At 38.8% G+C, this 288,358-nt stretch overlaps 5 protein-coding genes and 1 long non-coding RNA gene across 6 annotated transcripts; 3 read left to right on the top strand and 3 right to left on the bottom strand.

The window, feature by feature from the left end:
* The first annotated feature begins 52,095 nt into the window (after window positions 1-52,095).
* Window positions 52,096-161,060, top strand: LOC149192764 (uncharacterized). Its single transcript, XM_089404703.1, has 6 exons — window positions 52,096-52,119; window positions 52,278-52,384; window positions 78,262-78,515; window positions 116,398-120,228; window positions 158,330-158,503; window positions 158,654-161,060. Exons 4-6 carry the CDS (start codon window positions 116,656-116,658, stop codon window positions 160,646-160,648), a joined length of 5,742 nt encoding a protein of 1,913 aa, XP_089260829.1. The 5' UTR covers window positions 52,096-52,119; window positions 52,278-52,384; window positions 78,262-78,515; window positions 116,398-116,655; the 3' UTR covers window positions 160,649-161,060.
* On the top strand, window positions 71,801-72,610 carry LOC149192767 (uncharacterized). Its single transcript, XM_089407099.1, has one exon. The coding sequence runs from the start codon at window positions 71,801-71,803 to the stop codon at window positions 72,608-72,610; it is 810 nt and encodes a 269-aa protein (XP_089263225.1).
* LOC149192766 (uncharacterized) lies at window positions 131,677-133,667 on the bottom strand. The gene is made up of 3 exons (XM_089406174.1): window positions 133,550-133,667; window positions 133,294-133,435; window positions 131,677-133,165 (listed from the first exon to the last, which is right to left on the bottom strand). The coding sequence occupies exons 1-3, from the start codon at window positions 133,665-133,667 to the stop codon at window positions 132,703-132,705; spliced, it is 723 nt and encodes a 240-aa protein (XP_089262300.1). The 3' UTR covers window positions 131,677-132,702.
* LOC149192765 (uncharacterized) lies at window positions 145,253-153,527 on the bottom strand. The gene is made up of 5 exons (XM_089406173.1): window positions 153,012-153,527; window positions 147,695-148,574; window positions 147,439-147,580; window positions 147,072-147,314; window positions 145,253-145,292 (listed from the first exon to the last, which is right to left on the bottom strand). The coding sequence occupies exons 1-5, from the start codon at window positions 153,525-153,527 to the stop codon at window positions 145,253-145,255; spliced, it is 1,821 nt and encodes a 606-aa protein (XP_089262299.1).
* A 21,297-nt stretch (window positions 161,061-182,357) lies between the features above and the next one.
* Window positions 182,358-182,745, bottom strand: LOC149192763 (hsp70/Hsp90 co-chaperone cns1-like). The gene is made up of 2 exons (XM_089407098.1): window positions 182,634-182,745; window positions 182,358-182,590 (listed from the first exon to the last, which is right to left on the bottom strand). The coding sequence occupies exons 1-2, from the start codon at window positions 182,743-182,745 to the stop codon at window positions 182,358-182,360; spliced, it is 345 nt and encodes a 114-aa protein (XP_089263224.1).
* Window positions 182,746-189,081: 6,336 nt separating this feature from the next.
* Window positions 189,082-279,086, top strand: LOC149192762 (uncharacterized). Its single transcript, XR_016254909.1, has 3 exons — window positions 189,082-189,843; window positions 267,791-267,907; window positions 278,757-279,086. It is a non-coding gene; the product is annotated as an uncharacterized LOC149192762 (long non-coding RNA).
* The last annotated feature ends 9,272 nt before the right edge of the window (window positions 279,087-288,358 follow it).

The raw sequence follows: 288,358 nt of genomic DNA, 5'->3' as shown, positions 1-288,358 counted from the left end.
TATAATTATTCTTAAGCTTATGAGCTCTTACAAAGTATTCGATTCCATCTTTAACAAGTAGATACTTGTTCTCATCTGAAAATAGTTTTTCTATCATACAAGTAAGGACTTCCTAAAACAATTCCACATATATCCAAAGGAATTATGTCTAACTCAACCTCATCTACAAACGCTGACCCAAAAGAAAACTTGAGTTTGCATTGTCTAGTCACTTGTAGTTGTGCTTTATCATTCAACCATCCTAATGGGTATGGTTTTTTGTGAGGTGTAGTTACTAATCCCAACCTCTTTACAATTGCTTCAGAAATCAAATTACTTGTGAGCCACTATCAAACAAAGTATCAATCTTTTGATGTTTGGAAATAACTCGAATATGGAAAATCTCATGTCTTTTTCTCTCATTTTCTTCATCAATAGTAGATTGTGCAGAATTACTAGTAAATTCTTCAGAATTCTTACCTCTTATACTTGTGGCTACAATAGTTGTTTCATCTCCTGAGTCTGACCCCAAACATTTCTGAATAGATGTAGCAATCTTCTTCTTCTTGCCCTTGAACTTCTTAGGTCTCAGCGCTGGATGCAAAATCCAACAATGCTCATCATCATGCCCATCCTTTTTACAGTGAGTGCATGAAGCCTTGCTTTTCTGTGCAGTGTTAGCCTTCCTTGCTTTCGATTTCTGCTTTCTTTTCTCCTTATTCTTGCTTACAGTGGGTTGGGATGATCCCCCAACTTCTAGACTTCCATTCTTTCCTCTAGCTTCTAGATGAGTAACTTGTACAGATACCTCAACTATACTAGTGGGATTAAACATGAGGATGGTGTGCCTCATGTGGCTGTGTAGACCACCAATGTACTTCAACAAAGTCTCAGGTGAGTCTAATGAGATTCCTAGAATCAATGCTCTCTTTCTAAATTATTGAGTGTACCCTTGCACACTTTTCCCTTTCAACTGTCGAAGAGTTTTCCAACTCATCATGGCTCGCTGCATGTAGGCCAATGGATAGAACTGCTTTTTGATTGCAGAAACAAATTCACTCCAGACAGAGATAGTCTTACCATGTCTTTTCATGTCAGCTTGGGTCCTGCCTTCCCACCAAACCAAGGCAGTGCCTCCAAGGCATAGGCTTGCCAGCTGAATCTTGCTCTTGTCTGAATCGATATTCTGCACTCTGCAATAAACATCAATTTGTCTAGTCCAATTGTCTAGATTTTCTACATTCAACTCTCCATCATATATAGGTAATCAAATTTAACATCTAGTTTGATCAAAGATGCTTTCTTTTTAGGGCTATTAGGAGGTGTGAGAAAGCTTTCCTCTTTCCCTTTGCCTTTTGAGTGGTCATGGGAATGTGACTCATCTTCTCCTTTGTCTTGTTTGGAGCCTGATGAATCTTCATCCTTATGTTTTCTAAAGTTCCTATACATTTCTTCTACCATGGACTTTATGGCTAGGAAACTATCTATGAATTGAGGGTCTGGCCCCATAAAAACTTCCTCTGACATTGTCTTCCGAGGTTAAACTCTCCCAATTTCAAGATTAGTTTCGACCAACTCTCCTTATCCTAATTTGAGCTTTGATCTAGTTAGAATTCAATAGCTAAACCAACACAAGCTTGTTGAACCTTAACAGCCTAAAGCTCTGATACCACAGGATCTAAAATTCACTCGTGAGTGATCTCAGTTAAATAATTAATGAATGAAGGTATTACAGACTCATGTGCTGGTGTGTGTCTATGTTATTTTAGGCAACGGATCGATCAGATTGTGAAATACACAGACAATGGAAAATGGAAAACAGTAAGGGAAACATAGTAAGCAAAGACAAGAACACAACGCATTAATAAGGAGTTCACCCTATTCTCCAGGGCTACGTCTCCGGTCCAGCTTTCAGTGGTGGCCTTCTTTTATTATGTCTTTAAAGCAGAGATTTACAATGAGGAGCTCAACTTGAGTCTCCTGAAACAGAGGATGCTTAGTAGGGTGGTTCTTGGATTCCCCAAGCCACTAGAGTGCACAGACTCTTTCCTTACCAAGTCTCGACCTCTCTGGTCTTTAATGGGATGAGTCCAATGGTGCTCAATTCCCGACAGATATCCTCATAGGGATGGCTTGAACCTCTCAAGCCTGGTTCTGTCTGCTCGATGTTGCCTTAGGTCAGCTCGGCTCTCTGTTTTCTGCTTCTTGCTTCACTGTCTCTTTCGCCTTTTCTGTCACTGTTTTTCTTCTCTGGTTCTTCCTTTTTTTCTCTATATTGTTCTCTGTCTGTTCATGGCTTAAAGCCAATTTGTCCTTGACTATTCGCTTCCTCTTCCACCCCTTCGGATCGCCTACTACTGTTCACTTGGAGTTCCCTGCCTTTGCATCATTGGTAATGTCTCACAGGGATGTGGCCACTTGTCCTATCACGAACTGCAACAACTCTTCCTCAACGGTTCGGTATTTCAGTTACACTGTGGAATGATTCATCCACCAAATCAACGGTTAAATCGAACTCCAAACTTTTATATGTCATGGCTTAATTCCCCTATCAAATTTGGTTTCTCCATTGGGCGCAATCTCCGCCGTTAGATCTGGAGCCCCCATATCCTATGGTGTTCGCTCATTTCGCGCGGTTGACTTGCTCGACCGTTAGCCTACGATGAGAGGCGGTTTTCTCTCTCATCCGCCGGACACGCGTCGTGCGATGAATGGAATTGTTTGTTTTCTGCCAAATCCGCTTACCGCCCCAATATGCCTCTGATATTCCTCTGGTTTTGGAGCGCGGGACCCACCTTTCGCCTTAGCGCTTTCCCTACAGTTTTCCCGGCTTCCCATGCAACCGAGCGCTCGAGGCTTTTCCTTCTCGAGGGGTTTTTCCCAGCGATGCGCGCATCAGAAATGGCCTCTGTTTCCCGATCCGGGCTTCCTAACTGCCAGTTTTGCCTCCTGCGCGATCTCCATGGGCCTCGGTCAGCATGCTTTGACTGAGGTCCTCGTCTTTCCTTGCTGACTACAAACTCCCATTGTCCAGAGGTCTTCCTGATAGCTCTTTGTTCATAAATTCAAAGTCTTTCCCCATTTGATATAGTCATGGCACTTGATAATTTTTCATGGATCCAATTCGGATCATAGCTTTCCCACTGAAAAAGCTTTTGGAAAAGTTAGTTTTCAAGCATCGACTAAGTGAGGGTATAATTGTCTCACTTGTCCAATCCCTATCCACTTTTCATTGCTCGGTTTTGAACCCTTGAGCCCTACTCTGAGGTACTCAACATCTCCTCTGCGCGTCGTCCTCACCTTCCTGTCTAGAACTGTGTCTTCCTGCAATTCATTAAGATATTCAGGTAACAGGTCATCAATAGAAGGAAATTGACTCTGCTCTTCGGGATCCTCAATTAGTGAGGGTTCAAACAATCTGAAGAAATATGCATTTACGACTGAGTAGATGTGCATGTAAGCTGGTAGGTCAAGGAGAAAAGCATTCTCACCAATCTTCTCAAGTATCTTGAAAGGTCCATACCTGATAGGCTTTAGCTTTTTACCTTCCCCTTGCATCCTGTCCTTACTGATATACAGCCAGACTTTGTCACCAACTTGGAAACTATGCTCCATCCGATGCTTGTCATGCCTTGCCTTGTATTTGGCTTGGCTCTTTTCCAGCTATTCATGTACTGCCTCGTGGATCTCTTGGATTTTTTCAATGAACCTAGTTGCCCTGTCCACATCAATGTGTCCCTCAAATGTGATGTCTTTACCAAAGACAAAATCCAAAGGAGACCTTGGTGTGAAACCAAAACAGGTCTCAAAAAGAGATCTCTGTGTAGAAGAATGTTTTGCTCTATTGTAAGCATGCTGCACATAACATAAATGTTCATCCCAAAGCTTAGGATGTTTGCTGCAGTATCCTCTGAGTAACTGGATCACTGTCCTGTTAACTACTTCTATCTAGCCATCAGTTTGTGGATGAAAAGTTGTGCTTTTCTTCAGTTTGGTGTCCATCAGTTCCCACAGACTAGACCAAAACTTCCCCACAAATCGGGTGTCTCGATCAGAAACAAATCACTCCAGATCTGGGCTTCCTAACTGCCAGTTTTGCCTCCTACGTGGTCTCCATGGGCCTCGGTCTGCGCGCTTTGACCGAGGTCCTCGTTGTTCCTTACTGACTGCAAACTGCCATTGTCCAGAGGTCTTCCTGATAGCTCTTTGTTCATAAATTCGAAGGAACTGCATATCTTCAGTACTTGATATCAGAATTGCAACCTCATTGTGTCATTGTCACGGAGAAGATCTTTGATCTCCTATTTGGCAAGTTAAGTATTGACTTCAAATCATTGTACTCTATCTCTTTCTCTCTACTGAACTATTGAAGAATATAAGAAGAATTGATCAAGGGTTTCCCCACATTGGGGTTTGTCCCTGGCTGGTGCCACATATTGTGTCCTCTTGTCTTGGCTTGTCTTCTATTGTTTATGTTTATGTTCTATCTGCACTTTACTATCATGCTGATGTGATTGCTAATCTGAATATTGTCATTGGGCTAATATGAAAAATTGAAGTAAATTGCTCTAAGCATAGAACATACCAAAATTTAACAGATATCAACCCCAATGAACAATGTACTTTTAGGCATATAACAACATGAGTTTCCAGAATTACTATACAAAATTTAAGTGGATTGATACTCATTGCCTTAATATCTTATTGTCGACATAAAAGGACAAAGTATAAATGTGTACTAGACAAACTGATAATCTAATATGAAGCTTCCCATAAGTGTTGTTAACTGTCATTGGAACTATCTTATCATTGATTTTATTTTTACTTTGGAAAATTATGAACCTTATCTCAATGCCCATTCTAAGTCATCCAGAGTTAAGTACTTGATTGACTATCATGCATGGAATCACTTGGATAGTTCACCAAATACCAAGGCTCAAGATTTGTGGTACTGTATGTAATTCCTAGTTTGCATGGAAGGAGATGGATTTTGTAGTTATGGGTAATGTTGTACATTATGCATGATTGTCTACCCATATGCTAAATGTACTTCCTCAAGCTGAATGGTTTACACATTGTGGGCAACAACATACAAATCTATGGGATAATATTGCTCACAAGGAATGAAAATTGAATGTTCCCTTTAGACTAGACCACTAGATGTCAAATATTGACTTGACATATCAAAATGACCTCATGTAAGAAGCCACATGGTCTTACCAAAATGAAATCATGTAAGAAGCCACATGGTCTTACCAAAATTACTTCATGTAAGAACCCGCATGGTCAATAATTACTTACACAGTTTATTACTCAAGCTAGTGTCATGATGCTTGTTGCATGACTTGTGTGATTTATTAGTCAAGCTAGTGTCATGGTGCATGTTGCATGACTTGCATGGGTTTTGTTGCATGAAATGAAAGGCCCTTGCCTCATGCAATAAATTTATCCCATGGTGTTTCCTATACCTATGTCCTAGTACCCTTTTGCATAGGTCCTAACCTATGGTTTTGCTAAAATTACTACACAAATGTTGGTTTCTGATATACGTAAATATATTACAGGGGAGCTTACCTCGATAGTTATTGGAAATCTATTTGGAACAATTGGAAACAACAATATTCAGTTATCTATAACAAAATTATCCTATTTAGACCAGACTTGTCACTTGTTTGCATTCCAAAAATGTACTGAAGATTAAAATACACAGTCCTGAATAGATATTGAACTCATCAAAAGGTGTACCATTGTTCTAATACAAATCTTGGCATAAATCATGTTGAAAGACCTATGGTAAATCTACATGCATACAAGCATCTTAGTTTAGAGTGTAAAAAGTCTTGTTGACTGCTCAATGACAGGTTATAGATATTGTTTATGTCCAATTAGGGAAGCAACCATTAATGGTAAGAATAAATATGGTGAAGACAAATATAATCATGTAGGTTTATAATCTCTTTCAATTGAGTATATATTTGTTTTACTGTGTATTGTTATCACTTTAATCCTTGTGATTTCATGTTGCTGAAAGTATCAAAGAGAATGTATAGTGTGGAGTGTATGAATACAGGTAGAAGGAATCAACCTAGATACTACTAGAAACGAAGGGGTGGAGAGGGAACACGCGGTAGTTTCCAATTTCTTATGGATAATGGATTGTGTTACATATTTTGCAGCCAGTAGAGCACATTTGCAATGCCACAACTTCCACAAAGTCTTGTCATATAGAGTAATAGCTGCACAAATAAATTCAGACTCCCAACATATTTGACCCCTAAAGAACTTCCAAATTTATGGAAATGGTTGGAGTTGTATTCAAGACAGATCTTTGAGCTTCCATGGGATGACTATGCTTGTGGAGGTCTGTCTCTGAGTATTAGTCACATATAATCACTATGTAATGGCCTATGTATCTGACATCTCTCATCAAATTGTGTTTTATTTTAAGTTTGTAATGAATAATTAAGGTGACAGAGATGTTCTCCATGTTCAACATTTCACTTGTAAGTGATAGATGGATCGACTCTTGTATCAATTGTGCACACAAAATTTCTCTAAAGTAATAAGCAATTTAGTAGCAATTAGCAACATAGTTTATTAGCAATTAGCAATAAATTGACTATATTAAAAACTCGAAGAAACTTAAAAAAAAAAAGAATGGAGCAATCAATCAATCATAAAAAAAATTGTTTAGGATCTCAGCAAAGAAAAAGAAATGAATTGAACAGTCCTTGGGAGAGCACCAGGTAGAGTGTCTAGAAGTTTAGTAAGCACTTGCACAGAATAGAAGATATGCATTGGGTGTTAGCTTGTCTTTGGATAACCCAAGATCTGATGAAGGGAAGAAAAAGAAAAGAAATCAAAGACCAATTGATAATGAGCTGAAGAATTAGTATGTTCATAAAACCCCAAAGAGCATACGGAGATTCCAAAAAGGTTTCAAAGAAACTTCAAGGACCCAGAGAAAAGTGAGACAAATGAAATTCTTCTATCTCGGACAGAAGAATATTAGGATGTTGATGAAATTGGTGATACAAAATTGGTTTCAAGCATTCACAACGGTGCTCAAATGAGTTTATATCTGTAGTCGGGTGGGGATAAGTTTCTGCATAAAAGAGTGAAGACTAACTTGGAAGAGGATGCAGAAATAGTTGTTGGGGTAATTTCAAATATATCAGTTGGAAATTCACTGTATGGTTTACATGAGAAGACAGACAAGGAGAAGCCATTGAAGAAACTGGGGAAGAAGATGTCAAAAGAAGATGTTTTTGTCCTTACTGAAGGGAAAGAATTGAATGGGTTGCATGTTAACCCTAGGTTTGGTTCATGCCAGGAATTGGTTGGAGTAAAGCCATTGAAGACAGGTGCTAAGAAGGTAGAGGATGCAAAAATCCTTGATAGGATGGCTGGGCTAAGAAGGTAGTGCCCAGCCCCTTATGTGCTTGGATGGAGATGAATACAAGCTTGAAAATAGAAAAGCAAGGAAAGTAAAAGTTGATGTTGAAATCCTTGCTAGGGTATCAGAGCTAAATGCTTTGCACAATAGTGATCAGCGCGACTGCCAACAGATAGATGAAAGTAAGCATGGGAAAAAACAATTGAAGGAGGATAATATTGTATCCTTAGCAACCTTGTCTTCCAAAAAAGCTATTATAGCTGATAAAGTAACCACAGACACAAAACCCTCAAAGAATCTCCCCCCTATGGCTATACCATCGGTTGCTTCCAATTTTTCATTCTCTGTTATACATTTTCTCTCTGTTATTAGAACAGTTATGATTTTACCCTCTGCAAATGATATTTCAGAGGTGGTCAATCATTCTGAAAAAAGTGATGGGGAGAGAGAGAGCTCAAACCAGGAGGTTCAATTCACATTTTCTTCTGATGGGAAGGCTGAGGATCAAAATTGTGTGTTCTTAGATTGCTGCTTTGATGACCATCCTGACATGTGTAAAACAGGTGTAGATCCAAGTTATCTAGAATGTGAAAGACAAGCCAACCCATCCTCTATTCCTTTCCAAGAAATTGTCAAGCGGGTGCAGATGAATCTGTGGGATCCTTGTGTCCTTGAAACACAAGAGCCACTTCAGGATCTAATTCGTGGAGCATTAGATGTTCGTGGGTTGTAGTGACTGTTCATTCAAAAACCCAAGTTTCATCACAAAAATCAAATCGAATTTCTGGATTTCATTTACCTACATCAAGGCCGCATACCCAACATTCTAGGGAGGAAGATTAATCCTCACAAGACATTCACTCAGCCAAATTTGTCAATGTATAACCCAAAACTTGTGGGAAAAAGGGTTGTTCAATTTCAAGTATATTCGTTGACATTGAAGCAGAGTTTAATCAATGAAAGAAGGCTACATTTTTGTCTTAAGTAAGGGCCAAATTCTTCAGCAAACAATTGAAAATTCCCTTGTTAACTCTCACTGGTTTGGCATCATTATTTGTGGAGGTTGTGTCTCTTATTTCTAGAGGTCAAGTTTCAGTTGAAGAATAGTATTCCTGTGGTCGAATTCAACATTGGCACAAATTGATCAACATCCTTTGCATATTAACCTTTTTCAGAATTTAATTTGGAGTGCTATCTTTGAAGGCCAAATTGTTTGGTCCAAGAGGTCGAATTCATGTGTAGTGGATTAGTAATTTTCCATTGATAATATCAATCCTGTAGTAGACTTCCTAGAGGCTGAATTTTATTTCCTAAAAGGGAAAGTTGTTCCAGATTGCATTAAGTATAATTTCCAAACATCTTGACACTAGACGATCCATGAATTTAATTCTTCTTGTCAACTGAGGAAAACTCCAAGTTTTTCCCTCAAATTGCATTGTAATCATTGGAAAACATTCTTAATTAAAGTTCAGATTGCCTCGTGTTTTCCATATTTCACATGCTAATTGTTTCTAGAAATGTGTCAAAGAAGAAGTTCCAATATTGTAAAAAAAATTGCTTGAATTTTTGCTTGGGTACACTGCAGTGGTATCAGAGCATGACTCTGGCCAGTTGTGGGTGATATCAAGGAAAGGAATTCGAGGACCATAATTGAAGGCCAAGGGTAAAATGCTCCCAAATCTAAAATTTGAATATTATGACTAAGACTTTGCAAACATATTAGAGCAAATGGGAGTGTGGCTATTATCAAAGAAAGGAAGGAGAAATTACGAACTTAAAATGCAAGATCTTGAAGCAGAAGATAAAAGGGAAGTTAAGAATACTAGAAAAAATGAAGATAATACATCCAATTGAAGAGATAGAAGAAAACTTGAAAGTAGTTTATTTAGATGTAGTTGAAGCTTTGAAACACATATTTGATGGGAGCAAGGACACAATGGATAGTGATCCTAAAGAAAGCTATACCCAGAGGCCATTTTGCTTGAATGGGAAAATACATGATCTATAGAATTTTCCCAAGGAAAAAAGGCATGGATTTAATCCTACTAAAAAGCTTATTTAGCATCGGGCAACTAGGATTTAATAACTTTCCATCTGGAGATACAATTGTTGCATCGAACTAAATTCTGATGGAACCAAATCCAGGGGTTGAGACAGACAAAGTAGCTCCAGTATTGGATTTTGTGGGAAGTGATATTTATCTGGAATGCTACCCTGGAATGTTAATCACTCATAATGATGTTGTATCTAGCAGACTTCAGTTTATCTTTGGAGATAGTAAGCATCGACTTTATCTTATTCTCAACATCTAAAATGGCCATGTCTCTTTGATCCTAGAGGCCCCATGCTCCTTTCCAAGCAAACAAGGTGGGTATGGACAAGACAACATGGGAGGTATTTATTTCTTGTTGAGATTCTAAGGGTCGGAGATGTAATTCCTTTACCCACAGTTGTTGTGGATCCCATATGTTTCACTGGAAAAAATCGAATTTGGAGTAATAAATCAATCCTATTTTGTTCCCAATCATGTGTTAGGGGATTTCTCACTAATTGTACACCAGTTACCTATCATGGATTTCTTAGGAAAGTGTAGTGATATTATGGACCAAAGCAATAGCCTATTGGTAGAAAACTCCAAACCAAAGGGAGCTTGCTTGGAGATTGATCAATGCAATGGAGCTAATGCTTTTGAAGTTTGCAGAAAACTTTTAACAATAAAAACACCATAGTGCACTATGACTCTTATTGAAGGCTTGTCATTGGGGAACACTAAAGGAGATTACTCATTGATAATGAGCCCAAATGGAAGCAGTAAAATATCTATGTTGAGAGCTATTGCAGGAATGTGGTGTTCTGGTAAAGGCACCATTAGGTTCCATATTAAACACAACAATAAAGAATCAGATAAATCTACTTTACCAGAAGTTGTCAAGCATATTCAGCGACTTAAGTTGTGTTGTGATCTTGAAGCTACAGTGAATGACAAGGCTTGATCTCGAAATTTCATCTTAAGAATTGAAGGGGCCTTAGGGGACAACAATAGCTCGAAACAGTGGACATTTTCTTACCTATCAGTCAACAAAATGAAGCAAACATTTTCCATGTGCATACCCATCCTACAATTACCTTTAACAAGTACACATATGTTCTTAAGAGAGGACACATATGCTCATGTTTTGACATGGAGGAGATGTATGACCAGTGGCCCATGGAATAAAATTGCATTGGGTTTGATGCAAATTTTGAATCTATAAGTATAGGCGCATGTATGGTATTGGAATCCCTCTTGTGCATCCTTTGGGAGTTGATATGGTAGCAAATTTTGCTTCAACACTTCTAGGAGTCGAGGGTTGGAAGCCCCTTGCAGTCTATGATGAATCTACCAGGACCTCGTTATGGATTGATCCAGTGGTATGATTGTATCTAGCTCCCCAAGGCACAACTCCATGGAAGTCTAGAGTTCTCCAGAAGCATGGGGCATTTCTCAGAAGGTGCTTTTAAAATTGGTGGAAGCATTTGCAAATTGGATGAAAAATGGGCAATAAACTCTTCAGTAGAATGTTCTTCTGTCTACCCCACCACCACCATCAATGCCAACATGTATAAATGAAAAGGAAAGATTTCGGGACTTGAGAGCTCAAAAAAGTTCAATCACTATCACCCCAAGTCCCGCTGATATGAGAGCTTATTTCTGTAGAGAAGAAGTTCTTCGATACTCTGTTCCTGACCGAGCCTTCTCTTACACTCTTGTAGATGGGCGTAAGGCAGTTGTTGCTCCACTAAGGAGATTTGGTGGCAAACCTACCTCAAAGGCTCAGGACCATTTTATGATGAAGCCTGATAGACCCCCTCATGTGACAATATTATGCCTTGTGAGAGATGCAACTACTAGATTGTCTGGGATCATGGGCACAAGGGCAGATGTTTGTACACTTATCAAGGATTCTTAGTACATTGTAGAAGATGTATCAGATGCACAAGTTAATCAGGTTGTTAGTGGAGCATTGGATTGCCTGCATTATGAGCACGATCCTTGTGTGCAATTTTATGGAGATAGAAAATTGTGGGTTTACTTACACTCTGAAAGAGCTGAAGAATATTTTGTCAATAACTATGTGATTCAATTTTATTTTAGTTTTGTACTCTTTGATGTATTCTGGAGTACAAAAGATCATGGAGAGGTCTTTGATGCTCTTATATTCTCTGAATCGTCATTGATAAAAACTCTAGTTGGAAATAATAGAAATCAGTTTACATAAACAAGAGGTAGTCTGTGAAATATCAATTATGCTACACTGAATACAAAATAATAGCACATGATTAACACAGAGCCAATCCTAATTTCTGTTGCTATCTTTCCACAAAGGGACATAATGGGTCATGTAGAAGCTGTATTCCAAGTTTGGATAAAAATGAAGTTGCACACAAGTTCTTCCAAAAATGTTTGTAATAGAGATAGTGTTATGGAGCGCCATGATTGTTTCATCTGTACAAAATGGTCTCCATCACGAAGCTTTGAATCTATTTCATCATTTATACGTTATAGGATTGAAGCCCAACTCTGTGACCTTTGCAAGTGTTCTCCCTGAATATGTCGATCTTTTAGTCCCACAAGAAGGCCAGGAAGTCCATGTTTATATAATAAAGAATAGATTAAAGGGGAATTATTTTGTGGGGAATGCACTAATAGATATATACACCAATTGTGGAATTGTCGATATTGCTCACACTGATTTTGAGGGCATGTCTCAAAGAGGCATAGTCTCATGGAATTTACTGATGATGGGTTATGTACAAAGTAAGAAGTGTAGTGAGGCCAATAAATTCTTCTGTCAAAAGGGTATTGGATGTGGTAAACTCTGATGAGGTCACATTTTCCATCCTTTTATTGACGTGTGTTCACATAGCTGCTCTGCAGCATGGCACAAAGACCCACAATTAAAACTAAATTTTATGTTTAGTTAATTTCAACCCAAATTTCCAAACGTAAATTTGATGAGAAAAGGAAATTTCCATTGGAACATTTTACCTTCTCAGCTCTCTTTGGTTTTATATTCCATGATGGAATCATTTTGAGGATGATGGGACATCTTCTACAAAGAGATGGAAAAGGCAAAAGAAGGACAATGTCGAGAATTTGGACCCTGCGCCTTGTAATGATGGTACTTATCATGGCATGGATGATCAGGATGGTTGTGGCTTAGGCCTTGGGTTTGATTTCTACTCTCCTGATTATAATGGCGACTCATCATCTATATATTCTGGTGGCAAGGCAGAACTTGTGTACAATAAGAATGGTTCTTTGACTCTTGTGCTCACTGCAGAGGATGCACTTGAGACAAAAAAAGGAAATCACTCATTTCTGTAGGGAATAATGCCTTATCCCTCTCAGAAACCCCTGCAAGCGTTGACAACCTACCTGTATAGAATGTTGATGGCACTATTGTCCCTGTGATCAAAAGGTCAATACATAAAAAATTGGAGACTAAGGAATCTAATCTATCCTGGACTGGTTATGTCTAGATTGCTTATAGCAGAAAACCATCAGATAATGAAGAAGGGGATATTATTAAGTCCATCCTTGGAGTATTAGCAAATAGCAAAGTGGCAACAAAAGAAGTGGAAGATGTCAAACATAATGTCACATAGGAAAATGTCAAACATAATGTCAGGGTGCCAAAAGTATATGTCTGAATTAATGGCAACTTGGAGTTACTGATGATCATCCATATATATGCTCAATCAAATAAGCCTATATTATTTATGCCCTGATGGACTTTCATGTGCTATACTACAAAATTAGCTTTCTATCAAGACAATATCAACGCCTATATCTACTCAATCCTGAGAAAAGTCCTAGAAATCCACAATAAAAGAGGTTTTGGCTCCAAAACTTAACATGTTGGATAAGTCCTCACTATATATGTGGAGGCTTTTGTAATACAAAAGTTGATTCAAAATTTATTCCCATAGTAAATCTGGGCAATTGTATTTGTATTGTTTAAAAAAAAAATCTTATTCCTACACTCGTGTGTCAGACTAGTTACTTTGCAATGCATTCATAGCAACTTTTCATTTACACATTAATTATTGTGTCATGCCATTTCCCAGTTTCCTAGAAATTTGAAAGTGACATTTTTAAACATGTACCATTTCCCAATACCATATGCACTTCTTGATCTTGGTGGCAAGAATCACATTAAGTGGCAATGTTTTGTTGTTGAATTGTGTTTGTATGGTGAAACACGGACCTTAAAAGCATATATATGGTAGCTATCCACTATTCCCAACCCAAATTTCCCTATAATGATATTATACCACCACTTTATTATATAAAGAAGTTGCAATCAATCTAGTACCATAAAGATGACAGCATAGTTCATGGTTTTACAACTCATATTCTAACTGAAATTATATCAAATGATAGAACACTGTCATAGATTGAAGTACTTTGTCCACTTAAAAAGCATTTGATACTAGCCAACAGGATGGAAATTCACTAGTGAGGTTGATGGAATGGTAAGCCACCACCAGTGTTCCATTTCTTTAATGCTCTTAATAAGTTCCTCTCTGATTTGTTGGAGAAGGGCCATTCCATAAGAAATTCAATGAAACTATCATCCAAAACAACAAAAAGTGTCTGGACAATGTTGAAATAGCATATTGATGTTTCGTTGACTTTTGTATTATAGATATATGAGCAGAAGACACAACAAAGAAGATCTCTCTAGACCTCAGTAGACTGATCTTTCTTTGTTGAGCCTCCAAGACTACTCCTAAGTACAGGAAAGCATGAACAAATTGAATGTGAGTTCAATACGAGAAAATAAAATTTCAAAAATTCAATATCACCACTGGACATATTATTAATATCCATGATAAGGGAGGAGTCCCCTTACAAAATAATCTTGACAATGTTGGTGTTTGTCAAGCCCCACAAGGGTACAAGAGAACAACAAATAGTGGAAAAGAAAGCAGTCAATCCTTTATGCAATATTACTTTTCTGAGCCTAGACATATAATAGCAACAAAAGAACCAAGCTTCAAGTTTTGATGCCAAATCGAATATGAGTTGAGATGAGAGCACAACCAGAACTGCACACTTCAATTTTCAAGAAACAGGTCTTGCTAAAGATATCGCCAAGGTTGAGCAAGATGATGTTGGTGGCATTGATTATTGAACTTCGTTGATGTTGGTGGTATTGATTGTTGAACTCCTCTACCATGGACCTAACAAAAATGTACCCTTCACTCGAAGGAAAATAATTGGTTAGGCATGCTAGGTTTTTTTTACCACATTATAAGGTTGAGGGGATGAACCCTTCACTCAAACCAAAAACCAAAATCATTGGTTAGGCATGTTAAAAGGTTGAGCAATCCAAGTCTGAAGACTTTGATCTAGATGATGTTTATGTATCTCTTGTTGATGATCCCATTTTTAGTAGCATTGAATCAATGATGCATTTCACGACTCGTCATGTTGATTAGTTATTTGTGGATTAAAACACCCATGAGCCTTCAGAGACTACTGCTAAGTACAGGAAGGCATGAACAGATTGAATGTGAGTTCAATACAAGAAAATAATTTTTTCAAAAAGTCAATATCACCACTGTACATATTATTAATATCCATGATAAGGGAGGAATCCCCTGACAGAATAATCTTGACAATGTTGGTGTTTGTCAAGCCCCATGAGGGTACAAGAAATAATAAACAGTGGAAAAGAAAGCAGGCAATACTTTCTATAATAGAAATTTTTTGAGCCTGGACATATACTAGCAACAAAGGAACCAATCTTCAAGTTTTGATGCCAAACCAAATATGAGCTGAGATGAGAGCACGACTAGAACTGCACACTTCAATTGTCAAGAAATAGGTCTTGCTAAAAATAACCGCCAAGGTTGAGCAAGATGATGTTGGTGGCATTGATTGTTGAACTTCGTTGATGTTGGTGGTATTGATTTTTGAACTCCTCTACCATGGCCCTAACAAAAATGTACCCTTCACTCAAAGGAAAATAATTGGTTAGGCATGCTAAGTTTTTTCTACCACATTATAAGGTTGAGGGGATGAACCCTTCACTCAAACCAAAATCATTGGTTAGGCATGCTAAGAGGTTGAGCAATCCAAGTCTGGAGACTTTGAGCTAGATGATGTTTATGTATCACTTGTTGATAATCCCATTTCTAGTAGCATTGAATCAATGATGAGTTTCACGAGTGGTCATGTTGATCAGTGATTTGTAGTTTTTATGTCTAGTTTTGCTGCTACTACTACTGAGGTTGCAGAGGAGTCTTAGGAGCCCTCAAACTATAAGCCAAATTATTTATGTAGCTCATGTTGATGCTCCCATGTCTAGTAGTGGTGATGAGTTTGATCATGATGAGGAGTGATCATGTTGATCACTAATATGTAGACTTGTAGTAGGTTAGTGGCCCCATAGCTTGTAGCATTGTTTTTGGACTCTAAAAGTCATTTAGAGCCTCATTGATTATGTATTTTGTTGTTGATATGTAGGGCACTCAATTCCCTTTTGATATATTCACCTTTGCATGGTATATAGATGAGAAAAATTTGCATATTTTTTCTTTATTGGTTTGGAATCATGGTTTTAAATCTTAAAAATAGTTTTTTCATTAAAAATTAATTATTTTATGTATTTTTTTAAAACTCGATTCATTGAGATCTATTAAAATTGGTAAGTAGGGCCAAATTTCACCACTGGAAAGATCATATGTTGGAGATGATTATTGCATTGAACTCCTCTTTTCGAGAGGACCAAAATTGACCTAAAGATCATCAAATTTGGACAATAAGAAGTGTGTTTTTAAATTTATGCCCACCCATGTGCAAATTGTCAAGGTCGGACTCATCATCATAAACCCCAATGGTCATGTCTTTTTACCCTCAACAATTTGTCTATATAGAGGTGCCTTCAACCTCATTCGATACATCAAAGGGCTCCAATTTATATCTAAGGTATCTGAGCTCTTGAGGAGGACGAAGGTTTGTCTGTTTTGGGTTTCTTCTTCGACAACTAGGGCCAAGATTCCTCATATATACATCATGAAATTTCAGGGCAACTTGTATGGGTAATCCTATCATAACATGTCTGAATTAAACCTCATAAATTCAGGACATGTTTGGGTATTGACTTCGAGCTGATCTATGGTCAATTTAAGGAAGAATTTCTCCCTTTTTGCGTGCGCACTTCAGAGACATTACTCTAGGTAGGTCTATAGGCATCCACTAGGTTAGACAAAGCGACCGAGAAGCCTATCTTGGGTTCAGATAAGTTATAAGGGCCAATGATGGACAACCTCTTGCTTTCCAAGGAAATCCGCAGTTGAAAGGAGGGTTTCTTGATCAATTGAATGGAACAATAGTGGATTGTAAGAAACCTTAACCAGATCTTAGCTTACTAATGTTGACAAAATGAAGATATTGCAATTTTGGGCTATTCACTTGTCCAAGGGTAGTCATATTGGGTCTTCAAATTGGCAAGTCATTTTGACTTTAAATTATTGTACTTTCTCTCTCTGTTGAACATTTGATGTTAATAATAAGATTAATTGATAAAGGGTTTTCCCCGTCTTGGGTTTTTCCCTTGCTTCTGCCATATCCTTGTGTACTCTTGTCTTGGCTTGTCTTTTGAATCTTTCATCTGTGTTCTTTCTTCAGTTACTGTCATTATAATGATGTCTTATGTGACTGATAATGGAAAATCGGGCTAATATGGATCTCTAAAGTAATTGTCCTAAGCAAAGAACATGTTAACCTAAAATTAGCATGGTATCAGAGCTCAGGTGAGGATGAGCCCAAGCAAGAGAAAACACAATCACTAAGATGGTTTCATCACATCAAAAGATAGAAGCACTACCTGGACCGAGCTCCTTGTGGCATTAAATCAAATTATGGGCATAATCACTATGATATCTATGACTAAGCTGAAAACCTAATCAGAGAGTTCATTACAGTATTTATGTGCTCATTTTGGAGTCTCCTTTGTGAGTTTACTTGTGGAAGGATATTATGTCTTAAAAAACAAAATCTTCTATGATTTCTAAACCACTGTGGTGCCTTGTTTGAAGTTTTATAATACTTTTTTTTAGGACCAAAACATCAGGCATATAACTAGAGTATGGTATTTTTTCCCAAAAGAATAGCCCAAGAGATATCTCCCTCTGAGATCCTCCCATTGATCTGAGAGACTTCGCTGATAGGTATTGGATATGAGATTTTTGACTATACCTTTCCCTCTGCAATTTTTCATAGATCTCATCTACACAGAAGTATCGCTATTCCTACATGTCAGAGGTCCTTCTTTCACTCAACATCTTTGTCTCAGCATAGTATCCATGTTTTATATGGCATCTTACAGTTGGCATGATCCCTCTATAAATAATATCGCTCAATCTCATTTAGCACAGTCCCTTTTGTATATATCATCATACAGGTAACCTGATCTCCTTGTATATGACTTCACTCTATTGGCTTGATCCTATAGCTTAGATTTCAGATGTATCGTCTGGCACATCCTATCACTATTAGGCACCTCGCATGGTTCTGAATCCATTGTACCTCTTTTGGCTCATCGCATATGTAATTTTTCATTCTCGGCACATTGGCACTAAAAGTATGTCTCCAACAATATATGTAAAGAGCAGGCAACGTTTTGGTATGAAAAAACCATATAGAAATCAGTGTATGGTTTCATATCCGAGTATTGCATATGGTATGGATGTCATCTCAGTCGTGTAAGATGATCCGCATTGTATGCATAGAATAGATACTCTAATTATAAGAAGACATTATGGTATTATGTATACATATTGACATGGTTTCTGCAGTATGTGAATGACATCATATTTGCAGGCAGAGCAATATTGGCGTCAACAATCAACATATATACATAAATTCAGTCATTATTGGTATATGCATGGCATTCTTGCAAGCCCTGAAACAATTGTGGTATTTTGGCAAGCTATTGAAGTATGGAAATTCTGATCAAAGTTATGATCAGTCATGGCCTTGGGTAGTATGTTGACATTTGTTTCTTATATCTCTCTATTGAACTTCTGAGCTTCTCTTCCTCTCAAAGCCTAGAAAAGAAGAAGCTTAGTTCTCCTATTGTTCTAGACTCAACTGTAACTCAACTCATAAAGAAAAATAAGCCAAGACCCCTATGTCGATGGATCATTAGTAAGGCTCCAGAGCATTAATGCATTTGTACATCATACAATGATAAATGTTGAATCTAAACCAAGTCTTAACCTCTCTACAGTGACATGATCTATAGTTCTTATATTAGTTGAGATGACTTTTGGAGATTTTCTGACTTATAGTAGCTATATGCATCAAGCGATGAAATCATTCAATATTTATAACACAATTAACCCTCTTTTAGTTTTTCTATACTAAGCCTTAAGTAGCAGAGCAAAGCTTCTGCTGAAGACATGTTTGTAAGCAAAGATCTTGGATCGTTCGAAAGGAATCATGCTCCTGGAAGTTTGAAGACCTAAAGCTATGATAGAACCCTGTATAGTGAAGATTTTTGGTTACCTCACAATGATACGTGGCATCAGTTCTGTTATGTGTGGCACTTCTCTATAGCTTAGCATTATCTATGATCTCTTTTCAAGAATAATATTATGAATGATATTACTACAGTCCAATAGCCATAATGATATGTTGTAACCCCAATAAATTGATGACTGTATTATAGCCTTTTTCACAATCAAAGTTGTGAACAAGACATATGGAAACATTTGATCGCTTATCTTTTGAATAATCTACGTGGATCTTCCCGTGAAAGAAATTGCAGCAATTTATATTTTGAAAAGGGGTGCAACACTCTTGAAACCCTTTTTTTTAAAGAACATCTAAGTGAAGAAGTGCATGGGACTTTGGAGCAGATCTCGATAACAACCCTTATCAACATGAAAGTTGAGGTGCCTTAAAGAAAGTGCATGAAAGATTCTATATGAGCATGATAAGCAGATGAGGTGTTGATTTTGACATCTATCACCTAGCGATGGAGGATAATTTAGATATTTTGAAATAATCTCATGGGAGGATTTCTTCTCCTTGGTTGAAGAAGAACCATGACAATTCTTCAGAATTTTCCTCTTTGACCTGGAGCTTCCTTGAAGTTTATTGTTGCAGTTGCCTCATGAAAAGTCTCATCCCTTGCTTGAGAAGCTCATAATTGAAAGCTAGATGATCACATGAAACAAGTCTTCAGAGGGAGCTATAGAATCCTTGGTAGTATGACCTGATGACTCTTCTTGCCAAATGTTTATTGATAAGGGAAATAACTCAAATATATCCCTGTTATTTGAAAGACTACATGGAAGTTGCATGATCATGACTTTGGTTATATTTTGGCAAGGTCACTTTTCTATATATATCCAAAGTAAGTTACAGTCAAGCCATAAAGGTGCAGATATTGATGATATCTGATTGATGACCCTCTCAAAGTAAGAGGGAGTTGACCTAGCCTTGATAATCTATTTCATGCACTTAAGATCTGATGAAGAAGTTGTTGGTCTGCATATGCATATCTTGTGGGATCCCCGGTGTCCTAGATAAATGCCTCGTTATGAAGACTCTATCTATATATTGATAGCTACTTAGTAAGATATCTCAGTGACTCTATTGTATATAATTTGAGGTACATAGATGAAATCCAAGATTCCATGAATACTTTGATGTTGGCTCGGTTGGCAGTATGATGGATGGAAAGAGAACATCTAGTACTATATCTCTTGATTCGGTTGCTCTGAAAGCACTATTGAGGTTGATTGTATAAAGCAGCAAGCATGGCTTATTATGAAACCATTTCAGTTGAAGAAGTTCTTCAGTGAGCTATTTGAGCACGTGTTATATTGCGATATTCTTTAGACAATCCATACTCCACATATATTGGGTACTGCTTTATGGTGCATTGGAAAGCTACCTAGATTCATCATTGTTGAATGAGAATATTACTTTCTTCAGAGAGAGGTTGGGAGTTGTGGATAGACCTTACTAGGAGGGTCCTGGTTGAACATTGAGCTCTGGGAGATCCTGAGGGTCGAGGTACTTCTTGAGAGCTATGAGCGATAATAGGGTGAGTAGTTCACCTTCCCCTGTGATACCCCATGATGGTTGACATGTGTGTAGGGTGAGTGGTTCACCTTCCCCTACGATTGATGAGATATGCATAGGATGAGTGGTTCACCTTCTCCTACGGATACCGCAGTGAGAGATGCATTCACCCATCTACTTGTGGACATGTTGGTGGGACGTGGTTCATCCTTTCCCCACATGTAGGATTCTCATTCCCTACTATTGATGGTTGACATGTCAGTGGGACGTTGTTCAACATTTCCCCGCGTGTAGGATCCTTCCTATGATTATTGATTGGCATGCATGTAGGACATGGTTTATCCTTTCCCTACTCTTGCTTTGCATGCATGTAGGATGTGATGTCTCCTTTCCCTACATATGGTTAAGACATGTGTTTGTAGGATGTGGTTTCTCCTTTCCCCACGTATGGTTGTGACATGTGTTCGTAGGATGTGGATTCTCCTTTCCCTACATGTGGTTGTGAGTAGGATGTGATATATTCTTTCCCTGTCAGTGTTCCTACATCATCCTACCCATGTAGTCTGCGACACATGGGAAGTACTTATCATCTGGCCAATGAGTTGGGAAAAGTAGTTTGGGACCATAGCACTACCAAAGGATGCATTGTGTACTGTCGTACTCCCTATGTCTAGGACGAATGATGTTCAACAAACTTGATCACTTGGGATCAAGTCTGATTATTGTTTTACATTTGGTTATATGGATCGAATTTTGTCGGTGGAGAGTGGTAAGGTCTTGTGACTCACTCTCAATCGATTCTTCTTCATTATTGTTATCAGTGTTCAGCTTAGCAGAGAAGAGATAAGATACAAATATGGCACGTGATGTTAGGATAGTTCATGATGACCGGATGGCATGATAGACTGCCAGGTGGAATTCTCCCTAGTTGAGAGGGAGTGTTAAAATTGACAACTAGGGACAAATTCCACCATTGGACAACTAATCTATTGGAGATGATTATTGCATTCAACTCTTCTTTTCGAGAAGACCAAAATCGACCTAAAGATCATCAAATTTGGACAAGCAGAAGTGTGTTTTGAATTTATGTCCACTCATGTGCAAATTGTCAAGGTCGGCCTCATCATCATAAAGCCCAACGGTCATGTCTTTTGACCCTCAAAAATTTGTATATATAGAGGTGCCTTCAACCTCATTTGATACATCAAAGGGCTCCAATTTATATCTAAGGTAGTTGAGCTCTTAAGGAGGACGAAGGGTTGCCTGTTTTGGGTTTCTTCCTCAGCAACTAGGGTCAAGATTCCTCAAATAAATAACCGTGGGACTTGATGAAATTTCAGGGCAACTTGTATGGGTAATCTTGTCATTATAGGTCCAAATTCAACCTTAAAAAGTTAGGTCATGTTTGGGTATTGACTTCGAGCTGATCTATGGTCAATTTAAGGAAGAATTTCTCCCTTTCTGTGTCCGCACTTCAGAGCCATTACTTTAGGTAGGTCTGCAGGCACGCACCAGGTTAGACAGAGGGGTTGAGAAGCCTATCTTGGGTTCATATTAGTTCTAAGGGCCAACGATGGACAACCTCTTTCTTTCCAAGGAAAGTCGTAGCTAAAAGGAGGGTTTCTTAATCAATTGAATGGAACAATAGTGAACTGTAAGAAACCCTAACCAGATCTTAGCTGACCACTGTTGACAGAATGATGATATTGCATTTTTGGGCTATTCACTTGTCCAATGGAAATCATATTGGACCTTCAAATTGGCAAGTAATTTTGACTTTAAATTATTGTACTTTCTCTCTCTATTGAACATTTGATATTATTAATAAGTTGAAGTATTGATCAAGGGTTTTCCCTGGCTTGTGCCATATCCTTTTGTACTCTTTTCTTGGCTTGTATTTTACAGCTTTCGTCTATGTTCTTCCTTCAGTTATTGTCATTATAATGATGTATTATGTTATTTCTAATGGAAAATTGGGCTAATATGGATCTTTGAAGTAATTGTCCTAAGAAAAGAACATGTTAACCTAAAATTAACAAGATCTAACCAGTCCTGGTTTGACTGGTTCTGGTTTTGAATACTATGTTATGGAGAATGCAATAAACTAATAGTGTCAAAGAGAAATAGTTTGAAATAAGCTAGATCCATTACCTGGCTTTATGTGTTGCAAAGTTTCAAGATTGAGAATCTATAGTGTTTCTTTTGTCACAACACAGTGGAGCAATACAAGGTCACTTGTCGAAAGAAAATCATTAAAAGTATCCATCTATTTGGTGGCTGGGGGGGAGATCTACACCCTCTCACAAATTTTCCCTTCACATAAAGGGAAGTTTAAAATCACCTCTATCATTACTCGTGTCCCCAACCATAGGAAAATAGTTATGTAAATGTTATACACATTGAGATGAAGTTGGTCGCAATATAATTCCTATGAGTGCAATGTTTCCAGATCCATCATTCTAAAGCCAAAGAAATGCTCCATGGCTTGAAATGTTTTGTTAGGGCTCGTCCTTTGAAAAAATCATGGAAGGTCATTGCAAATTACCCTTGGGCAGTCTTTATTTAAAGATAGTGTTTGTTAAGGCATTTTCAGAAATGCACACAGATCCAACATTCGAATGCCAAAAAAATATTGATGTTCTAGAATGTTTTTGTGGGTTCATTATTTCTCAAATGCCACTAGAGAGTTGACTTGCATAATTATTTATTTAGAGGAAAGTGTTCTAAAAAATAAAATAGAGGTATCAATAGCACATACCTCTTCGAAATCCTAATAGAGGATTGTAATCTTGGATGCCAATCTCAATCCAAGCTCTTGGTGGTAAGAGCGTAGGCCGAGGCTGGTTAGTTGGTGATCCGGAGCATGAGACCACATGGCGATGGGTACCTTGGTAATAGGGCTTGAGAGATCCAAGCCAACTGGAGCTGGAAAAGCCATGTTTCAACAACAAGCACGTTTGCAACAAGACTATGACAATATTGACCACCTCTTCGGCCCTGGTTGTGTGGACATGGAGGAGCTGCAACCCTAGATTCGTGGTAAGGGTGATATTGACAACCTTTTCAGAAGAGCCAAGGCAGAGGATCAACTCCCATGGCTGAAGCTTCCTCTAGGCGTCTCGGGGGAGATAAGCAAGGGAATGAAGGAGCACAACCATAGCTGATTCTAAGCGCCCACATGTTGGACAAAGGAAATGCCACAAAGGGTTTCTTAGTCAATTTTGCTACCATTCAGGAAATTCATTGAATCCCAATCCACCTCCTTTCCATTGTTGATCATTCATCGCAATCACCAGAGGAAAACCAATGGTCGAATCCCAATCCACCTCCTTTCCATCGTTGTTCATTCATCGCGATCACCAGAGGAAAACCAACAGTCAGATCCTTATCCAACTCCTTTCCATTGCTGTTCATGGCCTCTGTCATCTTTTCCCAAGCCGTTGTGGAATAATGGTGGATTTTACATGAGCATATGAGGATTTCATTGTATTATTATGGTCGGGTTTGTCCAAGTCTTTAAGTGTTTAGATGCTTAAGATCAAATGAATTCATTGATGCAGATTATTGAGGGAAATTTGAATGTGTTCTGGAAATTTTTTATAGCGCGAGTGTTTGTGATCATATTTATTTTTTATAAAAGTTGGTTGATTGGTATTAAAGGAGAGATAAATATGTAGTTTTATATTAAATTTTTTAGGATTTTCTTTTTATTATAAATTCTATAGAGATTTTTATTATTTTATTTGTTTATAATTATTAAAGTTTTTAAGTTATTTTTTGATTAAAAATTAGTTTGTTGAAATTTAAAATGTTGTAAAATATATATTTTTTCAAATTTATTGAGAGTGTAAACTATAATGAATTGTTGAGTGTAAGAAGTTAATTTAGTTAAAAATAATGATTAAGGGGTCTTGACATGGGTTTCATGTCTTTCGAAGAGTAAAGTCATTTTTTTATTTTGTTTAGGATAAAGAAATCTGTGTGTGATTTTAATTGTTTATCATGTGTTATGTTTGAAGTGGATTTGTAACCATGATTATTGTTGCCTATGTAAATACTAATTTTTGGTATCAAAGTAGGTTTGGGGCCCACATATGAATTGAAGAACAATGTTATCAAAGGGAATTTGTTTGGTGGAGCTATAACAAGGAGAATTTCAAAAGAGCATATAAGGGAATTGGGAATACAAGCATAGGGTAGAGGGAAACATAACCACGAATAAAATCCCCTAGATGTTGAGGTTCATGTTAACTAGAATGGATTCCATGGAGGAAGCTAAGAAAAGAGGGGTTGCAGTAGATATTCATGATGTGAGTAATGAAGAGTGAAAGGTAGAGGCCCCATGGGAGATAAGACTAGATGATTTATTAGATTGGGAAGATGGAGAAATCCCTCGAGTTTGAGAAATTGAGGACCCCAAGAGAGTGAAGCATATATTCACAAAGTTGAAAGGGCATGCATCTTTTTGGTGGGATAATGTATTTGGACAAACAAATAAGAAGGAAAGATAAAATTAAGACTTGGGATGGGATAATTTCCAAACTAAATGGTATTCCACAATTTCTACTTGTTGGCTTGAAAATAAAAACTAGGTTGAGTGTCCATCTTCATATTTGGGATCATAATATTTAGAAATACCTTTTCTTTTACATTGTATAGTTTAAATGAGGGAATATATATAAGAATATGCTAAATATTATCAACTAAAAATACATAGGCACATACATTTTTTATATTTAAATTTAAATAATTCAACTATTTGCTAATTGAGTTTCCTCTATTTGTTATAACGGGAGAATAATCCAACTTTTACCTAGGTGAAATATTGGAAACTGAGCTCTTCTTTGCAACCCCTGCACATGTTTGTAGAATTATGTGTAGAACAATATGGCTTTAGAGTAATCTACATTTATATTAATTGATAAATTTTAAAGTAATCAACATACTTTGAATTCAAATTAGTACAATAAACATTGCCTCAATGAATCTAGTGCAATAATCAACCATGGTATGTAACAACACCACAAAAACCCCACAACAAATAGTGTGTTGTCTCTCTAAGATGTGAGGAACAAATTCCTATTAACCCTTAAAACCCTTCAATATCAGTTTCAAACTCTTTTTTTATTCCTCCTTCCAAAAGGAGTGCAAAACTATTATATATTGTAAACTTATACTCAATAATACTGTATAAAATTGTTATAATTTTAGCATTATAGATGGATTCATAGGCCCCTTTGAGGGGGTCGTTGAATCCATCTAATATCTAACTTTTAACATTGTAGATGGATTCAGAGACCCCCTTTAAGGGGGTCAAGGGGGTCTCTGAATCCATATATAGCATTAAAATTTAGTGAAATGTAACACTTTAGTATCAAAATTGCAATTTTCCATTTCTAGAGTGTTTAACATTGCAAATGAGGGTCTCTAAATTTTAACATTGCAGATGGACTCATAGACCCCTTTGTCTCTAAATTTAACACTACATATGGATTCAAAGAAGGGGGTCTTTGAATCCATTTGTAGTGTTAAACTTTAGAGACAAAAGGGTAATCATAATTTTAACATTGTATATGGATTTAGAGACCCATTTGTCTCTAAATTTTAACATTGTAGATGGATTCAGAGACCCTTGTAGTGAAATGTAACACTTCGGTATCAAAATTGTAACTTACTATTTCTAGAGTGACATAATAAAAAATTACTAACATAAATGACTAATTCATATCCTTGTTGTACTTGTTATTTGGTCATATTTTTATTCTTAGACTATAATAGTAAGTTACGTTAATCATTATTAATTTTGTCACTTATTATCTAGTCATATATTTTAATCCTAGACTAAATTAGTCATTTAAGTTAGTCTCTTTTAGTTTAGTCACTTATTATCTAGTCGTATATTTTATCCCTAGACTAAATTAGTCGTTTAAGTTAGTCATTTTTAGTTCGGGCACTTAAAATTGCTCAAATTTAGTAGTAATTCACTTGAAATAATTGCGATGACTAACATTTTTAGTCACCTAGTCACTAATTTCATCATTTTCTACTAGTAATAACACAAGACCTTCCTTCAACCTAACATTATACAAGATTATAACACAGAACCTTCCTTCACATGTGATACATTTTTGTATTAAGAAAGAAAATTATTTGTAATGGTGCTTCACGCATATTCCGAGTATACCCCTAGTCCAATTGGGTTTTTATTTTGATTTGTTAAAAAATGGGGTCCATGTCTTTTCTTCCAAATTACTTACTTTTAAACCATCTTTCCCCAAATCGGGGTGACTTTGTTACTTGTTCGATTTTATGCTCAAAAAGGTGTATAATCATATTGCCTATAGTGGCACTCTCTCGATCAAATCTCTAAGCAAAATATCTAGTTACTTCAATATTATGCCCATGAAACTTGGAGAAAAATTCTAACCATCCAATTTCTTGTCGAATAAACATTGTGTCATGATGTAATTTTTCCACTTCAGGTTTAGAGGGTTCTACCCTGACTGGAAATGGAAAATTTGTACTAAAAACCCTATAAACACTTTGATTTTGTCAACAATTCATCCTTGGAAAACCATTGTATATAAAATTAAAAATAGGAACACTATTATAGAGTGAAATAATTGTTGTATTTTTAAATTCACACAAAAAGCGTTTTTGAATTTTGTGTTTACACCAACATTGTTAACACAAAATTGATCTTGCAAAAATGTTTCAACCCTAAGCTAGTATGAACTAACTCTGCATTTAAACCAACATTGTTGATACAAAATTATTTTTGCAAATTGTTTCAACCCTAAGCTACCACAACTAACTTTGTGTGCAAAGTAGCATTGTTGACATAATTGTTTTTGCAAATCACTTTAATCCCGAGCTACCACAACTAATAATGTGTTCCAACCATATCAATATATTTTGTAGACATGTTGTAGCTGCTACAAACCCCTCCAAAATTTTGCCTATGCCTTGATTTTGGAGCCTACTTTCTATTCATAAGAAGTTATCTTTCATGGTCGTCAAGTATTCCTCTTGTTGTTTCCTATCAATATTACTTTTCTTTGCATGCAGTGCTTGGGATGACTTGATTATGTTGGCTTGATGATGACTGAGTCCTATCGACGAAAGCTAAACAACTTCTAAACACAAGCCAACTCATGCCTTGATCTTGCACCAATTTTTAGTCTTCCCTCTAGGAATTGTGCAATCCTCTGACACTAGAGACTGCGCTATGCCTTGAGGACAAGAACAACACAAACCTTGAAGACATGCAATCGTTGAGCCTATAAATTGTGCTATCTCTCTCACAGACTTAAGACTACGCAATTCACTGAGTTAGCGAACTACACAATCCCTTCTTACTGGGAATTGCACAATTCCTTCTGCTTTTGTGACTACGCAGTTTCCTAGAGTAAGCTAATATGCATCCATAGAAAATAGGGAGTGCATAATCATCATTTGAAAAATGGTACAAAGTTTCTATTTTTGATCTTAGGACAAGTGTTCCTTCCTCCTTGATTTTAGGCATATGCATCATAAACCCTAACATAACCATGTGGGGGCTGGAACCATATAATAGATGCTTGTAGAGCTCATTCACACACTCAACATTGGAGCTCTAACCTTCCCCACGAGATCAAGGAGCTTTGGACATGGTTTGCAGTGCTTTTCCAGGTAAGTTGTCCATGTGTCGCTTTTTGTTGTTTTTTTTTATCGATTTTGCCTTTATGAGTGTTATTTTGTCAGTTTCTTTTAATGGTAGCTAGTGTTTCTATTATTATTAGCTTGTACAAGTGTTGTTTCGGTCCGTCGTGAAGTTTTTACAAGTGTCGCATCGCATTCTTGCTTTTTTACTAGCAACATTTGTCATTGTTGGGCCTTTTTTTGCATGTATGTTTTTCCTTTTGCGTGATATTTTTTGGCCCATGTTATTGACCGGTCTAACTCACCTTGAGGCCAATCTACAGTTTTTCCTACCCCAACATCAGATCTCAATTTTTTTTCTCTCTCTCCTGAGAAGAACCACACAATCCTTGAGTAGTTGTTTCCCCTTCCAACTGTGCATTTCACATCTTCAAGGCTCAAGCCCATTCCTTGGCCCCTAAGACTGCGCAGTGTGTAGTCACTGGCTTTCCCAGCTGCACATTGAATAGTTCCAGGCCTCATTCCTTAGCCTTGGCCTCTAAGACTACGCATTGCATAATCTCCTCTCTTTAATTCCTAGCTAAGACTGCGCATTACGTAGCCTCAAGCCTCAAACTCCATCCTAGTCTATTGAGACTACGTAGTGTGCAATTCAAGAGCCCATTCTACCTCCCAGAGCCAAGAAACTGTATAATCCTTCTCTTTAGTCAGTGTGTTGTTGCTTTAATTTTAGTTGATGAACTAATTTGCTTGATCTAATTTGTTTTTTTCCCTATGTGCATCTTTTGGTTACAAACGCTGCAGGTTTTGAGCTCATCTCTCTTTCATCAATGCCATCATCATGCCTCCTAAGAGATAGCCTCAAAATAAATAATAGAGAGCACTACCAATGAAGTAGTTAAGAGCACTCCATTTACAATTCTTATTCAATCTGATACTCAACTCTTCATTGAAAAGGACTCAGATATCACACGGAATATAGTCAAAGATGCATTCACATCGACATAATTCAAGGCAGATCTGGAGGACAGACAAGTGTACATTAAAATCCAATGGTCAGGTTTTGACATAGCTACTTAAAGGTTCCCAGTCCTACCTTGTGCAGATGTCATCAAGTGGATCATGCAAGACTTGGATACTAACAACATGACCCTCAACAGTATCAGTTGGTAGCGACTTTATTCCTATTTAGCCCATTATATCCACTTTATTTATCACTTGCCTAAGCCAGAGGGATATATGAAGTCACACTTCTACGCAGACATCAGATATTTGAACACCGAGGATGTTATCTAGACACAGTTGAAAGAGCCAGCTAAGTTCCACCAAACACCCAGTAATACTTACAAGACTAGATCTCTCAAAATGGTGTTCTAGTACCTGATTATGCTATGTTGCCGGATATATGGATAGAAGAGTACTGAAACATTCCCTAAAGGTTGGGTTTACATGTTACATCAGATTTTCAACAAGTGGAAGATATTTAACTGGTCAGATCTTTTGGCTCAACAACTTAGGATTAAGGTGAACATTGCAAAGAATCCTCCTAAGGGCAAGCAAGTTAAATTATACATTTCTGCATACCTGTTGAATGGTATATGTGCTCATAATTCTTTTCCTGCTATTGGCTAGAATTGGACACCCAAAGAGCCTGCTATTCATATCTATTGCAAACTACTTTCATAGTGCAATTATAGAGGAGTCATGGAAAAGTTGGTTGATCACTTCCTCAAAGTATTGTACTAGATTATCTTTGAGGAGGAACCCCCTTGCATGTCCTTTGAGGTGATGGAATCAGTATTAGAAATTTCTAATTGGCACCAAATGGAACTTAATTTAGGGTGTTCGACTGTAGAAGTCATCAAATTTGTTACTCAAGTATGCTATAAATAATTTGGTCATGCAGGAGATTGCATATCTAGGCTCACTGACAGCGAAAGAATCTTTGTGTTCCTGCGTGACTCCACGGGGGTACTATCTAGGCCTACTAGCAACGGAGCAACACCAATGATGAAAAATTATACTTTGAAAATCTTAAGCTCGCGGGCTACACTACTCTTCCCAACTCAAAGCATTGTGATATGTTGAATCTTATGTTGTGTTCAACCAAGAAGGTATAGAGGGGACCACCTTTGTTCATGGGGTAAGCGGGAAGGGAAAAGTAATTTTCATGATGAATCAATTCTCCTTGGACAACCAAGGCCCTCCATGAAAGAGTTAAATAAAACAGAGAAGCTCGAGATCTACCAGTGTGTCGCCAAGTGTTGTTTTTGTGTGTGTGTTATATTCTTTCCACGACTAGTCGCATGCGCAGGGGGGGGGTGATAGCCCCCCTTGTTTGTTGCACCGAGCGGGCATAGGGGGGGCGATATCCCCCCCCTGTTCATTGCATTGGGCATAGGAGGGGATTCATAGGGGAGGGCGTAACCCCCCTTGTCGGGGGGGTTCAAGGGATGGTAGCTCCCCTGTATGGGGTCTCGGGCAACGCCCCAGGAATTTATTTTTGGACCCTGTATTAGGTGGGTGGATCTACCTATGGTTTTGTTCATGGGTTTCACACACGATCTTTGGCATGATGCTTTACTGCCCATGGTATTTTATAGATCCGGTCGAGTGAACTACGGTTATGTTCTAATCCAGGGTTAATGGATTGGGTTTACGAATGCTTCGACATGTATATATATATGTATTGTAACATTAAAAGGAACATAATGAAAAATCAATCTGGTACCCGGTTTTTGGGATCTAGGGGAAAATATATGTGTATTTGTTTTGTGTTTCTCACCATTATATATTTTATGTTTTTAAGAATTCGTTTGCAAGTAATTTCTATACAGGGTTAAAAATTATAGTTGTAGCGGCTGGAACACCCCCCAAAATTTTGGCCTATGCTTAATTTCAAAGCCTTCCTTGGTCCTTTCCATTGTTGTCACAAACACTAAGACTCATTTCATGTATATTTTTGGAGTGTTTTGGTCTCGTTTGTTACTTAGGAAAAATGTCGTCTTTTTGAATGTGGGTTGTCACATCAAGTATAAAAGCTCATTCTGGTGGTTTCAAAGGTCCATCTTTGTGTTTATGAGTTTTCCTAACCATATAAACACCTGTTGCACTTATTCACAAAGGTTTGAGCATTGTCGCACAAGTGTCGTCACTATCATCGTAAAGTATATATGTTGTGTCACACTTGTCGTAACTGGTCATAGAGTAGTCACACGCAAGAAAATGTATTTTTTATGTGTCATGGGTGATCTATGTTGTTGAGTCATTAGGTATTCTAAGTGTTAGATCACAGTCAAAGCTTTATCACTTCACATATCAGTCTCACTGGTCTAACACTCAACCATTTCCGAAGACGATCTAGGTGGATATTGGTGGCCACCCACCTATTCCACTTAGACCTCCAATTGGTTTCATTTGTTTCCTTGTTTATTTCAACATTTACTATTTTTAGTATTTTTTCGGGTCCTAGACTTCCGGAGTAATTTTGACCCCCTAAACAAAGTTTTTTTGAGGTCTGCTGCAGGCACCGTCACCGTAGGTGGGGGTCTACGACAAACCTTGTGGTACTCGGAGAGACCTTTCTAACAAGGTATTGTACGTGCCAAACGAAGATAATATGACCATGTTATGACCTTGGGAAGTTGGTTGCCCAACTAACCCCAACGGTGCCCACAAAATCTTGACGTTACATCCCCTAGGGTTAGCGTTTTGGTTGTTTATGGTTTTCTCATGTTTTTCAATAATAAATAGGCCCTTGAGCCTCCTTGCAACACAATTGAGAGGCATGTAGCCGCCATATCTCTTCTCAGAGATAAGATGCCATTGCCCGAGCTAGTCTTATTTCCATTCTGTTTGTAAGCATATTTCAATTTTTGATATTAATGAAATGAAGTGTTATTTCTGCTGCATCTCTGTATTTATGGTTATATCTGTAATTTTTTGTGTTCCTACTTAAGTTTAGATTAGTGGTATGAGAGTGGTCTTCTCTTTCTCTGTTTTATTTGCATGTCTCCAACGAGGTCGAGATATAAGGAGTTAGGGCTCGAACTAGTCGAACCTTTGCAAGACCAGCCTCACAAATCCCAATGGCTTCCCATGGCGGAACAAAAGAAAGATGAGGGGGCAGGAGATCCTTTCAAAATCTTGCTCGAAGAAGCCCTCGAGCGACAAAGGAACGCAATGATGGACAACTTTGCCCAAATCCTTTAGCGGACCGAAAGGTGACACATCTACTTCTGGAAACTACTTTGTAAGTGCCACACCCTTTAAGATATAAGTTAACTCTGACATCCCCATATTTGAAGGTCAAATAGATGCAGATGTCATAGATAAATAGTTAAATCTACTGGAAGGATATTTTTTTGTTCCTGATTTTCCCAGTCGGGAAAAGATCACTTTTGCATTTATCAAAGTCGCCCCCCATGTTAAGGACTGGTGGGAAACCTACTGTGAGAAGAAAGATGAAATTACACCCTCACTGTTTTCAACCACACCCACTTGGAATTCGTTCCGGGATGCCATCAAGGAGCAGTACTACCTTGTCGGGAGCTATGGAGATAAATACATAAAGTGGACCATGCTCCGATAGGGAAGAGACTAGGACATGCTAGAGTTTACCAATGTTTTCCATACCCTTCATATGAACTTGGGTATCAAGGATTCTGAGAAACATTTGGTACTCAAGTACCGTGACTGCCTACATAAGTACATCCAGGGTGAAATGGAGTTCCTAGACATCTCCTCACTTGGCACAACGTACCGGTATGCTGTCAAGATTGAGCAAAAGTTTAAAGAGAAAAAAAGAGACTTTGGATCTACAAATCTGAAGCAAGGGAAAGATACCCCCAAACTACAGAACAAAGGCCAAAGATAAGGTTCGGCAATCCAAGATAACCCACCTAAGCTAATAGAAAATCTGTGATAGGTTAACCCGATAATGCAATATAAATAAAAGCATAATAATATAACCTACTTCTATTATCAATTTGCGGAAGAGATCGAGCTGAACAATATAACCAGAAGAAGAAGAATCAATGGCACAATACACATGAAAATACTTTTGGGGAAATCCTCAGATAAAAACCCCACACTATTGTATTATCATACATGGTGGAAATACATAGGAATTATACAAAGCCTTAGCTCTCACAACTAGCCAGCTCTCAGTACAATCCTCACAGATGCTCACAGTCAATCTTGGCTTCTCTCCAGCCTTCCTCTCTACCCTCCAAGCTCCTATTTCCTTGCGTTGTTCCTTGTGGATGATTAACCTATTACCAAGTGGAAAAACCAGCGTTCAAAACTGCGCAATCCTCAAGGATGAATCCTTGACTGCATGCATGAGTTTTCTCCATGAGAAAACACATGCAACTGATAGTACACTATCCTTGAACATTAAACTCAACTGGTTCTTTCTCAGAATAGACATGCACGAGTTTCTGATGAGGGAATCTTCAATTAACTGGAGTAGCACTAGTTGAGTGCATTAATGCATCAACTGACTGTTAACTCACTATTAGTTCCTCAAACAGTTTGGAACTAATTTAACTGGACTTAACTCAGTAAACTGAGTTAACTAATTACAACTCAAATATAACTCAATCTTATCTCCTTAATTTAAGGGATAACTCTTGCATGACTTCAGAAAGACTTCTAACTTGAATTTCTCCAACTAATTAATTTAAAATAAATAAATTAATTATTTCCAAGTAGCTGTTAAGACTAAATTCGATTTTAATTCACAATTTAATTCAAGGACAAATTAAATTAGAATATTCTTGTTTCCATATTTCAACAAAATTTGGTACTCAAGTACCGCGGCTGCCTACATAAGTACATCCAGGATGAAATGGAGTTCCTAGACAGCTCCTCACTTGGCACAACGTACCGGTACGTTGTCAAGATTGAGCAAAAGTTTAAAGAGAAAAAGAGAGACTTTGGATCTGCAAATTCGAAGCAAGGGAAAGGCACCCCCAAGCTGCAGAACAAAGGGCAAAGATAAGGCTGGGAAATCCAAGATAACCCACTGAAGCTACAAGTAAAGAACACCACCATGAAAACAAAGAAGGACAAGGGAAAGTTGTGTGAATTCCATAAGAGATCCACTCACAACACGAGTGAGTGTCGGGTCAAGCAGTCACTCGTGGACGAGCTGAAGGCTTCTGAGTCATATGCATGTTCCGACTTTGAGACAAAACCTGACAAGGGGAATGACAAAGGGAAGCATATCATTGACACGGAGCCTAGTGTCACTATGGCCACCACCAAGATCCATAATATTGAGCATGAAGATCTAGAAGAGGGGGGAATCCTATTCCACTCACAAATGTGGGTGAAGGGTTCTCCGCTGCAGTTCATTGTCGACAGCGGGAGCCAAAAGAACCTCATTTCAGCAGAGGATGTGAAGCAGTTGGGCCTACCGACTACAACACATTCGTATCTGTACACCATTGGGTGGCACCACTAAGGAAGACATCATTGCGTCATCCAACAATGTCGCCTTCCCTACAACATCAAGCCCTCCAAGGATGAGGTATTATGTGATGTTTCTCCCCTTAAAGTTTGTGATATTAGGAAAACCATACTTATGGAAGAGGTATGTTGTATATGAGTCTAGACTGTGCTCTATTATTATTTCTTTAGGTAGTAAGTTATACATGATACCAGAGGTAACCCCACCTATTGCCATCTCCTTGATCTCTGCTAAGCAATGTAGTAAGGTCATCTCCTAGACTGTGAAAATTGTTTTCTTTCTGATTCTTTCTCAAAGTAAGGGGAAGGTCGTAGGCACATCCATGGCCCCCAGCAAGGGTTCCTCCAAGCAATGGAAACGAGTGGATACGATCATGGAAAAATAGAGGGACATCTTCTACTCACCCACAAGGGTACCTTTGCATTGCCAGGTCAAGCATTCGATCGATCTGACTCCCGGAGCACCTCTACCCAATGGGTTGATATATCATCGCTCCATTATGGAAAATGAAGAGATCAAGTGGAAAATACAAGAGTTATTACAAAAAGGACACATCCAACCAAGTTTGTTGCCTTGTGGGAGCACAATTGTACTTGTACAGAAGAAGAATGGGACTTGGAGGCTTTGCATTTATTATCGGGCATTAAAAAAATCACTGTCAAGAATAGGTATCTAATCCCACAGATTGATGACTTGTTGGACAAAGTCAAGGGGGCCAAGTATTTCACCAAGATCGATCTGAAGTCTGGTTATCACTAGGTTCCAATAGAGCCCAAGATGTATGGAAGACCGCCTTTAAATCCAAGGAAGGCCTTTTCAAATGGTTGGTTATGCCCTTCAAGTTGACAAATTCCCCTGCTACATTTATGAGGCTAATGGATGACATCTTGCAACCCTTCACCAACTCGTTCATGGTGGTTTATCTGGATGACATCCTCATCTTCAACAAAACTTGGGAAGAACACTTGCAACACATTCGATAAGTCCTTCAAACCCTTTGACAACACAATCTATGTGCCAACTTGGAGAAATGCACCTTTGGCATGCGCCGGGTCCAATACTTGGGCTACGTCATAGATGAGTGGCATGCATGTGGACCCAACTAAGATCCAAGTCATTCGAGATTGGCTAGCCCTGACCACTCTAACGGAGCTTTGTAGCTTTTTGGACCTTGCAAATTTTTATTGGTGGTTCATGTTGGGATTCTCCCATATTACTTGGCCTTTGAGTCAGATTACTAAGGGCAGGGCAAACACAAAGTTTTCCTTGTCCGAGTCCCAACAGAAGGCATTCTTTGAGTTGAAGTGCCACCTCTGCTCTGCACCGGTACTCACATTTCCAAACCTACATTATCCATTTGAAATCGAGAAAAACACCTATGTCTATGCTATTGGTATAGTCCTCACCCAACACGTGCATCTAGTGGCCTATCATAGTGAGAAACTTTTCGATGCAATTCGGAAGTACCCCACGTATGATAAAGAGATGAATTCCATCTTGTAGGCTTGTTGAAAGTGGAAGCACTACATTATGCGGAAATAGACAGTCATCCACACCAATCACCGAACTCTTCATTTTATACAAACATAAGGGAAGTTTCAGAACAATTGCCATTGGAAGTGGTCTACATATCTGCAACAATTCCACTTGAACATTAAATACAAAAATGGCAACACCAATCATGTTGGAGATTTCCATTGTCGGCCCCCAGTTGCAATGCTGACTACTGTTCTCAACTCTTGTGGTCATGAGACCACTGGATGGTCGCAACTATACAAAATGATCCATAGTTTTCTTCCACATACCATATGCTAGTAGATGGAAAGAAAGTTCTTGATTTCCACCTCTAGGAAGCATTATTATGCTACCTGGGCCACCTTTGTGTTCCTTCAAGTGAGCGTGCCAAGCTGATTTGGGAGGCGCACTACAGTTGGGTCGTAGGACACTTTGGTGTGGAGAAAATTGTGGTTGTATTACAAAATTACTTGTATTGGCCCAAACTCCGAGTGGATTTTGGAAATATATCAAATCCTGCACTGCCTGCGCCATCGCTAAGCTAGCCATCAAGAAGCAAGGCATGTACACTCCTCTTCCTACTCCTAGCTAGCCGTGGGAATCCATATCCATGGATTATATGTCTGGCCTCCCTTCTACCAAGCATGGTAATGATTTTGTATTTGTGGTCGCGGACAATTTTTTTAAGATGGCTATATTGGCGACTTGCAAGAAGAGTATCACCGCAGAGGACACTGCCAAAGTCTTATTTGAACGAGTATGGGTACATTTTGGGATCCCGTAGACCATTATATCATATCGAGATAACGGGTTCCTGAGCACATTCTGGTCAAGCCTCTAGACATTATTGGACACCAAGCTCACAAAGTTAACTACCTTCCATCCCTAGACTGATGGCCTGATGGAGGTTGTCAATAGGACGATAGTGCACATACTCCGCATGTACAACTCCAAGCATCCACCCACGAACCTGGGACAAGAGTCTTCCATATGTGCAACATAGTTATAATAGAGCTCTCCATAGCTCAATTGATCGCATTCCCTTTCAAGTAGGTCTAGGATTTCAACCATTGTGTATGATTGATGTTGCCATGCCTCACACGACTACACAAACATAGTCCACACATGTATTGTCCAAGGCTGATAAAGCGATAAGATTTATTGAATGCATCCAAAACATCTGCCAGCAGGTTCACGACATCCTGGACAAGTCAAATGCCACGTACAAGCAGCAACATGATCAACATTGGGTGCCACACAAGTTTCAGGTGGGCAACAAAGTTTGGTTTCATTTGCAGAAAGAACGCCTTACCGGAGCCCATAAAAAGCTCAAACCACTCCGATATGGTCCTTACACCATTACCAAGGCTATGGAAGACAATTCTTTTGAGCTCAACATTTCCCCATTCCTTTACTTGCACCCAGTGTTCAATGTGGACCACCTTCGGCCATACTTCCCACTATTATTGGACACATCAGATATTGCATAACAACTCACACCAACAGAGTTAAACCTAGAATGCATGGAACAGGAAACAACTGATTAGATTATGGACACACAGGTCAAGAACACTTGCCAACAGAAGATCCAACTATATCAGGTTGTCAAAGTTGGCCAACTCCTGCACCAAGGCAAGTGGATCACCAAGGACCAGGTTCAACATAAATTTCCTCACCTCATGGAGGCTCTGCACACAATGGGGATCATTGCTTCCTAAGGGGGAGGAATGATCAAGGTGGATATTGGTGGTCACCCACCTATTCCACTTAGACCTCCAGCCAATTTCAGTTGTTTCCTTGTTTATTTCAGCATTTACTATTTTTAGCATTTTTTTGGGTCTTGAACTTCTGGAGCAGTTTTTGTAAAAAATTATGAATCTAATAAACCAGAAATCCTACTGCAACAAACTAATTTGCATTACATACTTTTGTTCTTCATTTAACAAGTTATTTTCAGAAGTATTAAGAAAATATTAATGCAAATACACTGCAGCCTACACTAATATACAGATCAAGTACTAAAAAATAAATGAGACAACCACACAAAGGACACAATTATTTTTGGACTAAAAGTCCCCGAAAAAACCCAATGCGGGAAAACTGGTGTAACAGATATGAGGGTTTTATTATTAAGCAGATTTATGAATACAACTAGGGTGCCAAATCCGGCTCACCCAACAGAGAATAAACCCGAAAAAAGTACCTCTATATAGAGACATATATTTTGGAGAATCCAACAACTGGATGAACAAACCCCAGAAGTTACTGTGTTGTCCCCAGTGCTGTGCAAGGATGGCTGCTCCTAACTCTGCACTGAGACCGTGTTGCCTCCTCTAGGAGCTACGTCATCCTCCCAGTGAGCTTTCTCGGCTCAGAAATCGATGTGTTGAATTGATGCCTGATTTGCCTCACAAATATCCCAGTGCTACCTCTAAGTAACTGTGTCACCCTTTCTGGAGCTATGTTGTCTCTCCTTGATGTTGCTTTGCTTCTTTGCTATGTATTCTAGGCCTTCGACGGAAGTCCCTCTACCGAACTACCCTTCTCTACACTAGAATCTTACTCTGAAATCCTCAGCAAACCACGCCCCAGAATTTCGAATTAGCTCAAGTGCTACTCTCACTGTGTGTCTTCTCCAACTGACCCTAACCCTCCATTTATAATTTTCCTGTTGAGAAATCAACGATCGAGATTAAGTCTCTAATCAACGGCTAAGATTAAATTAGACTTGATCCTCGTCTCTTAGAAACTTCTCACCCATATTTTCATTAATACCCATTAATATTTTAATTTTCCTAAGTTTAGACTTAGGAACCCCATTAAAAATATTAATTATTTTAATAAAATACAATCTGGGTGGAATTTCTACAAACGATTTATGGGTCTTGGAGATCTCATGTGTTCTAGACCCTCCACAAAATTTCGGAGCTATATCACATCAGATGCTACCCAAAAATCAACACTCCCTCTTAGCGAGGAATGTGCTCTACCAATACGTCTCAACATAAGTATCACACTGATCCACAACATCGGTACTCCGCGCTGCTGCAATCTGTATTGCTTCCCATGACAGTGCCACTATCACTGTTGCATTTGTGCTACAACTGCCTCTCAATATGTTGCATCATGCTTGCCATAGAACTGCCACTTCTAACTACTGCACTGAAACTCAGTTGCTGAGAAGTAAGCAACTGAAAAAGCCAACCAAAAGCTGACATGTTGTTCAGTCTAGATGCCCCTTGACGTTGAAGCTACCTCTGCTGCTAATTTGTGCTGACCCTCTAATGCTACTGGGTTGTTGTTGTATCTTCTCTGTGCCTCCTGCACTATTGCAACACTCCACTGCGTTGCTTCAGACTTTGAGCACTCTAGCTCTACCACTATCGTTCCAGCATCCCTCACACCAACTGACTCCCATCATTCTGCTCCTATCATTAAGGGCTCCGTAGCCGTATGTGATCCAAGAGTTTAGGCACCTCAAGGATCCTGCCCCCTTTATATCTCTTTTGAACTACAACTCTAAATCACCCCACCTCCCTCCTAGAGATGCGGCTAGCATCTCTGCCACTAAAATGTTGTACTGGTTCTCTTCTCCCTCTTTCGTTGTTGCCCCGGAAAAGCTCGAATCTGGATTTATTTGGCGCTACAAATCCTTTAAGGAACAAGCTCCCTCTGAATTTCAATTTCCTTTACGGAAATCCTTTTGCCAACCACTGTTGAACCACCCCTCTCTGAACTCTCTTTGCTACTGCTCAACACTGGATCTAGATTTCTCGGCAAGAAATATTCTAAGGAACTAATTCCCTCTACTTTGCTTCTTCCCCACTAGGTATTGTTCTGCACCAACATAATCAATACCCCACCAACAACTCCAAATGAAATATATGCTGCACCTCTAGCCACAACAACAAGAAAAATGAGACTCAACAGTCTCTGCATTAGCCCAGTAACCACTGCGTTGCCCTCTACAGCAACAATGTCACCCAATTAGGCTGACACAGGCTTTGGGTGAGCCTCCCTTGGTGACTACGTCACCCCTCCTCTTCTCTCTTAGCCTGAAACTATGTTGTCTCTCGGGACAATTGTCTTCACGCATAGATTTTCCTCTGCCCTTTCAGTCCTCCTTGATCTGCAATCACTTTGATACCATGTGAAAATTTCTGAAACTAATAAACCAAAAATCCTACTGCAACAAACTGATTTGCATTACCTACTTGTGTTCTTCATTTAACAAGTTATTTTGATAAGTATTCAGAAACTATTAATGCAAATACACTGCAGCCTACACTAATATACATATCAAGTACTGAAAAATAAATGAGACAACCACACAAAGGACACACTTATTTTTTGACTAAACATCCCCGGAAAAACCCAATGTGAGAAAACCGATGCAACAGATATGAGGGCTTTATTATTAAGCATATTTCTAAATACAACTAAGGTGCCAAATTTGTCTCACCCAACAGAAAATAAACCCAACAGAAGCACCTCTATCCAGAGACAGATATTTTGGCGAATCTAGCAACAGGATGAACAAACCCCACAAGTGACTGCGTTGTCCCTAGTGCTGTGCAGCGATGGCTTCTCCCAGCTCTGCACTGAGTCTACGTCACCTCCTTTAGGAGCTGCGTCACCCTCCTAGTGAGCCTTCCCAATTCAGAAATCGATATGCCGAACTACTGCCCGATCTGCCTCACAGAAACCCCAACGTTTCTTCTAAGTGACTATGTCAGCCCTCTAGCCTCTGCGTCACCCTTTCTGGAACTACATTATCTCTCCCTGATGTTTCTTTTCCTCTCTACTATGTATTCTCGGCCTTGGACGGAAGTCCCTCTGCCGAACTGTCCTTCTCTGCACTAGAATCTTACTTCGAAATCGTCAGCAAACCACACCCTAGAATTTTGAATTAGCTCAAATGTTGCTCTCACTGTGTGTCTTCTCCAACTGACCCCAAGCCTCCATTTATACTTTTCCTGTTGAGAAATCAATGGTCGAGATTAAGTCTCTAATCAATGGCTAAGATTAAATTAGAATTGATCCTCATCTCTTAGAAGCTTCTCACCCATATTTTCATTAATACCCATTAATATTTTAATTTTCCTAAGTTTAGACTAGGAACCCCATTAAAAATATTAATTATTTTAATAAAATACAATCCGGGTGGAATTTCTCCAAACTATTTCTGGGTCTTGGAAATCTCATGTGTTCTAGCCCCTCCGTAAACTTTTAGAGCTAGAACACATCCGATGCTACTCAAAAATCAGTAGTTTTGATCCCCTAAATAACATTTTTTAAGGTCCGCTACAGACCCATAATCGTAGGCAGGGGCCTCCGTAAATCCTGTAGTACTCGAAGATATCTTTCCAACAAGGTATCATAGGCACCAAACAGAGATAATATGACCAAGTTATGACTCTGAGAAGTTGGCTGCTCAAATAACCCCAACGAGACCTACAAACTCTTGACGTTACATCTCCTGGGGTTAGGGTTTTGGTTGTTTAGGGTTTTCTCTTGTTTTTTCGATAATAAATAGGCCCTTGAGCCTCATTGTAACACAATTGAGAGGCACATGGCTGCCACGTCTCTTCTCAGAGATAATTTACCATTGTCCGAGCTAGTCTTATTTCCATTTTGTTTGTAAGCATATTTCAATATTTGATATTAATGAATCAAGTGTTATTTCTGCTGCATCTTTGTATTTATGCTTATATCTGTAATTTGTTGCATTCTTGTTTAAGTTTAGATCATTATGATAGTGGAATTGCTATGTTCTGGATTAGGTTTTACAAGTTCTCTAAATGTTGTTGAAGCATCTTGCCACCTAAGGGGAGGTACACCCTATGTTGTACAAAATATTTCACATGCCTACACGGTTTCAAATTCATCGCATTTCAACATGTAAGTGACCCTTGTTACTTGGTTTTGATTTTAGATTCTCTTTTCCTTTTTGGGTCAGAGTAAAGGTGTACTTATCCAATGATGCAGGTGTATTATGTATGTAAATTTTGAAAATGGATTTTGGGTATTGTTTCTTTCACCTCTTGGAAATTTTACAAGTTTTGAAAATGTTTCTAGGCATTTATTCTTTCACTATTTGGAGCTTACCTCGCCCCATGCTGCAAAGAAGATAAGATGGTGTCTTATCTAGACATGCACCTTTGAATTTGTATGTGATCTATATTTTGGTAGGTTAGACCTGCATTTGCCTCTCCCATACTTTTTATGACAAAATTATCATGTTTTTAAGGTCATTGAGAATAAAATAAGGCCCAATAATGATTTCCAAACTATGGTTACAACCATGATCTTGATTTTGTTGTATCTCACCACAAAAGTACACAACAATCTTATGCGAAAACTTGTAATTTACAGAGACAAAGAGATGCACTAGACATAGTTTGAATTTCAAGGCCCCCAAGATTGTGAATATGTACATATCTTTTGAGATTGTTGCCCTTTAATTACTTTGTTGAATCTAAATACTTAAACCTTCATTGATAAAAAAAATACCATTTTATTGTCCATGGGGTCTTGGATAGACAATGATCATGTGCATTATTAAGGCACTACTAGATGTTAAGTCACTATTTTAATTCCCCACCTATTTGGGTGTTATTCTTGGACATGATCATTTTATTTCTAATAGGGCATGGTGTGCCATTTATTTGGACTAGAATATCTCACATTTGGAATCTCATGTTCCCAATGTAAACGGATTCATGTTGAATAATATCATATTGAAAAGCTATATGAAGAAATGACAAGCATGGGTAGTGCATTTTGCACTTCAACTTATACTTATCAAGCTCAAATAATGATTGACATGTGCAATTAATTTTTAATTCTAACATCACACATAAGTTTTCAAAATATCACTTCATCCATTTGAAAATTTTCAACTTAACCTCACTATTACTATTCATCCTTTATGTTCTACAAGAGTTATGTATGTGATCGTGGGTTTCCAATCTAATACACCTTTTGGAATTTGACTGCATACAACCTCTTTTTTATTATTTCAACTAAAGACACATTTTTGTCTCTTAGTTTGTTAGGTCCCTATACTATTAGTGTAACCCCTTATTGTTATTAGTACAACTCCCTTATTATATTGTTGTGCCCATGTAGTCCCCATATTTTTATTATTGCGCCCCATAGAAGCCCACTATTGTTATTATTGTGCCCTTACATTATTATTGTTATCTCGACTTTGATTATATTATGATCCCTTAGACTCCTATATATAGAAAGGAGGTCTTGTCATTTATATCATCCAAGAATTGTTCATTTGTGTAATGTAAATGAGGTTTCCCCCTCGAAGAGGCTTATTTCTAAGGCGTTGATCTATCTTTTTCTGTCTTTTTGTGAGCCGGTTTCATAACATTTGGTATCAAAGCTTTGGATTCTAGGGTTTTGCTACTCCAAACATTTCATCGTGGCATTTTCACTATAACTTTTTTTATGCGACGTTTCAGAAGCTAAAAACAAAACCCATTTGAGAAACAATCTTTTTGAACCTCGAGTTTGAATTTCAGATCTTGTTGCACTATATTTTCAGAGATACATTCCAAGACATTTAGGGTTTCTGCAAGCTCCCGAATTACATCCCAAACATGTGACCTTGGGAAAATCGTCATAACTTTCTCTCTGAGCATCAGATTGCAATTTTGTAAGAAGTTACAGAAAGAGGACAACTTGTAGATTTTGTGTATCAGTTTCAGGTCCAAAGGTTGAAACAGTGACACATGGATCTTCGTACAAGTTCGCTCTTCTGAAAAGGTATATAATCAGGTCATCTTAGGAGATTGTGCATAAACCTTTCTTGGAGAATCCAATTTTGATCAGACTAGTGGCATTGGAAATAGGACACAGAGGGATACTGTAGGTAGTAATTTAAGAATTGGAAGATCCAAAATTACAGAGTTACAGTCGTTTCAAGATCGAACTCTTAAAATCAAGAAAATGTGATATGAGGAAGTTTGATGGCAAGGATCTGGTAAATTGGATACTACAGATGGAGAAATATTTTGATCTACATGAGGTGAAACTGTTACAAAAGGTACATATTGCATCTTTATATTTAGAACCGAATCAATTTTTATGGTATGAAGGGCTTTGTTCTCGTAAACCACTTGTCACTTGGTCAATTTTCACAAAGGAAATGATAGCACATTATGAGGATACAAAGAGAAACACCCTCTTTAACCAATTGATAAATCTCAAACAAAAGGGTTCAATGGTAGAGCACATTGAGGACTTTCAAAAATTGAATATAAGGGTAAATGATATTCCAGAGAAGCAAAGGATTGATGTCTTCGTAGGGACTTTAAAGGATAACATTCGGGTTGGCAAGAAAAATTGAAAGTGAAATTATGGAAACAAGGAATCCCACCACTCACGACTATAATTATGGAACTGTTTTTGTCCTAGCCTTCCAAAACCTACAAGGTTTACACCACAACAATTGGAAGAAAAAAGAGAAAAAGGGCTTTGTTACAATTGTGATAACAAATACACTAAAGGCCATAAGCATGTTGAGAATAAATTATTTTACATAGATTATGAAGAGAAGGAATAAAATGATCAAGAAACATCAAAAGAAGAGGATATACACTAGGAACCAAGCCCAGAGAAAGAAGAAATGAATTCGACCATTTCTTGTAAAGCATTGGCAAGAATTACCACTCCTCAAACTCTCAAGATAGAAGGACATATCAAGAAGAAAAAGGTTCAAGAAGTGAAAGATCACATCGAGAAAGAAGAAATGAACCCGGCATATCTTGTAATGCATTGGCCGGAATTACCACTCCTCAAACTATTAAGATAGAAGGACATATCAAGAAGAAAAATGTTCAAGAAGTGAAAGATCACATCGAGCATCAAGAAATGAATCCGACCATATATTGTAATGCATTCAAAAAAAATTACCACTCCTCAAACTCTCAAGATAGAAGCACATATCAAGTAGAAAAAGATTCAAGCAGTGAAAGATCACATCGAGCATCAACAACAAGTTCTCAAACTTTTAAATGATAACGCCACTTTGGTGCATAATCGAATGAAACAACACGCAGATAAACATCGCAGCGAAAGAAGTTTTGATGTAGGCGATTGGGTATTTTTACAGCTACATCTCAAGCAAGCTATTTATGAGAAGGAAATGTTGGCAATACTACATGCACTTAAGAAATGGCAACCTTACCTAACGGGAAGACACTTCAAGGTAAAAATGGATCATGATAGTCTTAAATACCTTTTAGAACAAAGATTATCTTTAGAAGAATAGAAAAATGGGTCACAAATATGTTGGGTTATGACTTTGAAATCATCTACAAAAAAGTGAAGCAAAATGTTGTTGCAGATGCACTCTCAAGAAAGGATAAGGATGTGGAAGCATTTTTTGTGTTATTTCTATTATCCAACCAGATTGGATAAACGAAGCAAGGGATGAATGGAAGAAGGATGAAGAAGTGTGGCCACTCATTCAAAAGTTGTAGAAGATCCCAGTTCAAACAATATTGCCAGAACTTGACGAGGAAGGAAAAATCATATTGGAACCTGGAGCAGTCATAGAAACAATAACTCGACAGCGACGAAATCGACCAGTTTCATAGTATCTCATCAAGTGGAAGAATTTACCCACTGAAGATTCCACACGGGAGGACAAGAATTTTATACAGAACTATCAAGAACTACTCAAGTGTTGAGGACAACACTTTTTGAAGGAGAGGGGCATGTTAGGTCCCTATACTACTAGTGTAACCCCTTATTGTTATTAGTACGACCCCCTTATTATATTGTTGTGCCCATGTAGTCCCCATATTGTTATTATCGTGCCCCATAGAAGCTCACTATTGTTATTATTATGCCCTTACATTATTATTGTTATGTCGACTCTGATTATATTATGACCCCTTAGACTCCCATATATAGAAAGGAGGTCTTGTCATTTGTATCATCCAAGAATTTTTCATTTGTGTAATGTAAAGGAGGTTGCCCCCTCGAAGAGGCTTATTTCTAAGGTGTTGATCTATCTTTTTGTGAGCTGGTTTCATAACATAGTTATCTATTTGAGCATATAATTTGTTCCATGTGTAGCTGTGGATCATATAATTTGCACATTATTTTTGTTCTCTAGGATTGTTGATTTTGGTGTTTTACCACATGTTTCAACTTCTAATATTGGAATTAAGACAAACTTGATCCTTAAACACAAATCCAACTAGAAGCTTGAGTAGGGGATATTATTACTTTCATATCTATAATCCTATATGAAATGGGTCAAATCATAATGTTTACTTACCATTTTTATTAAACTTCTAGTGTATTACAACTTTTGATCATAAATAATTTTATTTGTTATAGAAATGAGACTATGAGAATACATGCTAAGTTAGTTTTGAGTTATAAAAGATGCTTTTTTTATGAGTTTAATGATGGTGGCCTATTATAAGGAATGCCTTAAGGTGTAACCATTCACTTTCAACCTAAAGTTCCAAGTAAAAAATATTTAGAAAATATTATTTTTCTATTTGAATTTTTAATTATTTTATGTAATGTTATAAACAAATTAAATAAATCAATTTAAACTCATTTGATTTTAAAATTAAATTGCTATTTGGTTTCTTATAAAATCCAATAAAATTTACATATAATAAATTATATTGATATTTTTTTATAAAATTCAATAAAATTTAGATATATTTTGATAAGGTGTTTTTTTTTAATATTATTATTATTATTTATTATTGGAAATATATTATGATAAGGTGAAATATTATATTTTTAATTGGAATTGAGCCACAATTTTTAATAAGATAAAAATGTTTACTAATTTAAATTGTATTTTAAATAAAAATAAATTCAACTATTTTAAAACTGGTGCAACAACTCTGTTTAAAAATCCATGAAAAAAAATATAAGACCAAGGTCACGAGACACATATTCCAAGTTGAATGTTGGGAAAAACAGCCTAATGGGTGTTCATTTTGATTATTATGGCTAAGGGAATTGGCAAAGGCAATGAAAAGGCTTTGGAAAGGCACAATGACATTTTTGGTACATTTATTTATGAAAATAATTGAAATTAGGAGAAAGGGAAGGTGAAAGTTCATAGGTTGCATGTGATGAGGAAAATGAAGGAAAATAATGGAAAATGAAGAAAACAGAGGCGTCATTGATAAAAAGGCTTCCGAGGATAAACTGGCAAGCTTTTGCTCAGCGTTGGAGCAAGGAAGGGAAAAACAAACAAAGGAAGGACAATGAAAGTAAATGAAAGCAAAGAGTAAGCAAGGAAGAGTATGATCAAGCAACTTCAACAAGAATACTTGTAGGTAACATATTGCATGTGTGATTTCCTAACTGGTTTTAACATGCATGGATTTACATGTTGGTATATGGTTCTCTTTCTACGGTGGCATGGTTTTTCCTGGTTATGACAGTGGTTTCCAGCCTTGCCTTGCCTTTTCCGGATAGCCATGGTGTGATGGGATTGTTTTCTCAGTTTTGAGCTTTGGAATTGCCGGATGGTTTTAGAATCTGGCAAGAAAATTCCCAAAGGCCTAGGAATCCCTTGACCGGTTTGGTGGGATACATGGTAAAACCTGAGGGTGGAGTCTCGACTTAGGGCCTAGTGATCTGGTGTGGATTGCGGTAAAGCCTGAGAGATAAGGAGACAAAAAATTCCTCAAGGATAGTGATGGAGACCAGTCCAAAGGCATTCCAAGCTCGGTTTGGTTTTGCGATCTCGGTCCCAATTTGGTGAGATGACGGTTTGGTGAGGGTGGAGGTGGTTTTACCTCTGGACTCCCTTAGTTTATCCATGATATCCCATATTCGTGCTTGGAATATGGCATGAGGGTGACTAGATGAAAGAAAGATTTAGTTCAACCATGTCTACGGTTGGGTGGTACGTGGAAGTCCCAAATCTAGTCGATTTTGCCTATGTTTAATAAAAGCTAAGTTCTCTTGCTTTTGTACTTGTTATTATGTCGCCTTAATAATTGTTATCTCATTGTTATTTACATGGTTTAATGTTGGTTATAAGCATGGTTATGTGACTGGTTATAGTCATGGTTATTTCATGTATTTACTTGTAACTAAAAGGATAATGGATGTAAGACATAATTGATGTCAAAATAGTTAAGAGAAGAGGTGGCGATCCTTCTTGTCGAGTCTCATATGAGTTATCAGTCATTTATGCTCTGTTTTGTATTCATTTCCTGTAGATTACATTGATGTCAAGTGTTTGACAGAATGTCAATCTCAATTGGTGATGGCTAGGCCTAGTCCTGGAGTAAGTTTTTGATTTGTAAGTCTTATGGTCATGTAATTCATGGATTTTGCAAGCTACAAGGGTTTCTGGGTAGTGACTTGGATTATGGGCTTGAAAAATGGCACAAATCCCAGAGTCGTAGGCACATGTATGAGGAGAAAAGTCCCTAGATGCATGCATACCCATGTTGTGCATGTGTCTGAAGGTTTCCAAACACACCCTTGTCCATATCAAGGGAGCGTCCGAGGGTTTAGTGGTCTAAAAGCTCAGTGGGACCCAAGGGCTGGTTAGGAAAATGATTGGGATGTATTATGGGAGTCTTGTAGCAAGTGCAAAAGGTCTGGTATGGTGTGTTTTCATTGATTCCACTTCCTTAACTGACACATAGGGAGTCGAATCATATCATAGTAACTTCTTGTCACATGTTTACCCCGGTTGGCCGGTTACTTAGGTAGATGTGGGAGGAGGCTGTTACAAGTGATTTACCATTGAAATGATTTAAACTCAAAATTACACCATGGTCTTGATTTTGTTGTATCTCACCACAAATGTACACAACAATCTTGTGCGAAAACTTGTAATTTACATAGACAAAGAGATGCACTAGACATAGTTTGAATTTCAAGGCCCCCAAGATTGTGAATATGTAAATATCTTTTGAGATTGTTTCCCTTTAATTACTTTGTTGAATCTAAATAATTAATCCTTCATTGATTAAAAAAAAAAATACCATTTTATTGTCCATGGGGTCTTGGATAGATAGTGATTAGGTGTGTTATTAAGGCAATGCTAGATGTTAAATCACTGGTTTAATTCCCCGCCCTATCCGGGTGTTATTCTTGGACATGATCATGATGTAGCCTCACCATTGCCAAACTTACAATATATATATATATATATATATATATATATATATATATATATATATATATATCTAATGGGCATGATGTGCCATTTATTTGGACTAGAATATCTCACATTGGGAATCTCATGTTCCCAATGTAAATGGATTCATGTTGAAAAGCTATATGAAGAAATGACAAATATGGTAATGCATTTTGCACTTCAATTTATACTTATCAAGCTAAAATAATGATTGACATGTGCAATTAATGTTTAATTCTAAAATCACACATAACTTTTCAAAAGACTTCATCCATTTGAAAATTCTCAACTTAAATGTCACTATTACTATCAACTTAACCTCACTATTACTATTCATCCTTGATGTTTGACAATATTTATGTATGTGATCGTGGGTTTCCAATCTAATACACCTTTAAGAATTTGATTACTTACAACCTCTTTTTTTTATTTCAACTAAAGGCACATTTTTTTCTCTTAGCTATCTATTTGAGCATATAATTTGTTCCATGTGTAGTTGTGGATCATATAATTTGCACATTCTTTATGTTCTAGGATCGTTGATTTTGGGGTTTTACCACATGTTTGAGCTTCTAATATTGAAATTACAACAAACTTCATCCTTGGAAGAAAATCCAGCTACAAGCTTGAGTAGAAGATATTATTACTTTCATATCTATAATCCTATATGAAGTGGGTTAAATCATAATGTTTACTTACAATTTTTTTTTAACTTCCAATCTATTACAACTTTTGATCATAATAGTGTTATTTGTTATAAAGATGAGACTCGATAATACATGTTTAGTTAGTTTTGGGTCATAAACTATATATATTTTTATTAGTTTAATAATAGTAGCCTATTATAAAGAATGCCTTAATCATGTAACCATTTACTCTCCATTAAACAAACAAATTAATTTTATAAATAAATTAATTTAAAATAATTTGAATTTTAAAATTATATTGATATTTTTTTTTATAAAATTCAATAAAATTTAAATTTATTGTAACAAGATATATATATATTTTTTTAATATTTTTCATTGTAATCGAGCCACAATTTTTAACAAAATAAAAATATTTAATATTGATTGTGTGCAAGAGAAGTGTGAGAGCAAGTGAAGAGTAAGAGCAAAAAGCTGAAGCAAGTGTGAAGGACAAGATCTGATTCAGAGGAGGAGATCTTCAAGTAAAGAGAAAAAACACTTCCGCTGCAAGTTGATCACACATTAGTGACTTTATTCATTCTCATTCTCCTTCTCTTTGTATTCTGCTGAGCGACTGAAGAAATCTAATAGAAGAAGAATCATTTGGGTTTTGCCCTTGTGGGTTTTTCCCTAGTCATTGGACCTAACTATCAGTGTCTCTTATTTGTGCTTGGAGACAAAATTTATTCATCGATTTAAACTTGAATTAATTTTATAAATATATATTTTTTCATAATAATAAATCTAAACTTCGATTAATTCTATAGTTATATTATATGTATAGTGTTTTCTAAACGAAAGGTACATCATATAACATATGTTTTGAATTTGAACTTTTTTGTTGCCGTGGGTTTTGGGGTGGGCATGTCTTGAAAGTAGGGCAATGTGCAATCGATTTTTAGGATATAGCGTTTGTTGTTTAAGGTCAGGCCCGACACTTCTGAGGACCGATAGTGGAAGAGGAATGGTATTGCATTTTTCTACGTATTGTCTGCGTACCTTTGTTCAAATCATCAACTCAATCAATAATTTAAATAAATGATTCTTACCTATATTTTATAATAATGATAATAAGCATTAAGTCAGATTTAATCTAACATTTCCTCTATTTACCTCATGTCAAAATTCCATTTATCTTTAAATATCAAACATAAAACACAAAGCATTGAATAAGCGATGATGAATGCCCCTGAAAACCCATACTTTCAAAATTATTATTCCGTTGAAGTTTCCCATTCTCCATCATATTTTTTTAATGCACTCTTGTCGATACAAAGCCAGGATATACCATTTTCTTTTTAAATGCACTGTTGTCAATGTAAGCCTAGGTCAGAACCCGAAGTTTTCTCAATATATATATATATCTCCTTCAGGTTGAATGGTGGATTTTGTGTATCGGTAAACATCCAATCCTGGTTATTTATGGCAGTGCGATCATTACGTTGCATTGTTTGAGGTTCCACTGCAGTGTGCAGAGCTTATATATGTAATTTGACACCCAATCACAAGCACGCAGCAACGTTAACGTTCCACTGTCTTTCAAATATTTTTTCGTTTTCGGAACGGTTGGCGAATTGGACTGTGTACATAACATTCATTGATCAGATCATATTATAAATCATCATATCTCTACGCCGCCAAATTCTCCCCTAAGTTGCCTCTTCTCCTGTATGTGCACGGGCACACACATACGGGGTCGTGTCTGTGGTCACAGTCACAGTCACAGTCACACTCAATCTCCACGCCACAAATGGGCAGCTTAGCAGGGTGTTGGTCCGTTGCATATAACCAAAACCATGTGAGTCAGGATAATGTTATTGTGGTGCGGGTTCGTTTCCTTTTCATGGCGAAGCTTATCCAGCAAAATCCTCTGAGCTGAGCTCGAACTTTTGCTAGCAGTGTGTTGGTCCGTTGCATGTAACCAAAACCAGGTGAGTCAGGATAATGTTATTGTGGTGCGGGTTCCTTTCCTTTTCATGGCGAAGCTTATCCAGCAAAATCGTCTGAGGTGAGCTTGAACTTTTGCTAACAGTGTGTTGGTCCGTTGCATATAACCAAAACCAGGTGAGTCAGGATAATGTTATTGTGGTGCGGGTTCCTTTCCTTTTCATGGCGAAGCTTATCCAGCAAAATCCTCTGAGCTGAGCTTGAACTTTTGCAGTCGCGGCTAAGGTAAAACTGACTTATATTGATTGAAATTGTTAATGTGCTTGAGGAAGGGCGAGCAATTGAGTAATGTGGTTAAATTCTCAAATGGAAATGGGTTGGAATCCACTCTTATAGCAAAGGGGTACCATACCTGCTGTGCTGATTCATGACCATGCATGCAGGGAATGGCATGAAGCAGGACATGTTGCAGTTTGCACGATTTGTACCCTCAAAGCACAGGACACAAGCTTTTTAAACACGACACCAGAACATTTGGATCGACAGGGAGGTCAGTCAACTATTTACTCTGAATGGTATTAAATCAAAGCACCTGAGCATCTTTTGCACTTGTCCCCAACTCTTGTCCTGCAACTGTAGTGAAGAAGATTAGAAAGGGTTTTTTGTTTTTGTTTTTTTTGGGTGAAATTTTAAACCTGTTTTGTTTTAGTTTGAAGGCGATTAGAACTCTTTTTTAACCTGATTTGTTTAAATTTGCAGTACAAAATCTTGATTCTATAATAATAGAAAATTACAAAGAAGTTGGCTGGGGAGGCTGATTGTATTCCTTGAAACATACCCTTCGACCTGTAAACATGGGTCCTGTTAGCTCGCCAAATCTTTAGATATTCTGAATAATATGAAACAGAGGGTCTTCCAGCCAAAGCTTAAACTTTAGCACAGGCATGGTTGGCCTCCGTCATTTAGTGAGAGTCTAGGTCCCAAACACTGCAGCATACCGTATGTGCTGAGTCCATCTTTAAACATATCCACAAACCCCCTTCTTGGATTTAGATGAAGCCGTTTCTCACTTCAGCATTCATGTTCCCAGGCACGCATTGGAGGAGCCAACTCAGGGTTTCATTTCAGTTGCTTCTGCATGACCTCCACCTTTGATTTCTATCAAAGAATACAGCTAATTTAATTTCACACTGCCTGTTGGAAATCATTTGCAAAAATTGCCTCGCAGATTTTGAAAAACTGGTTGTTAGGAATGCATTGCATTCATTTTTTAAATGCTGTACTTCCCTTTGTCTGTAGTTACATCTCTGCTTGGCACAGATGAAACACTGTTTAACCGTCAAAATTATGCCCTTCTAAATCACCTACACTTCCACTCTCTGTAATTAAAATTAGACCCTTTTAAGTCTCCTGCACTTCCACTATCTGTAATTAAAATTAGACCCTTTTAAGTCTCCTGCACTTCCACTCTCTGTAATTCCTTCTTTGCTTTGACGCACATGAAACAGCGTGTAACCTTCTAAACTATACCCTTCATTGCCAAACTACACCTTGATCTCTTTTAAAGGCGACTATCTATAGTTTGTTCACATCCTTTCTCCCTCTTTTAGAACCATCTGACTGGGGTTTAACTTTCGTTTGGCAGCCTTTTTCTACTATCAAGGATTTGGATTCTTGGTATGGATTCGTGGATAGGGTAATACCACTGCTTTCTACCCTTGGGGATGTAATTTATCTACTTTGAGAAGCTCTTTAACGGCGAAGAGAATAACTACCAACGGTGAAGGTGGGTGATTAAAGAGGCTTGCTCACATAGGCAGTCTTGGATTCATGCTAGTGAGTTATTGGGCAAAGATCACCAAATGCAGTTATTTTGCAATGGTTGCCTCCTTTACAAGCGATGACCTTCATGTCTGTCTAATTCACCATCCAAAGACTTTAAAGGTATTTATCGAAGCAGATATTCTATTTAGGTTTTTAATTAGATAATTTATTATTAATATGTATGTTGTATGGTCATATAAGTAAGTTATCAATTACCTGTAGTTTATAGGCTGTACAGAACATGTTGAACATGATTTAGCAGAGAGGTTCATTCTACAACTCAGTGTCATTCTACAGCTCAGCTTGATGTGTAACACTGTCCTTCCGTTTCAAAATTGAATTTAAATTTTGATAATGTCAGCCAAAATAAAAATTATAAAAAATTTAAAAATAAAAAATGAAATAACTATACAAAACATTTAAATAATGTCAGCTCATAAATTTACACGTGAAGAAATTGGATCCCTCTCGGCTCATATTAGATCCGTATTTAAGATGGATCTATGTTGGTTATGTTAGTAGGAAAGGAAAGGTTTGAGACATTTAAAATTTTAATTTTCAATTTTTGATAATTTTAGTGAGAGCTTTAAGAAAATTTTGAAATAATATATACTTAGATTTTAGTTTTTTTTTTTTTTTTTTGGTCTCATTCATACAAAAGATGATTGAGTCATTAATAATTTAATCAGATCAATCCCAGCCCATCCCATCCAACTCTAGCTAAAAACTCTTTTTAAAAATCCTTCTTAAAACCGTATGATACATAGACTATAGCAAATTACTCAAAAAGTTTCTTGTATTCATTTACCTTTTTACCTACCTGAATTTTTTAGATTTTAAGACAGATTTCAAAGAAAACAATGATTACAATTTGATGCATTATGCCCCTTAAAGTCAATGCACTGGAGTTCTGAAACATCAGGAAAGGTTTAAAAGGGATTTTCTGAAAACAATTCACCCTACTAGATTTAGTTTGGAATTTATATTCAATTTTTCCAATGATGCTTTGCCAAGATTAAGACATTGGATTACTCAAGGAGATGGGCGTTTCCAAGTATTTGAACGAAGTCCAAGATCCTTGTCATGGAAAGCATAGAATTTTGAGTTATAAGATTATTAACCTTAACCCCTGAGGCAGTGAGATAGGTGCTTTGTTTAAAGGATGTGTATTTTCAACAAATTGACAGTGATCAAAACTTTTCTATTCCCCTAATTATTCTAAACCCTGAAATATTCCTAGAAATCCTTTTCAGCCTAACTTTTGACTTCAAAAGGCTACCATGATGATTGTATAGAAAAGGGGAGATGGGGTGGCGTTGCCTCAAAGCATGACTTCCTCTAAAGAAAGAGGTGTCGATGCATGCAGCATGATGATACTCATTTGATGAAAGAAGTTCAAAATCTGAATTTGAATAAAAAATCAAATACACAATAAATGTTTTACATGGTTAAAAGCATTGGCCATATCAATTTTAATAATCGTTCATTTTTTGGTTCTCTTTGCTTGAGTGAACAAGCTTGTTCACATGATAATGTTGTTCACCATTTGACACTTTTCCATACATCCACCTTCATTGTTAGAGACGATTTTTGAAGAGATTCTTTTTCAACCTATTTTCCATAATATTTGTCATGATTTTATAAGAGGAGTTACATAGGGATGTCAGTCAATACTTGGAAAAGGAAGAGAGGCTAACTTCTTTTGAGACAAGGGCGAGAAAAGAGGAATTTGTGCTTCCCCAAAGTTTACATGATTTTTGGACAAATTGTACTATTCTTTTAAAGTCAGTTTTGGTTGGGCTTTAGTCGGCTTTATAAAAGTGTATGATGAATCTGTCAGGGACTTGGGATTTGTGAGGTGCCAGACCCCAAATTGCATTTAAAATCTAGTTCCTTGATTGGTTTTATCAACTCCACATTCTCCTCAAGAGTAGTAACCATCAAAATTTTCTCCAACATAGATGTGATGATTTCTGGGTCTACTCTGCCTTGTTCAGAGTACAAAGCTTCAAAGGAAGTCTTGGGTATGTCTTTTATCGCCGTAAAATTGCTTCATTTTTATTTTTCCTCCATGAACATTTCCTTGGCATTGTTTTTGGCCGTTTTTGCTTTACCTTGTCTATTGAAGAATGATGTATTTTTGTCTCCAAACTTCAGCGACATACTATGTGATTTGAGCCACTATATTTCGTCTTCACTCTTGAGCACCTTATGTAACTTTTGAAACGTCACGCGTTCTAATTTTTGTAGTTCATTGGTTATATCTTCTTTCTCCATTCTTTTTGGTACAGAGGCCAGCTGAGTGTTTAGTTGCTATTTTTCAATTATTGAAGGAATACAAAAGAATTTTGCCCATACTTTAAGTGTCAGCTTCCTAAATGAATAGTAGAGAGCCTGTAACCCATATATGGAATGCTGTTGAGATGTTTGTCCACTACCATGGTATCTTGAAGCCATAAAGGATTGAATTAGAATGGTAAGGCCTCGAAGTTTTGAGATTCATGAATATGCAAAGCGATGGGCTTAAGATTTCTAGCTACCAAGGAAATGATGCTAGATGCACGGTAATGTTGCCTCACAAAAAGAAATCTTTGTGCGCGTGAAATCTATCAAGCCTCATTTGCACGTGAAATCTATCAAGCCTTGTTTGAGTTACTTGGACTTGTAGAATATGAAATGAGTTGTTTACAGCCATCTGATAAGCCAACAATACTATGACGAAAAATACATATAAAAAAAATAAAACAAATAAAACACAGTTACTGTGTGAGCTAAAAACTACTGCAAATCTCATATATTAATTGAACCATTAACTACATTCTTATATGGTAAAATTATTACTAAAATAAACTCTGAAACAAATCTACTGGCATTACAGCTAATTTCCAGCACTGACCACCATAACAATTTGTTGCTTTAATTTTGCAGAGAACACAAAATCTACTGACTAATTTGTCAGCGATTTACATAACTAATTAAGCATTATTCCCAACACCCCCCCTTAATGATTAATGAGGATTTACTATCTTATCTCGTAGTGCCAAAAACTCATCTTTTGCAACTGCTTTGGTGAAGATATCTGCTAGTTGATGCTGAGTATTTATATGCTTCAATTCAATATCCTTCTTCTGCACCAAATCCCTAATGAAGTGATATTTCAGGTCAAAATGCTTTGCCCTGTTGTGATGAACTGGATTCTTTGCTAACTTGATAGCACTTACATTATCACAATAAATCATTGTAGGCTGAATTTGTTTTCTCCAATTTCTTCCAAAATTCTTCTAAGCCAAAGAGCTTGTGTACCTGTTGAAGTAACTGCAACATACTCTGCTTCTGTGGATGACAGGGCAACAATGCTTTGCTTTTTTGAGCTCCATGTAATCAAACCAAAACCAAAAGAGAAACAATTTCCAGATGTGGACTTACGGTCATCAAGACTACCTCCCCAATCTGAATCACTAAATCCAACAAGATTGAACTTTTCATAAGAGTAGTAATGAATACCAAAATTTAGAGTGCCTTTCACATACCTTAAAATCCTCTTCGCTGCCTTCATATGTATTTCAAATGGATTTGTCATATACCTTGAAACAAGTGAAACTGAATATGTAATATCAGGCCTTGTGTGGGTTAGAAATATCAAGCTCCCCACAATACTTCTGTAAGTTTTCTCATCAACTAAATCAGCACCATCATCTCTACATAACACCTCTCCATGAGCACTTGGAGTAGGGGATGGATTACAATCAAGCATATCAAATTTATTTAGCATATCATGTGCATACTTTGTCTGACAAATGAAAATCTCATCCTTACTTTGATAAACCTCCATTCCTAGAAAATATTTCATGATGCCTACATCTTACATCTCAAATTCATTCATCATAGCAACTTTGAATTTATTATTCATCTTAGAACTACTACCCATATACAATAGATCATCAACATACAAACTTATGATTAGAATATCAATACCTTCTTGTTTGTAGTAAAGGGTAGGATCACTCTTACTTCTCTGGAAGCCATTTTCCTGAAAGTATCCATCAATCCTTGCATACCACACTCTTGGTGCTTGCTTGAGGCCATACAAAGCCTTTTTCAACTTGTAGACATTATTCTCCTTTCCTTCCACTTCAAAACTTTGTGGCTGCCCCACATATACTTCCTCTTCTAAGTACCCATTCAAGAAGGCACTTTTCATGTCCATATGATGTATGCTCCACTTTTTCTGAGCTGCTAATGAAATCAACATTCTAATGGTCTCCTGTCTTGCTACTGGTGCAAATGTCTCTTCATAATCAATTCCATACTTCTGTGTGAATCCTTTAGCAACTAATCTTGCTTTGTGTCTTTCAACACTCCCATCACTGTTATATTTAGTCTTATAGACCCATTTGGTGCCAATCTTTTTCTTGTCATGTGGAAGCTCTGTCAACTTACAAGTGTCATTCCTTTGTATGGAATCCATCTCTTCTTGAATGGCTTGCATCCAAACCTCATTAGTACATGCATCTTCAAAACATGATTGTTCAAATTCAGCCTTGGCTAATAAAGAAAAATTGACTATCTCACCTATTGGGCTTTCTTCATGTGCTTGATTTGCACTCTTTTGATAAATATCACTCAATCTTCTTACCTTCCTTGTAGAACTTGGAGAAGAAGTTGGACTTGAACTTGATGTTGAGGAAATTAATGAAGGGCTGCTTGGTGGAGTTAAGCCACTAGTTACAGAAACATTAGTTGGCTGCTCATGATAATTATCAACAATTATATCATCATTCAAAACAGATTTTGTCTTCTCAACATGGCCTTTTTGATGACCATAAACTCCCCTTTAATAAAAAAATTACATCTCTTGAAACAATAAGCTTGTTATTTAGAGGATTATACAATTTATAAGCCTTGCTTGTCTCACTATACCCAATAAAAGTACATAATTCACTCTTTGCATCTAAATTTTTTCTATTTTGATTAGGTACATGCACATAAGCCAAACAACCAAAAACTTTGAAATGATTAACATTAGGCCTTTTTCCATACCAAGCTTCATAAGGAGTCATCTTTTCCAGTGCACTGGTGGGGCTACGGTTGAGGATGTACACTGCTGTAGCAACTGCATCTCCCCAATAAGAGTTGCTCAATCCCTTAGTTTGTAACATGCATCTTGCCATTTCAACCACAGTACGATTTTTTCTTTCAGCTATGCCATTCTGTTGGGGTGTGTATGTTGTAGTATGCTGCCTCTTGATGCCATTCATATCACAATAACTCTGGAAAGCTTTTGAGCAGAATTCTCCTCCACGGTCAGTTCACAAACATTTGATCTTGCACCCTCTCTCATTTTCTACAAGGGCTTTGAACTTCTTGAATGTATCCAGGGCTTCACTTTTGGCCTTCAAAAAATATACCCAACAATTTCGCGAGTAATCATCAATAAAAATGATGAAATATGATGACTTACCCAAACTCTTAGTCTTCATAGGACCACATATGTCTGAATGAACAAGTTGAAGTGGGTGATGAGCCCTCCACGCACTGCCCTTTGGAAACCTTTCCCTTGCATGCTTTCCTTTAGCCCATCCTTCACAAACCTCCTTATGCTCTTCTAGCTTGGGCAAACTAGAAACTAATGCATGTGAGGTTAGAAACATCAAACTCTGAAAATTTAAATGCCCATACCTGAGATGCCATAACCAACTTGAATCCTCATAAGCCATATTTGCAAGATTACTGTTATGTTCATCAATCCTCAAGGGAAGCATCTTATTTCTTGTCATAGGCACAACAGTGATCACCCTATTTCCCTTATTCTTATCATAGATAGTACATGTCTTATTTTCAAAGACTACTTTATAATTTTTCTCACATAGCTGCCCAACGCTCAACAAATTATGCTTCAATTGTGGAGTATAATAAATGTCATGAATACTCTTTATACCTTCTTTTGTTTGGACCTCCATAACTCCTTTGGCAGGAACCTCCAGTGATTTATCATCACCAAGCTGGATCTTGGATTTGAAACATCCATCCTTTCCTGAAAACAACTTTTCATTCCCTGTCATATGGTTAGATCATCCAGAATCTAGGTACCAAACATCTTTACTAGTATTTTCACCTTTGGCATAAGATAAAAATAAGTGATTTGGAGGATACTCACCACTTTCTTGAGCATAATTAGCATTTTTACCTTCTTTCAATCTGCATTCTCTTTCAAAGTGGCCATACCTGTTACAATAGTAACATTGAACATTTCTCTTATCAAATCTACCTCTACCTCTTCCTCTGAAACTACCTCTTCCACTTGAGCCACCTCTTCCTCTACCTCTTGAATAATTTTGGCTTTGCCATTTACCTTGACCTTGATTGCTTTTGGTACTGTTGCTGCTTGCATCTTCATTCTTTGTAATTTGTAATTTAGAGGAAAAAGCTTTCTCTACACCTTCAAAAGTGTCCTTCAATCTTTCTTCATGAGACATCAAAGATCCAACCAATTGATCAAATTGTAGTTTTGTCAAATCCGCACTTTCTTCCATGATTATTGCAACATGATTCCATCTATGTGTTAAATATCTCAATACTTTTTAAATTAAAACTTCATTACTTATAGTTTCTCCAAGTGTAGACATTTTATTGACCACATCTTTGACTCTCACATAATAGTCACTCACACTTTCAACTTCTTGCATCTTCAAATTCTCAAACTCTCGCTTCAATGTCTGAGGCTTGACCACCTTAACTTGATCACTACCTTGGTAAGCTTCTTGTAGAGTCTCCCAGGCAGCTTTGACAGTTTTTGCTCCTGATATTCTTTGAAATAAGCTCTTATCAAGAGCTATCTGAATGTGAAACAAAGCTTGAACATTCTTCTTCCTTGCTTCCTTTCTTGTTGTTCTTTCATTGGCTGTAAGGGCATTCCAATCAGTTGGCTCTTCATATCCTGATTCAACAATCTCCCACAAATATTTTCCAATCAAAAAGGTTAGCATCTTAATGCACCAATAATCATAATCGTTCCCATCAAATTCTGGAACTAGCATCTGGTTAAAATTCAACATGATTAACTTTGGCGAAATTCCAACAATACAAATTTAACCCAAAACAATTTTACTTGCTCTGATCCCACTTGTAGAATATGAATTGACTTGTTTCCAGCCAGCTGATAAGCCAACAATAATATGAAGAAAAATACATATAAAAAAAAATAAAACAAATAAAACACAGTTACTATGTGAGCTAAAAACTGCTGCAAATCTCATATATTAATTGAACCATTAACTACATTCTTATATGGTAAAATTATTACTAAAATCAATTCTGAAACAAATCTACTGGCATTATAGCTAATTTCCAGCACTTTTCAGCGCTGACCACCCTAACAATTTGCTGCTTTAATTTTGCAGAGAACACAAAATCTATTGACTAATTTGTCAGCAATTTACATAACTAATTAAGCATTATTCCCAACAGGCCTTAGGTTCTTGTTTGACCAAGTGAATTCTCTTTTGTTTGGTTTTATATCTACTATATCCCATTTAACAAGAAGATCCTCCAATTCTTCCTCAGAAAGGTGCCTTGATTATATACACCACCCTTTTTTTAACCTCGATTGCTGATGAATGAAAATAATATCCATTGTTGAGTATAAAATTTTAATATGTGAGATCCTATGTTACCAGAAACAAGAAACTGAAAATGAAACGAAACTAGAAACGACAACAGGATGAGAAACAGAGTTGTTTCGCAATCAAGAAACTAGGAGAGAGAAAAAAAGTATGAAAAACATAAAACAAAGCATTGATCATTAACATTCTCGAATACTATGGTTCATAGGCAGTTGCTCAAGGGCTTTAGCTGCTCACCTGTGCCATTCCTTAATACTTATAGTGATCAACAAAGCTTCCATTGTTCACATGGGCCATTCTTGAATACCCACGTTTGGTCCTCTAGGCTGGCAAATAGAATAGTGAAGAAACACTTGGCTAGATCCCTAGAAATTTTAGAATGAGTACATGATTCCACATACATTGTATATATTCTTGGATCTGACTTGGGTGGACCTCAAATTTGGTTTTTATTGTAACATTTGCCACACAACCACTAGGCTATTGGTTTTGTGGTTAAGTAACAAGATGGTGCAAATTGAGTTGATCTCCATTAGATATAAAGCCAAAAATAGAGAGTTGTCCCGAACTATTGCTAGCTAATTTATGAAAAAAAGTACATTTCACTAAATTATTTAACTACTAATTTAAAAAAATATATATAAAATAACCTTATACATTACTATTTAAATTTATAATTTTATAAAAAATACACCTTTTAAAATATTAAATACAATCAGTAAATCACTTTTAAATAAACACAAAAATAAAGAAAAAATAACCCAAAAAAAATTGAAAAAACTTAACAATACGTTAAGCTACACATCAATGGCTGCAATTAAAAAAATAACATAACTTTAACAAAGGAAAACCCTAAATGATCAACGTTGTTAAAGATATATTAAGCACTATTGCAATGTGTTGTTAGTGGGGAGAACCCCCAAACTATTTGCAACAAACCTGATACGTTGCCACCTACGCCCGTTACCACCTCCGCTCTATATGGTTGATTTTTTCCATATATATCCTACAGAATATAAAGCACTGCCTCTCTGGCCACATATTCCAGCTTAACGTAGACTATGAAATGTCTTCGAAAATTATCTAGAAAACCAAACTCGACTATTTATGATTTATCTCGACGTGCAATTAGGACGATACCCACATTGCAAATGAACCAGATTAAGGTTTTCCATAAAACAGTTTCAAAAAACTAACTGTTTTCTGTACTGTTCCGTTTTTTATACGTTTTTTTGGGAAACGAAGACTTTCGTTAACAGAGTTCAGATCCAAAAGTAAGAGAGGACAATTCCATATCGTGCATGGCCCCCTGGAAGAGAAGCTCCATTTGAGTTAGATAAATGCCATCACACCTGCTCTACATGCATGTTTTTAAGGCTTCCAAATCTTTCAACTTGGTCCCCTGGTGAAGAGAACTATATATTTTTTAGATTTAATTAAAAATTTTCAATGCTTCTTTATATGGACTACATAGTTCTCTCCAAATTCAGGAGATTATGTCCATTTAACTTGTGGTTTTTAGCTACCACCTTGTGATGGAGCGCATTGACACTAGATTTTTGGCATTTCTAGATCCAGCTACTAAAGTCTTTTCTATAGTGGTTTGGATCTCTAGAATATTTTCTTCGTTTGTTGTTTTTCTTTTTCTTTTGTTGTCTTCCTGCCAACTTTCTTGGGTAACTTTTCTTCTGTTTACTCTGCTTTGTCTTCTTCTAATTGCTAATGGGCCTTTTCGATGGTAATAACGCTGGTAGAAAATTGCTTATTGTTTATTTCTTTTAGCTAGTTTGATATAGCGCCCTTATTGGTTGAAGGAGTTGCAGGGGTGGGGTTCGAAACTGCCAAGATTCAGAAAAAGGATTGAGTTGTTCATGCTGTGGATAGTAGTTCATATTTGATTGATTTGAAAATTGACCTTCCTCCTTTGGTTTAGCTTGGAGATTTTTGTGCGTGTTTTTGTATATTGGCTAGAATGGATCTCGGTTGTTTGCGGATGTGACACTGCATGTTTGGAGTTGGAAGGGGTTGAGAGACTAAAGTTTGAGGGACTGATTTGGATTGCACAGTGGTGGTTGGTTGTTCAGGATTCATTTTCTTCTTTATGGTTTGCCATTGATCATCTTTGCCTGGAATTGATTTAGATGCTTGAAGATTTTTTTCACAATCCTTTGTAAAATGTTCATATTCATGGGCATGTTTAGAATTTGAATGGTAATTACTCATGGTCCAAGGTTTGAGCATGTTTCAATTATCTAGGGTCAAGAGGATTGCTTTGAGGAAACCTCCACACAGATTCTTACACGTGAAACATACCATCGTTTGGTTTTGACTCGCTTATATGGTGATCCAAATTATCTCTGGTGCTACATATTATACGTTGTATATGGACCGATTTGGATTGCATAGTGGTGGTTGGTTGTTCAGGATTCATTTTCTTCCTTTCGGTTTGCCATTGATCAGCTTTGTCCGGAATTGATTTAGATGCTTGACACTCCATATTTGGAGTTAGTTGGAAGGGGTTGGGAGACCTAAAGATGGATTTGGATTGCATAGTGGTGGTTGGCTGTTCAGGATTCATTTTCTTACTTACGGTTTGCCATTGATCATCTTTGCCCATAATTGATTTAGATGCCTGAACATTTCTTTTCACAGTCCTTTGCAAAATGTTCATGTGGGTATGTTTTGAATTTAAACGGTAACTACTCCTAGTCCAAGGGTTGAGCATGTTTCCAATTATCTAGCTTTAAGAAGATTGCTTTAAAGAGTCACCTTTCAAGATCAACCTCCACACACATTCTTGCACAACCTCCACACACATTCTTGCACTGCAAACATACCATCCTTTGGTTTTGACTTGTCTACCATACCATACCATACGTATCAAGTGCTAAACCTTACACGGTATATTCATTCTAATGATGAAGATGCAAATGTAAGAATACCATCCTTTGGGTTTGACTTGTCCACCATACCATACATATCAGGTGCTAAACCTTACATGGTATATTCATTCTAATGATGAAGAGGCAAATGCAAGAATACCATCCTTTGGTTTTGACTTGTCCACCATACCATACATATCAGGTGCTAAACCTTACATGGTATATTCATTCTAATGATGAAGAGGCAAATGTAAGAGGTGAACCATACTGGAATTGCCAAGGGAAAAATCATTTTTAGGTTTGAAATCTAGAGTCCACTGATTTAAGCAAATTCCTCGAGTGACGAAAAAGTAAGGGATGTTCTTGAAATTGAAATCTCTATTTTCTTTGGCTTTAAGTATAAAGGTGTATAAACCTTTTTTGTGAAAGTAATGGCTGAGTTTCCCTTTGATTAACACTTGCCAATTTCTTTGGACATAGTCTCTCATGGACATGAGACATGACTAAATGCCTATGAGCTGATTCATCAAACCATAGTCAACCAAAGCCAATACCATGTGTTTTGATGAAGAGGCAGGTAAAGGAGCCTTTGCGATGTTTTCGAGACTTTCACAAATTGTGTAGGTCTCCCATGGACATGAGACATGACTAAATGCCCATGATTCATCAAACCATAGTCGACCAAAGCCAATACCATGTGTCTTGATGAAGAGGCAGGTAAAGGAGCCTCTGCGATGTTTTCGTGACTTTCACAAATTGTGTAGTTCTCCCATGGACATGAGACATGACTAAATGCCCATGAACTGATTCATCAAACCATAGTCAACCAAAGCGAATACCATGTGTCTTGGTGAAGAGGCAGGTAAAGGAGCCTCTGCGATGTTTTCGAGACTTTCACAAATTGTGTAGGTTGGGATTTTGGAGTCTTCCCAAGCATTGAGAACAAAATGCAGAAGGTGAGTGCTTCGGGACCTGGAGGGGGAATTCCCCTCTATGACTTCAATCCATATCCAAAAACCTCAAATTTAAAAGTTGTGTTGGAATATTAATTCCAACTGCCATGCAGCGTTGCCGGAAGCTGCCTGTAAACGGTGACTGCAAAACCATTGAAGAAAACCACGAAGACTTCCCCGAACCACCTTTCGCTCAAAGTGGTTTCTGTCAGAGGGCCTCCGACACAATCAACTCCAGCCACACGTCCACAGTACGAACCCAAAACTGCCCATTCCCCGGGCGGTAAACATTGTTTGGTTTGTGTGAGTTAGGCGAGCGATATGCGTCTGATTAAGTCAACGGACCAGGATCTTTTACAAGCTGCCTGAACTTTTGTTTGACCGCCCATTCCCCGGACAGTAACGTTCAACATGGAAGGGTCTCCTGAAATCGCCGTCAACCGTCCGATTGCAGAGATGGCTGTCCACTGTTGATCAACACCGAAGCTGCCAGAATTTGACGTGCCGTAAAAGTCTTCCTGTTGACCGCCGGTTCTGTCAGCAAGGTCGACTAAATTAATTGACCGCCATGCTGAGAATTAAATGGCATTCGTAGATGGTTGGTAAAACACTTAAGTTTTTACGGCATGTATTATTATTTGTTTTGACATATACGATATGTTTTTTGTCCCTGTTGACTTTCATAAAAAAAAGAACTTTGATTTGCACTGTAGTGCAAGATGTTAATAGAAAAGGAACAGGGGCAGCTTATGTTTAATTGGCACATGGGATGAATGAAACGAAAAGGCTTGCGGCAGTGAAGCAAGGAGAGTATGCATCGCACAGCAGTGCGTAGAGTGAAAAGGGGCAGCGTATGTATATAATTTGTGTGGAGAATGAAGCGCAGCAGCGTGAGGATGATGAGTTTTTTTTTATGCAAGTAATGCAGTGAAAGAGTTAGTGCAAGGGTGAATGAAAAATAACAAATGAAATGAAAAGGGCTCATAGTTGTAATTTTTATTTGCAGATGGGATAAAAGTGACATTTTGCAGCAGTGAACAACCAAGGGGAGATGCACAGTAGTGCATAAATTATGTGTTGATTTCTTTTGTGAAGAAAACGAAAAGCGCAGCAGCGCGTATGTGTTTTTTGTTTATTGGATAGGCAATGTAAAACTGGGAGCAACGCAAAGAATGATGAAAGAAGAGAATAACGCACGGCCGTGCGAAACATAAGAACAACCAGGGTTGAAATGTTATGGTTTTTTTTTTTGAAATGTTATGGTTGTTGGTAAATGTAAGGAATTACATTTACAGCAGTAAATGTAAGTAAATTTTTATTACAGCAGTATATGTAAAACTCTGTTTTTACAGCAGTAAATGTAAATGAGATTTTTACACACAGCAGCGTAAAATCTCAAGTGGAGGCAGAGTAATTTTGTTTTGGTGTAAGTTTTTTGGTGAATCCCTCTGTTAAAGAGGAAGGTGCTTTTCAACACAGTCTCATGGTGAATCCCTCTGTCAAGAGGAAGATGCTTTTTAGCATAAACTGGTGAATCCCTCTGTCAAGAGGAAGATGTTCTTCAGCACAGTCTCAGGTGAATCCCTCTGTTAAGAGGAAAACTCTTTTGATTGTTTGTGGAACTGCATGTGAAGCAGTGTTGGTGAATCCCTCTATGTGAGGAAGATGTTTTTGTAACAACAGTTGGTGAATCCCTCTATGTGAGGAAGATGTTTTTGTAACAACAGTTGGTGAATCCCTCTATGTGAGGAAGATGTTTTTGTAAAAGCAGTGTTGGTGAATCCCTCTATGTGAGGAAGACCTTTGTGTAACAGCAGTTTAGTAATCCCTCTGTTAAGAGGAAGAACTTTTTTTTGTAACAGGCAGTCATATTGATGTATGTAAAGTTTTTTTTGGGGTATAGAAAAACTCTGTTTCTCTGAGTCAAAAACAGCTTCCCTGTGCAAAAGATCCTGTGGCAGAAACAGAGCATTTTCTCTGTTCTTTCTTTTGTGTTTGAAATTACCAGAAATTTCCAACAAGTTGTTGTCTTATACTTCTCTGTGTAGTAGTGGTGTTGATTTCCTCTGAAATTTAGTTGAATTTATTATATTTCTAATTTTTTGGGGAAAAAATTATAACTTAAAATAGAAAGTACATTCCAAAGGCGTTTTAAAAGAGAGGAAACAGATGATGCAAAGGAAAATCACTAAATCTGAAAAATGAGTCTGAGTAACTGTAGTCACCAAAATTAGTTCCAGTACAGATTTTCAAAATGTCTTCTACATCCTACTACCAATATTCAAATATGAACCTCACAGGTCACTAAAGCAAATTTCATTCTGGCCAGTAAGGACGTTGCCCTTAAATTCTTTAGTAATGAGCATACCAAGATTTGAGGGTTCCTTGGATAGAGCATCAACCTGACCATTAAAACTCTGGATGGGTAAAAGAAATTTCTTGAAACTAACCAACACACTCTAACAACTGCATGGCAATGTTGATAAGTCTCAAGTGGATTATGCGACCTTGATTTTGCAATGCAGTATGATTTTGGAAATAACTTTGCAATAATTTCTTTGCAAAGTTATTTGATTCCGATTCGGGAATATTTGTATCGCTGAATCTAACTTGAAAAAGTTTGACTCAATAGCAAAGATGTTTTAATAATTAAGCTAATCCTTTTTGCTTTTAGGTGAGATTTTGATTGAAATGATAATGTAATTTTATGAATTCACAATTGTGTATAAATATTATTGTTAGACTGATCTAAATTATTATTAGAATTGTAATTTGAATCACTGATCTTATTGAATAACTTTTTTTTTGGGATGATTTTAATAAAATAATTTAATTAATCCCCTCGAATGCAAATGAATAGCCAACTAAATCACGAACACTTAGTCCCCTCGAACGCAAACTATTGACGAACTAAATCACGGACACGACAACGTCTCATTTCAGGTCAGATGCGTCAATTGACAAAGAGATGTCTAATTGCGGACAAAGTACACGTTCCTGCATCAAATTTACTTTTTAATAATAATAATTTGAATTTAAGTATTAAATTTTTTACAATTAAGCATTTTTGAGTTAGAGGCGATTTGGGATGGGTGAATTTTTTAGGAAGTTTTGGTTATTGGGTGCAAGCCCCGGAAGTGATGATTGACACTATGTGATTCATTTCACTAGTTTCAATCTCACTTCCTCACCTTTGTGAGCATTAGCCATGCAACCAGTACTAAGTGGACTATTCAAAAAGCATGAGAAATTAGTCAACTACCTCTCATAGAAATGGGCATAGATGAATGACTTAAGGCAGTTGAATCCCAAAAAATGATATCTAATAATAATTTGATTTTAAAATTATGATTGAACCAAATCATTGATTGAACTGATTGACCTGAGAGGAACATTCTATAATTCAACGTTCTACAATTCAGTACGAGGCTGATGTGTAATTCTGTCCTTGCTCAACTTGTAGTTGACAAGTGTCTCTTAAAAAATACTTTAAAAGAAAAACTATATTAAAAACATAAATCATTAAACATATTTGATTGACCTGAGAGGAACATTCTATAATTCAACAATCTACAATTCAGTACGAGGGTGATGTGTAATTCTATCCTTGCTCAACTTGTAGTTGACAAGTGTCTCTTAAAAAATAATTTAAAAGAAAAACTATATTAAAAACATAAATCATTAAACATATTTGATTATTTTTTATTAAAAACATTATAAAACATTAATAATGGCATTAACATTCTCATTATGCTCATTTAGTGTGTTGATATTTCACTTTCACCCATCCAATAATAAATAAAATATTTTGATGTCTATGTTAAATAATATAATCTTATATAATTTTAGAGAGAATTCTGGAAGGTTTCTTTTACAACAACCGGGATAGTCGTTGGTACTGGGACCACCAATTTTGGCTATTTGGTATCGAGGATAAAACTCCCTGGCTAACTCTTCCTAAAAAGCAAATGTGGGAATGGAGAAATTGTCTGGTACTAGTGCTTTTTAGTGGGTGTGAATCTCTTCATTTCGAGAATGTCGAAATGGTGTCTAGTTGAATTCTAGAAGATATTTTATAGCAACGTCCCCTTGAATTTTGAAATGGTGTCTACTTGAATTTCAGAAGATATTCTAGAGCAATGTCCCCTTGAATGGTGATTGTGTGAGCAATGGCAAATTGGGGATTTTAGTACGTTTCTCTTAAAAGATGTAGGTGGTCGGTAGCACTGAGGCGTCTTTTAATTTGAAGCCTCTTCTATTGATCTCGAGATACTATTTCCACCTATTTATTGTAAACCCAAGCAAGTGGGACGACCTACTATTAATATCTGTAATTGCCATTAACGGGTAAAGATAGTTGCATATGTTATTTATTACTGATTACATGTGTAATTGAATGCACGTTGCCGCTAAGTAACTTAGAGAGATCAGTGTTGGGAAGAGAGCGCATGAACTTCGAGGTCTAGGGTTTGGTGCTGCAACTTTGCAGGCTCAACAACAGTTCTGGAGGCACATAGAGACAGATTAGTGGATTTACTTCACAGAGGTCGAGGACTGACCCGACAAATGGTAAACGGGGGGTCCACTGGGACCCCATCCTTTAAGCAAGTAGTAATGCAAAAACGAAAAGCACAGGAAGGATTTAAATCACTGGTTATGGAGAGCGTAAGGAAAACAGTGGAACCAGCAGAGAAAGGACACAGCAGTTGCAGAAAGAAACAAGAAACAACCCAAAGATGAAAGGAAAAGTAAACAATGGATAGGAGAATAACGACAAAAGAATAGATGCAGGCCAAAGAGACACAGTACCAATAATAACCCAAACAGAAGGCGAAGAGGAACATGGGGCAGAGAAGCACCCTCAAGAGGAAGAGGAGAAAGCAAAGGCTTCAAACCCCAGCTCCAACAAGGCAACACAAGGAGCATGCAAACCGAAAAAAAACGAAACCCTCCGAGTGGTCTTCTCAGATCCGGACATTCAAGCTTATAGAGACCACATGATGGAACATGCAATAATATGCAAGTTCATGGGACTGTGGCCAACAGAACGAGCGCTCTGCCAATGGATCAAGCAACACTGGAAACCAAAAGGTGATGTTAAACTACACCTTGGGGCAAAAGGTTTTTTTACGGTTGTCTTTACGAACTTAGAGGACAAGGATAGAGTCTTCGATGGAGGACCTTACTTCTTTGCCTCAGCAGGACTCTACATGAGACCCTGGAAAGCAAACTTTGTGCCTGAAAAAGAAACATTCACACAGGTTCCTGTGTGGATCCGCCTATTCTCCCTTCCTATAGACTATTGGGGACTAGCGACGCTTAAGCAAATAGGAGACCGTCTCGGAACCTTCATCAAAGCTTCAGAAGCAACGATGCAACGAAGATACACTTCCTGTGCAAGAATCTGTGTAGAGATGGACGTTTCAGGAGCCCTGCATGAAGGCCTGTGGTTGGAATTCAGAGATGAGGACTACTATCAAGCCATCGATTACGAACAAATCCCCTTCCGTTGCAGAAGGTGTCATGAGCATGGACACCTTGTCAGAGAATGCCCTTTAAACAGAACAGGGGAAGAGCACAAACCAGAGCAAGCAGCAAAGAGCAAAGAGGCCTTCACAAAGCCAAAAACAAGACAAAGAGCTAACCGAAAAAGAATATATAGAGCAGAGGCAGGCCCAGGCATCATCAACAACACCTTCAGCATTCTGGAAACCGATACAGATTCAGAAGGTACAAACAGGGAAACAAAACTTATTGAAGAACCAAAAGACAAGCTAGAACACAAAACAAAGGACGGGGAGGAAAATATAATCAGAACAGAAGTCCAAATGCAAGAGTTCGAAGACGAACACGATGAAGACACTGATATGCTAACCAACGATGGGGGTAGTGAGGAAATGGAGCTCAATGAAGTTCTAGAAAAGGAAGGGGTGAACCTCCCAGATATGGAAAAAAATTGGAGAACTCAAGGGCTGGAAAATATTCCGGAAGAAGAAATAAGGAAGATCAGTGATCTCTTCATCGCAAGACAAAAAGCGGAACTAGATAGGCAAAACAGGAGATTAGGAATTGCAAAAGGCACAGGTAATCATTCAAAGAGCATCTCTCTTAATCCAACAGGTCGAAAGCAAAGAAAGAGAAGAGGCAGAAGAACAAATGGGGAGGTACTGCATGACTTGGGGATTCTAATGATAAACTCAGGTAAAATGAAGGCTCTAAATGCCTTCCCGTCCTACCAATAATTATCTAGTTATAAATGAAAATCATTTCATGGAATGCAAGAGGGCTCAATAGCCAAGCCAAACAAAGACTTCTTAAGAGAAAGTTCCAACAAGAAAAGCCAGATATTATGTTCATACAGGAAACCAAATGTGCCATTAACCAAATGGAGAACATCAGCAAAAGGCTAGGTAAACCTATAAAATATATAGACGTAGCCAGTCAAGGATGGGAAGGAGGCATAGCTACACTTTGGGACACCAGAGTAATAGACATCATCTCAATGGAAGCTGCACGATCGTTCATCGCCACAGAAGTTCAAATGACAGGTAATTCTGAAACTTACCTATGCATAAATGTTTATGGACCGCAAAGATTAGAAGACAAATTTTCTTTTCTTAATTCTCTCATGAGTTTAAAGCTAAGATACCCAACCTCAAAGATCATCATGGGGGGGGACTTTAACATGATAACCTCTCTACTGGAGAAGAAAGGAGGACTCAAGAGACTTAACAAAGATATAGAACTCTTTGCTGAATTCATAGAATCTGCCAAACTAGTAGACATCCTTCCCAAAAATGGTTCCTACACTTGGAACAACAGGAGAGGAGGAGACAATCGGATTGCCTCTCGTCTGGATAGATTTCTGATCTCGGAAAGTATCTTACTCGAAGGAATAACAGTGGACTCTGACATTCTTCCCAGTGGAGGATCAGATCACTGGCCAATCGCTTTGGAGGCGGCCTTCCTAGGGACCCCTAGAAACAAGCCCTTCAGATTTGAAAAGTTCTGGTTAACTCACCCCGACTTTGCAAACTTGCTGAAGGAATGGTGGTGTGAACCATTGGATATCAGAGGAACCAAAATGTTCAAGCTCCAAAGCAAACTAAAACACATCAAAAACAGAATTAAAGATTGGAATGCAGCCGAGTTTGGGAACATCTTCCAGGAAAAGAACATCATAGAAGGCAAGTTAAATCAAATTCATAAAGAATGGGCTTCAGGGAACTACAGTGAAGACTCAAGAGAACAGGAGAAGGTATTGATGCAACAATGGCAACTCCGTTGCCAACAGGAAGAGACACTGTGGAAACAAAAATCAAGGATCCAATGGCTAAAGGAGGGAGAACAAAATACCAAGTTTTTCCATAGATCGACGCTGGACTACAGGGGGGCAAACAAAATTCTTAGGCTCAACAATGAAGCAGGGGAAACTCTTCAAAATCACAAGGAAATATCAACCTTGCTCACTAGGCACTTCAAGCATATAGCTTAGGAAACGCAGGAAGAAAGATCAGAGGCCATAGAGGAACTAACCCAAGCTATACCCCACATCATAACTTCTGAGCAAAACTCTGCTCTGCTAAGAAAGGTTTCGATGGAGGAGGTGGAAGACGCTGTCAAGAGTATGCCAAATGATAAGGCACCGGGGCCTGACGATTTTACAATAAACTTCTACAAAGCATGCTGGCCAACTATTAAAACAGAGGTATGGGAAGTTGTCGAAGACTCCAGATGCTCTGGCTCCATTCTCAAATCCCTGAACTCCACTTTCCTTGCACTAATTCCTAAGGAAGAAGAAGCCAACTCCCCGGAAAAGTTTCGACCCATAGCTCTCTGCAATGTGATATATAAAATCATATCTAAAGTTATAGCCAACAGACTTAAGCCTATTCTTCCTGACTTAATCTCGGAAGAGCAGTCAGGCTACGTGGAGGGCAGACAAATCTTAGACAACATCCTTTTAGCTCAGGAGATGGTTCATACCCTGCAGACAAGGAAACTACCAGGCATGCTGATGCAGCTAGATCTCTCCAAAGCCTTCGACAAAGTCAACTGGAATTATCTGGAGGCCACTCTGAATGCTTTTGGCTTTGACAAGCAATGGACCAAATGGATCCTTGCTCTGATTAAATCTACCAATTTTTCCATACTGGTCAATGGCTCCCCTTCTGCACCTTTCTCCCCCTCCCGAGGCATTAGGCAAGGAGACCCTCTCTCCCCATTCCTTTTTGTGATCCTTATGGAAGGGCTCAGCAGGCTCATTCACAAAGCAAGAGAGGAAGGGAAAATCAAAGGCTTACACCCTCTCCCCTCCATACCTGCAACTACGCACCAGCAGTTTGTAGATGACACAATGCTGCATGGCACTCCAACTGTGAAAGAAGCTAGGGCCTTCAAAAACATTCTAAACCTCTTCAGCAAAGCTTCAGGTATGGAGATTAATCATGCTAAATCTACTATCTTCTTCTTTAATACTCATCTTGCCATCCAGAACCATCTATCCAGCATTCTTGGCTTTCGAAAAGGCACTCTACCCTCTAAGTATCTGGGAGCCCCGCTCACAACTAAACCTTGGCAAAAAATTCACTGGGAAAAAATCTTAGCGAAAATGGAGAAAAGATGTAAGCATTGGACTCATAGGGCTCTTAATTTTGCTGGAAGACTAGTCCTCACTAAAGCAATACTGCAGGCCATTCCGCAGTATATGCTATCCATCATGCCGGCTCCTAGCGGAATCCTTCAGAAAATTAGAGCTATTCAAAGATCTTTTCTGTGGAGTGGCAATGCTGAGAAAAAGAAATGGGCACTGGTGGCCTGGAACAAATTATGCACTTCGAAAGCAGCAGGTGGCTTAAATTTAATTGATCCCTACACCATCAATATGACATGCGGAGCCAAGTTGTGGTGGCGTTGGCTGAAGGAAACCAATCTACCCTGGGCCAGACACTGGAAGGAGAAATACACTCCTAACTGCAATGAACAGGACTTAATAAGGATACAGGAAGTGCCGGAGGGTTCTCCAATATGGAATTTAGCTAGAAGAAACCGCAACTTAGTTCAGGACCATAGTTTCTGGGAGATCCGCAATGGGGAAACTGCCCTCTTCTGGGAAGATGCTTGGCAGCAGCTCCCAAAGCTGGAAAAACCAGAGCTCGAAGATTTTAAAAGAGAATGCCAGAACAGGGGAAAATTCACCGTCCACCACTACTGGAATCCTAACAGCTGCGACCAGGAATGGAGAGAATGGGCACTCCAGGACACTGAAAACCCAATTGAGGGAAACAATAATACAAAGGACCTACTAAACCACTTAAACAAACGAAAAATCAGAAAGACCACAGAAAGCGACATACTGAGATGGGGTATGAAAGGGAGTGGTAACTTCACTCTCAAAGAGGCCAGAGAACAGCTAGAACATTCGGAGCAGGTGGAGGTGATGCAATGGAGCAACAAGGTATGGGATCCCATGTTTTGGCCTAAAATAAAAACCTTTCTCTGGCTCCTAATGAGGCGAAAAACTCTCACCTGGGAGAACCTGCGCAAAAAAGGTTTCGAAGGCCCTTCCATATGCCCTATGTGCAATCAAGCTGAAGAAACCATGAACCATCTATTCAACACCTGTGAATGGGTTGATCACCTTTGGCAAGGGATGGAAACTATATTGCAACAAACAAACAGAGATAGGGAATCCATTCAAAATACTATTATGAATTGGCCAAGCAAGTACTCTAACAACTTAAGAATCAACAGCATATGGAAAGTCCTGCCCGGCTTCATAACTTGGACCATATGGAAAGAAAGAAATAGAAGAATCTTTCAAAGTGAGCACAAAAATATAGAGCACTCGCAAATTACCTTAACCCAAAACATTCGTCAATTAATCTTGGTAAAATGCAAAGCAGATCCTGACAACCAAGCTTCGGCCGAGGACCAGAGAATTCTGAACGCCTTCAACCTGATCAACGAACAAAACCTGGGATCCACTGCGCAACAGCAAAACCTAAACACTGGGCCAAAGGGCTGGAAACGTCCGCCAGAAGGGTTTCTAAAGCTAAATTTTGACGGTGCCTCGAGAGGCAATCCTGGCCCGGCAGGCATTGGAGGAATCATCCGGAATCATGAAGGAGAAATACTTCACATTTACAGTAAAGCTCTAGGGGAAGGCACCAATAATGAAATGGAATTTGCAGCTATGGAAAAAGGACTAAGGATTCTCTGAATGAACCAAACAAGCAATGCAGTGATTGAAGGAGATTCAGAGGTAGCCATAACTGTGGCCAGGAAAATCTACGGGGGAACGCCAGCCAGCAGAGTCACAAAACACTGGCGACTGTCCAAGGTCACAGACAACATTGCCAAACTGTTAGGAGAAATGAAAGGCCTCATCTTTCAGGCGGTAAGGCGAAATGCCAATTCAGTTGCTGACCACCTGGAAAATCATGGGATTGAACACCCCAACACAATGTGGGACAGCTGTTGGCAGCATATTGACAACCAACAATTAAGAGAAAAATGCATCCAACTCTCCCGGTTAGATATGGTGACGGCAGAGGAGTCCGACCGGAGGGTCGAATAGCTCAGCGCCATAATTGCTTGGACAGGCTGACTAGACACGCTCCATTAATTTCCAGCAGGCCGCGAAGGACAAACAGGATGAGGGCAACTATGACAGAAGCAGGTGACAAAGATTTGTGCAGTTTCATGATCTGTGGTGATATGAGCCGCCGAAACATAATAAGAAAGAGGGACACTTGGCAAAACATGGAGCAAGCAGGGAGCGGTGACCGTAAAGGGATACAATTATTCCACAACCCAACCAAAATTCCATCACGCAGCAATTATGGTGATCTGACGTGCAAGTTGCACAAAGATAAGCGATCACACACCGGTAATCTCCCCGGAATTCATTATTTAACCACTCTCAAATGCCAAAAGAAAAACATTGTTTCAGCGTGCAGCAAGACAGAACCTCCTCACTCTGCAGACAGAGCTCAGGATAAAACTAGGCAAGTTAGAAACACAATGGCAGGGGAGGGCAGCCGCAACAAGTCTGCCAACAACGACCTTCGACAAGCGAGAGAGATGTATGAGAGGCGAACCTCGCAAAGGAACAAGCGCAAGATTATTGACTTAGAAGCCACTGTCCAGGACGAGGAAAGCAAGCTTTCTGACCAGCAAATCGGGAAAGAAGTTGATTGGCTCCAGGACCCTGGAACTCCCAGCACTCGAGCCACTCAATTCGTCAGAACTCAAGCTGAGAGCTGGCGCATGAAGACCCTTCTCGCGAAAGCAATGGATATCCAGGGTGAACATGCGGAGCAGCTGCGCAAGCTTCAGCAGTTTGCAGAAACCATGTCGCATGATCACATGGCGGTAGTGGAGAGCAGTGAATTCAAGTTAAGCGCGATACACCAACAAGTCGACACCATGGACAAAAAACTCACGGTCCTGATTAAGCTTCTACGACAAACCATCGGGCAAGACAACAAGCCTTCAGACATGCAGAAGGGAGAACCGACTGGAGACCAGCAGGGCAATCCGCCCAAGCCAGGGCAGATCAACATGTCAAGATCTGCTCCGGTCATGGAGATGTTCAAGCGCATTTGACTTTGAAGTCTCTCAGACTCCTCGTCCCCAGCGGACTTCTTTTGTCTCGTGGATTGCCACCCCTGCTTTCCTCTTTTTAGCGGGTTAATATGTTCATTGTCCAGGTTTCCTCTGTTTATGTCTTTTGTTAGTTCTAGTTCTATGCCGCCCTGCGTGGTGTGCTGGTTTTCAGTTTCCTGTTACTCTGTCTTCTCTAGTTTTCAGTCACTCTGTTCTCTTCTGGTCTCCTGTGGTAAGGCCTGCTGCTTAGCGGCCCGTAATCTGCTAAAGCAGAAGTTTTGCACTATATTTTCATCTTGTTAATATCAAAGCTTACTTACACAAAAAAAAAGAATGCACGTTGCCGCTATAGCATCCATTATCAAATGAGTTTTATGCTTTCTTATTACTGATTACATGTGTAATTGAATGCACGTTGTCGCTGTAGCATCCATTATCAAATGAGTTTTATGATTTATGTTCATTGTCCAGGTTTCCTCTGTTTATGTCTTTTGTTAGTTCTAGTTCTATGCCGCCCTGCGTGGTGTGCTGGTTTTCAGTTTCCTGTTACTCTATCTTCTCTAGTTTTCAGTCACTCTGTTCTTTTCTGGTCTCCTGTGGTAAGGCCTGCTGCTTAGCGGCCCGTAATCTGCTAAAGCAGAAGTTTTGCACTATATTTTCATCTTGTTAATATCAAAGCTTACTTACACAAAAAAAAAGAATGCACGTTGCCGCTATAGCATCCATTATCAAATGAGTTTTATGCTTTCTTATTACTGATTACATGTGTAATTGAATGCACGTTGTCGCTGTAGCATCCATTATCAAATGAGTTTTATGATTTTTGTTCAACACGTGTTACAATTGTCATTTAATGTCTAATAAAACAATTGTTATTTGTTATACACATCATGAGTGATCATTTTAGATCCTTAATGAGTTGCATGGGTATGTTGATCTCGTCGTTTTGTTGTTTCAGTTCAAGATATCTTCACATGCATTGAGTGGTAGTCTTTAATTTGTAGATTGCTCATAATTAGATATGTTTTTCAAGTTGAATTGTTGATGTCGGGTAGCATTGATTAATGGAAATTTGACATATTTCTATTTGATTGTAGGACAACCAGCGTTTATCCTTTCATGTATGCATGAAAGCATGCATGATTCCCTTGAAATTTAGAATTGTTAGACTTCTTTGCATATATGAAGGTTGATTAACATTTTAATACATTTTTCGTTTTCTTGCAGTAGTGGATTTATGAAACAACAATTTATAAAACATCCACATTAGAAAGCATCAATGGAAAAACTTTGTAAGTACATTTATTATTTGATAGTATGATTAAAATTTTAGGTAGTGTCACTGTGTTATTGTGTTATACATCATAATCCCTATGAAAATCAGATTGTAACAGTTCATGGGAAAAATTAAGTGAGCCATTGTATCAAGATTATCATTGAATTATCGAAACAATATTTAAGAATTTGTTTTATTACTCTTGTACATATCAATTTTTTCACACAATTTAAAAATTATGATTTTTTTCATTGTGTTAGTGTTGGAGGCATTTGATTGTGGAGCATGGTGGGATGTTGAGGAACTCAAAATTGAAGGGTGCTCACTTATTTCTCATTTTCAAAATCTTGGGCAAGAATATGATAAGGAGATCTCCATAGATCATCTCAGACTTAGATCAAGGAAAGCAAATGAGAATGACTGCATAAATTTCTTGAAACCCAATATAGATGTATGCGCCTTTGCAGTCCACCCAAGTGCCAAAACCCATAATTCGGGATTCACTCGATTCTCTGTAAGTTCGTTCTTGTTTGCTTTCCAATGTAGATCATATTTTGGTTACGAAATTTGTTCTAATTGTGCTTCTTGTTTCTATATTTTAAATGACCAAAATGTAACATGGAATGAACATTCATATCTAAATAAATGTCCTTTTCATGTTAGTTTGAAATATTTTGGCTTATAATATAATTGTCTCATAGCCGCCTATGTTATTGTGTGTTGAAAATGCTGACTTTGTTTCGTGGGATGTGAAATTGAAACCAAACTAGATGAAATATAAGCAAGGGTGGCATATTTAAAAAAATGGCTTATAGTTAGGTTCCCACTGTTGTTGCAAAATCTAGCAGACCTTGTGAGGCGACTCACAAGCAGTGATCCAATTTGAAGGGCTATTCTTAATTTTATTTGGAAGGGGCATATATTTATCTAACCCTTCAAAGATGAAAAGTTAAAAAAAATGTACTTCTATTAATAAGTGTATATTAAATAAACCCTTTCCCTTTATTAAAAAAAATGCCAAAATGAAATGGTGTCCTAAATCTTTAAAATTTAAAAAGTGGCTACATTAAAACACTATAAAATCTCAATAGAACTTGGTAAATAGGAATTTTTTTTTATCAAATTCTATTAAAAAAAGTAAACATATGTTTCTTCGATTCATTAAATGATATTCAAAAGCATTTGAATTTACATCATTGAAAATGTAAATCTATTTGCACAATGGAAAAGGTTGTTTTAGTTTTCATTTGTTTCTAATTTATATTATCTATTTTGTTCAGTTTGAAGCAGTTTAAAGCAAACCAAAGAAAAAAATATATACCTTCAAAAACCAAGGGAATTGAACTTTTCTCTTAACATTTCTTAGTCAAAGAACACTATAAATAGACTTTCATCTCCATTAAAAACTTCAAGCTCTATAGATTCAAAAATTTATGTGATTAATACGAAAGTTTTCTATATCTAATAGGGAAATATTGTAATATGTAATACACATTTACAATGTTGTTGTTGTATGGCTTGGTAGGTTGTTTTCCTCCTTCGAAAAATGGTTTTCAAATTTGGTCCTTACAATGAATTCAATCTTGGTTGTTGTCTTTTTCTAATAATGCGGTTTCTTTTTGTTGATGTTTTTTTTTCTAATAATGTGGTTTCTTTTCGTTAATAATGTCGTTTAATTTTTCTATGATTTCAACATCTTTTTAAAGGCCCTTCATAGTAGCAGCTACATGGACAGCCACACGCACTCCTTATTTCCTAGATGCTAAATGGAGCGAATGAAGTGGGAGACACAATAGTAGTTGCATGGATAGCTATTGGCATTCTATATCTTTTGGGAAGACCAACAAAGGAAAAAGAAAATTAAGTTGTAACCCTCTAGGCAAACCAATCTTCAGTTGTATGGTTATTAATAGAGTCCCGAAGTTTCATTTTAACACTTGAGAGTTCTCCCTAGTTCAAAACTCTACATAATTTTATGGGAAGCGCACTTCTTATTTTTCATTTTTTTTTTTATAGTATTAATTTGTATGTTTTCAAAAACTAGAGAGTTAATAAAGAAAAACGATTTTAAGATAAGAGAAGAAATACGAGGTTTTAAATAAAGCTTGATTTTGTAAATGCTACGCTTAATAGTAAGTTTGATTACATTAAGTTCAAATGGCAGCAATGCTAGGCTTTTGTAAACATTCTGGTTGTTAGTCACAAAATCATCTAAAAATAGAAAAGAGATGGTAGTAGTTATTTATGAGAGTATAAAAAGCGTTTGTGAATCACTAAGCATAGTTACCACCATCTAATGGGGTAATTTCATAATTGAACAATCTTGTCTAAATGGTTGGTTGACAAGAAAGAAAGAAAATTTTGCAAATTAGGAAAGAAAATGAAAATATAACAGAAAATGTCTATGGTTATGATGTAAAAATGTCAATATTATCACTTTAATCTATTTTTAAGCTCGATAAAATTACATCTTTAACTAATCTATTTCATTTATTACTATAAAATGAAAATTTATTCATTTATTACTATAAAATAAGAATTTAAATTAATAAAGAGATTAGTCTGTCTATATACCTATGTTCGCTAAAAAGAAACCCTAAAGAAAGAACCTTACCGACCGTATTATACTATCTCAAGGTTTCCATGTCGAACAATAACTTTCAAAGTAATGATGTCCTCATGGAAAATGTAAGTAACCTTATCGGCCTTATTATACTATCTCAAGATCTTTATGTCGAACATCAAAGTAATGTCATGAATATGTCCTCATAAAGGTAGGATGGATGATGTTTTCATAGTGGTAGGATGATTAATACTTGAAGATATTCGACATCATCGAAGATGTTGGGTATTTCAACTGTGCATTGAATTTTGCCTTGAAGCATCTCAACAACTCTCCCCATTCAAGACCTCAATTCCATATCATACGATATGCGCCACAATGTAGTCTTTACCACTCTCTCTACTTCTTCCCAATCTATCGTTAAATCCACATCCTCTTCAAGCCTTGGTTCCAAAATCTCTTTCAATTTGATCCCCATCTTCAATTGCTCTGTTGCATGCACTGGGAACTGATAGCCCACGCGTTTGTCGACACCCTCCATGATCATATGTTGCCTTAACATTACAATATCTATTACACTCACAATCTCTAGCAAAATGATGTCGAAGTTGTAAACGTCTGCTACTGGGAAGATTTCTCATCCACTCTGGCGTTAGATACCTTGTAGTGCCTCTGATTTGGCGTTAGATACCCTCTAGTGCCTTTGATCATGGAGAAGCAGAAAGTATGTTCTCTATCCACAACTTGGCCAGCCTGAAGGTTGGTACTTTAGGAATGATATTTTCGTCGAGGAGGATGTTTTGGGGTTTTATGTCACAGTGAAGAACCTAGTGCAGGCATTCCTTGTGCAAGTACCCGATGCCTCTCACCATGCCTAATGTATCAGGTAGATGGTAGTAGTTATTTACAAGATGAAAAACAAAAGGTTCGTGAATCACTAATCATAGTTATCACTATCCAATGGGGTAATCTCATAATTGAATAATCTTGTGTTAATGGTGGGTTGAGAAGAAAGAATAAAATTTTACAAATTAAGGAAAATGGAGATACCAATGTATGTGGTTATGATGTAAACATGTCAATACTGTCACTTTAATCTATTTTAAGCGTTGGAAAAGTATGAAAAATATCGTTTCAAATGATGAATTGCATACCTGTTGAAGGTCATTGATTGGGACTGTGAAATCGCTTTCCTTTATCCACACTAGCTTCATAAGCTTCATAATTCCCCTTCCAAGGAAAACAAATATATGATAAATAACAAAGTGAAGTACTTCAATGGATTGATTTTTGAGAATTGAGCAGAGCCAGATGTAATTACAATCAAAAGTAAATATAAGGAGACACAAATCCACATCAAACCTTTGGGTTAAATGGAAGGATTAAGAGATTCTATTTGATACAGAGTGTAACCTCGATGGTTCTCATTCCGTAACAATTTCATCATTTCCTCATCTGAAAGGGAAAAAATCCACTTACTTTTCTCAAAGACTTAGTCCAAAAAATCTTCATCGATACCATGATGGATGATATAAAAAAAATCTAGAGTCCACACATGACTATATAAAGATCAATCAACCATTCCATACATAATAATTTTAATTGGTTCTTCCTAAATCAATGTACTAAATGAAAAGCCAAGAAAATGAAAGTTGAAAATTAAAACTGAGAGTTAAAAATACCTTGCAAACTTGTGTTGCACTCGCCGCAAGGTTGGGATTGGAAAGATCAATTCAGACAAGATTCACAAAATCAGAACAATCTACCTCAGTCATCGTGAATTCTTTGTCTTTTTTCATTTGTTTCTTCTGAATCTCTGATACCTTCAAAATATGCCCTTGGTTCACATATACCAATACATAACTATTTCTCCTCTGCTATTAATGAATGTGAAAAGAAACCTATGTTATCAATGAATGGGAACAGAAACCTCAAATAACAATTGCCAACTCTATAAGTGCCTCCATTATGACTGATGGCTTGGGAATGCATGAACAACCTCCATTACGTCCCATTACACTTTCTCTAGTGTTTTCGATACCTCATGCAGACTTTAGAGTGTTACATCAGTTAAAGAATTGGAATTTTCTGAAATGTCCTACAGAGAGGCAACCCTTCATAAGGCATTTTATAATATTATTTAAATTTAAAAAAAAATTGTAAAAATCAAAATTTAAATTTCTTTTGACTGGGAAATTTCGCCTAGCACTTCTCTGATGTGCTAGAGGGCTTCGGAAAGGCTATATGATGTGTTCAAATTTGAACACTGCTCACAAGGCCTTGTAGCAACAATGAGAGAGATTGTTACTGTCACCTCAATAATTTTCCTTCTCCTCTTTAGTGGAATTTCACCACAAGGGAGGCTTCCTAGTACTAACTTATAAGGATATTCTAAGTTTTAGAATTCAAGGTGATGTAGATATATGAAGCTAAGTGAAGACAATCTTCTTGACAAGAAAAATCATATCATGCACCTAGGATTTTTTGTTACACAACAACAAGGGAGTACCTAGACATAAGAGTGGAAAAAGGGTTTTCTAGGATGTTAAGTCAACAAAAAATTAGAGCAAACCAACCTCATGTTGAATCTAGGTTAGGATTAGGGTTTCCAAGGCACACAATTACCTCAAGAAGGATGACGACAACCCTCGCAGGGAAAGATTTACCATTGATAAGTCTAGACTTTGCATTAAAAAGGATTACAAGGATAAATCTCAGGTTTTCCTCCTGCAAACACTCATCCACAATGCCCTAAATGAATTCGGCCCTAGGAGAAAACCCTAGTGATTTGCCTTAAAGGTCTAGGAAAATAAGAAGGAAGAGAAATATATAGTTTTTCAACATTTTGATCAACACAAAATTTTGTTAGTGCCTAATCCTAATTGGGTAATGGAGTTTTAGGGCAACTTTAAGAGATAAGTGACAAATGATTGGAGTGAGGGGGGAAACTATTTTTTCCACTTAATAAAACCCTAACTATATTTTCCATGAGGGGAGAAACTAAATAGGAGATGCACACTAGGAGTTATCCTATGTATATCAAGGAAGAAATATTTAACATGCAAAAACTAACTAAGATTTTTCATAAAGAATTTGCATTTAGACATGGATCAATTTTTTCTTCTTGCTAAAAAAAGTGTAAATTTGTTTAATTTTTTGGAATGATACAAAATTACATTTTGCATATACACATCACTACGTGTTCTAAATGAGATATTTGTGGATCTAGGAGAAAACCCTAGCGATTTGCTTTAAAGGTCTAGGAAAATAAAAAGGAAGAGAAATATATAGTTTTTCAACATCTTGATCAACACAAAATTTTGTTAGTGCCTAATCCTAATTGGGTAATGGGGTTTTAGGGCAACTTTAAGAGATAAGTGACAAATGATTGGAGTCAGGGGGGAAACTATTTTTTCCACATAATAAAACCCTAACTATATTTTCCATGAGGGGAGAAACTAAATAGGAGATGCACACTAGGAGTTATCCTATGTATTTCAAGGAAGAAATATTTAACATGCAAAAACTAACTAAGATTTTCCATAAAGAATTTGCATTTAGACATGGATCAATTTTTTCTTCTTGCTAAAAAAAGTGTAATTTTGTTTAATTTTTTGGAATGATACAAAATTACATTTTGCATATACACATCACTACGTATTCTAAATGAGATCTTTGTGGATCTATCAAATTGACTAAGGCTTGTGAAGAAGTGTTTATCACTTCCCTGTGATTACATGTTCAGAGTTTGTACAATATAAAAGATGTAAAGTGGAACATCACCTTTAAAAATTGTTCAAAAATGTATTGTATCACTATCAAGAAATAGAAATTGTAACAAAAAAGAAAATGAGAGAAGAAATAATTAGGAGCTCATAGATTTGACAAGTCTACTTCCCTTTATAAAGGACCTATGTTAATATTCAAAAGATTTGTGTTTTGTTGTTAAACAATATGCCATAGATACAACTCAAGATCTAACTCGATAAGCAATCCGCTTGAGTGTTCCTTTCCCTGAAAACATGTGCACATAAAACATTGTCAAATGTCGATTTTATCCTCAAAACCTCATTTAAAATTGGGGCAAGAAAAATATTTATACATAGTTGTGCACCATTGATCCAATTAATCACTAGAAGAGAGTCACCAAAAACTTGAATTTTATTGCATCCTTTCTCTTTTGCAAATTGCAACAAATATTTGCATGCCAAAAGTTTTGCTCCATTATTAGATCTCTTGCCAAAATCCATTTTAATTTTATAGAAATGTGTTTTAGAGAGATATAAGATAACTCCACTTCCAATTTTCATATTTTCTTCCTGTGATGCCCTGTCAAATTATACCCACGAGGTTGATTTATCGGGCTCCTCTATTTTGACACACCAGGGATGGGAGAATTTTTTGGTTTGTGGATAATGAGATAGGGTTGCAAGGCCTTCCCCAACCACACATAGAGGAAAATATGATAAGTCCTAAAAGAGTGCTTTGTTTTGAGCCAGGCAGAGTCCCCAACACTTGATTAATGACAAGGCTCGAAAAATTCTAGTTGTTGGAGAAGGGCACCAAGATCTCCATGCCTCCTCTACGAAGATACCATTCTAGATGCATGCCCGTTTGAGGGTCGAGCGATAATTGTTCCAAATCTGAATAGTAAATGTGCACCTTAGAAGAAGATAGGTAATTGATTCTTCATGCATTTTACACAACTAACACCATCCTCAACCTATTTTAAATCTTCGTTGCATAATATCCAAAGTTGGAACCCTTTTTTGTAGCACACACCACATAAAAATGCGAGATTTAGCTGGGCATTTAGCTTGCCACACTTATTTCCACCACCATTTTGGTTCTTCCATAGCTCTGTCTATGTTTAGTCAAATATAATCTAGCATTAGAGAATATGATCCAAAAGGGGAGAATATCCAAACCAATTCTTCTTCCCTATTTGTTAGTCTAATATGGCTATCTTGTAGCGCCTCCAAATATCTTGACCAATCTTCCTATTAGGATTCCTTAATTCGAAGTTGCACTGCAGACTTCCATCCTTCCCTCCAAATTGATGAATTTGCAGGATTTTCCAGATGTGATAGCTTTAAAATATCTGAGTCTCTTAAGAATTAAATAAGAGGTTGTGGGAAGATGTGTCTCTCCCTACTACCTAGCTAGGGGTCAACCCCTATACTTACTGTGCTTTTGTTGCCAACAAACCAAGCCAGACCCAAGCCTATGAGGTCGAAGGAGTTCAAAGCAAGGTTACTTGGGAGCGGGAGCGACATTTTCAGAAGCTCCTAGTTTGGAAGCGATTCCGGGAGCATTTTTTATATAATATATATATATATATATATATTTTTTATGTTTTTTATATTTTGATGCATATATGTCAACAAAAGCATGTAGAATGATGAATTAGATATAAAAAGCATAAAAAACATAAATTGAACCATATAACAACAATCATCTAGAAGTTATAATCTTCATCAACCACGTCCACAAGTTAGTAACATAGTAACATACAACATATTGAGTCTCATGATTCATCAATATTAAAGTTTCAAGCTTTCAAAATTCAATATATAACATTTATCATCATTGATCACCAAAGTTGTACTTGTAAGCTAAGTGTAACCATTACAACAAATAATATCTAACATGAAATGAAAATTGAAATGTTATAAAATGAAATGAAATGGAACAACTTTCAACTTTCACCATCATATTCATAATTCATTACTAATGAGTTATAATTGCCAACTTCAAACTTCAAACTTAAATTGTAATATATTGTTTACAAAAAATATCCTAATAAATATGAAAGAGTCAATAGTTATAAAAACTACTACAAACTATAAAAAACAAGTAAATCTATTTTCTATTGCTAATGCTTGGGCCTCTTGCCACCATGAGAAATGTCTAATTTTTAAGTCTTGTTGGAAAATCAGAATCTTTGTCATTAATATCACCCTCTAAGCATTAATATCCAGAGGTATCTTTGTCATTACCTCCGGATCTATATAGGGACCTTTGTCATTAATATCACCCTCTAAGCGTTAACATAAGATAGAAAAAACATAGCATATCAAGTCAAGATTTTGTTTGAGTGATGCGTACATTTTTAGGAGGGTCATGATGGAGGAGTTCGACAACCAATGTCACTAACATCAAGGTACATAGAGAGATTGGTGTTCTTGATTAAATACGAGTTCCATACCCTAATACATGACAAAATCCAATGGAAACAATGCAATCCCCCCAATCCTGAAATCTTGAAAAATTGATAAGTTTGCTGGATTTTGAATGAAATCTAAAATTCTATTTTCTCCATGTGAAATCCAATGAGGTCGGAACCACTCTCAAACATCCCGAGTCATTTCATGGTAATGTTAGAAATTTAAATAAAAGAATGAAAATGAAGATTAAGGAGAATGCCACTTTTACTTTAAGAATTTAACATTACCATGAATCACATATCAAATTGCATTTTGAATATTATTGCAAAAAAATATTTGTCGGGACCGTGCTCCTGAAATCGCTCCCTCGAATTGGGAGCGGGGTCGTGGGGGGGGGGGGGGGCGGGGGCGGGGGCGCTCCCCCGCAACCCTGGTTCAAAGTGGCCCTCCAAATGACAGAGATGTTTGTCCGAGTCTTTTCTACTCTTTTAATCTAGTCTTCTAGTGTAATTGGAGCAACATACTTATGCGTGACAACTATAGTCCAAAGGCTATGGGATGATAGAAGATGCGAACCACATTTTGCAACCAAGGATTTTGAGAAAAGAAAAATATATTTTAGCCCCCACCTTTTGAGAGATTTTGGTGTTGCCATCCAATTCCACTTCACCGAAGGAAGAACATATTGTTCTTTATGGCCAACCCATAGGAACCTAAAGTAGAGTCTTCTTGCTTTTTCCAAGATACATTTGGGTATCCAAGCTAGAGACATCCAGTAAACTAGAGTTGCCTCTAAAACGGATTTTAGCAAGACTAGCCTTCTTGCTTTGGATAACCACCTGAAACAACAACATAGTTTAGCTAAAAGCCAATTCCAATCCTCTTTGTTGTAGCTATTTGGTTTGAGATGGAAGCCTAAATATTTTAGACCTTCAACTGGAAATCTATGATTGAATGAGAAGTTCTACTTGAAGTACTGGTTTTCCCTATCATTTAGGTTGTTAAAAGGAATGGTGGATTTCTTGTCATTTATAATCATTATAGTGGCTTTCCCAAATATAGGTAGAATTTCAAGAATCTCATTTACATCTCAAAAGGATCCATTACAAAAAATAAGATCTCATCTACAAAAAGTAGATGAGTAACAACTAAAGCTTGAGCGATGATTTAACCATTGATCTCACCTCTCCTATTTGTTACCATTGATCTCACCTCTCCTATTTGTTTCTTCTATTAGTATGCTTAAGCCTTTTGCCACCAACATGGAGAGGAGAGGAGAAAGCAGACATCCTTGCTTAAGGCCCCTATGAGCGTGGAAAAAGGGGGATGCAAAGCCATTTATAAGAACTGCGAAAGACACATATTGAAGACCACTCAATTATCCTAACATAGAGTTTGGACAAAACCCTGTGTGAGTTAAAAGGAGCTTGATATATAACCAGTTGGCCCTGTCGTAGGATTTTGAGAGGTGTATCTTGAGGATAACCTCTTTCATCTTATGCATTTTAATTCTGTGTATGCCTTCCTGTACCACACCAATTGCTTCATGATTTTGAGGACCTTATAGGAAGCCAAATTACGTCTTAGAGATGGATTTGGATAAAATGGGCTTTGGTATCATGGTTATAAATTTTGCAATGACTTTATAGATGCAATTGCATAGAGAGATAGGAATTAAAGCCTAGAAGAGTTCTAGAAAAAAATTTAACTAACCATCCATCAGGGCTTGGGGTTTTATCCCTTGAAAGGAGTGAAGAATCGATTTGAGTTCTGCGTCTGATACTTCCTTCACAAGTAATTGTTATCCTCCTCCTTGACAAAACTTGGGAAGGCTTGTTCTACTCGAATTATCTTTGCAAGAGAGACTCCTTTGGGTGCTTTGAAAAGTTCGTGAAAATGATTCTTCCCAAGATCGACCATCTCTTTGAAGCTTGAGAGTTCATTCCCATCCTGATTCTTCAGGGACTAGATATTGTTGAAAGAATTGCAACCATTGACAAAATCTTGGAAGAATTGTATTTTCATTGCCACTCTTCAACCAAATTTCCTTGCTTTTAAGTCTCCAAGCTACTTCCTTCACTTCTAAGAGTGATATTCACGTACCGTCAACCCGAAACGCTACCTCCCTTGAATAAGAATTGGTGAATCCTTCATCCCCTTTATTTGATAATGAGAGTAGCTCCTTCTCTACTTTTTGAAGTTCAAGATCCTCAACCTATCCTTTTTTGAAGGCCCATTCTTTAGAAATACTTTTTGTGAGTTTGAGGCTAGTTTCAAACTGGCTTGCTGTAGAAGTTCCCACATGGGGGTCATAACTTTTATAGTGCTTATTTACAAGAGAAACAAATTCCTCTGCTTTTAACAAATGGGAGTTCATTTTGGAAGGGCTTGTTGGCTTGTCATCTATCCCTTTGACTTTCTTAAAAATTGGAGAGTGATTAGACTCCCCTTGTAACGACCAAAAGTCGTATACGCAGCGGAAATATTTAAAATACTTCGTAAACAAAGACATGCATGGTAGAACAGTAATTGTAATTGTATATTGAATAAAAGAATTGATGTAGGATGAGTACAAATAGAATGAGGGTCCTGTATATATAGCCAGGTAAGTACCTTTTCACAAACAGGCATGTCTTGAAGACATGCCTTTTCATTATTAACTAACTAACCATTAGTTAATTTACTTTTATTTATTATTATATTTATATTATTATGATTATTATTTACTATCTATTTTTATTTATTTTTACATAATTTATGTTCATAACATTGCCTTTTCCTTCAAAAAGCTTTGTCTTCAAAGCTTGTTGATGAAATGGCTTGATCTCCTTTCTACTACGAATGTCTTCTCGTCTCGGAACAATCATCTTTGTCGATACAAGTAGATATGATCCTTGGAGTGATATATAAAATTTTCTCACTCAGAATGGATCAGACCATCCTAGATTAACCTTCTGTGGAATCTTCTGATCACTGGAATTTTGTAACAAATTGTTATCATTAGACTGAATTGAGCTCACTTCAATATTCTTTGTAACATAAGTTTGTTGTTTATGTTATGAGTGATACAGATTTGTAGATTGATTAAAATGTCTACTCTTGTGATTCAGATGTAGATAAGGAATTTGTCTTGTTTGAACTTCTTTTAATGTTTTTATGACAGCTTCCTGATTTCCATCAGGGATTGTTGTTGTTGACTTAACTACTAAATCCTTATTTGGGGTGTCCTCTGTTTGAACGACAACCTCTGAGTACATTTTTACTTCAATAGGGTTTGGATTTGTTTGAACTGCGAAATTAGTTGTCTTGATCTCTGTTTCTTTAGTTTGGACTGCTACATCTAGAGATTTTGATGCTTCCTTTGCGACAAGTTCTTTGAATATATTCGCCAATGACTTCTTTTCATCCTTAAGTTTTTTAATTTGTTTGAGCATATTTTGATTATGATTTCTGAGACCTAAGCATTCCTCATTCTCTGAGTCAACTTTATTTTGGCCTTCATGCTTCTCTTCTTTTAAACACTTGATTTGTTCTACTAATGTATGGTTAAGGCTCTTTAAACGTAAATTTTCTTCTTCTTGTTCTAATAAATGCTCCTTGAGTTATTTCTTTGATGTTTTAGCTTTCTTGACTTGTTCAAGTAGATTTTTTTGGTGATCTATGAGGTGCGAAATTTCTTTGTCCTTGCTGCAGTTGACTTCTTTAAACTTTTTTTGCTTCTATGATATAGTTTTTTTGTTATCTTGAAACATCAAATCTGAGATATCCTTAAGGTCTTCTAATGAAGATTTTATTGATTTTGATTTACTTGTTATGTCTCGAAACATGACCATCTTCCCTTTATAAGGAAACGTCCAAACTTGTTTCTTTATGTGTAACATGAATGTACCCAAATCCTTAAACCAGGGTTGACCGAGTATGATGTAAGTGTTTTTATCCGTCCTTACAACATGAAATTGAAATATGTAGTCATAATGACTTATTGTCACTTGTAGATCACTAATTTTATACTCGTTTTGGTCAAAAATGTTTTTCTTTACACCAATGCCTAGCTCTGGAATTAATAATTGATTTGCCAAGTTGATGTTGATATAATATTTATCATTGCTTGGGCTGATGGCGACATTAATTTCTTTTCCTTTGATACTTCCTTTTAATCTAATTACTCTGTGATCTGTAACTGAAAGACCATTATAGGAAAACCTTTCTTCCTTTGTCATTTTAGAATTGAGCTCCATCATTTTTTTTTTCAATGATTGATCCCATTTGTTTTGTCGAGATTACTTAAAGTATTATATTTAAAGTTCCTTTGGACTTTGTACTTCAAGCCTCCTTTAAAAGTGTCTTTTTAGTATATTTTTTTTATAATTCTTCAAAACTGTTTTAATCCAATTTCCTATTATCCTTAATATTTCAAAACTCCTTTGTATTCTTTTTATATAATTCGTTTTTTTTTTTTTTTTTTTTTTTTTCTCCTTTTGTAATTTAAAAGCAATATTTAAATATTGTTTCAATTGACTTCTTTTAAATATCTTATTGTCCTTTGTATTTATTTTTTAAATTTCATATAACTCTTTAAACTTTAATTCAACTTCACTCTAACGTAAACTGTTAATTGATATTTTCTTTGTACGTAACCTTTTATAATAATAACCGTTTTGTACTTGTATATTTTCAATAAATTAATGACTTGAATTTTTCTTTAAATATCCCTTTATAATATAATACTTCTCTTTATATATCTTTTATTTATAATATATTTTTTTTGAAAAGTTACAACCCCTAGTAGCTATTCACCTTTGGTGTATATTATAAAATATATGTTCACGTGTGTACTTTTGACTCAGTTAATGTTCACCACGTAAAAATTAAAACTTACCATTCATCTAAAGAAATTTTGCATTCCCTTTGTTTTTTTTTTTACTTTTTAAATACCATGGTAAATTACTATGGGTTGGTTTCTAAAACATCCGTTAACGTTTTCCACATAAAAAGTAAAACTTACTATTCACATAAAGAGATTTTGTATTCCTTTTGTTTTTCTTTTACTTTTAAAATACCATGGGAAATTACCATGGGTTGGTTTCTAAAACCTCCTTTAACGTTTTCCACGTAAAAGTAAAACCTACCATTCACATAAAGAGATTTTGTATTCCTTTTGTTTTTCTTTTACTTTTAAAAAACCATGGGCAATTACCATGGGTTTCTAAAACCATGGGCTTGTCAACCATTTAATGAAGAATCAAGATAATATTATTTACTCTTCCTTCTTTTACGTATAGTTTTAAATATATTTGGAAAGATTCCCTCTTAACTTTATCATGCACTTTTTATCAATAATGTAGAACCTTTTTATATATATGAATGTTCTCCTTCAAAATTTACATCGGACTATATTTATTTATTTATTTTTTAAATCTTTTTTATTTTTTTAATATTTATATGTACTTCTTTTAATTTATGTTTTTTTTTTTTACTACCGTAATTTTTTCCTCCTTTTTTAGTTTTTGTTTAATGGCCAAAGCCTTGAATGACGAAACCGGTGGAATGGAGAATCTCCAAAAGTGGTGTAGCGAAACATTGAAACGCTGAAATCACGATGAAATCATGACGACAACAAGGTTGACAATAGGTTGATGGCCAAAGGCTGGATCAGATGTAGCTCTGATACCAATGTAACGACCAAAAGTCATATACACAGCGGAAATATTAAAAATACTTTGTAAACAAAGACATGCATTGTAAGACAGTAATTGTAATTGTATATTGAATAAAAGAATTGATGTAGGATCAGTACAAATGAGAATGAGGGTCATAAGTATCCTTTCACAAATAGGCATGTCTCTAAGATATGCCTTTTCATTATTAACTAACTAACCATTAGTTAATTTACTTTTATTTATTATTATATTTATATTATTATGATTATTATTTATTATCTATTTTTATTTATTTTTACATAATTTATGTTCATAACCACCCCCCACTACCAACCCATTGTTTGATCAGATGGAAACGCTCAAGTAAGTTTTCAAAAAAAAAAAGATTAGTTCTTTTTGTAATGCAATCATCGTCTGTTCGACAGTTTCTCCAAGTCGCCTTGAGCTTCATCGGTTCGATATCTACTAACTTGGAGGATAACAACTTACGAGTAAAGAAATCAGCTAGAGGATCCAGTTTAGCCCTCTAACCCCAGAGCTCAGAAACGCCTAGGGAAAAGTTGAGATCCCAGCCAATAATCAGTGAATTTGAATTGACCAAATATTTTTGAAAAGAATATATCCCAAAAATCCACCTTGTTTTGGTATGGGCCATAAAGATTGATGAGAGTCAAGGAAGTTTCAAGTTCTTCGGATAATAAATCGATAACTAAACCAAAATCAACACTCTAAGAATTGGAGACTCTGGAGTGCCATCCAATAACAAGACCCTTGGAACCACCTTTGACATTGAGGCCTATAAATTCCACCCACTCAAGATAGATTCCAGTGATTTAGAAACAAGACAACCATCCCCCAGAGTTTCTTGAAGCAAGATCTAGTCAGGTTTGTTTAATTCAATTAATCTACAAAAAACATGTTTTTTGGAGGAACATGCTAAACTCTTGTAGTTGAAAGAAAGAATTTTCATTGGGGAACATTGTTGAGGGCTATCATTGCTCTTAGTGCCCCATGAATAGATTGTTGTTTCCTTCAACAAGTTCCTCTCGAGCCTTTTCTTTGGATTTTAACAGATGAGATTTCCTCCCTTTCCCTTTGGCCCCATGATTTGATAGGGAGAGTTTACCAAGCCCCCATGCAATTCTTTCAGGGACAGGGAAAATTGTTCGGGATCGAAGGTTGCACGCGATTTCCTCCTCTAGTGCATTGTTAGAAAGGTTTTGTGACACTGAAATCACTGGAGAAGTGAAATTGGAAACAACACTTAGGTAAGGGCAAGTGGGGTTTAGAGGAGGGGGGAGGAGATAAGTGGATTCAAGGAACGAGAAGGGAAGACAAAATATTCCAAACCCCTAGAACCCCTTTCAACTTAACATGAGCTTAACACAAGAGAAACAGGGGAAGAGGAAAAAATAAAGATCTAAAATGTTTGAGTACCTTCATGTGGTCGCTGCATCAAGTCCTCTTCCGCCTGGTCTTGAAGGTTGTTCTCCTTTGAATGAGATGCTTCCACCTATATTTGTGGTGACTGTGGATTTATTGCTAGCGTTGCTTGTTCTTGGACATCCAAGACCAGTTCCTCAACCCTTAAATCCGAGATTAAAGGGCCCTGATTCTTGTTGTTTCCCTTCTTGGAATCATAGGGCTCTTTGTGCAGAGGGAGCATGCAGTCTTTTGCTAGCTGTCCATACTTGTGACATCAATGATACCTAAAGGGGACTCCCTCACAGTTGAGAATCCGCCATTGGCATTCATGCCTGCTAGACCGTCTTGTAGAATTATATTTACTAGAATTTTGGCCACAGACCTGTTCCTTGTTTGTTCATAAGATGTATCATGTTCCAAATAAAAACCTAAAGAATTCTGAAGGTCTTTAAAGATCAGGTTGTCCCAATATTAAAAGGGGGGAGCCCTGGTAACTTGACCCATATTGGGACGACATCCATTCATTCTATGCTTGCATCAAACAAGGGGGTCCAAAATTTGAAAAGAACTGGGGTAGAGTTGATATGCCAGGCCTTTTGTGTTGTCCACAAGGATTCTTTTCCGTCCAACGTTTTTTGTTCGAAAGAGGTATCATCTTCTTTCCTTTAGGACATGGATCCTGGCCTGCTTTGTCTACACTTCCATTTGAGTTTCGCCCTTCACTTCTTGCTGTAGCCAAAACTTCGTTTATGAAACTATTGGTAGTTGGATGTACGGTTTCATGAAGAGGGAACGAACTGACAAATGGCAAAGAAGGCTCTGCATTTAGCTGAAAACCACCTAAGCCTGAAAATCAACTGATTGGCATAATGGTTCTGATGTGGGGAGACCCCCTGACAAACCAAAATTAAGAAAACCACTCTAACCCACCACCAAAGAATCTAGCTCATGACTGGAAAGATTAAAAAAGATAGGGGAAGGATGTGTGGAGAAAGTACCCAGAAACCTTGAGGAGGGTAGGACTCGTACCTCCATGGTAGAGACAAGGTTTTGTGAAAACCCCAAGTTTGGGTCAACCAAAAAAGAGACATTTGCATCGAAGTCGTTTACTTGGCCTTGGACCTCTATTGTGTCTAGAGCTATTGAAGAAGATTGGGGAAACATAGATAAGCCCACCACATCCATGTCGCACAAACCGACTGAGCTGGGCAAGAAGTCTTGGGAGGTTTCCCATATTGGACCGTCTCCTTTTGCTTTTGCCTCGTAGTCAATGAGCTCTTCCTCCTCTATTATTCCACCTTCTGCCAAATCATCAAGGTCCCAGGATCTCAGCTTCCTATCCACCTACATTGTTGCTAGCTTTGACAACCCTCTATTTACAGACTGTCTATACAAGTCCTGTCTACCTTTCCTTAGATTGTAAGAGTCCTCTGTTTACTATTTTTGTGGTCTCACTCTAACATTGGATCCAACTGCAAGCCCTTGACACCTCCCCAGACCTGCAAACCCTGGTCCAACTCCCCAATTGTCATTATCAATTCTAGCCTCATGGTTATCATAATGACTATTAAAGCCTACCATTTAGACATGGGTCATATAAAAACCCTAGAAATAATTCAAATATATATAAAACAATGAAAATATACAATAAACCAACAATTCTTCCATGAAAAGGCTTTCTTTCAATCCCAAAAAGACATCTCAAAAACACAAACCAATCTTAAATATCAAAAAGATAAAACAAATAACATCTTTCCGAGTAGCAAGTTACATAAAGGCTAAGTTGAGTGTTAGAAGAGAGGTCGGAACTCAAGTGTGATGATGAATAGAGTCAAGTGAGTTACTCTATTTATATGAGGCTTATCACTCACTTTTACAAATCAAAATTAGACTACAAACCCTAAAACAAGTCTAATTTTAAGTGTTCATCAAAATACAAGGTTACAAGTCAACCCCATAGCTCAAAATAATAAAAGGATGCCATAAAATCCCACAGGTATGAGCCCTAAGGGTTAGTTGAATTGGTCGGGTCCTCATCGTTAAGGTACCTTTGTTATTGACAAGTCATAGGTTCAATTCTCTCGACACCGTCGAGGTCAGGATCAGTGGTTGAGATGATAGTTAGTGATCCCTTTAGGTGGATTTCCCTGGTACAAATATTTTGTGGACGTAGCAACCACCGATCTCCAGGGTCCATGAACCACATAGAAAAAAAGAAAGCCCACACATGTGGGTCAATACTGTCCATAAACATGACATCATGCCCTTTTTTGGCAATAAATGTTGTAAAAGTGAATGGATGGGCTAGTGGAATGTCCCATCACCATAATCACCTTTAATAATTGAGGGGAAGCCCTCAAGAAGTGCCTCAAAATGCCTCCAAGTGTGAAAACCATGCTTTGGGTACTCTATGTCACCTTGTCAAGGGCTGGAAGGGCGACATGGCATCATCTCTCTCCGGCATTGGGGCTCCAAGTGCTAGTACAAGCCCTGCCTTGTCATCTTTGGGATGACCATCATCTAGACTCTCGATGAAGCCATGCCCATCAAACAGTGTCAAGGTGAGCCTGGATGCAATCATCAAGAATCTCCAAAACCAAGCAATAGGAGCTCAATGTTTAAGTGTTTGAGGGTGCTCTGAGGTGTCAACCATTTGTTGGAGTCTTCAAAGTGCCCAATGTTTTGCTCTAGAGGAGCAGCAATGCATTTGCAATGTTATCAATACTCATAGGAAATGTAAAATGGCCTGGGCATGATGTGTAGTGGAGACATGAAATGTTCCCTCAAGCCCTCTATTGTTGTGTGAACCACCACCTCGCAAAACCATCTCAAGATCAAGTGTGGGTTACCAATCATCCGGGACAATGACCATAGATTCATCGAAGTGGACTATACTTGATTGTTAAAGGCATAATAATACTTCAAACTGGGATCAGCTTCAAATATCTAACTAGACCAATTCATGTAACTGTTCCCTACCTGTGCGAGGGATGGATGGATGGTCAATACTATTTGGTTTGTTCAACCCCTAAGAGAAGGTAACATGTCCTAGATCAGTGATTTAATCCATAATTGTTTTTGATAATGTGGCAATGGAGGGGAATTGCTTCATGGCAAGGTTCCACGGTCATTGGACCAGTTGATGGAGGTCCATCATCTTGAGTGTACAGATGTGTGGAGGGAGCAATAGCGGAGGCATGACTTCCACCCCGCTAGCCTGCCTTTTAATTACTTTTGATAATTTTTTGATAAGGAGCATAGCTTAGGTGCTCAGGTTTGGTTTTAATGATACAACATTTTATTTACCCCTTAATGAAGAGTCAATTCGCTCATCGATGTTGGGACATGCAAGGGTTCGTTTATTATGTGATGGAGAATCAAGTGCTTAGGAATCAAGTGATGGCTTATCAAGCTCCATGGGCAACATGTTTTGTAAGTTATAATCGTCCTTGAACACCGAGGACGATGTTCCTCGAATGGGGACGGGTTTGTAACAACCCTTGGATGATTTTCCATGTAAATAAAATAAGACCAAGATTCCAGAACACGTATTCCATGCTGAATGGTGGGAAAATATTATAGTGGGCATCACTTTTGGATTAATAATGGCTATAAAAATTGGCAAAGACATTGGCAAAGGCAAAGAAGCAATAAATGACATTTAATTATAAAAATAAAGGAAAATAGGAGAAAAGGAAGGTGAAGAGATACAAATTTTTATGCAAGGGAAATTAGAGGAAAAATGAAGGAGAATGAAGGAAAAAGGAGACATCAATGTTAAAAAGGCATCAGAGAAACAATTCACAGCCTTTGGCTTAGTTTTTGGTCATTGCAGCTTTTGTCAATTCAATTTTGGTTCTCTCTTTGTACACTCTTATTCTCTCATACTCTTGCACACTTAGAGTATTCTTGGAGAACTCTGGCATTCACTTGGATTTGGAGAAAGCAAGAAAATAAAAGTAAGGAAGCGCAAGGAGACAGTTGGATCAGTAACTACAACAGGCTTACTTTGTAGGTAACAGGTTGCATGTGTGATCTCCTTGCTGATTTTTGGATGCATGGTATATGCATGTGATTCCTTGGTTATGTGTTGTCATTGGCATGGAGATTTGTTTGGATTGACAATGGCTTTAGCCTTGCCTTGCCATTTCTTGGATAGCCATGGTGTAGTGGATTTTCCATTTGGTTTTTTGATTGGTTCTTAAGTTCGCTATGGTTGTGGGTTGGAACAAATTCTTTGGAGCCCTGGAACAACTTGGGCTTCCTATGGTCGTGGGTTGAGTTACTAGTCCCTAGAGCCTGTGGGTTGGGACAAACGCTCTAGAGCCCTGAAACAACTCGGGTTCCCTAGAGACTGTGGGTTGATTTACTAGTTCCTAGATGGTAGAGACCAATCTGGTTGATGTCAGTGATTTCTGGACCGTATAGGTTAGATCATTGTGTTTGAGGCTTGAGGTGGTTTGGCCTTTGGAAGTCCTGGTTGGTTTATTTTGATTTAACCCTTATGATTCCACATTCATGTTTGGAATATTGTGCGGGGGTGATTGCCTGAAAGAGAGATTTAGTTCAACCAAATTTACGGTTGGGTGGTACATGGAAGTCTCTAACTTGGTTTACTTTTTCATATGTTAACATGAGCCTTTTTTCTATTGTGATCTATGAGCACTTGTACTGGTTATTATGGTGATCTTATGGCTGATTTGTCATAGTTTCTATTCTGGTTATATGTCTGTTATATGTTGGTTATATGCATGGTTTGATGATGTGCTCTAGCTATGGCTCTTGTTCAGGATTTGATAAGTTACTGGATGATTGATGAATGCATGGACTAACAAGTGTTATTGCAGCTAGCTAGAGAGGGCATAAATCCTTCTTGGTAATCCTCAGATGAAGTTTAGAAGGTTATGATTAGATATGCATTCATGACTAGTTTGTCATGTGTTTGATGAAATGTCTATGTTGCATTAGGCATGTCTAGGTTAAGATCTTGCTCAAGTTTTGATTGTTTTGTATTATTATCATCATTGTCATGATTCTGGAAAGTTGCAAGGAGTTCTGGGCAGTGGTCTTGAGGCTAGCCTGAAAAAGTGGCATAGATCTTGCGATCACATGCATTGAACTGAGGAATTTGGGTCACAACCGCATGCAAGCAGGCTTATGGGTGTGGTTGGAGCTTCATAACCGTGTGAATAGAGTGTCAAAGGTGTGGTTTGGGAGTGAACCTAGTGAAAAAGAGTTCCAACTCAGGGATTGATCACCTGGGGTGGTTGGTAGGCTCATGAGTGGTCTGTAACCCCTGAGGGATGTCATTTTACTTTCGGTTTGTAGGCCCCACTTCCATAATTGGAACTTGGAGGTCAGGTCATATCATAGTGACACCCAACTCATGTTTACCCTAGAGAGCTTGTCAAAGTGCATAAATGTGGAAGGAGTAGTTATAACCAGTGTTGATAATATCGCCGATATTTCGGCGAAAATCATAAATATCGCGCGATTTTCATGAAAACGAAATTTCGGCTGGAATATAGCGCGATATTTTCTCATTTCGAATTTATCGCGATATGTACGAAATTTCGGCGATATTTTAACAAATATCGCGAGACGACCATAAAAATCGCCGGCAGCCTTTATAAAATGGGTTTAGGCCCTAAATGAGCCATTTCTGTTTCGAACTTTCGTGAGAGCTGGAGCCTGGAGACGCTACGAAGTTCGAACGGTGGCTGCGGAGGGTTCCGGTTTACAACTTTACAGGTATGCGTATGCCCCAGCGTTAATACTTTGGCTGCGGAGGGTTTAATACTTTAAAGTTTAGAGTCTACTATATACTGGCCGGATAGATTCTTATTCAAAATGCGGTCGATGACCCTATGGCACTACTTCTTCAACATTCCAAATTGTCACCAAATCACTGTGATATAGCACCGAATCTGTGGTTTCCATTATTGAACTGTGTCTTCTTTATAACACCGAGACTTTCTCACAGAAGTCTGAACTTCTTGACTGTAATGATATCCAAACTTGATTGTAACTATTCATCCAAGTCCAAACTTCTGTCTCTGTGTTTTGCCACCCTAATTTCAGAGATCCGAACTGTGATCGGTCCTTAAACAAGTCTTTGTTGTCCCTTCATCATTTTCTAAGTTCCATCTGAACTAGTGTCTCCTATATGTGATCCAAACTGGTCTCCTTTCTGTGATCCGAACTTCAGGGGAATCCGAGCTTATCTCTATACTTCTATACCCTTATCCGAAGTTAGCATTGTAATTGACCTCCAAAAATATCAGAGATAGCCGAGTTCTGTTCACTGTGATTACCCACCGAAATTGCAGAGGTATCCAAATCCCTTAACTGTACTTATGCAAAGATTCTAGCTAGGTATATATAGTAGTTGGTCCTCCATAAATGAGCTGACATGTTCATCCAAATAGGTGTGTCCACTGTCTGTTTGAGCCTCCAATCTCTTTAGAACTTCCAAATGGCATCTTCTTTACAAATGAACAAGTTACACATACCTTTGTTTTGGTATTCTATTGAGCTTGTTGCCTTATCAGATTTCTTGCAAACTGCTTACACATTGTTAGTTGACTAAAACATAAAGAGTGATATTGATACTTGCTTCTCTTTACTTGTAGTAGAGGTTTCCAAGAAGGAACTGCTACAGCTCTTTAGATATACTCCTCTTTATATTGATATAGACTACTTGCTTGATGGTAGAAAACGCAGAAAAGTCTTCTTTTACTCTTGCTAGACACCCATTCCAAAATGCATGTAGATCTTGATCATATGGTCCTTCCAGGTCGGCTTTATGTGACTATTGAGGCCTATTTCTTATACATATATGTGCATAGATTTTTGTCCTTTCTCAACAGAAGTCTTGGTACCTTTTCATAAGAGACTGTGGCTTCAAATTTTTGACCTTTCAGCTAGGCTTATAAGGCTTTCAAACAATTCGGTCCTGATCAGTCAACAAGTAAATTTTATGCGGGCTTGAAAAAGGCTTCTTTTAGTCCATAATGAGATATTCTATTCCTTGAATTGATTACCCATAAAAATGTACAGACTCCTGAAGTTCTCAGATTTCTGAAATGAGATACTGTTCAGATTTTAATATAGATTTCAGACTTCAATACTTGATCTCGGAACCTCGCTCATTAACATAAGGATTTCGGCCTTGTAAATGCTTAATTTCTAGACTTTTAAATCTTCAAATGATGCAATTCGATTCCCTTGAGAACTTCAGTCTATGGGCCCAGGTCTGCAGTGTTTTATTCACAGAATTGCCCAGAATTTTGATTTTATGCTTGACATTTCTTCTGGGTAGTTCGATCTGAGCTTTTCTTCAGAATTTTATAAATTTATATATTAAAAAAACAAGGGTTATATATTACTTAATAACTTATTAAGTTACTAATTCCAAATTTTTTTTGGTGCTGTAGGTTTCCTTTTGAGTTAGCCCACTACAAAATACAAATATGCCAAAAAACTTGGACCCATTTTGGGAGTATGGGATCCCTGATGGTGGGACAAATCGTGCATATCTTTCATGAAAATTGTGTGGGGACAAGATGACAGGTGGGGTTACACGACTGAAATACCATCTTGCTAGACTCCCTGGACATGATGTTGGCATTTGTAAAGTTTCTAGTCCGGAGCTTATACGAAAAGCTCTTGAGGCAATTGAAGAAAAGGACAGAAAGAAGGAAGAGGCGGAAAGAAACAAAGCTGAACGTGCAGGTAGATCTTTTGGGATATCTTCTCCTGATTTTGATGTTCAGGGTAGTGGCCCTACTGGCCCTAGTGGGAGGGGCTCCACAACTGGCACACCATCACATGTTAGCGCTACTGCTAGTGTGAATGCGAGGTCATCATTTTTTGTTCCACGAACAGGAGCTGGAGCACAACCTGGCGTAAAATCGCTTTATAAAAAAAAGGAGAAGGAAGAAGCAGATAGAGTCATGGGGAGGTGTATTTTTTGGAGCGACTTACCTCTCAGCATCACAAAAACCAATCCATTTTGGCAACCAATGTGTGATGCTATTGCTGTTGTGGGCCCAGGGTACAAAAGTGCCACATATGAGGAGTTGCGGGGGCCAATTCTTCAAGCAGAAAAACAGGACATCAACTCTAGATTGGCGGAGTTGAAACAGACATGGGAAGTCACTGGATGCACAGTGATGTCTGATGGTTGGACAGATAGGAAGGGTAGGACCCTTCTAAATTTCTTGGTACATTGTCCTAAAGGTACCATGTTTATTAAATCGTTGGATGCATCAGAACATATCAAAGATGCAGCAACGATATGTGAGTTGTTAGATGGGTTCATTCAGGAGATTGGTGTGCAGAATGTGGTGCAAGTCGTAACAGACAATGCAACTAATTATGTGTCTGCCGGCAGAATGCTTATGGAGAGGCATCCCACATTGTTCTGGACTCCATGTGCAGCGCATTGTCTTGATTTGTTGCTTGAGGATATGGGGAAATTCTCCTTCATCAAGGAGGCAGTTGATATGGCTAGGAGCATCCCCAAGTTTATTTATAACCATGCTTTTGTTCTGAGCCTTATGAGGAGGTACACTAAAAACAAGGAGTTGCGGCGTCCTGCCATCACACGTTTTGCCACAACCTTTATTACTCTCCAGTCTTTGCTTCGATGTCAGTTCGAGTTGAAGCAAATGTTTGTGTCTGATGATTGGCGTGGTTGTAGATACAGCAGGAGACCTGATGGGAGAGCCATTGAAAAAATGGTGTACTCTGAGACATTTTGGCGTGGAGTACAAGAAGCATGTGCAGTTAGCGAACCTATAGTAAAGGTTCTTAGATTGGTGGATGGAGAGAAGCCTGCAATGCCTTATTTGTATGAGGGCATGGATAGGGCCAAGGAGGCCATTCGTTCCTATTATGCAGACAAGGGTTCTGCTGGCCTTAATAGGCAGATGATGTTATGGGATGTGATCGATAGTCGGTGGACAGGGATGCTTCATCGACCCATTCATGCAGCAGCACTCTTCCTCAACCCTGCATTTGCATACAAATGCAAATTTCGTTTTGATGGCGAGGTGATGGAAGGGCTCCATTCCTGTATTGAGAGGATGGTACCTGATTCTGAGCTTCGTCGCAAAATCATCCGCGAGATACATAGTTATCAGGATTGTGTTGGCCTATTTGGCTTTGATGATGCCATTAAGGGAAGGGACCTCTTCATGCCACGTAAGTGACAAGTCATCACTCATTAGAAATTATAAATTTGAATTTAATTATGTTTTAACTTTTAACTTTTAACTTTTTGAATTTTTTATTTCATTATTTTGTTGTAGATCTTTGGTGGCGAAGCTATGGTGCAAGGGTACCAAATTTGCAAAATTTGGCTATACGAATCTTGAGTCAAACATGTAGCTCTTCAGGGTGTGAGCGCAATTGGAGTGTATTTGAGAAAATACACGCCAAAAAGCGCAACAGGTATAACTTTGAACTCAAGCCTTCAGTTGAGCAATTACACTTATTGTAATTTTTAATTTTTAATTTATGACCTTCAAGTGTCAAGAGTCAAGAGTCAAGACTCATTACTTTTTTTGACACTGTTACAGGCTGGAGTTCGCACGCCTCAACGATTTGGTGTATGTGCATTACAACATCCGACTTCGAGTGAGGCAAATAGAATCACCAGTGGATCCAGATGCCATTTCCTTAGACAATATTGATGTATTGTCTCCGTGGAGGGTGGAGTCTCAGGAGCCCATATTGGAGGAGTCACCTTCATGGTTGGAGGAGCCAGTGGCAGATGATCCATTAGAGCAGGGGCAGCAAGAGGAGGACTCGGAGTCAGAGGAGCAGCAGCACTTAGAGGAGGAGCAGGAGGAGCTGGAGGAGGACACTGCGGGAGCATCAGCATCAACACCATCTGCTATAGATATAGGAGAGCATAGCTCCATGCCTATCACTCATTAATTGACATTAGGTGCAGAGGCAGTGTCAGGGCCTTCTACTACTAGGGGCAGGCCTGACAAACAGCCCATCATGTTTTCCCGTAAAAGGGGGAGAGGGCAGTAGATAGATAGCTGCTAGTTTTATTTGTTATGCTACATGTAACTCATGATGATGAGATACTTTTATTATTATATGTGATGTTATTTTGTATTGGTTCTCCACATTTGAGTCCTTGAATGGACAATTATCAGGGATTAGCACGATTTGGTATCGCCTTTGATATATCATTTCTATTTGACATCATATATATCAGTGTTTTCTTCATATTTATGTGCCAATGTGTTTATTTCATGTTGTTATTGCTTTATATGTTTAAAAATCTGAAAAAAATGAATATATTATGCATTTTTTATGCTTGCTTTTGTTGTTTAAATTCTGAACATGAAGATGTTGCTTTAAAAATTAAAATAGTTTCTTGAGTGTTTGCTGGGCACTGTATAGTTATACTCATTTAATGCCAATTTTTTGTTTTTTTTGTGCCCTAGGTTTGAATTAGTTCACTACAAATGTCAAATATGCCAAAAGCTTTGGACCCATTTTGGGAGTATGGGGAGGCTGTTGGTGGGGCAAATCAGGCATATATATCATGCAACTTGTGTGGGACCAAGATGTCAGGAGGGATTACACGATTGAAATACCATCTGGCTAAACTCTCTGCATATGATGCAGATGTCATGCCTTGTATGCTTTCTAGTGCAGAGGTTATACAAAAAGCTCGTGAAGCAATTGCTGAACAAGACAGAAAGAAAGCTGCTAGGGAGAGGCCAATGGTCTCAGATAGATAGCTGCTAGTTTTATTTGTTTTGCAACTTTTGCTACATATAAGTTTATAACTCATGATGATGAAATACTTTTAAAGTTTTATATATGTGATGTTGTTTTGTTTGAGTCCTTGATTGGACAATTATCACTATCAAGGATCAGCAGGATGTGTGATGTTATTTTAATTTTTGTTTGAGTCCTTGATTGGACAATTATCAATTTATCACTATCAGGGATCAGCAGGATTTGGTATCGCCTTTGAAGTTTGATGTATCATTTCTATTTGACATCATATATATCAGTGTTTTCTTCATATTTATGTGCCAATGTGTTTAGTTCATGTTGTTATTGCTTTATATGTTTAGAAATCTGAAAAAAAATGAATATATTATGCATTTTTTATGCTTGCCGATATTTGCCGATATTTTCGCCGATATTTCCGATAAGATATTTTCCGGACCCTCGCCGATATTTTCCCGATACCGATATTATCAACACTGGTTATAACAATTGATGCCCATGACTCAGACTTTCGGCCTTGAGAATCTCTCCTCTAGTGGATCTCAAGGGTTATTATAAACACTAATTTTTCATCCATGGTTGGGGATTTATGGCTTTCGACTAAAATTTTCTTGGATCCCCTATAACCTCTTACAAATACCTAAAGAAACATGCTCTAATACCAATATGATGTATAAATTGTTGTGGATATTTCAGTCTATAATTCGCCACAATATATCTATTAAAATAAACAAACAATTGTACTATGAAGGGTTAATTCCTTTTACTTTCCAGAGTTATTATTATTATTTTTGTAGGTTTTAACCCCGTACAGAAATTACCTGCATACGAATTCTAAAACACAGAAAAATAAACAATTCGAGAGCATAACACATAAAACACATATACTCAGAGATTTTTCCATTGGATCCCAAAACCGGGACTGCCAGCTTGATTTTTCATTATGTTCTTTTCAATGTTACAATACATATTTATACATGCCAAAGCATCCAATACCATGGACCGAAAACCATCGCGTCCAAAACCATGGACCGAAAACCATAGGTAGGTTCGCCCAACCTAATATAGGGTCCAAAATAATTTTCTCGGGGCGCTGCCCCGAACCCCGTAGAGGGGGGCTACCCGCGCCCCTCAAACCCCCCTATGACCCCCCCGCTGCACATTCGGTGCAATGGATAAAATGCTTAAAAATAGAGAACAATAAAACACAATTACACATCAACCACAATGAACACAAACCTATGCTTTAGAAACTCTAACTGGAGAAAACCTAGCTAGAAGTTGAGGTTGCTCTGCTCTGTTTTGTCTAGAACGGAATGATGCAAGCATAAAGGAGAAGGCACTCCCTATGGAGTTAATTGAGACCTATGGCCTATGGGTTGCTCTAAAATAAAAACCCCTTTATTCTGCACCCCCAACTACTTTGCCTGTTTTACTATGGAACAAAATGCAAACAAATATACTGGCACCCCTTTTATTCCTAGTGGTCTGGTTATAACATAGATTGATAGCCAACTAGGGGTTAAGTTTGACTTGTTCCACTCTTAACTCAAGTTACAACTTTGGCCTTTATAGAGTCTTCTTTATAGTTTTCATTTGGCTAGCCCCTTTTTCCATGAGTAATAGAGTTAACATGACATCCTCTAGAATCATGGTGGTCATTCACGATATGTCAACTTCTGGGAGGCATAACTTTTGCATCCGATCTCCAATTAATGCCTTTCTTGGCTTGTTGGGAAGGTCTTTGAGTGTAAAATAGTGTCGCGAGGTGTGGTGCTTAAGCAAGAAAGTTTTACCCCAAAAACATTATTCAAGGCCTTAAACCAGCCTCAAAAGGTTTTAGATCCAAATTTTCGAAACTAGTTCTCGTCGATAAAACTACTCCTCTAAGTTGATTCCTTCAATTTTTCCTCTTTGATAGCATGAGGGTGGATGACAAATTATATAGTGATCAAATCCAGAAAACTGATGGTGCATAAGCAATCCCCAAATTTTGTGCTTTAAAATAAGAATGTGATTTCTAAATGGACTAATACCTCTACACCTTTTTTACAAGAATGGAACAACATCATAGGTGTGCCTTTACCTTTTCATATAGATCCTTGGTCACATACATATAAAACAACTTTCCACGCTTTTGTCACCAATCCCTACAGAATAGGACTTGACCCATAAAACTGTACACTCAGGTGAATATTCAAGGATCATGCTATAGAGGCCCTCTAAAATCAATTTATCTGAATTGTTGAGCTCTTAGGTTCCCAATTAATAGCATGCAAGTAGTGCCATTGTTGGTGATTTTGATTCCATGAATCCTTTTAGGAAAGGAGACATTTGCTTGCCACCCCTTTGCTAGCAAATCTAGGCTAAAGACAAACCTGATAATGAGGGAATGAAAATAGGAACGTCTAAATCAGCTACATTGAGAAATCCTAGTGCCTAGTAAGAAAACCAGACAATTTGCCAAGTGATCTACAACCTCTTAATTAACAAATGCCTAAGAACTCCCAACCAATGTTGCAGAGTGGTTCCAACCTCATCAGACTTCATATGGAGAAAATAGAATTTCATATCCCATTCAAAATTCAACAAACTTAACAATTTTCAAGATCAATGGGATTGTGGTGTTTCATTGGATTATTTCGTGTATGAAGGCATGTGATTGTCATTTAATCAAGAGCACCGAGCCCTATATGTATCAAAGTGTTGGTGTTGTTGATTGTTGAACTCCTTTATCATGGGCTTAGCAAAATTGTACCCTTCACTCAAGTCAAAATCATTGATCAGGCATGTTAAGCTTTCTCTACCATATTATATGGCTTGGATTAGACCGTTTGATCAAACTTGGGCAATGTTGACTAATATCCCTAGAGAATCGAAGTAGAGGCAAAGGCTAGACAAGAGAAGAGGAATCTAGATTCTAGATGTTTGATGCTGGAGTAATTAATCGTTGATGTACAATGAATGCCATATTTATTTTGATTTATGTAAAAATATGCATGTTTTCATGTCTTCTACAACTAATTTGGTATTTTGGATGTTTTTTTAATATAATTGCAATATATATATAGTAGACGCTTCTGAGATGCTTTGCTTCCTAGATTTTTGGGAAATGACACTTCCGTGGATCCGCTTCCAAAAAATGTTCTTGCTTCGTGCAACATTGCTCCCAACACAGTTGGAAATGATCTTTAATGCCCTAAGCATGACGAGCTTGTTGATTTGTGTGTTGAACTAACACTTGACAAGGAGTAACTCCCGCCACAATGCACTACCCTTTTACTAGCAAGAACTAAGTTGCGTTCTTATGCCAAGAAGCCACAGCCCCCCTTGACCCTTAGTAATGTGCATACATCTCTACTGCCAAAGCAAGACCTTTTTAATCTCTACTTACTCTGGACAGAGCTTTTATGAATGTGCTTCAATTATTTGTATGTTTCCAGAGAAGGGAACATTCAGGATAATTTGTAGATGTGTCCAGCTGTGAAAATCTGGTCAATAACTATAACCTTTCCTACAAGAGGAAAATTAAGGTGAATTCAAGCTTGGAGTTCAATCTAAAATTTGACCATAACCCGCTGACATTGATAAGCAAGAGAAAGCTGCAAGTGCAAACCAAATGGGATTTTCAGGTATTGATTGATGTCACTAGGATTGATAAGTTTCCACTGATAAGTTTCTCACTAACAACTTCCCAAGTTTCTTCTGAGAAATTGTCCAATCGTGAAGGAGTAACCTCCAGAGATTGCTAAGTCAATTCAATGGTTATTATCACATAATCTGCAAAGTGAACCTTGTTGAATAGAACACTGCTGGTGATTATATGTTAAAATTGGCAACTAGGCCCAAACTCCATGTGGGTCATCTTATTTATGGCAGCTGATATTTTTATTGGATCCCTCTCATTGAGAGGTGTAGGATTGATCTAAAGATCATCCGATTCCGATAAGTATTTATGAAGTTATGAATTTATTTATGTCATAAATCAAATTGTCAAGTCGGTCAGCGACTTGAGTAGGCTCAGAAGCCCAATAAACATGTCTATTCATCATCTACGTTTTAGTATAAATAGAAGAGGATTTGAAGTCATTTGTACTCACTCTTCATGTGATCTCCTCCTCTCCACGTTTTGGGTTTTTGGTGAAGGAGAGACACAATGAATATATGCTGGCCTTGTGTGATGCCCTAGCTTATACGCAGATATGGAGACACTATTATACGTTGTTAATAGAAGACCTTATACGCTGCAATGAAGACTCTATACGTACAGCAATGGAAACATCTACGTGATGCCCTAATCTATTGGCAATGGAAACTATATATGCACAACACTCTATACGCTGTCATGCATATACACAACAACTATACGCACAACAAGTGCATGAAGCTGAGCCGCAGTAAAGCGTAACGAAGCTGCAGCCGCAGTGATGCCCTAGCCGCAATAGCCGCAGAGAGCCAAGATATATCCACAGGGATAGAAGAGCCGCAGTCAAGGTATGTGGAACCGCAGTCAAGGTATGTGGAACCGCAGTCAAGACATGTAGCCGCTGTCATAAAAAGCAACAGTGAGGATCTTAGTGATGATGTAATAGCTTCAATGGTGCAGCAATGAGGATGACCTCAGCAACAACAAAAAGGAGGATTGATATCTTGGTCTTGGAGAGGCACAACGTGTATGGTACAGATCATGGACATAAAGGGCAGCATGATGATGAATGAGATCTTGGACACAAAGGGCAGCATGATGATGAATAAGATCGTGGACATGGATAGCATGATGATAATCATGATTAGTGTAGCATGGTGCAGTGTGCAGTGGTGCAACAAGTGGACCAGATGCAGCACGATGATAGGTGAAGGAGTCACCATTGGAGAATCAGTTGAAGCAACATGGCTTCAACTGATCTCATATAGATATAGAAATTCAAAGTGTTGACTTCTGTTGTAAATGTACTCTCTCTCTCTCTCTCTTTCTCTGCTGAACTATGAAGAACATAAAAGAAGAATTGATCAAGGGTTTCCCCACATTGTGGGGTTTGTCCCTGGTTAGCACCACATATTGTGTCCTCTTGTTTTGGCTTGTCTTCTGTTGTCTTCTGCGATTTATATTTATGTTTTGTCTGCAGTTTACTTTAATGCTGATGTGATTGCTAACTGTGAAAAATTTAAATAAATTGCTCTAGCATAGAACATACCTAAACTTAACATGGTATCAGAGCTGAGGTGAAGACAATACCCAAGCAAGAGTGAAAGAGAAATCACCAGGATCAATGGGTTCCACATCTCTCTTCTAAGTTCACAAAGGGTGGAAGGAAAGGCAGATGCCTTGGTTGCAATAAGTTCGGCCATCATGCGAAGGAGTGTCCGAAGGACAAGGACACATCTCTTGATGAAGATAACAATCATTCCAGGGACATCTTCAATAATAAAAGGAATGACTAGTAATGCAGGTCATCCAGGAAATGGTCGACTCTTGAAAGAAAGAAAGGAACCCCAGAATCTCTTTTATGTACCTGATCGCAAGGAGAACCTGGTGTCCATCTTGGAAATGGAAGTCAAAGGCTTCAGGGTGGCACTCATCGATGGAAAGGTACGTGTTTGAAAATAGATTTTTCAAAGATGTCTTTGAGTTCAGGGTTGTGTCAAGTCCACTGGGGACCATGACCATTGACTCAGCATCGGAGGTCTGTGAGTTAGATGGTGACCGGGATGCCTGAATTCAAAAGGAGCATGAAGGTACATGTCTGAGATGTACCGAAGGAAAATGTCTCAAGGGGACCATTCTCCTCATGTAACAGGTCCATAGGCTTGGAACAACCTGTGGAGTTTGAGATTCATGAATGGGAATCTCATGTATACAGGTGGAAGAAAGCCCTCTATGGATTGAAGCAAAACACCCCAGGCGTAGTATGAGAGTATTGATAACTGTTTGATGAAGCTGAGATTCACTAGGAGTGAAACCAATCCAAACCATTACCCGAAGGTTGTGGATGATAGACCTCTCATACCGACACCTTATGCAGACGAACTATTTCTAACAGGTGCATACCCTCTCATTTGCAGAAGTAAGATGGAGTTGGATTCTGGACATATGTTTTGCACTTAGCATAGTGAGCTCATATTTGGTTGAGCCTCACTGGATTGGTGCCAAGAATCTTCTGAGATATCTTCATGGAACAATCTCTCATGGATTGAGATACACTGCCGGAAATATGAAAACTGCATGATTATTCGAATGCTAACTGGGCAGGGAGTGTGGAGGATCACTAGAGCACTTTTCAGTGCTAGTTCTCTTTGGATTCTGCTTTGATATCATGGATGAGCAGGAAGCAGAAGTCGGTTGTTATAAGTACCGCCGAGACCGGATACATAACTACGAGTATGACTTCGTATTAATTTGCCTGGTTGTGGGAACTCTTCAGTGAGTACACATGATGAATACCACTGTGATTCTCTATGACAACTAGAGGTGGGATTCGATTATTGAGGAATCCCGTATTCAATGATTGCTCTAGTAGATAGACATCAGATACTGCCTTATCCGGGATATGGTAAGTCGATGAGTAAGGAGGCTCCATCGCACTGAGATGATGTACAGGTCGCTACATTTTGTCAGAGCCCCGGGGAAAGATCAAATTTGTGATTTTCTTGAACGACTTGGAGTCGTCGAGAGACCCTTGTAAAAGGGTCCTACATGTTGCATACATTGAGCTTTGGGAGCTCTGGGGACTTGCGGTTCTTACTGGAGCAACATACGACCACAGGGTGAGTCACCCTCCCCTCGTGGTGCGCACTGGGACAAGATGACTTGCTCTCTTGTGGGATATGATGATTCGCTCTCCTGTGGACAGGATGTTTCGCTCTCCTGTGAACAAGATGATTCGTTCTCTTGTGAGACAAGATGATTCGCTCTTTTGTGGGACAGGATGATTCGCTCTCTTGTGAGGTCTGGATGATGTGTTCTCCATGACGATTGTGTAGCAGGATGATTAGTTCTCCTGTGAGGACATGATTGATTAGTTCTCCTGTCAAGGCATCCTACCCATGCAGTCTGAGACTCATGGGAAGTACCTCTCATCTGATCAATGAGCAGGAAAATGAGGATAGGGACCATAGTAGTACCGTTGGACGCATCGCTGTATCTACCATATTCCCTATGCTAGGATGATCTTCATTGATCTGGGATCAATGAGTACTGGTCTGGGACCAGTGGTAGGAGTTGTACCCACTATGACACTGACTTCGGGTTAGTAGAGGACTGGTCTGGGACCAGTGGTACATACTCTGAGACTGTCTTCGAGTCAGTAAAGTACTGGTTTGGGACCAGTGGTAGGAGTTGTACTTACTATGACACTGACTTCGGGTCGGTTGAGACTGGTCTGGGACCAGTGGTACATACTCTGAGACTGACTTCGGGTCAGTAGAGGACTGGTCTGGGACCAGCGAGAGTGGTACATACCATGACGTTGACTTCGGGTTGGTTGAGACTGGTCTGGGACCAGTGGTACACACTTTGAGACTGATGACACTGGTCTGGGACCAGTAGTAGGAATGGTACCCACTATGACGCTGACTTTGGGTCGGTTGACACTGGTCTGGGACCAGTGGTATGCACTCTGAAACTAACTTCGGGTCAATGGAGAATGGTATGAGACATTCTTGATCAATTCTTCTTCTTCATGGTTCAGTAGAGCAGAGCAGAGCCAGCTGAGCTGAGCAGAGCAGAGCCAGTAGAGCTAAGCAGAGCCAATAGAGCTGAGTTGAGTAGAGCAGAGCTGAGAAGAGCAGTGCAGGGCACTGATGGCAGAGATAGTACAGTCGGACATATGGATCAGCGGATGGAGTTCTCCCTAGTTGAGAGGGAGTGTTAAAATTGGCAACTAGGGCCAAACTCCATGTGGGTCATCTTATTTATGGTAGCTGATATTTTTATTGGATCCCTCTCATTGAGAGGTGTAGGATTGATCTAAAGATCATCCGATTTCGATAAGTATTTATGAAGTTATGAATTTATTTATGTTATAAATCAAATTGTCAAGTTGGCCAGCAACTTGAGTAGGCTCAGAAGCCCAATAGACATGTGTATTCATCATCTACGTTTTAGTATAAATAGAAGAGGATTTGAAGTCATTTGTACTCACTCTTCATGTGATCTCCTCCTCTCCACGTTTTTGGGTTTTTGGTGAAGGAGAGACACAATGAAGATACGCTGGCCTTGTATGATGCCTTAGATTATACGCAGATATGCAGACACTATTATACGTTGTTAATAGAAGACTTTATACGCTACAATGAAGACTCTATACGTACAACAATGGAAACATCTACGTGATGACCTAATCCGTTGGCAATGGAAACTATATACACACAACACTCTATACGCTGTCATGCATATATGCAGCAACTATACGCACAACAAGTGCATGACGCTGAGCCGCAGTAAAGGGTAACGAAGCTACAGCGACAGTGATGCCCTAGCCGCAATAGCCGCAGACACCTAGCCACAGAGAGCCAAGATATATCTGCAGGGATAGAAGAGCCGCAATCAAGGTATGTGGAACCGCAGTGAAGACATGTAGCCGCTGTCATAAAAAGGAACTGAAGTCATACACAGTCATGAAGACTCAGTTTCAGTCTCCTCACAGTCTCGGTGATCTCCGTCATCACTGAAGCAATTACAATCTCGACATACCTGAAATGCAGTATCCCGAATGGACAAAGAAGACTATGTATATATTGCAAGAAAGAACAAGGGTTATATCTCGACTCTATATTTAGATCTGTCTAGACATTTCACAACAAAAATATGTGATACTCGGTATACCTGTGATTAAAGGAAATATCTGCAGATGAATAAATCTCGTAATATCTATGAACAACATCTCGTCTACCTGCAAGTGTTTTCATCAACCGAATGAAGCTGAAGGATCTTAAGTGTTTCGATGGGTATCATGATCCTAGAAACAATCCCAGCAAAAGAAGGAACATTACCACGATCTTGGTGGACTTATCTCTCAATAGTCCCTGTACATAGATGATGAAAAGAAGCCCAGAACCCTCACTATATCGAATAAGGGTCCACTGTTGCAATCACAGTTTAGACACACATGGAGATCAAACTTTCAGGTAGATCTCATGGATATGATAAAGAAGCAACAGTGAGGATCTCAGTGATGATGTAATAGCTTCAATGGTGCAGCAATGAGGATGACCTCAGCAGCAACAGAAGGGAGGATTGATATCTTGGTCTTGGAGAGGCACAACGTGTATGGTACAGATCATGGACATAAAGCGCAGCATGATGATGAATGAGATCATGGACACAAAGGGCAGCGTGATGATGAGTAAGATCATGGACATGGGTAGCATGATGATAATCATGATTAGTGCAGCATGGTGCAGTATGCAGTGGTGCAGCAAGTGGACCAGATGCAGCACGATGATAGGTGAAGGAGTCACCACTGGAGAATTAGTTGAAGCAACATGTCTTCAACTGATCTCATATAGATATAGAAAGTCAAAGTGTTGACCTCTGTTGTAAATGTATTATCTCTCTCTCTCTCTCTCTCTTTCTTTGCTGAACTATGAAAAACATAAAAGAAGAATTGATCAAGGGTTTCCCCACATTGTGGGGTTTGTCCCTGGCTAGCGCCACATATTGTGTCATCTTGTCTTGGCTTGTCTTCTGCGATTTATATTTATGTTCTGTCTGTAGTTTGCTTTAATGTTGATGTGATTGCTAACTGTGAAAAATTTAAATAAATTACTCTAACATAGAACATACCTAAAATTAACATTATATTCCAACAACACAACATGCACACTATCTCTAGCCAATGCCCAAGTGAAAAGGAATGCTAGTGACCACGGATAAATTGAAACAACCCTAACCAGTCCAACATGTTACGAGTGAAGTACGATTCAATTTTGTGATACTAATATGAAGTCAGTTTTCATGGAAAATGCCTTCTGTCCAAAGTTTCACACCCATTCATGCTCCTCTCAGGAAATACAAGACTATCAAGAATAAATCTGCCCTTAATAAAACAAGTGTCCTCCTTGAATAGCCCATTTCTAAAAGACACGACCTTTCATATATGACAATCTATAGTGATGAATATTTTTTTACCGTTGTTATACTGATGCTAGTGACATAATGATATGATTATTTTTCCATCAGGGTTATAATTTTTTTTTAATGCAATTTTTCTACTATGATAACTACTCATCCACATTTAATATATCCCTCTTTCGCATGCTATAACAACAATCAACATTCAATGAGGATGTTGCACTTGATCTCAGCATTGTGTTCTTTCTTTGGAGGGTTGGATGTCCATAAATTAAAACGATGTTGCATCACATAGCAACTAAGGGCAAGGAAGAAGATGATGTGCAGCAAAATTTATGATTTCTACATATTGTTTCCTTAGTTCCCCTAGTTGGGCTTATTCAAAATATGGCACACTAAAATATGAAATCACCTACAAAAAAATCCCTGAGGGGTAGATATTTACTCTCCTAGTTTTACTATGATTCACTTTATTTTTTATTTTTTTTTGGGGAATAGTTAATAGTGCTTATAGAAACATACACCTTATCCATTTATCTGTGGCATCAAAATCACCCAGGACTTGCACGTGGCCTCATCCTTACATGGGGAGTCTTGAAACTGGGTCTCGGTGTTAATACAGGCCTGATCACCTTGCTGCTTGTTGCTAGACTCCCATGGGCCAACTCCTTTTAAACTTTTGGTCAACCCGTGTCTCTCATTCACTAGAAATCCTTTTTAAGAATTTAGTCAAATTGCTATCATCTTGAAACAAAGTGTATCTTGTTTTAATGGTGCATTTAAGATGATTGCTTACTATGGTCAGCCAATTGATTTGAGCATAACAGCTTGTTGGATGATGAGGTCGCTTGCTCTAACTAATGGAACAATGTATTTGAGCAGAGAGGCTCATTCTACAACCCAGTGTGAAGGCGATGTGTAAGTATGTCCGTCCTCAACTTGGAGTTGTCACGTTTCTCTTAAAATAAGAGTTTTCACGTGTCTCTCCTAAAAAAAACAATCTCTATATAGAACAGCAATGTCGGCTATAATAAAAAAAAGAAAAAAATTTATGCTATGCATTTTTAATTAGTTGTCCATATGACCTAGTATAATTTCAAAAAACATGTGAGTAAAATGTTTAAACGTTATATATTGTATGTTGTATAAAATAAAATATCCAATGTGGGTTATTAATAAAATATTTTAATATGAATTAATATTGACATATAATTAAAATATATTAATAAAAAAACATTTTAATGTGCTTTGATAAAATGGCTCAATACACATATTATGTAATCTCTATAGTATTCAAAAATACAATTTAAACAATAAAAAAATACACGTTTTTTGCACTCTAAAATAAGTTTGCACATTATGAAATTTGATCCCTCTCGGCTCATGCTAGATCCGTGCTTCAGATGGATCTATGCTGGTTACTCTAAATATCCGATTATTTAAAATTGTTTCCTTCTGAGAACTCACTTCACACATTATGGATATTGAGAACATCTTAACATGCCTAAAAATTAAACTGGGAATCTTGAGAAAGTTGAAAGTTAATGTCTGAGTTTGCAAATTATGATGATGTAGTTCCTAAGACAAACAAGAAAATTACCTGAAATTTTATTATGTTGGTTCTTGTCGGAAAAGGAGTACAAATAGCAGTGCAGTATTATTTGGCAACAGATTCCACTTTCTTGCTTAATGATTTGCTATCTTATACTCAAAATAATGTTCATGTGACTCCTCTTTGGCAGGCATGGTATGATGCTAGAGTCATCTCGATTGATAGGAAGCCCCATCAACCTTCCTGTGCTTGCAAGTTTTATGTGAAATTTTATCGTGCTTGTATAGAAGATGTGCTTGATATTGAGCACCGGCCACTAGTTGCAAGCAAGAAAACGAAACTTGGGATTAAGAAACTTAGTGTTTTGCAAGCACCATATCAGTTGAATGTGCAGCCCAATCTGACTGACAAAGTAGAGTTTTGGGGTGGAGATTCTTCATCACTACGTATGCCAGCACTTATTAATGAATCTATAAAATCACAGATTGCAAAACTCATTTCATCATCTGTTAAACAGGGAATTGTTGCTGAAATCAATTTAAGACTATTGAAGGAAAGTAATCTTCATCGCTATATGCATGAGGATGATACATTTTACATCAGTGACCAGGAGGACCATGATAACTTGTTTGGTCGAAAATTTCAAAGGAAAGAAGATGGCAATTGTATTCTGATCGAGGAACAAGAAAGCATGATAGCTATGCAATCCAATAAACATTCAAGATATGTTGTCTTTTGTGCAGATAATTTGTATACATCTCAGTTAAGTTTACAACCAGATGAGAATGGAGCTTCAGGGAAATTTCCTAGGAAGTCAAAGAGACCTAGAGAGTTTCAAGGTGGAAGTATTTGCTTGAGAAGGTCTGAAAGACTTAAAAGAAAGAAGAATCTTGTATCTGAAGTACAAAAGAACAAACCAGTAAAGAAACATTATGGAAGAAATCAAGGGTGTACCGGAAAGTCAAAAGAATTTAAGCAGCATCAGCGTAAAGATGATTTGACAATCAAATGCCCATCACATGCCTCAAGGAAGAACCGCAAAGATATTACTTCCTCTGGGGAGTCCTGCCATTTACTAGCACAAGGCGAAGAAATTGAATATGCTCAGCAGAAACAAAAAATTGTAGTTTCGGGAAGATCCACATCAAAGAGATTGAGAGATCCCCACATTGAGACACTTGACTCAAGGAAGTCCAAGTGTTTATGTGAACACGGCAAACAATTTGAAAATGGACATAAAAGCCATATTGCCACTCAGGTAGAAGGAAATGAGCAAATAGAGAAGGAAAACATGGGGAAACAGTTATTGACAGAGATGGTGGAAGAGTCTGCTGCTACAGAATGCAAGGGGATTGATGTGAATAGTGAGAAACCATGTCAAGAAATTAATACTGCAGATATTAAGGAGATCAATACTATGAGTGAGACACAGGAAGTGACTGCAGGGATGTTCAATATGAATGAATCTGGAGGAATAATAAGCAATACAAACTCAGGGACTTCTACAAAATCAGATAACTCAAACAGTGAGATTGAAATTTCAAAATATCTGAAGGACAGAGTGAAGCATAGAGGGGACATTCCACATGCAACAATGTTTCCATGTTCAAGGAAAGATGACAATAATCTCAATCTTAGTCCAGGGAGGAGTAATATTCATTTTGAGTCTATTTTAACAAGTAAAGGGGAATCTGCAATGAAAGGTTTAGTGGAGGATAATGTGAAAGAAAAGTTTCAACATTTCTCTGGAAGCACAGAAATTGAAATTGATAAACCATCGGCTCCTTTCCTGGCTAGTTGTTCAATGGTAGGGAAGAAAGTTGAGATCCACGATGATATGATATCTGACTTGAGGATCGATGGCGATGGCTTGAATTTTAGTGGCACTATAGAAGAGGATAACTCAGTTCTTAAAAGTTTCTGGATGGAAATGGATCAGGCTTTCTATAGAAATGGAAATAATCTCAGTCTTAGCCCAGAGAAGACTAGTATTCATTGCAAGCCTATTTTAACAGATAATGTGGAGTACAGAGAGATAGGGTTAGTAGAGAATAACATTAAAGAAAGGCTTCAATGCCCTTTTGCACACATAGCAAATGAAATCGATAAACCCTCAGTTCCTATCTTGGCTAGATGTCCAACGATAGAGAGGAAAGCTCAAGTCCATGGAGATTTGATATCTGATCTCAGGATCAATGAGGATTGCCTGAACTTTATTGGCATATTAGAAGAGGAAAATTCAGTCCTCAAGAATCTTTGGGAACAAATGGAGCATACTTCAGATGGGGATGAGAATAATTCTGATCTTAGTCCAGAGAGGAGTAATATTTGCTGTGGGCCTGTTTTAACAGCTAAAGTGGACTCCACAAAGAAAGATTTAGTGGAAAGTAGCATCATAGACATATTTCAACCTGACTCCACAAGCACAATAGTTGAAATTGATGAATCCTCGGTTCCTATCTTGGGTAGATGTGCAATAGTAGAGAAGAAAATGGAGGTCCATGAAGATATGATATCTGATTTAAGGATCAATGAAGATAGCCTGAATTTCCATGCAATTATAAAAGAGGAAAACTCAGATTTGAAGGGCCTCTTGAAAGAAACGGAACAGATTTCACATGGGGATGAAAATAGTCTCAATATTAGTACAGAGGATACTGATATTAATTGTAAGCCTTGTCTGGTCCTTGAAGATCTGATATCTGATTTAAGGATCAAAGAAGATGGCCTGAATTCCCATGGTATTATGAAAGAGAAAAACTCAGATTTTAAGGCTCTTTCAAAAGAAATGTGGCAGATTTCACACGGGGATGAAAATAATCTCAATCTTAGTTCAGAGAGGACTAAAATTGCACATAAGCCTATTTCAGTCCATGAAGATCTCATATCTGATTTAAGGATTAATGCAGATGGCCTGAATTTCCATGGTATTATAAAAGAGGAAAATTCAGATTCTGAGAATCTTTTGGAAGAAATGGAGCAGATGTCATGTGAGGAAGAAAATAATCTCAATTGTAGTCCAGAGAGGACTGATATTGATACTGAGCCTATTTTGGTCCATGAGGATCCGAAAACTGATTTAAGGATCAATAATGCTCACAAGCCTAATTCGCTCCATGAAAATCTCATATCTGATTTAAGGATTAATGCAGATGGCCTGAATTTCCATGGCATTGTAAAAGAGGAAAATTCAGATTCTGAGATTTGTTTGGAAGAAATGGAGCAGATGTCATGTGAGGATGAAAATGATCTCAATCGTAGTCCAGAGAGGACTAATAGTGAGCCTATTTTGGTCCATGAGAGTCCGATATCTGATTTAAGGATCAATATTGCTCATAAACCTGTTTCTGTCCATGAAGATCTCATATCTTTTTTAAGGATTAATGCAGATGGCCTGAATTTCCATGGCATTATAAAAGAGGAAAATTTAGATTCTAAGAATCTTTTGGAAGAAATGGAGCAAATGTCATGGGAGGATGAAAATACACTCAATTGTAGTCCAGAGAGGACTAATATTGATAGTGAGCGTATTTTGGTCCGTGAGAATCTGATATCTGATTTAAGGATCAATACAGATGACCTGAATTCCCGTGACATTGTAAAAAAGGAAAATTCAGATTATGAGAATCTTTGGAAAGAAATGGAGAATATGTTATATGGGGATGAAAGTAATTTCAATCTTAGTCGAGATAGGACTAATACTGATTGTAAGCCTATTTTGACAGCTAAAAGTGAGTCCACAAAGAAAAACTTAGTGGACAATAACATCAAAAAAATATTTCAACAGGTCTCTGCAAGCATAGAATCTGAAAATGTTAAACCCTCAATTCCTATCTTGGCTAGATGGTCTACATTAGAGAAGAAAATTGAGGTCCATGAAGATATGATATCGGATTTAAGGATCAATGATGATGAATTGAATTTTGATAGAATTTTAAAAGAAGAAAACACAGACCTCAACAATCTTTGGAAAGAAATGGAGCAGATTTCACCTAGGCATCTACTTCTATCAGCAAGCAAGGTATGTGATAAAACTGCCATACTTATCTGCTTGGAAATATTTTTCCTTATTTTTACTTTGAATACACTGCTGGTAAGTCTACTGATTTTATACGTGTACTTTAGAATATGAAGGCATGTGATATGCTTTATGTGGTTACAATTCATGAAATCTAATAGATGCAAAATGCTTCCCACCTCCCCTTCCCTTCCCCCAAACCCACAGAAGATAAGATCTTCATGCACTTAAGAATGGAATTTTTCAAACAGTGGTTGGAAGGATGTTCTGGAAATGGATAGAGGAAATTGATCTGTAACTTGCATGGTTGCTTGGATACAAGTGTACTTAAACTGGCATTATTTCAACTTTCTAGTTATCAATGAACTAAGAGGCAAAAGATCCCATGGGAGGTTTCTGTTGTAGCATAGTTAATTACTCTTTTCTAAGTGTCGGCGATTTTATGGGTGGTTATTGGTTTTGCAATTATCGAAGTTTATGATAAATTTGTTCATATAGAAATTGAAATTTCAGCAATGCCAAGTGGCACTGAAAGTCTTGCAATGGCTTGAAAAAATGAAGAGATTGCCTCATTTTTTTTTCTTTTTCCACATTTACTTCCATTTCAATGCAACTCTAAAAACTAGGGATTTCAACAAAGTAGGCTAGAATAAGATTTTCATCTACAGTTTTTCTTCAATGTATATATTATCCAATGCATTCCATGTACACGAGCATTTTTTTCTATTTCCTTGAATCTTTCCATATTCATGATCTCATCTATGACCATTATATTTCATATGTGAGTGTGAAGAATAGGACATGAAGAATATTTAGCAAGATTTCTGGAAAGGAAAATATTTCACTAGATAATGTTTGTTCCTCAGCATAGTAATAACTCATAGAAACACACAATCATGGACAGTTACTGTTCAGCTCTGGACACGGTTCCAGACTAAAACTCCACTTATTATCCAATCTCCAACTACTCTTAGAAGTGGGTTACCGGGTGCAAGGATTCACAACCATATATATATATATGAGTACAATTCAAAATATGATTAATATGAGTTCAAGTAAATAAATTACCCTGGCAATAGGCAATGCAAGAGAGAAAAGACACCGTTAGGCTTCTAAATCTGGAAATTACCATATGTCTATAGTCTCCAGATTATGTTGTAAGTGGCATGTGATTGCAAGGCACATCTTGGAGAAGACACTATGATTGCATATGATAGTTTTGAGAAGTTTAAGGCATCCTGTCTTTTGAAGGGAAAAAAAAGGTCTCTAACTTTTGTTTGATTCCAGTTTTACTTGTAATTCTTTGGTGTTTTAAGTATTTTCTTTGCTTTGGTTTACCCTACTTCTCAGTGGTTTCAGATGGGCCCCATCTTGCAAACATCAAAATAAAGTAGTAAAGCCTGGAAACCATGTGTATTCAGTTAAGAATGTGCTTCCAGCTTGTGAAACGTCTTTGCATTTTGGACACCAGAAGCTCAACAGTTTCTGCCCTTTTTGGAGACCACTAAGGATATTTGTCTATGGTCTCGGCAGGCTATTGGATGTATATTCTATCTTTAACAAAAGCATTTAGAAAATAAGGGGAAATAAAGAAGTTTTCTGTTTGTCAAAAATATTTTCAGTCTATTATTGAGCAACTGCTTATGGTATGAGCTGTGTTGAGGAACGAGTGTTACCCTCCAAAAAGTGGGTGACCAATAAAAAAAAAAATTTCTCGTCCTTATACAGCCAGCTAACCAGCATACCTATTGATCATTACATGCCATGATGCCAAGGTTAGTCATCTATTGGCAGGTAAATCAACCATTTTGTAATCGTCTGTTGTCAATTGATGTTTCGTGCATACTAATAAGAATCAAGGGATGATCTGGGTGATTGACTGATCTTGATTGTATTCTTGTTCCCTTACTTCACCTAGGAGGTTATCCTTTGACTCTAATCCAGTGAGACCTCCTTTGAGACCTTAGGGTTTTAGGAAGGACACTACTGGGGATGCTTTGATTGAAGTAGGAAGGACACCACTGGGGACACTTTCCATCTTTCCCATTATTCCATTTTCATTATTTGGGCTGGTGGTCATTGGTCATGGGGATTGGCACCCTCACATCCTCATGCTTGATTATGGACCATAAAACTTTGCCTTGAAGGTTGATGTAGTGAAAATAGAGTTAAAAGCATAAGAAAGCCACAATGAAATAAAAAGATAAAATGTAAAAAATAGTTCGGACATTTGATTAGCACGTGGCCAAAAGTGTAATATTCCAAATGGGGAAATTACAGGTATTTTCCTAAAATGCCTCTTGAACAACATCTTCACAAAGAAATTCTCATAAATTTAACAGAACATTGCCATGTAAAATAAAGCAATTAGCATGCGGCAAACAAGTACACGATAAACTGGAAAACAATCTCAGCTTTATTGTTATAAGAAATGGGGTTACATGTAGATAAACTGAGAATAGATGAAACTAGAAGTTGGCCTCCAAGATAATCTGTTACACTGTACTGGCCCTCCAAACTTACATGAACTGCACTGCAAAGCTCTCCTGTGAATTTTGGATGAATTCACCTAGGGGAGATGGGTACTCACCCAATCCGACTAAGTCACCCAAGGGTTTCCGTCTCGGGACTGATATATGTTGCTGTTGAACCCTGGTGTACTGCTACCAACACTGCCTCTGTAATGTAACTCCCTCTCATCTGTTGTTGCTACAACTGAGAATCATCCAAAGTAACCTGTCCCTGCTACTCAAACGAGTTCTCCACCATACCCATCTGTTCCCGGAAATAGATGAACTTAGCTCTCCTTAGAGATTTCACGAGTCTATCTGCAACCTGCTTTTCTGTGGGAACATATTGTAGCTGGACTGCTCCACATTGTACATAATCTTTTATGAAATGACACTGAATATTGATGTGCTTCGACCTGTCATGAAACACTGGAATCTCAGAGAGCTTTATGCAAAGTGAACATTGGAATCTCAGAGAGCTTTATGCAACTCTGATTATCACACTAGACACTGGTCGCCTCCATCCTTTGCCTGAACAAGTTTACTAGCAGCTTTCGAAGACATATAGCTTCACACGTAGTTGTGTTGGCTGCAATATCCTATGCTTTTGTAGTGCTTAGTGCTACTGACTTACGCTTCCTGCTACACCAAGAAACCATCCCTGATCCAACACTAAAGCAGTTCCTGGAGGTGCTTTTCCTGTCCACTGAACTGCCCGCCCAATCTGCATTTGTGTACCCACAAAGTCTGACGTTCTAATGTCCCAAACATGATATTTTGCTAAATTTTAAAAAATCGAACTCAACCCAAATTTCAATACTAAATTATTATTCATTCAACAGAAGATTGCCATGTAAAATAAAACAAACAAAGCACTGCAATCTAATGACACAATTAATAGGAAATTTCTCAGCTTTTATTATAATGGATGAACTGGGGTTGCATATACAACCAAAATTGCTCAGATGAACATTGGCCTCGTGGATAATATGTTGCACTGCATCGGCCTCCCAAACTGAACTGAACTGCCATTTCTAAGCTCTCTTGTGAATTCTGGATGAATTCACAAAGGGGAGATGGGTGTTTGCCCAATCTCACTAAATCACCCTAGTGTTTCCGTCTTGGGGTTACCGAGGAAGTAGCGAACCAAGTTCCCAACCTCTCATACAAGAAGAAATATCAAATTCAAGATGTCCTCCAATGGTCTTCTCCTCCTCTTTTATAGATCTGATGGACCCCTCTAGAACCTCTTATTTTATTATTATTTTAATCATGGAGCACTTTTCCCTCTTCTATTTAAATTAAAATATTATTTTTAATGCAGGAAAAGGGTAAATTGGTCACCATGTCTCCTCGAGTCACTGAAACTCACATCCAACCATCCCATATTGTAGATTTTATTGCTTCTATTCCAATGAGCTATTACAGTAAGGTGTTTTGTAAAGTATTCCTCTCGGAATGCCACCTTAAGCGTAATTAATTGAGTCAGGCCCAATAATAACTCTTGTTTTTTGAAAGTTTTTGGAATGCATTGGAACGAAAGGTAAATTGTGCAGATGATGAAATATCCCAAGTGAATGCCATCGAACCTCATAGAAACTCCTAAAAACCCCTCCAAAAGCCCCTAGGCCTGTTGATGACACCAACCTACACCTGAGACCTGTGTGCCCCCAACTCTGAAAGTCCATCATAACCATGTCATAAGGAACACCACAAAAATGAACATTACAAATCTGCTCGGCCCAAGATTGCTTGCCCTCAAGCAATCCAAACCTGTGGACCAATCTGGTGGCCCAATGCCCGAATCCCATACGAACCATTGGGTGACGCTCTGCCTTTGTGTCAACCCACCTCGAACGGACCCCTCAATGCCCAGATCCCAGACCAATCTCTGACTAAACTTGTCATCAACAAATCCTCTTGGATCCTAATGCCACCAAGAACAAGTGTCGAGACTCCATTGCTCCTGTTGTGCTATAACTCCAATCATGAGTGCTGCTCCATCCACCGTATACCAACTCATCACCTCTCTCCAATCCAACCCTTGGGATAGCCCAAGGTCAACCTCACCATGGTGATGTTGTGCTGAGATACTGATGAGTGGCCAACCTACATCTTGCTTCCAACTTAAGCATGTAGTATCCCTCACCTCTAAGGGCTCCTGTAGTACAATGCTCTTGACTAAAAATGATACTCCATCAATAGGGTACCAACTCATGATCTCTCGCCAATCTAATGCATGAACACCCGTGTAAGGTACAAGTCTACTAGGCTGATATTGGTCCCTGCTCAACTCAGAATGCTCTGCCTGGTCAATCAACAAGATTTGTTTGAGGAAACCTGCCCCTCTCTCTAGAGTACGCAAAAGTGGACAAGATGTGCTGCAAGACCTATCTATATACTCCTGGAGAGGGTTGCGGCTTGAAACATTGCAACTCTACTAGTTGCCACTGTGTCTATCTGCACCTCATCAATGGGTAGGCCCAAAGATGGATGCACCACCATATCCAACAGAGCCTCTCTCATCTGTTCGGAAGCTCTAGGCTTCCGTGGTCCACTCGTCACCTGCAAAACTGTCCTCTCTGGTCCCAATGCCTCTTGATGACCAATATCTGCAAATAATACTTCCCTGGTTGTTGCCTATTGTTAAATTGGCAACTAGGGCCAAACTCCATGTGGGTCGGCTTATTTATGGCAGCTGATATTTTTATTGGATCCCTCTCGTCGAGAGGTGTAGGATTGATCCAAAGATCATCTGATTCCGATAAGTATTTATGGAGATATTAATTTATTTTGATTATGGAATTATTATCAAGCCGACCAACAATTTGAGTAGGCTCAGAAGCCCATAGACGTGTCTATTCATCATCTACATTTCAGTATAAATTGAAGAGGATTTGAAGTCATTTATCACAAGTATTCTTGAGGTGATCTCCTCTCTACTTCTGGGTTTTTGGAGAAGGAGAGAACTTAAGATACGCTGGCCCAAGGGTGATGCCCTAACTGCAGGAAGCCGCAGGCATATGAGGATGAGCAACAGACAGAGACCTAATATGAGGCACGCAGGCTCTAATCTACGCACAGTTCATGAAGAGAAAATTCACGTTGTTCATCTTGAGGACATTCCGATGTAAATGGAAACATATACGCAGGTATATGTAGACTGGAGACATATACGCAGGGATATGTAGATACCTATTCCACTGTCCAATAAAACATACACAGGTCAATGGGACATGGATACGCTGTTCAATACGCTGTGTATGAGTTTATATATATGATGGCAATATAACTGAGGTACATATACGTAACAAATGGCAAGATAACCGAGGTACATATACACAGCAAATGGCAATATAACTGAGGTACATATACGCAGCAAATGGCAATATATATATATATATCTATATATCTATATATATATATATATATATATACAGTAATATACATGTTGTAGTACCGTAGTAAGGGAAGACAGTCATGATATACGCATAGCATGAAGATACGATGTCATGTCATCTGAACGCAGTCCTGTAATAGAGTCATACGCATGGAGAGCACCATATACGTTGTCAATATATGCAGCTAGAACTCTCCTACGTTCTGGGCCAAAGCATATTTTGGCATACATATAGTTCAGTATATATTTGTGTATTGATCTGAGCTCCTGCTAGCTCCTATACCCTCAGCAGTAATTCTTGGTTATAATATCAGAACTCAAAGATGCAATCCTGATCTCGTTAAGGATGAACCTCTCAAACATTGTCACAAGCTTGTTGACAGCGTGAGGTAGTCTAGATGGACAGCATGTAAACCTTTGAGTATTATAGGTGACAGCGTGGCACATAAGACAACCTTCAGGCTTGAAGCGCTGTTAGCAAGGCTGGAAGTTGCTGTCATAAAGGGTAGCATGTTAATGAATGAGATCATGGACATGGGAAGTGTCATGATGAATGGGATCATGAGCATGGGCAACATGAAGCATGATGATGCATGGACAGCATGAAGCATGATGAGATCATGGGCAGCATGAAGCATGATGATGCATGAGCAGCATGAAGTATGAAGTCATGGACATCTTGATGTATGGGTAGCACAGTGATCATGAGCAGCATGAAGATGCATGATGCAGCATGATGGTTCTACACGATAAGGTGCAACATATGAACGAAATGGATAGGTGAAGTCGTCACCTAGGAGATTCTGTTGAAGCAGAATGTCTTCAATTGATCTCATCATTATAGGAAATGATCTATGCTCAGATCCAGATAAGTCAAAGTGTTGACTTCTGTTGTAAATGTATTATCTCTCTCTCTCTCTCTCTCTCTTTCTCTGCTGAACTTTGAAGAACATAAAAGAAGAATTGATCAAGGGTTTCCCCACACATTGTGGGGTTTGTCCCTGGCTAGCGCCACATCTTGTGTCCTCTTGTCTTGGCTTGTCTTCTGCGATTTATATTTATGTTCTATCTGCAGTTTATCTTTATGCTGATGTGATTGCTAATATGGAAAAAGAAAATAAATAAATTGCTCTAGCATAGAACATACCAAAAACTAGCATGGCATCAGAGCTGAGGTGAAGACAATGCCCAAGCAAGAGTGAAAGAGCAATCACCAAAGACAATTGGGACAAGACAAAAGGATCAATGGGTTCTTCACAATTCACTTAGGGTGAAGTCGAAGAAGATCATATTATCAGAATGGCATAGCAGAACTTCTGATGGCATACCTAAAGATCACTTCATTGGGAAGTTCAGATCTAAGGGTGGAAGGAAAGGTAGATGTCTTGGTTATGAGTTCGGCCCTTATGCGAAGGAGTGTCCGAATGACAGAGATGCAGGTCATCAAAGACACGGCCGACTCTTCAAGGAGGCAAGGAACCCCTGTAATGGAAGTCGAAGGTTCAAAGGTGACATTCGTTGATGGAAAGGTACATGTTTGAAAATAGAATTTTCAAAGATGCTTTTGAGTTCAGGGATGTATTAAGTTACAGGAAGTCCACTGGGGACCATGTCCATTGACACAGCACCGGAGGTCTGTGAGTCAAATGGTGACAGAGATGCCTGAATTCAAAAAGAGCATGAAACTACATGTTTGAGATGTACAGAAGGAAAATCTTACAAGGGGACCATTCCCCTCAAGTAGCAGGTCCACAGGTTTGAAACAACCCGTGGAGTTTTGAGATTCATGAACGGGAATCTCATGTATACAGGTAGAAGAAAGCCCTCTATGGCTTGATGCAAATCACCCCGGGCATAGTATGAGAGGATCAACAACTGTCTGATGAAGCTGAGATTCACTAGGAGTGAAATCGATCCAAACCATTACTCGAAGGTTGTGGATGATAGACCTCTCATACCGGCACCTATGTCTGACAGGTGCAGACCCTCTCATTTGTAGGAGACAGAGGGAGTTGGATTCCGTATGTCGAATGATAAACTGCAAGCCTGTGACTACCTCAAGGATATTGATTTTCAGAAACTATATGGTAGTGATGTCGGACCTGATTTGGGAAATGCCTCTGAGTTTCATAAACTCAATCACGTCGATGTTCTTGGTGAACTTCCATCCGGACATATGTTTTACAGTTAGCATGGTGAGCTCATATTTGGTTGAGCCTCACTGGATTGGTGCCAAGAATCCTCTAAGATATCTTTGGGGCATAATCTCTCATGGATTGAGATACACTGCCGGAAATATGAAAACTGCATGATTATTCAAATGCCGACTAGGCAAGCATTGTGGAGAATCACGAGAGCACTTCTCCGTGCTGGTTCTCTTTGGATTCTGTTTCGATATCATGGATGAGCAGGAAGCAGAAATCGGTTGTTATAAGTACTGTCAAGACCGGATACATAACTACGAGTATGACCTCATATGAAGTTGCCTGGCTGTGGAAACTCTTCAGTGAGTACACATGATGAATACCACTGTGATTCTTTGTGACAACCAGAGGTGGGATTCGATTATTGAGGAATCCCGTATTCAATGATTGCTCCAGCAGATAGACATCAGATACTGCCTTATCTGGGATATGGAAAGTCGACGAGCAAGGAGGCTCCATCGCACTGAGATGATGTACAGGTCGCTAAAACCCCGGGGGAAAGATCAAATTTGTGATTTTCCCAAGCGACTTGGAGTCGTCGAGAGACCTTTGTAAAAGGTCTGCATGTTGCATACATTGAACTCTGGGAGCTCTGGGGGGGTTTGCAGTTCTTACTGGAGCAACATACGACCACAGGGTGACTCACCCTCCCCTGGTGGTGCGCACTGGAACAAGATGATTTTCTCTCTTGTGGGACAAGATGATTCGCTCTCTTGTGGAACAGGATGATTCGCTCTCCTGTGTAGTAGGATTATTAGTTCTCCTGTGAGGCCTGGATTGATGTGTTCTCCATGGCGATTGTAGCAGGATTGATGTGTTCTCCTGTGAGGCCTGGATTGATGTGTTCTCCATGGTGATTGTAGCAGGATTGATGTGTTTTCCTGTGAGGCCTGGATTGATGTGTTCTCCATGGCGATTGTAGCAGGATTGATGTGTTCTCCTGTGAGGGCAGGATTGATTAGTTCTCCTGTCGAGGCATCCTACCCATGCAGTTTCGAACTCATGGGAAGTACCTCTCATCTGATCAATGAGCAGGGAAACGAAGTTAGGGACCATAGTAGTACCGATGGACGCATCGTTGTATCTACCGTACTCCCTACGCTAGGATGACCTCCATTGATCTGAGATCAATGATACTGGTCTAGGACCAGTGGTAGGAGTTGTACCATACTATGACACTGACTTCGGGTCGGTTGAGACTGGTCTGGGACCAGTGGTACATACTCTGAGACTGACTTCATGTCAGTGCAGTACTGGTCTGGGACCAGTGACAGTGGTACATACTATGACGCTGACTTTGGGTCGGTTGAGACTGGTCTGGGACCAGTGGTACACTCTATGAGACTGCGATACTGGTCTGGGACTAGTGGTAGGAGTGGTACTTACTATGAAGTTGACTTCGGGTCGGTTGAGACTGGTTTGGGACCAGTGGTACATACTCTGAGACTGACTTCGTGTTAGTGCAGTACTGGTCTGGGACCAGTGAGAGTGGTACATACTATGACGCTGACTTCGGGTCGGTTGAGACTGGTCTAGGACCAATGGTACACTCTCTGAGACTGCGATTTTGGTTTGGGACCAGTGGTAGGAGTGGTACTTTACTATCAAGCTGACTTCGAGTCGGTTGAGACTGGTCTGGGACCAGTGGTACGTACTCTGAGACTGATTTTAGGTCAGTGGAAAATGGTATGAGACATTCTTGATCAATTCTTCTTCTTCATAGTTTAGCGGAGCTAAGTTGAGTAGAGCAGAGCAGAGCCAGTAGAGCTGGGCAGAGCAGTGCAGGGCATTGATGGCAGACATAGTACAGTCGGACTTATGGATCAACGGATGGAGATCTCCCTAGTTGAGAGGGAGTGTTAAATTGGCAACTAGGGCCAAATTCCATGTGGGTCAACTTATTTATGGCACTTGATATTTTTATTGGACCCCTCTCGTCAAGAGGTGTAGAATTGATCCAAAGATCATCCGATTCCGATAAGTATTTATGGAGATATTAATTTATTTTGATTATGGAATTATTATCAAGCCGACCAACAATTTGAGTAGGCTCAGAAGCCCATAGACGTGTCTATTCATCATCTACATTTCAGTATAAATAGAAGAGGATTTGAAGTCATTTATCACAAGTATTCTTGAGGTGATCTCTCCATGTCTGGGTTTTTGGAGAAGGAGAGAACTAAAGATACGCTGGCCCAAGGGTGATGCCCTAACCACAGGAAGCCGCAGGCATATGAGGATGAGCAACAGACAGAGACCTAATACGAGGCATGTAGGCCCTAATCTACGCACAGTCCATGAAGAGAAAATTCACGTTGTTCATCTTGAGGACATTCCGCTGTAAATGGAAACATATACGCAGGTATATGTAGACTGGAGACATATACGCAGGTATATGTAGATACCTATTCCACTGTCCAATAAAACATACACAGGTCAATGGGACATGGATACGTTGTTCAATACGTTGTGTATGAGTTCATATATATGATGAGAATATAACCGACGTACATATACGCAGCAAATGGCAATATAACCGAGGTACATATATGCAGCAAATGGCAATGTAACTGAGGTACATATACGCAGCAAATGGCAATATAACCGAGGTGCATATACGCAGCAAATGGCAATATATATATACACAGTAATATACATGTTGTAGTACCGCAGTAAGGGAAGACAGTCATGATATACGCATAGCATGAAGATACGCTGTCATGTCATCTGAACGCAGTCCTGTAATGAAGAACGCAGTCCTGTAATAGAGTCATACACATGGAGAGCACCATATACGTTGTCAATATATGCAGCTATAACTCTCCTACGTTCTAGGCCAAAGCATATTTTGGCATACGTGTAGTTCAGTATATATTTGTGTATTGATCTGAGCTCCTGCTAGCTCGTATACCCTCAGCAGTAATTCTTGGTTATAATATCAGAACTCAAAGATGCAATCCTGATCTCATTAAGGATGAGCCTCTCAAACGTTGTCACAAGCCTGTTGACAGCGTGAGGTAGTCTAGATGGACAACATGTAAGCCTTTGAGTATTGCAGGTGACAGCGTGGCACATAAGACAACCTTCAGGCTTGAAGGGTTGTTAGCAAGGCTGGAAGTTGCTGCCATAAAGGGCAGCGTGTTAATGAATGAGCAGTGTTGATAATATCGGTATCGGGAAAATATCGGCGAGGGTCCGGAAAATATCTTATCGGAAATATCGGCGAAAATATCGGCAAAATATCGGAAAATATCGGCAAGCATAAAAAATGCATAATATATTCATTTTTTTTCAGATTTCTAAACATATAAAGCAATAACAACATGAACTAAACACATTGGCACATAAATATGAAGAAAACACTGATATATATGATGTCAAATAGAAATGATACATCAAACTTCAAAGGCGATACCAAATCCTGCTGATCCCTGATAGTGATAAATTGATAATTGTCCAATCAAGGACTCAAACAAAAATTAAAATAACATCACACATCCTGCTGATCCCTGATAGTGATAATTGTCCAATCAAGGACTCAAACAAAACAACATCACATATATAAAACTTTAAAAGTATTTCATCATCATGAGTTATAAACTTATATGTAGCAAAAGTTGCAAAACAAATAAAACTAGCAGCTATCTATCTGAGACCATTGGCCTCTCCCTAGCAGCTTTCTTTCTGTCTTGTTCAGCAATTGCTTCACGAGCTTTTTGTATAACCTCTGCACTAGAAAGCATACAAGGCATGACATCTGCATCATATGCAGAGAGTTTAGCCAGATGGTATTTCAATCGTGTAATCCCTCCTGACATCTTGGTCCCACACAAGTTGCATGATATATATGCCTGATTTGCCCCACCAACAGCCTCCCCATACTCCCAAAATGGGTCCAAAGCTTTTGGCATATTTGACATTTGTAGTGAACTAATTCAAACCTAGGGCACAAAAAAAACAAAAAATTGGCATTAAATGAGTATAACTATACAGTGCCCAGCAAACACTCAAGAAACTATTTTAATTTTTAAAGCAACATCTTCATGTTCAGAATTTAAACAACAAAAGCAAGCATAAAAAATGCATAATATATTCATTTTTTTCAGATTTTTAAACATATAAAGCAATAACAACATGAAATAAACACATTGGCACATAAATATGAAGAAAACACTGATATATATGATGTCAAATAGAAATGATATATCAAAGGCGATACCAAATCGTGCTAATCCCTGATAATTGTCCATTCAAGGACTCAAATGTGGAGAACCAATACAAAATAACATCACATATAATAATAAAAGTATCTCATCATCATGAGTTACATGTAGCATAACAAATAAAACTAGCAGCTATCTATCTACTGCCCTCTCCCCCTTTTACGGGAAAACATGATGGGTTGTTTGTCAGGCCTGCCCCTAGTAGTAGAAGGCCCTGACACTGCCTCTGCACCTAATGTCAAATAATGAGTGATAGGCATGGAGCTATGCTCTCCTATATCTATAGCAGATGGTGTTGATGCTGATGCCCCCGCAGTGTCCTCCTCCAGCTCCTCCTGCTCCTCCTCTAAGTGCTGCTGCTCCTCTGACTCCGAGTCCTCCTCTTGCTGCCCCTGCTCTAATGGATCATCTGCCACTGGCTCCTCCAACCATGAAGGTGACTCCTCCAATATGGGCTCCTGAGACTCCACCCTCCACGGAGACAATACATCAATATTGTCTAAGGAAATGGCATCTGGATCCACTGGTGATTCTATTTGCCTCACTCGAAGTCGGATGTTGTAATGCACATACACCAAATCGTTGAGGCGTGCGAACTCCAACCTGTAAGAGTGTCAAAAAAAGTAATGAGTCTTGAGTCTTGACTCTTGACACTTGAAGGTCATAAATTAAAAATTAAAAATTACAATAAGTGTAATTGCTCAACTGAAGGCTTGAGTTCAAAGTTATACCTGTTGCGCTTTTTGGCGTGTATTTTCTCAAATACACTCCAATTGCGCTCACACCCTGAAGAGCTACATGTTTGACTCAAGATTCGTATAGCCAAATTTTGCAAATTTGGTACCCTTGCACCATAGCTTCGCCGCCAAAGATCTACAACAAAATATTGAAATAAAAAATTCAAAAACTTAAAAGTTAAAAGTTAAAAGTTAAAACATAATTAAATTCAAATTTCTAATTTCTAATGAGTGATGACTTGTCACTTACGTGGCATGAAGAGGTCCCTTCCCTTAATGGCATCATCAAAGCCAAATAGGCCAACACAATCCTGATAACTATGTATCTCGCGGATGATTTTGCGACGAGGCTCAGAATCAGGTACCATCCTCTCAATACAGGAATGGAGCCCTTCCATCACCTCGCCATCAAAACGAAATTTGCATTTGTATGCAAATGCAGGGTTGAGGAAGAGTGCTGCTGCATGAATGGGTCGATGAAGCATCCCTGTCCACCGACTATCGATCACATCCCATAACATCATCTGCCTATTAAGGCCAGCAGAACCCTTGTCTGCATAATAGGAACGAATGGCCTCCTTGGCCCTATCCATGCCCTCATACAAATAAGGCATTGCAGGCTTCTCTCCATCCACCAATCTAAGAACCTTTACTATAGGTTCGCTAACTGCACATGCTTCTTGTACTCCACGCCAAAATGTCTCAGAGTACACCATTTTTTCAATGGCTCTCCCATCAGGTCTCCTGCTGTATCTACAACCACGCCAATCATCAGACACAAACATTTGCTTCAACTCGAACTGACATCGAAGCAAAGACTGGAGAGTAATAAAGGTTGTGGCAAAACGTGTGATGGCAGGACGCCGCAACTCCTTGTTTTTAGTGTACCTCCTCATAAGGCTAAGAACAAAAGCATGGTTATAAATAAACTTGGGGATGCTCCTAGCCATATCAACTGCCTCCTTGATGAAGGAGAGTTTCCCCATATCCTCAAGCAACAAATCAAGACAATGCGCTGCACATGGAGTCCAGAACAATGTGGGATGCCTCTCCATAAGCATTCTGCCGGCAGACACATAATTAGCTGCATTGTCTGTTACGACTTGCACCACATTCTGCACACCAATCTCCTGAATGAACCCATCTAACAACTCACATATCGTTGCTGCATCTTTGATATGTTCTGATGCATCCAACGATTTAATAAACATGGTACCTTTAGGACAATGTACCAAGAAATTTAGAAGGGTCCTACCCTTCCTATCTGTCCAACCATCAGACATCACTGTGCATCCAGTGACTTCCCATGTCTGTTTCAACTCCGCCAATCTAGAGTTGATGCCCTGTTTTTCTGCTTGAAGAATTGGCCCCCGCAACTCCTCATATGTGGCACTTTTGTACCATGGGCCCACAACATCAATAGCATCACACATTGGTTGCCAAAATGGATTGGTTTTTGTGATGCTGAGAGGTAAGTCGCTCCAAAAAATACACCTCCCCATGACTCTATCTGCTTCTTCCTTCTCCTTTTTTTTATAAAGCGATTTTACGCCAGGTTGTGCTCCAGCTCCTGTTCGTGGAACAAAAAATGATGACCTCGCATTCACACTAGCAGTAGCGCTAGCATGTGATGGTGTGCCAGTTGTGGAGCCCCTCCCACTAGGGCCAGTAGGGCCACTACCCTGAACATCAAAATCAGGAGAAGATATCCCAAAAGATCTACCTGCACGTTCAACTTTGTTTCTTTCCGCCTCTTCCTTCTTTCTGTCCTTTTCTTCAATTGCCTCAAGAGCTTTTCGTATAAGCTCCGGACTAGAAACTTTACAAATGCCAACATCATGTCCAGGGAGTCTAGCAAGATGGTATTTCAGTCGTGTAACCCCACCTGTCATCTTGTCCCCACACAATTTGCATGAAAGATATGCACGATTTGTCCCACCATCAGGGATCCCATACTCCCAAAATGGGTCCAAGTTTTTTGGCATATTTGTATTTTGTAGTGGGCTAACTCAAAAGGAAACCTACAGCACCAAAAAAAATTTGGAATTAGTAACTTAATAAGTTATTAAGTAATATATAACCCTTGTTTTTTTAATATATAAATTTATAAAATTCTGAAGAAAAGCTCAGATCGAACTACCCAGAAGAAATGTCAAGCATAAAATCAAAATTCTGGTCAATTCTGTGAATAAAACACTGCAGACCTGGGCCCATAGACTGAAGTTCTCAAGGGAATCGAACTGCATCATTTGAAGATTTAAAAGTCTAGAAATTAAGCATTTACAAGGCCGAAATCCTTATGTTAATGAGCGAGGTTCCGAGATCAAGTATTGAAGTCTGAAATCTATATTAAAATCTGAACAGTATCTCATTTCAGAAATCTGAGAACTTCAGGAGTCTGTACATTTTTATGGGTAATCAATTCAAGGAATAGAATATCTCATTATGGACTAAAAGAAGCCTTTTTCAAGCCCGCATAAAATTTACTTGTTGACTGATCAGGACCGAATTGTTTGAAAGCCTTATAAGCCTAGCTGAAAGGTCAAAAATTTGAAGCCACAGTCTCTTATGAAAAGGTACCAAGACTTCTGTTGAGAAAGGACAAAAATCTATGCACATATATGTATAAGAAATAGGCCTCAATAGTCACATAAAGCCGACCTGGAAGGACCATATGATCAAGATCTACATGCATTTTGGAATGGGTGTCTAGCAAGAGTAAAAGAAGACTTTTCTGCGTTTTCTACCATCAAGCAAGTAGTCTATATCAATATAAAGAGGAGTATATCTAAAGAGCTGTAGCAGTTCCTTCTTGGAAACCTCTACTACAAGTAAAGAGAAGCAAGTATCAATATCACTCTTTATGTTTTAGTCAACTAACAATGTGTAAGCAGTTTGCAAGAAATCTGATAAGGCAATAAGCTCAATAGAATACCAAAACAAAGGTATGTGTAACTTGTTCATTTGTAAAGAAGATGCCATTTGGAAGTTCTAAAGAGATTGGAGGCTCAAATAGACAGTGGACACACCTATTTGGATGAACATGTCAGCTCATTTATGGAGGACCAACTACTATATATACCTAGCTAGAATCTTTGCATAAGTACAGTTAAGGGATTTGGATACCTCTGCAATTTCGGTGGGTAATCACAGTGAACAGAACTCGGCTATCTCTGATATTTTTGGAGGTCAATTACAATGCTAACTTCGGATAAGGGTATAGAAGTATAGAGATAAGCTCGGATTCCCCTGAAGTTCGGATCACAGAAAGGAGACCAGTTTGGATCACATATAGGAGACACTAGTTCAGATGGAACTTAGAAAATGATGAAGGGACAACAAAGACTTGTTTAAGGACCGATCACAGTTCGGATCTCTGAAATTAGGGTGGCAAAACACAGAGACAGAAGTTTGGACTTGGATGAATAGTTACAATCAAGTTTGGATATCATTACAGTCAAGAAGTTCAGACTTCTGTGAGAAAGTCTCGGTGTTATAAAGAAGACACAGTTCAATAATGGAAACCACAGATTCGGTGCTATATCACAGTGATTTGGTGACAATTTGGAATGTTGAAGAAGTAGTGCCATAGGGTCATCGACCGCATTTTGAATAAGAATCTATCCGGCCAGTATATAGTAGACTCTAAACTTTAAAGTATTAAACCCTCCGCAGCCAAAGTATTAACGCTGGGGCATACGCATACCTGTAGGCTGTAAAGTTGTAAACCGGAACCCTCCGCAGCCAAAACCCTCCGCAGCGTCTCCAGGCTCCAGCTCTCACGAAACGGCGAAACAGAAATGGCTCATTTAGGGCCTAAACCCATTTTATAAAGGCTGCCGGCGATTTTTATGGTCGTCTCGCGATATTTGTTAAAATATCGCCGAAATTTCGTACATATCGCGATAAATTCGAAATGAGAAAATATCGCGCTATATTCCAGCCGAAATTTCGTTTTCATGAAAATCGCGCGATATTTACGATTTTCGCCGAAATATCGGCGATATTATCAACGCTGTGAATGAGATCATGGACATGGGTAGTATCATGATGAATGAGATCATGAGCATGGGCAGCATGAAGCATGATGATGCATGGGCAGCATGAAGCATGACGATGCATGAGCAACATGATGTATGAAGTCATGGACATCTTGATGTATGGGCAGCACAGTGATCATGAGTAGCATGAAGATGCATGATGGTTCTACACGGTGAGGTGCAGCAGATGAACGAAATGGATAGGTGAAGTCGTCACTTAGGAGATTTAGTTGAAGCAGAATGTCTTCAACTGATCTCATTATTATAGGAAATGATCTATGCTCAGATCCAGATAAGTCAAAGTGTTGACTTCTGTTGTAAATGTATTATCTCTATCTCTCTCTTTCTCCGCTGAACTTTGAAGAACATAAAAAAAGAATTGACCAAGGGTTTCCCCACACATTGTGGGGTTTGTCCCTTGCTAGCGCCACATCTTGTGTCTTCTTGTCTTGGCTTGTCTTCTGCGATTTTTATTTATGTTCTATCTGCAGTTTATCTTTATGCTTGCTCCTCTCCTATGGCTGGCCCCAACACTGCTTGCTTCTCCATCATGGGCTCAACATGAGCCATTGGCTGACTCTCCAAAAATGGCCCATCGCGCACACTGTGTGTATCATCTGATTCATGATCCTCTATGTGCTCTCTATGTGGAAACATCACCGACTCATCTGCTCCCTGATCTCCTTCCCTCATTCGAACACTCGGCTGCTTGTCATACTCCTCTACCACACATGGATGCATATTTGAGCTACTGTCATAACCTCCACATGATTGCTCGTGCTCCTTAGAGGCATCCCCATAAGAACCCATGGGCTCAACTAAAAAAGAAGAATCCTCAACTAGAAAGTCAGTAGGACCTCCTCTTGATCTATCGCTGCCATCTCCTTAGTGTCACTCAAGCATGGGTGGTCAGGTCCCCAAGGTCCTTTGCAAAGAAAACAAAGTCCCTTCCTCCTCAACTCATTCTTGCCGCATGATCCCCCATGTTAGCACCTAAATCTGCCCTACGCTGAAGGAAGGCAAAAATTAGGGTAACCACAAACCACGCTCAGTCTGGTAGCTAGCCTTACCAGAACAGGAGAGGGCTCTCTCCGAGTCACGCTCAGTGAATATATAAGCAAAACGGTCTGAGATGACTTACAATGAAATATTTACCTTAGGCTAGTAAGTGAATAGGGATTCGGGAAACAATTTTCATGAATGACCGAGCTTCTGGGATGTTATGGGATCGGTGCTCAGCAAAGAACAGAGAATTTAATACAAAGGCACAGATTATTCCGTGAGGCAAGGTAGGCGGAAAATGTAACAATTTAGTTTGAGGTATCGCGACATGAATAGATTGGTGAAGAAAGTGAAAAAGGCAGTGACATGAATCCTTTTCAATAGAAGAATAACACTGAACATGAAATTTTCCCACAGGCAGAGCAATAAAATTGAATTCTACCTAATCTCACTTAGAAAATTTCACTGGAAATGAACATGAATCGAATTATGAAACATAACGGAATACATATGAAAACATAAGAGACACATTTGCTACACTCACAACCACAAGAATCTCATGAAACAAAGCCGCTGCCTTTCATTAATTCTCTGTCAAAAATACACAGTGAAGAAACAAAGTTTGTTTTCCACAGTCTCCCAGAAGTTACAAGCCAGCCAACCCTTTGCAAATAACTTGCATACAATATATAGAATGTGTGAGGAAGAGATAGAACGCCCAAGGGTTGGGGAGTTACTCGAACCATTGCGAAATGGACATGGAGAGCCAACCATCAGCTACAGGTGCAGCGCTACCAACATGGCATTTGGCTTTGGGTGACCGTTTGCCTTCCTTCGCCACTTGGATAGAAGTCAATCTGGAGAAAAAACTCTTTAAATGCCGTCTTTGGTGCCAAAAAACCGAAGTGTAGATGAGCGGGCCCACTTGGAGAAGTCGTGAACTGAAATTTTGCGAAAAGGAAGCAAATTGGCAATTTTTTCCCTGTGCGCCGCGCCATTTTTTCTGTGCGTCGCGCTACTTTGGGGCCAGTTTTGGGGAACTTTCAGGTGTCCAAAATGTGCCCAGGTGGGCTTGCTGGAAATCCTGTCATGTCTACTTTCTAACCCAACTGGAATTTTCAAATTTGGTGCTCATTTGCCCCTCCAAATCTCCGTTCTCCCAAGACTGCTTTCTGTGTGTCAAAAAAGTGGCAGAGAGACCATTTTTGGGAGTTTTCTGACCTTTAGGAGTCCCAGATCTTGCCCAAATCTCTTGCCCGGACACCAGTAGTCGTAATTTTCCATGCTGAATCTAAAACTGCAAGCCATTCCTCATTTGGAGCCCTAGAATTTTAGCGTCGCACCACAGGGAGAACATCCCTGTTTTTTACCCAAAAAATTACCAAGTGACCAAAATTTCCCCAAATTTTTTGAAATTTGGGCTGGAGGATCTCTATGGGGTGTTATGATGGGCCAAGGAAGCCTCAGCCAAGATTCGAAGTCGATCTTGCTCTTTTGCCCTTTTTTCCCTTCTTGTTGCTTTCCTCAATTTTGCTTTCAAGTTCCTTATCCGGGCCTGTGCACTCATGTTTCGCACCTTGTAACGGAAAGCCATATGTCTCAGTAGAGCAAGGTCCTGGTTGGCTTTGTCGAGCAGCCTCTCCAAATGCATGTTGACCCTCTCAAGGTCGGCCTCCCGATCCTCATTGATTGCTTGCTCCAAAGATGTGAGCGCAACCCTTCTTCTTTGAGCAGCTTGGTGATGCTCACGGATGTTTTGCAGCTCCATGATCGTCTGTTGGTCCTCAAGCTGCTTGTTTCTCTGCTCCAGGTACTTCATGTTCCATTTGGCTCTTTCTAAATCAATGGACAAGTCTTCAATCTCTGATTGCTGCTCCCGGATGATCTCTATAAGCTTTGCATTTGTAGGTTCTGTATTTGTCTCATCATCCTGAAGGAGAACAAATTCTGTCTCTCGTTCACCTTATGGCTCACCTGAAGGCGCCTCATCATGCACTGGCTACTTACCTCTGCCCTGCTCCTGTGATGCTGATGTCGGAAGCGAGGCCCCTTCCACACCGGGTGGAGATAACACTCGCTTTGCTGCTGCAAATAAGGGTCTACTGCCTCTCCGATAGGTGATGTATACTGGCATAGTAGCAGTCTCATGTAGCTCATACTGATGAGATGGGCCCCCTATCTCATGCTCTGCCTCTGAAACCACCTGTGGAGCGCTGAAGAAGTCGCAGGAGATGAAGTCCTCCCAAGCAATACCCTGCAATCCCAACTGATGGTCCACCAAAATTCGGATAAGGGCAAAGTGATAAACACTGTTGAGCTGTTGTCGAGGGGTCTTGTGCTGCATGAAATTCTTCATCCTCTTTATGTTCCCGCAGATGAAAAATGGGAGGTTCATCATCCGTACCCTGGTAAAGTGCATGAGCAACCTGATGTGATAGGCATAAAGGCGAGAAAATCTCCCCTCACAACTGAAGTACTTCATGATCAATTTCATGAGCGGTGCATACTCATCTCTCAAAAATCTGAATGGAAAAACTCTCGTGAGGTGGCTCAAACAGCTGTCTTTGATGTAAGGCTCATAATGATGCCTCTCTACTTTTTTTTTCTTATGCCATTGCTCTCCAATGTTTGGTATGCATGTTGCCACTGATATGGTTTCGGGTGTCAATGTGAAAGTGACCCCAGCCAAGATAGACTGTCCTTCATGTAGGTGAAGTGCAAAAAGACGAGCCAACTCATGATGAACTCTGACATTTTCCACCCTCTGACAAAATTCAAAACATGCTAAGTGCTGGAAACAAGACATAGCAAGAGGGCATGCCTGCAACTCGGTGAGGGTGTTTGGCTCGTCTCTAAGATGTCTGCCACTCCGGTGATGTCTCCTGTGGGGCCTTTCTCCTGAAGCTGTGTCACTGTGGTTCTCCTCCTCATATTTTGATGAAACTTCGGATGCCATTACTGCTGTTTGTACCCTGAGTTTTATGCTGCCCTTTGATTCCAATGAAGCTGGTAGTTGCTCTGTCAATCTGCCACCAATGGGACAATAAAACAGGGAATATTAGGAAGGGAATGATGTAATGGGAATAGGGGTTAAAGGGAGAGATTTGTCGAGGACTTGGGAGTAGCTTGGGTATAGTTTTGATGGGGCAGGGTTTGAATCACCTTGGCAACACTGTCACTGTAGCACAAACCCTAGGATCATGTTTTCTTTGTGTCTTTTTTGTTGGCTTTATAATTTTTTTTTGTATTTGATTTATAATCCTAAAACCACGCTATTCCTTTTAAGTTTGATGCAAGAGTGGAGGTAGGTTGCCTACCTTTCAAATTTGATGGGCATCCACAAAATTTTTAGGCAGATTATTTGGTTTTCTGGGCTTTATATCTCTGTGCGTCGCGCGCAATGCCCAGTGGGCCGCGCCAGTGGCGGATTTGCATAGTGGGAGGGTTCTGTGTGCGCCGCGCCAAATGAGTGCGCCGCGCGCTCTGTGACCACCCTAAATTGCTCCTAATTGTTTCACTTTTCAACTCTTCGACCTTACACCTTTATTCCACCGCCTTGCTTGCACAATGAGCTGGTCTTATGGTGATTTTGAGTTGACCAAATAGTGGAGAAATAGGGAGAGGGTTTGGTAGTGATTTAGGGTGGGGTTTTAGGAAAAATGATCAAGGGGAGATGGGAAAAATGATAGGTGAGGGGAAAAAGGTGAGTGGAGTGAAACCTTGGCACTAACAACACATTTTAACAACCCTAGCCATCCTTTCTTGGTGATTTCTTATGGTTGACCTTATGCCTTTGGGTGACATTCAAACATCTCTATAAACACCATATCATTGATAAAATTGGATGAACCGGTGATGTCATAAGGCCTATCTCTTGATTTGATAGCATTCACCAAAATTTGGAGTGCTTTGGCAACATTTTTCGGCCCCTGGTCTGTGTGCGTCGCGCGCAAATCTCAGTGCGTTGCGCCCTTAGAAAATTTGAAACGGGGGCAGGTTGCATGTGTGTCACGCCCTCTGTGTGTGCCACGCCCTCTGTGTGCGCCGCGCTCCTGGGTATGTGCGCCGCGCCCTCTAAAACCAGCTCCCACTCACTCAAACGCTCACGATTTCGCCCTCACACCTTTGCAAGGTCTCTCCAAAGCTTGTAATAGCACAATGCCCTTGATTTGGATAAAAACATATATATATATATATATATATATATATATATATATATATATATATAGCCTTGGAAGAGATGGGTTTAATTTTTGCTTCCTTGAAAACCCATTTTCTAATGTTGTGTTTTGCACTTTTTCACTGACTTTAAAACACACTGATTTTCACTTTTCCTTCGAAATTTTGGCTCAAATGATGAAATTTTCGGCGCATCTTTGCAGGGACTGTATGACGGGGCATTTGGCCACGGAAACCATGACTGCATCTGAAAAGTCAACTGGCGATTTTTTGGAAAATTTTGTCATAAATGACACTGTTTGACTTTTTTTCAAAACAGAGTTTTGAAGAAGAGTCGAAGTCTATCCACATGACGATGAAGCTCTCTGAATCATAGCTGTGTAAGGGCCTCCCTCTGGCCTGCATGGCTTTACTGGACATGTTTCAAAGACCAAATTGATGAATTCCTAGACCCAAACATAGAAAATGACTTTTGTCTTGTAAAGGACCAGACCTTGACTGTCATGGACTTTGGTGATTATTGACAAAAGACCTGAGCCAGCAGGAGCCAGACATGAGGGGAAATGATTAGCATGACTTTCTCCGTCAGATCATGGCATGCCCCTAGCGAAATGCAGCTGAGTGAATGGAGCGGGACACCTAAAATTGAAATGCACAAAGAGTTTTGATCTCTGACGGAGCGCTGACCAGACCGACTCTAACACCCCAAACCTGAGCAACTCTGCCTTGGTCAATTGTCCCCTAAGCAACCCAATGTTCTGTGCAACTGATCTTTCGGCGAGCTCATAAGCAGCAGGTGAAATCGATTGTTCCTTCCTCCAAATGGCCAATAACTCAGATTGCATCTTTTTGCAAATGGCATCATGGTCTGCCATAACTGAAGACAAAATGGACAACATGTTGGTTTTGACTGTGTAAGGATGATGTTTCTTAATGCTAAAGAAGCATCAGAGCATCTGATGGATCAAGTCATCACACCCCATTCAAACATGATTTCATATGTTCTAACTATGGCCATGATTTGCAGAACCTCAAGCTTCTTTCCAAAGGTAGAACTTGCATTGTTGTACAAGCTCTGGAAAGTCTCTACTATCAACTTGAAAACTCTCCTCATAACATCATCATTGAGAGGAGGTAAAGGTGCGGTCAGTCTATGTTACTGAGACAAGATGCAACTGGAAGTATAACCCCTTCACAAGGTTTCTCCGAGAGCTTGGGTTGTATGAGAGCAAACATAGTTGGTCTTAGAGCCCAAATGAGTTTCTTCCTTTCTAACTGGTTCACTTCGGAAATGAGTGCATCTAGTTCATCTAGTTTGAAAAAGACTTTCCATGTGACCTTGATGTGCTTCAAATCTTTCCTAAGTGCAATTATTTTGTGCCCTATTTCTTGCTTCTTCTGCACATCTTTTGGTTGTTCTCTTTGAAGAATGGCATAAACCCACTTTGAGAAGGGTCTGTTGTTTGCTGCTGCTAGGTTATTAAGGAAGTTTATGAATGTCTTATCTATTTATTTTTTTAATATCTGAAGAGGGACAAGGACATCAAGTTGACTCATACAAGATTTTGACAACATCACGACAATGGTACATCATAATAGTAGTATGACTAGACCACTCATATACACCTAGTCTTACCCCCTATGTCACAGGGTTCGCCAAATTTGAACCTTGAGGTTCGAAATTTGGCAAATCCAAAAAAAGGTCAAATTCATTTAGGTTTGGCGACCCTGATAGTCGAACCTCAACGAATCCGAACCTGAATCCGGACCTAAAGCTGTTGTTGTTGTTGTTGTTGTTTTTTTTTTTTTTTCTATTATTTTAATTTGCCATTCGAGGTTGAGTTCGAATTGTTTTTGTCAGTGGTTTTAAGTTTTATGAGAAAAATCATATCAGCACATGGTTTTCTCTTGTTTCGCTTACCGCCACTTAGTTTCCGTGGTGGCCACTGGTTCGGTTTTATTTACCATAGTTGTTGATAGATTTTCACAAGCCAACTTCAGTTTAAGTGTACTCGCTCTATTTGGCAATGTGGTAACCCAAATGATTAATAAGCATGGAGACAAGACAAGTACTTATATCCTAGTTAATATATGAATTTGCAGTTCGGGATGATAATCCTTCTTTGGCATCTAAGTACAAAGTTCCCTTCGTTTCAGATCGGGCATAGGTGGGCTAATATCATTCTCCAGCAAGGGATAATTGTGAAGAGTAACGTTGCTCAGTGATCTCTCAGATGTAGGATTCATGCAAAGGGTTGGCCCAGGATTATCCCATTGCCACCCTTCACTGGAAATCAAGAAACAAAGTTTCCCTTCAACCTCGGCTCATGCTACTACAACGACAACGAGATGAAAAGCTTTATTTCTCTATGGAGACGTCCTCTTTGTGGCGCAAGTAATTCATAGGTTAGTTATAAAATTGATCACTTAAATCAATTTCTCTTGATAAATCAAGAATGGAAGAAAAAAACATGTTGTTACATAAAAAATAGGGGGGCCTATGGGCAATGTGGCAACCAAATGATTAATAAGCATGGAGACAAGCCAAGCACTTATATGAATATCCCACTTAATATATGAATTTGAAGTTCGGGATGATAATCCTTCTTTGGCATCTAATTATGAAGTTCCCTTCATTTCAGATCGGGCACAGGTGGGCTAATATTATTCTCCAGCAAGGCATAATTGTGAAGAGTAATGTTGCTTTGTGGTCTCTCAGATGTAGGATTCATTCAAAGGGTTGGCCCAGGATTATCCCATTGCCACCCTTCACTGGAAATCAAGAAAGTAATGTACAGGTTAGTTATAAAATTGATCACTTAAGTGTTTAGTTGCTTGCCTATAGTGTAGAGATAGTAATTTGGAATGAGGAAAACTTCAAAAATAGGGTGAAGAGTCTCTTGTGCTTATTTGGAATTATGGAATAGTTCTCTATATTTAATTGAGGATGTTCCTTGGTTGAATTGGGGAGATTTTTGTGGGTATATTTTGTTCATGGAAATTGTCAATCAAGTGAGTCAACTGCCAACCTACTAATTGATTGGAAAGATTGTGAAGAATTCAATGAGGTTCTAGCCGACTACATGTTGGTTTTGGGATATTCATGTAGAAAAATTACGATCGTGGCAAACTTTTGATTGATGGAGCCAATAGTCAGCCTGATAATTTGGTGGTTGAGGATTGTGGCGAATGTGGGGGTGTTTTTGTTGGTTTGCTCATTAGGTTCAGTAAGAGAGGCCAGGGGCTCTTATCTGATTTTCAAGCCATGTTTTGTGGGCTTTGTGTCGCTCTCATAACATTATTCAAAATTTTGAATTGTCGTATTTTTTACTTGGTGAAAGTTATTATTGCTGGAGATAGCATCAATTTAATCATAGTGTGCAACCATAAGAAGTCAATAACCCAACTTGCGAGGAAGATAGATTCTTTGAAACTATATGTTCTAACTCTTAAATTAAAACATGAACACATTACATCAACTTCCTGGGTGATGGAGTATCTTCAAGGAGTAAAAGAAAAAGTAGTTGAAAATGAAGAGGAAGTGGATTTGTTGCGCATGTAGATTGAGGAGCTTCAAGCATAGGTCAATAGTTTAACTCTTAGTTTGAATCACACTAATAGTTCAAGAAATCCAAAATATGTCAATTGTTTGGACTTAAATGAACTACTTGTTCAAGATTGTAGTAGGTTTATAATGGTAAAGGTCTATACAAGTATTCAAAGGTGGAATGGTTTCTAATTTTTTTTTTTTTTTTTTTTTTTTTTTGCGAAGGCATTTTTGTAAGGTGTACACCTACAAAACCACCCCTCTTGATGTTCAAAATAGTGATCCTCTAAATGAGGTTGTAGTACTTTTGGATTAGAGGGGTCTGTATTAAATTTCGTCAACTTAGATATGTACTTCTCAATGTTGCACACATCGCGATCGGGATTTAATCGGCGCCGGGAAAAAATCGGAAAAATCGTTAAAATCGGGAAAAAATCGGGAAAAAATCGGAAAAAATCGTTTGGCACAAAAATATTCATTTTTTTTCATTTTTTTTCAATTTTTTTAATATCTAAACCATCTACAACATAAAATAAATACATTGACACATAAATATGATAAAAAAACTAATATATAAGATGTTCAATATCATTTCTAGCGCTAAAATCACACATAACATTGAATCATGTCCTGAATAGTAAGTCCTGAGTCCCAAGTCCAACTCAGCCTCAAAATATCAACAAAAAATATGATAATGTATCTCATCATGTCATAATGTCATATACAATAAAATGAAAGTCTAATCCTATTGATTTCCTCTGCCCCTCTTGCGAGAATATGGCACAGCTTTCTCTTTCCCTCTAGATGTAGAAGCTGGTGCCTGTGGTGGTGGAAATGGCAGTGGAGTCTGACGTGCTCTAGAAGCTGAAGAACTAGTAGTAGCAGCTACAAGAGGCTGAGGTGGACGGAGACCACGTCCTCTACTGGTGGTAGTGGTAGCCCGGGTAGCCCGGGTAGGCGGTGTCACCTCCTCCTCCTGCTCCTCCAACTCCTCCTCCTCCTGCTCCTGCTCCTGCTCCTGCTCCTCCTCCTCCTCCTCCTCCCCCCCCTCCTCCCCCTCATCCTGCACTAACCAATCCTCAGTGGGATCCATGAGAGGCCTCTCGGTCTCAACCCTCCATTCAGCAGTGGTGTCAATCCCATCCAATGAGATGGCTTCCGTATCAGGTGTCTTCTCTAGTTGTTTCACCCACAATCGAAGATTGTAGTAGACATAGACCATGTCATTAAGTCTATGGGACTCCAACCTGTACAAAGTTCATGAAATAATAAATTAATAATTAATATTATAAAAAAAATATTGTTTAAAACTTTAATGAATTCAAAAATTTATTTGGAAATTTGCAATATTTTAAATGTTTAAGTGTTAACCTATTGCGCTTCTTGTTGTGTATTTTTTCAAATACACTCCAATTGCGCTCACATCCCGAGGAGCTGCATGTTTGGCTGAGGATGCGCACGGCAAGATTTTGCAAAAGGGGTACTCTGCCACCATACATCTTCCACCATGCGTCTACAACAAAATTACAAAGAAAATTTTAAATAAACATAAGAAAAAAATGGAATTTGAAGAAACAATGAAATTTGAAACAAAGTTACAAAGTACATACTACAAACTAAAAAATACCTGGGATTTTAACCGTCCTATCATTGATAGCCATCTCAAAGCCAAATGTGCCACCTGACAACTTATATTGCTCAATTTGTCTAGAGACCTCCATACGTTCTTCTGGAGTTTTCACCATCTTCTGGACACAGGTTAATAATCCTTCCACGACCTCAACATCAAAATTAAACCCACATGCATAAGAAAATGCAGGGTTCAGGAAAAGGCCAGCAGCATGAATGGGACGATGGAGTGTGTTGTTCCATCGCTCATCAATGACCTTCCATAGAAGGAGTTGTCTCTGGAACCCATCATCTCCCTTGTCATCATAGTAGGACCGAATGGCTTCTTTGGCCCTATCCATGGCTTCATACAAATAGCCCATTGCGGGCTTCTCACCATCTACCAACCGAAGAACCTTTACCAAAGGTTCTGTGACAGCGCACACCTCCTGCACTCCCGCCCAGAAGTCTTCTTGGTATGAAACAAGTCTGCAGACGGCCTCTCCTTCTGGTTTGCGGCTCATTGGCGAAGAACGCCACTCCTCTGAAACAAACATTCTCTTCAAATCCCACATAGAATTCAAGAGGGATTGAAGAGATATGAAACTCGTCGCAAACCGTGTAATGGCGGGGCGCACCAACTCTTTGTTGTTGGTGCATTTTCTCATCAAGCTAAGCACAGATGTGTGATTGTAAATAAATTTTGTGATGGTTTTTGATGAGTCAACAGCCTCTTTGACAAAGGGAATTTTCCCTATGTCCTCTAACATCAAATCAATACAATGGGCAGCACAAGGTGTCCAAAATAAAGTAGGATGCCTGTCCATAAGCAATCTACCAGCAGCAACATAATTTGCAGCGTTGTCCGTTATGACTTGGACAACATTTTCTGCACCCACCTCCAAAATAAACACATCCAGCAAATCACATAAATTTTTTGCATCTTTGATTTGATGAGTTGCATCAACAGATTTGATAAACATAGTCCCCAAGGGACAACTAACCAAGAAGTTTATAAGGGTTCTCCCCTTTTGGTCAGTCCAACCATCTGACATAACAGTGCATCCTGTTTGTGCCCATGATGCCCTAAAATCCTCCAATCTTTGGGTGCAGTCACGCTTTTCATCTTGAAGAAGCCGGCCTCTGAAATCATGAAGAGAAGGGAGTTTGTACCCCGGGCCAACACTGGCAACAGCATCAAGAGTAGGTTGGAAAAATGGATTATTCCTTATAATGCTGAAAGGAATATCACTCCAGAGGAGAAATTTTGTCATCAACTTGTCAGCTTTTTCTTTTTCAGTTCTTTTCATCATTGAACCGATAGTTGGTTGTGAACCAGGTGTGGTTCGAGGAACAAAATATGATGATGCAGCAAACGGATTGACTGACGCTGCAGTAGAACCTGTGCCACTTGGCCCACTTCCTTCAACTGACCTTCTTAGTTGCCTTTTGAGTTCTTCTTTGGCGTCTCTAGTGTGCTCTAATTCTCCCAATGCTCTCATGGCTTTTTGGATAATTTCAGCATTTGTCTTTAGACAGGGCCCCACATCACGTCCAGGGATTTGTGCAAGGTGGAACTTCAACCTGTACACCCCCCCGAATATTTCCTTTCCACACAACTTGCAAATCAAGTTTTGTCTATCATTCGGAGTTTTAGGGTCACCATATTCCCAGAAAGGATCCAATTTCCTTGGCATGTTTGTTTTTGAATTTTGAATTTGCAAACCTATGGAAAAATAAGGATTAGGAAATAGGAATTTAGGATTACATAAATGATAATAGTAAATAGTAAATACAAATTACAATTTAGCATTTGCAAAATTACAAGCTAATTATTTCCAAAATCCCAATTTGAATTTCTAAACCCAAAAAACAATGAAAAATCAAAAAAAATAAACAATGTTTAAAGAAAATGAGAAAATAAAAATCAAAAATTGGTTCTCATAGTCATAACAAATAACCCATCCCAAATCAATGAAAAATTTCTAAAAATTCTTTAAAAACAATGAAAAACAAAGTTTTTAGAGAACCAAAACAAAAAAAAATTAATCTACATACCTGGTTTATGGACAAATTCGCGATCTTGGCTTGGATTCCTCCTAAAATCGGCTCCCACAAGCGACGACAACCCTCTCCCTCCCTTCTTCTCCTTCTCCTCCTTCTCCTCCGCGGCGGACTGCTGAATGAATAAACAAAAAATCGATTTTACATATAAAACCCCCGCTGCCCGCGCCTCCCGCGATTTTTTCGAAAAAATCGCGATTTTTTAAAAAATCGCGATTTTTTCGATAAAAATCGTTAAAAAAAATTTCCGCCGATTTTTTGGATAAAAATCGCGATTTGAATCGGCATTTTGAAAAAATCGCGATTTTCCGATTTTATCGCGATTAAATCGCGATGTGTGCAACACTGGTACTTCTTGATGTATTTGAATTTTGCATAATTGAATATAATACAAAATCCTCATTCTGGTTTAAAATATTATTAGAATTAATGTTATAATATATAGTGGTATTCGATATTTTAATGTTAATTAATTAATATTATATATTAATAATTAATTATAATTTATTATAAACATAATATATATTATCAATCTAAATTAATTACGACTATATTAAATGTCATTTTGATAGACTAAATGTTTTTATGTTTTTTTGGCTTTAAAAATTAGTTAATGAAAAACTAAAAAAAAATGGAGTTTTTTGGCTTTAAAAAATAGCTAATCCACTTTTATAGAGTCATTGTAATATTCGTAATTAGGAAAAGCAGTGATAAACAAAGCAATAGTTGAAAATTGAAATGCATACACAAAATTCAGAAATATAAGTAAACACCCATGTGATCATCGAAAAACACCATCCAACTAAGCCATTTTATTATAAATTTGGAGCAATAGTACAATGGGTATGAAAGGAGTGCACCTGGGCTTACCTCAATGGCAAGCTAGACAAGCCCCAGATTGGAGAATACAACACCTTGATGAGAGAGTGAGCTGCCCCAAAAATGTCCTGTGATGCCCAAGAGCAGATGCACTATTTACTGGAAAAGAACTGTTGAAAGTCGTACCTCCGCTACTCAAAAATTTCTGCAAAATTAGCTCAGGGCTCCTCTCAATAAACCCACCAAAACCCATAAAGGTTTTGGTCTATTTATGACCTCCGAAAATTGGTCCCAAGTACCATGTCCTCCTCAAACTGGATGGAAAATACAGCTTCTCTGGAAATGCACTAAAGAAGCCCTCCAATCACTCCAAAAGTGTTGAATTCTACTCACTAGATGACTTCCTCAAATTCCCGGTACAATCCAACTCCCCAACCCCTTTCCTCAACCTTCCACGTGTGCTTAGAATTGGGCTCCTGCGCTGGCCTTGGGTGAGAAGATTCGACCTTCCTCAATGAAGCAATCTCTGACCCCAAAACTCTTCACCAAGCTTTGTCTTCTATTGGAGTAGCTATGCAAAAATTTTCCCGGCAAATGCCACCTAGAAGATAGCTGAAATAAGTGGCACGTGATCCCCTACTGCATCCTCCTAGAGCACAAGATTTGTTGAGTGACATGGTTCTTCGATGCACCCCGAGCTCCACAAATCTCCCTCCAATATGGCACAATCTTACCTTCCTAGGGGGGGACTCATAGTCCACAAGGTGAGCTCTCCCCTTGGAAATCTTTGCGCTGAAAAACACTGTTACCTGGCGAAGTAGCTCGAGCAACAAGAGAAATGTTAGATTGACAAAAGACTCCAATAGATGTTAGGACCCTTCTATTTATAATTATTGAGTTGCCTTCCCCATGTGGGCCCGTCCATCAAGCATTTCGACCTCCTACCTTAGCAACTCGAATTTCCCTCCAAGGAAGTGCGTACTCCATGTGGGTGTGGCCTCCACCTCCCACTAACAAAATGATTTTGGCCTTCATCTCCCAAGTCTTAGTCCAAAAATTTCGTGGGCCCCATTATAGACAAAATTGTGAAATTAAATTCAGGGAAATTATTCTAGGAAGGAACATCACAATCCTCCCCTCCCAAATGTCATTTGTCCCCAAGCAAATGCAGTGCTGGATGCTAAAGTATGTGCTCACCCTCCCAAGTGGCATCCTCATCCAGTAAATTTCTCTGGTGTATCAAGTATTCTTTGATGGTTCTGCTCCTCAACTTCCTTTCTCTAGTCTCCAAAATGGCCTTCGGCTCTAACACAAGATGTCCCTCATTATCTAGTGGAGGTAACTCTATGGCTGTTTGAGGCATGAGACATGAAAAACATTGTGGATCTTGATTCCTGGTGGAAGATCTAGCTCATAGGCCACCTCCTCAACTCTCCTAATCAACTAGTATGGCCCATAAAAACAGGATTCTAGCTTCTTGGCCCCCTTATGTTTTAGCGTGGACTATCTATGTGGTTGTAGCCGCAGGAAGACTATGTCCCCCTTCTCAAACTGCCTCTCAATCCTGTGTCTGTTTGCATACACTTTTTATTGATTCTGCGTTGTCAACAGTGTTTCCTTGAGAGCCTTGAGGATATCTTGGATCTCTTGGATCCAATCTTTGGCCTTTGGGGCCCGACTGTCTCCAAAAACAATGTCAGCAAAAGATAAAGCGTCATAACCATACAAGTCACGGAAAGGTGACATACCAATGGACATGTGGTGGGTGGTGTTGTAGCAGTACTCGCCCAAATGCAACCACCAGATCCATGCTCTTTGTTGCCCAGTCACATAGTTCCGTAGGTAGCCCTCTAACCATTTGTTGACCCTCTTAGTTTAGTCGTCTGTCTGTGGGTGGTCGCTGGTGCTGGGGGTGAACTTTGTGCCCACTAAATGGAAACGCTCTTGCTAGAATGCTCCCATGAAGTAGGTGTCCTTGTTACTGACTATGGTCTTGGGTAGACCATGTAAGCGGAAGACCTCCTTGAAAAACAGCTCCGCTACCTGGAAGCAGAATACCGGGCTGGAATAGCAAAGAAATGTGCATATTTGATCAACCGATCCACCACCACATATATACAATCTCTGCCCTACACCATAGGAAGCCCCATGATAAAATCCGTAGAGATACTTTCCCATTTCCCCTTAGGAATGGGAAGTGGCTGCAACAACCCGACTGGATGGGTCAACTCTCTGTTGTTCCTCTGACAAGCCTCACACTCTTGCACATACCTCAACACATCTCCCTTGAGGCCCTTCCACGTGAAGCGCTCTCTGATTGTCCTGTACATCTTCAAGAACCCCTGGTGTCTTGACAATAGGGAGTCATGGGCTACGTGGAGAATCCTCTCCCTCAATTGTGAACCCGACACCAATAATATGCGTCCTTTGTAGTAGATGATGTCAACCATCACCTTGTAACGCTCATCAGCATGTGTACCCTCCAAAACATCACACGCCCGTCGATCTTTGGAGTACTCTACCAACAACTGTGTCTTCCAATCATGACAAATGCTCATGAGTGAAAGTGTCGCGGGCGTCTTGGCTAATGTATCCGCTACTACATTGTGCTTGCCCTTGACATACTCAATGTCAAAATCATAGGCCTGGATCTTGCTAACCCAACTCTGTTGCCTGTCATTGAAGCCCTGTTGCCCCATGAAATGGCGAAGACTGTTGTGGTCAATCTTCACTCTAAATCTGTTGCCCACTAGGTACTGTCGGAATTTGGCCAATGCATGCATAGTGGCCAATATCTCCTTGTCGTAAATAGAATACGACCTCTGATGCAGAGGGAGCTTCTGGCTCTCAAAAGCGATGGGGTGGCCATCCCGTGACAATACTATGCCATCTCCTTCACGTGATGCATCGCACTCCAAGGTGAAGGGCTGAGTGAAATCTGGGAGTGCTACTACTGGACAACTGCTCATCACCTCCTTGAAGTGCTCAAATGTTGACTGTGCTCTATCTGTCCACGCAAAATTCCCCCTTCTTGGTCAGATTTGTGAGGGGAGTTGCCAATTGTGAGAAGCCCTTCGCGAACTTCTTGTAATAGGTGCATATGCCACGAAGCCCCTCAACTCAGTGACATTCTGAGTCACATTAGAGCATCTTTATCAACCCAAACTCGCACTTGGATAGTTTGGCGTGGAACTGTTTCTCCTCTAAAATGCATAACACCGCCTCCAAGTGTTGTAGATGCTCCTCGTAGGTCACGCTGTAAATCAGAATGGCATCGAAGAATACCAATACAAATTTCCGCGACTGCCCATGTAACACATGGTTCATGTAGGACTGGAAGGTGGTAGGTGTGTTGGTCAGCGTGAAGGGCATAACCAAGAACTCAAAATTTCCATAGTTGCATTTGAATGTCGTCTTGAGGATGTCCTGATCCCTCACTCTGATTTGGTGGTACCCCGAATGCAAGTCTATCTCAGAGAAGTACTTGGCTCCTCTAAGCTCATCCATCAGCTCATCAATGTGTGGAATGGGGTAGCGGTTCTTCAGGGTCTTCTTATTGAGTGCTCGGTAATATATGCACATGCGCAACGTCCCATCCTTCTTCTTCACCAAAACAACTGATGAAGCGAAGGGGCTAGAGCTAGGCCTCACATGCCCAAGTGTTAGTAACTCCTGAATGGCTCGCTCAATATCATCCGTGTAGGCCTTGGGATATCTATATGGAGTGGTAATAATCGCTTGTACCCCCAACTCTAGCTCAATCGTGTGCTCAAATCCTCTGTCAGGGGATTGCCTTGGTGTTGCGTCCCTAAACACTACCGGATACCTATCCACGATGGCCTCTATGTTGGGGTGTGGTGGCTTGCACTGTCCCCCAGACTCAGAAATCCTCAACTCGACTGCCATTGCTATGTCCACATGCCTCAAGTTAGCCTCCATCCTATGCACTTAAACTGTCTATGGAGGATATGAATGCATGCCCCAAAGAACAACTAACTTGCCATTTGGCCCTGTGAACTTCATCTCCAACTTCCTCCAATTCGTGTTGACCCGCCCAAGGGAGTAGAGCCACTGGACACCCATCACCACATTGGTGTCTGGTACATCCACCATGAAGAAATGATCAGTCATCAAGTAGTTCCCCATGGTCACTATCAAAGCGGAGACATATTGGGTACATACGCTGCATGGTACTATCCCTCGACACTAGGACTGAAAACCCCTCAAACTCCTTTGTAGTGATACCCCGCCTCTGAACCATTTGTGCGTCAAATGAAATTGTGGGTGGCCCCACTGTCTACTAGAAGAGTCACGATGCCCCTGCATTGTGCCTTTGATCCTTAGGGTAAAAAATTTGGGAACCCCATGGAAAGAAGCTAGGACAACTCCAAATTATGTGAAAGGTTCTCCCCCAGGTGGTGTTGGTAGTGGTGGTCCCCTCTCTACACGTGTCTCGCTGTCAGCCCCGCCTATATCCAACTCCACATCATCCTCTTGGCCACTATCAGAGAAGACCTCAATGTAATGGGCCTTTCCCACTGTATATCTATGGCGTGGTGCCCAAGGCTCCTGACAAGTGAAGCATAGCTTCCTCCTCCGTAGGTCTCCCCTGGTCTCCTCATCTAACTATCCATGCCGCTGGACTGCTAGCTGTGGTGTTGGCCTTGTGTCATGTCCCTTCTCTGGGTAGGGAGCCTGTGATGGTATGGGTGCTCAAGTCTTGGGGATTGCCCCTTGCAAATCCTTGGCACAAGTCACAACCTCCTGCAAAGTAGTGGGTCTGCGAGATCTCATCAGCGCACGCAATGGCTCAAGCAAGCCCTCTACAAATGTGTACACCCTCCTGGCATCGGACAAATCTGGCACCATGACTGAGACTCTCAAAAACTCTGATATATATTGCTCTGGATGGCCAGTCTGCTTGAGTTGGGTGAGCTCTCTGAAATGAGCCTTTGGGTCCCTCCTATCAAAATGCTCCACCACTCTCCGTGTAAAGTCCTCATAAGAGGTCATGCTGGCATGCCCTAGCATTGTCAAGCCATGAAACCACCAGTCGTGTGCCTCTCCCTCCAAGTGCAAGGTAGCCATTTTGATGGCTTCCACCTCTGTCATCCGGTTAAGTTGGAAATTGGTATCCAACTTCTCCACCCAAGCTCAAGTTGTGCACTTGGTAGATCCATCATATGTGGGAAAATACATCCTCCCAATGGTACGCTGCAACTTTGAACTCTGCGTGCTAGACCCCCCACTGCTCCTGCCTTTCTCGTTTTGCTTGAGCTGGCAGTAATCTCTGAAGGAAAAAGATGCTTTGAAATCTTCCCCCATGGATTGCCATTCTTGGAAATAATCTCCCATGGGCATCTGATCATCCGGCCCACCTTGCTCACTCGATAATGAAGGTAAAAATCTAGGAAGTGTAGTCCTGGTTGGCCCACTGAAAGCTATTGGGTGAGTGGCTAGTGAAGGGTGGTCATACTATTGTGAGGCCCCTGAAGTATCCCTAAATAGGAACTCATGATGGATGCTCTTGTCCTTATTCTGTTGCTTGAGTTCCTCCAACATCTCCTTTTGCCCTTTGACTAAATCATTTAGGGCCTTTAAGAGGCTATGAAATGTTGCTTCCTCCTTGCTCCTTGACTCCCCCATATTTGCCACCACTATTACTTTCTCAAGTGTTTCAGTATCAGGTGTGATCTCCAACTCTCTTTCTCTGCTCCAGTATCTCTGCCTTCAATAAGTAATGTCTTGCCTATCCTCTTCATTCATAGGAAAGATCCCCATGGATGAGCCAAGAACGGAGCTCTGATACCATTGTAATATTCTTAATTAGGAAAAACAGTGATAAACAAAGCAATAGTTGACATACATACACAAAATTCAGAAATATAAGTAAACACCCATGTGATCACCGAAAAACACCATCCAGCTCAGCCATTTTATTATAAATTTGGAGCAACAGTACAATGAGTATGGAAGGAGCGCACCTAGGCTTGCCTCAATGACAATCTAGACAAGCCCCAGGTTGGAGAATACAACGTCCAGATGAGAGAGTGAGCTGCCCCAAAAATGCTCTGCACTGCTCAAGAGGAGATGCACTGTGTGTTGGAAAAGAACTCTCGAAAGACCCACCTCCGGTGCTTAGAAAATTATGCAAAATTAGCCCCAGACTCCTATCAATAAACTCTCCAAAACCTAGAAAGGGTTTGGTCTAGTTTTGACCACTGAAAATTGGCCCCAAATACTACGTCCTCAAATTGGCTGGAAATTATGATTTGTCTAGAAATGCACTAAAGCAACCCTCCAATCACTCCAAAAATGTTAAATTCTACTTCCTGGATGACTTCCTAAAATTCCTGGTACAATCCATCTCCCCAACTCCTTTCCTCAACCTCCCACCGGTGCCTAGAATTGGGTTCCTGCACTGGCCCTGGGTGAGAAGAATTCGGCTTGCCTCAATGTAGCAATCTCGAACCCCAAAACTCTTCACCAAGCTTGGTCTTCCCTTGGAGTAACTATGCAAAATTTTCCCCAGCAAATGCCACTTGGAAGATAGCTGAAATAAGTGGCACGTGATCCCCTACTGCGTCCTCCTGGAGCACGAAATTCGCTGAGTGAAATGGTTGTACAATGCACCTTGAGCTCCACAAATCTCCCTCCAATATGGCACAATCTTACCTTCCTAGGGGGGCACTCGTAGTCCACCGAAAGAAGGGTGAACTCTCCCCTTGGAAAGCTTTGCACTAAACAACACTGTGACCTGACTAAGCAGCTCGAGCAACAAGAGAAATGTTAGATTGACAAAAGACCCCAATAGTTTGTTAGGCCCCTTCTATTTATAGATTTTGAGGTGCCTTCCTCATGTGGGCCCCTCCTTCAAGCATTTCGACCTCCTACCTTAGCAACTCGACTTTCCCTCCAAAGAAGTGCATACTCCATGTGGGTGTGGCCCCCACCTCCCACTAACAAAATGATTTCGGCCTCCATCTCCTAAGTCTTAGTCCAAAAATTTCGTGGGTCCCATAATAGAGAAAATTGCCAAAATCCTGAAATTAAATTCAGGAAAATTATTCTAGGAAGGAACATTACAGTCATAAAGTTAGCAAAGCTAGGAAACTCAACAAAAGCTAAAAAAAAATTGGAGTCTTGACTTGCAGTGGCCCAAGATTTCAAGAACACTTCAAATCTATCCACCAATATAAACAATATATTATGTTAATGTAAAACAATATAATAAATGCAAAAATTTACAATCAAAAGATTAATTAATACATAGTCAAAGATAAAGTGATTGCCATAATCCTGTCCTCCTACACGGAGTGATAATACAAATGAGAGTATAGCTTATGTACAGTTATACAATACATCTTTACTATTTTTTATGTGTGGGTTTTTTTCTTGTATTGCTATTATGACGCTCATATCATATCACACCTTATTTTCAATTAATGGTTATTATCTTTGGTAAATGTGCTTATGCGAACTTGGCAGTTTCCAATGCATCAAATTATATACATAGAAAGAGAGAGTGGGAGCAACTGTCTTAATTCTCTTAGGGGCTTGCCTGGTGTTTATGTAGCTTTGGATTTCAATCTATTTGCATAATCAAATTAGCGAGTCTTCTCAACCAGGAAAAATATTACGGAAGATACATTAAAGAAGTACTTGATTGCTATGTGCTAAAGCAATCCAAAAATTGTGATTGCTCAATCTCATCCTTTTTGTTTGATGATTTTATTTGTGCTGATAGTCTTCCATTGGTTGATTGGCATAGGACCCGAGAAAAACAGCAATAACTGGCAACTCGACGGAAGTAGATATAGAAGATGATGAAGACAATCATTTTTGCATTGATGGGCACGAGTTTGTCTTGGATGAAGAAGTTGGACTTATTTGCCAGTTATGCAATTTTGTAAAAGCAGAGATAAATAACATCTTTGAGCCATTTGTAAGTAAACGCATGATATGGATACTTTGCCATTGGACATGAAAAATAGTGGTTTATGGATGAGCTTTGGTCAAAATAGGAAAATGATGTTATTGTATCTTCTCTAATCCAAAATAGGCTGATATTCCATTTGTACCTTGCAACGTACAGGGGGTATGGAATTCAGGAAGAAGCAGAAGCATATCAAGCTATCACTTGCATGAGGATAATTGTTCTAGAGACATGGCAATTCACATTTTGGATTCCTTAAAGGGATTACCATCCTTCCAGTCTCATGATTTGTCTGAGAAGCCCAATTCTGTATGGAAAATAATTCCGGAGTTGGAGAAGAAAATGAATGCTCACCAAAAACGGGGATTTGAATTCCTGTGGAGAAACATTGCTGGTTCATTAATCCCAGATGAAATGGAGGCATCATCACGCAGTGATTGTGTTGGAGGTTGTGTTATTGCTCATGCTCCTGGGACAGGAAAATCACTCATGATTATAAGTTTCCTACAAAGTTATCTGAGTTTGTTTCCAGCCTGCAAACCATTAATCATTGCCCCCAAAAGCATGCTCCATACATGGAAAAGGGAGTTTAACAAGTGGAATGTTAACATTCCCGTTTATATTCTGAGCCCATTAAGAGACTTCACAACGAGGGAGTCCCCTTTTAGAGGATCTGTAATGTCTATGTCATGTAAAGCACCCATCAGACAGGTCTATAATATTTACAGCATAAAAATGCTACATGAGTGGCATAAGAAGGAAAGTGTGTTGATAATGAGCTACTCTTTGTTTTACACTTTCTCCAATGAAGACAATGACAAAATGTCTGAAGAGACCAGGCAGATAGGAAGGTACCTTAGAAGGAGTCCAGGCCTTTTAATTCTTGATGAAGGCCACATTCCTCGGAATCATAACTCAAAAATTTGGAATTTGTTAATGAAAGTGAATACTAGGCTCCGAATTCTGCTATCTGGAACTTTGTTTCAGAACAATTTTGAAGAATACTTCAACACACTCTGTTTGGCAAGACCAACCTTTGTTGATCGTATTTTGCAACTGAAGAATCACCAGAGTGAAGTCTCTGAGGAAGTGGTGAAGGAGAAGATAGCCAGACGCTATTTTGTGGAGCAAATTTTAAAAAGGATAAATACTGGAAGAAGCAGAGAAAGAAGCGCATGTCGTCAACTGTTAAAATCCATGACTGAAGACTTTATTGACGTTTATAAAGGAGATATTTTAAATGAACTTCCCGGTTTAAGAACCTACACCGTGATGTTAAGGCCAACACCCCTGCAAGAGACACTTTTCAGAAGAATACATGAAATAGTTCATATGAAAAATTCCACCTGTTCAAATGTGGAGCTGGAGATGATGATCTCAATTGCCTCCATACATCCATGTCTTCTCAAAGATCTGGTATTCATTGAAAAGTACTGGGGGGTTAACCATCCTGACCTTGAAGTGGGCACATGCAGAAAAGATCACACTCAAGGGATCAAATTGAAATTTGTGGTTGATATCATCAGGCTCTGTTGTGAGAAAGGGGAAAAGGCATTGGTTTTCTGCCAGTATATTTCACCTTTGCAACTCTTGGAGGAAATTCTTGAGTTCCACTTCCATTGGTGCAAAGGCCAAGAAATACTACTGCTCAAGGGGAAACACCATCTGCATGAGCGTCAGGGTATAATTGATAAATTCAGTCAGCAACCAGGAAAGGCACGCGTCCTGCTTGCATCAATCAAAGCTTGTGGCATGGGAATCAATCTAACAGAAGCTTCACGGGTGATCCTTCTGGATCTTGTGTGGAATCCATCTTGCACAAAGCAAGCAATCGGCCGTGCATTCCGCATAGGTCAAAAGAAGGTTGTTCATGTGTATCAGCTTGTGGCACACGGAACTTTGGAAGAGGAAAAATGCAGAAAAGCAGATTGGAAAGAATTGCTGTCGAGTTTGATCTATGTTAGAGAAAATTCAGGTGGAGACCATATTGGCCAGCATGTACAACAGCAAGCTCTCCAAATTGAAGATGATATGCTTAAGCAGCTAGTGGTAAAGGATCACATGAGTATGTTTCAAAGAATTTTTAAACACGAGGATATTCACAAGCAAAAAAGACAGTCTTGTGACGTTGATGATATTTTACACTCTCAATGACCGCCCACATTCTTGCATATAAATTTTGTGCGTGACATGACAAGCTTCCAATGTACATTTTACAATGTTCTGTGCACCACGCATTGTGGATCTGTTGATATCAAAGGGGGTATTAGCAGACAAGTTTGTTGTACACTGTATTGTATAGACTGACGTTAATGATGTCCATATACTTACTGCATTTTTTTTCAGAGAACATGCATATATGTATGTAGATAAACCTGTTTTCAAACAAGATAATGTCTCTCTCGCACTGTTTTTTTAATCAGTGAAAAACTCGATTTTGTATACATGATGTGATATGACAGCCTTCCAAATGTACATTTTTTACTGTTGTGTGCTCTCATGGATTATGATGTATCGATGAGAATGGTTGCCCTGAAACGATTGTATATGAAAACATGAACCAATAGAGCCCGTGTTTCCGTTTGTTTTTCAGACATGGGTGTCTGATGATTTGGATGATATATATGTTAATGGACTTAGTCCATGAGCTATTGAGATAATTTAAAAAGAAAGGCATACCTGTAAGAATTTGAAATGTTCATTTCCCTTGGGTCTTCTAAAGCTTGGTGAGGTTTTAATTTAATTTGAATTAGAAAAATACATTGATAAAAAGAATATTTTTTTTATCGATTTATAAATTAAAATCTCAGGCGGAAGGCTAGACGGTGGCAGTGATCCTCGGGGGTGTTTTTAGTTCCATGCTTTTGGCGTTTGGGTGAGTTTTGGTCCGCTGTGGTTTTGCGCAAGAGCTTTGTTCCTGGTCCCGGTGTTGAGCAGAGCAGTGCGAAAGGAACTGGCGAGAAATTCCCAGGTTGCTGCATCGTTATTCGTAGTCAGAGAGGTTGCAGGTCTCTGCCCCACCTGTTATTCCTGGTCAGAGAGGTTGACCTGCTGTACGTGTTCCTAAGCTGTCTCGCTTCTAGGTGCGAGGGTTCTGTTCCGTGGGGGGCTTGTGGTTATTTCGGTGCATTGTTTGGTTTCTTTGTGCGAAAGTGTCTCTAGGGTGCTGGGTAGTCGAAGGCAATCTTACAGCGGATAGCAACAGTAGTAGCGGATACATAGCAGACCAGGGCAGCGGTGTTCAGACAAGAGCAGTGAGGAGTAGGGTAGAGACCGATTTCTACAGGCACGCAGTGATAGAATTAGTGTTCCACGGGGATGCGTCTCCCAAGGTTGGGTGCGTGCACCCTACGCACCTGGGACGAGGGGACGTCTAGGGAAACGTTTCTTCATGTTTCTCTTTTGGGGAGATGCATGTGACGTTTCTACAGTGTGGGGGATGTGATTCCCCAAAAGGGGACACCTGGGTGCCCCTCTCAAAATGGGCTATGCGTCCGCCTTTAAATTTGCTTGTAAACAATGATTTATGACATTTATGGTAATGTTAAATTCTTAAAGTAAAAGTGTACTTAAATTTTAACATTACTATGAAATAACTTGGGATGTTTGAGAGTGGTTTTGACCTCATTGGATTTCATATGGAGAAAGTAGAATTTTAGATCTCACTCAAAATCCAACAGACTTAACAGTTTTTCAGGAATTCAAGATTCAATGGATTGCAATGTTTCCATTGCATTTTGTCATGTACAAGGGTATGGAATTAGTATTTAATCAAGAACACCAAGCCGTTTGTGTATTTTAGAGTGACTTTTAGACTCATCACTCCATTGTGTTTGAGTTTTAACTATATCAATTTACTATTTCAGACTTTAGATTTCAGTATCTATTATAGTCGATTTTTCTTAGTACTAATCAGCTTCTAGAATGATGAATTTAAATTTTAAATCAGTTTAGAATCTAGGATGATGAATTTAATTTTTAAATCAATGTAGATTCTAGAATGGTGAATAATGAATAAGGAATATGGATCAGAGTATTTTATTATTGAATCTCGTGGTCTATTGATGAATCATGTATGTATTAGTAAGGATGATGAGTATGGATCAATGTATTTCATTATTTAATTTAAATATGTATGTATTGTTGCATTTATGCTTTCATTATAGAATATGAATTTGATATATATATATATATATATATATATATATATTAAAAAGGAAAAAAAATATATACCCCGACGTCCCCTTGTCCCCCCTAAATTTTCCTAAAATTTGAGGGTACTCCCACACGTCCCTTTTGTGCGTCTCCTTGTCTTGGAGCCTTGGTGGAACATTGGATAGAATAGATTGTACCTACATCTTTCTCGGAATAGGTTGGATGGCAAATGCATTCAAACATGACAATGGGACAAGAAATTTCAGAACTTGTGGAGACAAATGATTTAGGACAAGTAAAAATTGCCTCATCCATCAAAACTGGGAAGTGGGTTTGGGTCAATGCCAAGCAATACCGGGGCATTTTAAAATGAAGACTAGCAGGAAACAATAAAGTTTTGAAAGAACAAGTGACATTGCTACAAGAAGCTCTCTTAATAGGGAAGATAGAATGACAACTCATGAAGGTGGATGCACTAAACATAAAGAAATTTGTAGTGGATAGTACAGAGGCGGTGAATGCGAAATCATCCCAAGATAAAGGGAAAACGATTGCCCAAATAGACAACCATGAAGAAAAAGCAAGAGATGAAAGGAAATGAGATTCCACCAAAGTTTCCAAAACTTGTGCTAAAGATATTAGCAATTCTGCTAACAAGGAAGGAGAAACAAACATTCGGGTTGACAACATGCAAGATAAAGAAGGAAAGGAAAGACAAAATAGAGCAGCAAACATAATTATTAAAGGGTGAAAGACTCTGAGAAAAATGAATGTACTCTTGACCTTGCAAGCGACTTTTTGAAAGACAAGTTGCTATGGCAAAGACAAATATGCCAAGCATGGAGGGTGGGCAAGTTTAATGGTGAGAGAGCCAGGCCCATAAAAGTTTTTTTTTTCCACAAAAAAAAGACCAACCTCTTATTAAAAAAAGGGTTACATATAAAATGCAAGCAAAACGCAGAGACTTAAATCCACCAGCAAATGGGGAAAGTCTCAGCCGACTGCCAAACCAGCTCGCTGAGAAAAAATCTAAGCAAGCCACTGCATGAAGGACTACTCCTCCAGACACACGCTTCCCGGGAACATATTCACGCAGGAAACAATCGCAGAGAGATCAAAATAAAGACAATGACCTCGAGAATCCACAGTGGACACTTGAAGGATTTTCACGCTGCAGAGAAGAAGAGTAAAGAGAACAACTTCCCGGGCCTCCACGATTGAGGAAAACAGCCCAAGAAACCGGAAGGAAAAATACAGAAAGAAAAAACAAGAAACATAACAGATCCAGACAAATTATTTACAAGGACCGAAGAGCTGAGAAGAAAAAGTTAAACAAAGATGGGCTGTTCGACAGATCGAACCACCCCATTTTCAACCTCCGAGACAGACCACGACCCCATCTCAAGCTCAACACCTACTTTGGAAAGACGGTCCGCGTCGAAGTTCCTTTCCCGAAAGATGTGACTAAGGGAGATCTCCATGAAACGACTCCTGAGGCGAGAAACTTCTTTAAACAGGGTAATAAGAGTAAGATTGCTGCAGCGCTGAGCCCCATTAAACCACTTCACAACATTCATGGAGTCCCCGAAGATCTGAGCTTCTCTCACATTTCTAAGAATAAGCCAGCTGAGAAGGAGATGTAAGGCTTTCAATTCTGCAAAATTATTAGAACCTTGTCCCAGACCTATTGAAGCTTTAACAACCTTCTCCTTTGAAAAGTGGATGATCAAGCCTGCCCCGCAACGGCCATTAATATCCGAGGCCCCATCAAAGTAAGCCCACGGCATAGAGTATCTGATGAGTTCTTGACAAACAGCTCTGGAAGTAGAAAGAGCTTGAGGAACAGGAATACTTTCATAAATGGCAGCTCCTTCTGCGGCGAGTCTTCCAATAGGGAAGACAGAATCCTTGAAAATAACTTGATTTCTAGCAAGCCAAGTCCCCCAGGTGATGAGTAACGGAATGGTTCTTTCTCTTTCGTTTGAGGAATCGTTCCACCATCTCTGCCAGGCATCTAAGAGCCCCTGCCCTTCCCACCTATAAGGGACATTTATCAATCTTAACATTTCAGCCCATAGGCTGGAATTAAATGGGCAAAGGAGAAACAGATGCTGAACTGATTCGACGTTGTCTTTACACAGGGGGCACCTGCCAGGACCAATCCTACCTCTTCTTTGAAGGAAATCCCATGTAGGAACTTTCTGGAGTAGGACACACCAGAAGAACAATTTTGATTTAGCTGGCCCTTTTAACTTCCATAACGATTTAGCCCACCAATCCGGATTCTCCCAACCATTTTGAGACATCATCCATTTGTATCCCGCCTTTGGAGAATAAAAACCATTCTGAGCAAAGACCCATTTTAGCTCATCCGGGAGTCAGAAAGCCTGACTGAGGAGTTGAGGAGGTCCCTTGTATACCTGTCCCATTCCTCCAACCTATCATCGATCAAATTTAAATCTCTTCCCTGAAACCACCCTTGACTCCAGATGGTAGAAGCCCGAGGATCAGCCACCTGATTTAAAGTGTATAGACCCCTATCTTTTAAAGCCGCAACCAATCCCTGAGATAGAGTGAATCCCTCTGAACAGCCTATCCAGGGATCTCGGCCCAAACGGATCTGGGTTCCATCTCCCACACTCCAGGCCAATCCCTTCTCTATGATGTTAACAGATGCAACCACTGCTTTCCAGACCACCGAGGAGTTTTTGGAGGACTTTTGCGGCAGTCTGATCCAATCTAGCGTTGTTAATGGATCAATGTATTTCCTTTTAGACACAGCAGTCCACAGATTTTCCGTAGTAATGAGCCTCCAAGCTAACTTTGCTGCAAGAGATTGGGAAAAACAAGCGAGGTTTTTTATACCCCAGCCTCCCCACTCTTTAGGACGAGCTATTTTGTCCCACGCGATCCACGGGGTAACTCTCTCAGACTTGGACCCCGCCCACAGAAATCTGCTGCATAATTTCTCTATTGAGTTTAAGATTCCTTTGGGAACCCATGTCAGGCTAGCCCAGTAGACTGGGATTGCCATCAAAACAGATTTAATTAAAACAAGCCTGCCAGCCCGGGAAAGCCACTTGTAACTCCAATGTTTCAGTTTAGATTCCAGTTTTGCAAGGATCCAATGCCAATCTTTTATCCTGTAATTGTCGGGCTTCAGAAAGAACCCCAGATATTTGAAGGAATCCTCCAGCGATTTGACTTCAAAGTTCAGAACCAATTCCACTCTGCGCACCTGCTCTCTAGCCAGACCTGAGCAAGTAAGTGTAGATTTTCTCTCATTTATGCATAGGCCAGTAGACTTCAGAAAGAGGTCCAAGATCCTCTTGAGCGTCCTACAGTCCTCGAGGCTACCATTGCTGAAGAGGATTATATCATCCACGAAGAGGAGGTGAGTGACCCAGAAATTTTGAGCAACTTCGATTCCTTTGAGAGTTCCTTGTCTTTTTGCTTCATGGATCAAGCCACTGATACCGTCTGCTGCCAGCAAAAACAAGAGGGGAGAGAGCGGGCAACCTTGGCGCAGGCCACGCTCAGGGCTAAAAAAACTAGAGGCTGCACCGTTAATCAGGACAGCTATGGATGAAGACGAAACACAGCTCATAATCCATCTTACAAATTCATATCTGAACCCCAGATGAGTTAACAAAAGTCTAAGATACAGCCAGCTAATTCTGTCATAAGCCTTCGATAAATCTATTTTCACAACGACTCCTTTTTTCTTCCCAGCTTTAAGACTGTGGAGCGTTTCTTGAGCAACTCCCACAGCTTCATGAATTTGTCTGCCATCTAAAAAGCCAAACTGCTCCGGAGAAACGTTTTTAGAAAGGAAAGGTTTTAGCCTGACAGCAATGATTTTAGCAATAATTTTGTAAACACAGGTACACAAAGAAATAGGCCTGAAATCGCCAAAAGAAACTGGAAGATCAGATTTGGGAATGAGTGCTAGAAATGTGGCATTAAATGGTTGATAGATAGAACCTGAACGCCTGGAATCTTCCACGACAGCCACTAACTCATCTCCAATGAATTCAAAGAAATGCTGGAAGAATTCGACCGTCCAGCCATCCGGACCGGGGCTTTTGTCCCTTTGCATCGATTTAAGGACGCTTTCAACCTCCTCTTTAGAAATAGGTGCCATGAGGGAATCATTATCTTCCTCCTCTATGAATCTTGGGAAAATCTGGGCAACCCTAATAACTTCTGCAATAGAAGCTTCATCTGGAGCTTTAAAAAGATTCTTGAAATAATTGACCCCCTCAGAGGCCAACTCTTCGAAAGAAAGTGCTAATTCACCATTGGCTTTCTTCATTTCCCATATTGTATTTGAGTTTTTTCTCCCTTTGGCATAATTCTGAAAAAACTTGGAATTTTCATCCCCTACCTGCAACCAGATCGCTCTGCTTTTTAAACGCCAGCTTTGCTCCCTGAGCTGAAGAATTCTCCTTCTTTCCATCTCCAACTCATGAATTCTCGTCCGAGACTCCCCTGTACCATAGCCATTTCTATCTGGATCTTCAAGGAGGGCGAGTTCTGAGTTAACAAAATGCATAGATTCTTCTTCCTTCAGCTTCTTTTGGAGAGCCCAAAGTTTGGAGGCGGCCTTCATCCTTACTAAATTGTCCATAAAAACCTGACTTTGATTCTCATTTTCATTGAAAACATCTTTCTTCCAAGTGTTATGGAAGAGACTAGTGTATGATGCATCCATAAGCCAAGAAGAATTAAATTTAAAAGGAATACCTGGTTTGGTAAGATCTCCCTTCACTTCCAGGAAGACAGGTAAGTGATCTGAAAGACCACCATCCCCAACCCAATGTCTGAACGCCTGTAATTTCTCAGCCAGCGAATCACTTATCAAGAATCGGTCTAGTTTCTTCCCGATCCAGTCATCTCCTATTCTGTGGTTCCTCCAAGTGGGTCGCAGCTTTGAAGGGGCAACATCCACAAGGGGAGAAGAGGCCAATTTCTGTTGGAAGAACTCAGAAAGGGGATCTGCTCTGGCGTTGACCCCCCAAGATTCAGTCAGTCCCAGAGAAAAATTGAAGTCTCCGCCAATAATAAGATTTGGATGCGCCAAGAAAGACTTAGCGAAGAAGGAGTTCCAGAACTTCTCCCGCTCTGAGATAGGACCATAGATATTGAGGAAAAGAAAAGGAATGCAAAGTTCGTTGGAGAAAAGTTCCACAGCCAAAACGTTTTCTGATCCCCAGGAGGAGATCTCACGCACCACCTTCACGTTAAAACCCAGAACCACACCTCCCGAGTGTCCATTCGCATCAATTGCATGAAAACTCCAACCCGGCAGAAGCTTATAAAGACAGCCTGTAATTTCTTCCCCCTTCCCAAGAGTTTCTTGAAGAAGAAGAATATCAGGTTTGTTGGACCTGACCAGATCCTTCAGAGCTAGTTTTTTGGGTAGACTAGCTAGACCCCTGCAGTTGTAGGATAAAATGATCATCTAGAACTCTCAGGGGGTGACTGCTTTGCTCTAAGCACCCCTGGCAGAGACATCTGTTTCCCTCCAGCAATATCAATGACAGCCTTCAACTGTGCCTTCGACAAATTTGATTTCCTCCCTCTTAGCTTTCTCGTACCTATTGACCCCTCATCCATCTCCAAACCGCCTACAACCAGGCCTTTCCCTTTCCTGATGGCTAAAGGTCTTAGGTTGTAGTGAGGTTCAAGGCCTCCAACTCCAAGAGGAAGAGTAGAGACGTGAACCAAGGGGACAGAAGACTGAATAGGAGAAGATGGGATTGTCGTTATAACACTATCTGATGGGGCTAGTCCCATCTTCAGATCTGGCATATCGTTTGAGAGTTGACTGACCAGACCCACCTCATCACAACAAGAAACATGCAGAGCGTTTGAAGAGCGAAAGGAAGAGGATTGTGGAAGGAGGGAACAAGCCTGAATCGATCCATCAATTACAGGGACTGCTGAGATACCGGCAGAAGAAAGCGGAAATGATACAGAAACACTAGCTGTCACCCCAGGCTGATCATTTCCAATTTCCCCCACATGCTCCGGACCCAACTCCTGAACGCTTGCCGGAGCTTCGACCTCCTTGATCTGAGCCTCTTCCTTCTGAGAGATTACCTTCTTATTTTTCTTTTCCTCAAGATTATTCCCATTTTTCCTCTGCCTTCGACGACGGCGATGTCCAAGAGGGCATTCCCGGGCCAGATGTCCATAAACATGACATCGATGACATCTAAAAGGGAGGTTTTCGTAGTCCAGGGTCTGGATAAACTCTAGACCACGATACTTCAGGAGCATAGCATCCGCCAAACCTTCTTTGGGATTTAAACTTACCAGAAGGCGGGCAGCGCTCCAATCATGAGTGTGTAAATAAGTTTTGTCTGAATCGAGAAACTTACCCAGTGTATTTCCGATTGAAGAGAAGGCCGAGTCAGTCCAGAATTGAATAGGAAGACCCGTTAATTTGACCCAGACTGGAAACTCCTCTGTTTTTTCTTTCTGGGCATCGAAAAGAGGCGACCATTTCCTGAATAAGATAGGCCTCTTCCCTAGGCTCCAGTGCTTTTCCAACACCCATTCGACATGCTCCTTTTGTCCAAACCGAATACAGAACCAGCCTCTGTCAAGCATCTTGATCTCTTCTGGCTGACCCGGAGCATCTTTCCATTCAGCCTGAGCCCATTCCTTGATGAAGGCCACCGAGAACTTCCTTCCACGGACTCTGCCAACTAAAAAGGTTTCTGAGGCTTCCAGCGCCCGGTCTATATGGATATCCACTCCAAAAACACAGCTAGGCCTCTCCTCCTTTTTCCTGAAGATTTTGAACTTCTTCCTCTTTCCACCCACTACCTCCGTCTTGGCTTCTCCCTCTGCTGCCTCAAACAACTCAGAACGCCTTTCAGATGGAAGAATGTTACCTTCATTTAGCTCCACGGCCATCCTAGTAACCCCACCAGCCGAAACTGAGACCTGGCTTTGTTTTTGTCCCTCTTCTCCGGATCCATTCAACTCCCCTCCAGCCTCTTCTATGGACATGGGCCTTGTTAAGCTGGGAAACATTCCTTTCAGCATCAGATTTTTCCCAGATATCCGTTCAAGGGCGTCTTTTTTCCTTACTCCTGCTCCCACTGCCTTTTCCAAGCTACCTGACTTTCCTGCCTTCTTTGGAAAATAATATTGCAGGTTCTCCTCGGACACATCATGTCCCCAACAGGCAAGGAGATCTTCAAGCGTCGGTTCTATATCCAACGACTCACTTCCGTGATGCCACTCCCGCGCTTCACAAAGACCGGACTCCATTCACACCAAAATGATAGCAAACATCTACAGACTCCAGCGGCTTCAGACCCACAGCAACCAGCTCCCAAAACTCATCCATGGCCGCCAAGGAAAACTGCGTGGGAAAACAGTTCAAAAGCCCCTGTTCGTCCATGGGCGCCCCTTCATTGTTCCTCAGGCCCATAAAATTTATCATGCCTAGCTTGTGTGATAAATATATCATTCTAAGCAAGAAGCATTTCTCGAGGGTTTCTCGCTTTTTTCTAGAAGAAGATTTAACTGTAGGACAACAAGAGGAAAGGAGGGAGGAAATGTTAAAGGTTAGGGCAACAAGAGATGAAGGCAAGAGAGCATGGATTTATAAAGGTAAAGTTGTGATAGCGCAATCTGGACTTCCTTCCAAAATAGAGCAACAAAATGGTAATAAAGAGGAGTCCACAAACTCTTCAAAAACAAATCAGGAAGCAAGGTCAGTATGGGAAAACAAGGACAAAGACTCAAATCTGAGTGTTGCATGTCAAAATAAATAACAATCAAGTGATACCCAGGTTTCCTTAAGATTAGTTTGTTAGAACTACAGAGGTTACCCATGGAGACGGGGACCTGGGTTAGGGCCTATTGCGGAAGATAGAAACATAATTTGCCTCATAGAAACACATGAGCATGAAGGGTGCAAGACACCTCTGTTGGAAGGACACTGGAATATGACAATGTGGAACAAGGCAACAGGGAATGGCAAAGGACACGGGGGTATCATGGTTTTAGCGAGGGAGAAAGAAGGTCGTCTCATTCTGTTAGAAAAAGAAGACTCAAATAGACAATTCATTTCGTTTAAAATATTAGAAAATGGAACCACATCAGAATTACAACATGCTATTTTGCGCCACAAGTTTCAAAAATCTACAAAGGTAGAGGGCTTGACCACAAGATCCTTTTGCGGCCTTAAAAGTAGATATTGCAACATATTCTCAGCTAGGTGAAGTCTTTATAGTGGGTGATTTCAATGTTAGGACTGCAAGTGAGTAGGCTAGCATTCTTTGTTGTAAAGAATACTGCGACCCTATTTGGCTTACAGAAGAGAGTAATCATTAGTGGGAAAGAATTTCAGAGGACGATGGCTGTAATCTCTTTGGTGAACAATTGCTTACTCTATGTGGGGCCTTTGATTTAGTCATTTATAATGGCTTGACTAGATGGGCAAAGTCTGGTAATTTCACTTGCAATACTTACAATGGAGCAAGTGTAGTAGATTATATAATTTGCTCGCATGGTTTGTGTGAAAAAATGGAGGAAGTTTTGTTTGGAGATCAACTTTGGGACTTTAAATCAGATCACAAGCCAATTTATTTAAGTTTATCTGGGACTGTAAAAGAAACAATTAGAGTAAAAAATTCAGCGTGTCCTACAAAATCTCACAAAGGGCAGAATTCTTTTGACTCTAGAAAATTGTAATACCTTGAAAATGATGCTAGAGAAGCTTTTCGAGAAGGAGAAAATCACAATTCACGGCCTTCATAGTCATGAATTAACACATTTAATTCAATGCGCACTTGCAGAGTGCAAACGAGAAAAAATTAAGAAGTCTGAAACAAATTGCTTTCCGGTTAAAGCTTGGTTTGATGAGGAATGCAAAAAGGCAAGGAAAATGTGGAAATAGTCAAACAAGGATAACATAACGCTCAAAGCTTACAAGCAATTATTAAGCAAGAAAAAGACCGATTTCACGGTTTTAAAGAGGGAAGAACTAATCTTCCTTGGGAAAAACAATCCCAAATTATTTTGGAAGGAACTCCAATCGAGAAAGATACAAACTGGAAATAGAATTACAACGTCTAAATGGTTTGACTATGCAAGACAACTCTATGAGTAGGATCCCAAGGTTGACCTTTCCCCCTTGGTCAACACTGATATTGAACTCTTCACGGTGCAAGAGGTAGAGATGGGTATCAAGAAGTTGGGTGTTGGAAAAGAAAAACACTTAGATGAACTCCAATCAGAATATCTAAAGTGGGGCTCAAAGATTTTTGCATCTCACATTACAAAAATTTTCAACAATATCATACAACAGGGGCTTCCCATAGATTAGACAACTAGTCTGCCAATACCTCTTTTTAAGAGTGGTGATATTAATAATCCCGCAAATCATAGGACCATCATGATAAACCCTTTGTTTGCAAAGCTATTTGGAAGCATGTTAGAAAATAAAATTAGCAAGTGGGCAGAAGAAAGAGATAAGCATGCTAAAGGACAAACAGGGTTTAGACCTAAACATTCCACAGTTGATCATTGTATAACTTTAAGGCACATCATTGAAAAAGTTTGGGAGAAAAAGGAAGAAGTATTTTGTTGCTTTGTTGATTCCAGAAAAGCGTTTGACACCGTTCCTAGGGATAAGCTTTGGCATAAAATGGAGAACTTGGGGTTCCTAAACATTTGAGAGCAACAGTGTATAGGTTGTATGAAGAGGTGAAAGTCAAAATTAGAACTTCAACAAGCATTTCTAAAAGTTTTAGAAGCGATATCGGGGTCAAGCAAGGTTGTCCACGGTCTCCTACCCTTTTTGGTTTATATATCAACAAGATTGAGGAGTGATTAAATTCCCAAGGGGGTGATGGTATTTATTTGAGCAAGTTTGTTATAAGGCTTCTTTGATATGCAGATGACCTTACTCTGATTGCTAAATCAACGCTTGGTTTGCAATAACACTTACTATCCTTTGAGCATTTTTGTAGAAGTGTGGGGATGCAAGTCAATATCAGCGAAACAAAAGTAGTGGTTTTCTCTAAAAAAAGAAAACATAACCATAATAAGTTCTAGTTTGAAGGCAACATTTTGGAAGAAGTTGCAGATTACAAATACCTCTGAATTGACTTCAATAAAAATCTAAGTTGAGATGGTTGTAGAAAGAAAAGAACTTTGGAGGGTTGGAAAACATTTTATGCTTTCAAAATAGGTGTAGAGAGGCAGAACTATGGCACTGGGAAACCACTCAAACTCTTTTTGGGCTTCTAGTGATTCCGATAATTCTCTATGGTTGTGAACTATGGGCCAAAAATACATCCGACATGCAGTAGAAACAAATTGAGAAAATTTAGAAGTGTTTGATTACAAACAAATTCAAGATTAAAAGTGTAGTTCCTTATTCTATCTTGTTAAGTGAAACAAGCACTGCTCCTATTGAAGTAATTGTTATGGTGCGAGTCATAAGGGATTAAAAAAATTGAGCAAATGGAAGAGGGTAGATGACTTAAGGTTGTCTTTAATGAAATTGTGCAACAACAAAAAAGACTTGGATGCAACAAAATAACAAAGGATTTAGTAAATGGGGTATTTGCATGAACATGTGTCCCATAAACATCAAAGAGAAAAAGATTTTGTTATGGATAAGTTCCACAAGCGTGCTTGGGATAAAGATCTAGGAAGAAAGAAAAGGTACTATGATCCAGGTGGATGTTGGTGGCCACCCACCTATCCCACTTGGACCCCCACAACTGTCTTTTTTAGTTTTTCAGTTTCTTTAATTGTAGCACAGTTTACTATTTTTAGCAGTTTTTCGGGTCCTAAATTTCTGGAGCCATTTTGAGGCCCTAAACGATGTTTTTGGGAAATCTACCACCATCGATTTTTTGCCTAAAATTGTTTTTTTGTTGTAGTACTCGAAGAGATCTTTCCAACGGGTTATCATGCGCGTCAAACGGAGATAATATGACCAAGTTGCGACCCTGGGAAGTTGGCTGTCCAACTCACCCCAACGGGGCCTATAAACTCTTGGTGTTACATCTCCTCGAGTTATGGTTTTGGTTGTTTAGGGTTTGCTCCTATTGTTCAATAATAAAAAGGCCCTTGAGCCTCATGTAGCGCAGTTCAGAGGCATGTAGCCGCCACATCTCTTCTCAGAGATAAGCTACCATCGCCCTAGCTGGTTTATTTCCATTGCTATTTGTAAGCATATTTCAGTGTTTTACATTAATGAAATGAAGTATTATTTCCATTGCATCTCTGTGTTTATGGTTATCTCTGTAATTTGTTGCGTTCTTGTTTAAATCCAGATCAGTGGTATCAGAGCGGTCTGCTTTTTCTCTGTTTTTTTTTGCATGTCCCCAACGAGGTCGGGATATAAGGAGTTAGGGCTTGAACTGGTTGAACCTTTGCAAGACGAGCCTCACAAATCCCGACGGTCTCACATGGTGGATGAAATGAAAGACGAGGGGGCAGGAGATCCTATCAAAATCTTTCTCGAAGAAGCCCTCGAGCGGCAAAGGAACGCGATGATGGACAGATTTGCCTAGATCCTTCAGCGGCTACCCAGATGCAACGCATCGGCTTCCAACAGCTACTTTGGAAACGCTACACCGTTTAAAGTACAAGTTAATTTTGAAATGCCCATATTCGAGGGTCAGATAGACGCAGATGCCGTAGATAAATGGTTAAATCTGCTAGAGGGTTATTTTTTTGTTCATGATTTTTCTAGTCAGGGAAAGATTATTTTCGTAGTCAGGAAAAGATTATTTTCGTTCTTCTCAAAGCAGTCCCCCACATCAAGGGCTAGTGGGAAACCCACTGCGAGCAGAAGGATGAAAGTACAGGCTCACTATTTTCAGTCGCACCCACTTGGGATTCATTCTGGGATGCCGTCAAGGAGCAGTACTACCCTGTCAAAAGCTATGAGAACAAATACATAACGTGGACCATGTTGCGGCAGGGAAGGGACCAAGATGTACCAGAGTTTACAAACATTTTTCATACCCTTTGCACACAATTGGGTATAAAGGATTCTGAGTTGCATTTGGTACTCAAATATTGTGGCTGCCTACACAGATACATCCATGAAGATATGGAGTTCCTGAACATCTTCTCGCTCGACACGACGTACTGATACGCTGTCAAAATCAAGCAGAAGTTTAAACAAAAAAAGAGAAGACTTTGGATCTGCGAATCCGAAGACCAAATGACAAAGCCAAGGTGGGGTGACCCAAGACAACGAAGCCACAAGAAAAGAACAACACCACGAAGTCGAAGGACACAGGAAAGTGTTGTGAGTTTGACAAGAGCCCCACTCACAACACAAGTGAGTGTAGGACCAAGCAGTGGCTAGTGGCCGAGTTGAAGGCTTCAAAATCAGATGCATGTTTCGACCTTGAGTCAGAATCTGACAAGGGGAATGGCAAAAAGAAGCAGAGCATTGATGCAAAGCCCAGCGTCACTGTTGCCACTGCCAAGATCAAGAAGAATGAGTCCGAAGATCCAGAGGAGGGGGAGCAACTTTTCCACTCACAAATGTGGGTGAAGGGTTCACCGCTGCAATTCATTGTTGACCGTGGGAGCCAAAAGAACCTCATTTCAGCAGAGGTCGTGAAGTGGTTGGGCCTACCGACTACACCACACCCGCAGCCATACAGTATTGGGTGGCTTCACCAAGGATGAGATCTTCGATTTCGCCAGCAATGCTGCCTTCCCTATAGCATCAAGCTCTTCACAAATGAGGTATCGTGTGATGTTACACCTCTGGATGTTTGTGATGCATTATTAGGCCAACCATACTTATGGAGGCAACATGCTGTGTATGAGTCAAGGCCTCACGCTGTTATTATTTCTTTGGGTAATTCATTATACAAGATACTAGAGGTAGCCCCACCTACTACCACCTCTTTGATCACTGCTAAGAAAGGCAGCAAGCTCATCTCACAGACTAGGAAATTTATTTTCTGTCTGGTTCGCTCCCAAAGTAAGGGGAAGATCGTCGCCACATCCATGACCCCCACGAAGGGTTCCTCCATGCAGTAGCAACAACAGAGGGATACGGCCATGAAAGAACACGGGAACAACTTCTCCTCACCCACAGGGGCACTACACAAGTTTCAGGTGGGCGACAAAGTTTGGTTACATCTGCAGAGAGAACGCCTTACCAGAATCCATCAGAAGCTCAGACCACTCCGACATGGTCCTTCCACCATTAACAAGGCTGTGGGAAACAATGATTTGGAGCACAACATTCCCTCATTCCTTCGCCTACACCAAGTGTTCAATGTGTACCGCCCTCGACCATGCTTCCCACCATTACTGGACACATCAGAGATTGCAGAACAACTCACTAAGGACCCAGCTCAGTAGAGGTTTCCTCATCTCAGGGAGGAACTCAACGCAATGGGGACCATTGCTTCCTTAGGGTGGAGGAATGACCCAGGTGGATGTTGGTGGCCACCCACCTATTCCACTTAGACCCGCACTACTTTCTCTTTCAGTTTTTCAGTTTTCTTAATTGTAGCACAATTTACTATTTTTAGCAATTTTTCGGGTCCTAAACTTCCGACGTTGTTTTGAGGCCCTAAATGATGTTTTTTGGGAAATCTACCGTTAGCGATTTTTAGCTTAAAATCGTCTTTTTCATCATGGTCTTTGGAGAGATCTTTCCAACGGGTTATCATGCGCGTCAAACGGAGATAATATGACCAAGTCGCAACCTCGTGAAGTTGGTTATCCAACTCACCCCAACAGGGCCCATAAACTCTTGGTGTTACATCTCCTCGGGTTAGGGTTTTGGTTGCTTAGGGTTTCCTCTTATTGTTCAATAATAAAAAGACCGTTGAGCCTCATTGTAACGCAGTTCAGAGGCATGTAGCTGCCACATATCTTCTCAGAGATAAGCTACCATCGCCCTAGCTGGTTTATTTCCATTGCTGTTTGTAAGCATATTTCAGTGTTTTACATTAATGAAATGAAATATTATTTCCACTGCATCTCTGCATTTATGGTTATCTTTGTAATTTGTTGCATTCCTGTTTAAATCCGGATCATACTATATTGAAGTGTTTAATCCCACTCATAGTCATCAACCAAAAGCATAGATAGTGGCCAATATTTTTTGGAGAGCCAAAATTCTTATTGCTCAGTTAAGGACTAATTCTCATCAACTTCATTGTGAAACAGGACGCTGGAAAAGGCCAAAAGAAGTGTTGGAAGAAAGAGTATGCATTTTTTGTTCTTTCTAAAAAGTGGAAACAGAAAAGAATTTCATTTTAGAATACGAGGCCTTCAAAGACAACAAGGAATGTTATGCAGATATGCTGACAACTAGCTCTTAGGAAAATCTATTTAGCGAGGGACTTGTCGAGAAGATGAGAGCATTTATTGTGAAGATTCACAGAAAAATGGTCGAATACTTCAAGCAGATGAAAAAGAAATTTCTCCCATAGGCTATCTTTAGCCTCGTGGACGTTAAAATCATTTTCTTTCTTTCTTTCTTTCATTTAAGATAGTTTTGAGGGTTAGCTCAATTGGTTGAGCTCCTCTTGCTAAAGCACTTTGTTGTTGGAAGGTTATGGGTTGAATTCTTCTTGACACCCTCAAGATTAGGCTCCAATCAGTTTGGGAAGGAGGTGTGGTCCCTTTAAATGGACCTACCCAACCCACCCTAATTGAAAAAAGTTTTGACCTTTAATATATATATATATATATATATATATATATAACTAATTAAATTTTGACTTGCTACATTTTAAATTTTATATTAAAAAATTATATATATATATATATATATATATATATATATATAATATGAAATATTTTAGCAGTTGTCTATAACGCGACTTTTTGAAAGTCTTTCCGGTGGGTTTTTCCGGTCGAAATCCGGCAGGAATTTATTGGAATCGCAAGTTTGATAGCTAGTTTCTGCACAATGAAAGCGTCCCAGGGGTTTTAGAAGGTGCTGAATCCAAATATGCAGTTAAAAAACCATTTTAAGTGCAAGAAATCAAGATTTAACCTCAATTTCTTCCGCCGGATTCTGTCACCGGAATCTCCAAAAAGTCGCATTATAGACAACTCCAATATTTTATATATAAATGATATTTTTATTTGTTTAATATATAGATAATTTAAACAATATTAATATTATACTTTTTTTTTTAAATTTTAATAGTTTAATACAAAAAAAAATTAAAGAAAGATTTTCACGATAATTTCTGTGTTGGATGAACTTATTTTGGCATGTGAGTAAAGTGTTTATGTAACTTAAGTCTTATTGGGGGAATTCATCAATTGCATCCTAAACTAGAGGTTATATATCCTTACTAATTATACTTTTTATTCTAATTTATTAATGTTTTTTGTAGTGCCCACTCTAGTTTCTTGACCTTAATACGACATTATCCTAGACACTTTATTCTTCGAGGACCTCAGATTGAGGATCTGGGCCCATGACACTATTATTAGCGATTGAGATATTCATGGTTGTGATGTTTATGAATGCTTTCCATTGATATTATGATAGCATGAATGGTTATGTAGCTTATCTATTAGTATTCTGATGATTGCAATATTAAATAGTTAAGTTGGTCTCTATTTGAATTTATGATGAGGGTAGTAAAGAATATGTATGCGCTCCACTAAAAGCATAATGAGGATAAATTTGATGGATAGTTATATTTCTACGATGTTACGATGTTGATAGCTTAATGAATATGTATGTTTCCGTTGATGATTATTGATGATAGCCATGAGGGATGTGTCCCCTATGTTACCTACTTCATTTTCAGACTTGCAATGGACAATGATGTGAATGACCAGGAATTGTTAATGATGCTATTATGATAATTGATTAACATTGAGAAACCTTGTTACTGATGATTATTGAGTATGGAAGGAAACCATCAGAGGCACTCGCATATGACATGTCGATGACACCTGATTTGATGAAAATTCATATTATTTTATCTTTTAAAGTCTAAGTCGATCTTGAAATCTGCCATATATGTTTAACTATATATTCTGATGATATGTTAATGGTTGTAGACACAGATTAGTTTCTTGACCGAATGACCCACATATGGGTGATGGGGTTGTACAGGTAGATGAAACTACATGGGAGGGGTGGGATAGAGTCCCTGATCTCACCCACTAGCACTTCTGCCGTGACTTGGGCTGGAAGGGTTGAAACACCTTCGCCTTGAAGATCACGATGCCATGAGGGCAGGTCCCAAAGTTGGGTCGCTCATGAGGACTTTACCGGGGGCGCGCATCAAGGCGGATTCCTTGATCCCCGACACCATTAGTCTCACTATAGCAGGCAACATAGGAGATGATAGTGGTCTATGACGTTGCACTATACTTTCCCCTCGTAGTCACTGGATGCTTGAAGGGTAAGTGGTGTGGCACCCTTGGAACTTCAGGGGAATTTCTTGAAGGGCACGACCAATTTGGCACCCTTGGCATCGCAAATAAACTACTAGGTGTGGCACCCTTGGAATTTCTAGGGAAAGTTCTTGAAGGGCACAACCAAACTGGCACCCTTGGCATCACAAATAAACTATTAGGTGTGGCACCCTTGGAACTTCTAGGGAAGTTCTTGAAGGGCACAACCAAACTTGGCATCCTTGGAATCATTAAAAATAAATAATAATAAATAAATATAAGCAAGGAATGAAAACTAGGTAAGTTTACATCAAGGGTAAATGATGATTAGAAACCAATGTAATTAAATCAAAAATAAAACTTGGAATAAGTAAGATCATAGGAAGAATTAAAATAGAGTACCTTAAAAACTCTACCCTTCCCATTTTGGAAAATACTAGGAAGATTATGTGGTTTAATTAGGAAAAAGGGGAAAGACAAACATAATTGTAAGGATAAATATTAATCCTAAACTAATTTAAACCTAATTAAGAAAATAGGAAGGTGAATTAAAATGAGAATAATAAATTAAATTTAGAGAAATGTAGAGAAGCTCCATGTGTCAACAACCAACATAAGAATATCCATCGAGGAGATAACCTGAGTTAAATTAGAGAGTAGATTGGGGATAAGATCTTGACTCATTAATTGACTTCAAGTAATGAACACAAATTAAGGAATAAAAGGGGGGAATAAAGAGACAACTAAGAGAAGAAATAGGAATCTTGTTGAGGTGAGGAAAATATTAGTTTTAAATAAAAATTTAAGTAAATAATTTTGGGAGACCCTTGATGTGAGAATGACACATGGGTGGGTGAATAATCAAGCTATTGAATTATAAAAAAAATAATTAATTATGCATGACATGACAAGTGTCACCTATGAGGACTCCTATAAAAGAAGGGGCAAGCCATGGGAGAAGGGACTTTTGGGGGGGAACACTATTGTTGGATGGATGAGATGATGTCAGAGCAGTGATTACGAAGCTATAATGAGTTTGGTGAGGTAGAGGATTTTAGAGAGGGGACTCTGGAGCCAAGGTGTGCTCTCCTCTACCAGCTAGTGCTTTCCTCCATTGTACAACCCCATTGCGGCTCGGGGGTCCGCGGGAAAGAAGAGTACCCAAGGAGTAGGCTGGGAGGTTAACCGGTGGGTCTTCGCATTCGGATCAAGTGCGTTATCATTCACTCGCGGAGGTGACCAGCTACAAGGGAATACCAGCAACAGCAGAGCAAGTGGAGTCTCGCCTTCTGGTGAACGGTACATATGTATTTCATTACTATTGATCTTAGTTAAAAGTATGAAAACGTTATGATATGTTTCCTGAAATGAGTGGCAGGAATGTGTGTGTTAAATAAATTTGAATTTCAATGCGTTTCTTTTCTGGTTGTATTTGCTGTCAGGAAAAAAAAAAAAAATGTATACAGTCTGAGTATGGTCCTCACACTTGGTATCAGAGCTATGTTGAACCCTTGAGACCTATGGGCCCATGCATGCATGACTAGTTTTGTTAATTATTTTCTTTTGATCAACTATGGCATGGAGAATTTGTGCAAAATTTATGAAAAATAAGCCATCACCATAACAATTTCTCGCATGTTAATGTCCTAGCACCATAACAATTTCTCGCATGTTAATGTCCCATGGCCTATCATTAAATTTTTCAATTAACAAGAGCAGTAGTCAAGTTGAATATTAGAAAGCTTATTTTTACTTGGTTGCAAAGGAAGACAACTCAGGAGTGTACATAGCTTCCAACGCATAGATGCACCATGGTAAGAACTCTGGCAATACAATGTCTGTAGGTTTACTTTGTTCAACTTCATGTCGTTTTAACCCTGATCAGAAATTAGAGTTCGTTTTCTCCGCATTGTTAGATCAATCTCCTCTTTATTTTACGCTTAAGCTTGAGTTATGTGGTGCCCCCATTGTGCTACATTTTTCTTCTTTTTGAGCTTTTAAGGTCGTTATTATGTGACTGCAAATGAAACACCATCGAGATTCCAATTTGTCACCACTAAACCCATGTGCAGTAGTGTAGGACGTCCAACGAGCTAGTGATGGAGAGTTTTTGAGTTTCATACTAAAGGGTTTGGGTTGATTATTGGCTTGTTGCTCTTCTATTGTGTGCCTCATTGGATGTCTCTGTCAAGCGATGTGCCATAATCAACACCATTAATATTGGACTGGATAACTTCGGCAAGGGAGTGAAAAATGTACAGTAGTTAAGCATAGTTAAATTGGATTTGGTTCATGGCTAAACATTTTGATCTCGATTCCCGAAAATGCCTGCAAAAAGTTGCAGAAAGGAAGCCAAGTTACAAACAAGGCCACATGAATGGCGAGCTAGGACTCACTGAATAAAAACATGCCTTGCAGCACAAGATTCACATTTAGAAAACATGCATAGAGCATTGCGTTGGGGTATCGAAAATCACGCTTAACAGTGCAGGAAGTATGTTGTAAGTCCTTGATTCTAGGGCTTTGAAATTTTAGGAGAGGGTTAAGTTTGTTAAGAATCACGCTAAAAAAAAAAAATGGTGCATAGAATTTGCGCAATGGAAGGAAGCTCGTAAAAATTTGCATAGATGGCCTTTAAGACAACCATGCATAAGATTTCTGATCGACTGTGTGAGATCTAATTTCAACACCAAAGGAATGAAACACAAATAACTATAATCGAAGAAGCCCACAATATTGAATAAAATGTTTGTTGTTTACTTCAAGTCAATGCTCTCCTTAGACATAAATTATAGATTTTAGCGGTCTGGTTGGACTACTATCATATGGTCTACTCCTGCAATCATATGAAAGCACTTGGAATGTCTCTCTAAAACAAATTCGTTTGCTCCCTGTTTGATCACCAATTATTTGAAAAAGTTCATAGACCAAGTTTCCATGTCAAGTGTTCGACAAAATGCCTGAACCAAGATCACATTATTCAGGCCATAATGTTCAAGCACGCGTAATGCTTGTCATTCCAAAAACATTTTGTGGAGGTAGGCACCACTCTATCTTGCCTTTAGCTTATAGTCTTATCCATCAATGGGTGATTGATCACGTTTGTCTATAGGTTGTAGATGGTAATTCTGTTCTTCAATAACCAAAATGCTCTGCCTTACCAATCCTTGCATAAATCTGTGCTATATCGTTAAACAAAGTTGCCCAGCCCATTCTATCTACCTCTAATCGGCTATCAAAAATATATCACGCAAACAACAAATCCAGATACTGTAAGTTCTTCATTTAAAGGAGATTGCTCAAGGCCACATCTTCATAGCTTCGCTGCTTCTGGCAATAAATCTAAGGCAAGAGCAGCTTTGGCCCCTCGATAATAGGCCTTGACATTTGCTGAATTGATCTTTATTGCTTCTTCTGCATCTGTCAATGCACGCCTGTAATTCCAAAGAAGAAGATTGACATGGGCCCTGTTTGCAAAAAGTATTGAATTCTCGAAATTGTTTGATATCTTCTGATTGATTGCTCGCGTATAGCAATCAATGGCATCTGCATGATGTTTTTTTTTTTTTCATCTTAACATATTCATTGCCTTTTTCCTTGAGCTCTATTGTAGCTGATTCTCTGAGGGCATTGATTGCATCCAAATCTGCTTGTTGTTGCTCAGTGTCGGGAGTGCTACTCGCTTCCATCCATAGTGCCATTTTTGCTCCAGTGTTGACAACAACGATTATTGAGTCGTATTTGACATAAAGAGCAGGTATAAAAACTCCATGGTTTGGTGATAGTCACTTCGATAAATTAATTTAGATGTTGCAGGGAAATGCTATAATGGTTATCGAGGTAGCATCACAGTTTTATTATTGTGCGACGCGGTATGTGGATTTCTGAATCAATAAAAAAAAATAAAATCCCAAATCTTTATTTCTACAGATCCCAATAAAATATTAAAATATCCATTATCTCGTAATAGCCTCTGTCCCCGAGATCACTTCAGTTTTAGCACCATGACTGTCCTTAGTCTTCTGACTCTAAATTCGATGTTTATGGGCTTTGTCCAAACCCTCGTTTAAGAGCGTGGGCAAATGTCTCTGATGGTAATATTTGAATAAACCTTAAGCACAGAACAACAACAAATAGCATGCACGATACAACAATTTATATGCATTATTTACAGTTTTGGGTCACAATATTCTGCTAGTTGCAATTCAGTGCTTAAAGAGGAGAATGAGATTTGATAACAGCCACAGCAACATTTACTGGAATGAGATTCGATAACATTTATGAGATCGCATAATCTAGGTGAGAGGAGACTGAGTTTAGTCCCTTTATGCACAGAACTAGAAGACGCCAATAACCCTCATAGGGATTAGAGCAAGAGTAATTTGGGTGTGTGTGCTTTGTAATCTATCTCGAAGTGTGGGATTCTAAGAGTTTTCACTAATGGTGTATGTTCTTGAGTTGAGCAGTAAGCCGAGATTCGGCAAGTTATTGAAGGATCACATCTGCTTTTGACTAGAAGCATCCCCAGCTTATCCCTGTTGTGAGAGCTGAGTCGAGGCTCCATAAATGTGTTTGGCATGGAAGAGTTGATTATCTGTAATATTCATCCCTATCTTTGTGACACAGTTGTGAGACAGTTGTGAGATATTTTATGCGCATTTCAATGATAAGATAGATCAAAGAAGATTGATGCAAATGTAATCGTATGTTTTCCCAAATTAGATTTATTAATAATTGTTGTCTATATTTTATTGACGTGCATTATGTTACAAAGAGCACTTAGTTCCCTTCGCAGCTTTATTTTGATACTGCTATGTCTTTGAGAAAATTTAATGCTTTTTTCTGGGGCGCTCTATTCAACTCTGGTTGGGAAGACTATCGCTTGCTTGAAAGCTCTTCTTCCCTGTCGCTCTAGCAACCTTGTCTGGCTGCCTTGACTAACAAGGGACCCTTGTTCGAGACTAAGACAAATTGCAGTCGATGCAGGGGAAGGGTAGAAGATATCAATTGCTTTCATTTTGCATAACATTTTTTTCTTCAGACGAGTACAATGTTTATGAGATTAGTGAAAAATGAAACGAAATCGAGACTGAGATTGTCTTCAACCAATGGAATCCTTGGCATTTCAATCTCAAATGCTTTCAGAGGACCTCCCCGCTTAATCACTGTGGATCGGATTTCAAATCTCAAAAACTTTCCGAGAACCCCACCTTAATTACAGTGGGTGAGATTCCAGAGATTCTCATTGTTCAAAGGGAGTTGACTAAAATCTTTCACTAGTTATCTCCAATTCTGAGATCTTTATCCTTTTCCATGCATATCAAGAAACATTCATATTATTATGCGGCCTTGACATACAGATCTTGGCATTTAGAATCTAGAGGGATGCAATACAGAATTTGATCTGATTTCAACCAGAAACTGGAATGGTATCACTCTTAGTTATGCAGCCTGAGATGTTGAATTCTTTTTAATCTTTTGTCCCTGTAAAATCTACCATCGCTAACAATCTGAGCGAAAGGCAAAGTTTCAAAATGAAATTTTGCTGAAAACTACGAGATGCTGTACAGAAATTCCAAAAGACGGTAAAAAGTAAATAAGCACTGGCTGCTAGACTTTAGCCTTCCTACAATTCAGACAAATTTCTCCACTTTTTTCCCATTAGAGGATTTATGTTTCCAAGTGAATCATAGAGTGGGAGAACTTGGAAAAAAAAAAAAAACCTATGGAAAAAAAAAAAAAAACCTATGAAAATTGATTTCAGCATAATGTTTAAATATTGTAAACATTGTTATAAGAAAATCTATGATAGTTGATTTTGGTATAGAGTTTAAATATTGTAAACAATGTCATTTATAACATAGATTGCACCATTTACAACGTTTGTTGCCACTCTGAGCATTGGATCTTGGCCTTGATAATGAGGAGTGATTCTAGATCTCGTTCATCATTATCTACATCAATTAAATGTTGGTCGCAAAGATATTTTGACACTAGATTGGTACAATCAAATCTCACTGTAAGACAACATTATTTGTTAATTAAAAGAATTATATATATATATATATATATATATGGTTGCTATGTGAAGAGCAGTCATCCACAACCCTTGGTTGCCCATAATTCCATCAACTTTCTTGACATTAATTAAGATATGCCAAAATGGCTCATGATCAACACTACTATAATTTGAAAACTATTCCAAGAGTGAGAATCTTTTTAGATAAACTTTACAAATTTAATTCTATAAAAGTATTTGATTTTTGCCAAATCATTTATTAAAAGTCACTAAAATTTGGACCAATTCTATGAAGACACTAAATATCCCTAGCAAGTACCAATGGGATCCTTTCAATGAATTTAACCAATTAAAAAAGAAGCTTTATTTATGAATTAATGGATTGTGGAATTTATTTTACAAATTCTAATACACATATTGAATTGCTAAAGTTAAAGAATTAGAGACTTTGCTTAGGGTGGTAATGAAACATACAGTTGAGAAGCACTCATCCTTAAAATGAACTGGTTAATACACATGTTTTATGAGAGCTAAGGATGTATGAGTGCTTAATATATTTATAATAATGTAATGATTAACCATCACCAGAAAATAATAGCAATAAAATAAAACATACAAATAAGTTTGACTAACGAAACTAGTTCCATCTCATTCAATGGTTGTCTTTTTCATCATATAATACCAAAAACTTAATCTTGACCTCGTCATATGTTAATTTTCTTAGTTTATGCTTTGAAATCGGATGAGTGGTTGGAGGTGAAGCATTTTTAATGCTCTAACACTAATCAAGCCATTCTTTAAAAAAAATTAATGACGAGTTATAAGTGCCACATTATAGATTGACATATGGAAATTATGTTTTGCGTAGTAATGTCTTGGTTAATAAATTAATATATACATCAATCGTATAGAATTTATATATAATGGGATGTATTAAAGAGAAGTCAATAATTAAATGTTCATTTCAAAAGGATTTTTTTTTTTTACATGCGTACATAAAAAAATTATGAGTATATTTAAAAAATATTATTAAATTAATTTGTTTTGAAAAATTTAATAATAACTTGAATTAAATTATAGTTTTCATAAATATAATTATTGATATAAATATATATTACAGTTTGGATATAATAATTTTAATTTGTTATCATGATAATTTAGCAATTTTAGTTATTTATGTATGAGTGAGTGAAGTGGAGTGGTCACTAGTCATAAGTTATGACCACTTAATAGCATCCTTGGGTTTTACTTGAGAGAGGCTGTGATTTTTCTTTTGAGATGAACCTTAGTGATAGCAGGGGATGTCACTATCTCTTTCTTTATAGGTGAGGTGTGGTAGGTGTTATAATCAATTTGATTCATCTTGATAGTTTCTATGTAGCTAAAATAAAATTTTACCACCTTTGCAAATAGAAGACAACTTCCTTGGATTGGGAAGTATGCTTTTCGTTTAATTGGCATAAGTTTTTTATTTAGAGTATTCTTCTTTATGCCTAGTTCAATGCTTGATATATTATCAACTGCATGTTTAGATTCTTCCATTTGTTAGGTCATGTGCCACATCATCTCTAACTAGTTGAGACACTAACATCATTGCTTACTAGGATATTATCTATAATTAAGTAATGTGGTGATGTTTCAAAGAGTTTCTTGGTTGGATGAACTCCTATGAACTATTCATTGAACACTACATCTTGACGCACAATCACTTGCTTTGTAATTTATCTAATTATTTATTTATTTACAATTGCTAATAAGAATGTTTTAATTTTTAGCACTTTTTCCTTCATCTTTTGCTAGCCCGTAAGCTTAAGTTCGCCATTTGAATTTCTTATTCTTACTTGTCCACCTCTTTCGACATTTTTCCGCCTATGGCCTAAATGCGATGCTACAATTATACTGACAAGGTCCAAAATGACACTTATTGAGATATTAGGGAAATATTGCAAAATTATTAGAAATGATAACTTAGAATTTAAGACTTATGAAAATATCAAAAGTATGGACAACTTTTGAAAAATTTATACAATCTTTTCTTCTACGACAATATTATTGCAACATCTATGACAGTGAACTCTACCATATGCAATGATGATTATACAAATCACTTTGTGTTACATATTGTCCCCGATATTGTCACTTATAGGGCCTTGTAGACGTAGTTTGAAATGAACAACTAATTAGAAGCTACAGGAGTACAGTATGTAGATGACTTTACTTGGTTGAAAACATCATATATTAATTGTACCATGAGATGAATATTGATTATGATTATCCTGCCCTTGTTTTGTTGTTGCTTAGTCCAAAAAAAAAAAAAAATGTGCTTAATTTAAAAATCAGAGATACCTGTTACCAGAAGGTTAGCAAGAGTTTCAGGAAGGATTCCTAGGATATGTGTCGTCGTTTTCCTTTATGTTTCGAGGACTTCGGGACGAAGTCCATTGTTAAGAGGGGATGTATGTAGTGCCCACTCTAGTTTCTTGACCTTAATACGACATTATCCTAGACACTTTATTCTTCGAGGACCTCAGATTGAGGATCCGGACCCATGACACTATTATTAGCGATTGAGATATTCATGGTTGTGATGTTTATGAATGCTTTCCATTGATATTATGATAGCATGAATGGTTATGTAGCTTATCTATCAGTGTTCTGATGATTGCAATATTAAATAGTTAAGTTGGTCTCTATTTGAATTTATGATGAGGGTAGTAAAGAATATGTATGCGCTCTACTAAAAGCACAATGAGGATAAATTTGATGGATAGTTATATTTCTACGATGTTACGATGTTGATAGCTTAATGAATATGTATGTTTCCATTGATGATTAGTGATGATAGCCATGAGGGATGTGTCCCCTATGTTACCTACTTCCTTTTCAGACTTGCAATGGACAATGATGTGAATGACCAGGAATTGTTAATGATGCTATTATGATAATTGACTAACATTGAGAAACCTTGTTACTAATGATTATTGAGTATGGCAAGAAACCATCAGAGGCACTCGCATATGACATGTCGATGACACCTGGTTTGATGAAAATTCATATTATTTTATCTTTTAAAGTCTAAGTCGATCTTGAAATCTGCCATATATGTTTAACTATATTCTGATGATATGTTAATGGTTGCAGACACAGATTAGTTTCTTGACCGAATGACCCACATATGGGTGATGGGGTTGTACAGGTGGATGGAACTACATGGGAGGGGTGGGACAGAGTCCCTGATCTCACCCACTAGCACTCCCGCCGTGACTTGGGCTGGAAGGGTTGAAACACCTTCGCCTTGAAGATCACGATGCCATGAGGGAAGGTCCCAAAGTTGGGTCGCTCATGAGGACTTTACCGGGGGCGCGCATCAAGGCGGATTCCTTGATCCCCAACACCATTAGTCTCACTATAGCAGGCAACATAGGAGATGATAGTGGTCTATGACATTGCACTATACTTTCCCCTCGTAGTCACTGGATGCTTGAAGGGCAAGTGGTGTGGCACCCTTGGAACTTCAGGGGAATTTCTTGAAGGGCACGACCAACTTGGCACCCTTGGCATCACAAATAAACTACTAGGTGTGGCACCCTTGGAACTTCTAGGGAAAGTTCTTGAAGGGCACAACCAAACTGGCACCCTTGGCATCACAAATAAACTATTAGGTGTGGCACCCTTGGAACTTCTAGGGAAGTTCTTGAAGGGCACAACCAAACTTGGCATCCTTGGAATCATTAAAAATAAAATATAATAAATAAATATAAGCAAGGAATGAAAACTAGGTAAATTTACATCAAGGGTAAATGATGATTAGAAACCAATGTAATTAAATCAAAAATAAAACTTGGAATAAGTAGGATCATAGGAAGAATTAAAATAGAGTACCTTAAAAACTCTACCCTTCCCATTTTGGAAAATACTAGGAAGATTATGTGGTTTAATTAGGAAAAAGGGGAAATACAAACATAATTGTAAGGATAAAGATTAATCCTAAACTAATTTAAACCTAATTAAGAAAAGAGGAAGGTGAATTAAAATGAGAATAACAAATTAAATTTAGAGAAATGTAGAGAAGCTCCATGTGTCAACAACCAACATAAGAATATCCATCTAGGAGATAACCTGAGTTAAATTAGAGAGTAGATTGGGGATAAGATCTTGACTCATTAATTGACTTCAAGTAATCAACACAAATTAAAGAATAAAAGGGGGGAATAAAGAGACAACTAGGAAAAGAAATAGGAATCTTGTTGAGGTGAGGAAAATATTAGTTTTAAATAAAAATTTAAGTAAATAATTTTAGGAGACCCTTGATGTGAGAATGACACATGGGTGGGTGAATAATCAAGCTATTGAATTATAAAAAATAATAATTAATTATGCATGACATGACAAGTGTCACCTATGAGGACTCCTATAAAAGAAGGGGCAAGCCATGGGAGAAGGGATTTTTGGGGGGGAACCCTATTGTTGGATGGATGAGATGATGTCAGAGCAGTGATTACGAAGCTATAGTGAGTTTGGTGAGGTAGAGGATTTTAGAGAGGGGACTCTGGAGCCAAGGTGTGCTCTCCTCTACCAGCTAGTGCTTTCCTCCATTGTACAACCCCATTGCAGCTCGGGGGTCCGCGGGGAAGAAGAGTACCCAAGGAGTAGGCTGGGAGGTTAACCGGTGGGTCTTCGCATTCGGATCAAGTGCGTCATCATTCACTCGCGGAGGTGACCAGCTACAAGGGAATACCAGCAACAGCAGAGCAAGTGGAGTCTCGCCTTCTGGTGAATGGTACATATGTATTTCATTACTATTGATCTTAGTTAAGTATGAAACGTTATGATATGTTTTCTGAAATGAGTGGCAGGAATGTGTGTGTTAAATAAATTTGAATTTCAATGCGTTTCTTTTCTGGTTGTATTTGCTGTCAAAAAAAAAAAAAAAAAAAAAAAAAAAAAAATAAATAAAAAATAAAAAAAAAAAAAAAAAAAAATGTATACAGTCTGGGTATGGTCCTCACATTTTTGTTTTATTTTGATATGCATCAAAATTTTTGCATTATATTTGGGTTATTTTAGCTTTCCAAGTAAAGAAAATTGTTTTAACGCAAATTACCATGTAGTATGTGTTGCTCGTCATTTCAACAAGATATTGTTACAACAAAGTTTGCACTTCTCAAGGTAAAGTTTAAAATCTAGAGTACGGGACCAGTTTCACCTCGAAGGGGGTAATTGTCATTTAACCAACCCTCTTCTTGCTTCTAACAAGCTCTCCTTTGGTGCATAGGGGACATTACCCCTAAATGTTATAGATCAAATGATCCGGTCAAAGAAAGTCAAAAGCTCTCCAACACCTCTACTTACACTCCAATCAAATGATTTGGCCAATTAGGGTTCTAGTGGAAGATAAGATTCTGTTGACGGTGCTGGACCCACCAACATGTCAGGGGATCTCCCAGGTAAGAAGTCCCAACTAGACCTCAGACCGTTTGGTGTAGGAGTCTTGTTGGTTTGAGGGGACTTAACCTAGGTTCAATGTTAATTAGCTAAACAAATCCCTACACTACTGGCCCTTTTGGCATCAGCCCGTGGAGTGCGGACCGAAGTCTTACCCGAAGTAGTATGTGGGGATGATGGAACCAAGTTTCTGCACCTTGAGATAGTTGTGATGTCGTTTTATTCCTTTATTCTTGCTTTCACGTAGGTTACTTCGCTCTAGGGCTTGCCAGATGAGCCCTTTATTCCTTCATTCAATACCTCCATGAAAGGGTACGGCTGACCTTCGCGCAGCCCTAACCTTCGATCTAGACACTTCCGCACTGCTAAGGCTGCGTACCGTGCAGATTCCTAAATTAGTCTAAGTGTCTTACTTATCTTCTTAGATACTCACAGATAGCACCGCGTAAACATATATTCTTATATGCATTCAGTTTTCCAACATAATCACACACATTCGCACATCACATAAGCATTATAAAGGAAATTCATACATAAAATGATAAGATGCATTAATTGGAACAAAGACAGAAATTGTAGAATACTTCTCTTTATTGATATCTTCCAAGTGATTAGAGACTCTATTCACCCTACGCACACAACTGTAGGGGTTCGTGCACTCAGATGTGGACTTCTACCCTAGGTCTCTGCGTACTCAACTTCAGAGCCTCTACCTACTCTACGACCCAAAACTTAGACATATTACTTCAGAGCTGTCTCTCCAAAACTACTTAAAGCTTAGCTCTTTTTATACAAACCCATGGTCCGCGGACCATGGGTAGATCTGTTACCGCCGACTTTACTTTACAAAGCTAAGGGTGGACGACCCTTTATGACTTATGACACCTATGCGCTCTGTGACCACAAAATGCAGAGTTTTTACCATTTTGTTACAAAATTTGACTCGATCATGGGCTTTTAGCCTCAAAATTGCCCTTTGGGGGATCTCGTTCCCAATAGGACCCCAGCACAAACATTGTGACTCACCTTCAAGTCACTCGGTAGGCGCGGAGATCTTTGCACGAAGCCCTTCCAGCTTGACCCGTATGACTGCAACTTCGGTCGTGCACTGAGCTGCCGCTTGCTTTGCGTCTTCCACTATTTTCTCGGTCACTGCTCCTGCGCTGTCAGCCTGAAGCTTTTGTTGCGTTGCCGGCAGAGTCACAAGTTTGCCTTCGATATTCCTTGTCACTGCGTAAGCCTCATCTAGCCAGTTCTTTAGTCTTGCCTTGAGCATTGCTTCCTTGTGCAGCGCTGCGTCCACCTGTTCCTTCAACTGCTTGGCCTCCTGCAGCTTGGCTAGTGTCTGTGTCAGCGCAACGGTTCGCTTTGTGCCCTTAACCTCATTGTAGCGCCATAAATTTCATCTTAAATGTCGGCCGCTCGCTCCATTTGGCTGCATTTCAACCATTAAATCATGAACAGTGACATTAATGGTCACTTTCTAGCCGACCTGTGTGATTTCTCCCTAGATAGCGCAACTCCCTCTGCACTGTCGTGGACCCTGTGACACTAACTTGTTTCACACAATCCTCCAATTGCGCAGCTCCCCAACCCGGGCAGTGTAGTTTATAGTCCTGCGCCTCCTTTCAGCTGCCTAGAGCGCTAAGGTTGTGCTACTTTCATCTAGTCACATGGTCGGACCACCGGTGTATGGCTTCAAGTGACTGCCATTCACCTTTCCTGGGAAGGGATCTCCATTCAATTTGATCAGTTGTACCGCTCCTCCGTTGGTAATCTCCTTAATGACATAAGGCGCTAACCAGTGCACCCTGAGCTTCCCTGGAAATTTGTCAAACTTACTATCATATAACAAAACCAGGTCATTTACCTTAAAGGTGTGCAACTTAATGTGCCGATCATGCCATGCCTTTTCGTGCTGCTTTTGGACCTGTTGGTGAAATCCAGTTAGAAATCTCTCTTCCTCAAGTTCATCCAGCTGTGCGAGTCTTTCCTCCAGGGCTCCGCGATCCGTCATATCTGTGAGCACTGCTATGTGTAGACTAGGTACAATATATTCCATGGGCATTACCGCTTCAACACCATAGACAAGCCTAAAGGGGGTCTTTCCAGTCAAGTTCTTGCATGTTTTTCGATAAGCCCATAGTACTGCAGGTATGCGTAGATCCCAATCACTTCACTAAGCATTGCAAACCTTGGTCAGTGTGTTTTCAAGCATTTTATTGAACGCTTCCACCATCCCGTTAGCCTGCGGGTGATAAGGTGTGCTCTTCTAGTGGTATACCTAAAATTCCTCCGTTAGCGCGCTAATCCTCTCATTCAGAAAGTGCGTACTGCAATCACTCATCAAGATTTTTGGACAGCCAAATCACGTTAGTACATGTTCAAAGAGGAACTTCGTGGCAGTCGCGCCTGTGCAATCCTTCACAGGTTGTGCCTCCAGCCAACGAGTCAAATACTCCATCATGGTTATAATGTACCTTGCTCTTGTCTTTCCTTGGGGCTGAATGGGTCCCACAAAATCTATTGCCCATTTCTCAAAAGGTTGCAACGTCATCTGTGGATTCAAAGGCATCTCATCCCTTCACGATGGCCTTCCAGTTCTTTGACATACATCGCACGCCTTGCAATACGCTTTTGAGTCTTGATGGAGGGTTGGCCACCACAACCCTGTGCGTAGAATCTTCTGCGCAGTCGCTCTTATTGCATAATACCTTCCCGTGGCACCCCATGAGCGTCCGCGAGGATCCTGCTTCTTTTAAACTCAGGTACATACCGTCGCAATATCTCATCAGACCCCATTTTGTATAGATGCCCAACAATGACAGAGAAATCTGCAGCGCACACCATTAATTTCTTCTTTCGCTGAATAGTGTATCCTTTCGGGGCAGTTCCTGTCGTTAGAAAGTGTATTATATCCTCAAAATGACCATCCGCGACACACACTGCAAATAGCTGCACGTCAGGGAATCCTTTCTCCAAATTAGTGGGCTCTTTCCCTATTTCGATGCGTGACAGATGGTCTGGTCCCGCATTCAGCAGTTTAGGCTTCACAATAACCTCAAAATCATATTCCTGGAACAATAAGAGCCATTTGTAGTCTTTTCTCCCAACACAGGCTTATTGACCAGGTATTTCAACCTGGAATGATCTGTGTACATCTTAAAATAACCTCCCAACAAATAATGTCTAAACTTCTGGAGCACATACACATAGCTATGTTGAAAAGTGGGCAACAAGAAATGCTAAATTTAGAATGTGCTAAAAATAGCATGTCTAAAAATAGTAGTTTGGCCAGTGAGGTCATTGGCCACCTTGGGTGAGAGGTGAAACTGCTAAAAATAGAAATTTCTAAAAATAACATTTCTGGGTCCCTTCCTATTTATAACAGTCCCTAGTCTATCTATAGGAAGTCAAATTAATCTTGGTCTTAACAGCAGTTGCAAATATTAATTAATTAATTCAGTTGAGTTAATTAGTTAAAGAAATTTGAATTTGAAGTCTTTGTGAGCATGCACATGAATTGTCCCACTGATTGACGAATTTATCCTTAATTTTCTCCACTGATTGAGGGAATAAGTATGAGTTCTATAATGAGAGAATCAGTTGACTTAGTTCTAACTAGTCAAGTCTAGTTAGATTATTTTAACAAATTGTTAAAATAATAAAATATAGTTTGTTAATTCTTGCATGCATGTGACAAGTATTATTTTAGATAACTGAGGATTCACTCATGGATAACTGTTGCATGTCAGTTCTGTCAGAGACCCAGTTGAGATCAGATGAGGGACAATGTACTATCAGATGCTTGGATCTTCCCATGGAATATTCCTTGCATGCATGAGGAACTAGTGTCCTCAAGGATTGCGTAGTTGGACCTATGGTTGACAACAGGTATGATTTGGGGCCAATGCTCATATGTTATGAATTGGACCCCAATCAAAATTACGCAAGGAAATAGGGGATTGATGGATGGTTGCCTACATATTGAGGCATAGTGAGTCCATCATCTTCATCTTTTGATTGCAGGAAGTACAAGATAACTCTTGAGCTGATATTTGTTGTAAACAGAAGAGGATTCCCACTTGATTGATAATACAGTGTTGGGGGTTTTATGCTGGTGCTTTCCTCAGTGATATATCTGTGTTATGTGTGATTATTTCTCTTTATATGTGTTTATGGTTGATGTTGCTCATGAAATCGATTTTGCTTCCGCTTAATGTTTTGTAGAAGTAGATCATGTGTTTTGCTTTAGTACATTGCATTACTAGTTTGATCTACAGGTGAAATTTCTACATGGTATCAGAGCACAGTTAATCAAGCAAGGAACAATGTACAAGTAAGAGAAAGAAAGTCAAAGTTTATTATTCGGGATATAGATATCTAGTTCTCATCACAGTTTAGATTTCATCCAGATGGCCTTCACTGGGTTGAGGCTTGAGTATGCCCTTGATGGCAGCTCAAACTACATAGCTTGGAAGGATCGCATGGAGGCAGTATTGGAAGATAATGACATTAATGACTTCATTGATCAAGATGTCTCCAAGCCTACTGATGCTGTTCAGGCTGCAGACTGGAAGAAGAATGTGGCTAGAGCTAGGAGAATCATCCTAGAGGGAGTTCGAGATCACATAGTCTTGAGCCTCCATGGGAAGGAGACTCTGTTTGCAATGTGGAAAACATTGAAAGATTTATATCAGAATAGCAGTGATCAGAGGAAGCTGGCATTGAAGGACAAGCTTCGAAAGATCAAGTGTGAGAAGGGTGATACGATCACTACATTCCTGAACAAGCTCACCAACTGCAGAGATGAGCTTGCAAGCGTAGGGATCACTACCGCTGATGATGATATGGTGAGTCTAGCACTCCTTGGCCTTCCTAAGAGCTGGCATAGCTACCAGGACTCAGTGAATGGAAGGGACAAACTGCCAGATTGGGAACGACTGTGGTCGGATTTGATGCAGGAGGAGATCAGACGGAACACCAGAGATGGAGCTTCTTCATCAAAGAATGATGATGAAGAGAACTTGGCTTTAGCATCTAAAGCTAAGAAAGGGAAAGGGAAGGCATCCCAATCCAAGTCTTCTCAAGGAGGGAAGAAGTTTGACAAGTCGAAGGTGAGATGCTTTCATTGTCATGAGTTGGGTCACTATGCTACTAGTTGCCCAAAGAGGAAGAAGTCCAAGAAAGGTTCCTCCAAGGAATCTGATGGTGATGCTCTAGCTTCCCAACTTGAGATGGATTTCTCACTTATTGCATGCATGGTTTCATCCAACATGGGATGTGTTTGGTACTTGGACAGTGGAGCTTCATTCCACATGTCAGGTGACAAGACTATTTTCAGCACTTTGGAGGAGAAGGATCTCCAGATACGGATCGAGATGGGCGATGACGGAAAGTACCATGTCTCAGGTGAAGGTACGGTTGTGTTTCAGAGGGAGCATGGTTCTCCCCTCTCTCCTTCTAATGTTATGTATGTACAAAGGCTGAATAAGAATCTTGTGTCTATTGCTATGCTTGAGGATAAAGGCTATGATGTAGTCTTTAGTTTGGGAAAGGTTTTCCTAAGGCATATCGGCACTAGACAAACCAAACAAATAGGGATTCGAGTTAAGAATCTCTATAAGTTACAGGTAGAAGACTGTGCTGCTTTGAGTTCCAAAGCAGAAGTGATGCATGGCCAAGATATTGGCGAGTTATGGCATAGGACATTGGGCCACTTGCATCATGGGGCCTTGAAGATCATGCAACAAATTTCTACCGGATTACCCAAGTGCAAGCTGGAGCAAGTGAGCACATGCAAAGGTTGCACTTTGGGTAAGTATGCAAAATCTTCTTTTCATGATCGGGATGGTAGAGCAGGAGCAGTTCTGGAGCGAGTTCCTTCAGAGGCATGCGGCCCTTCTCTATAGCGTCCATCGGAAAGCAAAGGTATTGTGTTATTTTTGTTGATGATTTTTCTCGTAGATGTTGGATCTACTTCATGCAAAAGAAGGATCAAACCTTCTTGAAGTTTTGTGAGTTCAAAGCTTTGGCAAAGAAAGAATTAGGGATGAAAATAAAGGCCTTGCGAAGTGATAATGGTGGAGAGTATATTTCCCAGTAGTTTAAGGACTTCTATGCTTCAGAAGGAATTAAACGGGAACTCATGGCACATCATAACCCACAACAGAATGGGGTGGCTGAAAGCAAGAACAGATCTATTGTGGGCGATCGATGTTGCATGACCAAGGCCTACCACTTCATCTGTGGGCTGAGGCATGCAATACAGCAATATATCTTCAGAACAGAAGTCCTCATCGTATTTTGGGGATGAAGACACCTATGGAGGCTTTTTCGGGGAAGAGACCAGATGTGAGTTACTTCCGCATCTTTGGATCCCCAACCTTCTGTCATGTGACCAAAGATGCTCGGAAGAAGCTAGACCCAATAGCTGAGTTGGGAATACTTGTGGGATACATTGATACACCTCACAACTATCGTGTGTTTCTTTCTGCTAGTCAGTGGACCGTAGTGCGCAAGGATCTGAAGTTCGATGTAGTGAAAATAATATCAGCGAAATATCGCCGAATAGCGTAAATATCGCGATATTTTCAGCGAGCCGAAATATCACTGAGAAAATATCGCGATATTTGCGAGATATTGGCGATATATCAGCAAAATATCGCGAGACGATATAAAATATCGCTGAGCGTGTTTTTCCGTGGCTAGAAAAAGGAAAAATTGGTTTTTTTCTTCATTTTTGTTTCAGAGTGTTGGAGAAGGAAGGAGAAGAGTTTTGTGGTGGTTTTCAAGGAGGGTTTGAGGATCAAACAACGATTATCACCACCAACTAAGGTTTTTTGTGGATCAAAGATTGAAAAATAGTGAGACAAACTTCATTTCTTCCATTAACAGGTATGTTATTAAAAACCCCTATGTTAATGATTTTTTCATAGATTTAGGGTTATGCTTGCTTGCCTCTTTGCCTACAAACATTTTGTTTCTTTGTTTTTTTCCATTTTCTATGATTTTCATGCCCATGAACCAATGCAAGGGTTTTCTCCATATTTGGACAACAAGCTTCATTTTTTTTTTTCAACTTTCTCATGCACCCTCTTATTGCCATTTTTCATTCACATTGCAAAATGCAAATAATGCAGTAATTTTTTTTGAATGAGGTGGTTATTACTTATTATTTTTTCATTTTTTGTTGGGGGGTTTAATGCAAATTTTTTGTTTTTTTTTGTGCCCTAGGTTTGAATTAGTTCACTACAAATGTCAAATATGCCAAAAGCCTTGGACCCATTTTGCGAGTATGGCGAGGCTGTTGGTGGGGCAAATTAGGGATATATATCATGCAACTTGTGTGAGACCAAGATGTTAGGAGGGGTTACACGATTGAAATTCCATCTGGTTAGAATCTTTGCATATGATGCAGATGTAATGCCTTGTATGGTTTCTAGTGCAGAGGTTATACAAAAAGCTCGTGAAGCAATTGCTAAACAAGACAGAAAGAAAGATGCTAGGGAGAGGTCAATGGTCTCAAATAGATCGCTGCTAGTTTTATTTGTTTTGCAACTTTTGCTACATATAAGTTTATAAATCATGAAGATGAAATACTTTCAAAGTTTTATATATGTGATGTTATTTTGTTTGAGTCCTTGATTGGACAATTATCAGGGATTAGCAGGATTTGGTATCGCCTTTGAAGTTTGATGTATCATTTCTATTTGACATTATATATATCAATGCCTTCTTCATATTTATGTGCCAATGTGTTTAGTTCATGTTGTTATTGCTTTATATGTTTAGAAATCTGAAAAAAAAAATGAATATATTATGCATTTTTTATGCTTGCCGATATTTGCCGATATTTTTGCCAATATTGCCGATAAGATATTTTCTGGACCCTCGCCGATATTTTTCCGATATCGATATTTTCAACACTGGTTCGATTAGCAGCGAGCCATGCGAGCATCACTTGAGAGGGAGCTCAAGTTGCATGGTGATGATGAGGAACTATTAGTTCCTAAGGAGGAGGATCCTCCTGATGATGCGGAGCAGCCGCATGCAGAGATTCCAGTTGTGGGGATCACCACTACTGGAGAGTCTTCTAGAGGGGCGGAAACGCTCATGGGAAGCTGACAGATTGATGTAGTATGTGAGAGAGAATGTGGCAGCCATCCTCTCAGCGCAGACGGAGGAGATCTCTCGATAGATATACTGGCTACATGGCCCTGGTTGGGGAGTGTGTAGTGACTGAGCCTTCGTCTTTTGAGGAGGCAGTACAACAACCAGTTTGAGTGGATGTGATGATAGAGGAGTATGATTCTATCATGCGAAACAATGTATGGGATGTTGTTCCTAGACCGGGGGACAAGTCAGTGGTTACTTTCCGATGGCTTTACAAGGTAAAATAGGTAGCTGATGGTAGTATTGAGAAGCACAAGGCAAGGTTTGTTGCCCATGGTTTCTCACAGGTTGAGGGGATTGACTATGATGAGACCTTTGCTCCTATTGCAAGGTACTCATCGATTAGATCAATTTTAGCACTATCAACACAGATGGGTTGGCAGATCCATCAGATGGATGTGAAGACAACATTCCTCAATGGGGAGATTAAGGAAGAGGTATACTTAGAGCAGCCAAAGGGATTTGAGACCTTCGATCATGAGTCACATGTGTGTCAGCTCAAGCGAGCATTGTATGCGTTAAAGTAAGCACCCCGTGCTTGGTATACCAAGATCGACAGCTATTTCACTGGGTTGGGCTTCACTAAGAGTGAAGCGGATGCGAACCTCTACCACATCATTGTAGATGGTAAGCTATTGATTATTTTACTTTATGTCGATGATCTAATTTTGATAGGTGATGATTAGTTGATCAAGTCTTGCAAGGCGGATCTTGCAAGAGAGTTTGAGATGAAGGACATGGGCCTCATGCACTACTTTCTAGGCATGGAGGTGTGGCAGAGAGATGGGGAAGTATTTGTGTCTCAGGGCAAGTATGCCAATGAGATACTGAGGTGCTTCCACATGGAGATGTGCAAGCCCATGGAGACTCCTCTAGCAGGTAACTGGAGGAAGGAGGATGCTACTTCAGGTGAGGTAGTAGCTGCTATAGTTTACAGGTAGCTTGTGGGTTCACTCATGTATTTGGTGAACACACGACCGGATTTGTGCTTTGCAGTGAACCAGCTGAGTCAAGCTATGGTTCAGCCAACCAAGTTATTTTGGAAGGTAGCAAAGCATGTGCTGAGATATCTCAGAGGCACTACACAATATGGATTATGGTACAGGCGGACAGAGGGAGTGAAGCTCCAAGGCTTCACAGATGCAGATTGGGCAGGTAGTCCATTAGACAGGAAGAGCACTTTTGGAGGGATATTCAACCTTGGGTTAGCTGGAGTTTCTTGGTATAGCTGGAAACAAAGATCAGTTGCACTTAGCACAGCGGAGGCATAGTACATGGCAGCTAGTCAGGCTGCATGTGAGGCCATTTGGATGCAGAAGATTCTAGTGGGATTGTTTGGTCAGATGATGGATCCTACAGTGATATATTGTGATAATCAGAGTTGCATTAAACTCTTTGAGAATCTAGTGTTTCATGACAGGTCCAAGCATATAGATATCCGCTATCATCATCTACGGGATTGTGTGGTCAAGAGGATCATGATGTTGCACTACATTTCGATCGAGGAGCAGGATGCAGATATTTTGACAAAGGCATTGTCAAAAGGCAAGTTTGAGTTCCTCAAAGACAGGGTCGGGGTTGCCGATAATCCCTTTCTTGTTGAGAGGGAGTGTTGAAAAGTGGGCAACAAGAAATGCTAAATTTAGAATGTGCTAAAAACAGAATGTCTAAAAATAGCAGGTTGGCTAGTGAGGTCATTGGCCACCTTGGGTGAGAGGTGAAACTGCTAAAAATAGAAAGTTCTAAAAATAACATTTCTGGGTCCCTTCCTATTTATAGTAGTCCCTAGTTTATCTATAGGAAGTAAATTAATCTTGGTCTTAACAACAGTTGGAAATATTAATTAATTAATTCAGTTGAGTTAATTAGTTAAGGAAATTCGAATTTGAAGTCTTTGTGAGCATGCACATGAGTTGTCCCATTGATTGAGGAATTTATCCTTAATTTCCTCCACTGATTGAGGGAATAAGTATGAGTTCTATAATGAGAGAATCAGTTGACTTAGTTCTAACTAGTCAAGTCTAGTTAGATTATTTTAACAAGTTGTTAAAATAATAAAATATAGTTTGTTAATGCTTGCATGCATGTGACAACTATTATTTTAGATAATTGAGGATTCACTCATGGATAACTGTTGCATGTCAGTTCTGTCAGAGACCCAGTTGAGATCAGATGAGGGACATTGTACTATCAGACACTTGGATCTTCCCATGGAATATTCCTTACATGCATGAGGAACTAGTGTCCTCAAGGATTGCGTAGTTGGACCTATGGTTGACAACAGGTATGATTTGGGGCCAATGCTCATATGTTATGAATTGGACTCCAATAAAAATTGCGCAAGGAAATAGGGGATTGATGGATGGTTTCCTACATTTTTAGGCATAGTGAGTCCATCATCTTCATCTTTCGATTGTAGGAAGTACATGATAGCTCTTGAGCTGATATTTTTTGTAAACAAAAGAGGATTTCCACTTGATTGATAATACAGTGTTGGGGGTTTTATGTTGGTGATTTCCCCAGTGATATAACTGTGTTATGTGTGATTATTTCTCTTAATCAATTATATGTGTTTATGGTTGATGTTGCTCATGAAATCAATTTTGCTTCTGCTTAATGTTTTGTAGAAGTAGATCATGTGTTTTGCTTTAGTACATTGCATTACTAGTTTGATCTACAGGTGAAATTTCTACAAGCTAACCCTTCGCGCTCAATGGTGGAATAGTTCTTCTCCGCCTTGGATAACCTTCCGCTTGCAAAAGCAATAGGGTGGTCCAGGTCTTCTCCACAAGCGTGTGTCAGTACTACTCCCAACGCTATACATGATGCATCGACATGGACATGAAACTCCTTCTTCCAATCTGGGAAGACTACGATTGACACGGTGACCATCTTTTTTTTCAATACATCCAAGCTCTTCTTACAATATTCATTCCAGCAGAACGTGACACCCTTCTTCAACAATTTTTCCCCGTATGTCTTAAGGTAGCGCATAACTGCTTTACACTCCTTGGCGCTTCCAAGTTCAGTATCACCGTGATCTTCTTGGGGTCTACCATTAGTCCCTATCTGCAAACCACATGACCTAGCAGGGTCCCAAAAGGAACACAAAACAAGAACTTCTTCAAATTGAGTGCGATTTGGTATCTTCGACAGGTATCTAGCATTAGGCGCAAGCTTGCTACATGGCATTTAACCGGCCCAAACACAGTCCAGTCTTCAAATTATACCTCAAGGAACTTATGAATAAATTCCTTAAACGCAGCAACAACTACACGTGAGAAGATTGCAGGCGCATTTTTCAATCCAAATGGGATTACAGTGTACTGAAAACAACCCCACTCAGTCGCGAAGGTTATTTTGCTCCTATCCTCTAGCACAATTTTGATCTGGTGGTACCCAGAGAACCCATCAGTGAAGGAATATGCTTCCTGGCCACCTACATTGTCTAACACTTCATCAGTGAACAGAGCCTGGAAAAGTTCATGTACACAAATGTCATTCAGCTTTCCGAGATCCACGCATATCCTTATTTCATCTTTCTGCTTCTTTTCCTGTACCACCATTGGGCTTACCTAGTCAGATTCTTCCACAGGGTCAATGATGCCTACCACGAGCATCTTGTCTACCTCTAAGCGGACCTCATCTTTATACTTCGGATTGAGATGGTAAGGTATTTGCTTAACTGGATTTGCGTCAGGCTTCAACGTGATCTTCATAACACCTAGGTCCCTGATTATTCCTTTTAGATTCGTAAACCTGGTAGGGAATAAATCCTGGTATTCACGGAGCAATTCAACGACCTTATCTACTGTTGCATCGTCCTAGTAATCTCCAATCTTTGCGAATTTGGGCTCTGCCTCTGTACCAATGTTTACTTGTTTCGTTTTTAGCAGCGCTGTTATATCCGGATTCTCAACTTGTGGTCCTTCAACCTCGCGGTGACCTTTTGTTTTAATACCCCGTATGTCTTAAGGTAGCGCGTAACTGCTTTACACTCCTTGGTGCTTCCAAGTTCAGTATCACCGCGATCTTTGCGGGGTCTACCATCAGTCCCTGTCTGCAAACCACATGACCTAGCAGGGTCCCAAAAGGAACACAAAACAAGCACTTCTTCAGATTGAGTGTGATCTGGTATCTTCGATAGGTATCCAACATTAGGCGCAAGCTTGCTACATGGCGTTTAACCAGCCCAAACACAGTCAGTCATCAAAGTATACCTCAAGGAACTTATGAATAAATTCCTTAAATGCAGTAACAACTATGCGTGAGAAGATTGCAGGCGCATTTTTCAATCCGAATGGCATTACAGTGTACTGAAAACAACCCCACTTAGTCGCGAAGGTTATTTTTCTCCTATCCTCCGGCACGATTTTGATCTGTTAGTACCCAGAGAACCCATCAGTGAAGGAATATGCTTCATGGCCACCTACATTGTCCAACACTTCATCAGTGAACAGAGTCTAGAAAAGATCATGTACACAAACATCATTCAGCTTTTCGAGATCCACGCATATCCTTATTTCATCTTTCTGCTTCTTTTCCTGTACCACCATTGGGCTTACCTAGTCAGATTCTTCCACAGGTTCAATGATGCATGTCGCGAGCATCTTGTCTAGCTCTAAGCGGACCTCATCTTTATACTTCGGATTGAGACAGTAAGGTCTTTGCTTAATTGGCTTCGCGTCAGGCTTCAACGTGATCTTCATAACACCTAGGTCCCGATTATCCCTTTTAGATCCGTAAACTTGGTAGGGAATAAATCCTGGTATTCACGGAGAAATTCAGCGACCTTATCTACTGTTGCGTCGTCCCAGTAATCTCCAATCTTCACGAATTTGGGCTCTGCCTCTGTACCAATGTTTACTTGTTTCTTTTTTAGCGGCACTATTATATCTGGATTCTCAACTTGTGGTTCTTCAACCTCGCAGTGACCTTTTGTTTCATGGATGTTAATCTTTCGCGGATCCTTATCCAGTTCTTCAGTAGTTACATTATAACATTCCAGTGCGTGACTCAGCTGAGGAGCCCATTCAGACTGAATCAGGTTTAGAGGATCCTGCGGTATCCTAAAGATTGTTGCTTTCACCTCTTGTAGCACTTCATCAATACTGTCAAACTCGTCTTTAAAACTTAATGTCATTAGGAATCCTTCACGTAGAATATCTCATTCACTTGTATCATGGCAGAGCTTTGTTTCTACATACCAGTTCATCGAGACAATATCCAGGGTATGACAGAATAAGTGCACCCACTGAAGTTGGGGCTTCTCTCCATAAGCCTGAGCCCATTTGGCCAAGTGTGTGCACGGATCATCCTGCCCATCATACTTGTCTATCATTCGCATCTTTGGCTTCCCAAAGCGAGTTCGCATCATTATCCTACATTCACGCCAATCATCAAAGCTTCCCTTGTGCGTACCCCACCACCTTGCGAGTGTAGCGCGCAGTGCTCAGTCCATTGCTTGGAGGCGTTGCTTTTCTGGTACCTCCCTCTCAAATGCATCCATAAAAATATCTACATCATTTAGGCCATCATAAGTAGGCAGATTTCTTACCTCTGACGACATAGCGCAACGACTAGGTCATCATGTTACAGCTCAGCGTATTTACTTCGTGTAATCGATTCTGCCAGTTCTCTAGTTCTTCATCAGAGTTCGAGGTGCATGAACTCTCGCAATCCCATGTAATTCGTCCATCTGCCGTTGGATTCACCCAATCTTGGCCTTGCACTGTTATCTTATAGATACAGTTCAGATCATCATCACTCATAATCGCGCACTGGTTCAGTATAACGTGAACCTTTAGCAAGATCTAGGGGTACAATTACGCGTAGCGATTTCTTCTCAAATATCATCTTTCGCTTCTTTAGGTTGATTACCCTGTTCATATCAGTGGCCCAATCAATTCCAAGGAGTGCAGGATAGGGGTCGCTGTCATCCACTATCTCTATCACTTCAAAATCAGCCAGCGCGCTCGCACCTTCAATATCCACAGTCACCCCCTGCATCCACCCCATGGGGATGATCTTTTGTTGATTCATCATCCTTAGTTGAATCGGAGACCATTGTAATGCGGGTCTCCCCATCCGTTCCCAAGTCTGTTTAGGTAGGACGTTCGCGTCTGACCTAGGTCCAAGATAACCTGATCCATTTCATACTCTCTTATTTGCGTGGTCAGTCTCATCTCCTGTCCCGTCCTTATTTTATGCTTACCAAGCTTTCGTACTACGTGTGGCTCAACAGGAGTGTTTCTAGCGCATCTATTTATGAGCTCCTGCAGCCCCTTCACAGCCTTGCTATCGCGCAGAAGCTTCACGCATGTTTCCAAGAAGGTTGTAAGCATAGAAGGGTCCATCTCTTGATCAGGCTTATCCTTGCTTCTTGCGGTGGAGGCCTCAGTGAAGCTCTTTTTCGCTTACATGAACGTTTCTTGTGCGCGCTCCAAATCGAACTTAGCCTCCTTCGTTGGAGCTTTGCGCACCCATGTACTGTCTTCAGGTTGTTTACCTTTGTCATCTCCTGTTGCGACTCCACTTCGGAGCACTATATTAACATTTGGGTCCTCTTCGCGTAGCTCAAACCTCATCATCTACAGGTTCTGAATAGGCTGCGGTAGTAGCGCCCATTTGTCGCATATCCTTGCTATCAGTGTAGGACAATCCTCTGTTTCATGATCAAACAACGTGCAATACTTGCATGATGGACGTGTTGGGTTAGTACAATCGCGGGCATAATGTCTTGGTCCTCCACAATTGTAGTAAATCAACTATCCTCGACCTCTGCCAGGTCCTTTGTCGCCTCAGCCTCGTCCGTGCCCCTGAAATCCTGTCTGCGCCATCCCCGTGCTCTGGTTAGGGGGTTGCGTTTCGGCCTGAACCCTATAGGTGGGTGTTCTATCCATCATGAACTCATAGCTTCTGCAGTTGTGCTCATCATGCCCTACTGATCTACAGAAGTTGTAGATCAGCTGCTGCGGTGTCTTTACAAACGTCTGCAACAAATGACAGTTATTCGTGACATGTTTTCCTGCTACCTGACATATAGCGCACCACAATGCAGGCCCCGCACTCGGTCCTGCTTGATCTTGTGGCCTAAAAGGCATCGGTCCTCCTCTTGTAAGGTAGTTAGCAAAGACCGGACAATGGTCTTTGTCATGCCCCTGACTCTTGCATTTCAGACACAATACCTCTTCACGCACTTTTGGTCAGACTGTTCTGTGCTGCTTCAAACTTTGCATCTCAAGGCAAAGATTTTTCAACTGTGCATGGATCTGTTGAATCCCCATATTAGGATCTTGCATCGGAGTCTCGTGTAGTCTCATTGCAATCTCCAAGGCCTCCGCCTAAGTCGTTATCCTCTGTTGCGACAGTGCAACCCTTAAGTGTGGCAAGAGCAAAGCCACAAATCATTCGCGATGTTGTTCGTCTGTTAGGTTCATGTTAGCTTCGCAGATTGTACACTTCAACCTCTGATCGAGTTCCCAAGGTGTCTCGCCTGGTTGCATCGCGATTTCTTTGAACCCTACAATCGATTGTGCTTTAGATTTAGGCCTACTGAATTCTTTATTCATTGTTGTTTGGATGTCCGCTACTCCAACATTCGGGTTATCATTAGCGTACTTGATATACCAGGTTAGCGCGCGATCCTGTAAAGCACTAACCAATGTTGCCTTCTTCATGTTGTCATCTGTAATGCCCTAAGCTTCCCATACAACTTTTACTACGAACCAAAATTGGTCTGGGTCCTCATTCCCCAAGCTTTTGAACAAAGGCAGCTTCACCGAATTCACCATACTAAACTGCGGTGGAGGCGGAGGTGGTACAGGTGAAGTCATAGGTGATGGCAGTGAAGTTGGAGGTGGTGTGGGCGGGGGTGGTATTCGTGGGAATCCTTGCCTTATTAACTGAATAACACTTTGCGGAGAAATCTGCATTATCCTTTTTTCGTCACCTCGCGGATGTGAAATCAACGGACTATATTCAGGACCCTTTTTTCCTTCGTTTCTATAAGTTTTTTTGCTTCGCCTAGCTTCGAACATCAAGGTAGCTACATAACCCATTTTTCGCACAATAGTATTTTAATTAAGGTATTCAAAGATTTCACGTACTTACCTCGTTGTCTTTTGAAAAAGCTTTGCTCCACCTCGCTGTAGCTGACTGAGGTGTCGACGCAAATTCAGTTACAAATCCTCCTATGACGCGATCAAGCCAATGATTGACAATACAGGCGACCTTATCCGCTAATGCTTCCAACCTTCACACTAGCTCCGGGGTCCACACAATAGGACTGTCGAGTTTCCACCTTCCTTGGCTATTTGCTAGCTTCGCTATCCACTCGTATAGCTCAATCAGGAAGGAGCAGAAAAATATCGCTTGGATCCCTGTATAAAGATACCTGTCCAACCACTGTTCCTTTGTCAATCGCGGGTTTCAGTTCTCCTGTGCCGCGAATTCGTGGATCTTCCTATCCAACCAGTCTCCAATCTCTTTCTTAGTCAGATTCTAGTGATACAAAATCACACATCTCTTATGCAAATTCTGATCCTGGCAACGAAACCATTTGTTGGTTTGAGGGGGCCTGACCTAGGTTCATCGTTAATTAGCCAAAAAAATCCCTATACTACTGGCCCTTTCGGCATCAGCCCGAGGAGCGCGGATCGAAGTCTCACCCGAAGCAGTATGGGAGGATGCTGGAACCAAGTTTCTGCACCCTGAGATGGTCGTGATGTTGTTTTATTCCCTTTATTCCTGCCTTCCCGTAGGTTACTTCCTCTAGGGCTTGCCAGTTGAGCCCTTTATTCCGTCCTTCAATACCTCCGTGAAAGGGTACGACTGACCTTCACGCAGCCCTAACCCTCGATCTAGACACTTCTGCGCTGCTAAGGCAACATACCGTGCAGATTCCTAAATTAGTCTTAGTGTCTTATTTATCTTCTTAGATACTCACAGATAGCACCGCGTAAACAGATATTCTTATATGCGTTCAGCTTTCCAACATAATCATACACATTCGCGCATCACATAAGCATTATAAAGGAAATTCATACATAAAATGATAAGATGCATTATTCGGAATAAAGACACAGAAATTGTAGAATACTTCTCTTTATTGATATCTTCCAAGTGATTATAGACTCTATTCACCCTACGCACACAGCTGCAGGCGTCCGCGCACTCAGCTACGAACTTCTACTCTAGGCCTCTACGCACTCAGCTGCAGAGCCTCCACCTACACTATGACCTGAAACTTAGACTTCTTACTTCAGAGCTATGACTCTCCTGTCTTGTGTCTCTCCAAAACTACTTAGAGCTTAGCTCTTTTTATGCAATCCCATAGTCCGCAGACCATGGGTAGATCTCTTACAGACGACTTTACTTTACAAGACTAAGGGTGGATAACCCTTTATGACTTATGACACCTACGCACTCCGCAACAACAAAATGTGGAGTCTTTACCATTTTATTACAAAATTTGACTCAATCATGGGCTTTTAGCCCCAAAACTGCTCTTTGGGGGATCCCGTTCCCAACAAATCCCAGTAGTGGGTCGTACGGTATTGCCTTGACCGCGGTTGCGCGCAGAGGCAAGTAAGATAATCCTATTGGTAGCAAGGGTGTGACATATGCAGCAAGTCAAGGAAGGAACATGAACGGTTCTAACACACAGAAAGTGAGGTGAGTGTGCCCCTTGGAAACCTGTGGAAGCATGCAACTAAGAAGGGAACACATGAGCAAAGATGCATCACAAACTAGAAAGCAAGTAAGCTAACAATCCAGAGTGATAGTTAAACCAAAAACACATCTCAGTAAGATTCATACATACTTATACAGAAAGAGTCCATACATTCATGCATAAGCAAACAGATACATATATCATTAGAGTAAGCAAGATAGATGAAATACAATAACAACATATGCTTAAAACATGTTGGCTCTGTTATATTAAGGAGTAAAAGTTCCAATCATACACTACAACCATGACCAACCACTAGTTCCGATAGCGGAACGTTACAGTCACTGCCCCCTGCTCCTCCAAAGGGATATACTAGCTCTACACTATGGAGAAGCCAAGGCTCGTTACAATACTCTCCAAACTTTCTCGAAGATACTCCTATCGGAACTTGGCTGACCAAAAGCCTCTACAATGAGATATGAGGTACTATAAATAGAAAAGGGTGGGGTGACCCTTGACATCCGTGATTGTTCACCTACCCTCATGACTCTTCAACTACTCTATCACTGTTACATTCGACTATCGACACTTGGACCTTCACTTGACAAGATGTTACATTCAATCTGCACGTGTACCCTTGTGAGACAAAATAGGCTTGAGCAAGCAATGCAAGCTATCACTAACACTCGGACAGTTGTGATGAGACCAACTCTTTGACATCTTTGCGATGATCGATGGTGGCACACTGATGCCAAGCTTGGTCGTCCGTGGTGGTGTCCGTGTGCTCAATGGTGACATCTTGTTGAAATCGAACTCTTGCCTCTATTGCATCTGGGAACACTAATATGGCTCCTCTGTCCAACTCATTTGATAATATGTGCATCATCGTCTTGAGTGTAGCTAGACTAGTGACATACTGTTGCATAGTGTCTATGCTGATCTCCAAGTGTGCTCTAGTGACCATGCACGTCAACTTGTCAAAATACATTTTCAGCTTCAGTTGGACTTGCTTCTTGTCTTCGCTTTGGTGAGTGTGCCAAATGGGTGGGATCGCGTACATGCACACAATGACATCTGTTTTCATGAATACCCTTGCATGCGATCGACAACACTGCTCATCATGTTTGCTCCATGTCAATTGCTGGATGGGTCCATAACCTATATAGGCATAGTTTCATTCGTCTGTGCATGTTGCGCCTCCTGCTGTACCTGTTCTCACTGCAACTCCTTCTGTTGTCCATACAACTCCCATTCTTCCTTGAGTTGTTGCTTCAACACCTGTAACTCCTTCTATATTTCTCTCTGCCTTCGCGTGATTCTCTTGTCGCGTTGTCACCTCATAGCTTCAAACACCAACGCTGCTTTCATCACAAGTGGATCTTCTTGAGCTTGCAACTTTGTTCCGCCTCTACACTGTCAACAACCTTCCTCTTGTATTTGTCGCATGCAGGTGTGCTACCTTTTTCTACTGCTGATGGTGTTTTTCGCTTTGATGCCACTGCCATTTCATCGTGATATCCTTGCCCATGAACAACTTGATGTTTTCATAGATAGGCAAGTTCATAGAAACTTGATCGATTGCATCTCCAGTTGTGCTCTCAACGGTGTCTTTGGATCTGCTCTCCTGGAAGCCATTGTACCTGTGCTGTTGAGAGGCAGAGGGACACTTGTGATACCTGGAGACATAGCAACACTCATGGAAAGCAATCTGTTAGTTGAAAACCAAAACAAACTGAAGGACTGACATGCAACATACCTGTGTGATTGTCCATGAAGATTGTGCAATTTTCACCGGGAGGCTGGGAGACTGATTGCCAAAACTATGCAAGGCACAGTCCAGGCTATCAGGAGGCTAACTGACTGCTGGAACTATCCAATGCACAGTCCAGCCTGGCTTGTTGAGGACCGAAATTGCGTAATATGCCATTTCAATCAGCAATGACATGCAAACCAAAAAATCACATTGCGTAGTTTCTGCGGCCAGTAAGGCATTGCTTCCCCAAATTGCACAATGCAAGCCTGGAGGTCAGTGCTGGGCCAGAAATACGCGATTTCTGGAGGGAAGGCAGAGCCTTGACTTCCAGAAATGCGCAATGCTAGTCAGGCAAGGCATGGTTCGAGCTAAGGCAGCCCAGACTTGCCGATGGGCCACTGAAAGCATGAGAAGTTTGAATGTATGGTGATACTGAGTGTAAACAAGAGTGAATGATTATGCATGCAAATAGTAAGTGCAAGATTCAGAAACGAGAAAACATGCATGTGTGAAGCAAGTCGCCGCAACGGCGACCATCCGTTCAAATACAGTGTCATGCATGCGACATCAATGAGATGTGAACGAAAACTGAAACGATGCTTCTACAAGCTAACATACATTGAAATGAAAACAAGTGCTCATTAAAATCAAGCAGAAAACACTCACACAAAGTGAAACACAAAAAACGACAGAAACGAAATGCAAGACATGAAAAACAGACTTACCCTGAAACAACTAAGTTAAAAGTGCCGAAGACTCCTGGATGCAATGTAGGATGTCAGAGCTGCAAGGTCGATCTGAGGAATGATTTCTGCAGCGTCCAGTTGATGAGTTTTGATAAGATCGAGGTTATGATGCGCATGCCACAAATCTAGGAAAAAATGACACTTGGCGAGAGGTTTCTAAAATGAGCTTTGCATGTAACCTCCAGCGGATAAAAATAGATCCCTAGATCTAGGGATGCCTTTTGCATGCTGCTCTTTTCTATATCGGGAAGAGAAGCCCATGCATGCAAATCAATTTTTCTTGGTCCCGGAGAGAACTGGTCAACCTAAAGGCACATGTGACAACCTACTTGACTGAGAGAGGGATTTGCACAATTTCTTAGAGGAACTGGAATGGCTATCCCAGAGGGATTGCACAATTTTTGGGATGAGCAGGTGATTGTTGCCCTGAATTGTGCAATTTCTGGGCTGAGCTGTAGTGCTGGCCAGATTGCACAGTTTTCCTAGGAAGCCTGTTTGACTGCTCTGCGCAACTTTGGAGCTCAACAGTTTGCCCAACTGATTTTCACAATTTATGAGCTGAGCTGCAGTGCTGAGCCAGATTATGCAATTTTCCCAAGGAAGATTGGTTGACTGCATTGCGCAATTTCTAAGCCCAGCAGGCTGCCCAATAGATTTGCGAAATTTATGGAGGGAAGGCTTGTTTCCCTCTATAATTGCGCAATTTTTTGAGGGCGCTGCTCATCTAGCAACTAGCCCATGTCCGAAGTGGTAGCCTATGAGGGGAGTGAAGCAAACTAACATGCACAGGCTGACAAGCTGCTGAAAAACCAATGAAGCCTATGTACTTGACAGTGAAAGACATGCTGCTAAGATGGTTGGTAGGGAGGCTCCAGAACGAAGCTAAGGCAAAATTTTGGAGGGTGGTTGTAGCCGCTACAACACTTGGCGACACACTGGTAGAACTCCAGCTCTCTGAATGGACCTTGTTCGTGAAAAGCAAGTCTAACACCTCCGAAAGTATTGTTTAGCTCTCTGTTCGTCTTGGTTTCCACACTTGCTTGATTGTAAGATGTAGCATCTACCAAGCTCTTAGTCGGTCGACACACATTCCAAGCCAAGCCAACACAGTTGTTTTGATTGGGGATGAGGGGTATATTGGTGCACAAGCTTTATGGTCATCATAGTTTTAGTTTCATCTATGTTGTTGCTCCATTGCCAGCAGGCCTGGACAGTACCCCGACGGAGTCACACAGGAACACAAGCATCGCTCAGCTGCTAGCGAGCTTGGTTTGTACCCCGACAGAGTTACTTGCATCACCTCTCTACGCAAGAAACCTTTCTCTTCTTTCGCCTTATTCATTTTTCATTTTCTTTTTCGAAATTTTTCACATTTTCAGTTTTCATTTTCGTAATTGTGCATAACACTTATTCATTTCAGAGGCGGAAGAGGGATCCCGACTTATTGAGAGCAGAAGAGGTTGTTCCTTCAGAGAAATAGTTTATATACCTCTGACGTGCTTGTTAAGGTTTTCCCCCTCATCTTACTCTACTTGACTGAGCTGGCAAGGATTAACCCAAAAACAACCGACTAGAGTAGGTGACACTAGTTAGCGTGCAAGCATTGTGTTTTCACCAAGGTTCACTTCGAACAATACGTATTTTCCATCGACGTATCATGGACTGAAGATAACAAGTTCTTCATATAGAGGCAAGACGACAGATAACCAAGTATTGATAACTGCACAAGTCTTATTGTAATTTACCCAACTTGTTTCAAGAGTCTTGCACGGTCTCATGCAGAACTAACCTACGAACATAAACAAGCAAACAAACAACAAAACAAAGCAAAAGCGGAAGTAAATGCGTAAGCAAAGCGAGTAAGCAAACAAGCATGCAAACAAACAAACATGCAAGGTAAGAAGCCAACATACATGCAAGAAAACAAACGAAAAGCAAACACTAGTCATACTCCTAAGCTAACTGTGCATGGGCCTGATCACATGAAGTGATATTTCTGATGCAGCCACCACACTTTGGTCGACCCATGTTGGTGAAGACATGGTTTGCGAACATTGCAGTTGCGCAAACCAGAAAGCTTGAAAGATATAACGATGAAGACAAACACACTCCGGTTTAAGTGCATCCACAGAAAAGAAATGAGTGAAAGCGCATGACATGCACTCTGTGGAATTGCCATGGTGTTGTGTTACACTGCGTGCAGATGTTAAGCATACACATTCTCTTGACTATGACATGCAAGCAAATGTGAGAAAGGTATACCACTTACGTTGCACAAGTGTGCTTGTTGTGTAAGATTCCTCCAATGCATGAGTGATGGGATCATGTAGTTCGAGTGGAGGAAGCGAAATCTAGGTGTTTGATTGATCTTCAATGCAAAGTAGAGAGTGATGAAGAGCCTTGTGTGTTTCAACAATTTCCTGATCGAAAGTGAAACCAACCTTATGATAGCGAGGACTTGACATAACCATTAGCTCGGGCTGAAGTGCCTCGACAGTTCGCGGGGTTTTGACTTCGTCTACAAATAGATCATTGTAGACCAGTGTCTTAGACAGATTAACGACGATTGAATCAACATCGTGATCGGATGAAGAAGTAGAGAGATCACGACAACCAAGATCAAAAAATTCGGGATGTTCGTCGGCATCCCCATGATTTGATGAATCGTGCAGAGGGGTAGATGAGAAGCAAGGATGTTCACCCTCTGTGTTTTCAGAAATGACAAATGACAAATTGGACATATTTTCAGAGGAAGACGTGTCCTCTTTGCACTGCAATGACAGACTGACATCCGACGTGTCTTGTGAATGATCGGAAGTAGAAACCTCTGTAAATGATTTTTCACAGGGGAAATCAATAGTGGCAGAATCACGAGGGATGTCACGATAGAGTGGGTGAGGCGCAGGTAGAAGGGAGCCATCCTTCACCGCGGGTTCTTCTTTAGATTCCCGCACATACTCATCATGAATGATGGTGCAGGTTGGTTGCATAACACCAACTCTGTCGGCAACTTGATCCTCGTTCACAACAAGTGTGGAGTCAAGTACGAAAGAGCACAAGATAGTACAATTCAGAGGATCATCAGAAGTTAGAACGTGGGGATAGAGGTTGAGGAAACAAATCCATGTGACAAGTAACAGGCTTGCAAGTCAAATCTGCACAGATATCAAGAGTAGGTGGGGTGGGAGGATGTGACAGTTCAATAGATGTGTGTGCATGTTCTCCTACATCACTTTGCGGTGGTGGAACTGTTTGATGAGGTGAAGGCGGACAGTCACTTGTGACAACAACTGTTCCTGCCTATGATTACGCAACTCCATCACTAAAGTGTGTTGACCGGAGTTTGGATGATTTCAAGAATTGTGGATTTTTGGATATGTGAAGGAGGTACTCAAATCTTCCATCGAGAAATTCCCAATCAATTTCATCTTCGGGAAATCAGTATGCAGGATTACAAAAGCATGTGTGAAATTGTTCAACGGATTCATTGGGTGCTTTTCGTAATTCCACAATTTCTTTGTTGAGTGCTTCACGGTTAAAGTGATTGAAAGCACGATCTATATTTGCAACCAGATGAGAAATAGAATGAATAGATTTTTCAAGCAGCATGGCACAATAGTGCATTGGGTGCCCTCGAAGCGTGTAGATGAACAACGCGCAGGTCATGTATTCTTCAAAGATTTCATGTCTTTCGCATGAGCCTATAACGTGGACCGCGTGCCTAACCAAGGCTATGTAACCTCCACCATTGTATGTTTTATGTGACAAGTTATCCCAGAGCTCTTCTGAGATTTCGAAGTTGTTTCCATAAGACATACACTCCAGAAGAGAAAATTTGTAGCTAGTCATGATAGATATGTAGAGATTCAAAACAGATTGTGAGGACTCAGCTTGTCATTTGGTCCTCCTTATAGCGCCAAAATGTTGATGGTGCTGGACCCGCCAACATGTTAGGGATCTCCCCAGTAAGAAGTCCCAACTAGACCTCAGACCATTTGGTGTAGGAGTCCTAGTAGTGGGTCGTATGGTATTGCCTTGAACACGATTGCGCACAGAGGCAAGTAAGATATCCCTGTTGGTAGCAAGGGTGTGACATATGCAGCAAGTCAAGGAAGGAGCATGAACGGTTCTAACACACGGAAAGTGAGGTGAGTGTGCCCCTTGGAAACCTGTGGAAGCACGCGACTAAGAAGGGAACACACGAGAAAAGATGCATCACAAACTGGAAAGCAAGTAAGCTAACAATCCAGAGTGATAGTTAAACCAACAACACATCTTAGTAAGATTCATACATACTTATACAGAAAGAGTCCATACATGCATGCATAAGCAAACATATACATATATCATTAGAGTAAGCAAGATAGATAGCTTCCTGCAAGCTCTGTTTTTCTCTCTTCCTCCGCTTTGCTCTCTGTATCATCTGCTTCCTCTTCACTTCTGCTGCTAAAGCTGCTTTCATAAGGATTGGATCCACTTTCATCTTGCAGCTTTGTTCTCCCCTTGGACTATCAAAAACCTTTCTCTTCCCTTATCCTATATGGGATTGATGCTTTTTGTTGGTGCTTCTTCTAGAGTTGTCCTCTAGATCTGCCTCAAGGCTCTTTGTCGAAATAGCTTCATTAACTTGTTTCCATGTTAGTGTTGACTCCTTTTCTATAAATAGTTAAGTGTCCGCATATATAGGCAAATCTACTAGTGTTTGCTCAACTTTCTCCCTAGTACTTCTTTCAGTGGTCTCTTTTGAAGAATCTCTCTTTGGTGTCATGGTAATAATGATTGCTGGGAGAAAGTGCTTCAAAAGTGTGGCACCTGTGGGACAAAAGGACACTCATGGGAAGAAAACATTAGCTTCAACAAATCTACCTTCAAAGCATGATCAAGAAGAAAATCGGGCAACTGGAGAGAAGGATTGCACAATTTTTATCAGCAAGGGAGACTGGCTGACTGTGGAAACGCACAATGTGCAGTCCCAGTAGCCAAGGATGAAACCTGAGGCTTGAGACTTCGCAATGCATAGTCCCAACCTGGGGAGAGACTGTGAGAGATTTTGTATTGTGCAGTCTCAGTGGCCAAGGTGATACGCTGACCCTTGGAACTATGCAGTGTGCAGTTGGGGCTAGCATGTACTGTGCACTACGCAGTTCCGGAGGCCAAGCTTGTCGCTTGAGCCTTTGGATTGCGCAGTGCTGAGCTGGGCAAGACAAGATCTAGACAAGGAAAGTGTTGATCTACCCGGTGGAAGTGTGAAAAACGAGCAAAAGTGAGTGATGATGTGATCTTGAGTGCAAAACTGACTAAGTGTGAATGAATCAATGTGGATCAAGTCCAAAAACTGATCAAACAAAAGGAAAATCAAGTATGTGAGGAGAGTCGTCGCAACGACAACCATCGTTACAAAAACAGGAAAATCGATGTGACACTTGTGAAAGGAAAACAAAAACTTAGAACAACGCTTCTACAAGTTAAAATAAGTTGAAACGCTATCAAACATGAAGAGAAATAAGCAAAACAACACTCACACAAGCAAAACGACAAAAATCGACAAAAGAAGCGACAAAAGCGAAACTCACTTGGAAAAGCGATGAGGACCGCACCGAAGGTTCCTTGATCTCCTCGGGAATGCTATAGCTCTAGGATCGTATGTGCAAACGAGCTCTACAAGCGTCTATTAACTAGATTTGAGAAAATGAGGGTTTTTGACACGCATCCCTAAAATCAAAGGAAAAACGACACTTGGCAGAAACTTCTAAAAATAGCAATGTGCCACCTTCAGGAAACTAATAATGGATCCCTACTTCCTAGGGATGCTTTTTTCCCTTTAGTTTTCTTGCTTTTCCAGGGAAACCTTCCATGCATGATGTTGGGAAAGATTGTGCAATTCTGGGGAACTGGGCAATTTTCGGCTCAGTGAGGGATTGCACAGTTTTTGGGCTCAGTGTTGGGATGCCTTCCATGACTGCGCAGTTTCTAAGCTCAAGGTTGACCGCCAATCTGAACTATGCAATTCCAATCATCAAGGCTGACTGCCTTCAAGGATTGCGTAGTTTCTGGAGGCAAGCATAGAACTGTTGTGTGACCAAGTTAGGAGGTTAGCTTGTGACTTAGAAAGATCAACTAAGTGTAAAAACGAGAAAACACAAGCACAAATGAAAAAGATAAGTCTCAGTCAAATCACGAGTACTTGACAATAGTGCAAGGTAAGCTCCTGTGGATAGGAAGGAAGGCTCCAAAATCGAAGTGTAGGCAAAATTTTGGAGGGTGGTTGTAGCTGCTACAACAAGATGCTTATGTTTTCTCATGGGCACTGCTTTATGTTCCTTTCTTTGTTATTCCATAAAAAACATAAGATGATAATAATGAAGAAAAATCCACTGAAAAAAGGGCTTTTGATACTTAAACATTAAGTTATAATGGGAGATAGTAGAAGAAGTTTTTGCAGGAACATCAGTAAATTGAAGCATTAAATTTTCAAATAATTTTAATTTTTCTAGGGGGATAGAAGTATTGAAACTTATTTGTTTAAGACAAAACTCATATGTTTCTTTCCTGAACTTTTGAACCTTTTTGTTCTTTTTATCATCCATAAATTTTACATTTTCAATCATTTGATCAAAATTTTCATCATGAATAAAGGCATAATCATATAAAAGTTGTTGATATTGAAAAACTTTTGATAAAGTAACTGATTTATAATGATTGATGATAACATGCTTAGGGTCATATCTATAATGAGGTACAAAATGCAACCAATTTTTTTCCAATTACTTAGCTTCAACCATAGCATGTCCTCTATCCTTAAGAACCATTTGGCCAACTTTAATAGGAAAGTTAGGCCATACTTTCTTTTGCATTATTTGCAACATTTTGGCCTGGCCATGGAGTGTTGTCTAGCAATTTCTCAGATAGCTAATCTGTCAGGAATGTATCTTGGTAGAACATGAGGTCCCACGTCACTTCCAAAAACCCTACTGAAAGAAAATTTCTCTTCAATAAACCAATCTTTGATTTTAGACAAAGCTTATTAGAAATATTTACTAACCTTGGGGGTTTCACCAAATAGAATTTCATTATAACACCCTCCTCCCACATTTACCCAAGCTAACCGGTCCGCTGGGGTAAACATGTGACGAGAGGCTACTATAATATGATTCAACTCTCCATGTATAGTTAAGAAAGCGGAACTGGCACAACACAACCAACCTAACCTTCCGCACCTGTCACGGAACCTATAGGAGCCAACCAACCATTCCAAGGGATAAACCCCTAAGACAACTTGACACTTCACTTCCCTAGATCCTCAGTCGCTCTCATGACATGGGTATGCATGCCAATAGGGCCCTCTAGTTGCTCTCACAACATGGGCATGCAAGCGATTGAGGTATTCTTCAACTAGTTTTGAGCCTGCAACCTCGGATTTTGTGCCACTTTTTTAGGCCCAAAACTCAGGCCACTGCCCATAACTCCATGAAACTTTCAAGAACGAAAAGTGACATCGAAACAATCATACAAATGCAAATACTTGAACAAAGAATTGGTTGGACCCCTATCAACCACGACAGGCATTTTGTAAAACATGTCACAAATATGCATTCTATAGGGCATAATAACATATCCGAGCATAGGGGTCTCATACATATCTGAGAATCGCTAAGACGCATTGATGCCTTATCATATTATCAACATTATCATATATTAGGTCATATATTTATTTTACATTCATTTACAAATCAAAACATGATGAGAGCCATACATCATCACTGTCATTAAACATGCTCATAACCAACATAAATAACAAGGATACATCAACCATTATTGCCTCATATGAACTAGTACATTTTCTCATAAAATACCAAGGAGAAATAGTTCTTATTAATGAATGATTAGTCCAACCAGGTTCGGGACTTCCACATACCACCCAACCATAGATTGGATGAACCAAATATTTCTTTCATCCAATCACCTCCGTGCCATATTCCAAGCATGAATATGGGACTTATAACCAAAATCAACCAGGGTTTCTTGAGGCTACACCACCTCGCCCTCAACAATAGAAATAGGCTTTACAATAATCCCCATCAGATCACTAGGCCATAAACAATAAACATACAATACCAATATTTACCACAATCCTCGCTGGATCACTAGGCCAAAAACAAGTGTGGATGCCATCGGATCTCTCCACCTACACCGTGAGGGATTTGTCTATCCCAACCTCTCAACGCTACTGTGTATCCTGCCATTATCGGTCAAGGGATTCCTAGGCCTGCGAGATCTCCACCCTTTGGGCTTTACCATGTATCCCAACCTGGGATTCCTAGGCCCAATCAAGGGTACTCACCACTAATATTTACCGTGTATCCTGACATTCACTAGTTAAGGGATTCCAAGGCTCAATCGAGGTGTTCACATTTAGGCTTTATTGTGTATCCCATCCCGGGATTCCTAGGCCCTGTGAATAATCTCGGGACCACCCCACTCAGCTTCGAGTCCATCTCAACCACATACAAAAGAACCCACCACACCATGGTTATTCGGAAATGACAAGGCTAGGCTGAAAAACATTATCACACCTAGAAAAACCCATGCCCATGACAACAAGAGAACCAAGAACACACATGCATGCTAAATCTAGCAAGGAAATCACACATGCAAATGGATACCTTTAAATAATCCCGATGTAGTTGCTAGATCTTGCTCTTCCTTGCTTAATCTTTTCTTCCTCTTGCCTTCTTTTCTTTTCTTGATCCAATGCTGAGTGCTCCAAGAAAAATCTAAGTGTCCAAGAGTGAGAGACAAAAAAAAAGAGAGAAAGCTCCAAAACTGAACTGACAAAAGATACCAACTGGTCCTCATAAGCCTTTTTATTAATGAGGCCTCTATTTTCTTCATTTTCCATTATTTTCCTTCATTTTCCTCCTTACATGCAACCTGTGACCTTTCTCCTTCATTTTCTCCTAATTTCCTTTATTTTTATAAATAAAATGCCAATTAATGTCATTTTTCCTTTCCAAATATTTTGCCATTGCCTTTGTCAATTTCCTTGGCTATAATAAACCAAATGAACAACCACACTAGGATGTATTGCCCAACATTCAACTTGAATAAGTGTCCCATAATCATGGTTATTATTTTTCTTTTATTAAATTTTATTACATGGAATTTCATGAGGGTTGTTACAGAATCCTCCCCCTTGGGGGAACACAGTCCTTAGTGTTCAATGACACCTACAGCCAACAAGACTGCTGAAATCAAAGCTGATTGCCTATGGAGATTTATAACTTAGCTCGATGTAGTATTTACAATGATCAACCTGCTGAGAAGCAAACCAACATGAAAACATAATTACATGATAACCATAATGACATGACATCCATACCACTTATTGGATATTTATAACACAACTCATGGTGGTATTTACATCTATATACATATACATACACATACCAAAAAAAATCATACCAAACATATACCAAAAACATTTGTTCAACCAACAAATAGAGAAGGATACATAGCCCGCATATGATCATCCATTTTCCATGTAGCTTCATTAGGCCCAAAGTGCTTCCAATGCAATTTAACCTACTCGATTGCTCGATTCCAGAGCATGAGCGCATTTCTCTGCAATATATAATGCGGTTTCAGGTGGAATTCTCCCTCTGGCTCCACCTACATTATCGACTAGTCAATCACATGATCAACATATTTAACATACTTCTTAAGCAATGACACATGGAAAACATCATGGAATTTCACTATAACATCATGGATTTTCACTATCAAAGGCAATGCAAGTCGATAGGCTACATGATCCAATCCTCAAGGAACTCTTCTTGGGCTTGATGTGAAAGTACAGCTATTCCCCAACCTGAAACTCCTTAAACATCTTGTTCCGATCTGCATAAATTTTTTGTCTGCCCTGTGTTGTCTTCACATTCTTCTTGATTACCTGCATTTCTTATTCCATCTCTACCAACATATCCGATCCAATCAACACCCTGTTCACTGGATCACTCTAGTTGATGGGAGTATTGCAACTACGCCCATAGAGTGCCTCAAACAGACTCATCCTCAAAGACTCCTGGTAACCATTATTATAAGCGAACTCGACCAACGGAAGATACTCCTCCCATCTCCTCTATTGGTGCATCACATACATCCTCAACATGTCCTCCAATATCTGGTTGACCCTCTTTGTCTGTCAATTTGTTTGTGGATGATAAGATGTGCTGAAGGCCAACTCTATACCCAAACATGCAAACAACTCTTTCCAGAATCTAGAAGTGAACTTAACATCCTTATCTAACACAATGTTCTTCGGAACACCATGCAATCTGACCACATCTCTGATGAAGACCTATGCTACATCATTCATAGAATAAGTAGACTTCACTGGAATGAAGTGTGCTACCTTTCTCAACCTTTCCACCACAACCATGATGGAATCATGCTGTCTAAATGTCCTCAACAAACTTGTAATTAAATCCATGGAAATGACCTCCCATTTCCACTCTGGAATCAGAATCGGCTATAGTAATCCACCTGGGTGCTTATACTCTGCCTTCACCTACTGACAATCCAAGCACCTAGCCACAAACTCTGCCACATCCTTCTTCATATTTTTCCAATAATAGAACTTCTTCACTGCAGTCAATGTCTTCTGATATCCTAGGTGTCCTGAATACAATTTTGCATGAAACTCCCTCAAGATAATCTTCTTGAGCTCACTTATGTCTAGCACATATATCATGTCCCTAAATCTGATCAAGCCATCTGCTGGGAGATGATAGTCCACATCCTGTGCACTTGTACCACTACTTTTACTTGTACCTACACTCTGCTGTAACATGTGCCTAAGTTCCATGTCCCTGTTATCCCGCTGACCTACCTATAAGATATGATCTTGTAGATCTGTCCCATAAGAACAAATAGCTGCAATGTGATTTACATGTACTCGCTTGCTAAGAGCATCTGCAACCTTGTTCTTTTTACCCTTGATGTACCTGATCTGACAGTCAAACTCACTAATCGTGGCCAGTCATCTAACTTACATAGTATTTAGATTCGGTTGGTCAAATAGGTACCTCAATCCACTGTGATCACTCATTAATACAAATCTCCTGCCAAGAAGATAGTGCCTCCACATATTCAACGCATGAATGATTGTTGCTAACTCAAGATCATGAGTTAGATAGTTCTACTTGTGCTCATTCAATTTTCGTGACTCGTACCACACTACTTGTCCCTCTTGCACAAGGACTCCACCAATTCCTCTCTTACAAGCATATGTACATACCACAAACTCTTTGTCTGAGTATGCAATCTTTAACACTGGAGAATTTGTCAATAACTGCTTTAACTACTCAAAACTTGTTGCACATTCCTATGTCCATTCAAATTTCTTACCTTGCCTCTCCAATGGCGTAATAGGATATGCAATTTGGGAGAAGTTCCCGATGAACCTCTTATAATAACATGCTAGCCCCATAAATGATCTTACCTCTTCCACATTTCTAGGAGTTGCCCACTCCATGATAGCCCTTATCTTCTCTAGATCCATTGTTATGCCTTCCTTGGAAATAACATGTCCCAAGTAATGCACCTATGTCTGAAAGAAACTACATTTACTGAGCTTAGAATACAACTGATGCTCTCTCAACAATCTCAATACTGCTACTAAATGCTCTGCATGCTCTTCCTCATTCTTAGAATATCTCAAGATGTCATCAATGAATACAATAACAAACTTTTCCAGATAAGGATGCAACACACTATTCATCAAACACATAAAGGTAGCTGGAGCATTAGTCAAACCAAATGGAACTATAACAAACTCATAATGCCAATACTTGGTCTAGAAAGTTGTTTTGTAGATGTCCTGTTATTTAATGTGTACTTGATGATATCTGGATCTAAGATCAATCTTTGAGAATACTGTTGCTCCTTTCAACTGATCGAACAAGTCATCAATCCTCGAAAACGGATACATGTTCTTGATGGTCACCTTATTCAACTGCATGTAATCAATGCATAACCTAAGAGTACTATCCTTCTTCTTCACAAACAATACCGGTGCACCCCAAGGCGATACACTTGGCTTAATGTATCCCTTGTCAAGCATTTACTTCAACTGCAACTTCAACTCTACTAAATCTAGAGTTTTCATCCTGTAAGGTGCCTTTGATGTTGGCGTTGCCCTCGATAGAAAAGTCCACTTCTCTGTGAGGTGGAAACTCTGAAATCTCTGCTGGAAACACATCCTGAAACTGTTGTAGAACTAGATACCTGCTCAATACCTCCACATCCTCATCTTCCTTACCTTTGTCACTAGAGATATGCACTGCAAATAGCACACACCCTTTTCTATGACTGTGCTTTGCCTGCATAGTTATCGATGTCTGTTCTAGCGGTTGCAATACCCTCCAAAATTTTGGCTTGCACTAAAATTTCGGAGCCTTCCTTGGTTTTTCCTTTATGGTTGCAAACACTCAAGCTCATTCCGTGAGCTCCCTTAGATTCTTTTAACCCCTTTTTCTTGTTTGACCAGCTATTGTCTTTTGGCATGTTAATTGCTTTATCATGCTTGCGGTCTTGTTTTGTTGATTTTGAAGGTTTTTCTTTGTGTGTTTGAGTTGCCCTAGCTATGTAAACATCGGTTGCACTCGTACACAAAGTTATAAGCACTGTCACGCAAGTGTCGTCACGATCATCCTAAGGTCTATTTTATGTGTGACACTTGTCGCTTTTGGATCTAGACAGTGTCAGAGAGGGTAATGTTTTGTCTTGTTGTTCCAATGGTCTATGTTGTCGTGTCATCGAAGTACGCTGATTGTGTGATCAGAATGTCAAGTTCCTCACAAGTTCACTTGCCTCTCACACTTATCCATTTTCCTAAAAATGCTTCCGACTGGACAACTTCGCTTCACTGGACCCCGACTGAGCTGCATTGCGCAGTCTCAGCTCTTAGTGATGTTGCTCTGCTGCTTGGAACTATGTAATGCACAAATACTATCCTCTGGCTAGTTGCATTGTGCAATCCCAGAGTTGAGCAGGTTGCCTTCCTTCCCAGAATTGTGCAGAAGCTGCCTCAAGCCTGACCTAAACTGCGCATTTATCAAGATCAGTCATCAAGCCACCTCTCTGCCTGCTAGAACCCCACAATGCGCAAATACCTGAGCTTTCTTTTCCTCCCAGAACTGTGCAGAGGTGTCCCCCCAGTGTCATCCCTCAGTCGGGACTCACTGCTCCAAAAAATGCATAGAACTATTCTATTTGGTCCATCTGTTGCCCTGTATTGTCTTCCCTCAGAAAATTGCGCAGACCTGCCTCCCAGGGTCTCACCTTGTAGTTGCCATTGATGATCTCAACTGTGCAATCTTGCCTCCTAGTGGCCTCTGTGCAATTTTTCCCAACAATGAAGACTATGCTCCAGAGTTGCTGAGTCAAGCTTGAGATGTGGTTTGCGCAGTCTCAGTGACCAATCTCCCTCCCTGTCACTTGGAACTGCGCAATTCACAGTTGTTGAGCCCTCTTCCCAGCCTGTCATTCGTCTCGGGTCCATGGTTAACAATGCATCATCTTAGACTATGAGGTTTTGGATTTGATGCCATTCCGTCATGAGTGAATTGCAAGAACATGTACACTGTTAGATCATGGCGAGGTGATGAAAGAGATGAAGGAGTGAACATGCTAGGAGGCTTGCTTGTAGTTGGATGGACAAAAGAAGCTCATAAAAAAAAAAAGTTAAGTGAGGGAACACATGCATGCAACCACTTTTCAAGACCGAGATCATTAAAGACCCTGCAACATCAAGCCATGCAGAGGAGAAAAGACAACACATCCAAGAACACATCCATCACTCAACAACAACAATAGCTTGACATTGCCACCACAACTAGCTAGTCCATGTTAGCAATGTCATGTCAAGTTGTGTCATGAGTTGTCAAAGGCCACATCACTATTATGGTCCATATTTGTTGTAAATTGAATGTAATGTAAAGTGAAAGTCCAATGGACACACAAGAATATGAAGAGTCATGTCAATTGAAAAGTCATAGGAATTTGAACGGTCATGAGGGTAGTCCAAGAGTCATAAGGGTCAAGCATCACCCTTGGTTATATATACCCCTCCCATTGTATGAGGAAGGAATTTTCACCTTGGATCCTCCCACAAAGCATTGAGAGTTTTCAGACAGTTCTTTGAGGAGCAAGGAGTGGCTCCATTGTCCCACTACTGGGGCTAGTGATGTATGCTGTACATATGTGTCTTGGAACTTTTGCTTAATACAGAAGCCTATTAAGGAAAACACGTTTTCATGCATGTTTTGTATATGTTTGTAAGACTATTCTTTCAGCATTTGTAATTCATGTTCGTTTCACATGTACTAAGATAGTTGAACTATTTCAGTTGTTTTAGTACTTACCTTGTTGGGAATGTGTTGTTTTTGTTATCACTACTATCTCATCCTTGTGGACTACTATGTAGGATACTAGACAAACCTTCCGTGTTTACTGGTTATAACAAACGTCACATTCATTGTGGACTACTTTGTTGGATGGTGGACGGGTCTTCCCTTGTACTTCGGTTTTAACAACTGCCACATCTGTTGTGGACTATTCCACTGGATTCTGTACAGACCCCTCTGGTTCACATGTGTCTCTTCCTGGGTGGTACTATTACCTCTCACTTGGAGGCTCACTTTACTCTTCCCCTTTTGTAGTAAGAGAACCTAGATACAGTTAAATTACGCACTCACCAGACACACTCACCTCGCTTTTTGAAGACACTAGTGTAACACTCTCATATTTTGAACAACAAGAGCTAAGGCAAATCTCTAAGTAAATGGCAACCAGGCCATCATATCGGATGGGACTCCTACACCAAACGGTGTGAGGTCTAATTAGGACTTCATACCAGGGAGATCCCTGAATGTTGGCAGACCCAGCACTGTCAACATTTCTGGCGCTAGAAGGAGGGTTGCCAATAGTATATGGATGATTATCCCACTGACCCCACTCATCCATCATCTGGTCAAGGTAGTAAAATTCACTCCATCTCCCCTACACACAATTTTGAAGTTGGTCATTTATCACCTCCAAGACCTGAACGTGAAATCATGTATCATCATATATGGGTTGTCCGTCCCATCACCCCTCAATTTGCAAAAGTTGTTGGACTGATTCTGGGAGTGTACGCTCTTCCATATTCTCAAATGAAGCAAAAGACTACCCCCATAGGAGTGGTAGTTTCATCTGTGGAAGAAGTGATCTTCACCACTCTTGAAGAGTTGGTAGAAGCCATGGAGAAAGAAGAGGAACCCCCAATATTTCGAAAGGAATAAGAAGAAAACCTCTTACTCTCGGTCTCAAGTTCTAGTGGAGGAGGCGGAGGGGAAGGAAATGAAGGAGGAGGAGGAGAGGAAGAAGAACCGATAGATTTAGAGGAAGAATCAATAGATTCATAAGAGGAGGATGACGACGAAGAGGACAACATGGCAGAACAAAATCTGGACTGGATGACTTAGGGCCCATTGGCACTTCTAGGTGTTGTGCACAAGATGCTGAAACACACAAAGAAGTTCTTGACGAAATATGACCCTGACAAGATAGTGAAGTCAAAAGATCACTTAGACACGTTCTACCTACATCTGCAGATGCTTGAGGTACGTTACGATGGCATTGCATGTAGTCTGTTTCCATGTACCTTGGATCGCAGAGAAACTGTATGGCACCATAACCTTCCACTGAATTCCATCTAGAATTGGGGGTTGCTCAAAAGGATCTTTCTTGAAAAGATTGTTGAAGACAAGACCCCCACCTTGTTGTTAAAGGAGTTGGGTAGTCTCAAGATGGAGCATAAAGAAAATGTTAAAAATTTCAATCAAAGGTTTAACAGCATTTTAAACAAGTTCTCAGTTGACATTAAACCTCATGACTCCATCACTGTCGGTTAGTACACGTCTGCACTGCTGACCAGTATTGTGCAGTTCATCAAGTGTGCTACGAAACCATCATTGACATAAAATTGTGAAGGGGCTATTAATGTAGAGAAATACCTACGCGCCATTGGAGTCATCATAGATGACGAATCTGCTAAGGACTCTAAAGACACGGGCAAGAGGTCTCAGACCTTTGTCGATAAGGCTAAGGAAAATGAAGCAAGCGACATTGAGAGCCTTACTCGTCTCGTCAAGTCCCTGACCACTAAATTTGTTGAACTTAAACAAAGGACGAACGAGACAACTGTGAGCAGCAGGCCTTCTAGGTACATGTCGAAGAAGAATGTGGCTTCAAGCAGCAACAACAGCCAACCAGCCAAATCTGCGCAGAGCTCCAATCTGGTTCTAAACCTTGACCAGCGCGTGACAGATTCATACTGCGCTTTTCACTATGAAAAGCATTCGAAAAGAACATTCCCAGAATGGAACCGTGGAATGAGTAGCATGGCTACATAGTTTTCCAACACCATCATGGTTAATGAGCAAGCTGAGCCTAACACTGAAGAAGAAGAACCTGCTACATCTGATGAAGTTCCAACTACTGGGCATGTATTAAACATGTATCAGTGTACTCGCACAACCTGGAAGACCACCACTGAGAAGTAACCTTCGAGTGATGGTTTGACCCCAAAGAAAAACAATCGATATAACTTGAGAATTCAAGGGGTCCCCACTATGTTTGAGATACCGAGGGATAAAATAAGACTAGATATGTTAAGGACAATAGGTTCATCGGTCAACTCAACACAGAACACTCAAAGCAAGTCCAGGAAGACAACTTCAGCAAAACGTGTTTCCAGAAGCAACAAAGACAAAAGCAGCCCACTGGAAACCATGAACTCAGTTCCACCCCGGACACCTCGGTGAGTCTCCCCGCTTTGGACTATAACATTGTGGAAGACATGAAGAAGACTCGTGCAAACATCTCTCTGTATGAGCTCACAAAAATCACGAATCGGTAGGACATTCTTCTACAAGCACTTAGGCAAACCTCTATAGGCGATGCTACCTCTTTGAGCAAGGGATCAAGTAAGTCTCCTCACATGCTTGCATCTATGCTCAACGCGCTCCGCATGGAGGAGGAAAAACCACTCTGTCCACCATTCTTGTTATCATTCGAAATTCTCAACTTCAATGTTCACTACTGCTTGGTTGACTCTAGCGCATTGGTTAATGTCATGCCACTCTCCATCGCTAAGAAGATCAATGCCCAATGGAGTAAGACAAGTGTGCTGATCATCCAACTAGACAGAACATGCGTACCAACAATCGGTGAACTCAAGGATGTGATCATCTGGTTATCGTCTAGTGGACAAGTTCATCAATGCATCAATATTGTACTTGTGGACATCTCGGAAGCATATGGCATATTGCTCAGCAGAGATTGGTCAAGCAAGCTGCAAGGATACTTTACCACTGACTGGTCACACTTATGCCTTCCGTATAAGGTCATAAACAACCAAATCTGAGTATTGTCAAAGATATACATGGAACACAACATGAATCCCTTGGATGGAAAAAATGAACCGTTGGATTTCACAAAACTCATGTTCGGCAATTGCTTTCTAGAGACATAGTTGGGGTGATATCTTGTAGAGCCATCCCCTACCCCACCAGACACAGTTGGGTCTCCTTCCATGCCCAACTGACGAAAATGAAACTTGTATAGTAGTTTGTAACAATAGTAATAGTAGCGATAGTAGTACTAGTGCGGCAAGTGGTCCCTGTACAGATGATATGTGGACCATGTAATTTGCCAGATCCAAGACGCAAGAGGGATCTGGATTTAGTTGTGTTTCAATAGACCTACTACAGAGAAAACACTTAATCTCTAGCCGCTTGGAGTTTGAGTGCACGGACAACACCGCCGAGTACGAAGCACTCGTCTTGGGCTCGCAGAAAGCCATCAACCTCAAAGTTGTTGGTGCATCAGGTATGTAACACTATACACTATGTGTGACCTTGGACAACACCGCCGAGTACGAAGCACTCGTCTTGGGCTCGCAGAAAGCCATCAACCTCAAAGTTGTTGGTGCATCAGGTATGTAACACTATACACTATGTGTGACCTTGTCTTAAGAGTTATCAACAAGAGATATGGTGGCTGACTCATCTCTCAATTCCAATATTTTAACATTATTGCAGTACCAAGAATGCGTAATGCAGTTGTAGATGCCTTGGCAAATGCAACTGCTAGGATGTCACCGTTAAGGGATAGATTTTCTGTTGAGATTTTGTATAAACCATTTGTCCCGGACAACATCACTAATTTACGTGTTTTTTATGATGACCAACAAATACTGCATTTCATGGCTAACTTTGACGTCTTCAAGGACACAACGATAGATGAGGACGAGCATGAACAGTCTTTGCAGGATGCAACTGATACAAGAAAAAGCAACCTCATCCCTAAGGGTGTGGTATCACTTGAGAAGTTGTATGACTTGCAGAACTGCTTTCAGGGACCTCCGAATTCCAAAACCCATAGCTCTATGTTGTTGCACGAACAAATCAATCTGGGAACGGAAAAGGATCTAAAGTTTGTAAATCTCGATACATGTTGTACATCACAAGAGCGGTAGGCTTTCATCCGCCTTTTCAAGTAGTATCGTTATGTATTCACGTGGATGTACGGTGATCTTAAGACATATGACATGCAAATAATCAAACATGTCATACCGATCAAGGAGGGGCCAAGCCTTTTCAGCAGAAGCTGAGGAAGGTTCATCCATCACTTGAGCCCCTTATATAAAAATAACTAACCAAGTTGTTGGATGCTTGGATCATCTATAAAGTGTGAAATTCAAAATGGGTGTCCAATTTAGTCCCTGTTAGAAAGAAGTCCGGGGAGATCTGCTTATGCATATATTTCCGTAATCTCAATCGCGCCTTGGACAAGGACAACTACCCAGTGTCGTCCATGGAGCATATACTGCAGACAGTATCTGGAGCAAAGATGTTTTCTTTGCTTGACGACTTTTCAGGATACAACCAGGTTCTGGTAGACGGGCTCAAAACAACATTTTGTACCAAGTGGGGTACATTCTCTTTCCGTAGAATGTCATTTGGGTTGGTAAACATAGGTGCAACATTTCAACGCGCAATGGACATCACCTTCCATGGGGTTATCAGACAGAGCGTAGTGGTCTATCTCAATGATGTAACAATATTCTCAAGACAACGATTAGACCACCTATGCCATCTCAAGAAGATCTTTGAGTGATCTCGAAACGGGATATCCTTGAATCCCAAGAAGAGCATCTTCGCAGTGTCTGAGGGTAACCTGCTTGGACACATCATTGCCAAAGGCGGGATCAAGGTAGATCCGGACAAGGTTCAGACCATCACGCAGATTCCCCATCCCGTGAATAAGAAAGTTATGCCATCTTTCTTAGGGAAGATCAACTTCCTCAGAAATTTCATCTTTGATTATGCGCAAATTCTTAAACCCATACAGGAGATGATCAAGAAAGGCGCAATTTACAGTTGGGGGAAGAGGGAAAAGGATGCGTTCACTTGTATCAAGCAAGCAATAACAGAGGCACCAATGTTATACAACCCAAACTTCAGCAAATATTTCTTGCTCTACACTTTTTCTTTTGACACTTCACTCGCTATGGTGCTCACTCAAAAGGATGAGTTGAACAATGAGTGACCCATCTCCTTCATGAGTGTGAGCCTGCAAGGACTGGAACTCAACTATCCCGCTGTGGACAAATAATCTTATGCAGTGTACAAGGCAATGAAGCATTTCAGACCCTACCTGTTGAAAAACCATTGCATTATCTTTGTGCCACACCCAACCGTTAGATCATTTCTTGCTCGACAAGAACTGGGTGAGAGAAGGTCGAACTGGATGACAAGACTGCAAGAGTATGATCTTGACGTCAAACCAGTTCATACCATCAAGGGTCATGGTCTTTGCAAACTAGTAGCAGAAGTAGTTCACGCACAAGAGGAAGAAGAAGAGCTTGCAGGATGGAAACAAGAAATAGAAATGAAGAATGTTGAGCGAGCCCCTCCCACTTCGGAAGGAAACTCTTGGTACGCAGAGGTGTGCCAATACCTTGAGCATGGCACTGTGCCCTCTCATTTTGATTTTTCTATGTGAAAGAAGAGGGCATTTCGACTGAAATATTTATCATACCAGTTGGTGTATGAGGTGCTTTACAGAAAGCACCATAATGGTATCTTTCTCAGGTGCCTGGAGGCACAAGATTCAAAAAAGGTTTTACTTGATCTCGATGATGGACCAGCCGGGGGACACTTATTGGGTAACACCACAGTGGGCCGGCTTTTACTGACCTACATTATTCAAGGCTGCACATGCTTATGCTCACAAGTGTTTGGTCTGTCAGAGGCGCGTCGGCAGAAACCGAAGGTCAGCAACCTCGTTGTAGCCTGTTGCAGTGGAAAAACCATTCCAACAATGGGGCTTGGATATCATTGGGGAGGTTCTCCCACATTCATTGAAGTAACACCACTATATTCTGACTACTACAGATTATTTCACGTGGTGGACAGAGGTAGTTCCGCTGAAACAAGTGAAAAATCTAGAAGTCATCAGCTTCCTACAGTATAAAATCATCTCTAGGTTTGGCATTCCTACGTCACCTTTTTTTGACAATGCAACGTACTTTTCTTCATTAAATCTTTATGAATTTGCATTGTAAAATGGTATTGCTTTGAAGAATTCTGCTAATTACTATCCACAGGGAAATGGTCTTGCTGAATCTACAAATACGAACCTCATTTGCATCATCAAAAAGACCATTTACTCTGAGCAGCAAAACTGACACTTCGCTCAGGTGAATGCCTTATGGGCCGACCGAGTCACACATAAGCCTTCTCTGAATACTTCCCCCTACTTCCTGGTATATGGAAAGGAAGCCATACTTCCGCTGAACATTTACTTGCCTGCTCTCCAGTTATCCCAAGAATCCCAAGGAAAGCTGTGTCTTTTAGTTCAATGTAGGATGGACACATTGCACAAGTTATAGGAAGAAAGGATGAAAGCAAAAGAAAAAATTTCACTCCACCAGAATCGTATCAAGAGATGGTTTGATAGAAAGTCTGCAGGGAGTATTAGCTTCAGTGTGGGTGACTTAGTCTTAAAGTGGGACAAAGCCCACGAGGACAAAGGAAAGCACACAAATTTGTAAGCACTGTCGCACAAGTGTCATCACGGTCGTCCTAAGGTTTATCTCAAGTGTCACACTTGTCTCTTTTGGATCTAGATAGTCTCACAGAGGGTAATGCTTTGTCTTGTTGTTCCGATGGTCTATGTTGTCGTGTCATTGAAGTATGCTAAGCATTAGAGAACTTTTGAGGTCTAAAATGGGCCTCCTAAGAAAAGTGTACAACCAAAATAAACTTTATAAGAACCAATAGGATTCAAGATGATGATGTCAACCATGGGGGATGATTCACCATTTTTGGGGTAAAAAAGTAAAAAGATTAAAAAATAATAAAATAATAAAACTACTTTTTCAACTTATATCCCTAAGGTTTTACTTAAATTTCGAGCAGGAGTACTCGTTGGATGCAAAATTTAATTCCTCATTCAAGGAGTACCCATGTTGCATACTTTCGATGGACCCTACTACACGAAAAAAGAAAAATACATGAAAAAGCGTGATTGCAATAACATTTTTTCATGTATTTCTCATTTTTTGTGTAGCAGGGTCCATCGAAAGAATGCAACATGGGAACTCCTTGAATGAGGAATCAAATTCTACATCCAACGAGTGTTTCCGCTCGAAATTTGAGTAAACCCATAGGGATATAAGTTGAAAATACGAGTTAAAAAAATAGTTTTTTCTTTTTCCCTCTAAACTTTGATGATGTAATTTAATCTTATTTTATTATTTCCACTATTATTTTATAATTTCCTTATGAGGCCTATTTTAGACCTCAAAATTCCCCTAATATGTGTGATCGCAATGTCAATTTCCTCGCAAGTTCACTTGCCTCTCACACTTAGCCATTTTCCTGAAAATCCTTCTGACCAGGCCTCGACTGAGCTGCATTGCACAGTCTCAGCCCTCAGTGATGCTGCTCTGCTATGTGGAACTGCGCAGTTCGCAAAGACTGTCCTCTGGGACAGTTGCACTGTGCAATCCTAGAGTTGAGCAGCCCGCCTTCCTTCCTAGAATTGTGTAGACTGCCTCAAGCCTAACTTGAACTGTGCATTTCTCAGTATCAATCATCAAGCCTCCTCCCTGCCTGCTGGAACCCCGCAATGCATAGAAATAAGAGCTTACTTTTCCTCCCAAAACTGCGGAGAGGTGTCCCCCTAGTGTCATCCCTTAGTTAGGACTGACTGCTCCCAAAAACTGCGCAAAATTGTCCTATTTGGTCCCTCTGCAGCCTTGTCCTTTCTTTGCTCAGAAAACTGCACAGACCTACCTCCTAGGGTCTCACCTTGCATTTGCCACTAATGATCTTAACTGTGCAATCTTGCCTCCTAGTGGACTCTGTGCAATTTTTCCCGGAAGTGAAGACTGTGCTCCAGAGTTCCTCAGTCAAGCCTGATTTGCACTTTGCACAGTCTCAGTGACCAGTCTCCCTCCATCACCTGGAACTGCAGAATGTGCAATGGCAGAGCCCTCTTCCCAACCTGTCATTTGTCCCAGGCCCAGTCCATGGTTAACAATGCATCATCTTAGACTAGGAGGTTTTGGATTTGATGTTGTCCCATCATGAGTGAATTGCAGGAACACGTACACGTTTAGATCATGGAAAGACAATGAAAGAGATGAAGGAGTGAACATGCTAGAAGACTTGCTTACATTTGGATGGACAGAAGAAGGTCATAAAAAAAACCAAGTGAGGGAAAACCTGCATGCAACCGCTTTTCAAGACCAAGATCATTGAATACCCCGCAACATCAAGCCATGCGGAGGAGAAAAGACAACACATCCAAGAACACATCCATCACTCAGCAACAACAATAATTTGATATTGCCACCACATCCATCTAGTCCATGTTAGCAATGTCATGTCAAGTTGTGTCATGAGCTGTCAAAGGCCACATTACTATTATGGGCCATATCTTTTGTAAATCGAATGTAATGTAAAGTGAAATTCCAATGGACACACAAGAATATGAAGAGTCATGTAAGTTGAAAAGTCATAGGAAATTGAACGATCATGAGGGTAGTCCAAGAGTCACAAGGGTCAAGCATCATCCTTGGTTATATATACCCATCCCATTGTATGAGGAAGGAATTTTCACTTTGGCTCTTCCCATGAAGCATTGAGAGTTTTCAAACAGTTCTTTGAGGAGCGAGGAGTGGCTCCAATGTCCCACTATTGGGACTAGGGGCTAGTGATGTATGGTGTACATCTATGTCTTGGAACTTTTGCTTAATACAGAAGCCTGTTAAGGCCAACACATTTTCATGCATGTTTTGTAGATGTTTGTAAGACTACTCTTTCGGCATTTGTAATTCATGTTCGTTTCACATGTACTAAGATAGTTGAACTATTTCGATTGTTTTAGTACTTACCTTGTTGGGAATGTGTTGTATTGGTTATCACTATTGTCTCATCCTTGTGGACTACTCTACAGGATACTAGATAGACCTTCCTTGTTTACTAGTTATAACAACCGTCACATCCGTTATGGATTACTCTGCTTCCTTGTTTACTGGTTATAACAACCGTCACATCCGTTATGGATTACTTTGCTAGATGGTGGGCGAGTCTTCCCTTGTACTTTGGTTTTAACGACTGTCGCATTTGTTGTGGACTATTCCGCTGGATGCTAGATGGATTCTTTTGGTTCGTGTGTGCCTCTTCCTGGGTGGTACTATTACCTCTCACTTAGAGGCTCACTTTACTCTCTCCCTTTTGTAGTAAGAGAACCTAGACACAGTTACATTACGCACTCACCAAGCACACTCACCTCACTTTTTGAAGACACCAGTGTAACACTCTCATATGCCGAACAAAAAGAGCTAAGGAAAATCTCTAAGTAAATGGAAACTAAGCCATCTTAACAAATGGGACTCCTACACCAAACGTTGTGAGGTTTAATTGGGACTTCATACAGGAGAAATCACCTGAATGTTGGCGGATCCAACACTGTCAACACCATCCTAACTGATGATGCCTTCTTCTTACCATATAATATTTTTTGCTCTCCATTGTCATCCAAACATTCAATGGCTTTGTCATAACAATCCACCTTGGTCATATGTAGATATAACCATTCCATACCCAACAACATATTGTATGATCCTAACGACAATACATTCAAATGTGCTGATGTAGGCATACCATTCAGTTCAAATGCACGAGCTCTTACCCAATGATGAACTCTCTTCTTTGTACTTGTAGTCAATTGTACTAACCAATATTATGCATGCACTTCTTTATTCAAACCACTCTTATCCACCAAGTCAGGACTAATATAAATATAATAAGATCCAGAGTCAATCAAAATAGAAACAACTTGATCACAAATCTTACCGTCCATATCAACGATAGATGTCTGATGATCTACGTGCCTGTTATCCAACGCTGTATAGATATGAGGAATTCTCTGCCCAACATCCCCAATAGTTTGTGCCTCTTGTGCACTGTAAATCAGAAGCCTACCACCCTGATATTGCGAATAATATTTCTTGAGATGCTTTTTACCACATATCCAACGCTCCAACTATCTAGTACCATTACCTATATTCTGTTGTTGTGACACATGTCCTTGTCTAGCTACGTTGAACTTCTTGTATGGTGCAACATTGTCTTTATCTTATGCATTCTGAAGCCTTGTTCTTTTCAGCTTCCATTTACCTTTACTTTGTCTTTCCATTTCCAACCTTGTTGATATTTTGTCTTACGTTTTGACTGCTCATAATAGTGCTTCAATTTCCCAATAACTTCCTCTAATGACCAAGGCTCATCATACTCAGTCTAATCCTTAAATGTTAATGGAAATCCATTGACAAATATCTGAACTTTAGTCTTTTTATCTTTAAGATATGGTACATACCTCAATAGCTCCAAGAACTTAGTCATATACTCCTCATCTGTCATCGATCCCATTTTTAGCTCATAAAATTCCTTGGCTTTGTTGTCGTAGTACCTCTCCGACAAGTACTTCTTCCTGAAAAGTCTCTTGAATTCATGCCAAATGAACTCTTTTGTCCTGATGTCTCTGACCTGCTTCACATCTCCCCACTAGATGTCTTATTTACCTTTCAGGCTGAAGATAGCTACTTTGACCTTCATATTATTTGTGTAATTATGCAACTCAAAGAACTTCCTCATCCCAAGTAACCAATCCTTTGCATCCTCCAGCTTCTTCAAATCTCCATCAAAGGTAGGTGGCTTAGCTATCTTAAACTCATCCGGAAAATATCCCCTGTCACTCGTCCTGTGAGGATGATAACAATGACGATCATAGTGCCTGTTGGAACCAGAACTAGATAGTACATGTGTCCATCACCTCTCTGATCTGGAGTATCCAAGAACCTGTCATCTCTAACCGTGTCATCCCTATTTGACCTGTGCCCACCAGGAGATCTACTGCCATATGCCCCATTAGTCCTATTCTCTTGTCCATGGCTGATTTGAAGTGGTCCCTATCTCTGCAAGTCTGACAAACTCTGAAGGTTTACTGCATTGACTTTTGCTTGTTTCTTTTGTGCCTACATGATTATGTCATTATCTGCCTTACAACTCCTTAATTATTCCTTCAAGCTTCTCAATGTGTTTGCTAAGTCAAAAGAATTCCCAACACCACACTGCTCATCTGATCCATAGGGAGAGTCTTGGGAAATGTAGTCTACCATCTTGCTAGTCATCTTTGTTGTTTTCTTCCTGCAAAGCATACCATGCCAACTAAACCAAATATAAACATAATCAACATACCTCTGTATAGTTCGGGGAGGATATCTCATCTGCAAGTTCAACCAGATTAACACAATACATGTATAAACATAATCATAACAACATATAGATATCATCTTAACCATAGTCCAGTCATCAATGCATGACCATATCAACCACACATCATGACCTCATGCATGACAACTACACCCATATCAATGTATGCATAATCAACATATGGACGACATGCATGCATACATGATACATACAAACATTGACATGCATAACCAGTGCATAACCAACTTATACTCATGATAAACACATCCAATAACACACCATCCACTTTCACATGGCAACATCAGTGCAACCATTATCAACACCATGCATATGCAACAAGCACAAAGACCACAAGTATAAGTAACACATATGCAACCGACATGAATGCATGACCAACACACATCACCCATCCAGTCCAAGGGGTGAACCATGCTCTGATACCACTCTATAACAACCTCCTCCCACATTTACCCAAGTTAACTAGTCCATTGGGGTAAACATGTGATAAGAGGCTACTACAATCTGATTCAACTCCCCATGTATAGTTAAGGAAGTGGAATTGACACAACACAACCAACCTGACCTTTTTCACATGTCACAAAAGCTACAGGAGTCAACCAACCCTTCCAGGTGATCAACCCCTGAAACAACTTGACACTTCACTACCCTGGAGCCTTAGTCGCTCCCATGACATGGGCATGCATGTGACTGGGGCTCTCTAGTCACTCTCACAGCATGGGAATGCAAGCGACTGGGGTATTTTTCAGCTAGTTCTAAGCCTGTGACCCCGAATTCTGTGCCACTTTTTTAGGGCTAGGACTCAGGCCACTGCCCAGAACTCCATGAAACTTTTAGGAATGAAAAGTAACACTGAAACAATGATACAAATGAAAATAATTGAACAAGGACTTGGATGGACCCCTACTAGCCACGACAGACATTTCATTAAACATGTCACAAATATGTATTCTACAGGTGATAACAACAAATCTGAGCATAGGGGTCTCATACTTATCTGAGAATCGCTAAGAATCATTGATACCTTATCAAATTAGCTACATTATCATCTATTAGGTCATATATTAATTGTACATTCATTTAAAAATCAAAACATGATGAGAGCCATACATCATCATTGTCATAAAACATGCTCATAACCACCATATAACCAACATAAATAACAAGGATACATTAGCCATAAATGCCTCATATGTACCAGTAAATTTGCTCATAAAATACCAAGGAGAAATAGTTCTTATTAATGAATGATTAGTCCAACCAGGTTCGAGACTTCCACGTACCACCCAACCATAGATTGGTTGAACCAAATATTTCTTTCAGCTAATCACCCCTGTGCCATATTCCAAGCATGAATGTGGGAGTTATAAGCAAAATCAACCAGGGCTTCCCGACGCTACACCACCTCGCCCTCAACAATAGAACCAGGCTTTACCGCAATCCCCACCAGATCACTAGGCCATAAACAATAAACATACAATATCAGGCTTTATCGTAATCCTCACTGGATCACTAGACCAAAAACAAGCATGGATGCCACCAGATCTCTCCACCTACACCATGAGGGATTTGTCTATCCCAACCTCTCGGCTTTACCATGTATCCTGCCATTATCGGTCAAGGGATTCCTAGGCCTTCGAGGTCTCCACCCTCTAGGCTTTACCATGTATCCCATCCCAAGATTCCTAGGCCCAATCAAGGGTACTCACCACTGAGATTTACCGTGTATCCCGCCATTCTCTGGTCAAGGAATTTCTAGGCTCAATCGAGGTGTTCACATTTAGGCTTTACCATGTATCCCATCTTGGGATTCCTAGGCCCTGTGAATAATCTTGGGACCACCCCACTCAGCTTCGAGTCCATTCGACAATCTAGCTCAACCACATACAAAAGAACCCACCATACCACGGCTATTTGGAAATGGAGAACCTGGGATGAAAAACATTGTCACACCTGGCAAAACCCATGCCCATGACAGCAAAAGAACCAAGAACACACATGCATAACCATGCATGCTAAATCTAGCAAGGAAATCACACATGCAAATCGATATCTGCAAATAATCCCGTTGTAGATGCTAGATCCTACTGTTCCTTACTTTATCTTTGCTTCCTCTTGTCTTGTTTGTTTTTCTTGATCTAATGCTGAAGTGCTCCAAGAAAACTCTAAGTGTCCAAGAGTGAGAGAGAGAGAATAGAGAGAGAGAGCTCTCCAAAATTGAACCGACAAAAGGTACCAACTGATCCTCAAAAGCCTTTTTATTAATAAGGCCTCCATTTTCTTCATTTTTAATTATTTTCCTTCATTTTCCTTCTCACATGCAACATGTGACCTTTCACCTTCCTTTTCTCCTAATTTTCTTTATTTTCATAAATAAAATGTCAATTAATGTGATTTTGCCTTTCCAAAGCCTTTGCCATTGCCAATTTCCTTAGCCATAATAAACCAAATGAACACCCACACTAGGATGTCTTGCCCAACATTCAGCTTGGAATAAGTGTCCCATAACCGTGGTTATTATTTTTCCTTTATTAATTTTTATTACATGGAATTTTCACCAGGGTTGTTACATCATGTAAGGGAATCATTATATAATTGCAAATATCATAGAAATGCTTATTGCAGTTAATTTCCCATAAAATTGAAGTGTAATCTTTTATGGTCTATTGAAAATTGAAGGAATACCTTAATTCCAATCAAGGAAAAGGAACTGAGGCCATGACAACATCCATGAGATAGGCAGACATATAAAATCCTAGTTCAAACCCAGGAGGATCAACTTTAGATAATTTTATTGCCTCTAATATATTGTGAGATAGAATATCTACCTAATTGAATCTCTTTTATTGTTTATAGATCCCATGAATAAGAGGGATCCATTCAAGTTTGCAATGCTCTAGATTGGCTTGTCCATATAGACTATAGAGCATCTTCACTATATACCTAAAAGGGTTTTTGAAGATTGCTATTGGGTGATATTTCCCTATTTTCAATTTACAATTTTCGGGATCATGTAGCTATTCTTTAATGACTGAGTTATAATATTTTTCTTCTTCAAAACATTTTCATTGAATCATCTGAGAATTCCCTATTCAGAAGAATTTATGGGGGATTTAACTTATAAATATTGTTAAGTACTTCAGGCTTCCAAGAGGCAACCACATTTTGGTTGTGATGAAAGATAGAATAGGTCGGAATGTGAGAATGCGTCAAAATCCAGTTTATCGTATCAAAATAGGGACAAATATTTGGTCTTGTTGCGACTCTATGCCACTTAGTTTTCCTAATAGTCTCAAAATCGGTAGAATAATCATTATCTGAGATTTATGATCCTATCCACTTCTTTTCTTCAAAGAAAGTAAATATTTCTTCCCAAGAATGCTTACCTGCATCTCGTGTTTTGTAAGTAGTATATGAGATGAATGATGGATTGAAACTTGTATCTTCAATACTTGAGATATCCGCGGCATTTTCATTTTAACCTCTTGAATTTCTTTCCTAGAAGACCCTGTTTTTTCCTTTTTACCCATTTTAAAACCACTTGTAAGAAGAGAGCAAAAAAAGAGATGGGAAATGAAATTCATTAAAGAAACTGAGTATTTTAAGCTTAAACTTAAAAATAGGCTTAATACTAACTAGTAACTAGCAAATTTTTAAAGGAGTTTCATAGTCTCTTTCATAGCAAATGAGAAACTTTGTTCATATAAGTTGAAGAATTTTAACACAAAAAACTAATTTTTTGGTTTTTAACAAATTCCGACTAGGAATCATGGCGAATTAATGATGCATGATGTAGAATTGATAAAACCGAAAAAAAAAACATGAACTGGTTCATTAATACGCATTTAACCATAAATGACATCCAATTGTTTAAACTGCTGGTAGAATGAGGCATTATTTAGTCAGTGGTCGAATAGTTAGGAGTTTTCTTTGTAACTTAAGTTATCAACTTCCTGACCTCCAATGTTATTTTATTAAAATAAAATAAATAAGAAAATAAAACAAAATCAAGAGAAAATGAAAATAGATGTAGACGGTAGTCGGAGATCGGGAGTCATGATTATAAAAGTTTTGAGCAAAATCATTTCAACCCCCAACTCCAAGATAGTCGGACGAGTCAGATAGTCAAGGAGTTCGGACAGTCAGAGGTTAGGATTTATTAATAGAAAATATTTTAAAGGAAATTCTCTAACCTCGACTCTTAGATGGTCGGGAGGATCGGAGGTCAGGAAATTGGAACAAGTATTTCAAACAAAGTGTTCTATCCTCCAACCTTCTGACTTTGTTTTATATTTTTTCAAGTTTTTATTATTTTTAAACGGGAAAAAATACAAGACAAATATAAAAATGTTTATAGGGTCCTAATTTTATTTTCTTCCTTTTTTCAAAATAACGCAATCAAATGGGAGGTTGTTAACTTGTTGTAGTCCTTGTTATCACCCCAAGAAACTCACCTAGGTTGTATATCAGTGATGCTCAGGAACATTAAAAATTCAACAGTTTTGTTGGATAAAATGATGGATAAATGGAAGATGTGCAGCACCTTTAACCTAGATAACCACTCCTACTACGATTTACCCCAGACATGGGTGAAGACCCCCAAACTACAAGGCTTTCAACCACCAACTACTCACAACTTAAAATAAAAGTGATGATGGAGAAGACTGATTGCACCAGCAGATGCACAAGGCTCTGTGATGGCCAGCTGCAACTAGTTAGAAGGTCTGCAAGACTACTATTCCATATACAGAGAGGATGACAGCTCTCTGGTATTAGAACAACAGCAACCTGCAAGCAAATTTCAATGAACTACGAAATTTTAACATAGAGGTGGGATGACAGCCCCTCAAATGCCAAATATTCACAACACATCAACTAAATGCAAAGCAGGCAGAGCCTAGAACATAAAAGAAGTGAAAAGCGAGCAGGTGATAGCAAAAGAAGCTTGTATTAGTGGAAATCAAGACCAGAAGCTGCGGGTCTCATAGTATTAACAGTCTCCAGAAGTTAAAAGGCTACAATAAGCTCTCATTCATCAAACACTCATCAAACTGATTACATCTCTTTTTTCAGTATATATGGTGTCTCATTACAATCTCTCTGTTAGCTATGCGTGGAGGAGCCCATAAATGGCCACCAACCACATTTACATTCAGGAATGGGCCGCTGATACAAAACTGGCTGTGCTGTAAATGGATTTGACCTTTCTGTTGCTCTGCAGTCCTCCTTGGCGCAGGGCCATGATTTGAGAATTTGAACAACAACCTTGCCAATCTTCTCTTCAATGATTGCTCTTGCTCTTGCTCGGGCTTTGTCTTCACCTCAGCTTTGATACCATGTTAAGTTATGGTATGTTCTATGTTTATAGCAGTTTACTTCTTTTCTTATTATATTCCACCGATTAGCAATCACATGTACATAAAGTAAAGTGCAGATAGAACATTAAAAGATCGACAGAAAACAAGCCAAGACAAGAGACACAAGATGTGGCGGCTAGCCAGGGACAAACCCCACAATGTGTGGGGAAACCCTTTGATCAAATCTTCTTTTATCTTCAATAATTTAGCAGAGAGAAATAGTACAATAAATCTGATTCATATCAGCAGTAGCAAATCCTAAATCAATAGCATCAGCATTAGTGGCTTCATTATCAAACTAGGGCAGACCATATCTCACAAACCGACAGTCGGATTGACTTCATTCCACCACCAAAAGTTTCGGCTTCCAGAGGAGGTTCAGATGAACCTACAGCACAGTTCAGATGAGGAGATCTTCTAGGCCACGCAAGTCAATATTTACTTCTGCAGTTGCAGCTTCAGTTTCAGCAGTTTCCGGCTTCAAACTAGGGCAGTCGATATCTTGCAAACCGTTCGTTGGATTGACTTCATTCCACCACCAAAAGTTGCGGCTTTCAGAGGAGGTTCAGATGAACCTACAGCGTAGTTCAGATGAGGAGATCTTCTAGGCCACGCAAGTCAATCTTTACTTTTGCAGTTGCAGCTTCAGTTTTAGCAATTTCCGGCTTCAAACTAGGGCAGTCGATATCTTGCAAACCGTTCGTCGGATTGACTTCATTCCACCACCAAAAGTTGCGGCTTTCAAAGGAGGTTCAGATGAACCTACAGCACAGTTCAGATGAGGAGATCTTCTAGGCCACGCAAGTCAATCTTTACTTCTGCAGTTGCAGCTTCAAATTCAACAGCTTCCGGCTTCACATGTGTGAGAGAGAGAGACCCATTTCAGCGCAGTAGAGAAGAGACTCATATCTGCACAGTAGAGAGAGAGAGATGTGATGAGATGAGTGAGTCCAAATGAGGAAAAGTCCTCTTATATTTATACACAACGTTGGTGGGTGAATAGATGCGACTGTTGGGCTTCTGAGCCTACATGAGTTGTAGGTCGGCTTGATAATAATTCCATAATCAAAATAAATTCATATCTCCATGAATACTTATCGGAATTGGATGATCTTTATATCAATCCTACACCTCTCGACGAGAGGAATCTAATAAAAATATTATTAGCCATGAATAAGATGATCCACATGAAGTTTTTCCCTGGTTGCCAATTTTAACACTCCCTCTCAACCATGGAGAACTTCGTCTGCAATCTGTCTATCGGTCGTTACTATTCATCCATCAAATGCACTGCCTTGTACAGCCTGACCCTTGCCCTGCTCTACTCTATTTTGCCTGTTCTACTTTGTCTTGTTCTGCCCTGCACTGATCTGTACTGTTTTGTTTTGTTCTGCTCTGCTCTTGCATTGTTCTGTTCTACTCTGCTTTTGTCCGAATTATGAAGAAGAAGAAATGATCGAGGATGTATCATACTGACTCAAATTCAGTCTCAGAGTATGTACCACTGGTCCCAGACCAGGCTCAACCAACCCAAAGTCAGCGTCATAGTGAGTACAACTCCAATGGTCCCAGACCAATATCATCCTCCACTGACTCAAAGTCAGTCTCAGAGTATGTACCACTGATCCCAGATCAGTCTCAACCGACCCGAAGTCAGCGTCATAGTATGATACAACTCCTACCACTGGTCCCAGACCAGTATCATTGATCCCAGATCAATGGAGGTCATCCTAGCGTAGGGAGTACGGTAGTTACAACGATGCGTCCATCGGTACTACTATGGTCCCTAACTTCATTTCCCTGCTCATTGATCAGATGAGAGGTACTTCCCATGAGTCCCAGACTGCATGGGTAGGATGCCTCGACAGGAGAACTAATCAATCCTGTCCTCACAGGAGAACACATCAATCCTGCTACAATTGCCATGGAGAACACATCAATCCAGGCCTCACAGGAGAACACATCAATCCTGCTACAATTGCCATGGAGAACACATCAATCCAGGCTGCCATGGAGAACACATCAATCCAGGCCTCACAGGAGAACTAATCATCCTGCTACCAAGGAGAGCGAATCATCCTGTTCCACAAGAGAGCGAATCATCTTGTCCCACAAGAGAGCGAATCATCTTGTTCCAGTGTGCACCACCAGGGGAGGGTGAGTCACCCTGTGGTCATATGTTGCTCCAGTAGGAACCGCAAGCCCTCAGAGCTCCCAGAGCTCAATGTATGCAGCATGCAGGACCCTTGTACAAGTGTTTCTTGCCGACTCCAAGTCGTTTGGGAAAATCACAGATTAGATCTTTTCTCGAGGCTTCGACAAGGTGTATCAACCTGTACATCATCTTATAGTGATGGAGCTTCCTTGCTCATCGACTTACCATATCCCAGATGATGTCTATCTGCTGGAGCAATTGACGAATACGGGATTCCTCAATAATCGAATCCCACCTCTGGTTGTTATAGAGAATCACAGTGGTATCCAATGTAAATCCAAACAACTCACTGAAGAGCTTTCGCAACCAGACTGCCTCACACGAGGTTATGCTAGCAACAATATATCCTGCTTCGGCGGTGCTCAAAGCCACCGACTTCTGCTTCCTGCTCATCCAGGATATCGAAGCAGATCCCAAGGTGAAACAGTACCCGGAAGTGCTCTTATGGTCCACCACACTGCCTGCCCAATCAACATCAGTATATCCAAGTAGTCTCACATCTCCAGCAGTGTATCTTAATCCATGAGAGATTGTGTCCTGAAGACATCTCAGAAGATTCCTGGCATCAATCCAGTGAGGCTCAACCAAATATGAGCTCACAATGCTAACTGCAAAACATATGTTCGGACAGAGGTTCACCAAGAACATCAATGTGAATGAGTTTTTGAAACTTAGAGGCATTTCCCAAGTCTGGTCTGACATCACTACTATATAACTTCTAAAAGTTAAGATCCTCGAGGTAGTCACAGGCTTGCAGTCCATCATTCCGAATCTTTCCAATATCTTCACCACATATTTTCCTTGAGATAGGAAAATTTCTCCTGGATTTTGCCACACTTCAAGTCCTAGGAAGTAGTGCATCAGTCCTAGGTCTTTCATTTCAAATTCAGAGGCCAACTCCCTCTTACATTTGTGAATGAGAGGGTCTGCACCTGTTAGAAAGAGGTCATCCACATACAACACCAGTATGAGAGGCTTGTCATCTTCAACCTTAAAGTAAAGGTTAGGATCGGCTTCGCTCCTAGTGAATCCCAGCTTCATCAAGTAGCTATCGATCCTCTCATACCATGCTCGGGGTGCTTGCTTCAACCCATAGAGAGCTTTCTTCAACCTGCATACATGAGATTTTCGATCATAAATCTCAAATCCTTCGGGTTTCTCCACGTAGACCTCTTCTTTGATCGAGCCATGCAAGAACGCAGTCTTGACATCCATCTGATGTAGGTTCCATCCTTGTGAAGCGGCAAGGGCTATGATCGAGCGGATGGTCGTATATCTGGCAATAGGTGCAAATATCTCATCATAGTCTATACCTTCCTTTTGGGAGAAACCTCGAGCAACAAAACGAGCCTTATACTTTTCCGTGCTTCCATCTGCGGCATGCTTTATCTTGTAAAGCCATTTGGAAGTAACAACAGTCTTGTCCTGGGGTCTGGGAACTATTTCCAAACATCATTCTTTATGATAGACTCATATTCTTCGGTCATAGCATCCTTCCATACTTGATGCTTGACGGCATCTGAGAATGACGAAGGCTCATTTTGTATGATCGTGCTCATGATGGTCAGGTATCCTTGATACCTATTAGGTTTCTTACTTTCACGAAAGGTTCCTCGGGGTGCAACATGTCCTTCAGCATCATCAAGTAACCCCTTAAGCCATGAAGGCCTCTTCCTAGAAGAAGAAGGCTCATATGGAGGAGGATCAATCGGATCCATGGGTTCTTCTACATCAGGCATTGATTCATCATCCTTTTCTTTCGGTTCCCTGGTGTCGGCTTCTTGAGAACTCCTCAAAGTCGGAAGATTGATCACCTTGCTGAGAGCCATATCTTCGTCAAAGGTGACATCATGACTAATTATGACTTCCCTTTGACCGCTACATAGATTCTATAGCCTTTAGTATTTTCACCATAGCCCACGAAAATTCCCTTCTTTCCAGATGCTCCCAATTTATTTCTTTTCTCTTTCGGCACATGAAAGTATACAGGGCTTCCAAAAATTTTAAAATGAGAAAAATCAGGTTTCTTACCGGTGAATTTTTCTTCAGGAGTCTTGGAACCCAATGCTTGATGAGGGCATCGATTTTGTACATATACGGCATTGTTTGCAGCTTCAGCCCATAGAAACTTTGGAAGTCTTTGATCATGTAGCATGGCCCGAACAACTTCCATCATCGTGTGGTTCTTCCTTCCCACCACACCATTCTGCTCAGGAGTATGTGGTGAAGTAGTCTCCCTCTTAATGCCAACCTCAGGTATGCCTGAGTAAACCAATTGTAATATATCGAAGGTCTTGCTTTGGCTTGAGGGGAATGGTCCCCTTTTGAGCTTTCCTTTGGCACATCCCAGACATACACCTTCTTTCTCTACTTGGAATTCGGGCATCCCTGTTACCATCTGTCTTACATCGGGTAGAGCTTTGTAATGAAGGTGGGCAAACCTCTGATGCCAAAGTTTGGACTAAAGAGTTGTGTCACAAGACATGACACCTAGCGGACTTCCATCGACCTGATATAATGAATCAACACTAAACCCAAGAGTAAAGGCATCTTTAACATTATTTTTCCATATACATACCTTGCCATTGCTGAAGGTTACCTTGTAGCCTCTGTCTTCCATTGCCAAGATGGACACTAGGTTCCTTTTGAGGTCAGGTGCATTTAATACATCCTATAATTTCTAGCCTTCTTGAATGCTTGTCCTCTTCCTTGATTCCCAGCTTACCTTTTCTATTGAATTTGTCATTCCTTTGATTGCCATCAGAGGGATTTTGATCATCATCCCAGTGTGAGTACTTTCTATCAGGCACTTTCTTGCATAGTGACCTGCTTCATTGCAGATGAAACATCGTCCTTTCCTTCCACCCTTAGATCCATCCTTTCCTTTTGATTTAGACCCAGAATTATTTCTTTTCTTAGCATGAGAAGAAAAAGCAGCAGGAGGACCTTTAGGCAAGGGCATTTCCTGCTCTTCTACCCTTGTTTGTTCTTGAATGCATCTAGCCATTAATTCCTCGAAACTAGGAATTACATTATTGTTCAGAAGAGTAGTCCTGAACACATACCATTCAGATGGTAATCCTCTGAGAGTTGTGAGTGCCATTTCTCTGTCAGTAATGGTTTCCCCAATAGATAGGAGATCGTTCTTGATCTCGGTGATTCTTAAGAAGTATGCTTGCATACTTTCATCTTTACCCTTCTTGATTTCCCTCAACTTATTTCTAAGAAACAAAACTTGATTTGCATCATTAACTTTAAATAAACTCACCAGTCTGTCGTAGATTTCCTTGGAGGTGTCTAGATCAGAGATGTAGGCCACCAAGCGCTTGTCGATAGAGTCCCGGATGATCTTCTTTGTTTTGACTTCTCCATTTTTCCATTTGTTCCAGGCAACAACGGATGCATTTGATGGAGGCTCAACAATATTGCCTCTCACATGATTCAACACTCCTTGATTCTCAAGGGTTAGATCGATAGACATCTTCCATCCGTGATAGTCAGCGTTCTCATGGAGCTTGTCTTCGGCAGGGAAGAGTGTTGAGGACCCCATAGTTCTTTTAGGATAGCCTTGCCAATCTTCTCTTCAATGATTGCTCTTGCTCTTGCTCGGGCTTTGTCTTCACCTCAGCTCTGATACCATGTTAAGTTATGGTATGTTCTATGCTTATAGCAGTTTACTTCTTTTCTTATTATATTCCATCGATTAGCAATCACATGTACATAAAGTAAAGTGCAGATAGAACATTAAACGATCGACAGAAAACAAGCCAAGACAAGAGACACAAGATGCGGCGGCTAGCCAGGGACAAACCCCACAATGTGTGGGGAAACCCTTTGATCAAATCTTCTTTTATCTTCAATAATTCAGCAGAGAGAAATAGTACAATAAATCTGATTCATATCAGCAGTAGCAAACCCTAGATCAGTAGCATCAGCATTAGTGGCTTCATTATCAAACTAGGGCAGACCATATCTCACAAACCGACAGTCGGATTGACTTCATTCCACCACCAAAAGTTTCGGCTTCCAGAGGAGGTTCAGATGAACCTACAACGTAGTTTAGATGAGGAGATCTTCTATACCACGCAAGTCAATCTTTACTTCTGCAGTTGCAGCGTCAGTTTCAGCAGTTTCCGGCTTCAAACTAGGGCAATCGATATCTTGCAAACCGTTCGTTGGATTGACTTCATTCCACCACCAAAAGTTGCGGCTTTCAGAGGAGGTTCAGATGAACCTACAACGCAGTTCAGATGAGGAGATCTTCTAGGCCACGCAAGTCAATATTTACTTCTGCAGTTGCGGCTTCAGTTTCAGCAGTTTCCGGCTTCAAACTAGGGCAGTCGATATCTTGCAAACCGTTCGTCGGATTGACTTCATTCCACCACCAAAAGTTGCGGCTTTCAAAGGAGGTTCAGATGAACCTACAACACAGTTCAGATGAGGAGATCTTCTAGGCCACGCAAGTCAATCTTTACTTCTGCAGTTGCAGCTTCAAATTCAACAGCGTCCGGCTTCACATGTGTGAGAGAGAGAGACCCATTTCAGCGCAGTAGAGAAGAGACTCATATCTGCACAGTAGAGAGAGAGAGAGATGTGATGAGATGAGTGAGTCCAAATGAGGAAAAATCCTCTTATATTTATACACAACGTTGGTGGGTGAATAGATGCGACTGTTGGGCTTCTGAGCCTACATGAGTTGTAGGTCGGCTTGATAATAATTCCATAATCAAAATAAATTCATATTTCTATGAATACTTATCGGAATTGGATGATCTTTATATCAATCCTACACCTCTCGACGAGAGGAATCTAATAAAAATATTATTAGCCATGAATAAGATGACCCACATGAAGTTTTGCCCTGGTTGCCAATTTTAACACTTTGGCACCATTATAAGTGTAATTGCAGCCTTTGAGAGTGTTTGAATCCATTTTTGATAGTTTTGCACAGCAAAGCTAACAGTCCTAACAACACATCGGAATCGTTTCGATGAGACAAACACAACTATGTTATCTATTCAAGGTTTTGATTAAGTTGGAAATGATCGAACTTTTTAGATCTCATTTACATAACGCTACCTTATATCTTGGGTCGGCTTAGTAACCACCTCCTTCTAATATGTGTTGTGGGGTGGGGTTAGGAGATGGTGTTTTACAATATTAGTAATTAGAATTCTAAGTCTACTTGCTTAGTCGACCTTGCTTAGGTTTATTAGGAAATAGAGTTTTATATCTATTGCATTGGTACATTTTCGTTGTTAACAACAACAAAAAGAAATAGATGACTTAATCTTTGACAAAATATGTGCGGCAATTTGTTGACATTTTTTATTGTTAGGGTTTGGAAGTACTTGTGTTATGGGTAGAGAAGATGTATGTATTTATTTATTCAAAAGAGGTAAAGAAATATATGTGGGTTGCTAGTACTATATTAAAACATATACTATTGATGCTAGTGTTTGTCAAAAGTATTTGAGCAAAGTTATTGGCTTGTGTGGGATGTTTTTGAAAGAAATTGATACTATAAGGGTTTGGATAGAAGTTTCATTGCATGCAATTTCATATTAGAAACCTATTTTGAATCTATCTCTACCGATAATAATAGTGGGAATATTGTTGATGTGTGCATTCCAATCAAGGTTGAGATGTTAGAGTGGTTTAACGTATTTTTGAGTGTATTGATTTAATAGAGGGATGGGTTGCTAGTACTATATTAAAACATATACTATTGATGCTAGTGTTTGTCAAAAGTATTTGAGCAAAGTTATTGGCTTGTGTGGGATGTTTTTGAAAGAAATTGATACTATAAGGGTTTGGATAGAAGTTTCATTGTATGCAGTGATTTCATCTTAGAAACCTATTTTGAATCTATCTCTACCGATAATAACAGTGGGAATATTGTTGATGTGTGCATTCCAATCAAGGTTGAGATGTTAGAGTGGTTTGACATATTATTGAGTGTATTGATTCAATAGAGGGATGAGCATATATATATTGAGAAAAGATGATGTGACAAGGTTTTTGGAAAAGTTATTTATGTAGGGTCTAACATTGAAAATTGACAAAATTATCAAATTGTTATTCCTATGTTTATATTGAGCACAGGTGCATCTAATATAAAAATTGTGAAACTTGGTTCGATGTGGTGAATTGAAGGGTGCCATGGTGGTGCAAGGTGGAGAGGGGAGTATCCTTGAGGTTGGATCCTGAGAACACTTCAAGGTGGCAAGGTGGTGCTAGGGCAGTTTGGAGCACGTGCAGGGTGTTGGAGCATCCTTTTAGTTAGAGCCGATAAAACTAGGGCATTGGAGTGTCCTTCTTGTTGGAGCTAGTAAACCATGGAATTGGAGCGTCCTTCTAGTTGGAGCATCCTTCTAGTTGGAGTTGGTAAACCAAGGCATTGGAGTGTCCTTTTAGTTGGAGTTGATAAATCAAGGGGTTGGAGCCTCCTTCTAGTGGTTGTTGGAGAATCATGGAAGTTGGAGCTTCGTATTGATGTAAATTTTTGAAGACCTATATTAAGAAGCATTCGGTGGTTTTTCTCCTGGAAGGGTTTGCAACTAAAAATATCTTGTGTATTGTCTTGATATCGTGCATTGTTGAATGGTGTTGTTTTATGTTTTAATCTAATGTTAATAATATTTAATGCTCTTTGAGTTAAAAATAATTGATTGAAGAGAAATATTGATTCACCCCCCTCTCAGAATTTCCAACAATTGGAATCAAAGCAGGTTCCTTCAGTTGCAACCTAATAGCTGAAAGGTAGATCTCAAAAGTGTAGAGATGGGAAAGTCAAAGAAACACACATCCAAACGATTGAAGGAAGTCTCTGGTACTACAGTAGACTCAAAATCTATTACAGCTAATGAAGAAAATCAATTTGGTCCATCTCTTGAGTTCGATGAAGCCAAATATGAAATATGGGAATCCAAAATGGAAGTCTATTTGAAAGCTCATGGATGTGATGTATGGAGCTTTGTTGTTTTTGGAGACACATCTACCGATGAATCTATAAGGTACAATACAAAAGAAATAAATGTCATTCTAAGAGCTTTACCAAACTCTGTAAAAGCGAAAGTTGATCAATTATCATCAACCAAAAGTCTTTGGAAGAAGCTCCATGATCTCTACTCAAAGAAGCATGCAGGGCAAGATGAAAATGTTGTTGATGATTGTGATTCAGACAAAGTAGATGAAGAAGAAGAAGCAGTAGACGAAATGGAGGGAGAATTGATCAGCGCCTTATGTGATCTTCACAAAACAGGGAAGCAAAATTAGACACTCAAAAGAAGAAGTTGCCCTTCTAAGACTTCAAATGCAAGAAGTTAAAAAGAAAGAGAAAAACTTGACAAGGAAATTAGATGAATTTGTTTAGGAGTACAAAGCAGAAGTTGGGAAAAAGAAAAAGGAACTAGATACATCTCTAGCAGAAACTAACGGGCTCAGAAAGGAAAGTGAAACGCAGAAGAAACAAATGAAATAGTTTAACAAAGCAACAAAAAAAGTCACCCTTCTAAAACTACAAGTAGAGGAGGTAGAGGAAAGAATAAAAGTCTTGAAAAGTCAATTTCAAGAAGATATTACTCAAAAGAAAAGAGAAGTTGACGCTGCCCTAACTGAAATAGACAATCTTAGGAAATTGCAGAAGGAGAAATTGTTGGATGACAAAAGGAAGAATAATGTCATTGCCCAGTTGAAGATGAAGGAAAAATAAGAAGGTAAAGCTCCATGTAGTGAAGGAAAAAGCTCCAAGCCCCCACAAAGCAAGATTGACGAGAAGCCTGATAGCAAGATCTCTCAAAAGTCAAATCGAAGTGAAGGAAAAAACAAGATGGAAAGTGATGTTACTCCAAGAAGTCATGTTGAGGTAATCAATGAAAAAGAACAACAAAGGATTAATCCTCCTCCAAGAAAAAATTTATTCAAGAGATCATCAAGGCAAGCCTTTCTATCCAAGTACCTTGTCATGTCTAATGGTTATTATTTTGTATGTACTAACTTTGGACATAAGGTTAGGGATTGCAAAGCTTATGATAGGGATGATTATCAAAGACATTATCAAAACCCTAGAAGCAAGGTTTTCAGAACACAAGACAAATATCCAAATGGATTCATCAACATAAAGTATATGCCAGTTGCTTCATCATTCAGGTATCATGTAGAATGCTTCAAATGCCATAACTATGGGCATATAGCTCGTGATTGCAGATACATGATGGAATATTCCATGAAGAATGATTCTAGTATCAGATACAAGAATATTTGGAGAAGAAAAAAAAGCAATAAGATCATGAAAATGAAAAAATCTCAATAGTCATGCTCTCAGAATTTGTGAAGTCGCAAGATCATGATGAATCTACAATGGAAGGTGTTGAGGATCAGGTTGATCTGGATGCAGAGTTGGTTCACACACTATTCTAAAGTTGAAGAGGGAAGTCAATGTAGCAGTGGCTATAAATTTGTTTGACAGATGGTAGATGTGAAGAAGTTGTCAGAGGAGTACTTAGTAATATGGGTAGGTAAAATCAGTTGTGGCAAGTCGTGAGAGGCTTAGCATGTCAGGGGGAGAAAATAAGTCAAAGGAAGAAATGTATATTGCAGGAAGTCTAAAGGAAGATATTTCATCGGGGGGAGTAACCCTTTGCCATTGATGTCAAAGGGGAGAGAAATCAAGAATGGAAGAACGGAGCATAGAGTCAGGGTTAGCATAAATCACAGGGGGAGTATGTGTGTTTCCATCAATGAAAAAGGGGGGGATTGTTGAATGGTGTTTTCATTGGTTCTAATGTCAGTCCTTGAATGCTCTTAATATTTTTCCAGTTTGCATTGGTTGGAAGCTCCAAATGACAAGAAGCCCTAGAAAAGAGGAATGAAAGCCCTAGATGCCCCATACTTGTTGAAAAATTTAAGGACAATGAACAATGAATGTGCTTGCATTCCCATTGCCATCATGTTATCCTCGCCATGCTAATTTCGATGGTGGGTGGCACGCTCCATAACTCCTCACGATTAAGGAGATATGCTTCGTCAAAGTTGAAGCCCTAAAAATTGTTCAAGATCCCCAAAGCAAGATGTTAAGGACAACTTGTTGATTGATTAATTAAGTAGCATTTATTCTCAAGAATATTCAATTACATGATAATGGGCCAATTAACTCATTACATGTCGACTATATTAGCCCAATTTGGTTTATGTAGAAGTATTGCCAATTATAAGATACTTGGAGTTCAAGTCAGCCTCAAAGGAGACTAAAATTTTGGCTCCAAAAATATTAATTTCTGAAAATTCAATTTGATTTTTTATAGGTCATCTCCCTTTCCTATTGGGCATGTCGACCCCCTCCTAGAAGCCTCCACGGTCACTATAAAAAATGGATCATTTCCTCCTCAAATGCAATGAAAAAAAATGACATGCTAATATCTATGATTAGTCTCTGAAATATGTGGCTTTGAGTAGTCCTAATTAACTGAAGCAGTGGGTCGAATTTGAAGAAGGGTTTTTGGGTTTAAGTTTTTTTTTTGGCTCTTGGTTTTCATGGGCTTCTTTGAGGTATTATAGGTATGTTCTAAGTTTTTTTCCAACCCTTTCATTAGCCCATATATGGACTCCTTCTGAGGTTATATGCGCAAGCCCTAATAGCTATATTCGGCCCTCTTTTCTTGCAAGGTTTGGTCTTCAAAGAAGACAATCTAAGACCAGAATTTGGGCTTCTTTACAGAGATTCCTATGGCAGGATGAGACATCCATTCGCACAAGACAATTCACTAATGAGTCCTAAATTTGACACTCGTTTTGGTTGATTTTCAAGGCTTAAATCAGGTTTTTTGTGGAATTTTTAGGGCTATCACTCATTCATTTGAGGCCTATTCAGCTGATTTATTTAAGATTCGGCCTTAAAGGTCATTCCATGATCAGTCTATGGCCAGTTCTGAAGCGTTATTTCATGAGCATAATTAAAATTCGGTGCGGGTTTTAGGCCACTTCTAAAGCTTATTTTGTGGCATCATTTGAAGCAGAACTCGTTAGAATTTAGTCTTTCACTAGAGAAACCTTATTGGTGATTTTCAATTTTTTTGAAGGCGGATCAGTGCCCTAATCTGAGGAGTAATTTGACAGTATACTGATACCAGGTGCTCGACCCTGTTTAGGAGGCGCTTCTGAAGTTCTGGAGCAGAGTTATGGCATGTGTTTGATGAGATTATCTTATATCTGTCTGTGGTTAAATTTATGAGGAAGTTTTGCAGATTGGTGAAGGCTTTCACAGGTATGTTGAATGCTCTCTTCACATATATATCTATGTCTAGGACGTGACAGAATTCAAACCGTTGTCTGAAGCGATTTGGCCAGATTCGCATAAGATCTCGAGGGAGTATCATAGCTCGGTTTAGGGCCTACCTATATCACAAATATAATAAATTATTCAACCCTAGAACTGATGCTAATTTGAGTTTACCTTATGGAGCATTCTAAAGTAAATTCTGGATGTGTTAAGGCACAACTCTTGTTTATCTTTGCAGAGAAGAAGTGACTTATTTCAGATTAGTCCTATGGCATATTTTTCGCTTAGTTAAAAAACTCATTGTGAACTCTACCACAAGTTTGGATGTGGCAGGGTTGATAATCCTTGCTAGAGAACATACTTTTTGTACTGAACCTGAAGACAAATCTGATCTGCTTGTGAGGGATCCATTCGAAGCATTAAAATTGATCCTTAAAAGGTAAGGGTTTCATTGGATCTGCTTCAAGGCCCATTTGAGTGCTTAACAACCTCATCATTGTCAAAGGGTCTCATATATAGCAATGAGTAAAAGCATCAATATGTTACCTCTCAATGGGCGTGTCAGTGGCATCTTTACCATACGGAGTAGTCAGTGACATATCTACATTAGCAAAACTTGAAAAGGTATAATACATAGTTGTTGTGTAGTAGTGCGACTAATCTGAAGTATTCATCAACAAACCAGAGGTATGATAGTTCAGTTGTATTAAGCTATTATTGAAACTTAGACTAGTTCTGAAGGTTGGGACATCATATGGACATTGTGATTGTTTGATGTACACTCAGATCATTGCCAAGTGTTATGCACATTGCGGACTTATCGATATCAATAATTATAATTTAAAGTCTACTTGCGTAGCTGGCCTTGCTCGGGTTTTTCAGGAAACAAATTTCTAAGTATATTTGTTGCATTGTTAGATTTTGGTTGTTAACGATAACCAAAAGAAATAGTTGAGTTAATATTTGAAAAAATATGAGTGTGGCAGTTTTTTTTAGATTGTTTACTGTTAGGGCTTGGCAGTAATTGTGTTATGGGTAGAGAAGATGTATGTATTTATTTATGCAGAAAATGTAAAGAAATATATGTGCCGCCAGCACTATATTAAAACATATATTATTGATGTTAGGGTTTGTTAAAAGTATTTGAGTAAAGTTATTGGCTTGTGTGGGCATGTGTTGAAAGCAATTGATACTATAAGGGTTTGGACCAAAGTTTCATTGTATGCAATTATTTCATCTTAGAAACCTATTGTGAAGCTATCTTTATTGATGACAATAGTGGGAATGTGCAGTTATTTCATCTTAGAAACCTATTGTGAAGCTATCTTTATTGATGACAATAGTGGGAATGTGAAGCTATCTTTATTGATGACAACAGTGGGAATGTTGTTGATGTGTGCATGCCAATTAGTGTTGAGTTGTTAGAGTGGTTTGATGTATTGTTGAGTGTATTGAATCAACAAAAACTACAATGAAAAGACTTTTTAGTGGAGGTTTTTGCGGAAGCCCCTATAAAAATAGCCCAAAAATCCAATTGTAGTAGAGGTCACTAGCGAAGTTGGGCAGGCAGATGTTTTAGTGGATGTTTTTAACGGTGTATCTATAATACACTAATACATTGGTGCATTATAAAATTATATGCATCGATGCTTAATAGCATATAGTGCACCATGATAGAGTTATTCTTTAATAAAAATAAAAACATAATTGTGCACTAAGTACATAATGTACATCGGTGTGTATACTTTTCGATAACACCAAAAAGGGGTTAAATTTTTAAAAATGTCAATTGTAAAATTCATTTTGCCTAGTCCGATGCTATACTTTCACGACATATCGGTGTTAAACCCGTATACGAACGCCCCGATGCATAAAAAATAGGTGCACCGTTGTGGGGTTTTTAACTTAAAAATAGTGGTGCCCTTAGTCAATATTATACGCATTGGTGCTATTAATTGAACTAAAGGCCCCGATGCTTAACAAAAATTTGTGCACTATTGCAGGGTTGTTTTTTATACAAAAAACAATGGTGTGCTACCTATATAACGCACCCCAATGCATTTACTACTTGATAGCACTAGAAAAATGTTAAATTTAAAAAATGTCGGTCGTAAAATTCATTTTCACCATTGGTGTTATACTCCCACAAAGCACCGGTGTTATTCGTGTATTGAAACACCCTGATGTGTAAATAACAAGGTGCATCGCTATAGGGTTTTTAATTTAAAAAATAGCAGTGCGCTTAGGAAATAGTAGGCATTGGTGTTGTTACTCGAGCACACCAGAATATGGTTAAATATATATATATATATATATATATATATATATATATAAAACTATTGGTCGTAAAATTCATTTTTACCATTTGTAGTGTTGTAGACCTCTCAACCACCAGCGCTACTTTTGTCTTTGTGAAGTGCTCTACCATCGATGCTTCCCTTGATTTCCATCCTTACGTTCATTGCTCACTGCATGCCTTTAGAATTTTCTCAAACACTGGTCAAATTTGTTTTTTCCATTTATGTGGCAACCATGCCTCCCCGACGAGCAAATGTCCAGATAATGTCTATGTTCCTCTCTAATTTAATTTTTTAGTAGAGGAGGATTGAAATATAGGTAAAAAAATCCATTGTTAAAGAAAAAACTTGTGCGGTGCGTTCAACAGATTCGGCTTGAACTGATTATGGTGCACCCTGTAAATTTACAAGGAGCACCACATATCAGCGCATTTTGTTAACGCGTCATAGTTTTTTCGGTGCTTTTGGTAAATTTAAATGCACCAAGAAAAGTTATAATTTTTACGGCGGTGCATCTGGTCAAAGTTACTTCCCGATGTGTTTATTTTACCAAACGCGTTGCATGCATAATAATAAAAAATTATAGCCCAGTGCATTCGTTACCTTGAATGTTCCATTTCGGTGCGAAAATGTTATGGATACACATCGATGTGAAATGTTATGTCAACGCTCTGCACTGAAAAATAAAGATAATCAATGTATTTGTATGTATGTGAATCGAAAGCAGTATGTCAAGTCGATGTACGCATCGTTGTCAGTGCTTTAATATTTTTGTGGCGCACCATATCTGGTGCATTCCTATTTTTTTGGTGTACTAAGGATGATTTTTTTAATTTAATTTTATATGTCCATATTTATAAACACATTTTTAATTTAATAAAAAAAATTATGTTTTATGTGTGAGGCTAGTGTATTTTATATGTCATTCATGCAGAGACGTCAAAAGGGAGAGGATCAACATCAACATGAGCAAAGGTTGGACTAATACAATATGGTCCGACTGTGGGAGGCACGAGAGAGGGAGAGATATTTATACCCTCGCCTTATTACCATAACTACCTAAGGCCTCTTGAGGAATGTAGGCCTCCTTAATACTATGAGGAGGCTACATCCCTGAAGGGGCACTCTGGGTTGTTGGCACAACTAATCCGTCGTTGGGATTGCCACCAACAAGCTTTCTGTGTTGGTCTTGATCAATGGTATCAACCCACTGAGGAGGAAATTTATTTTATCACTGGCTTATCCAGGAGAGGGGAGGATTTCCCCCAGTTCCTTGATGTCCTGCATGGTGTTGCAGCAAAGAGTCAGCGTGTCTACTCTTAGATATATGTTGAGGATCATGTAGTGCAGTCAATAGATTTTTAGGTGTCTGGTGGAAAGCTATGAATCATTTATTTTGGCGCAAAGGTGGTGAGGTGCCTCTCACTATTAGTGATTACCATTGCACATTATACTAGTGATGGGAAGCACATTAGTTACCCTCTCTTTTTTTTTTTATGTTGATTCTTTGGTGCAGAGGCCATGATGTATCAGATGGTCAACCATTTTTAACAACAATTTTACATGGATTTAGATAGATGTCGTGCTATGATACATGAGAGGGAGAACTGCCTTTTTGTTTCTGATACTTTTTGTTCTTTTTGAGAGGTTTCCATAGACGAGACCTACTTTTGACTGTCGCCCTCTTAGGCCAATCGTTGAGGTGTGGATGCACATGTGGAGCGAGCTGATGCCTAAGAGGGTCCAATCAGAGTATCCGGCTAAGATTTTTGTTAAGGTACTGGGGCTACTAGCCAGTGAGGATGCCCACATGTTTTTCTTGGTGTCGTGTCCTTATGCAAGGATAGATTGGTGACAGTGTCCCAACATCCTATTCACATTGAATGAGCCTGTAGATGATAGAGGTAATATTAGTGTTTTTTTTTAAATTAATCTAGTTTCATCTAATTGTCCTAATTAATTAGAATAAAATTTATTCTAACACATTCTTTAACTTGTTTTATTAAATTGTTTAATGTAATTGTCTAATTAATCTTTTGTACTATACATTTTGTAGATATTGGAAAATTTGTTGGGGACATGCCTCCTCCCCCACTAGGTGCAGATGCAGAGATAATCGAGGTCGCGGCGGGTGAGGCACATCCTCGGATGTAGATGGGCACAAGGATGCGACCACGTAGAGCTAATGTCAGATTCAAGATGGAGTACTGCGACTTACTCCCTAGAATTTTGGTTGAGGAGGGAGTTTGCCCTGCGATGACTTGATACATCAGGGGAGATCCTAGGCTATTAGAGCTCTTGAGGGACTATCTATGTAATATGATGAATCTTATGCGTCATATCATTGGAGATACCAGGATACTAGCAGCGAGGAGGGATGGGCATGCAACAGATACACATGAATCTTCACCCAGTACTACCCCATCAGATGATGATTAGGGTACTAGTGATTCTTCTAGTATTACTCCACCTTCTCCTCCTTTGCCTCATGACCGACGAATAGTGCATGTTTCTATTCAAATTGCAAACCAAACCACCTTCTCTTCCACCTCATAGTTCGACTGTTGAGGCAGTTGACTATCCATCATCTTTTGCTACATATTAGGTTGTCACTACTACTATTGTATCAGATATTTTATAGCAGTTATTTGACTTGTTTGTTTGTGTGTATATATATATATATATATATATATATATATATATATATGGTGCATTTTTCCTATTCATGTTGGTGTACTTAGTTTATATGTTGGTGTTGATGTTTATATCGTTAGGTCATGTTAGATATGTTCATTTAATGTGCTTACAATTAGATGTGTATGTGATATAAGTTATTTGCCATGAGATGTATATTTGAGGATGTGTGTGATGATGATGTTAGACTACAATGTTTGTGTTTTGTTAGATGTGATCACAATGATGATGCTTGGTTAGATTATTAGATTTGTGTGCTAGCTAATGACATTTTTATGTGCTAGAGGTGTATATAATTAGATGATGTTAGCGAATTTAAATGTGCATTCTAGATGATGTTTATGTTTGTTAGATGGTTATCATCATGATGTTTATTTTTATGAAATTATATTTATTATAGATTATGTATTGGTAAACTTATATCAAAATTATATTTATAATTACATGCAAAATGGCTTACTTTTTAAAAAATGCAAAGATATTTTTATAAATTACAAAGTTAAGTATGGTTGAAACTATAATTGCAAAATTACCATAAATATTTTTCTATTGCTTAGATAGTTTATACATATTCATCCTAACCTAATTAGTAAAATATTTCAATACTCGCAAAGAAAAAATACTTAAAGGTAAAATAATTTAGTCATTTATTAATAAGACGAAAATGTGCAACTTATTCAATTTTTAATAGAAAATATTAATAATAATAAATTATTTAAAAATACAATTCAAACTATAAAAAATCTTTAGATTCATCTTAATCACAGATTTATGAAGCACTGAAAGAGATTAAATCTTTTGACATGTACATCTTTTTTCAAGTTTTGCATTTTAAAAAAAGATTTACATATAATGAGATTTGATACCTCATGACTCTTGGTAGATCCATTATTAAGATGGATCTATACAAGTTTATAAAACTCAATCTATTGTTAAATTTAAAAAACTTATAATTAATTTTTATTTAAAGTCATTTTTTTTATATAATTAATTTAGATTTAATACAACTTAAAAAATTATGTTTTAGTAAAATTTAATTTATCACTAAATTTATGAGAATTTCAAACAATTTAAATTTAATGTTTATAGCAACTCTTACCAATTTAAATTATAAATTTCTCTATCTAAAGATGATGAAGAAATGTAAAATAAGGCTTGTGAAGTTACTTGTAGTTAGGGATTTCCTCTATTGGAAGTTTTCCCTTAAAGATGCAAGTGGACCTTTTTCTAGTAATAAAGATATAACATTTTGGTGTTATTTTGGTTCTTTATTTGCTATTGTGGTTTAAATTTATCTTTTTTTTTTTTAATAATAAATATGAGTTAAATAATACAAAAATCATACTATATTATATTTAACTTTTTAACAAATAATATATTTGATTATTTCTTAATAAAAATTTCAAGAAATATTATTTTTTTCACATATTTATCACAAGATAGTCACTAAAATTCATGTTTACACATTTCTCCTAGCTAATACATCATGTTTACAATGACAAAGAATGTCTGTTTTAAATAATTTACTTAAAGATACATAAAAATAGATATTTATTTTACATAATTCAAATAGGAAAGGAAAATGCATCACCAAGTCTATTAGAAAGTCAAATGAATGCCTCTTAATCACCATCATGCTATTTATCATTTAATTTTTAGACATAAAATATTTATTAATTCAAATAATATTTAGAATTACCATTGGAAAAAAAGTCAAAATTCTGAGATTATCCATGAAGAAAAAATTAAAACCTTGCATGCCTCCATGTAGGCCCATTTGTTTCTCTTATGGTCCATAAAATGATGTAGTCAACATTTTACACATGCACATAAGACCTCCTTTTTGTTTACATAATGTTGCAAGAATTGGAATTTAAATATGGTAAACATGAGTTGAGCTCTCACGTCAAGAATTTAATCTTCTATATTAATACACAATTTTTCATTGTTAAAGTCCTCATAAATTTAACTACATGATTTATATTGATTTTCATATAAATTTAAAGAAAAAACATGTGAAATAATTAATAAACCAATAAGTATCTAACATCTAATTATACATTCATTCTCTTTAATTCCTTCATCTCAACCATTTTAAGTCAAGTAGAGAAGAATCAATTTATTTTATCGAAATCATGTAGTGCTCTTGTGAACCTTTCTAGAATAAATCTTTAATGTTGTTTCCAAATTCCCGATTTTCTCATTTTCCTATTTGAAAAGGATTGTCACCTTGAATCCTTATTATCATAGATATTGTACACCATGTTTTAAAAATGTATATTTATGGAGATATGTTGCATAGCTAAAATAAAGGAGGTTATTTTATTATATTGAAAAACTTTGAAGATGGTTGTAGTAGGCCTATCAGTACACATATATAACACAAATATGATTTTCCTTCTCCATTTTATATCACTTTGTGAGTTATTTTAGATTGATACTCACAATGTCATTTAAGAAAGGAGATAATGAGTATATTTAGATTGATGTCTTAAAAAAATATAGTTATAAATAAGCATTCTTTATGGAGATATGTTGCATAGTTAAAATAAGGGACGTTGTTTTACTATATTGAAAAACTTTGAAGATGGTTGTAGTAGGCCTATCAGTACACATATATAACACAGATATGATTTTCCTTCTCCATTTTCTATCACTTTGTGAGTTATTTTAGATTGATACTCACAATGTCATTTAAGAAAGGAGATAATGAGTATATTTAGATTGATGTCTTAAAAGAATATAGTTATAAATAAGCATTCTTAATGGAGTGCTCATCTCTAGGATTCAAAATGGACTTTTATATTATCTAGAGTAGAAAATGTTTTATATTAGAAATATATGTTTGGGGTCACAAAAGTATGACAAAAGAGTACAAAATTGATAACTCATGCTTAGAATTACAATCTTTTGATCCATCCTGATGTCTATCCAAAGCCTATAGAAGAAGTCTACTGTAAATTAGAATTAAACAAATATGTTAAAATTTTAATTTTTAAATTATCAATTACACAATTGGAAATACTTAGTTTTAAGTGTAAAAATGTTTCCACTAGAAAAAAAACGTGTAGAAGCGTTTGTGTATCTTTTCAATTATATAAAATGCCAACAAGATGAATACAATGCAATATAATTAGTGAAATAAAGAAAACAAAAAATACAACAATAGTATAAATGATGAAATAACACAAGTACATATCAGTCTCTGTTGTCATCACCCTAATTATCTTCCTCGCTTGGCATGATAACACTGTTGTTCCTAAAAATATGTTTTGATTTAGGGTCATGTCTTAATACGAATCACTAATCCCTATCCAACACATATGAGTAAAAAAACACTTGGTTGTAGTGTTTGTGGAAAACATAACGCTCCCTAGCTTCATGCCACATCTTTCTAGAGTTGATAGATATTAGCCTACTATTGTGATCTTCCTTTACATTATTCTGATCAAAAGTGTCCCATCACTTGCACCTAAAAATAACATATTGGAACAAAGAGAATTCAACTTTAATGATATCTTGTATCTTCATGACATAACATAATGCCTCTTGTATTAGGTTTTGATCGTGACGGCTAGCATGACTAGATTGGTTGAACTTGACTTCCACTCCACAATCTATTGCCACACATCCATAATTGGCATCCTCCTTGCGAAAATGATGTCATATTCCCACATAGATGGGAACAAATGCATGCATAAAAAAGTGAAAAAATCACAATGTCATGTGTCTAATAACCCAAACATAATTAAAATATAAAATGTAGGTGTTAAAATTCAAAGGTGCATTATGAAGTTAAAAATGTACAAAAAGAGATTATATTGAGTTGTTGCATCCAATCCCTATGTGTAGCACATCCTCTTCAACACGCGAGTAACGACTAGATGCACTGTATTTCTCTCTGACTTGATCAACAACCCAACTGTTGGGGCATATCATTGGCATATTTTCTTTTAAATGATCAAGATAGAGAACGCTTCTACCATTCAATCGTCTGAATTATTTCTTGTCATTGTCCCATTTCCTCCTCTTATGTTCATACAATGCGACCCAAAATTGTGTTGCTTTCAGATTTTAAAGAATGAATTTGTTGATGGCTTCAATTTCTAAATTTTCTAATGAAATAAAACCAACATATATAGTACACATGAGATTAAAATATGCATTACGAAGTTTAGTGTGAATAGTTACTGTGTAGAAATTTGACAAATGATAAGTCACTTACTCTTTGGCATGCACCATTTTTTCATTCGTTTGGAGAAGCTCCCCTTCTCTTTTTTCTTCATCCTTTTCATGGTCCCAAATCACCGCGCCTGGTTTATTGTCAATCTACCTGATGTACTCACTGGAATAATAGAAAGAGTCATACGATATGTACCCCGCTTCCATAGACCCCTCGGGTTTCTCCTTTTGTCAAACAAAACCTTTCAATTTCTTCATGTTCTTCTCTAAGAAGAACATCCAACAACAAAAAACCACCCCAACTAATTCAACCTCATCTACTAAGTGAATTTAAAGATGAACCTGCAAATCCATGAAACTCGTCGGTAGTTCCTTCTCAAACATACAAACAATCTCAACTATCTCTTGACGCCACTGTGGAATGCTAGCCATATGAATCTCCTTTTGATGTGATCCATTGTACAAAATAAAATAATTTAGATATGGCACGTCGTAGGTCTTGGGGGAAGTCATGGTTCATACACCCAAGCACGAGCAGAGGATAATGACACTGCAAAGAAAACACATACAAAAATTAATTATATTGTATACCATTGCACAAAAATAATAACAAATAATAAAATCATGTTTTTGAAACACATACTCTTAGAAGGTTCAAATGGTCATGTGATTTCAACCCCGACAAATGGCCTTCCACAATGAAGCAACATTATAGTGAAGACCCATACAAAGAAGACACCCTCGCACCCATTATAACTTCCTTTTCCAAATAAATATCATTTTTCTCTAAAATCCATGAGAAATCACCTTTTTTGAGAGACCAAGAGGAACCAGCCTCTCCTCTATTTTCTTGTCTTTACCAATGTTTCTTTTTAGTTTTTGAAGAAATAAGATCTCTCCTAACTGCCAATGTGTCATTTTCTTTTGATGATATGTGCCACCATAAATAAGATGAAACATTTTTCAATATACTTTAGGATATATTAAGTGGGCAACCTTAAGATGCTCCTAATATGGGAGCTCATAAAAGACAAATTTCCTTTTCATCCCAATGGGAAATTTCTCAACATAGGTATCGAATAATTCTCAATCATCAAACATAGGCTCCCCATTTGAATCAAACATTTCTATAATCTCCTTCTTCTTCTCTCTCACATATGCTCTAATCCATTAAAGTGGTGTCATTATTGCAAGCCTTTGGGTTCTCTCTAGTTTACCATTGAAAGCAAATGTTGCTCTTTTGTAAGGGTGTTATTCTGGTAGGAATACCTTGGAGAAGTCATACACTGGATTTTGTAGGTGGTTAGACCACCTAACCTTTAGTGAAGGCCCACAACATTTACATCCATGATACCCTTTTGCTACAAGACCTGCGAAATTATTGTATAGTATAGGGCGCGCCAACCATCATGAAGATCAGAACAATTGTAGCGAATTAAATTGATATGTGAAACAATATTGTTACATATATAACCAAATTAATAAACGTGTAATTTACCAGAGAAAACTCCTAAGGCCGGATAATCATGTATGGTGTAAGCACATATGCCATACAACATAAAAATACTCTCTGTTGTGATGGATCCTGATACACCATATACATGTATTCCTTCCTATAATTGCTTCAATTCATCTACCAATGGTGGTAAGTAGACAACCATATTTTTCACTTGTCTTCTACCAAGGACTATGAGAGCCAACATAAGATGTTCATTCTTCATGGACAACCATGGGGGGATATTGTTATTTATCACTACTACAAGCCAAACAAAATAGTTTGTGTTTTGGAGGGAATATGGGTTGAAACCATCCATGGCTATGTTGAGTCGTAGACTTCGTACTTCATCCTTGAATTTTCCAAGCCATGTATCTTCTATATGCTTCATGGCTATTGAATCTGTTGGGATTCACATAACTCCTGACTCATTTCTATGTGAGGCATGCGATCCCTACAACATATCTAATTCTTTACAATGAAAGAGCCTTTGGATCCTCGGGATTATAGGCATGTGCCTCAATATCTTACGAGGAGGACCATGTGATTTACCTTTTTTTTAAATTTATGGCACATGTCATGCCCACATCTCAGACATATATCTTTGTCTACATATTCTCCTCTATATAGAATACAATCATTCAAACATGCATGATATGATATGTACTCAACACCCAAGATTTTTAGCAACTCTTTTGCCTCTTTGCAGCTATCGGGAAAGACATTATCACTTAGAAGAACCATATCTTTGAATAACCTATAGTTGGTGGGAAATATAAATGTATAATGTCAATATTTAACGTTCATAAAATTGACCATTTTTAATGTTGATTGTGTGATAATATTTCTCAAAATATAAGGGACTTGATCAGGGTCAATTACCTCAATATTGTCGAGAAACATACATTTGGCATGCCAAACTTTGCTTTCAAGTTGTATAGTAACATCATTTTCCCCAGCTAGGTAGACTTTGATTGGCCACTAGGTCCAAAATGAGGGTTGGTAGAAGCATATTTTAGGATTTCGAATAAGGTATCAGTGATATGAGCATCATCCTCGAGCTCATTGTTCTAGATTGCATCTAACAACATTTCCTTCATGGCAGTCATATCTCGTAATTAATCATCCATACCGACCTCTATTTGATTGTCTCCATTTCCAACTTGTTATGAAGAAATACTATTGTTGTAGTCATTCCTAATTGGTGAACTGGACGTAGTGGGAATTGAATAGGTGATTGATTCAACCATTATTTGTATGCTTCCTCTTTGAGTTTTTCTCTTAATGTAGCCTTATCTCAATTTGACATTGTAGTGGGGTGCTCCAGAAGATGGTAAGTGGGTTGCTCATCATCACTAGAATCCTAATTTCAAAAAATATTGAACATTAGTACATCAATGATATTAGTAAGAATAATGCAATTGGTTTGTAGAAATTACATTATACCAAACAATTATTACCATTGCTAACTTAGGATTGTGGCTGGAAGATGCCATGTTCCAATTGGCAGGATGAAGCAGTTGTCCATTTTCATCTTCCAACTGCTTGCGTATGTTGCTCCTGATAAGAGCTTATGATGTTTTTAAAATGGTGGAATATTTTCTACATCTGAACTCAATTCTGAATAAGGATCCTACAAACGTGGATACATTTTTATTCAAATTGTCATGGATTAAAAAAAACAATTAGATAATTGAAATATAAATCAAATCTGACCTTACTGGAAATGGAAAGGGAGAACTTCGCGAAGGACTTTGAGAAATATTAAATGAGATGGAATTTGAAGAATTGGCCATTTGATATTATGAGATTTTCTACCTGCATTTGAGTAAAATCAATAATAATTTTCAGTGTACATACCTAAAATTAATTTTGAGAACCATATAATCACAATTTGAATTTCAATATAGTTTTCAAATTTTTTTCAAGAATATGACGACTTTAAGCAGAAAATGTATTGGGTAAACATGTGAAGTTGGGTTACACTTTTGTGAGAAACGCCCCTGAAAAATTCATAATCCCAATTTTTTGACCGAACAATAAAAAAAATTGGCCCAATTAGTTACATTTATTTGTCCCAACTATTTTACTAAAGTTCAGCTGAAGAATTGGCCGTTTAGATTAATGCTAACCATTTAATAGATTTTTTGCCAGAGGTGAAAAAATCGGCAATAATTTTTTTCATCCGAGAAAACAATTCAACTAAACTATTTATTCGGGCGAACTATTTCTTCGGCCGAAAAAAGAATTCAGTCGAACTACTTTTTCAGCTGAAAAAACATCTATATATATGACGACCCTGAGGCCATTGCATAATATTTTGCGCTATTAGTTCACTGGTTTGCAACTATGAGTTCGGGTGGCCCGGGTGTGTAAGAGGAATTTTATGTGCATTATTGACTAATCGTAACCGCGTATGTCCTTGTCTTATTTGTTGTTGTTTTTTGCAGATTTATTTTTGGGTTTTTCAGAGCATATTCTAATTTTTTGTTGGTTTTTTTTGCAGGATTGGTCGATGCCAAAGGATTTCTTGCATAATTTTTTCATGATTGGTTGCACCTCGTCGTCGCTGGAGGAATTTTGTCAGCCTCCTCGCCCGGACCGCACAACAACTAAAAACTAGGTATGTTCAGAACTGTTTATGGCTGCAATGTGTTTTTTCTCTTTTATGGGAATTACATTCATATGACTGAATGTAAGTGGCAGGTTAATCAATTTTAGTTAATCGATTTTAGTTGAAAACTAGGAAAGAAATGCACATCAATAATAAATAAATAATTATTATCTAGTTACTTTAATCAATCGATCCACTTATATAGTAAAGTGCCCTCTCCCCTTCCTTTCCAATAGTAGGAGGAATAGAGGCTACCCCTGCTACCAACTACCCCTACCAACCATAATACCTATACTTGTTAGCCCTATACCACTTACTTCATGAATCTTGGGAGGTACAACTATAGAATACAAGGACGGTTCCCTGTTATGACTGAACCCAACTCAATGATCTATTCCTTACTAAACTAATGGGCATCATGAATTGTGCCTCCACCTATATCTTCAGATAGAAATATAAGTGAAAAGGACTTTTTTCTTAGTCAACCTTTGGAGACAAGACCTCTGTTGAGTGATCATCCTAGAAAGCAACGTAAGATTGTGCCTCAAGCCATCCTCCCCATTTACAACCCACTTCCAATATGCTCCTGATTAATTAGTGGGTTATTTTGCTTCACTTGATTCCTCCTTTGAAGAATGTTGTGTGTGGTTGCCTGTTGTGCAGAGATCCACATTTTTGTACAAACAATAATTTTATGCAACTTTCACATCATCATAGGTATAGTAATACACAAAAATATTTCATTGTTTATATACGTTTGTATACAACATCTTAATACATCACCTATACAATTCCCTTGATACTCATGGTTGTTGGTCATTATGAAAATATATGAAATGTTTTATTATATGTATTGATTATCCTTTAGGCTTTATCATATTTAAATCTATGATCATTCTAAGGAGATGAAGTGGAAGGGTGAGCGTATAAAGTTTTAAATATTTTAAATGTCATTCAAACTTATAAAAAGCTCGTTTTAAAAATGTATTGGTAGTAACTAGGTTTGTGAAGATCCAAATTTGACAGGTCACTTGATAATATGTTGGGTTAAAACACTTTATTAAAAATGTTTACATGTGTTTTCTTAAAGTAAAAATATTATAACTTGATCAAAATATCCATATGTATTTTTCTTATATAAAATTATTTTACTTCATTAAATAATAAAAACACTTTTTTCATCACAATTATATATCCTTGGTTATAGAAAATCACACACATTTTAATAACTTGAAATGGGTTATTGACATAATTAAAAGATAATTTTAATGCCTTACCAAAATAAGATTTTGGTGTTGTGTAAATCCATAGTAGGTTTTAAAATTTTAAGTGGCACGTTAATCAATTTTAGTTGACAAGTATTGGTAGGATTAACAATTAACAACTATATATATATATATTATTTTATATATATAGATCACTATTTCCATCTTGTAGTCTCTTTCTTGAATTAATTTAGTTCGGATATAGAGCTTGCAAATGCATAGAAATCAATCTGCCAAGGAAATGAGTAGTAACACCCTCTTATTTCTAAAAATCAATATGAAACAATTCCAATACCTTTCATTTGGAAGGGAAATCTACAAATATCTCTTTCTTAAGCAATTGTTGTTTATTAATATGAGCCCAAATCTGCTTGTGAAAAACCAATGCTCCTTCTCTGAAAACTGTGATTATTACAATTGGAGATCTTCATAAGCCCAATGTGAAGAATTATATAGTGATGCATATTCTTATGATGACCCTCATGTATGGTTGCTAGTGTAGTTCTTCCTCATATCTGCAAAAATAAAAAGAGACAACTTATACCTCTCATTTAGAAGGGAAATCTACAAATATCTCTTTCTTAAGCAACTTGAAATGAAGAATATTACCATATGCACTAGGATGTTATATGATGTCAAACAACTTCTCATATATGTCCATAAATTCATTATAAGACTAGGAATCCTGGGAATCATCCTTTATAATAAGAATACAATTTTCTAAAATAACATAATTATTATAAGGACTTATACTACCAACATATTCCAAGGGATGTTTCAACATTGGTTTGTTAAATAACATATATTTATTATAAAATCTATGATCCTAGCATGAAGCTAAGGGTTAAACCCATATCCATTTTATATGTTGTACTAAGTATTAAATTTAAATATGCCACCCATGCAATCTTCTAAAATAACATAATTATTATAAGGACTTATAATACCAACATATTCCAAGGGATGTTTCAACATTGGTTTGTTAAATAACATATATTTATTATAAAATATATGGTCATAGCATGAAGCTAAGGGTTAAACCCCTATCCCTTTTATATGTTGTACTAAGTATTAGATTTAAACCCCTATCCCTTTTATATGGTTGTATTAAGTATTAGATTTAAATCTGTCACCCATATTTCTCTTAAACTTTAAAGTTATTTGCATAATTGACTTATGAATTCACTTGGAACAATGTAAACTTTGAAATGGGAACTATAAACTCAAAATGGGAACTCTGGCAAAAAACCCCGAAAAAACATCAAAAACAGTGCTAAAAACGAAAAGTGTGTATACTGGAACGATGGTTTTTTTTTAGGGTCAATTTTGAACATGTTTTAAAAATGGCAATGAAAACAAAATTTTCGTGCAAAAAACACCCTGAAAACGAAAAGTGTTGATACTGGAACGATGGTTTTTTTTTTAGGGTCAATTTTCAACATTTTAAAAAAATGCTAGTAAAACCAAATTTTTATGTGCAAAAAAACAGTTGTTTATGAGGAAAAAACACACTGATGTTTTTGGTAGAATAACATTTTTCTTTCTAAGTATAAATTCAACATGTTTTCAACCATAACATTCTAGATACAAAAAAAAATGGAATTTTTTCAACCCTAAAATTAAAAAACCATGACATTATGAACAAATTACATGACTAAATTAATCAAAATGTCATTATTTGTATATTGAATGAAACATACATTATATCTCTAATTTAATATTGCATTGTAGATATTCTAAACAATAAAAATTATCATAATTAAGACATATAATACAACAACATAAAAATGGCTCATAACTTCTGATTTAACACGATATGGAAATCAAAATTTTTATTTCAAGATATGAGACAAACATCAGTTATATAAACTGTCTTAGAAAATTATTCAAAATCACTCATATTTTCTTGCACACCATCAGAATTCACATCTTCAGATAAATGACTGGATGCTGACGAAGATGTTCCATATTCTTCTCTTTCATCAACTAGTGCCCCATCTGATTCCACATCCATGCCCACCATTTCAGGTTTCAAAATTCTTCTAGATCTACGACTGGTTTCAACAAACTCCCATATCAACATTATTCCTTCTAGTAACAACCTTTTCAGAATCTCTATCGTATTGAAGCGAAGAGTTCCTCTCTTTGTTAAATTGAAGTCATAAACAAGTATGCCAACATCCTCCAATTTTAAGAGGTCTGTGCGGTGACGATTTATATTTGTACCCTTTCTTTTTCTCTTTCCGCCAATTTTTTTGTCAACTACCATATGTGGCTTATACACACCATTGAATGGGTGTGTATTTGTGGCAAACCAATGTACTTCAACACATGTAACGTCCTCATTTTCTATAAAGACCTTTATAACCTTAGCAACCAAGAATGGATAGCCATTGGGATCTCCATCTGCTAGCACTGCGATCATGCAACCCTCCTTAATATGCTGTACTAAACCCCTGTAATGGTCTTCCATGGCTTCACGTTGTGCATGAGATCTTCTGGAACCAATATACATCTCTCTTTCCTCTGCCTATGAAGAATTAATCATACCTTGAGATTGTTGATGTTCAACAATGTTTATTTCCTCATGTTCATTTGACACATTTTGTGGCCAAATAAATGGATTTTTCAAAGGTATATCTTCATTTGTTGTTGTTGAAATGATATCATTTTGATTATTGAAAAATGACTCCCACCAAATTGAATCAGCAATGTCAAAGTACTCATATGTACATCTAATACATTTTTAAATTTTTTCTAGGCAATCAGAATAATTTGTATCTCTATTTTGTCTGTGTACATTATGAACTTCACCAACTAATTGTAATAACAATATTTTTGATACAAATATTGGATGATCTGGAATGAACTTCAAAAAATTCCAAACCTAATGATGGTGCCCATTTTGTAGTAGTTGAATACTTCTTGCCCCATATTAGTGTTTTTCCATCATATTTTTGATATGAAATTGATGTTGGAAGCTCATGTCATTAAGTTGTTCAATACATTTATCCTCACCATGCGATCCCAAAATAAAGCTTCGCATGTCAATAGTTTCTTCCAACACATCAAAAGTAGGCTCTGACATGTATGATTTCTTAATACATTCAATTAATGATGGCAAGCTCCCAACTTCCTTCCTCTTCAATGTGACTGAAAAATGACTGAACATCTGATCAATATGGTCATGGGTGTGCCCAAAAAGAAGGAAACCAACATTTACCTTCTAAAAAATTCTCAATTCAACAAGCATGTTTAGATATCCAAAAAAAAACCTAAATTTTGTTTTCACGGCAAGTGTTGTCCACTTGTAGATACAAAACTTTAGGAAGATTACCAGACCAATGAGAAAGCACATCATGAATTATGGTTATTGTCAGATTTGCATCATTATGAATATTTGGAGCTGTGAAGTACACCCTTGGAAACATTTTCCCATTGAAGACCATACAACCGACCAAGTGATAGTGAATAAAATTTTCCTCTTGTAAATTTTTGGGTGTGCGAACAAAATGTGGTAAAAGTATTTTCTTCTGGTCCATACAATCAATTATCAAACTCAAATATTTATTTAGATTATCATAACACCTCTTTCGATGCTTGTACAAATTTTTCCTTTCACTTGTTTGTTGTTCGTGATGCTCCTGAAGTTCTTTGACAATTGAATCTACACAACATAAAAGAAAGCCATTAATAAATATGTTTTCATAGTTGATGACTATACAATTTTAAAAGTTAAAGTTATGAATACTTACCTCTTTCTGACCCTTCACATTTGTCCCTTTTTGATTTAAGAGAAGCACATGTATTGCAAATCCCCATCCTTGTCTTCTTAGGAATACAGACATTGTTGAATTCTTTCTTCCACACCTTCACAAAATATTGATATGTAATAAACCGACCATGTCCCTCAGCACCTTCTGCATATTCTTTGTATAAGTTGTAGATTTTTTGTCTTGAAAAATTATCTGGAATATGTATTGTCTCTCTATTTTGAATACAATCTCCATGATTTGAAAATAAATCTTTCATCCATGACATTGCAATATTTGATAATGTCCCAAATTGTTGTTTATGACGTACTTCTGAATAAAATGTGGGATCCTTTTACAATTTTTCTTGGATTCTCGAGAGATAAAAATTCCCCATCGAATGAAACATTTTGAAAGCCTTTCTACAGATAAATAAAGACCCAATATGATAATCATAACCTGAAAATGTAGATTGCATGCACCCAACTAAATATGAATTTTGCATGCTTTTATTCATTGACAAATATCTCTTCCTTTTGTCTAATGCAAATTTGAAATCCATATGTTTCAAGCAATCTTTTTGACAACATTCACTTGAAATGAGAGTGCTGATAGAACTTCTTCTTGTTAGATATTCGTCTCTACCCCTTGTATAACTAGAACATCTTGCATTGATACGAAAAGGTTTGCTCCTACTCCTTGATACAATATTTCTTGGCAACATTTCCATCATTGAATCATCATTTGTATAAGCATTTTCATCATCATTATGAGGAATGTTATCCACACTATGATCAGCTGTGCTTTTCAAACACTGACTTGGAGGATATTTTTCATCTTCCCCTTCTTCAGTGCTACTGTCATAGTCCTTAGAATTGGGACTAAATGGAAAATGTGACTCGATGCTTATTGGATATTCTTCCTCATGTGCACTGTCAGTGCTGCTCTCATAGCCCACAGAATTAGGACTACATTGAAAATGTGACTATTTACTTACTGAAAATGCTACATCCTGTCCTTTGTCACTACTACTCTTATAGTCCTTAGGATTAGGACTAAGTGCTTCATTCTGTCCTTCATCACTATTGCTCTCATAATCCATAGGATTAGGACTAAGAGGACACCGTGACACTCCATTCTTTTGAAATTTTTCATCATGATCTTCATCACTACTGCTCTCATAGTCCATAGGATTAGGACTAAGTGGACACTGTGACACTCCATTCTTTTGAAATTCGTCATCATGCTCTTCATCACTACTGCTCTCATAGTCCATTGGATTAGGACTAAAAGGACACTATGACACTCCATTCTTTTGAAAATTTTTCATCATGCTCTTCATCACCACTACTCTCATAGTCCATAGGATTAGGACTAAGTGGACACTGTGACACTTCATTATTTTGAAATTCTTCATCATGTTCTTCATCACTGCTTCTTTCATAGTCAATAGGATTAGGACTAAGTGGACATTGTGACACTCTATTCAGTTGAAATTCTTCATTATTGCTGCTCTCATAGTCCATTGGATTAGGACTAAGAGGACACTGTGACACTCCATTCTTTTGAATTTTTTTATCATGCTCTTCATCACTGTTGCTCTCATAGTCCATAGGATTAGGACTAAGTGGACACTGTGGCACTCCATTATTTTGAAATTCGTGATCATGCTCTTCATCACTGCTGCTCTCATAGTCCATAGGATTAGGACTAAGAGGACACCGTGACACTCCATTCTTTTGAAATTTTTCATCATGCTCTTCATCATTGTTGCTCTCATAGTCCTTAGGATTAGGACTAAGTGGACACTGTGACACTCCATTCTTTTGAATTTCGTCATCATGCTCTTCATTGCTGCTGCTCTCATAGTCCATAGGATTAGGACTAAGTGGACACCGTGACACTCCATTCTTTTGAAAATTTTCGTCATGCTCTTCATCACTGTTGCTCTCATAGTCCTTAGGATTAGTACTAAGTGGACACCGTGACACTCCATTCTTTTGAAATTCGTCATCATGCTCTTCATCACTACTACTCTCATAGTCCATAGGATTAGGACTAAGTGGACACCGTGACACTCCATTCTTTTGAAATTCGTCATCATGCTCTTCATCACTACTGCTCTCATAGTCCATAGGATTAGGACTAAGTGGACATCGTGACACTCCATTCTTTTGAAATTCTTCATCATGCTCCTCATCATTGTTGCTCTCATAATCCTTAGGATTAGGACTAAGTGGAAACCGTGACTCTTTATTTATTTGAAATTCTTCATCCACTCTTTCATCAGTGCTACTCTCATAGTCCATAGGATTAGGAATAAGTGGACACCGTGACACTCCATTCTTTTGAAATTTTTCATCATGCTCTTCATCACTGTTTCTCTCATAGTCCTTAGGATTAGGATTAAGTGGACACTGTGACACTCCATTCTTTTGAAATTCGTCATCATGCTCTTTATCACTGCTGCTCTCATAGTCCATAGGATTAGGACTAAGTGGACATTGTGACACTCCATTCTTTTGAAAATTTTCATCACCGTTGCTCTCCTAGTCCTTAGGATTAAGACTAAGTGGACACCGTGACATTCCATTATTTTGAAATTCGTCATCATGCTTTTCATCATTGTTGTTCTCATAGTCCATAGGATTAGGACCAAGTGGGCATCGTGACACTCCATTCTTTTGAATTTCATCATCATGCTCTTCATCACTACTGCTCTCATAGTCCATAGGATTAGGACTAAGTGGACATCATGACACTCCATTCTTTTGAAATTCTTCATCATGCTCCTCATCACTGTTGCTCGCATAATCCTTAGGATTAGGACTAAGTGGAAAATGTGACTCTTTATTTATTTGAAATTCTTCATCCCCTCATTCATCAGTGCTGCTCTCATAGTCCTTATGATTAGGACTAAGTGGAAGAATTGACTTTCTATTCAGTGGAAGAATTTCCGTTATATTCATCAATATGAATAGAGTTGTTATGCGACGAATACCAGTTATCATATTAATTGTATGACACGAGAGAGGTATCTATAAAGTTGTGTAAACAAATCATAAATGAGATGACACAAAATATCATAAGTATTGTTATTTATATTTGTGTTTTGCGTTCTTGTAACTGCCTCACTATATTTTTATAACTTTGTTTTTATTGACATATGATATTTTGTTGAAAGTTGTTCAATTAGGTTGGGAGGCATTCATTTCATAGAGCATGATATTATGAAAGTTGTCAACAGTTTCTACTCAGTGTCAGAAGAAGATATGGCAAACAAGCGAAATGTAGTAATTCATGATGCCACAAAACTACATCCAAGGGATCAGAAAAAAAAAGCCTGTTGTGGATAAATCTAGCAAGGGTAGACAAGTTACTTTTGAAGACGAGGAAGGTGAAACTGGCAGTGAAGAATATGTCGTCGTTACTTAGGATGACATTGGAACTGAGAAGAACCGTAAAAGACCAAAAGTAACAATGCTGAAGAATAAATATGTTACAGTTAATGATGAGAATGTTATGAAGAAGAAAAGCAAAGTTGAACATTTTGAAGTAGTCATTACCAACAATCAAGAACCTAGTGAAACTTCAAAAGAAAGCAGAGAAATCATTACACCAGGAGTTGATTTAGAGGATGGCATTATAAAAAAAAAACAAAATGCCATTCGACAGAACTTGACAAAGAGAAAATTAATTGAGGGTGGTCGTACATTTCAACTTAATGTGAGACAAATCTATAAGGCAAGTGAAGGACAATGTCAATATCAAATCAAAAAGCCACACCATCTGCATGTTCACAACTTGAAGACATTGATGAGGTACAATCCATATGCTCATGTGGTTAATTATGTGCTTCTTGTTGATCCAGTTCAAGTTCCCAACAAAGAAGCATTTGATAAGTCAAAATGTTTTGAATATAATTATTATGTGCTTGGGGGAACCATTCTGTAGAAGCTCAAAGACAATTGATGGAGGAATATCCCAATAACCCACGTTTTGAAACAATGAAATGTATCATTTATGCTGGTTTATCAGATACAGAAGCAAAATTAGTGGCATGAGATCATAATTCAGATAATGAATATAGGATGTCTATGGATTTCATCCAAAGGGTTAGATTTATTCATAGTGAATTTGAAGAAAAATGTGGTGGGGATATGATAAATGTTACTGTAGATTTCCGAAATTAATGTTGTATGAAAATAGGCTATCAAATTGAAGAGAGAATCAATTCAAAAGGCAGCAAAGGTGGAAAAGTTAGTGATTTATTTAGAGGTGTTGATAACATTTTCCAGTTAGCATTTAGAACTGGAGAGATATGGGAGTTGATTAATGAGACTTTTAGCATGTCCGAGAACATTGACATTAAAAACCATAAGGTCAAAAAGTCTAAGCCATTGATATGTAGCAACAGTAAATCAGGTCCTAAAATGACGTAGTTTCCAGAAGATATAACTATCACACCTTGGAGAGCATTGCAATGGGTGAAGGATGAAATACTTGTCAAAGCAATATTATCTCGTGTGAGGTCAGGGGAATTATCATTGGAGGAAATGTCTGAGGAATTTCAAAAGTAAGTTTGTTGAATTATTTTTATTTATTTCTAGATTATAATTTTCTTTTAAATATAACATATTGTTCTTGGTAGTATTTTTTATACATATCATTATATTAACTTTTTTACTTTATCTATGTAGTCACAAAGTTTACATGAAAATTCAAGAACAATTGGTTAAATTGTTGAATGAAGATAGTTGGGATGATGTTGTATGCAACTATCCAGATTCAAGTTCTACATCAACATTAAATTTTTTTATCTTGCATTTAAAAAGGTATGTTGATTTATACATTCATTTTCATTCATCTGTATACTATTTTTAATTTATAACTTACACATATAATTGTTTATTTTATAAAAGAGGAAGGATGGAAATGGAGCATTAGATAGTTTCAAAACCTTTATTGAAAAAATAAAGATCGAAAGACTGAAGAAGCAACGTCTTAAGAATGTTGAACTTGATCCAACTCTTACTCTAATTTCATTTGGAATGGGTTTGACACTATTCAATATCAAGTAATACAAGGCGACTGTGAAGACATTGCTAAAATCATACCTAAAAGGGATTATGCCCTAGTTATTGCAGATATTTCCCATCGTTTCAATATTCCAAACATTGACTATTATAGTGACCATTATACTTATCAAGTTTTTAGTAAAGTGGTTGGGGGATTTCTAGAAGTCACATCATCACCATTATGGAGATTTGTGACATTTCATTCAGACACACAATTGGCAATGTTATTGTCAAGCTTCAAGGGGAAAACAAATTCAAGGATGCAGCTTACATGGTAAGACGTTTAATATGTATATTTGATTAACGTTAAAAAATTCATTTATGTACAAGTTAATTGAACTTTTACTATTTCATGTTTAAGGAAAAAGTCAAATATTCTTAACCGTGAAGATCAACCATTTATAAATGATTGTGAATTCATCCATATTGATAGTTGGGAAAAAGATGATAGCTATATGTCTATGATTTTTAATCGGGTAGATGAAACGATTTATAGCCAAATACTGGCTTATGATGTCGTTGTGAGAAAACTAACATATGAAGACAAAGAAGCGAAATAAGAGATAGTTAACATTTATCAAAAACCACAGTGATTGATTAGCTATCTTATAGACATATGTTCAAGTGAAGGAGACTGGGTTCTCGATTTATTTTCTGGCTCAAGTAAGTTTTACTATATGGAATTGAATTTCAATATGTTATTTCTTAATTTATATGTCATTGTACTAATTTACTTCATTATTTCTTTGTGCTTGATAATTAGGTATAACACTAGCATGTTGCCTTCAAAAAGGAAGAAATTGCATTGCCATTGAAAAAGATCCAATATAGTGCAATTTTATTCAACAAAGAATTAATGCCCTTCAATTTCTTCCATATGCAACGCAATAAACTGGGTTGAAGAAAGGGGACTTTAGTGAATCACGTGTGGCAAAAAAGGCAAAGGAACCCCAACCACCATTACACGGAATGATTTGGAAAGACATACATTGGGAGATTCGCAGACATCAAAGATATATTAGAAGAGGAAAATGAGCAAAATGAAGCAGAAAATATTGTGGAAGAAGACAATGATGAAACTCTAGAGGACGAAGAGTTTGGATTACGTGACACTATTGATTAAATTTAAGTTATGCTTGGAAATCAAGCTCATTTTTTGTAACTATTAATTAGTTATACTTGTAATGTTTTGACTTTGACATTTTATGAGAAGAATAAGCACTCAATTAAGGTTGTTATGCGTTCAATATTTGTATTATGTGATTTTCACATTAATTTTTATGTTAACCATTATTTTTTGAAAAAAACAGTGATTATTATTATTTTTTTTACATGAAATTCATAAAAAAAATTATTATTTAATGATTTTTAGTTTTTCCTACAAAAAATTGTGATTTTGACATGTTATCTCTAGCAAAAAATTACAAAAAATGATCAAAATGTGTAGCTTTTTAGTTATATTTATGTTAAAAATGGTTATTTTTATGTCAATTGTTAAAAATTATTGGTTATTAGAGACAATTATTTAATGTTGATTGAAAAATTAATTAACGATGTATAAATATGTAGAATATCGAAAATTCAAAATATCGACCTTCTTCTTTAAATATGAAAAACATTAAAAAGCTCACTACAAAAAAAAAATTAAAATAAAAAAAGAAAATATGAAGAAGAAGACCATTTCAAAAATTATTAAATTTAGAAAATAATTATTTACATTTCATATATTAGAAAATTTAAAGTAAAAAAATAGGTCTTTTAAAAAAAGGGCCTGATGCAGAATTACCACTTTTTTAAATCAGCATGAAAATCACCACCATTCTAAAACGTAATGTACATAAAAAAAATCAAAGTGCCAAAAACTATGCTTTAAAAAAAACTTGTGTTCTGCATCACCCCTTTCAAAATCGGATCACTTTTTTGCTATCTCTACGAAACGGGCAACAATATTAGTTCCCGTTTCAAAGTTTACATTGTTTTGGTTTATATGTTTGCAAATAGTTAATTCAAGCAAGAATGCTTGACGAAAATACCTATGCTTTACCATGGTATGTAACTTATTCACTTACCTTTCATATAACTTTTAGTGGACTGTATTTTAAAATATTATGTTAATGTTTGTAATCTCATACATATATAGGCTATCTTATGCATTTAGGGTGGCACTATATGACACTAATGGTGTGGTCCTCTCGGTATTCGTGGTCCGACTTCATTTTGAAAGAGGAAAAACATCATTATATTCGTCATTGCAAGTTTTTCCCATCAACTTATGCAAAGTAACGAAAGAGAGGAATGTCAATGATAACAAGTCTACATGCACCCTCGGTGTAAATAATTTGTCAATTATGCATTTAAACAGTGATTTTATACAGACCCAGTTCCTAAAATTAATAAATTGCTAACATCATAATTTATAATTGCTTGATGAAACTATCAATCACGTGTATAAATTCCAAAGAAAAACATAGAAGATGATCCTGGAATTGTGTTACAGTGTATTGTTTACTTTGTTTACTTAGAACGGGATTCATATAATAATAAAGAGAAAAGTCATTAGTTTCCATGCTAATCCCATATATATATATATATTTATTTATTTTATTGCAGGTTATGGTTTCTGGCCTGTAGTCTCTTTCTTGAATTAAATCAATTTGGATATAGAGTTTGCAAACGCATAGAAATCAATCTGCAAAGGAAACGAGTAGTAACACCCACTTATTTCTAAAAATCAATACGAAACAATTCCAATACCTCTCGTTTGGAAGGGAAATCTACAAATATCTCTTTCTTTCTCTACTTTCTTTTTAATATTTAATATATATCTATCAACTAGAAATCATGTTAATATTTCACATATATATCTAGAAATCGTGTCGATATATATATATATATATATATATATATATATATATATTAAAATGAGAATTCTCTAGTTAGATTGAGATTATTAAGTTAGGGATAGTCTCAAGAATTATTTATCGAACTGTGAGATGAGTATGAATATCCTTGGGAAGTTTTTAGATATACATTTTGTTTATATTTAAAGTGGAAGGAGATATTGAAAAAACTTTGCAAAATAAGTTTACGATTAAAATTACTGAAGAGAAAGGGAAAGGCAAGCAACCTGAAATGCAAAATATTACCATATGCATTGGGATGCTATATGATGTCAAACAACTTCTCATATATGCCAATAAATTCATTATAAGGCTAGGAAGTGTGGGAATCATCATTTATAATAAGAATACAATCTTCTAATTAAAAGAGACAAAAACATCATTATATTCGTCATTGCAAGTGTTTCCCATCAACTTATGTAGAGTAACCAAAGGGAAGAATGCCAATGATAACATGTCTGCATGCACCCTCTGTGTAAATAATTTGTCGCATATGCATTTAAACAATGATTTTATATAGAACCGATTTCTAAAATCAATAAATTGTTAACATCATAATTTATAATTGCTTGATGAAACTATCAATCACATGTATAAATTTCGAAGGAGAACATAGAAGATGATCCTGAAACTAGGCTAAATCCTTGTAGTATTCCATTATTCAATCACAATAGGTATTTATTTATTATCATTCTCCCATAAACTAAGGCATTTGCAATAAATAAATATATTATTCATTTTATTGAATTTATTTTTTACAAGAATCAGAAAACCCATTAAACATGGTTGAAAATGGACATTATGCATAGAAATTTCTTGTTATCCCAATCTAGGGAAAGCAATGATTACTTATGTGCTATGCAATATTGCGACGAACAAAGTCCTCCAAAGGAAAAGGAATGTACCTGGAAGAACAACAAATAATGAAGCATATTATATTGCATTGATAGAAGGCTTAGGAACAACTAGGGAGTATGGATCTAATCGAATTGTAGTCTTCACCAATTCTGAACTTGTGTGCAACTAGATGAAAGGTGTGTACCAAGTTAAAAAGGAGAGGTTAAAATGACTGCACGAAGAAATATTGTTAGTCAATTTCAATCATTTAGCATAAGACATTGTGCAAATGTTAATAGGATGTCTAGTGATCTATTATATGGGGCAATGTCAATTCAAGATTTGTTTATGAAAGATGAATTGGTGTTAAGAAGCTCTCCATCAAAATTTATTGATGGACATTGTAATATATTTTTGATATGTGTGTGTTTTTTAGTTATAAATGTGTTGTTTTTAATGATCATGTGTTTTTTTCAATTCTATACTAAGTGTGCCCCCGCTATGTAAGCACAACTTAGTGAACTTGACATGTTTTAGAAAATTTTGTATTTAATTTTCAAACTATGCACTTCAACATTTGTGTTTTTAGTCTTGAGTATATTTTAAATGAAGAATTTACACCAAATAATTTTGAAGAGACCCTCGGATAGTTACATCAATTTTCTAAATTCTTGATCTTTTTAAATAACAATTTTAAAAATTTGTAAATGCATGAAGTAACTTTTTAAAGATCATATATCTGTATATAATTTTCTGAATTATTGATCTTTTTAAATAGCAAATTTAAAGATTTATAAATGCATGAGGTATATATATATATATATATCTATCTATTATGGATGAGCATTTGCCACTTGATTCTTCGAGGCAAGCTTCAATAGAGTCTCATGCATCTACTAGAGGGGGAGGTCATGGATTAAGGAGATTATCAAATGAATTGGGGGAGGTACATCATTCGTTACATCATGATCATGGTATATGTATGTTTATGTGCTTAAATGATATTTGAATATAATAATATGTACATACATATGAAATTGATTTTTTTTTTCAATTTAGCTTTATTAATTTATAATAAATTTCATTTTTTTAGGAGCATCTCAAACTAGGTCGAAGAGAGTATCTACTCAATCAATGGAGGGCCATCGTTCACATAATCATGGTATGATATATATATGTTTATGTGCATTTACTTAAATGATAATCAAGTAGAATCATATATACATACTTATATATTGAATTGATTTTCTTTTTTTTTTAGAAGCTTCTCTCACTATATCGTCGCATGAGGGTGGTCAACAAGCTCAATAAACTCATGTACTTGGGCGTGATAGTGATCAACCATCTCCAGGTGGTCATCAATCTCAATCAGATCATCATGATCCTCGTCATTTTGGTAAATTATATATGTGTGTGTGTGTGTGTGTTAAACCAAATTTGTACATGTAAATGAATTGTATGTACATGTACGTGTACATGTCTATCTTGCATGTGTATGAATACATTTGTTCACATGTTTTTATATTTATGTAATTATATTGATGCGGGGGCTGAAAATGTTGCTAAAAGTAAACATAAGCAAAGAAGGGAAATTCAAGAAGAAGACCATAAACCAACTACCACCTATCCATCTAATATTCCTGATGAGCTTCCTTGGGAAACAAATGTCCAACAATGTGTGTTACAGAGGTGCATAGGCCATTATTCAAAATTGAGGAAAGATCTTGGGAGTTTGGAGCTCCCAATGGAGAGTCGACAAAGCTTAGAAATAGTTGTGCACTCTTTAAGCTCATTTCTTGATATTTATAAGAAGACTGGGCCAACCACTGATTGCTTTATATATATGATGAGGCGTAGAAAGGAAGTAGTAATGGGTCAAGATAAATGGGCTAAGGTAAGTAAAAGGGTTACAAAAGCACATGAAAAATATGTGTTTGATTTCAAAGAAGGGCAAAAAAAAAATATATGCTCAATGTGCAATATTTCAAGCACCCTAATATAGCCAACCATTTGTATGATATGTTCCATGCAGCGTATGGAAAGTTTCCATGGAATGACGAGGTTCCAATTTATTTTGAAAAATTATTTATGCGTAATTATTTTTGGGTATGAGACCCAATTATAATGACCTTCCATCTGAATTTTATGGTACTAGGAGAGGTTGGATAAATGAATGTAAAGGTGCATTACGGGATACTAAATTCCCTCTCCCTCCACCACCTTTGGTATGTCAACCTCCTCGTCTAGTAACTTTGCGGTCGAAGATGGATGCCACTTCTCAAATTGGTCGAGAAGGAAGGTGTCACGCCCCTACACCTGCGGTAGTCTTCCAACCGCTTATAGCGAGGTGCGGCACCACCAAACACTTTCTTTTCACCAATACTTATGTTCGTGGACTACGCCTAACATTCACTTTCTCCTACTTAGTTTGTGTTTCACAACCAAGTATTATTATGTTTATCCTTTATACCAATGAACACCCATACTCATTCATTATCAACAACAATTATAAACGAAGAAGACAATTGCACAGTATAAAGGGAGGGGCAACTCCCTGCAATATGAGTCTGCTCGAATCAATATATTATATAATCTTCACTTTGACAATGTACAAGCTAAATCTTGGGAAACCCCAAATTTACACTTAGTCAATTTTCACAACTTCGGCAAACTCAGTTGCCCAGCTCGTCGGCACCTCCGCACGGTCGCCACACGACTCTCCAACCTATCGTTCACCTCATCGCACATCTTCGCCGGTTCACTCTTCGTTTGGTCGCAAATGCCCAAACCGTGTACACATGCCCTCACGCAGTCCCACTTGCCAACCTTGACAAATGCCCAAATCGTGTGAACAGCACGTAGTATCGCCTGCCCAACTCTACGACCTACGGTTCCAACCTTCGTCTCACCTTCGTGCAAACTTGCACGGTGGGCGGACGCTCACTCGAGTCGCCAAGACACCCACGCCAAGTCGTCGCACAAAACGGGCGCCACATGTTCACCGTGCACGCCTTGCCCAACCACCGGGCGCACCTTCGCACAACACCAAGTGCAACCTTCCTTCACCGTGCGCCCACCCAAGAACGGCGCATGATATGTGCGCCTTCACTTTTTGCCTTTTGCGCACTAGAACTGCGCACTCCCTTCTTATGCGAAGTTGTCAAGTGATCGAATGATGTTTTAATGACTCCATACGCTTAGCAATATATACCAAGGCTTGGGGCCAAGTCTGGCTGCCCAGCCGACTTGCCTAAAGCCCCAACGCTATCACAATTATTCACTTTAACTCGTCGGCTTGCTAACGTTGTAGGTCGGCCTTCATACCAATCGCTCCACACTCCATGCGTTATATATACCAATGCTCTTTCATATCGTCGCATATCTTCGCATGACTGCCGCCCAGCCGCAGCTCGCCCTCAACCGCACGCGCGCCCATGGTTGCCCGTCACCCGAACGCGTCGCACATCGGGTGGAGACCTCAGGACGTTACATCCTCCACTTGAAATCGTTGTCGTCCTCGACAACATACCATCTTGGTAGCCATCCACCAAGATCATCAATATCCATGATGTCAACTCCTCCACATACTGTAAATATCACTGCAACATATGTAGAACCACCGTCTCCATCATGTCTCGCCCCGGAAACCATCTGTCACCAAGATCACCATACCAAGGTATACACATCATCGGTATGTCATACATCAGAGATCATCTCAATCCATGACCATCGATCACCCTGTCACAATCTCTACATTTGCTCTCCATCATGGAACGCTAATCCCTCCATCCAAGCTACATGCCCACTGCAACATCTCGTGTCGACCTCATCATGTGTCATCATGTGAACTGCTGCCATGGTACTCCAACATAATGCTAACACATCTCTGTACACTACATGTCCCCATGTTTGAAGTAGTTGGGTAGCTAATCCAACCGTCACGCCCAGACCATGAGAATGCACATCCTCATGCCACCATCAGTTGTTTCTCAGAACATCCTACCACATCCTCAACTTGATCAAGAATCCATCTCCATATAAGTATAAGCCATGCTCAGGTCCATGAAGTAGTCCTCATCTCATCTGCAACATGCTGTCCATGATGTTTGGTGTCAATGTGCTATATGAAATCAGCCACATCTATCCCAACATCATCCATATGTGTATCTCTTCCATATGAAGAGATCATCTCATCAATCTTCAACTCTCGGTGTGTCACATCTAGGTCCATGAAGCAACCTCCATCATATTTGCAATGTGTCATCCCTCAAGTTTGCCATAGAAACAAATATACACCTGTCTCATCTATCCATGTGTTGCCCATGATCATAGATCAATCAGCTCCCATGTCAAAAGGTAGTTGAGTCTCGACTCAACCCATGCCCAAGTGTTGCCACCAAGGCATCATCATCATCGTAACTCTATCATTCAAAGTGTCTCATATCGATCCTCCACATCAAGTCGCTCTTTCAAGCCATTCCCATACATGTACTTGAAAGTATGCACCCCATCCTGCATCAAAGTCTCTGACCTCAGCTCCTCAATGCATCAAATCCTCTAAGTCCACTATGTATGAAGTCCCCAAAAGTCACAACCTCATGTCATCATGAGCTCCATAAGTCATCCCCAACCAACATCTCAGTAAGCATACAAGTCTCGGCCCAAAGGTCTCTGCAAGATGCCTCAGCTCTCCATGTATTAGGAATGCTCCATAGTCTGCTCACAAATCCATCCAAACCCATGGCCTTGTTGTACAAGAGTGTACAACCTCTCCATCGGCTCATAAGTAAAACATCTCCATGTCACATCAGCAAATCTACCTGCACAACATCCCTGCCTTGGCACTCCTCATTGGATGCCCATAAGTGACACCTCTATAAGTGCTCCCGCATAATGTCTCTGCATAACACTGCCATGCTCCATGTCTCCAACCTGATTTCCATGACTAAGTTTCCCATGTAGTCCAACCAAGTAGACCCATCACAACAATCGATCATCCTCATCCAAGTCTTCAATCTTCGGTCTAGTGAACTCGGTCACCCAACCATATCATCATGTCATGAGTCCCTCCATCATAGCTCCTCCACCAAAGTGTCCACCAAGACTATCTCTTGGTCTAGGCCATGAGAAGTCCACCCAAGAGTGTGCCCTCCAATCTGTCCATGAGTCATGCTGGGCACTTAGCCATGTGGCTAAAGTATGACCCATTCATCCACAACAATCATCAAGTTCCACCCTTGTTACAGGCCTTTGTACCTTCTACCATAAGGTCACAAACAACCCCAACAAGTCCTGCAACAATCAACAATCCTTGCTTCTCCATACAAGGTCTTATCATAAACATCCATGGTAAGATGCTCCCTTGCATCGGCAAACTGATTTTTCCCTTCCCTGCATATGATCCATCTACCAAATGCTCAAGTGAAACACAAGTATCAATACTTACTTCATAATCATCATGAGGCTCCTCCATGTGAATATCCTCATCCATCCATGTCTGCAAACTGCACGATCCTGGTCCAACTTGATCAACCTCAAATTCATCCTCCATTGGTGTCATGTCTACAACATCCTTAATCATCACAACTTCCTCTTCCTTGTTAGCACAATCTACAACTTCATCTTGCTCCATTGTCCAACCAAGTTGAAGAAGTTCGTCTTCAACATTCTTTTCCAAGACTGCAAGTTCCTTTCGAATCCGGGGATTCCCTTCTTTCATTCACTTCAACCTGTATAAGGTAAGCAAGAGCTTCCCTTCGCATTCTTCCAAACCTGCCATGCCTTGTCGTTCAGCTTGGCCCAAGCACTAAGATTCACCTCTGCTAAACTTGTTTCACCGTTCACCAGCTTCACCAAGTTACCTGCAACCATGAATCGGCCCTTGTTCCACTTGTATGTGAAACTAGCTTCCTTCACCTGCAACTACCTGCTTCCACTGTCACTTCGTCACGAGCAACCTTGCTCTAACACCAGCTCCAACCGAGCTCTGATACCAACTTCACTTCGGTGAAGTTGTGTAGCAGCTTCAACCTTCAATGCCCGAATCAGCTGCTCTGATACTAACTGTCACGATAGTGCAGTGGGATCAGCACTTCATCGTCAACCCGGTCATCAGCTAGCTCTGATACCAACTGTCACGCCCCTACACCTGCGGTAGTCTTCCAACCGCTTATAGCGAGGTGTGGCACCACCAAACACTTTCTTTTCACCAATACTTATGTTCGTGGACTACGCCTAACATTCACTTTCTCCTACTTAGTTTGTGTTTCGCAACCAAGTATTATTATGTTTATCCTTTATACCAATGAACACCCATACTCATTCATTATCAACAGCAATTATAAACGAAGAAGACAATTGCACAGTATAAAGGGAGGGGCAACTCCCTGCAATATGAGTCTGCCCGAATCAATATATTATATAATCTTCACTTTTACAATGTACAAGCTAAATCTTGGGAAACCCCAAATTTACACTTAGTCAATTTTCACAACTTCGGCAAACTCAGTTGCCCAGCTCGTCGGCACCTCCGCACGGTCGCTGCACGACTCTCCAACCCGTCGTTCACCTCATCGCACGTCTTCGTCGGTTCGCTCTTCGTTTGGTCGCAAACGCCCAAACCGTGTAC

Source organism: Pinus tabuliformis, chromosome 2_2, assembly GCF_031772625.1.
Source record: "Pinus tabuliformis cultivar Carrire ecotype Pingquan chromosome 2_2, CPIR1, whole genome shotgun sequence".
Taxonomy (NCBI): Eukaryota; Viridiplantae; Streptophyta; class Pinopsida; order Pinales; family Pinaceae; genus Pinus; species Pinus tabuliformis.
The sequence above is the reverse complement of the archived record's forward strand: the minus strand, read 5'-3'. Positions and strand labels throughout refer to the sequence as shown.

What these genes read in the sequence shown, in the direction of transcription:
- LOC149192767 (XM_089407099.1), top strand. Translation starts at nt 71,801, where the DNA reads ATGATAACCTCTCTACTGGAGAAGAAAGGAGGACTCAAGAGACTTAAC.
- LOC149192764 (XM_089404703.1), top strand. Translation starts at nt 116,656, where the DNA reads ATGCCAGCACTTATTAATGAATCTATAAAATCACAGATTGCAAAACTC. An exon ending in TACTTCTATCAGCAAGCAAG is followed by an intron (nt 120,229 to 158,329) that starts GTATGTGATAAA and finishes TGATTGGCATAG; the next exon opens with GACCCGAGAAAAACAGCAAT. An exon ending in ATAACATCTTTGAGCCATTT is followed by an intron (nt 158,504 to 158,653) that starts GTAAGTAAACGC and finishes TGCAACGTACAG; the next exon opens with GGGGTATGGAATTCAGGAAG.
- LOC149192766 (XM_089406174.1), bottom strand. Translation starts at nt 133,667, where the DNA reads ATGGTACCTGATTCTGAGCCTCGTCGCAAAATCATCCGCGAGATACAT. An exon ending in AAGGGACCTCTTCATGCCAC is followed by an intron (nt 133,436 to 133,549) that starts GTAAGTGACAAG and finishes ATTTTGTTGTAG; the next exon opens with ATCTTTGGCGGCGAAGCTAT. An exon ending in CACGCCAAAAAGCGCAACAG is followed by an intron (nt 133,166 to 133,293) that starts GTATAACTTTGA and finishes ACACTCTTACAG; the next exon opens with GTTGGAGTTCGCACGCCTCA.
- LOC149192765 (XM_089406173.1), bottom strand. Translation starts at nt 153,527, where the DNA reads ATGAGCAGTTGTCCAGTAGTAGCACTCCCAGATTTCACTCAGCCCTTC. An exon ending in CACAACAAGAAGCGCAATAG is followed by an intron (nt 147,315 to 147,438) that starts GTTAACACTTAA and finishes AACTTTGTACAG; the next exon opens with GTTGGAGTCCCATAGACTTA. An exon ending in GAGCAGGAGCAGGAGCAGGA is followed by an intron (nt 145,293 to 147,071) that starts GCAGGAGGAGGA and finishes CTTGATTTCCAG; the next exon opens with TGAAGGGTGGCAATGGGATA.
- LOC149192763 (XM_089407098.1), bottom strand. Translation starts at nt 182,745, where the DNA reads ATGGCACTATGGATGGAAGCGAGTAGCACTCCCGACACTGAGCAACAA. An exon ending in AATAGAGCTCAAGGAAAAAG is followed by an intron (nt 182,591 to 182,633) that starts GCAATGAATATG and finishes AACATCATGCAG; the next exon opens with ATGCCATTGATTGCTATACG.